General features: G+C 40.1%; 1 protein-coding gene across 1 annotated transcript; it reads left to right on the forward strand.

Annotated features, from left to right (window-relative positions):
* Nucleotides 1-1,493: 1,493 nt before the first annotated feature.
* On the forward strand, nt 1,494-114,758 carry DERA (deoxyribose-phosphate aldolase). The gene is made up of 9 exons (XM_082665770.1): nt 1,494-1,586; nt 43,845-43,942; nt 45,068-45,215; nt 48,705-48,800; nt 50,997-51,131; nt 67,907-68,035; nt 109,342-109,454; nt 113,701-113,850; nt 114,156-114,758. Exons 1-9 carry the CDS (start codon nt 1,556-1,558, stop codon nt 114,210-114,212), a joined length of 957 nt encoding a protein of 318 aa, XP_082521896.1. The 5' UTR covers nt 1,494-1,555; the 3' UTR covers nt 114,213-114,758.
* Nucleotides 114,759-268,036: the final 153,278 nt, after the last annotated feature.

The following is a 268,036-nucleotide window of genomic DNA, read 5'->3' on the forward strand; positions in this document are numbered from 1 at the left end:
GGGGGAAAAGACTGGGATTACCTTTCCTATGTAGCCTATAATTGCTGTGTGAAGCTGACAGTAACAATCGTAGCTTCCATTTGTTGAGCACCTACTATGTGCCATGAAGTGTGTTGTACTAGATGCTTTACACATGTACAGCACCTTTGCAAGTCAAATCTATTTTGAACATCCCCATTTTACAGGCAGTAACATTCCTGGAACCAGCTAGTCATTAGGTGGAATTGTTGGTGTATTGAGTTGGACCCGTTTGGAGTCTGCTCCATTACATCAGGATGCCTCTGTTCATAACTTTGGTGTCTGTAGGTAGAGCAATGGAGATACAGTATATACTTGGCAGGATTGTTCTGGGATTCGAATGCTATCATCTCTCTGAAAGTACCTAGCATAGTAACTGGCTCATGGTAAACAAGTCATAACTAAGAGAGTTCCTTCTTTCAGCAGAGTGGAGCTGTCTCTGACCGTGAGTACAGAGTTGATTAGTAGCCTGTGTTGAGTGACTCCAGATAACTTTAACCTGCTACTCACAAAAAAAGCCTGAAAAAATTCTTAGTATCACAGAATGAGAATTTTAGAGCTCCAAGATGTTGTCAAGGGACTTCCCTGGTGGCGCAGTGCTTAAGAATCCGCCTGCCAACGCAGGGGACACAGGTTCGAGCCCTGGTCAGGGAAGATCCCACACGTCGCGGAGCAACTAAGCCCGTGAGCCATAATTACTGAGCCTGCGAGCCACAACTACTGAAGCCTGCCCACCTAGTGGCCATGCTCTGCAACAAGAGAAGCCACCGCAATGAGAAGCCCATGCACCGCAACGAAGAGTAGCCCCCATTTGCCGCAACTAGAGAAAGCCTGCACGCAGCAACGAAGACCCAACACAGACAAAAATAAATAAATAATTAAAAAGAAAAGATGTTGTCAAGGTGCTTTCTTACAGATAAGGAAAATGAAGCTTAGAAGGGCAGTTGATGGCCCAGTGTCACACTTAATCGCTGCCAGAGCAAAACTGAGACCCCAGTTCTTCCCACTCCTAGGCCCTCTGGTTTTTCAGGCCACAGAGTTGCTTCTCTTCAGGAAGCCAAGCGTAGAAGTCACATGGCACCGGGCCCCAGTTTGCTGGTTGGCCGCCCTTACCAGGCTAAGGGATCACCGCTCCCGTTTCAGGTGTGGGGTCCTCGAGCTCTGGTCTCAGGCAGTAATTGGAAGGATCCTCTCCCTTCTTGTTCTGTAATCCTACTGTGAAAAGTCTCCAAATGCTTTTATTCAGTACAGTCAGCAACTTAAGGGTTTCACCACTAGTTCTGGCAGCATGGTTTACGGGAGTTAGTACGCGAGTTCCGCACCTGGTGGAGAAGACCGAGGAATGCGCGCAACGGATTTTCCTGGCAGAGAAAAGGACCCGGGATCCCGCCTCCGCGGCCCGGCCGGGGGCTCCGCCCCCAGAGAGGAGAGGGCGGGGCGTGCGGTGCACGCGCGCGCGCGCGGAAGCAGGAAGGGCAGAGCTAAGGCGGGCGGGCTGGCGGGCGCGCGGGGCGGGCGGTGCAGTGGCGGCCCTACCATGTCGGCGCACCAGCGAGGCACGGAGCTCGGTAAGGGCCCGCGGTCTCTCTCTCCCCTCTCCGTTACTCCCGGTCCCCTGTCTCTTCGAGCCTCGCGCCGCCCGGTGCCCTGGCCAGGGGTCCCTGGGCGCGTGCTCCCCGGGGCGGGAGGCGTAGGCTTGGGGGCCGCACCTGGGAGACACAGCCCCTGCGCCCGTGGACCCCGCAAACCTTGACTCACAAGCCTTATATTTATAAGCGGAAGGAATAGGAATGGATTAGACTTTTATCTTCCAACTCATTAGCTCACCTGGTTGCGAAGAACAGCAACAGCAAAAAAACCCCAAAGACCCCCAGACAAACCAGATGAAAACCTCCCTTCCACGCTCCTAATAGAATTATCTTGTGCGATTTAATGCCGGGTTTCCATAGGTAGTTGTTAACACAGCCGTATCCCCAGAGTGATCGTGCTGTTGGAAAAGTTGTCTCTGGACTATGTAACTTAATGTAAATTGTATGATTTTTAGAAGTACAGCGACTTTTAAAAGTGCTTGGATTATTTCCTCATTTATTTCATTTCATTGATGTTCTAAAATATTTCTGGCAAGAAAACTTAGTTTTGATTTCCCAAAATGTGAAAAATTCGCAATTCAAACATAGCAAAACCATGATGGAGCCAAAGGTTAAGGATCTCAGTTTAAGTATTATAGCTTGCATATCGGTATCCTGGATCTTCAGTTTAGCTCTGTGACTGGGCAAATAACTTAATCACTCTGTGCTTAAATTTCTTAATCTGTAAAATGATTATAATAGCACTTACCTCATAAATTGGTTTGGAGATTAAATGAGAGGATGTTAATTGTTTGGCACATTGTGAGTACATAGTAAGTATATAATAGTATTATATATATATAGTAAGTATGTAATAGTTTACTAGGTACTCACAATGTACCAAGTAAGTATGTACAGTAATAGTGTTAAAAGGTGAATTCTGTTTTTAGGGGCCAGTTTTGAGAAAATTAGCTATAAATTGTATGTAAGTCATACGGGTACACTTTTTTCTTTAAAAGTGACTGTTCTAACTAGAGTCTAGGCTTCATGAGATGGCCCAGAACTTTTGTCGAATGGTAAGAGCTTGTCTTTATAAAGGCAGGTGATTTCCTCACCGAACTGATTCGCGTTTACTCACTGCCCTTTAGCAGGTTATATTTTAAACTCTAGTTCTATCTTTGGAATGTGGACTTTAGTAATAAAGGAGTTCCCTAGATTGGAAGATCCAGAAAGATGGTGGATGGGGGATAGGGATGGGCTGTGGGTCTTAGTCATCTTGGTATCTTCAGGGTATGGCTGCGTGACTTTGTTCGCCATTTGATGCACTGTTATTTCCCCAAAACTTAGCTGTTTATTTTTCTTTCAAGAAACACAAACCTTTTTCTCTTTCTTTTTCTTATTGAGGTATAGTTGACATAGAACTTTTTTTACTTTATTTGCAAGAATTAGAATCACATCCATTCATTTGTTGAAAAGTAACAGTATAGACAAAAATCAATTGCTATGTAGAATAATAGTAAATGTGATTTTTATGCAGCCGTTTAAATGATCATAGTTTTGTTTTATTTTCTTTGTTTAAATAACATCAGATATATTTCTAGGGTGTTTTTCCTTCACTGGTATTAATCATTAATCCAGACAGAGATTTGGCCTAAAATAAATTATTTGAAATATTTATGTACTAGGAAAAAAAACATTCAGTATTAATTTATGCAGTTTATTAGTTGATGCCTTTTATAGAGTTTTCTAATTAAAAGTCTTTTAAAATAAACACTAACTTTTTTAAAGAAATAAACTTTTATTCCCTTATTACGAAGGAATTCATGTTTATTGTAAAAATTTTAGAAAATACAGTTGGAACAAAAGAACTAAAATTATTACTGATACAGTCACTAATTTATATTGTAGTGCATGTATATACTTCTTGTTAATAGACTTTTTTTTTTTTAATAAATAGGTTCATTTGAGACTGAATCTGACCCTCATGATAAAAACTTCAAGGAAAACATTCTTTTATGGACCCATTGGACATGAGAAAGAAAGAACAGACCCTCTAATGTTCATTTTTATGTCAGTGTTTAGTGATCAAACCTATCTGTTTAAGATATTTTCTACTTAAAACATTAATTTCTGATTTTCTCCAACTTATACATAAAGCTAAAAACCTCTTTTTCTTTGGGCAGTGTTTGCCATTAAGTGGGTAGGTGACAGCTGTGTCCTCCTATGGAGAAGGCTTGACCAGTTTGGAATCAGAAGGAAAAAGAACCCTAAATCTGGTCTAGCTCCAGCCTGTGGCTTTGGCCAGGCTACTTGCTTTCTTTGAACAGTAGATCAGAGGTTCTCAGAGTGTGGTTCTGGGACCTACAGCATTAACGTTAGGTGACAGCTCATTAGAAATGCAAATTCTCAGGCCACATTGATCTCTTAATGAGTCAGAAACTCTGGGGGTGGGCCCTGGCATTCTGGTGGTTTTAAAGTGGTTCTGAAATGCACTCAGATTGGAGAACCACTGGCTTAAAGATCTTTAGGGCTCTATGGAGTGCTTCTGGCCCTTTGCATTCTATTAAAATGGACCGATGATGTTCTTCTCCTTATTCTGCTAGACGCCTTTTAAGTTTTGCCTAAAATGTAGGTGCAGCAGGGGCAGTGATCTTTCTTTTCTTCATTGATGTATCCCAGGCAGTTAGGATAGTGTCTGGCACACGGAAGGCCCACAAACATGCCTGCTGAATGCAGGAGTGAATTTAGAACTACTCCTTGCTTGGGAGCACTGGGGTGTCCACCTGGGCCCTTGTGTGTGGACAGGTGCTGTGCAGTCTCTACCTTCTCCCTCTTTTCTGAATAACGTTACAATTCAATTTTGTTACTTCTGTCTTTAAAGAGATCTCAAGAGGCTTATGAAGGATGTTGGCAGTGTGGCTTCCTTTCAAATGTGATTTTCTTTGGAGGCATCTGGAAAATGGGGGTGTTTGTATTAGGTGACTTCTAAGGGTCTCTGCTCTGTATCTGTCTGTATATCTGTAAGGTCTTGTGTTCAGAAAGGAAATTTACAAAGATATCTGAAAAACAGAAAAAAACTAATTGAAAACTGATTTTTAACTGGGACGGGATGGGGACAATTCTAGGAATTTCCTGTGTTGCAGTAAAAAGAGATTGTTTTAGGCATATATCCACAATTGGAATGATCAGGGACCATGATTACTGAGGAATGTTTTGCTCTGTAGGGGCATTTTTTGTAATCCAAGTCAGAACAAACAGAAGGGGCAGTTTATTTGCTTAAAATACAGATAAACGAGATCAGTTCTGGATTAGTTGCCAAACCAAAAAGTAGTTATTGAGTACCAATTGTCAACTGGGTAGTATTACCCTGGGCTCTGGGGATACAAGATGGACAAGGGTAGTCCCTGTCTTCACAGAGCTAGGTCTGATCCCTAGCTGGGCATCAAGCCAAAACTACAATTAAAATAAGTGCAAATGTGATATGCAGTTACTTTGCATTTATGTTTGTCTATTTAAGAAATTAGATAGTTGTGCCTAAACTGTACCTTAAATGAGTTGCCGTAACAGAGTTCTGGCCATCTTGGCCTTGTAACTTTTATTTTCCCTTTAATAACTTAGATGAGAATCAAAATGTAAGTAGCTCATTTCTGCCACTTGTGCTAAGGCATAACTTTGGTGTAGAATGCTTCTGATTTTGGTGGTGGTGATTTTTCCATTGCAAAGTTATCTTAGAAAAGTTAAAAACATTTTTTTTTGACTGGAATCTTAAACTTTAAAGTTAGGCAAAACATGGGTTGCTTCCACAATAATTCTTTATTTAACACTAGACACTATGCCTAGGTGCTGGGTATAATGATGGTGGTTACCATAGGGCTTTAGTTTTGTGCCAGGTACTATACTGAGTGCTTTTTGCATTATCTCATTTAGTCTTCACAACAGCCCTGTGAAGATTTCATTATGATCTCTGTTCTACAGATGTGCAAACTGAGGTATAGAGAGTTTGAAGTAACTTGCCAAAAGCCAGTTAGGCAGAGCTAACGTGGCAGAGCCAGAATTCACACCTAGATGGTTTGGTGCTAACACTACGTGCTTCACCACTGCAATTGGTCTATATGTGCTGCCTGGGGCACTCGATCTGTGATGTAAGAGAAGGCAAGTCGATAGCTAGTGAATAATTTTACTGTGACTTTCTTAGCTTTGATTTGCCTGTGTCTGTGTGAAAGATTTTTGTTTTATTACCGTAACCTATCTCTTTTTTTTTTAACTTTTTATTTTATATTGGAGTATAGTTGGTTAACAACGTTGTGTTAGTTTCAGGTGTACAGCAAAGTGACTCAGTTTTATATATATATATATATATATACACACACATGTATCTATTCTTTTTCAAATTCTTTTCCCATTTAGGTTGTTACGTAATACTGAGCAGAGTTCCCTGTGCTATACAGTAGGTCTTGTTGCATAACCCACATCTTAACCATTGCAATTTGTTTGGGGGAAGGTGAAGTTTATCCTGAGGGAGAATGGAAATATCCAAACTTTGGTGGATTATGAGAGTAAGCTTAGATGTAACTGAATAAGAAAATTTCTGGGGTGGCATCTTAAAGCCAGCCTTCCTCTGGGATTTCTTCAGGTAGGTGTGCTGATGTGCCTCAGAGCATCATGGGGTGGGGACCTGGGAGTGAGCTCCAAGCAGTCAGGTTTTTTTTGTCAGTTGGTTTGTTTTCTTTTTCTTGTCTCTCTGTATTTTTGAAAACCCCAGCTCTCACACTCTAGTCTTTGGGCTTACTTTGGCTTCCTGGGTTTAAAAAACAATCCTGTCTCTTGATGTGATCTTTAGGTGTAGAAAGAAAAAGAAAGAGAGAGAGAGAAAGAAAGGAAGATGGAGAAAAATTTTGATAATGATCTTTTGTTGATTTCAGGTAACTTTTTTGTCTTTTGTCTTTTTTTGGTTTTTTTTTTTTGGATTTCTAATTTTGGGACCTCTTTTTATAGTTTCCTGAGAACTGGAATCTCTTTAGTTATAAACAAGGCAGTTTAAGGAGTCTGTAGATTTCAGGTGAGAAACAACGTGAATTACCTTTCCAGAATCCCTTTTGTTGTTTATTTTTTGAGAGACAGAAGGGCATTGAAGATTAGGTAAGAATAGAATTGAAAATTACTAGATTTCTGCAGGGGATTTCCCAAGTGGAGTTAACTGGAGATTTCCTCTTAACTGTAAAATTGATTTGTGCCATATTTTAAATTGGTGTGGATTTTATATCTGAATCCAATGTTTTTTCTCTTTAATACTTAGTATATGTATATTTCTTTAGGTTTACTGTGATACTTTTGCAAACATTACCTCTTTTAATTCTCCCAGTAATCCTTTGGGGTGAGTTGTTATTTTCACTTCATAGGTAATGATTCAAATCCAGAACATCTGAGTACAAGGTCTTTATTCTTTGCTTTACGCCATAGCTGCCTCTGTGTGTATATGTAATACTCTAGGTACTAGGGAAGAAAGATAATATGAAAATAATTATTTTTATGTAATTCTGATCTTACACATGATGAATTTATTATCTTCCACTGAGTACAGGTATCCCACTGCACTTGGTGACCTTACACCACTTCACTTATGAAATGCCTGCATTAGTACCTGTTTTCACTAACGGAAAGAAATTCAAAACAATTTTTGCTTTTACGAAAAGTTACTAGACCTACTAATATAGGTCTTCCATAAAAGCGAAATGGCATAATGAGAACTTTCGGAAAGTGGGTGATACTTTTCACTTTGTGCCAGTTCGGCTGACCAAAGGTTTCCTAGGAGCCCTCTACTTTTAGATAGTAGGGGAAACCTGTATTGATTATAAACTAGAATAACAAAAGTTTTTTGCTGTACTTTTTTTTTTTTTTTAACTTTAAAGCAATGTCAAACTTTTAGGGAAGTTGTAAGTGCAGTAGAAAGAACTTTTTCCTTTGAACCACCTGAGGAACACGGTTGACTGACACGATGCACCACCACCCCTGGATACTTGAGTATTTCCTATGGGTAAGGACAGTTTCCTCAAAGGCTGCAACAACCCTGCAGTCCTCAAAGTGGGACCTTTAACATGGATACATTATTACCATCCAATCCACCAACTTCATTCATGTTTGGCCAGTTGTCCAAACAATGTTTTTTATTTCAAAAAGATCCGTTTCACAATCATATGTTGCCTTTAACTGTCTGTCTTTTTAGCCTTCAGGCTGAAATGATTGCTCAGTGTTTCATTGACTTTTGCAGCATACGGGCCAGTTATTTTATAGGATGTTCCTCCGTTTCTGTTTGTAGTGTTTTTTTCATGGTTAGATTCAGATTATGCATCTCTGGCAGGAATTTCACAGAAATGATGCTGTGTTCTTCTCACTGCATCCTGTTAGGTAGCACATGATATTGACTTGTCTCATTATTGATGGTGTTCATTTCGATTATTCGATTAAGGTGCTGTCTCCTAGGCTTCACTGCTGTAAAGTTACTTTTTAACCTTTGTAATTCATGTGTGTTTTGTGTGGTGGTACTTTGAAACTATTTAAGTACCCTGTTCCTCTGCAGATTTTCAGTTTATTTATGTTTGTTTATATCAGTATATATTTGAGGTTTCCTATTTTTTCCAAATGGGTTGTAATTGTTACTATTATTATTTAATATTCAAATTGTTTAGATTTTGCTAAGGGGAGCCCCTTCATCCTAGCTTCTCTCTCTTTCTGACGTGTACCATTATTTTTGAAGTACTTCATTCTTTTTTGGCTTACCAAGGTGTCCCAGGCTTATCTTACACTTCCCCTGCCCCAGCACTAGAGTCAGCTCTTTCTCCAAGGAATGTTTCTTTCAGTGGATAATGGTATTTAGATGCCACGATCTGGGCGGTGGGTATGCACATGGTGACTGGAATGTCTCTGCTCCGAATCCCCTTACTTGGTAGAGCTAGAGAATGTGTACACACACACCCCCACACGTTTACTTCTGTAACTGTCTACTTATCATCTGTCTATATCTCTCTATATAGTGAAAACCAGGAGTCCGACCGATTCCGCCAATTCCAGTACAATACCACGGATTTGTTCCATTTTTCTCTCTTTGCATATTTGAAACCCTTCACGTGCTGGGCTGTACATACTCCACAGCCAGTAGACATTCTTCTGGACTTACTCAGGTTCTGACACTCTGAGCTGGGTACCTTCATCCAGCCTGGGCTCCAACTGCTTGCATCAGGCTGCCGCCCACATTGATACCCCGCAGCAGGTCTATGGCTCTCTGGGCCAGGCTGCCCATCCACGTAGATAGCCTCCTTTTCCTGCTTGTCTCGACTCCCATGTCTGGCTACCCCTTCCCTTCGTGCAGACACCCTCTGTGTTGCGATTGGACTCTGGCCTAACCCCCGTGCTTAAGTGCCCCCCTAACTTGTTGGGCTCCCATAGCCCACTCTGGGCCATAGTTAGTCCCCCTCCTGACCTGGCTCAAATGACTCCCACCCTCCCGTGATGGGGGGTTAGGACAGTTGTTTAGGAGGGGAGGGGACCAGAATGCATTTAAAAAATTTATTCTTATGTATTATAAATTTATACACATTTAAAAAAAACCCCAAAACAAAGTAGAGTTCCTACTGTTCCTGGCACTGGTTACTTGTTGCTCGTGGTAATGGCTGGGATACCAGAGTGACCATAGCCTGGTCCCTGCTTTCCTGAAGCTTACAATCAACGAAGGGACACTGTCATGTACATCATCACAGGAGGATACAGGTGACCGTATAGAAGTAATCAGATTGGAAAGTGATGGAGGAATTTACAGGTAGTCCAGGGGAGGTTTTTGGAAAGGATGTTTTTGACAGGGAGTAGTTTCTGCAAAGGAACTTACCCAAAACAGCCTGGCATGTTTCATTAACTATAGGAACCCAATTTTCAGATTTCTAGTGTAATCTTCTCATTCTGTAATGGCTAACAGTAATATTTTAGTGAAGAAAGAAGAAAAAAACCCTTCGTATTCTATGTATGAAATTCATCCACAGAGTCAATATAACGATCGTGTACGCTTTTAGGTTTTAAATTGGGCATCCTTTTCTGAACTCAAACTTTGATTTTTACCTTAGAAGTCTTACCATTTGCTTATACGCATGAGTGATGAGACTGTGTTTTATTATTCTGATACTGTTTTGGTAAACAGAAAGAACTATAATTATTTGGGTTTGTTGTATAATCAAATAAATAAAAGTTTTCCATGGTGCCTGCTAATTAAAAAAAAACGAACAAAAATTTTTTTAAAGCATCTGAGCTCTGTGGATTTTAATTGTTAGGAGGGAACACGAAGTTCAGGCGCTCATTTGAAATGGGATACCTCTGCCGGGAAAGAAAGACTAGTCAACGAGACAGCGGAGAGAGCCCTGGAGGATGCGATTTAGACTGTCACTAGAAATTGTTTAAGTGGAGAGCGCTGGCCCTTTTAAAACGCTGCCTGTCACTGGAGGATTGGGTCACCTTGAAATGTGTTCATCTTTGAGTTAAAGGCATAAAAAGGCACTTTGAAATTTTTCAGTTAACTTTGGTGTGTGGTGTGTGTGCATCTGTGGATGTACCACTCCTCTGCCTGCCTCAGCCATGAATAGTCATTTCCCTGGAAACCAAAGTGGTCGCATGGGAGAGATAAATGTTTCATCTCCGCCCCAGCAAACTATACAGATTTGTAAGTGTTGAGACTCTTCCGGGCTGCAACTTCTGTCTTTGTAGAGTCAGGCCTACTTCCCCTAAAGCAAAGTCTGAGATAAGAGCAGCCTCTGGTAATTACTTCCTAAAAAGGTGCTACTTAAGTGGTGCTTGGGTTCTCCTGGAATGTGGTTAATAATGTCAAGATTGTGGTGTTTAATGTCTGGTAAAAATATCCAAATTAACTGCTCTTGTAATTCAGATTCAGGTAAGCTTTGCAACTGAACACCTAGTGGACACACCTGCCCCATAGCCACAAGGTAGAGGTGTGTTTGTGTGTGTGTGTGTGTGATTTCATTCAGTGTCTAACATTTGGCATTGAACTAGATGTCTGGCATGTTTAAGGTCTACAGACTATTATCTCTGATGTAGAGATCCTTGTATAAACATTACTTAGGAATAGGTCAAACACTGTTTCCTAGGGAAATAAATAGTGTCCGCATTTATAAAACTACCTTTTTTTTTTTTTTTTAAACATGTCACCGTTTCACAGCAGGAAGGCATCTTAGGTATCAGTCTCACAATACCTTGTATTACAGACGAGTAAATGGGGACCTAAGGAAGGTAAAGCTATGGTCACAGGGCTGGTTAGAGGCAGTACTGGACTTGAGGCTCAGGCTCTGTCTTTGCTGATTTATTCCAATACATTGCGTTACCTCCATTTACCATTAGCTTTGTAGGAGCTCGGCTGGGTTCTGGCCCTGAATCAGGATCACCTGAGATGCTTGTTAAAAATGCAGATTCCTGAGCTCCACAATAGCTTTCCTTACCCATATGAGAGGAGGAGCCCCGGAATCTACATTTCACAAGCTCCCCAGATGGTTCTCATGAACACTGCAGATTGAGAACCCTGCAGTAAGCCAGAGTGACCCAGATCAGTTAGAGTTTCAGGGCATCTTCCGTTACTGTATTCAGTTGGCTTGTATCCGCATACAAGCGGGTTCTGCATCCCTGAAGGGCTGATTGTACTGTGCCATTTTCTGTAAGATATTTGAGCATGCATAGATTTTGGTATCCGTGGGACTCCCGGGACGAATCCTGTGGATACTGAGGAACGACTGGATTACTTTTTTTGAGAAATCCTTTCTCTGTGACTTTTACCTTTACATTAATATCTTTTATATGTCATAGTTTTTTGTATTTGGTTACCAAAGCTTCTGCAAGCAAATCTGGGGACAATGTAGCCTCTTATTTTCTAGTCGAAATATGTCACCAAACGTGCAAAGCATATTGTGAAGGCATATCAGAAAAATCGAGTGTAAGGCAGTTAAGTAGGTGTATATATCTGAAAAGTGCATTGTATCTGAAATGGAGCATATTTTATTCAAATAATGCCGTGGCTAAATGGAAAAATATAGTACAACAGTGGTCCTGATGATGATTTTGGAGACTTATCCGAGAGTATCTTCTCCATGGTCTCAGAGACTGGAGGGGGCAGACCCTAAAGATCCCAATACCCGCAGATGTGATATTGTCTACCAGGAAGGGTAATTTAGTTAGTTTTCTGGTGGGAGAAAGAACATATTCATATTTCCTTGGAGACTATTAAGTTGGTGTCGTGGACTCAGGGAGGAAGGGGACAATCCTCTATATATTTGTATTTGGCAAAGTGGCTCCAGCTCCGTATATTTTGGCGTTTTGGGGGGAGATTTTTTTTTTTTCTCTTCCGTATTTAGGGAGAAACCGAAATGCTTCTGATAATTTTCCAAAGAAACAAGAAATGTATTTTAGTCTTGTATCTTTATAAGCAGAGTTTATTTTCCTTTTTCAAAAAGTTTTGACTCTTCAGGAGGTAATTATTATTATACTCTCAAACCCTTCCATCCAGCATATATGTGGAGAGTACCTAGTGCGTACTCGGCACTATCCACGTCTTTGTGAAAGAGACGAGGGCCACAGAAGGTGGGAGGCCCCGCCCTTGAGAAACTTGTCTTCATCAAAATTTGAAGTGTCACTGGGAAGGCACAGAGCTTTACTCTTGCCAAGGAAAGCAGACTTTGCTCATCCTTGGGATATGCCGTTGCCCTGTTTCAAACAATGAACCCGTCAACATTGTATTGATATTTATTCCTAACATTTAAAACTACTGTAGGAAATCTCTTGCATGAGGCAGAGATCTCGTATGGGTTTTATCAGTGAAAACACCTCATGGATCTGGCTCCAGGAAGAAAAAAAATCAGTTTCGTTCTGCAGATGAATATTGTTTGACTGGTTGTAATATTATGCCAGTAACTACATAAAATAGAGAAGCTGTGGGACTAAGTGACTAGCATGTAGAGTCTAGACATTAGGCATTGGTGCTGGTAATACGGAAGATGCCTCAGACAAAAAGCAGACTTCTCTCTGCTTCTGAAAGAGAGTTAAATTGTTTTGGTGCCGACAAGAGTACGTTTACATGTCAAGTGGAATCAGGCATCCTGTGGAGTGAATGTCGGGGGATCTGTACCTGGCCATGTATGCTTCACCCAGTGCATTGTGGTTTATCAGGAAAGGATACAGGATTGGGAGGGACCCAGGCATTTTGGTCCTTTCTCTGACAGCATCTGGCCATGTGACCTTGGGTAGGGGACTCCAGTGCCCTGGCTTGTGCTTTCCACATTGGTGAAACAAGACATATGACAATGTTCGTTGACCTGTTGTAACAGATGTGCCACTCTGGCGGGGGGTAAATGGGAAGTCTCTGTACCTTCCACTCAGTTTTGCTGGGAACCTCAAACTTCTCTAAAGAATGAAGTCTACTGAGAAAACAAAACATGGGTGATGGGGAGGGTATGCCTGTGTGGGGCGGGGGGTAAATGGGAAGTCTCTGTACCTTCCACTCAGTTTTGCTGGGAACCTCAAACTTCTCTAAAGTATGAAGTCTATTGAGAAAACAAAACAAAATACAGTCACATGATCTCTGAGAGTCCTTCTGAAGTTCTGAAGTTCTTTGAGTCTTCTGGTCATTGCTTAGAGTTACCATTCTGTGGAACTGTAGGTCTGCGATGGTCTCTGTGCTTGGAATTCATACCTTTCCCTCCTTCTATGGTCATCACATTCCTCCCGGGTTTTCAAGGCTCTGAGTTCCAGTGATCAGTTTTTATCCCCCACCCTGCATTCTGTGACGATTGGACACAATGAAATACATTATTATGTATTTTCTTTCTCCCTAGATGTTTCATGAATGTACATCTGGACTTCACAGGTCTTTCACGCAAGCAGAGCCTTTTATTTTGTATTCATTCCTCTGCATGGCAGAGTATTGATCATAGTCTTAGTGTTTCATTCATAAAAAGTACCTTGTAGATTCATCTCTTCCTCTTTTCTTCTGTTCCTACACTTCGCTCATTCTATCGCATATCTAAGTCATGACAGTGGTCTTTCTCATCTGCCCCAGGAAAATCCATATTTGATTAAACTTTTCCTTATAGTTTTTTATTCAAATAGAATAACAGCTTATCTTCTCATATTTGCTATTTTGATTATTTGGCTCCTTTAAGATGTATTTCCATTTCATGAAAAATATAAAATCTGACTTAGTCAAATTAATGTAATTGCGGTCTTTAGTAGAAAGGCGTAATTGAATTGGGGGGACAATCAAATAGTGCTGTCACCTAGTGTATGGCTTAGGGAACTCTGCTCAATATTATGTAACAACCTAAATGGGAAAAGAATTTGAAAAAGAATAGATACATGTATATGTATAACTGAATCACTTTGCTGTACACCTGAAACTAACACAACATTGTTAATCAACTATACTCCAATATAAAATAAAAAGTTAAAAAAAAGGAATGAATCATTTAAAGTAACTGAACCATATATTAAAAAAAAAATAGTGCTGTCAGGAGGTGATGAATGCGTTTAGCCACGTAGGAACTCTTACAAGACTGGAAGTGGAAATGTCTGTTAAAATCTGTTAAAGTTGCATGTCAAATAGTTGAATTAAGTAAATATGCTTTTCACTCTAAAGATTTTATATACGGCATCGTAGAAATAGCTTGAGTTTGGAATCATAGAGAGCTGTTTGAATCTTAGCCCTGACATGTGCTGTGTGACCTTGGATAAGTACTTTAATCTCTGAGGTTCAGTTTCCTCATCTATAAAATGGACCTGATGTCTTCGTGGCAGAATTAGTGTGAATATTCAATGAGAAATATAGTTACATCACGCTTAACTTGATGAGTGACCAATAAATGGTAGCCATTATTCCAGTAATCTTCCGAAAATACAGCTTTCATTGTTCCACCTCCTCTGTTAAAGGCTTGCTTCGTTTCCTCTGCTGTTCACTACTCATCTCCTGCGGTCCTTTGCCTTGTCTTATGGCACCTACTGATTTCTGTCCTGTGTTTGCATGTTGTAGTGATGCTTTATATAATAAGCTGCTCGAGGGTAGCATCTGTGTTTGTTGGGTCTCTGTGTCCCTCATATTACATAGAACAGTAGTTTTCATGGTGCCTGTAATTGTATTAGTGTTTGTTAAGTGAATGAATAAAGAAGCATCAGTGCCTTTTCTAGCAACTTACAATGCCTGTTGTGCGAAGCCCAGACATTTTGCTCTCTCTCTTTGAGGATCCTGGATCATTTGGCCTGTTCCTGTTACCCACACCTTCCCCCTTGGAGGCCAAGCTTAAATCCCTCCACTCTCCTGAAACCTTCTCTTATTTCTCTTGTTTAGTAGATGTCTTTTAAATTATTTTGATTTTTTTTTCTCTGTAACTTTGCTTCTCACCATGTTGATTACCTGTTCCTTAACACCAAAGATGATAACTCCTACATAAGAGGCATACCTATCTGAAAACTTGGGAAAATGAATCAGTGTGGAGGTTTTACTCTTTCAAAGTATGAATGAAAAATGTTTAAAATTTATGCCATTTAGGATGAAATTTTCCTAAACTTAAGTATCTTTTTTTTTTTTTTTTTGCGGTACACGGACCTCTCACTGTTGTGGCCTCTCCCGTTGCGGAGCACAGGCTCCAGACGCGCAGGCTCAGCGGTCATGGCTCACGGGCCCAGCCACTCCGCGGCATGTGGGATCTTCCCGGACCGGGGCACGAACCCGTGTCCCCTACATTGGCAGGCGGACTCTCAACCACTAAGCCACCAGGGAAGCCCTAAAAGATGTTTTTGCCTAATAGGTAGTATATAGTCATCATAGAAATTTTAAAAAAATGTATAAATAGAATGAAATTAAACTTGCCCACTATCATACCATGGAGAAGCAGAGCTCTGAAGGTTTAGTCTCTGTGTGAAGTAGAGTGCACTGGGTAAAATTTAATTGTTTTCTGGCGACTTGGAGGCTCGTCATTACAAGCATGTTAAGTCCTTGTAAGCACTCTGTATCGTAAGTACTCAGTAAATAGTAACTTTTAGTAATAAAAGGTATAAATGGACTCCTGAGGCCTTTAGAGCCACTTTTCTCTAAAGTACCTGGGCTGCTCTGCTTTTTTCTGGTTCACTGAGTGTATTTTAATAAAGTTTTTGATTCCTCTTGTGTGATCAGGATGTCACTCTTCTGCTATGGAGATCTCCACCTTCTGACTTGCTGTTTTGAATATGCACTAGGCTAGAAACAAGAGCATCGAGGTTTCTAGAATTGTGAGAAAACTAAGAGCAAGAGGGTTCTGAGTGGAGGTTCCAGTGGCCTTCCACAGTTGGGGTCTGCAAGAGAATTAAGCCTTAATGCCCTAAGGCATCCATCATGTATAATGAAACAGTTTTTCTCTGATGCATTTGGAAGGGTACTAGTTCTCTCCTGGGAGGAATGAGAAAGTAGTCATTCAGATTTATTATTTGTTCTCTGGTTCAGATGAGGAACTGTGGTTAAGAAAGGCTAAGGCTCTCCAGTGAGTCGGGTGCATAAACGCCATCTGTGATGCTGTGAAACCTCTATTCACAGATCAGAGCCCTTCTCCATTTTTTTTTTTTTTTTTTTTTTTTTTTGCGGTACGCGGGCCTCTCACTATTGTGGCCTCTCCCCTTGCGGAGCACAGGCTCCGGACGCGCAGGCTTAGCGGCCATGGCTCACGGGCCCAGCCGCTCCGCGGCATGTGGGATCTTCCTGGACCGGGGCACGAACCCGTGTCCCCTGCATCGGCAGGCGGACTCTCAACCACTGCGCCACCAGGGAAGCCCTAGTCAGTACCATTTTTATCCTGACTTTACAAAGTGAGGGGGCTGGGTTTTGAGAGGTAAGGCATCTTGCCTATAATCGTATAGCTGGCAAGAGTGGTGGGCTGGGACTCAGCCCTAGTCTGTGTGACTTGGGAGACTGCTCTTGACCTGAGAGCTACCTTGCCTCTTTATATACTTATTTTTAATTTTTCATACTTACGTTTGTTATTCTTCATAAAACCTCACATTCCATATATGACCAACTGCTAATTACCAGTCTTAATTGGAAACCAATGAAGGTAGACAGGAAATCTATAGATAATGTCCAAATGTTATTTTAATTAATAATTTTAAAATTCTTACTCATTCTTCTTATATAGGGGTTTAAAAACAAGAGACAAAAAATGATTACTTTAAAATTCAACTTTTTATATATTTATAATTTGGATTATATGGTGGACATGCCATGGGCAAGCAATGAGAACAGGCAACGGCCAGGGGCCTAGAGCGTCCTGTCTGGATCATTAACCCTTGGGTAATCAAGGGTTTAGCAGGTGTTCAGCTGCTTTAGCTGGTTTAATCAGCTGGTGTTACGGATACTGCTTATGGAGCAGGGGAAATTCTGCCTCTGGGGCACCTGCCTCTTGCTGTGAGCTTTCCCCTGAGCTGTCTGTTTGGAGGGTGCCTTTCCCCTTGTTTAAGAGCTGTCTGGGACAAGAATAGAAAATTCCCTTCCCACCAACGTGTGAGAGATGGATGGTGTAAGGAACCACTTTTCCTAGGAAAGTTACCTTTAATAAGTACCAAGGAATGACAGCTGTGCAATTTGAAACGTTTAACCAGAGGGAACATTGGGTGGTGGGGAGCCTTCTTGCTCTTCCCGAAATCTTGCCATTTTGACTTCTGTCCACTCTGCTGGGTATAGCTGACCTTACGTAAGTCTCTCAGTCTTCTAGGTCTGTAGCTGTTAAATCCTCCCCTGCAGACCTGAGTCGCCTTGTCTGCGAAACTTGGACCAGATCCAGCTCCTGTGGAGAGCTGACTCAGTCACGTGACTGCAACAGGTGCTTTCAGTTCTGGAGCAGGCGGGGTGGGGGGGTGGGGGGGTGGATTGGGGAGGGGGGGTCTGTGTTCCTGGGGTGCACCCCCAGGGGGAATGCTTCCCGAGGAGCGTGGCTGCAGAGATGCTCTTGTAGAGCTGACTCAGCCTAACTTCCGAGTTGGCAAGTCTAATCACTTCTTGTTTAAAGTAGGGGTGCTGGTGCTTTCACGTTTTTGATGACTTGTCACAGAGCACCTCAAAGCCCCGGCAAAACCAGCCCCCTTGTTAAAAACCTGTGCCACAAAAGAACTTCTTCCCGAAATTGCAGAAGGCTATCAGGTGCTGCCTTGGGAAGCAGTGTTTTGAATCAGCACCCAGCACGTGGTGATTGCCACTCGAATTCATTTTTGAACAGAGGTTCCCAGGCAGTGTTGGCAGTCACGGTGCTCCATAATGTGACGGGGCTGGTTTGTTGGTTTTGGAAGGCAGTGTCAACTGGAGCCCTGTCTGCTTACAGTCAGAGTGTTTTATTTTATTTTATTTTTTTAACATCTTTATTGAAGTATAGTTGCTTTACAATGGTATGTTAGTTTCTGCTGTATAACAAAGTGAATCAGCTATACATATACATATATCCCCATATCTCCTCCCTCTTGCGTCTCCCTCCCACCCTCCCTATCCCAGCCCTCTAGGTGGTCATAAAGCACCGAGCTGATCTCCCTGTGCCATGCAGCTACTTCCCACTAGCTATCTATTTTACATTTGGTAGTGTATATATGTCCATGCCACTCTCTCACTTCATCCCAGCTTACCCTTCCCCCTCCCCGTGTCCTCAAGTCCATTCTCTACGTCTGCGTCTTTATTCCTGTCCTGCTTTTTTTTTTTTAGATTCCATATATATGTGTTAGCATACGGTATTTGTCTTTCTCTTTCTGACTTACTTCACTCTGTATGACAGACTCTAGGTCCATCCACCTCACTATAAATAACTCAATGTCATTTCTTTTTATGACTGAGTACTATTCCGTTATATATATGTGCTACATCTTCTTTATCCATATTCTAGCACATGTTAGATGCCTGCTGTTTTAGGGGTACAACTACATCCCAAGCTCCTTCTGCATGTGTTTAAATTATGTATTTAAACATAGATAAAGGCATTACTGGAGAGTGGGCGACTGTGGTATGTAGGGATGTGGAAAGCATTTGATATTTTCTGCAAATAAGAAGGTAGTGAGAAGATGATAGAAGGCATGTATGGTACGTACAGTAGCTATGCAATAAATGTTTATTTAAAAAATTTTTATTTTTCTTTCAAAACTTAGTTCACTTTGGGTTCAAAGGTTGATCTCGTGTCCCAGTTTGAGAATTTGGGTATGTAGTTCAAGACCATCCAGATTAAACTTTTCTGCAAATAAATACATATGTTGGGAAGTATAGCCTTTTATTTATTTTTTTAATTTTTTTCTGGCTGCGCCGCACGGCATGTGGGATCTTAGTTCCCCAACCAGTGATCACACCTGGGCCCCCTGCAGTGGAAGTGTGGAGTGCTAACTACTGGACTGCCAGGGAAGTCCAGTATAGCCACTTTTTTGAAAGGAAATTGGCCTTTGAAGTCAGACTGCCTGGGATTCAAATCCTGATTCTTCAACCCATGAGTTTTGAGTTTTCACACCTAAAAAAACGTGGTGAATAAAAGCTAGGCCGTAGGGTGAAGATTAAATGAGGCATTACACGTAGAGCAGCAGGCATGGTGCCTGGAACGTTGTGAGCTACAATAAGGATTACTTACCCTTCTCTTTACACAGGATATAATAGGAATGTTGGAAAGTTCTGACCTCAGCGCCGAAGAATAACTGATTGTGAACAAGGATATTTGTCAACTGGAATATATAACATGGGGTTGTGAGGGAGAAGTTCAAAGGGTCTAGGGCAGCTGGAGCCCCAGTGTGTACTAGAGTGTAATGGGGTTGAAGTTTGTACTCAGTACTACCTTTATAGTGATTTGCTTCCCTTCATATGGAAATATATTAAAGGTAGTTATCTTTGGGGGCTTTTCCCCCCAATGGGAATTTATCCATCCTAAGTTCTTTTATGTTTTAAATTTCTATTTATTTATTTATTTATTTTGGTGATCAGCATTTTTGAAAACTGAGAAATAGCCAGACTGTAGAGTGTTTATTGGATAAGTCTCATTGGTGCCATCCTATGACTATTTTAGGTAACTAATCACAGACAAGTGCTCATACACTATTACTTGAGAACGGCGATATTTTTTGGTAAAAGTGGACATTGGTTTCAAAATCGAAATAAACAAATTTTTTTTTTTAATTAATTTATTTATTTTTGGCTGCGTTGGGTCTTTGTTGCTGCATGCAGGCTTTCGCTAGTTGCGGCGAGCGGGGTCTACTCTTCGTTGTGATGCACGGGCTTCTCATTGCGGTGACTTCTGTTTGTTGCAGAGCACGGGCTTCAGTAGTTGTGGCATGCGGGCTTAGTTGCTCCGCGGCATGTGGGATCTTCCCAGACTAGGGCTCGAACCCGTCTCCCCTGCATTGGCAGGTGGATTCTTAACCACTGCGCCACCAGGGAAGTCCCGAAATAAACAAATTTTAATAGCAAAATCGTAGTGATTCTCCAGAGGTCATTTAAAAAATATTTGCCTAAAAGGTGAAGTGTCAGGAATAATATGAACTCATAAACTTCCATTAACATATTTATTCTTTCTTTTTAGGGGGGAGATTAACATACTTATGTAAATTTAAAGCAAGTAGTTTTTATTATTATTTGTAGTTCTATTACGTAGCCTTTAAATTATGCTTATGATATTTTGATAGGATTAGTTGTGTGCAGGTCTGTTCTAGCATGTAAGGATCCTTGCAGACTCTAGCTTGTGCGACTAGCACGACGTCCAGCATGGGTAGCAGCTTTATGAATAATGTTTTCCATTAAAAAAATAAAATGCCCAGAGCATTTTGGGATGCTTTCCGATTTTAATTTAGGAAAGTCTGTAATCAAGTCTGTCATCGGGAGGAAAGAGTTAAATAGGTTTTCTCTGAGGCTCTTGGCTCCTAGAGTAATTAATCAAATCTTCCCAAAGGACTGAGAGGTGGATCTTTACCAATAGGGGGCCGAAGTTTTCCAGCTGCTGGATGAACTTCTCCGAGGTCTAACGATCGCTTCTGAACACTAGGCACACTGAGGGGCTTGGAGAAACTGTTTAGAAGCTTTCTCAGAGTACATTGAATTGAAAGGCTAAGTATTTGGAAATCCAGATGTGGTTTAGTAAGTTTGCTGATGTGTCTTTACGAGAGTGTACGGTAGAGTGGTAAAAGCAAGATCCTCGCGATGAAATGTCTTGTAATATGGGAAACTGTTAACACATTTATTTAAGGTGGTAATTTGTCTGAAAGACATGTGGTTTCCAAATTCGACAAGCATATACGAGCCCATGGAGGTTCCTACCTTGCTTTGCCTGGCACAGTAACAGGTATAGAGACTGAAGAACCAATGCTTGATTTAGGCTGATAGAGTGAGTCTGTGTTATAAAGGCAAAAAATAGGCTAGGTAGAATGTAAAAGAAAACGTAAAGGGCTTTTTGTCTTCTTCCTTCTTAGATTTTTTTCTGCTATCCTTACAAAGCAAAGCGTCTGGGATATGGTGAAATGTCAGTTATATTGTAAGTCCATGTGTTAAGGCGGAGTCCAGAATGTAAGTTCTGGTGGTCTATAGAAAGGAGATGCTGCGCCTTTTAGGAGTACAGTGGTATACTTTCCAATCACATTTCTGAAATAGAGGGAAAATGCAATATGGGAATGCCTTGTTTTATTGCACTTCAGTATACTTGGCAGAGGTTGTGCTTTTTACAGATTGAAGGTTTGTGGCAACCCTGCGTCGAGCAAGTCCATCCTCACCATTTTTCCAACAGCATTTGCTCATTTCTTGTCTCTCTGTCACGTTTTGGTAACCCTCGCAACATTTCAAGCTTTTTCATTGTCATTTTATTTGTTACGGTAATCTGTGACTTGGGATCTTTGATGTTACTATTGTAACTGTTTTGGGGCGCCACGAACCACACTCGTATAAGATGGCAAACTTAATCAGTAATCGTTGTGTGTGTTCTGACTGCTCCACCGACCTGCCGTTCCCCGATCTCTCTCCCTCTCCTCAGGCCTTCCTATTCCCTGAGGCTCAACAGTATTGAAATCAGGCCAATTAATAACTCTGCAATGGCCTGTAAGTGTTCAAGTGAAAGGAAGAGTCGCACATCTCTCATTTTAAATCAAAAGCTAGAAATGATTAAGCTTGGTGAGAGAGGAATGCTGCTAGGCCTCTTGCACCGAGCAATCAAGTTGTGAATGCAAAAGAAGAGTTCTTGAAGGAACTTAAAAGTGCTACTCCAGTGAATACACAAATGACAAGACAGGAAGCAGCCTTATTGCTGATATGGAGAAGATTGTAGTGGTCTGGATAGAAGATCAAACCAGCCACAACATTGCCTTAAGTGAAATTCTAATCCAGAACTAGGCCCTAGCTCTCCTCAATTCTGCGAAGGCTGAGAGAGGTGAGGAAGCTGCAGAAGAGAAGTTTGAAGCTAGCAAAGGTTGGTTCGTGAGGTTTAAGGAAAGAATCCATCTCCACAACATCAGAGTGCAAGGTGAAGCAGCAAGTGCTGATGTAGACGCTGCAGCAAGTTATCCGGAAGGTCTAGCTCAGGTAATGCAGGTGGCTACACTAAACGACAGATCTTCAATGTAGATGAAATAGCCCTATTTTGGAAGAAGGTGCCATGTAGGACTTCCATAACTAGAGAGGAAAAGTCAGTGCCTGGCTTCAGAGCTTCAAAGGGCAGGCTAATTAACTCTCTTGTTAGGAGCTAATGCAGCTGGTGACTTTAGTTTGAAGCCAGTGCTCATTTACCATTCTGAAATCCTGAGAATTATGCAAAATCTACTGTGCCTGTGCTCTATAAATGAAACTGCAAAGCCTGGATGACAGCATATCTGTTTATAATACGGTTTACTGACTATTTTAAATCCACAGTGAGACCTACCACTCAGAAGAAGAAAATATTCTTTTCAAAATATTACTGCTCATTGACAATGCACCTGGTCACCCAAGAGCTCTGATGGAGGCGTACAATGAGATTAATGTTGTTTTCATGCCTGCTGACAACAACATCCATCCTGCAGCACATGGATTAAGGAGTAATTTTGATTTTCAATTCTTATTATTCAAGAAACACATTTTGTAAGGCTGCCATGTGATTCCTATGATGGATCTGGGCAAAGTAAATTGAAAACCTTCTGGAAAGTATTCACCATTCTAGGTGTCACTAAGAACATTCATGATTCATGGGAAGAGGTCAAAATATCAACATAAACAGGAGTTTGGAAGAAGATGATTCCAACCCCCATGGATGACTTTGAGGGGTCTAAGACTTCACGGGGGCGAAGTAACTGCAGATGTGGTGGAAATAGCAAGATAACTAGAATTAGAAGTGGAGCCTGAAGATGTGACTGAATTGCTGCAATCTCATGATAATACTTGAACGAATGAGGAGTTGCTTCTTATGGATGAGCGAAGACAGTGGTTTCTTGAGATGGAATCTACTCCTGGTGAATATACTGTGAAGAATCTTGAAATGACAACAGAAGAATTAGAATATTACATAAGCTTAGTTGATAAAGGCATGGCAGGGTTTAAGAAGATTGAGTCCAATTTTGAAAGAAGTTCTTTTGTGGGTAAAATGCTGTCACAGCGTTGCATGCTACAGGGAAATCATTGGTGAAAGGAAGAGTCAACTGATGCGGCAGACTTCATTGTGGTCTTATTTTAAGAAATTCCCACAGCCACTGCAACCTTCAGCAACCAGGACCCTGATCAGTCAGCAGCCATCAGCTTCATGCAGGACCCTTCACCAGCAAAAAAGATTACGATTCACCAAAGGCTCAGATGATGGTTAGCATTTTTTAGCAATAATTATTTTTTAATTAAGACATGTACATTTTTTTTAGAAATAATGCTATTGCACGCTTAATAGATGACAGTACAGTATAAGCATAACTTTTATATACACTGGGAAACCAAAAAATTGTATGACTTTATCGCGATATTCACTTTATTGCAGTGGTCTGGAACTGCACCTGCAGGATCTCTGAGGTCTGCCTGTAACGGGATGGAACTTAGAGAATTACTATAGAGAATTTAGTCTTATCTAAAGAGAGTTCTAGTTTTTGCCTTTGGCTTTGGGAGGTAATCTCTAAGTCCTTGAAATGTCCTGCCTGATAGGAGTGGTTTGGGGCCACACCAGATGACCTAACAGTGTGGTTCATGGTGAATGCCTTGGGTCGTGGGTATCAGGGGCACGGTAACCATGTCTTTGTGACCAAACCCTCTTAAGAACTCTGGATGCCGAGGCCCAGGTGAGCTTCCTTTGTTGGCAGTACCCTGCATATTACCGTGCATTGTCGCCGAGAGGAGTTAAAGCTGTTCGTTATTCCACTGAGAGGGGACAGCTGGGATCTCTGTGTGTGGAACTCTCCTGGACTCTGCCTCGTATGTCTCTTCCTTGGCTGATTTTAATCCATATTCTTATGCTGTGATAAACCGTAACTGTGAGTATACTATTGACAGCTTTTTAGCTTTCAGTGAGTTCCAGAAGCCCTTTTAGTAAATTATCAAACCCGAGGGTGGTCTTGGGGGCCTCCCCACCCCACTACTTATAACTGATGTGAGAAATGAGTGTTGTCCTTGGAAAATTCCTCCAATTTTTTTATCAGTAAAAAGCGCATTAGATGCTTTTTGGGCATGAGTGGGGCTTCTCAACTATAGGATGATCCTGCTGGGGCATTTCATTGAAAGACTCCCAGCTGTTCATTAACTTTGGGTCTTTCTTCTTGGCCTGGTCCGTTTCTGCGGAGTTGAATCCTCCAGTCTTCTGCCTGGGGGAACAGAAGCTACACTGCTAGTGTTCTGAGGGTAGAGGAAGGGAAGGGAGCTGGTGGTAGCTCTGGATTTCAACTTTCACTGTTCCTTCTGTTTTCTCTATGATGATCTTGACGGCAGAAGTAGTACAGGGTGTTGAGAGAGCACATGATTAGGGACACCTAATGTACATGGGGTGTCAGGGAAGGCTTCATAGAGAATGATTAAACTGATATCTGAAGGATGAGAAAGGAGCTTGCCAGGTGAGAATGAGGGAATAGTATTCTGGGCAGAAGGCTTATAAATTTGAGTAGATATATCAGTATTACTTGGGAAAGGGGAGCAAGTAAGTTGTCAATTTGTTACAACCGTCTATATAATCAGAAAAGTGGCACCAGGGATGTAATACCAAAGGTGATTTGTAGATTGAAGGGAATCCCTCTTTTTGGTGGTTAGTAATATTAACTAATTAATACCATGTCTTCTTCAGATATGTAAATAAAGGCAGTGAGGTTCTAAATGAAATTCTTGCTTAGGAGTCAGGATTTAAACTTACCACATGGGGTGTGAGAAGTTGGACTTTGTGAAGAGTTGAATGTTTACATTAGTCATAAGTGTTCTTGTTAATTTGTCTTAAGTTGCTTGTTGCCTTTGTCTTCTAGATGTCACTTGAGGTTGGTTTGTTTTTTGTAGTGGTAATATGACCAATCAGAGTAGTTTTAAGTAGATGCTGAAATTTAGATTAGCTGTTCCTTGTACCTAAGTATTCAGATGGCAAACTAATGGTTTGCAAGAACTTTTGAATTTGCCTTTAGAATCCTAGGGCAGATTATAATGACACTTCCCAGGTTTAAAACTTTGAAATGTCTCCCGGCTTTCTGTTGAGTTAGATATAATTGTCTCAATCTACCAATCTTCATCTTTCAGGCTTTGTTTCTGTTTCTATCTGATATGTACTTGATGCTTCAGAAAAGAAAAAAAAGTTGGATTTTTCCTGAACTAAATTTGAGTTCTTCCGCCTTAGGGTCTTGCTTCCAATGCTGCTCTTTGCCTCCTCAGCTACCCGCCACCTCCATCTCTACCTCTTCATAGCTGTTGGTGCAGTTCTTCCAACATGACTTTTTTTTTAGTTCCCCCACCAGCAAACGCTCACTTTCTCTTAAACTTCCATAGCACCGTGCCCCTTGTTTACTTATTAAAAAGGCAGAAGAAGGCTTAAGGTCCTCATTTCTACTCTTATTTTCAATTCTCTTGGTTGCAGGTTATCTAACTAATTTTGGCACCTGGTGTGATAGGACTTACTAAATCTGTTTATAGCTGACTTGAATTCAGATTCCTGTTTATTTTCCCGATGATCTGTTTTCAGGTTTTCTCAGTCTGCTTTAGAGAATGCATATGTGTTCTAATATCCCCATTTTATTTACCTCTGTATTTGACATTGTAATTTGATATCAAAGGCAAAAGAGCCTACCCATTTGGCCCTATTTTTTTTTTTCCTTTTGACTATTTCTTTCAACTGTTTTAAACTAACTTATTTTTTTCCTCCCAGGTTTTGAAAGAAGTAAATGTTCGTTATACAGAATTGGCAGCAACTGGGCCGTAGTTTTCCCCCCTTTCCATTCTATCTTACATACCAACTGATCAAATCAATTAACAGGGGTTCTCCAGTAATTCACATGTGGGGTCCTCTGTCTAAATGTCAGGATTCTCTGTGACCTGCTACCACCTTATCTATGCCACCATATCTTTATTCCCAGACACAACTTTTGGTCATTGTTATTGTTCTGTGAACAGACCATCACCATTCCTATATTGGTCTTTATTCATATTATACCCATTGAAATGTCTTCCCTCTCCTTGACTTGCAGTTAATTTCTGCTCATCTATCAGGGCAAGTAGGACTGTTGAAAGCTTCCTTGGCCGGCTTAGCCTTCTCATAGTGACGGAGTGTAGTGACGGAGTTGGAGCCAGAACCCAGTGTCCTGCCCTTTTCTGTACCGTCTTGTCCTCTGTTTACCACTCCTGCCCAGATCCATTGAATGATGACTGTCACACCAAGCTGGCTGGTTCTTTCCTCCTTGGCAGTGATGGCTTTCTAACCTGGTGGGGAAGTTAATCAGCGAAGACCTATATCATCACACCAGCTGTACTATAAAAACATTGTAAATGTGCCCAGCACAGTCAGTGCTCCATAAACAGTTGTCCGTGATTTTCCAACTCCAAATCCAATAATGCCCATATCACAGAACCGGAATCTGGAATCCCTTTCTTCCAGGGCAGTGCTGTGTATCCAGAGCTGGTGCCCCTCGTGCTCCTCTGAAGCTCCTAACGTGGCAGCCTAGTACAAGGCCTCGGTAGATGGCCTGTGGGATCAGTCGTGTTACCACCGTGCTGTTAAAAGTTTTACAGTAAACTCACTTGGAACTCTAGTAAATTAAAAACGAAATGGGTGGGAACTCTTGGATTTTAACCGCCAAGAGGACATTTCTCAAACAGCTTTGATAAGTGGACTGCTGAGGAAAACTATACAGTCCCAACCTGGCAGGTTAACAGTTCTTTGAACTAGTTAATGAATGCTTCCTACTGGAAACCTGGAGAAATACGTAGTTTCTGAAAAACCTTTTGATAATGCTTCCCCTAAGAGTTTAAGAAAAATGCCAACAGAGTAAAAAGTACTGCTTTTTCCATAGATTTCAACATGTTTAAACAATAGCAGGTAAGAGTACAAGGGAAATAGCGGCTGTTTGTTCCCCAGGGAGGTCGGTCATTGGTTGACACCAGTTTTATAATGGCAAATAATATTTTCAGTGCTAACAGAACTCTTTGCAGGAGAGCTTAGAAGAACAACTGATGGGCATCAAGCTAAAGGTGTTTTGAAAAGTGAAAAATATGTTAGCTTTGTAAATAAATTGAGGTGGATTTAAAAACAGGGGCATGCATTGCTATGCTATTTTAACCTATAGAGTTTCACTGTAATTTTTAAAAACATTTAATTGAGATATGTCTTAGTCTATTCAGGCTGCTATAGCAGAAATATCATAGAATGTGCAGCTTATAAGAAACAGGAATTTATTTCTCACAGTTCTGGAGGCTGGGAAGTCCAAGGTCAAGGTGCCGGCCGATTCGATGTTTGATGAGGACCAGCTTCCTCGTTGGTGGCTGTGATTTCACTGTAACCTGACAAGGGAAAGGGGCAGGGGATCTCTCTGGGGACTTTTTTATCAAAGTGTTTTTTTTTTCTTTTTTTTTTTCCCCCGGTACGCGGGCCTCTCACTGTTGTGGCCTCTCCCGTTGCGGAGCACAGGCTCTGGACGTGCAGGCTTAGCGGCCATGGCTCACGGGCCCAGCCGCTCCGCGGCATGTGGGATCTTCCCGGACCGGGGCACGAACCCGTGTCCCCTGCATCAGCAGGCGGACTTTCAACCACTGCGCCACCAGGGAAGCCCTGGGGCCTTTTTTATAAGGGCAGTAATCCCATTCATGAGGGCTCCATCCTCATGACCTGTTCACCTCCTAGGGGCCCCAACCTCCAAATACAATTACTTTGGGAATTAGGTTTCAACATATGAATCAGGGTAGAGGGAGGGCACAAACATGCAGAGCTAGCAGGGCATAATATATACAGTAAAGTGTTCTAATCATAAATGTATTGTTTAGTTTTTACATACCTATATAAGTGAGTTTCAGTGTAATTTGATTTACACATTTGTATTAGTGGAATGTCAAATATTTACATTTTAAAGTTTGAGAAGGAAAATAATAGTTCTTAGTCTGCCATTTTGTACTTGTGAAGCAGTTTGCTATTACAAGCTTTTCATATTGGTTTGTGTATGTTATTTATTGCTATGAAGTAAATTACTACAAAACTTAATGACCTAAAACAACAATAAACATTTATCATGTCACACAGTTTCTGTGGGTCAGAAATTTGGGAGTGGTTTAGCTGTGTGGTTCTGGCGTGGGGTCTCTCATGAGGTTGCAGTCGAGTTATCAGCCCAGGCTGCAGTCACCTGCAGGTTTGACTGGACCTGGGGTTCCACTTCCAAAGCGTCTCCCTCCAGTGTTTGCAGTTAGTGTTGGCAACTGGTGAGAGCCCTCAGTTCTTGGCCACGTGGACCTCTCCCTAGGGCTGCTCGAGTGTCCTCATGACATGGCCTCTGACTTCTCCTAGATCCTAGATAGTAAGGCAAAAGCCTCAATGCGTTTTATTACCAATTGTTGGAAGTCACAGACTGATATTTCTACAGTATCTTATTGGTCACACAGGTCAGTCCTATTCATTGTGGAAGGAGCGTGAATATCAGGAGATAAGAATCACAGAGGGTGATTTTGGAGGCTGACTATATTGGTTTCCCTTATTCATTGTGTTATTTATTTAGCTTGTTTTTGTATATAGTTTTTCTTTTTAAGATTTCAAACATTCCAAAAAGTAGAAGGTCTAATATAAAGAACACCCATGTATACCAATCACCTAGACTTAAGAGCTGCTAATAATTTGCTGTGTACTTTGGCAGTTTTTTTCTGAAACATTTTAAATTAAAAGTACAGACATCGTGACATTTCACTTATAGTTTTTGCATCTTTAAGAAATAAAGGTATTTTCTTGCAATACCATAATACCATTGTGACAATAACAAGATTTTTTAAAATTTTACTTATTATTTATTTATTTTTGGCTACGTTGGGTTTTCGTTGCTGCATGCGGGCTTTCTCTAGTTGAGGCGAGCGGTGGCTACCCTTCGTTGCGGTGCCCGGGCTTCTCACTGCGGTGGCTTCTCTTGTTGTGGAGTGCGGGCTCTAGGCACGTGGGCTTCAGTAGTTGTGGCTCGCGGGCTCTAGAGTGCAAGCTCAGTGGTTGTGGCGCACGGGTTTAGTTGCTCTGTGGCATGTGGGATCTTCCCAGACAAGGGATCGAACCTGTGTCCCCTGCATTGGCAGGCGGATTCTTAATCACTGCACCACCAGGGAAGTCCAGACAATAACCAAATTTAAAATAATTCCTTGATATCCTGTAATACCAAGTACACATTTAAATTTCCTTGGTTGTCCCCATAGGGTATTTTATAGCTGGTTTGTTCAAGCCAGGATCCAAAGAAGGACCATGCATTATATTCAATTGTTGTATTTGTCTCCCTTAATCTGGAACACCCCCTTTTTTTTTTTTAACTGCCATGAGCTCGATGATACCAGGTTACCTGACCTGTAGATTGCCCCAACTTCTAGATGTATCTGATTATTTCCTCATGATGTGGTTTAACTTATTTCTCTATCTTCTGTATTTTCTTTAATTTGGAAGTTGTATCTTGTGTTAGTCTGGCTTCTCTAGAAAAGAAGAACCAATAGTAGATAAATGGATAGATATATAGATCGATAGATAGATAGTTATATACATACATACATATATATATATATATATAGAGAGAGAGAGAGAGAGAGAGAGAGAGAGAGAGAGATTGATTGATTGAATATAAGGATTGGCTCATGTGATTTTTAGAGGCTGAGAGGTCCAGTACCTGCAGTTGGCAAGCTGGAGACCCAGGAGAGCTTATGGTGTAGTTCCAGTCCAAGTCCAAGTCCAGAGCTAGGAGAATACTGATGTCTCAACTCAGAGACAGTCAGGTAGAGAAAGAGAATTCTTTATTACTCAGCCTTTTATTCTATTCAAGTCTTCAATAGATTGGATGAGGCCCACCCACCTTGGGGAGGGCAGTATGCATTACTCAGTCTTCAAGTGTTGACCCCATCCATAAACACCCTCACAAGACACGCCCAGAAATAATGTTTAACCACATATCCGGGCACCTTGCAGCCCAGTCAAGTTGACACATAAAATTAACCATCACATATCTAAAACTTGATTAGATTCAGATTAACAGTTCTGATAAGAGTACTGCATAAGTGGTGCTGTTTATTTCATTTTATATCATATCATGAGGCACAAAACAAGGCCTGAGTTGGATTTTGATAGGGGTGACCTAGCATTCAAACTAAATACTTTTGATCGTGAAAAGGGGCACTATGAATACTTAAAATGGTATAATTGAAAAATATTTATTGATTAACAAATTGTTTTTATTTTTTGGTGGGCCTTCTATTCAAGAGAAAATAACTATTCAAAAACTTGTAAAAAATTCATCCTAAAGGAAAATATATTCACGTGCATCAAAATAAAAAATGTATTCCTATTAATTTTTCAGCATTATAAAATAACATAAGTTGAATTATTACTCAGCTTTAATTAGTTTCTTAGCTGTATCATCTCTGATATGCCATTGGTAGTTTTTTGAAGAATAGTTTTTTCAGTTTCTTAAAGTATTAAAATGTTCAGCAGTTTTTTCAAACTTTCATTTTATATTTCTTAACTTTGAAAGCCTTGACACCTTCAATTGATTTTTCTTTGTGGAACATAATATTTTTAATTGACAAAATATTTACAAATGCTGAAGGTACTTGGTAAACTTAGAACACATTCTGTAAATGGCGGGTATTCTCAATTCTCATGGGTTTTTGTATTGAAATGTGTAAATATTTCAGCACAAGTAGTCTCACCGTTAATGTACTTTGCTCCATTCTGAGGCAAAATAATATATATTTTTATAAGACAAAACTTGTCAAATAAGATGTCTCAGTTTATTATTCTTTTGAAGGTTTTGTTAAGTTTATATACTGTAACGTCACAGGCCCTCTCAGTTTCCTTTCTGTGACATTGTGATTTATAGTAAGAAATATATATTTAGTGTTCATCCTTCCTCGGCACAGAGCTCCTAAACCCTTCACAGTTCCTATGATGTGAGCTATAAAGGTGTCTGGTTATGGCAACGATGTGGTTTTTGGGCCTCACCTAAGCGTGGGGCCTGGTTGCCTAGAGAACCAGCCACTGATGAGGTTGTTGGAACTTTCTCTGCCGCCCCTTAACTGACCTGTGGGTTAGGGAGAGGGGCTGGAGGTTGAGTTCGATCGCATATCATGGCTAGTGATGTAATCAATCATGCCTGTGTAATGAAGCCTCCATAAAACCCCAAAAGGGTTAGGGTTTGGAGAACTTATGGCTTGGTGAACATGTGGTGATTCAGGGAGTCATTCTCTTAGAGAGGACTTGGAAGCTCTTTGCCCTTTCCCCCGCCTTTCCCTTTGCATCTCTTTCATGTAGTTGTTTCAGTTATATCCTTTTATAATAAACTGATAATCTAGTATTCCTGTGAACTGGTCTAGCAAATTAATCGAATCCACGGAGGGGGTTGTTGGAACCTCCAGTGGTAGGTCAGAAACACAGGTGGTAACCTGGACTTGCATCTAGGTCTAAAGTTGTGGGGGGGGGAGGTAGGGGGTTGGGCAGTCTTGTGGGACTGAGCCCTTAACCTGGGGAATCTGATGATAATATCTCTGGGTAGATAGTGTCAGAACTGAGTTGAATTGTAGGACATCCAGCTGGTGTCTGGAGCATTGTGGTAGTGTAGGAAACCCCTTCTCCCCGCATTGGAATTAGGTGTAGAACCCTTAAGTTCTTTCCAGTACAGAAAGTAAATGTATGCAGTTTAAAATAGGAGCTTAGAGTAGCCAGTCTTCAAAGATGGACCAGGTCTCCGGGATTGATGTCTTTGTGTCGTCCTCTGCTGCATTGACTCAGGCTCACCCGAGACTCACTATAACCACAGAAGGTGACAGAAGTGATAAGAGCTGCTGTATGATTGGGGAGCCCTCAGCTGCTCTGTGAGAAGTTCAGCTGCCCTGTTGGAAATGGCACGTGGAGAGGGGGACGTTCGGACCGACATGGAGGTGTCCCGGCAGAGCCCAGTCTCCTGCCGCTCCTCTGAGGCACCGGACATGTGAGTGCAGCCATCTCGCATGTTTCAGACTCATCGTCATCTGGTGGCCGCCACACGAGATCTCAAGTGAGAGCAGTAGAACTGCCCAGCTGAGCCCCAGTCAACCAACAGAATCCGGATAAATAATAAAAGGCTTGCTGTTTTTCGGCATGACATTTTGTGGTGGTTTGTTACGTGGGGATAGATGGTAAGCAAAACAGCTCAGTCGAGATATTCCAAAGTACAATTTTAGAATTTTAAAATTCAACCTGTACGCTAGTTGAAATCTCATTTAATTTGTCCAAGTCCTCTCATTTGTAGAGGGATAAATTTCAGTGTCTTCCTGTTTGCAATATTTACAAACAGTTGTCAACAATAGTTGTAGTTCACTAAGTTTCAAAAGCTGGAGGCTTTGGGTGTTTTATTTATTTAATAAGTTTTTTTAAAAAAAGATTTTTCAACTGATATTGAAAAAAATAGTAAAGCCAACATTTAAAGGTCTCATTTATAAAATAGTTCAAGACTTGTGTGTGTCAGCTTAGGCTGATGGACAAAATGGTTCTTCCTCTTCAAACAGTCAAATGTTCCTAATAATCAACTGATGATAACCAGCAAAGAGATAGTGCACACTGCCAGGAAGAAGTATTTATTTTTAATTAAACATCAGCTTTCTCACAAAGATCAGGTAGTTCACATATTCTGTGTATATATAAAATATTTAAAATTTGACAGCTATAGCTTGTGTTTTGATTGTTAGACTAGACTATGGAAGCTTATTTGGATGAAATTATAAGTTAGGTGTCTGTCACAACCAGATTCAAGTATATTTCTGCTCCCTGGGTTTCTTAATAAGAACATTGTTTTTATTGTGATGCTATACTCCAACAAAATTTGCATCTGTGTCATCTCTGCAAAATCAAATAATTATTTGTTCAGTGCTAACCTCTTTAACTGAATTTACATTGGCGGTCACAATAATGTCAGGTGTTTTACCTTCAACAAATAGATTTCTGAAATCTTTTTCTTTGATTTAATGTTAGGTTTTTAAAAATGAGCCAATATTTGAATTAATTTAACTCATTTTTCTCTTTAAAGCACCCATGACTTATATAAAACTTATATTGTTTAGTTGTTTGTGAAATTCTTCTGCTTCTGGAGCCAACAAATTAATAACTACTGCTTTTCTTCTTGTACATGCAGTAGAATTTTGGTTGTGAAAACAGGCACTATTTAGAGTACTCATTTTATCTCAATGAAAAGTCATGCTTCAGAGTTTTATGTAACTGTATCTTCTGAGGCTTCTGTTAAATTGCCATCTTTAAGCACAGGCTTCTTAACTGCTAATTTTTTAAGTAAATGTGAATGTTATTTAGAAGATTCGGGTCTTGTAGAGATATGCTGGCCTATGATAGATGTTCAAAAACATTTTGTGTAAATTATAGATCATACTTTTCCAAGAAATGGAAATCCAGAATTTAATTTTTCATTAAACATTTTTTTTTTTTTTTTTGGCTGCACCACGCTTGAGGGATCTTAGTTCCCTGACCAGGGATTGAACTCGGGCACTCGGCAGTGAAAACGTGGAGTCCTAGCCACTGGACTGCCAGGGAATTCCCTAAACATACTTTTCTGAGTTCATTGTTGCTGATAGATTTTTTTTTTTCCCAAAATAAAAAAGCCTAACCCCAAATACATACTTTCAGGCTTACAGAATATAAAAATGATAAAAGCAATGCTTTCAGTTCGCTGTCCTTCGGGAATCTAGAGGTCCCCTACACATAGGCCGTGGTCACCTAACCTACAGGTTCTCTTACTTCTCATGCCCTGCTGACTGCTGGCATGGTGCGTCTGTGTCTCTTGCAGGCTTGGGCTCAGGCCAGGGCCCAAGCAGCTGGTATGTTCAGAGGCACAACATCATGCGTATTTCTCCCACCACCACCCAAGGCTGGAGGGCGCCGCCAGTATTGCAAGTACCTGTCCTCATCAACGTATGTCCAAAATGCTGGTAGTGTTAGTTTTGTAACGGCTGCAAGAAGGGTGGGGAAAAGAGTGAAGTTTTGGCCTTACAGAGTGACCCACATGTCCAACTGAGATCTCTTCACTGCTCTTGTCTCTCACACACTTTTACTGGTGATGGTGGTAGAAGCTGGAGTCTACCAAACCCATGCTGGTTTGTTTTAAGGTTTATTAAAAAACAAAATATACGGGACAAATGCTAAACCAGATGGGACAGGGGGTGTACACTGGGCATGTGCTGGGTGAACTAGGTTCCCCTAGTGAGGACCAATATGTATGTATATGTTTATCTGTCTCTTCTCATTAGAAAAATCTCTGTGAGAGTAAGGGTTTGTTTGTTCATCCGCTGCTGAATCCGCAGAGCCTACATCAGTGCTGGCGCCATCGTGGGTACTCCTTTGATGTTAGTTGAATGAATGAATAAATGTAATTCATAGCCAGAATTGCATTTAGCAAGCTTCCCATGAAGAAAGTCCCTTATCTGTCTCTTATCTTACGTATAAGCTGTTGACTTTGGGATGGAGACCCCCGTAGACTAGGCCTAGAGCCATTTAGTTGGAAATGCTGGGGTCCTGTGCATCTTGAGCCTGGACCAGAAGGGGAATGTGATCTTGGGGAAAGTCTGTACTCTCGGCGCCACAGACTCCTTACCTACGGGGAAGGGCACTGCTATGGGAGGGCCAGAGCAGAGCAGGCTCTCTAGAGTGTCTTGCCCAGGTGTGATGCTGGTATCATATAGGATTCATGTAATAATCAGCTTCTGTCTGGTGGCCCATGGTGCTAAGGTTTTGGTGATCTTTTCTATGGGAGCAGTAACAGTGGCATCTGGTATTATCATTTCTGCCTGGCACTGTGCCGTTGTGTCAGGCCGGGCTTGTGGAAGATCTCTGTGGCCAAGTATTGGTCGTGAAAGGTTTGGTGGGGTGAAATGCCCCAGGGAAACGTTGCACATGCTGATGTCTGGGCTACAGCAGCAGCCGTCTTACTGGTCTACCTACTCTTGTCTCCCTCCCTTTCCACCTGTCCTGCACACTGCTACCTGGCAGTGCCTCTTAATTCCAAAGAGTTAAGTATATTTTGTTTTTACTGCTCGATAAGGTAATGCATGCTCTTTGTAAAAAATTTAAAGTATTATGTAAATGAAAGTAGAAATCTTAATGTAATTCTACCTCTGAAGAGAAACACTTTTGTCAATTTGGTATACATTCTATTATTTTTTTGCACATATACCAACAGATATATGTTTTGTACTTTTAGGTTTTTTTAAACATTTTTAATTTAAAAAATCACTGCTGTGCAGGTTACTTACTTTCACTTAGTAATGAATCATAATCAGTTTTCCGTGACAATACTTACTGATCTACCTCATTCTTTTTAATGGCTGGATCATATTCTGTATTATGGATTTGCTGTGTTTCATTGAGCTGATCATAGATCTTGGTGTCATTTGCAACAATACTACCATAAATACCTTTTCATATTTGCATTTGCATACTCGTGTAAGCATTTCTATGGGACATATACTGTATGCTGATTAATTTTTAGTAAATACTTCTTTAATTCTGTTACAGCCCAGTTTGGAAATTTTCAGTGGCTCTGATCAGTTTTAGGATAAAGTCTAGAGCAGTGCTAATAGAAATATAATGTGCAACACAAAGTAATCAAAAATCTTCTAGTATGCATGTTGTAAAAAGTAGAAACAGGTGAACATAATTTTAATAACACTTTATTTAACCAAATGTGTCCCACATATTATTTCAATTCAGTATGTAGTCAGTATCAAAACATAGCTAAAATGATACTTTACATGCCTTTTTTGTACTAAATCTTTGAAATCTGCTGTGTATTTTGTACGTAAAGCACATCTCAATTTTGATGATCCACATTTCAAGTTCTCGAAGAGTTACCTGTGGCCAGTGGCTACTGATGGGCTAGCACAGATCTAGACTCCTTAGCCTGGTACTTAAGGAGCTTTACAGGTAAGCCACTGTCAATCAAATAGAGCCAACCTGCATTTGTTCCTGGTATTCCTGTTACCCACAAACCTCTTGTACTTCCTCTATATTTTTCGTGAAGTCTGCCCATCACTCAGGCAGGGTTTCTCAACCTTGGCATTATTGACACTTGGGCTCAGATAATTCTTTATTGTGGAAGGTGGTACCATCAGTCCTGTGCATTGTAGGAAGTTTACCAGCACTTCTGGCCTCTGCTCACTAGATGCAAGTGGCAGTTTCCCACCCGAAGCTGTGACAACCAAAAATGCCTCCAGGTTGAGGGCCATACTTCAGGGCCAATTTCAAATCTCTGCTTATCCATGAAGGGTTTTTTTCTGGCCAACTGGATGAGCCTACTCTAACCTACCCTTCATCTGAACTTGCCTTATTGTCCAGCCAGTGTGGTAAGTATGTTATAGGGAAAAAACATGTAGCGGTCAAGTTTGAGAAGTGCTGGATTAAAGAAAATTCCAGAGGTTTCTTAAATGTGGGCTTTCTTGTAGAGTTTAATAAGCTACTGTACCTTCTGCATCTCCAAGAGAAGTTTTCCCATCTAGCATGTCCCGAACTTATTGATCATTGTCATAGACATTTATCCTTTTCTGCTCTTCAACAACCAACTCACATCCTCTTATTGTTGGGAGATCTCCTAGTATGTAGACTCGGTTGGGTCTACTACAGAGGAAGGAGTAGATCTTTCCTCTCCTACCGGGCCCCACAGTCACGCATGGGTCAAGTACCGGATGTGTTTATATGGACTTGGGGCCCCGAGTGAGTTAAAGATGGCAGTGGTGTCCGGCAGCAGCCGCTGGTGGCATCTTGTCCAGACTGTTGCTCTTAAACGCTGGCATTATTCTTCCAGCTTTTGGCTCTCTTTGGTTCCGTCTGTTTTCTGAGCTTATTCTTCTCTCCTCCATTATCTGAGTTCTTAATATCCTTCCTTTTTCCTTTTTTGTTTCAGTCAGCAAAGTCAGTTTTCATCATTTTTCAACTGAAAGATTCCTAACTGATGGAACCTGTGGGATCAGTTGGGAACCGCTGGTTGAAAGCATTGCTTTTTGCTCTCATGTGTGGGCTTACATTTTGTATTATTCACTTCCTTTCCTCCCCAAGCTTTTTCAGGAGAGGAACAACCTATTTACTGCCATCGCGTTCCCCACGCCGTTTAGCACAGTGCCTGTACTGAGGAAACGCTAAGCGGAGAGGCTGTAGGACTTGCGCGTGGGCACTTCGTTCCACCAAGGATTTATGCTCGTCTAGCTGCATAACTGCAGCCACCAACTGCTGCTAAGCTTTTGAGGCTGATAACCAAGTGATTATGGGCATCCTGGGAACAAGTGGAGCTGAAATAGCCAACTGAGGACTGGACCAAACAGTATTTTAGGTGCCACAATAAACGGTTGGGTTCTCCTTTCAGTGTCCAGAGTCACCTGCTGACAATAGCTAATAAATCGAGGAGTATGATTGACCGAAGGAGGCAGCTGATTACCAAAGAGCAGCAATAGTTGAGAAATGGCTGATGTCTCAAGGAGGGATGAAGGATAAAAAGAAAGTGAGGAAGCTTTAAAATCCTGATGTGACACTGCTGTGCAAAGCCAGGTGCAGGAATGCACACGCCTTGTCACATGAACCCGAACTATCTTCCGCTCTGATGAGGTATTCTGAAAGAGTGATATAACCCATGTAGCTGGGGATGCAAGACCGCCTGATGGAAGAGGAGTGTAAGCAGAGGATAGACAAGACTGGTGCAGAGGAAACCAATCGGCAGATCAAGTTGGCCTTCAACTTGGTGCCAGCAGTCTAACGGAAGTATTTCAGAGGGTGTAGTAAACTCATCACTCACCTGGGCTTGGGTTGGTAACCTGAAGAATGGTCTGGCTGGTGAATGTATGTGGGTCGGGCCTTAGAGATTTAGGAGCAGAGTTGCTGTGGGGAGATATCATAGTAGCAGGGCTTTGTGGGCCGTGGCCATATATGCTGCTAGGTTGCTGCTGTTTTAGTTTCTGGACTGTCCGTCTGGATTCTAAGGACTGCGCTTACACAGTAGAATGTTAGAAGGGTTGGCTAATGCCCAGTGGGGACATGGATGCCTGGAGGGCTCACCCAGGGTGTACTGGATGCTAGACTAGACCTTGGGAAGAAGACTCATTCCAGACCCCACCTGCTGGAAAGGATGAGGCTCCCAGTACAGTCTCTGTCTTGTATCTTTATGGCTTAGGATCTGGGCAAGGCTGAGTCTCCTCACTTATGTAAATTGAGTATCTTCTTAGCTTGGCTGGATCGGGCATATATTGACCTTCAGGGCTCCTTTTTTTTTTTTTAACAAAGATAACCAGGGCTACGTTCGAAAGACTAGACATGATGGAGTTGATACTTCACCAGTTTCAGTGTCTGAGGTAAAAGGTAAATTTCCTGTGATGCAAGGGGTTTATTGAGCACCTGTTTCTGTGCTAGGCACTTGTAACTGATTCCTGGGAAGTTGCAAATTAGAATTGAAAATAAACAACACAGAAATAATAGACATCTGGGTGCCTACAGTAGGAAGGGGTTCTCAGTAATAGACTCTGGGATTAAAAATGTACTGCACAAGAAAGGGGTGGGGTGGGAGGAACTGGGAGACTGGGATTGACACATACATTATTGATACTGTGTATAAAATAGACAACTGATGGGAACGTACTGTATAGCACAGGGAACTCTACCTCATGCACTGTGGTAACCTAAATGGGAGGGAGGTCCAAAAGGGAGAGGATATCTGTATGTGTATGGCTGGTTCATTGTGTTGTGCAGTGGAGGCTAACACAACTTTGTAAAGCAACCATACTCCAATAGAAATTAATAAAAAAAATGTACTGCACAAGTGCATATGAAGAAATGACTGGAGACGACACTAAGGCAGAAATTTGGGTGGTACAATTAAATGTAAAAACCCAGAAAGAATGAGAAGTAAAAACACAGGAAGTTCAGTTTTTCTTTTCCAAATTTGGGCAAGTCTCTAATGAATTATCACAATTGATTTTTCTCCTTTGAGAACAAAGGTGAAATCAAAATACAACATAAACCTCCTTTCGTGGAGTTGTCATTGGTGTTACACGTTTTAGGAATATTGTACAGAAGTACAGGTGTGTCCCTGCAGACAAATGGAAGTGATGGAAAGGCTATGAAGTACATTTGCAGGGAAAACGATCTCTGTCCCCACTGAGACTTAAATAGGAAAAATAAGAATAATAAAAAATTGTGAGAGGAGTATTTGAGAGCAAATTTATAACTGAAAGGAGGGCCTGAGAGCCGCCAGAATGGCGCACTAAGAGGAACACTGGGGTTTTCTTCTCGGGAGAGTTTTTGGAAAGGAGTATCATCACCTTCCAATTGTGGCTTCACGTCACGTCTGTTCTCCCCAAAGGCCCGTGTACTCGAAACCCCTCCTGGCCCCGTAAGAGAAGCTTCTATGATCCTGATGAGATTGTGTGCCTTAGAATCACTTCTCCTGGAAAAAAAGACGCTAAAGGGTACTCGAATAAAATATTAAAAATGGTGAAGGACATAACAAAGGCCAGTCAGTCCTTTCTTTTCCCCAGACCCCATAATAGGAGAACAAGGGTTATTTGATGAAATTAAGGAGTAGCAAATTAAGTGCTAATAAAATGGGATAGTCACTTATATAATTCATTACCATGGGAGATCACAGAGGCAAATTCTGTGGCTGGATTAACTATGGGGCTGGATGATTTTTTGACCACTAAAGATATTTTTAGCCGTGATACTGGGGGAGAAGTAATCCTGTTACATTCTCCCAGAGATGGTTTGCAGGGACCTCTCTGTCAAGTGGTGTCTGAAATGTGTGAGAGCAGGCCTCGTGGGTTCTAACCTTTGGTGAGGAGTTGTACTAAAAATTAGTTTTTAAGGGGAATGTCCTCAGGTATTACATTCCTGTCTCTGTCCCAACTTCTCTTGTGGAGATCCAAAAGCCTTTAATTAGAAGCAATTGGGGTACAGAGTTTCATTATACAAGATGAGGAGTTCCTGGAGATCTTTTGTATAGCAGTGTGACTATAGTTAACAGTGTGCTCTGTTGTATACTTTAAATTTGCTAAGAGAGTAGATCTTAAATGTTCTCAGCATACATAAAAAACAAAAAGAAAAAAGGATACAGAAAATGTGTGACGCAATAGATGATGTTAATTAGCTAGACTGTGATTTCACAGTGTGTACATTTATCAGGGCATACACCTTAAATATTTACTATTTTTATTTGTCAACTATACCTCAACCAGGCTGGGGGGAAAAAGTAAGCAGTAAAAAAAAAACAAGAAGCAGCAATTTGGAAAGACATCGCCCAGATCATTTCTGGCCTTTGGGAACCCTTAGTTTATTTCTTGAATGCCACCCGTGTGTCAGGTACCTTGCTTGGAGTTTTAAAAATCTGTTGGGAATACGAACATCTGGACAAATCAGTGCCATTCAGAAGGCACTAAAGATGGACTGTAAGTATTGAAAGCATGGAAGCACAAAGAAGCGAAGGAGTAGCTCAACCTGTGTAGTTCAGGGAAGGTTCACAGAGAAGGTGGCAAATGAATCGTCAGGATAACGGAGGGCATTCTAGGCGGAGGGAGCAAACAGCACACACAGGTCCAGAGACAGAACACGATGTGACGTGTCAGTGAGCTCCCAGGAGTTTAGGAAGGCTGTGCCTCAGGGTTAGGCGGGGTGGAGAGGGAGAAAATGGCACGTGAAGGAGGATGGAGCCCGATGGTGAAGAGTCCGAGGATAGCCTGAGACCTCCCTCCTGCAGCAGGGCCTGGGGGTGGGGAGGGGAGCTTCTAGGAGGTGTCATGTGGCTGATTAAGGACCACACCTCAAAGCGTTGCCCTACCGCCTAGGCTTCCCTCTTTCGGCCACTGTCAGCAGTGGCTTGGCGGTCAGACTTGTATTTCACGCCACTCCTTACTTCAGTAATTTTGACTGTTGGCAGGGAAACAATCTTTACCAGGAACCTAATCACCATTATTAGTAGTGTTTTTTGTTTGTTTGTTTGTTTGTTTTTTTGCGGTATGCGGGCCTCTCACTGTTGTGGCCTCTCCGGTTGCAGAGCACAGGCTCCGGACGCGCAGGCTCAGCAGCCATGGCTCACAGGCCCAGCCGCTCCGCGGCATGTGGGATCTTCCCGGACCGGGGCACGAACCCGTGTCCCCTGCATCGGCAGGCGGACTCTCAACCACTGCGCCACCAGGGAAGCCCCATTATTAGTAGTTTTTTTTTTTTAAAAAAAGCCTCTCCAGCCTTTGGGTAGAGAGGGCTTGTTACAGGTCTTAGATAAATTGGGATGAGTCTAGCATGTCTGCCTGGTCTGACTCTCTTGGGCTCTACCTAGACCCAAATCAGTCTTTGGGTGGAGAAAAAGAGGCAGATTTCATGTCCCTGACCGTAGACTCCCATTTCCTCTGTGAAGCTGGGTCAGCAGACAAGCTGGAAAACATATAGTGTCTTCAAGGAGCAGATGGATTGAAACATTAAAAATCTGTTTTGTTACAAGATTTTGACTAACAGAATAATTTAACCAGAAAAAAAAGCGCTCAAACTTTGTTCCTTCTTCAGTGATATTTATTTATTTTTAATTTTTAAAATTCTTTTTTTTTTTTTGGCCACACTGCACAGCTTGTGGGATCTCAGTTCCTTGACCAGGGATTGAACCTGGGCCATGGCAGTGAAAGCTGGGAATCCTAACCACTAGTCCACCGGGGAACTCCCATTCTTCAGTGATACAAGAATATCATTATTAATCACTCAGACTCTAATTTGGAATTTCTATACCGTTAATATTGATAAGAAGAATTGAATGAAAATGAGAAAATGTCTTTTGTAGAAACTGGTTTTCTTGGGGTCTTATCTTTGAGGTGGATGCAAATACTTTATTACTATTATGATATGTGTTATTACGTAGTACAGTATGCATTCAGCAGTTTTCTCCATCACGTTATAAAGAATTGTGTAATTGTGACATGTTTCCTAATGAATCACCTTTCCCACAGCAGTTTTTTTTTTTTCTTTTTTTAAATAAATTATTTTTTTATTTTTGGCTGCATTGGGTCTTCGCTGCGGTGCGCGGGCTTCTCATTGCAGTGGCTTCTCTTGTTGCGGAGCACGGGCTCTAGGCAGGCGGTCTTCAGTAGCTGTGGCTCACAGGCTCTAGAGCGCGGGCTCAGTAGTTGTGGCGCACGGGCTTAGTTGCTCTGCGGCATGTGGGATCTTCCTGGACCAGGGCTCGAACCCGTGTCCCCTGCATTGGCAGGCGGATTCTTAATCACTATGCCACCAGGGAAGCCCCCCACAGCAGTCTTTTAAGGCTCTTTTAAGATGATTCTTCAGGAACGTGAGGTTGCTAGAGAGATACAGAAATGAGTTTAGTTGTAGAAGATAAATGGGTGTGTGTCCAGTTTACTATGAGGAGGCCACTTTTGTTACAGAGTGTCTGTGGGTGAAGTTGAAATGCACATGCACCAGACACTATGGTGTTAGACACGCAAAGACGGATACGATCATGGCTCACATTGTCTTAAGTACAAGGGACAATTTTACGACTCCTTGATGAAATACAAGCTCTGTAGTAGAGGTCTACCCAAATGTTAGTTCTATCTGGGAAGCAGGCGGTGGTTTCACAAAAGCTAACATTTAGGCTGGGTTTAAAATAGAAATTACAGTCAACCAGAAGAGGATGGAGGGTGGAATACAGGTAGGAGAGAGCATTTCAAAACAGAAGAAAAGAGATGTTTCCCGGAATTTAGAACAGCTTGTTTTTTCTTTTCCCTCTTCTGACTTTTGTTATGTCAGTGCATTCATTTCTTTTTTTTTTTTAAAATAAATTTATTTATTTATTTATTTTTGGCTGAGTTGGGTCTGTTGTTGTGTGCGGGCTTTCTCTAGTTGCAGCGAGCGGGGACTACTCTTCGTTGCTGTGTTCAGGCTTTTCATTACGGTGGCTACTCTTGTTGCGGAGCACGGGCTCCAGGCGCGCGGGCTTCAGTAGCTGTGGCTCACGGGCTCTAGAGCGCAGGCTCAGTAGTTGTGGCGCATGGCCTTAGTTGCTCCGCGGCATGTGGGATCTTCCCGGACCAGGGTTCGAACCCATGTCCCCTGCCTTGGCAGGTGGATTCTTAACCACTGCGCCACCAGGGAAGCCCCAGTACACTAATTTCTAATACACTTTGAAAAATTCTCCCTTGAGGAAAGAATGGGCTGTATCCTATCAGCATCTAGTAGTTATTAATTTTATCAGCAAGGATTCCTTTAACCCCCAATATTAATTCACCTATGTGTTTATTAACCATTCATTCTCCTGGACTGGACACTCACAAATAAGTCTCTGCTGGCAGAAGTGAGGCCCGTGGCATGAGTAGCACATTTTCCTCCGTTGTTAGACATATCTGTGTAATGAATCAGTACAGGTTCTCCTAGTTCCAAATGTACTTGATTTTACACGAAGTAGGCCTTTTCATGGCTGGGCTTCCTTCAACGAGGTTATTTATTTGTAGTTCAGCAAAAAAGAAATATAAGGCTTAAAAGAGCTTTGCTACTTAGTGATAAATCTGTCCTTTCAAGGACCATGTAAAAGCAGGTGAATATGTTTAATAAAACTTTTAAAGTGTTCTTCTTTTGCCTTTAGACCTTAGCTGGATCTCCAAAATACAAGTGAATCAACCGGCAGTTCTGAGGCATGCAGAACAAATCCAGGCCCGCAGACCCGTGAAAAAGGAGTGGCAAGTAAGGGTTCTTCTTGAGAATTCTCTCCCTGTCGTTTACAGCCCTGGTCTCTTCCCTCAAGGCCACGAGATTGAATTTTGCTCAAGATGCATCTCAACTTAAAAGATTGCAGCTGTCCATGACTTATTTTCATAATTCATATATGATGATGATGGGTTGGAGAAAGATAACACATTTATCCAAACAAGTTAAAAATCTTATCACTCTTGAGTAGCAAAGCCACAAATGAATTTGAGGCATCTTTATTCATGAGTGAATTAAATGGCATATTTTGTCAATGTATTTATTCAGTTTCTTAGACATACCTTCTTTGGTTGGCTTCTATTTTAATTTTAAAACCGTAACACCTAAACCTGGCGTGTCCGCTGTTGAGGCCCTGAGGTATGAGTTGACCTTCTTTGACCATCATGTTTACCATACTAATTAATTTTCCTAAATCATTTTTCAAAATTCGAAAAATGATGTTTCATAAAGTACTTGTGGTCAGCATATTCTTCAGTGTGTACCAACGACAGATGTGCTATGCATCTCAGGACTAAAAGGCATTCAGAGTTTATTTCACAAGTGATTGAATCCTTTAGGATGACAGGTCACATTTTGCTCATCCTTAGAAATAATCTGATTGAAAAGATAAAAGGAATTCATCAGAATGAGTTGTGAAATATGAATATTGTTTAAAAATTATAATTGGATTAAATTGAAAAAAAACCAAAAAACAAAGAAGATGGAGACTCTTTTTACAGTGTCTCATTCCAGACCCCAGGCTGGAGGTAAAATGTACGATAGAAACTCTTGTTCCCAAGTTCTCCCCTAGCGGGTGGCCCTCTGAGGTTCCTTGTGAATGAAATGGAAAAGTCACATGTGGGGAGACTTGATCTATTAGGGATTTCAATTTGGGTTACCTATGGGAGAAAAAACATTTATAAGCTATTTTCTCCCTTTTATTTTATTCTATGTAACCTTCATCTTGTTGGTCACTCTTGAGCATATATCAGAACATATGCCTTAGAACAGCATAGACAAGAGATTTTAGCACCCATATGTGCCTAATGGTTCTTTACTAACTAACTGGGTTGGAGATGAATTATTTTTTTAAACCTTGTTTTTAACTTTTCTTCAAACCAGGCTGCTTGGCTCCTGAAAGCTGTTACCTTTATAGATCTTACTACACTTTCAGGCGATGACACATCTTCCAACATTCAAAGACTCTGTTATAAAGCCAAGTATCCAATCCGGGAAGATCTCTTAAAAGCTTTAAATATGCACGATAAAGGTAACGTGTAGTCTGTCTGGTGTTTACCGTTTTTACAATAACAGTTACTAAATCTAAGAGGACTTAAGATTCAGCTGTTAAAATGATGGTAGCAATAAAATCCGTGATAGAATTGTGTACATAGAGAAATAATTGAGATTCTTCTCTGAGAAACAGCAGAGGAAGAATCTGAGTCTCATTTTTAGGTCAGTTCTTTCCCATCATGGATTAAAGTTGCAAGTATTGAGTTTATTTTTCTTTCTAGTTCTTCAGTTTTGGAAGTTTTCTATCTAGTGACTCTCAAATACTGATTCTGATTCCCTAGCCACATATGAAAAAGCCAGTCTCATTACTTAATAATCACACCTCATACATAAAGTATTTTCTGTGAGTAAATGAAATGCTTTTGAGAGTAAAATACAAATGGGATATATTGCAAGCTTGTATATTACGTTAGATCTTTTGAAAAAAAGTTATACTCACTCTCTTCGTATACATGAAAGAAAAGACTTTCTAAAGTTGCCGTAAGTTTAGAACCTTAACATTTTAGAAATGGAGGAGATTTTAAGAGTCGATGCCCTTGTTTCTAAGTGAGGAAACTTGAGACCTGGAAGGCGAAATGATATTTCCAGGACAATGTGTGTTGTTACTCAATGGGCTTGTTTTAGGAATCAGATCTAAACCATGAAGGGATCCTTCATGGTTCCCAGGTGCCTGTATATAATGAATGCAGCTAGAGATGCTGCATTGGCCCAATGCAGGTATTTTATCCCAAGTAGTTTGTAGATAACTTATAGACCTAAACAAACCTACAGCTTTTGAAAAGTAGTATTTTTCTTTTGAGTTGACAGTAAAACACCTACCATTTATGCCACTTAAAAGCAACAGCTTTGTATGAGTCCTATGTTATTGTTTTACAGTGGCTATTTGATTTTTCAATTTAAGATCTTATTCCTCAAAATGAGGGCTTCAGATCCAGATTTTATTATTTTCTGCAAAAGAGGGAATAGAATTAGGTAAATGTCGTTTTGCTAAACAGGTGTAACTTGTTTTATTGCACTTTGCAGATACTATGTGTTTTACAGATTGAAGGTTTGTGGCAGCCCTGCGTTGAGCAAGTTTATCGGTGCTGTTTTTCCAACTGCATTTGCTCACTTCATGTCTCTGTCACATTTTGATAGTTCTTGCAGTATTTCAGACTCTTTTTTTTTTTTTTTTGCGGTACGCGGGCCTCTCACTGTTGTGGCCTCTCCCGTTGCAGAGCACAGGCTCCGGACGCGCAGGCTCAGCGGCCATGGCTCATGGGCCCAGCCGCTCCGCGGCATGCGGGATCCTCCCGGACCGGGGCACGAACCCGTGTCCCCTGCATCAGCAGGCGGACTCCCAACCACTGTGCCACCAGGGAAGCCCCTCAGACTTTTTCATCATTGTTATATTTGTTATGGTGATCTATGATCAGTGATGTTTGATGTTACCATTGTAATTCTTCGGCATTTTTTAGCAATAAAATATTTTTGAATTAAGGTATGTACTTGTTTTAGACATAATGCTATTTCACAGTTAATAGACTACAGTATAGTATAAACGTAACTTTTATATGCACTAGGAAACCAAAAAATTCCCGTGACTCACTTTATTGCGATATTCGATTTATTGCGGTGGTCTGGAACTGAACCCGCACTATCTCCAGGGTCTGCCTGTACTACCCTGTAAGGTTCACTTACATTTTTCTTCATCTGCTGTCCTGTTTGAACGCTGTAAAAACCTGGATTTTATTATCTGCATGGAATAAAACAGTTTCATTGGATCAAGGCCACCAAGTTTACTGTTTAGGAATTTTTTTACAAATGGCACTATGTTAACCTCCAAGAACAATGTATCAAAAGTATTTTATTCCAGTGCTTGCTTTGGCAGCACATATACTAAAATTGGAACGATACAGAGATTAGGATGGCCCCTGTGCAAGGATGACACGCCAATTCGTGAAGCGTTGCATATTTTTTTTAAAAAAAGAGTTAAACATAGAACATGGCACCATAAAACTCCTAGAAGAGAGCATAGGCAAAATATTTTCTGACATAAATTGTACCAATGTTTTCTTAGGGCAGTCTCCCAAGGCAATAGAAATAAAAACAAAAATAGACAAATGGGACCTGATCAAACTTGCAGGCTTTTGCACAGCAAAAGAAACCATAGAAACAAAAACAACAACAACAACAAAAACAAAAACAAAAAGACAAGCTATGGAATGAGAGAAAATATTTGCAAATGATGCAACAGACAAGGGCTTAATCTCCAAGATATACAAACAGCTTATATAACTCAACAACAGAAAAACAAACAACCCAATTGAAAAATGGGCAGAAGACCTTAATAGACATTTCTCCAAAGAAGACATACAGGTGGCCAGTAGGCACATGAAAAGATGCACACCATCACTAATTATTAGAGAAATGCAATGAGGTTATCACCTCACACCAGTCAGAATGGCCTTCTTCAAAAAGTCTACACATAACAAATGCTAGAGAGAGTGTGGAGAAGAGGGAACACTCCTACACTGTTGGTGGGAATGTAATTTGGTGCAGCCACTATGGAAAACAGTGTGGAGGTTCCTCAGAAAACTAAAAATAGAATTGCTGTATGATCCAGCAGTCCCACTCCTGGGCATATACCCAGACAAAACTATAATTCAAAAAGGTTCATGCATCCCTATGTTCATAGCAGCACTATTTACAATAACCAAAACATGGAAACAACCAAAATGTCCATTGACAGATGAATGGATAAAGAAGATGTGGTACATATATACAATGGAACACTACTCAGCCATAAAAAAGAACAAAATAATGCCATTTGCAGCAACATGGATGCAACTAGAGATTATCATTCTAAGTTAGAAAGACAAATATTACGTGACATCACTTATATGTGGAATCTAAAATATGGCACAGATGAACCTATTTACGAGACAGAAACAGACTCACAGACATAGAGCACAGACTTGTGGTTGCCAAGGGGGAGGGGATGGGGGAGGGAAGGATTGGGAGTTTGGGATTAACAGATGTAAACTATTATATATAAGATGGATAAACAACAAGGTCCTACTTTATAACACAGGGAACTATATTTAATATCCTGTGATAAACCATAATGGAAAAGAATATTAAAAAAAAGAATGTCTAGATGTGTATAACTGAGTCACTTTGCTGTGCCGCAGAGATGGGCACAACATTGTAAGTCAACTATACTTCAATTAAAAAATATAATAAAATTAAAAATATATATCTATTTTATTCCGTTACGGTGATAATGAGAAAATGATCCACGTTGTCAAGAGCCAGAAGGGAATGTGGAAAGTAAAAGCCTTTTAATTTGTTGCAGCATCGTAGGGGAATTATTTTTTCTCTCATTTTGATTTCTGCCAATGTTGAAGTATAAATAATAATTAAAAGCATATTGTGTGACTTGAACTTCACATAAACTAGGCTGTTATGATTTCTTTCTTCATAGGCATTACTACAGCTGCCGTTTGTGTTTATCCTGCCCGGGTATGTGATGCAGTGAAAGCACTAAAGGCTGCAGGCTGTGATATCCCAGTGGCATCAGGTAAAATTTGTGGCTTCTGTTGTCGTTTAATCAACATGTTTCCCGTTCTTCAACTCAGACACTTTGGAGTAGTATCTCTATAGTTTTATTCTATGATTTTAATTAGTTTTATATATTTAATTGGTTGTATTTATCTATTATTTTCATATTTATTCATTGCCTGTTGAGTAGCAGACATTATATGTATTAATTCCTAAGAATATAGAACTGTATCTCTGTTCTTAAAGGAAACTTATCTGTTTAGGAGGAATAGTCAAGTTTAAAAAAATATTGTAACACAGGACATGTACTATTATTTATATGTAAAATATAACAATAAAGACATGCAGAAGGTACAGTTGTAACCCCGAGAGGGTAGTGATTTATTCTGCAGAGGTTGACGACCCTCAGTGGGTAGGGGGATGCTTCACAGAGGAGATAGTAAGACCCCTGCCTTGGGTCTTAAGGTTAAGGAAGAGTTTAGAGAGTTGATAAGCTAAGGAATGGCGTTTTAGACAGAGGAAGTAGCACGTGTGAAGGTGCAGAAGCACAGTTCAGGGGACTGAGTGGCCTTGTAATTGTAGGGCCCTGAGGTAGGACAAAGGCAGAGCTTGGGAGTTGAAGCTGGAGAGGCAGATTGGGGTCAGATCCCATGGGGAAACCATACCAGGCCGTGGCATCTGGGTTTTATTTTGGTGACGGGGAAGATACCAGAAGATGCTAAGCAGAGACATACCATGGTCCGCTTCATGACATAGTTAAGTTAGGGGATGGTAGTGGACAAATTATGGAGGGGTGAAATGGAGTTAGTTAGACTCATCACGGGCCACATGGGAGATGACGAGAGCCACCCCCAAGCCTGAAAGGTAAAGAAAAGAGAGTGTGTTCAAGAGTTTTTGACTTAAGATAGATGTAGGGACTTACCTGGTGGTCCAGTGCATAAGAATCTGCGCTCCCAATGCAGGGGAGCGATCCCTGGTCAGGGAACTAGATCCCACATGCTGCAACACAAGGCAGCAAAGATCTGGCACAGCCAAATAAATAAATATTAAAAAGAAAAAAAGATTACTGACTTAAGATAGATGGAGTAGGAGAACGAGGCATGAGGGAGGGAAAAGTCTTACTAAAAGCTTCCCTGTATGTGTGTGTGTGTGTGTGTGTTTACATATGGATAGATAAATATAAAATTAGATTCTCCTTTTAAACAGTATTAGAGGAATATCCTGGTGCTTTAAAGAAGGAAGCTAAGAAAATCATTATTTTATTAGGGATACATCAAAAGAAACAGGCTATACAGTATTTATATACAACCTATTTGTGAAGATTCCCAGAGTATTTGTTAGCTAGCTGCACCTTTATCACCCTTCATTTTTCATTAGCCTCAGTCAATTCAGCTTTTCCTTTATACAACAGGGAAACATGCTCTCCTCTAAGGTAACAGACCCAAGGAATTTAATAACATCAAGGAAACATGAAAGGTTATCTCTAGACACAGGAATGGAATTAATGATTAGCATGTTAAAAATGTTAATACTTTTTCCAAAGTGTCATTGTGTGTTTATTTTCCTTTTATTTATGCGTGGCCCTGCTCTTCCCAGTTTACCCCTGCCCCAGTTTTGTGGGCGAATTAGGTGCTTTTCCATCGTGCAACATCTCCCCTTTATTCTCATCTGCTTGGCTGTTCACTTTAAAATGGGCAGTGGGAGGAACCTATATTACAATTTGGTTACAACAGCTCTAAATGGGAATGAGTAAATCATGACAGTGATAGCCAACTTGGTCATGAGTAGGATCCAGAATTGACTAGTGTCCATCAAGACAGGGCTGTAGCTACTATCTTATGACTTTCACTTTGACGGTGACATATCTTCTTAATTGCTATTTACTTAAAGCACCCCCATGAGCATCTCTGTAGCAACTTAATTTCAGGTCTTCCAAAGGATATAATACTAATATTTATCCTAACGTCAGTACTATATAAAATTGCACTCAGTTTCTTTACACTTCACTTTGCAAGGTAGGCATGAAGTTCTGAAGTGTCATTCATGCTTTGGTCTAAATGCTAATTTTTTTGGTCTGAAATTCTTTGTTGAGATACTGACCAATTGAAATTTGTCTCCCTGCCTCCCTCTCTCCCTCCTTCCCTCTCTCCCTCCCTCCCTCCCTCCCTCACTACCTTCCTTCCTTTCTTTTTTTGTTTTCTTCTTTCTCTACTAGTGGCCACTGGCTTTCCAGCTGGGCAGACTCATTTAAAAACACGATTAGAAGAGATCAGATTGGCTGTGGAAGATGGAGCTTCAGAAATTGACGTGGTAATTAACAGAACCTTGGTGCTCACAGGCCAGTGGGAAGGTAAGCGCACACACATCCTTACCCAAGAGGGAGATTTGGTTCTTCCCTGGTCAGTCAGATGGCAAGGATCTGATAAGAGGCAGCATGGCGTGGAAGTCACTGTTCTAGATTACAAGTCCCTAGATCAGAGGGTGAATTAAGGAGAAAACTCGACCAAGATTGCTCATCCTGCCCACCTGCATGAACTTTTTAGATCCCTTTAGGTGATTAGTTATTTCCATGCAGTGGATTATTAACTTTTATTCTATTCTCTACTGTTTTGCTACTCAATACAAAAATCACTCCAGGCGAGTCTTTTATGCAGAGTTTATTTTAATATGATGGAGGAAGCTTCCCTTTTTTATGTTAATCTTTGTGAGTTTGGAGGATGTGGGATTATTAATTAGTCTGCTAAGTCTGTTTTTACTCCTGTTCTTGAACGTAGCTCCTCTGGGTATTATTACGTATTCACCTTCGAGATTCATGATTTACTATCATGTCAGTTATAATAGGGCATTTCCCATTCCAGTAACAAGCTATTATTTTTTTGATGGAATTGATTTTACCTCTGCCTTAAATGTATTTTGTATACTTAGAGATTGTTGATAGCTAAAATAAGTACAATTCTGTATTTCAGAAAAATCATTGTAACAAGTAGTTTAAGTAAAAATTTTTAACACAGTCATAGAATTAAGCCAGAATAACGTGTTGTCTCTTTAGATATGTGAATATCAAATAATTGGCGTATTTTATTCTAATTACAAAGGTTATACCTTCTCACTGTTAAAAACAAAAGTTCTGACCAGTAATAAAGAAGTGGATGTTCTACATAATCTCATCCTCTACAAATAACCCTTGATAACACTGCAGTGCACAACTCTGCAAACTTTTTTCTCTTCATATACACACATGCAACTCCCATCCTTCTGTTAAGTTTAAAATGAAAATTTTTAAAAAGTGAAAAAATTAAAATTAAAAATAGGACTATATTTAATGTATTTTTTCTTAACCTACCTATCGGTCTTGCCAATATCTCATGGATATCTGTGACTCTATCCATCAATCCATCTATCTCATCTTCTGTAAATTATAATTCCATTGTTCATCCATTAAGAATTGCTTTTGGTTATAGAGCAACAAAGATTCAGTCAGTGGTTTAAATGCTCAAGGATTTACTCTCTCACATGAAGTTGGGAAGTAGGTGTTTCAGGGGTGTGGTGAAATACAAAGTTCTTGGAGACCTGGACTACTTTTATCTTCCACTTCCAAAGAGCGTGGCTTCCATCCTCATACTCAAGGACACTCCATTGTCTGTGATGGCTTTTGAAGCTCCAGCTTTTACATTCATCTCCCGGACAACAGGAAATAGGGGCTTGTCCGGTCCCCAAATCTCACACACCATCTTTGCTTACACCTCATTGGCCCTAAGTGAGTTCCATGGCCAGGCTTGGCTGCAAGTGAAGCTGGAAAAGGTAGTCTTTTGGCTTGGAATATTAGCTACATTCCCATACATTCTTTTTTTTTTTTAAATTTATTTATTTTTGGCTGCTCTGGGTCTTTGTTGCTGCATGCGGGCTTTCTCTAGTTGCTGCAAGCGGGGGCTACTCTTCATTGTGGTGTGCGAGCTTCTCACTGTGATGGCTTCTCTTGTTGCAGAGCACGGGCTCTAGGTGAGCGGGTTTCAGTAGTTGTGGCACACGGGCTCAGTAGTTGTGGCTCGTGGGCTCTATAGCGCAGGCTCACTAGTTGTGGCACGCGGGCTTAGTTGCTTTGCAGCATGTGGGATCTTCCCGGACCAGGGCTCAAACCCGTGTCCCTTGCATTGGCAGGCAGATTCTCGACCACTGTGCCTCCAGGGAAGTCCCCCCATACATTCTTAATATGTTAGTTGGTGCACATTTCTGTGCCTTAACGGAAAGGAGTTGGCAGGGAAAGAGAGTGGGCTGCGTGAGCCAAACAGGATGCGATCATAAAAAGCCTCACAGCAAAGGTTGAGGCAAAACAACAATAACAACAGTGTTTAAATAAAAAGGTTTATGAAGTCAGAAGGCACAGCTGTCTGTTCAGCTATGAGGCAGGTCATCTCAGAGATTCCAGTAGCCCCTGGGAGCATCCCTGTATTCAAGGAGAATCCAGTCACACAGCAATTCTGAAGGATCTAGGAAAACAAATGTCAGGCCATGCCCATTGCCTGATACTCCCATCTGTACTTACCAACATCTTTTAAGCCTTGCCAGGTTTAAATTCTTGACAGTTCACAAATATCTTTTTGTGCTTTTGATTTTTGATCCTTTTCTTATAGTTCATGTGTGCTTTGGGCAGTTGCAATCATTCTTAAATGGCTTATTTGAAGTAGATGTCCCTTGTCCCTGTATATTAATTCTGCTTGTCTGTTCCTTGTCATAGATTTCAGTTAAGATTTAAGGCCTAGAGTAAGAAAAAAATGAGTCAGCATAATAACTTAAAACAAATCTAGAAATAAACTCTATGTCATTTAGTTGGATAAAAAACTATGTCCTTTATCTTTTATTAAGTAGTTACAGATATAGAAGTATAGTTTATATTATAACTTGTGCTCTTGTCTCTAGAATACTACTAATTGGAAAATAAAATACAATAGGAGATGAGATTTGATGTAATTGCCTTTCCCTTAATGAACTAGAAATGGTTGTTTTTAAGAACTGATAATTTCCCAATAACAAACATTCATGCAAAATATAATAACACATCTTTGTCCCAGACCATACTTTTCTATTAACTCTTTTTATGGTGTTAATAACCTTTTGACCCAAAACAAATTGAAAAGGAACATTTAATACTAGAAATTTAATTCTAACTAGAAAACTGCAAATGTCTTAGGCCTTTTTTCACTGCAGTATTTTATCTTAATTTCAGTTCTCAATTTGATTACATATTGTATTTTTCGGTGTCATGTTTTAATATTAGCTCTTTACTAAAATATGAGCCTAACATTGATTTCTTGGAATTTGCTGATGGAAGTGTCTGTGAGGCTGTTGCACCTTCTAATCCAGGCTCCTCTTCTCTGTGCACTGAGGTGTGTAGGACACTGGTTAAAGCACAAAAGAAAGAATCTTGTTTTCTAAACCTGGCCATTCAGAGTGTATCTTGTGACCCTTGTGTATGGTCACAAGGGTCCACAGTTTAGGGTATGAACTCAAAGGGGAGACTGGAGAGGGCTCGTATTCCTCTTCTTGGATTCTCCTTGACGACCATTTAAAATCTACTCCCTCAAACTTGTAACTTTTCCACCCACCTTGAGGCTCCTTAAGTACTGGCAGACAACCTACCTGCTGCTTCTCGGGAAAGGTAGAATCTGTTACGCAGGAACTTCTCGGTGTCCTTGCATCAAATCTACTCCCCTTGCTGCTCCTCTTCTCCTTCCTCCTGAATCCAGTCCCTGGGCCGTGCTGTGGCTCCCACCTCCTCCCATAGTTTCACAGCCTTGGGCCTTTTTTTTTTTTTTTGCGGTATGCGGGCCTCTCACTGTTGTGGCCTCTCCCGTTAAGGAGCACAGGCTCCGGACGCGCAGGCTCAGCGGCCATGGCTCACAGGCCCAGCCTTTCCGCGGCTTCGTTGCGGTGTGCGGGCTTCTCATTGTGGTGGCTTCTCTTGTTGCGGAGCACGGGCTCTAGGCACGCGGGCTCAGTAGCTGCGGCTCGCCGGCTCTAGAGCGCAGGCTCAGTAGTTGTGGTGCACGGGCTTAGTTACTCTGCGGCACGTGGGATCTTCCCGGTCCAGGGCTCGAACCCATGTCCCCTGCATTGGCAGGCGGATTCTTAACCACTGTGCCACCAGGGAGGTCCCTATCCAAACATTCTTATCCAGTAAAAAAAAAAAAAAAAAAGCCTACATGTCACCATTCCTCCTCATCCCCAGCTGAGTCTCCCTTTCCATTCTCCCCTTTGTGGCTGAAATTCTTAAAAGAGCCGTATGTACTTGTTTCTCTTGAATCTGTTCTTTCCAAGATAACAATGCCCTGTTATTTTGCTATGCCCGGGAGATACTCTTCAGTCGTTTAGCTTTGTCCTGCAGCAGCAGCTGACACAGTGGACCGTTTCCTCCTGGAAGCACTCTCTTGTCGTGGCTTTGGTGACCCTGCTTTCTTCAGGTTTTCCTCCGTGTTTCTGAATACTGCTGCATCTTGTTTGCAAGCTCCTCCGCTTCTTCTGTCATCACTCAAGTTCTGTCCCAGCAAACTCTCAGACTCTGCACACTCTCCCTTGGAAACCTCCTATCCTCACTGATTTCGGCTGTTCCTTGTGCTGAGGACCAAACCTCCAGAGCATGGAACCCGCATCTGTCTGACTCTGGAATCCGTGTTCCATTTCCCCACCAAAATGATTCCCCATGAAACGATGCTTTTCATCGATTAGTTTCACATAAGCAGACATTCAAATTCAGTGAATCTTGACCAAAGCAGAGTTTTAGCCACTTTAGAAAGAAGTTCATTAAAAAATATTTACATTTCCCCGACTTCATTTACACTTTCTATTAAATACAGTTTTTTCTAGATCATTCAGAACTATTGTAGCAGTGATTATAGGCACCTCATTTTATTTCACTTCTGTCTGTTGCACGCCACAGATTTTTGCAAATTGAAGGTTCGGGGTAACCTCGTGTCAAGTAAGTCTGTAGGCACCGTTTTTCCAACAGCATTTGTTCACTTCATGTCTCTGTCACATTTTGGAAATGCTCAATATTTCAAACTTTTCCATTATTATTATTATATTTATTATGGTGATCTGTGATCAGTGATCTTTGATGTTACCATTACAAAAAGATTATGACTTGCTGAAGGCTCAGATGGTGGTTAGCATTTCTTAGGAATAAAATATTTTTTAATTAAGGTATGTACATTGTTCTTTTAGACATAATGCTATTGCACATTTAATACATTAAACTATAGTGTAAGCATAACTTTTTTTTTTGCATAACTTTTATATGCACTGGGAAACTGAAAAATTCAAGTGACTTGCTTTATTCTGATATTTGGTTTATTGTGGTGGTTTGGAACTGAACCCGCAGTATCTCTTGAGGTTTGCCTGTGTATTATCCTGGAATACAGTGACGTTCTTAGGGGCTACTGAAGTCTCCAAGGTGACTTGCCCCATAGCTAATGGTCCAGACTGCTGTGCTTTTTTTTGGATTTTGTATCTTTTTATTTAAACATCTTTGTTGTTGTTGTCGTGCCTGGTTCCTTTGCTGTTAGGCTTTTTACTGTCAGCTCGTTATACTGTCCTTCCCTCACTCCTTTCCATCTGGGTACAGAAACGTGCACCATCTAACTTATCGCTCCGGACAGTGGTTTTAACTGGATAGGGTGTGGAATGTACTGCTGGTTCTCAGAATTATCTGACAGATGTTTTCTGATTACTTGCCCCAGCTCCCTTCCTCACAGAATCTAGCACATTCCCCTGAGTATGTGTACTATCAGGATTGGGGGTTGGATGTAAGGGAGGAGTAAGATTCTACACTGAAAATCACTCTAGGTATTTTAATTCCACCCCTTCTTCCCCTGCCATCCCATAGTCCTAAGGAGAAGCACTAACTTGGAGCATCTTTTTTGTTTGTTGGTTTGTTTTTAATATACTTCTGGTTCTTTTTTTTTTTTTCTTTTTGGCCCTGCCAAGTGGCATGCGGGATCTTAATTCCCCAACCAGGATTGAACCTGTGCCCCCTGCATTGGAAGTGTGGAATCTTAACCACTGGACTGCCAGGGAAGTCCCCCAAAGCTTCTAGTTCTTGATTCTACATAGTTTAGGTGCCGCGTAATCGAAGCATTGCTGGATTTACATATTGATTAATTAGTACAAATCATATCTCCCATGTGTTGCCATTTATTTAATGGCAGTTAGCCGTGAACAGGAGGCTCTGCAGTTAGCCGTGAACAGGAGGCTTAAGGAACAGCGTTACTATGGTGTGTTTAGCCAGAAAGACATCTACTTCTGTGCTCTTGGGCGGATGGTTCTCCTCTCCCTGGGAAGACTGTGCTCTGAGATGAAGAGAGCAGCTCTCCTGTGCTGTACCGGGAGAGAGAGGGGGTACCTAGCTGGCCAGATGGGTCAACTGTCATTGGAGTCACAGACCCAGAACATACCCAGAAGGGATACATTGTGGAGGAAGAAGGGGGGTCACTCTAGGAGACCCGAAATAGTTGGTCTGTGCAGGGTCTTTGCATTAGACAGAACTTGGTTGGAATCCTGGTGCTATCGTCAGTAGCTATTTGCTCTTAGACAAGTTGCTTAACTTCTCTGTACCTCTGTTCCTTCTGTGTAAAATAGGAATAGCGGTATCTACTTCATGGGGTCATAATAGGGATTAAATTAGATAATGTACGTAAATTGGTTATCCTGTTGCTTGGCCCAGATGAATCCCTCCTTGCCAACTGCGGTTTCTTCTCTTTCCCCCTCTTCCTCCTGATGAGGATAGTATGTTGTCAAGGGAAGTATCGACACAGCACATGCATTGAGTTAATGAGGAGGAACTCACACGGGTTTTAGTATTTATAATTTTGCCAATTTACACTGAGTCCTTGGGCAAACACTTCTCTCTGCCTCCATTTAAATAAGCTACCAGTGAGGGGATAAGACGTAAGGACTTCTGCAGTCTTTTAGAGCTACCACGGCCTGTGATTTTATATTTGGTGTTTTCATTGTCTGTGTATATTATTCCAATGATAAGGACTTGTAATACGGTATTTTTTATGATGATATTGAAGTTGACACCTCAGTTGCGTTCCATAAACAGTTCTTTGAAGAAAGAATTCACCAGAAGAGGTTCATCATCTTATAAACCTTATTGAGCAGGTTTTGAAAATTAAATGCATTCCATGTTCTGTAAATATACAAAGGTGTTCATTTTTCACTTTTTTATGACCTCTCTCTGTCTGCTGCATATATTTACCTAATACATTACCAGTGACATGGAAATGCTATCAGATTCAAGAATCTTCCAGGACCTTGAGCTTATTAGGACCTAGAACTGGCTTTACTAGTTTTTGGAAACCCATTCCACACTGGAGCACCAGCACACATGACTCCAGAGGTGGCTACTTCTGTGACATTTTTCCAGCATTGTGTGTTCTGGAAATACTGTTCGTCTTCTGTATCCAGAGCCTCACGTACTTTTTTTTACCCCATTCAGTTCTTCAGCTTTGACTTGCTTTCCCACATTTGGTTTGTGGAGTACGTGTCTCATGACTCTCAGGAGCTTTAGGGTGAGAGAATGAAATATTCCAGCCAAAGCCACAGTATCTATCATTGTGTTGCATGCAAGAAGATCTTGAAAATCTTGACTCTGGGCAACTATTTATTTTTCTTATTCGCTTATTTTTACAAAAGAAGGGTGGTAGAAAGAACATCTCTTAAAAGAAGTTAGGATTTTTCTTTGTTTTGGAGAGCTGTTAATCATAGTATCTTACGAGAAAAGCAATCTCTAAATCTATAGACACTTTTTGGGGAGGAATCACATAACCCATAATCTCTGCTTTCTGTTTTGAGGGTTGTTTATAAAAGAAGAAATCTGGAGATACTTACGGTAGCTGTATGCTTTTATTTTATTATTATTTTTTTTGATGCTATGATTCTTCAGAACTTCAAATACTGTTGACAAAAATGTGTGTGTTTTATCTCTTGCAGGTTACTTTACTACCTCGTGTTTTAGCTCATCTCTGTTTTAGTCTTACAAGATTAATTAGTTGCCTTAGTGGATGAAAACTGTTCTTGAACATTTTGTGGCTTTTTTAGATTAAAAGGTTGCTGTATAATTTTATATTAAGTGTTTGACTGTACATATAATTATCTTAAGAGTTATTTTCAGGCCACTCATGTGCAGTGTTGAACATCTTTCCGGTACTCAAAAAATAATTGCTTAGATATGTTCGTTAACAATTATTTTTTAAGTGCCTTTGAATAGCATGAAATGTAAAGGGAAATCTACTTCGTGGCTTTTAACACTTGGATTCTTACTCAGTTCATAATTCCTGTACATGAAAGCTTCACTAACATAGTTTTCTATGTCTACAGCAGTGCTTTTCCCAGAAAACTTAACAAGTTGCCAGCAGCCACAAAATTAGGAATCTGTTTTCCTTTTAGGTGGGAGCTGGAAAGAAAGAGGATAATTTTAGGTAGAGAAACGTAGAATGCTTTAGATGAGAGTTGCTGCTAACACGGGGAGGCAGAAGGTAGAGCCAGTGGTCGCCCTGTTTTGGATGCTGTTTAAAACTGATGCAGCGTGAGCCCCTCCACCCCTTGGATCCGCATCGTCATGCACACAGGCCATTCCCAGAGTGGCTGAGTTCTGAGTCCTACCAGGAACCACTCCACCAGCACAGCCCCGCTTGTTGTTCCCACTGGCAGTGACAAGCTGAAGGTCAGGCTGTGACCTCCGTTTCTCTTCCTCAGTGTAACACCAGTAGGAGGGATGAGACGGGACAGACAGGAGGCCACACCTCTGCTGGTTGTGCCGTTGTATTGATTAAGCATCTACAATGTAATCCATCCTGGGTTTCTCGTATACCCACTCTTATTACTCCTGAAAAACCTCGTTACAAGTCAAAACATTTATTATCAGGTTTTTTAATGTGACATCACTATGCCAGCCACTTCTCTGCTGTGTGTGTTTTGTTAAATTTTGCATTATTCTGACTAATGTGCAGTCGTGGTATTTGAATTCCATTTTCATTTGTCAGTCTCTTTTATAATAGCCTTCCAAATTATTATTTTTTTGGTACGTGAAAGAATTGTTCTTTCTTTTTTTTTTTAAGTGGAGAATTTTCTGTTTCTGTAATGTTTGAATTTTTAACAATGAATATGTACTATGAGTATGTGAGCAGAAAAATTAATAAATGCTCTAAGGAATATGTCATGATGTATGCAAAGACTTAACTATAAGGGTGTTTGCTGAAGTATTGTTTATAAGAGCAAAAAACCTGAAACCTTAAATATCCAATAATAGAAAGATGATTGAATACATTATTTACGACCATGCGATGGAAGATTGTACAGCCATTAAAAATTGTGCTACAGACCTGTTTATTAATTTGGAAAGATGTCTATGATATATCAAAGGGAAAAAAAGCAGGTTATAAAATAATATGTGCCACATATAATCACGCATTTTTTTCTTTACAAAACAGTAGAATGGTTGATAGTTTCAAAAGCCCTCCCATGAGAAAAATACCTGGATGCTAAATAAATTACAACAGCATTTGTTGTAACTTTTTAACTTTCGTTTTTGAATAATTTAAAACTTACAGAAAAGTTACAGAAATAGTACACAAAACTCCTGTTTACTCTTCACTCAGATTCCCCAATTATAAAATTCTATCCCGTCTATCTTTTTGCCTTCCCTCCCTCTCCCTGTGTGTAGGCAGATAGATATCAATAGATAGATAGATAGATAGAGATTTAGATATAATTTTTCTTCGAATTATTTGAGATGAAGTTGCAGAGCTCTTGATCCATTACTATTAAATACTTCAGTGTGTATTTCCTAAAAACAGGGACGCTCTTATGTGAAGCCGCAGTGCGCCATCAAAGTCCGGAAATTAGCACTATCGTACTACCATTAAATCCACAGACTTCGTTCAGGTTTTGCAGATTATCCTAGTAATGTTTTAATTAGGTCCAAATTCAATTGTTACATGTCTCTTTGGGCTTCTTCAATCTGGAATAGTCCTCAATCTTTCCTTGTGTTTGAAGAATAGAGGTCTATTATTTTGTAAAGTGTACCTCAGTTCGGGTGTGTTGCATGTTTCCTCATGATTAGATTCAAGTTAGGTATTTTTGATAGGAATAACACTGAACTTTTGCTCTGTTCTTCTCAGTGCATTATTTCAGGAGTCCCAACATGTTGATTTGTCCCATTACTGATGATGTTACTTTTTTTACTTGGCTAATACGGTTTCTGCCAAGTTTCTCCGTTGTAAAATTAATAAGTATTTTGTATTTTAATAGGTAATTAACATCCATTATGAATGGAGATATTTTGAGACTATGTTAATATCCTGTTCCTTATCTAACTTTTACTCAGTTGTTTTAGTGTTCATTGATAATTCTTCAGTTATTACTCCGATAGTTGCCAAATGGTGATTTTCTAATTCCATCATTTCTTCTGTACTTACTAGTTAGCATTACCTTCTCCTCCCTCCCTTTCTTCTTCTCTGTAAGAACTCATGGATGCCTATTTTACTCAGTTGGTTATAATCCATTACTGTCACTATTTATTTTGGTACTCAAATTGTCCCAGATATGGGGAGTGGCAGCTGCTTCAGACTGGCCCCTCTGTCCTTTTGACATGTTTCCGTTTTTCTCTAAGACCTTCCTTGTAATTCTTATACAAGAGATTTCCGGCTTACTTTCAGCTTTCTCTGCCCCAAGCTTGGAATCAGCCATTTTCCCAAGGAGCTCTGCTTCCTTTTATTAAAGACTGGTATTTAGAAACCAAGATCTGGGTGCCAGGTGTGCTCATTGCTACAGGGTTGTTGCTCTAGGCCTTCTCAGTGGAAAGCTCTACAAAATATGTGAATGTATACAATACACATAAAACACGCATACATCTGTCTATCTATCTATCTGTCTTAGAAACATGAGTTCGCACGGATAACTTCCATTACAAGCCAACAGCACATGGTTATTCTTGCCCTCTCCTTTTCTATATTTATGCCTCTTTTTCTTGTCAGTGAGAAATTTTCCTCCCATTTTCATCAGTATAGTTACTTATTTGCTCAATTCCCTTGTATGTAGCAGTCTCTCGACCCTGCAGGCTGTCTCCCTGGCCCAGTACTGCGTACTCAGGCTGGCTGTGCTTACCAAGTTTTCCAGAATTCCCAACCCTCACTGGTAAGAGCGTCCCTCAATGTGTAGACAACACTTTGAGAATTTTTGAAGGAAGATGCTTTGAAAACTTGGAGGATTTTTAATTCTGTTGGGTAATGATTCCTAATGAGGAATTTTTTGGAAGGAGGATCTCCTGAACTTATTACTTCACTTGTAATTTCCTCCACATATGTAGTCCTGTAGCAATTATATAAACGTACATCCTGCTGCTGTCCTTTCCTGCAAATGAGGAGGAAACCCACCCATTAGGTTTTTCATTGTTTTGCTTATTCATATTGAAAGGAAAGTGAAAGTTGATTTGATTATGATTTGAGGTTGACGAGGTTACATTTAAGCCATCAAGTTGCTTTGATTTGCATATGGCATTTATCTAGTTTCCAGGGTGACTGTTACTGCAATGCCAGGTGTTCAGAGCTACCTGTGCTTCTTGTGGCTTCCATGGTTTGTGTTGGAGTGAAATGGTTTATTTATTTATTTTTTTTGTAAGTAAGAGCTGTAAATTCTAAGTATATTTTTATAAGTATTAGGACAGTACTTGCTTTGATTTGTTTTTTAAAGTAATTTTTGGATTTCAGAAACTACATAAGGAAAAATATAGAAAACTAGTGGAATAACTAAATGCTTAGCAAATGCCTGGTACTCTCCTAGCTGCATGTATTCTATTTACTCTTCCCCAAAATATCTGAGCAAACTGAAGCCCCCTAAGTAATTTAGGCTTGGAGAATTGTAATTCCTACAAGTTTACATGACTAGCAAGTAGCCAGAACTGTCTTATACCAGCAGTCTCTGCTACCCAAAGGAGCACGGGCGGCTCTGAGTTAAACAAAGCTAAAAGAAGTTTGTGATATAGTAAACTAGGCTTCTGCTCTAGTGCCCCAAAGCGGTCGATCTTATGTTCCTTAGGAAACGTAGATCATGGTGTCCTCTGCTTTTGTCAGTCCCTTTGTGCTCTGAACGTGATAAGCACTCAGCAGAAACTGTAACAGCATCACCGCCACTACCAGCAGCAGGAGAACAAGTGACTGATGTTCCCTGATTGTTAACTAGGTGCTGGATACTGTCCTTAGAACTTTTAATGTGTAGTAACCTATTTAATGCTCGAAATAACTCCACAAAATATGTGAACCTCTATTATCCCCATTTTATAGATGAGAAAACCAAGGCAACGGTTAAGTAATTTTGTGCAGATCAAACAACACATTAGTTTAGAACTAGGATCTGAATCCAGGCCGTCGGAGCACCCACACTGTTGCCCACTACACCATACTTCCCCAGTCTTCTGTGTGTGTTATACTGGAGTCGTGGGTTAAAAACTAATGAAAACAATTCTGATTAAGCTGAAAAGGGATTCATTAGGAGGATGTAGAGTAGCTCACTGAATCAGTGGGAAGCCTGGAGAACCAGGCTTAGAAAACAAGCAGGACCATGAAAGAGTGGGGAGCTGAGAATAAGCCAGCTGTGCCACAGGAAGAGTCTGCTTACAGGGCCACTGCCGGTGTTGCTTCCACCGGCCAGCACGGGTACCGTGCTGCTGGCTGGTGGCCACTGGACTCTTGGATCGGCTGCCATTGCTGTTGCTGCAGTACTGATGAAAACCCCTAACTGTTCTTCATCTTTGCATCACTCAGTAAGATTCAAAGGACCAAGGAGAAGCATTCATTTGATGGAGCCCAGGCAACGCTTTAAAAAGGCTAGACCTGGTGTGTGCTTCTTGATGTAATTGTCCTGGTATACTCTGGGCAGAATGGTAACAGAAACAAATAACAACTTTCCCAATGTTGATCTTTAAAGGTTTAAGTTATTTGCTCAGAAAACCTTGATCCTGTTATGTGGTGAAATAGGTCAGTAAAATGATTTGAGGAGTTGGCAGTTAAAGAATCAGAAGGCACTAGTTCCATATTTGTTAAATCCAGTTAAGCTTGAAGTGACCATTTTTGGTTCATTCTGTTTGGATCATGGATTAAAAAGCGTAAACTCCAGGTGGCTGATAATTGAGTCATAAAATACATCTGTTTTTTCTGGTTAATTTTAACTGTAGGTGAAGAAATTCACTGGGTCAAAAGGTAATATGTTTCAGAAAAAGGCTGGTGGTAATTTTGTTCATCAACATGCTCAGGATCAATGTTTTAAGAATTTTGCTCCACAGGCCAAAGTTCACTTTAACAAATGCTGTGATAAAATATTTTCAAGCCTTATCTGATGGCTCGCTGGTTGTAAGCACTAATCCGTATAGCAAAATTTCGGTGCAGTACAAAGAGTTGGCTGGGTCAGGCCATGCAGCACGATTTGACTTTTATCACACAACACTTAGTGAAAACTCATTTTACTAGAATTCTGAGCTTGATGATTAAACTTTTTGAGTGCTTACAGTAAGACAGGCAATGTGTGAAGCACTGTATATATATCTTCTCTTTTAATCCTCATATAACCCTATAAAGTAAATATTGTTATTGACTCTTTAAGGATGGAAGTGAGCTGAGAGAGATAACTTGCCTGAGGTCACACAGGAAGTGACGGAGTTGGGTTTTAAATCCACATTGGTTTCACTCTTAAGCTTGCTTTTGATGGCAACATTGTACTAGGAAGAAAAATCATTAATTAAATCATAAGTTAACTGCACATTAGCCTTCTTCTTTTTTTAAAAAAAATTAATTTTATTTATTTTTTTGTACAGCAGGTTCTTATTAGTCATCAATTTTATACATATCAAGTGTATACATGTCAATCCCAGTCGCCCAATTCATCACACACCCCCATCCCCCTCCGCTTTCCCCCCTTGGTGTCCATACGTTTGTTCTCTACATCTGTGTCTCAATTTCTGCCCTGCAAACCAGTTCATCTGTACCATTTTTCTAGGTTCCACATATATGCATTAATATACGATATTTGTTTTTCTCTTTCTGACTTACTTCACTCTGTATGACCGTCTCTAGATCCATCCATGTCTCAACAAATGACCCTATTTCGTTCCTTTTTATGGCTGAGTAATATTCCATTGTATATATGTACTACTTCTGTTTATCCATTCGGCCGTTGATGGGCATTTAGGTTGCTTCCATGACCTGGCTATTGTAAATAGTGCTGCAGTGAACATTGGGGTGCATGTGACTTTTTGAATTACGGTTTTCTCTGGGTATATGCCCAGTAGTGGGATTGCTGGATCATATGGTAATTCTATTTTTAGTTTCTTAAGGAACCTCCATACTGTTCTCCATAGTGGCTGTATCAGTTTACATTCCCACCAACAGTGCAAGAGGGTTCCCTTTTCTCCATACACTCTCCAGAATTTGTTGTTTGTAGATTTTCTGGTGAAGCCCATTCTAACTGGTGTGAGGTGATACCTCATTGTAGTTTTGATTATCATTTCTTTAATAATTAGTGATGTTGAGCAGCTTTTCATGTGCTTCTTGGCCATCTGTATGTCTTCTTTGGAGAAGTGTCTATTTAGATCTTCTGCCCATTTTTGGATTGGGTTGTTTGTTTTTTTAATATTGAGCTGCATGAGCTGTTTATATATTTTGGAGATTAATCCTTTGTCTGTTGATTCATTTGTTGAATTTTGTCAAAAGCTTTCTCTGAATCTATTGAGATGATCATATGGTTTTTCTTCTTCAATTTGTTAATATGGTGTATCACATTGATTGATTTGTGTATATTGAAGAATCCTTGCATTCCTGGGATAAAACCCACTTGATCATGGTGTATGATCCTTTTAATGTGTTGTTGGATTCTGTTTGCTAGTATTTTGTTGAGAATTTTTGCATCTCTATTCATCACTGATATTGTTCTGTAATTTTCTTTCTTTGTAGTATCTTTGTCTGGTTTTGGTATCAGGGTGATGGTGGCCTCATAGAATGAGTTTGGGAGTGTTCCTTCCTCTGCAGTTTTTTGGAAGAGTTTGAGAAGGATGGGTGTTAGTGCTTCTCTAAATGTTTGATAGAATTCACCTGTGAAGCCATCTGGTCCTGGACTTTTGTTTGTTGGAAGATTTTTAATCACAGTTTCAATTTCAGTGCTTGTGATTGGTCTGTTCATATTTTCTATTTCTTCCTGGTTCAGCCTTGGAAGGTTATGCCTTTCTAAGAATTTGTCCATTTCTTCCAGGTTGTCCATTTTATTGGCATAGAGTTGCTTGTAGTAGTCTCTTAGGATGCTTTGTATTTCTGTGGTGTCTGTTGTAACTTCTCCTTTTTCATTTCTAATTTATCAATTTGAGTCCTCTCCCTCTTTTTCTTGATGAGCCTGGCTAATGGTTTATCAATTTTGTTTATCTTCTCAAAGAACCAGCTTTTAGTTTTATTGATCTTTGCTATTATTTTCTTTGTTTCTATTTAATTTTTTTCTGCTCTCATCTGTATGATTTCTTTCTTTCTGCTAACTTTGGGTTTTGTGTTTTCTTCTTTCTCTAGTTCCTTTAGGTGTAAGTTTAGATTGTTTATTTGAGATTTTTCTTGTTTCTTGAGGTAGGCTTTTATAGCTATAAAGTTCCCTCTTAGAACTGCTTTTGCTGCATCCCATAGGCTTTGGGTCACCGAGTTTTCCTTGTCATTTGTTTCTAGTTATTTTTTGATTTCCTTGAATTTTTGTTTTTCTTTTGGCCACACAGCACAGCATGTGGGATCTTAGTTCCCCGACCAGGTATCAAACCCCTGTCCCCTGCCGTGGACGCACAGAGGCTTACCATTTGAGCACCAGTGAAGTCCCTAGCCTTCTTGAATTTTTAGATCAAGAGATTTCCTTGTCATTAGTTCTTAGTGGACAACTTTCTCTTTTTAGATTTGGTAACTCAATAAATGTCATTCCATCCAAGATTCATGCTCTGAGTTCAGAGAATATAAATTGTTATTGCCACATATTCTTTGGCTGTTTATACCATTCTCACATGTTGTCATATTGGATGTGTGGGTAAGATGATTTTGTCATAGTTTATGTGGGATGCACAGGGTAAGGTGGGAGGTGTGGCATCTCAGATGGTCTCTAATACTCAAAACTATTGATTATTAGGGATTTGTGAAACTATTCAATTCTTTCTTAAAAAGCCTGTGGGTACCTCTTGGAGGCAACGAACACTGGACTTTACTGTGCATCTTGTAATAGAATCCTTGCCTTTATTTGTGTTCAGTTTTCACTGTCGAGGTTCAGGTTAAGTTCAAGTTTTCTAGGATTGAGAAGACAAGTTTTGTTTATCTTATTATAACTTTCATGGTTTGACTGAGTTTGCTGACTTGAGACTAATTTTTTTTTTTTTTAAATCCAGCTGCTTTCAGAGTCCTATATGGAGTTCTAGAAAGCCAAATGTGCTATTGGGGTCAGAGGTTAATAGATTCAAAGCTGCATCTCTGAATTCCTCTACAGCTGGATTTGTGTACATATATCCATCACTCCCTGGCTCAACACTTTTTAGTCCGATATATAGACACATACCCTGGCAGATAGTGGGGCAAGCTCTTATGTCTTTATTACCATTAGCAGAGCTCTCAGGAAAGGCCTGCTTTATATTCCAACAAGAGAACTTATTTTGTGTGAATGTGAGAATTAATAAGGACCTGAGGATTTTTTTCTTCAGTTTGCAAAGTAGCATACCCCTGTGTATCTGGTAGATGGATTTCTTTTTTATTGTAAGTAACCATCATATGGAAGCAGTAAAAACTATTTGTAATTTCCATGTCATTATAATGATATTTTAAAAGTTCCATGGCTCAGGACCTTGGGCCAGGGCATAGAAAGAGTTTCAGGATAGCAAACTAAGCATTCCTTGTAACAGGATGTGAACTGCAACAGAATGCTTGAGGTGATATTAAATTGGGGTGATTTTTAGAAAGTGACAAATGGTTTATGTTTCCTAAGTCTGAGATGGGTTCTACCAGCTCTGAACGGCTGCCAGGTTACGTTATCACTTGCCTGCTTTGTAACTGCCTCAATTATTTCCTTCCCCAGCCCTGTATGATGAGATTCGTCAGTTTCGCAAGGCCTGTGGGGAGGCTCGTCTCAAAACCATCTTAGCAACAGGAGAACTTGGATCTCTTACGAACGTCTATAAAGCCAGTATGATAGCCATGATGGCAGGTAAGCCAGGTTTTATATTGAAATGATGGTATATACTGCATTGATGTTTTTAGAAGGAATAAGTGAGTCAGAGCATTTGGCTGTTAGCTGCAAGTGCTGACCACTTGGAGTTTGTGTTGGTGGGGCGTCAGATACTTTATGAATACGTGTGCAGTGGGAAGTGTTCGCAAACTTGGCTTTCTTCCACGTTTTTTAGTGGCATTTTATCATTGCACTATCCTTGTAAGGCAGTAGATGGCTCTCTTGTTAGTGAATTGCCTTCTGTGTTATTCTTTGATTATTCATTCATCAACATATGTTAGACAGAAATTTCCTTAACTGACTTCTTCCCCTCTGTGAATTTAGGGTTTGATTTTTCTCAGAGATCCATCTCCATACTGTCTAAGGCAGCCTGTGCTTTGTTTGTGTTAATTTTTTCTTCTTAAATTTAGGGCAGTGTCCTTGTTTTTTATATTTTCAAATGTAGCTTGACTTATTCTTTATCTTTACCAACAGCATGTCTAACCAGTCATATGCCCAAGCCTGAAACTTGGGAGTCCTGCTGGATTGCCTTTTCTCACCTTCATGTGAATCAGTGAACGATTCTCGGGAGTTCTACTTTTTTACCGTATCTAATATGTCCTCGCTCCGTTCTGTGTGCTGCTCTCTTAGACCACTGTCACTCCCCACACGGATCACTTCCGGTCTCCTAACTCGTTTTCCCTGTCTCTACTTCTGTCCCTTTCAATCTGTTCTCCACACTGCTGCCAGAATGATCTCTTTAAAATGCCAGTTTGGTTATGGTACTGCTTGCTGAAAATCCTTCAGTGGCTCCCCTTCATTTTCAAGATACAATATAAATTCCTTCAGCCCGACTTTAAAAAAGGACCTTCCCAGGGAATTCCCTGGTGGTCCAGTGGTTAGGACTCCACACTTCCACTGCAAGGGGCCCAGGTTCGATCCCTGATTGGGGAACTAAGATCCTGCAAGCTGTGTGGCACGGCCAAAAAATAAAAATAGAAAGGGTCTTTCTCCAGACCCTGCCTGTGCCTCTGCCATCGCCTCCTTTTCCCTGCATACCATATGCTCCAGCTCTCTGGAATTACCCGCTGTGCTCTGCACATGGCACCGTCCAATCCTTTGGAGTCTTTGTACCTGCGGTATCCCTGCCTGGAATGCCTTTTGCCCAAATAGCTCTTGAACATCTTTAGATTCAGCGTAGTTGTCACTCTTCTCGAGGATATTTCCCCAATACTGCTTCCTCCCCCACCACTTGGTTTATTATCCCCTCTGCATGCCCTCATAGTGATCTGTTAAAACCTCTATCAGATACTATCCTGTGACTCAGTATTGGATTTTTAGGTGCCCTACTAGTGGCTCCATGTTTGGAAGATACGTGACTTCTCAGGTCTTAAATCTGGGCCTTTGTTGTGGTCACCCTCTAGATTTTTCTACTCGTGCACTTTTTGAAGACTCAGACAAAGCATCGTTCCCTGGAACTCTATCAGCCAACTAGGCATTAATGAAGCTGTTACTCTGTTCACTGCTGCTGTATCCAAAAGATCTCTGCTCTGCTTGTTTTATTTAGAACAAAACTCTGAAAACCCAAGGATAGGGAAGAGTGGATCACTTTAAAGAGTGGGTCATCAGTTATGTTGGCATTTCAGAGGCCCCCAGTAATAGAGGGAACCTGGGCAAAGCCCATTGGAGTCTTAGGTAGACAAGTAGCCTCCCTTTTCACGCTCCTCACCAGGACAAGGGAGTTAGCCCAGAATGCCGGGATCCAGGTCACAGTGAAAGTATATTCATTCTGGGCCGGCAGCCAACCCTGTCCTCCTCCCTGCACCTACTGCATAGGATAGGAACATGGTATTAGGTCCTCGTGCTTGGACACTTCTGTTCCATCCTCCATCCCACCCATCACAGCCACAAACAGAAATGTGACTAGAAACACGCTCTCCCCTGTTCCTGTTGGCTTGTATCCATGTCCATGTCATTGTTTATCTCCTTCGTTTCTTCATCTAATCAGCGTCTATTACTGTGAGTAATATAACTTTGTCTGTGAGGTGTTTTACTAGATACGTTATAATAATATTTCTTCACCTTCACACCAGCCCTGTAGTTGATGAAGAAACTTAAGATGGAGAGACTTGCCTAAGGTTCACAGCTAATTGATCACATAAGTCATTATTTGAACCCAGGTCTTCTGGCTTCAGGTGTATTGCTTTTTCAGTTGTAACCCAGCTGTCTCCCAAGGCACTGTGCTAGGTCTTATCATGAATTAAAGGCACATCTTTGTGAAGTATCATGCACTTCCTGGCCCACAGTTTATGCTTCCTATTTTGTTAAGAAGGTACATAACATAAACGAAGTATGTTTTGAAAGATTTTTTAAATTAAAAAAATTTATGGACTAAACTCATGTTTCATCCTATTTCTGTCGTATTTTTTAAAACTGTTTTTGTTTTCTTCAAAATCAACTTCACTGAGGTAAATTTACATTCAATAAAGTTCAAGTGTATGATATGATGAGTTTTGACAATTTGTATATTCCGTCATACCAGAATATCCTTTGTTCCCTTTTGCAGTCAGTTCCACTCTTTCTACCTTCCGCTCCAGGTGCAATAACTGACCTGATTTTATCACTATAGATTAGCTTGCCAGTTTTAGAACATCATACTTATATAGTATGTACTCTTTTGTGCTTGTTCCCCCTCCCCCACCCCCGAGGTAATAGCTGTGAGATCTGTCACGTTGTTCTATGTATAAGGAGTTTGCTTAGTGGCTTTTCATTGTACACATATATGAGTTGCTAAATTTATTGGTCTGAAGTGTTTGTAATATTCTCTTGTTAGTCTGATGTCTGTAGGGTCTATGGTTATGTCTCCTTTTTTATTCCCGATATTGGTCATTTTTGTTTTCTGTTGTTACTGTTCTTTGTTTCATTTTGGTAGAAAATAGTCTCGCTAGGGGTCTGCCAGTTTTATTAGTCTTTTCAAAGAGTTCAAGTTGGTTGATCACACTTTTTAGATCTGATTTGCTTGGTTTCACTTTGGCGTCCTTTTTCTATTAATTGCTGAGAGGGCTGTTAACATCTCCAGATATGATTGTGGATCTGCATACTTATCCTTTTAGTTTTGTCAGCTTTTTCTAACTTTATTATGGAGCTCTGGAGCTCTGTTGTTAAGTATAGACACTTTTAGGATTGGTATGTTTACCTGTTGAATTAGCATATTCATCATTATGACATGTCCCTTGTTATCTCTGGTACTAGACCTTTGTCTGAATGTTCACTTTGTCTAATTTTTTTTTTTTTTTTGCGGTACGCGGGCCTCTCACTGCTGTGGCCTCTCCTGTTGCGGAGCACAGGCTCCAGACGCACATGCTCAGCGGCCATAGCTCACGGGCCCAGCCGCTCTGCAGCATGTGGGATCTTCCTGGACCGGGGCACGAACCCGTGTCCCCTGCATCGGCAGGCAGACTCTCAACCACTGCGCCACCAGGGAAGCCCCCACTTTGTCTAATATTACTCTAGCCACACCGGCTTTCTTGTGCTTACCATTTGCATGGTATATCTTTTTCCCATCCTTTTATTTTCAACCCATCTGTGTTTATATATTTAAAGTTATCCCTTAGAGACAGATTTTTTAAAAATTCATTGTGGTATTCTCTGCTTTTTAATTTAAATGTTTTGTCCATATACACTTCACATAATTATTGATATGATAGGATTTAACTGCATCATCTTGCCATTTGCTTCCTCCTTGTTCTGATCTATTTTTGTTCCTCTTTTCATGCCACCTTTTGGATTCATCAGATACAACACTTCATTTTTATTTTTTCTATTGGCTTTTTATCTACAACCTCTTTGTATTTTTCTAGTAGTTGCTCTAGCAAATTACAGTATGCATTCTTAACTTATCACAGTCTACTTAGAATTAACATTACACATGTACCATAGAGATAGTGCAAGTTTGGGTCCAGACCACTGCAATGAAGCGAATATTGCAATAAAGCAAATCACATGAATTTTTTGGTTTCCCAGTTCATATAAAAGTTATGTTTACACTGTACTATAATCTATTAAGTGTACTATAGCATTATGTCAAAAAAATATATACATACCTTAGTTAAAAAATACTTTATTGCAAAAAATGCTAACCATCATTTGTGCCTTCAAAGAGTTGTAATGTTTTTTTGCAGTAGTAACATCAAAGATTTCTGATCACAGATCACTGTAACAAATATAATAGTAATGAAAATTTTTGAAATATTTCAAGAATTACCAAAATGTGGCACAGAGACACAGAGTGAGCAACTGCTGTTGGAAAAATGGTGCCAACAGACTTGCTTGTTGCAGGGTTGCCACACACCTTCAATTTGTAGAAAATGCAATATCTGTAAAGTGTAATAATGCAAAGCGCAGTAAAGCAAAGCACAATAAAATAAGGTATGCCTGTATTCCACTTTACACTTCAAATGGCACAAATGTAAAAACCTTACAGCAGTTCCATTTGCACCCTCATTAGTCCTTTGAATTATTTTAATGTACTTCTTCTTCCAACTATTTATAAACTATTCCTCAAAATGATGTGATTTTTGTTTTGACAGTCATTTGTCTTTTAAGGAAATTAAAAGGAAAAAAACTAAGTAAAACTAGTCTTCTACATGTCATTTCCATCTTTTATCCTTCCTGTAGTCTGCTGGTGATTAATTCTCTCAGATTTTGTTCATTGGAAAATGTCTTTATTTCACTCCCATTTTTCAAGGATGGTTTGCTGAATATAGAGTTTCAGGTTACAGTTTTATTTTTATTTCAGTGCTTAACCATATCATTCCATTTCTTGGAATTCTATTTCTTCTTGTTTTCTTATAAGTAATGTTTTATCAACTACCCAGTCAGTATTTTCTCTTTATCTTTGTTTTTCACTAATTTGACTGTGAGGTGCCTAAGTGTGGGTTTCTTTGTATTCATCCTGCTTGTAGTTTGCTGAGCTTCTTGGATTTGTAGGTTGTTGTTTTAGGACTTCTCTGCCCCACTCTCTTTCCTTCTAGGACCCAAGCACCTGAGTGTTAGATATTGTCTCACAGCTTACTGGCGCCTATTCATTTTAATTTTAATCTTTCTCCCCCGCCTCTGTTTTTCTGTGTGGCTAATATACGTGGATCTTTCTTCAAGTTCATTGACCCTTACTTTCCACCTAAAATTTACTTTTATGCCCATCCATTGAAATTTATGCTCCTGAACATTTTTAGTTTTAGAATCCATTTATTCTTTTTTAGAATTCTAATTTTTCTGCTATTTCCCATTTTTTCACTCATTGAGATCATTCTTTCTTTAAAGTCCTTGAACATATTTGTAACAGCTGATTAAAGTCCTTGTCTGCTTATTTGTATATCTTAATTATCTTAAGGTCTGTATCTTGAGCTGCCTATTTCCCAATGCCTAAAAATAGTTGCCTTATGTATTTTGCTCAGTTATATAGTTATTTATAGCAGGAGGGCAAGTCTGGTAACATTTCTTCTCACATGTCTGGAATTCTTCATGGCTTTTGTTTTCCCATTAATTTAGCATCATAAATCTCAAAAGGAAAGGGGTTTGTCATTTACATTCATAATAATTTTTATCTTACAACTTTGATAGCCATTTCGATTATTCTCTCAAACACAGTTCTCTAAAGAGAGCAAGGTGGAAATACATAACTACGTTAGTCTAGTATCATACATCATTGTCAGTAAAATCTTAGCCAGGGTGTGTTTATATTTTTGCTCAAATAAGTGATTCGTAGCCTCCTTTTGGTTTATTCTTGTTTAGGAATCTCTCAGAATGTTTTAGGGGAAGGAGCCATGTTCATAGGAGTTAGAAGACCTGGACTCTTGCTCTATCTTGCAGAATTTGTGACCTTGAACAAATAAATTAATCTGATTATAACTTCAGATGAAGTAATGTATGTGACCTGTGGTGTAACTGTAGGAGGTGAAAGCTATTGAGCTGGATTACACTGTGTACTGATCCCAAAGCTTCCTGTATTCGTAGGATTGTTCATTGAGTCTTACATATGAACTTCTTTTGCTGGCTTTTGACTCTGTCTTAAAAAAGAAAGGTGCAAAGAATATCTGATTCGTTGAGAATCGCAATTAGACGTGGCCCAGTTTCTTTTTCTTACGGCACAGTTCTTAGCCATGGTTGTCATTGCTCCTGATTCTTTTACAGTGGAAGCGGTAGCAGCCACCTCAGCTCTTCAGACATGTATACGGTCACTTATTCAGCAGCCACAATGATCCAGAACCGAGCCAGGAACCAGAAAAAAATAAGTCAATAAAACATTTTGCATAGATGAAATATATGTGGTATAATGTATAATACAACGGTAATAATAGGTAACATTTCTTGAGCATTTACCGTGTGACAGGTACTATTTTAAGGGCTTCATATATATTTACATTTAACCTTCACAACAACTCTACGAGGCAGGTACTCTCCCATGGTAAAATAAGAACATCAGTTAAAAGGCTATCTTTGCTGCTATTCTGTACGGTCATTTTTGCTATTTGTAACATCCCAGGTATTTCTGTCTTTGTTATATCATTTTCTGTATCTCTTATAGCCTTCTCCCCTCCTGTTAGCTGTTTTTAAAGATTTAAGTGAGCTTTTCCTACTCTGTCAAATCTCTCTATTATCCTTTAAAGGCAGAATTAATTGTTCATACTGTCCTTCTCTTAGGTATATAATACCAGGAGAATTAATACTGGTATATAAATACCAGTAGCATTTGTCATCTAGTATCACCATCAGTTGTTTTACCTCTTAGTTTTTTTTATAAAACTATGAACCTCCTTGAGGCCAAGAATTATCTTACTTATCTGTATTCCCCTTTGATTGCTACCCTGCCTGACATCTAGGAGAGCCTAAGGAAATATTTTGGAATACACCAATGAGTCAGTGAGAAAGACAGACAGAGGTAAGGAAGAGTGAAAATAGGCAAAGTGAAATTAGATTAGATTAGGTCTAGATTCATCTTCCCAGATGTGCCACCACCTTGTAAAGTTTGGACATGTTATTTTGAGAGTTTTTATTTTAATTGAAAAAAAGATAGAAAATGTATACCTTTGACAAGGAGATTATATATACAAAGTATGGCTTAGGCAATCCAAGCAGTGGTATGATGTATAAAAGTTTTGTAGGATTCTCAGAAAGTTCTAGAAGCAAGGAAAAGACCAAGGAGAACTTTTTGCCTTGGCTTTTTGGTCATTGAAAATGGATCTTACTTTTACATTAGTGGAAATGTGGTGAGAGAAATATAAATAAAGGAGAAGGTGAGGTGGGAATAAACGGTTTGAAGGGAAAATAATCAGGGAAGAGAAACGAGAGCCATATTTTTTTCATCAAACAAGCCAAGAACAAGGTGATAGGAAGTAAGATAGAAAGGGAAACATGCTTATAGAAAAGAGAAGTCAAAAGCTGACCTGCTAAGGGATTTCAGCCCAGCAAATGCACACATTAAGAATAATGCCGGAATGTAGAAAAGTGGCTTTATCTTTCAGTAGCCTGGACTGTTTGCACACATGCAACAGCTAACAAGCTCTGCTCTGAAGTTATGCTAGACCTTATCTTTGGAAATAATGCAGGCATGATAAATAAGGTTGGAGTAGAAAAGCACTAAAGATGCAATCATAATGTCATCAGGTTTGAATTGCTGATGAAGATCTGTGGGAAGAGTACTAACATAAAAATATGGGGCTTGAGAAAAGCAGACCTTGAAGGGAATGCAAAATGAGTTTTGAACTTGGCTGGGATTTTGTAACATATAGGAAATGAAAAATGAAAAAAGTAGGAACCAGGGGAGGGAATACTCGAAATTCAACCCAATAAGGTCAAAGTAATACAGAAACAATGAGATGAAGCAAAGAAATAGACAAAAATAGGAGGGAAGCCATTAAGTAAATAAAATAAAGGGGGAAAATAGTGGGAAACTTGCTATGACTAAAGGAAACCAAAATCCTAAAAAGTGCTGTGATTAATAGCAAATTAACATCTAAGATTTTTTTAAAAACATTTAAAAAATTTAAAAATATGAACCAAATAGTGGAATAAAAGACCGTGTAGATTTATTTTTCTAAAGATTGTCAGAAGTCACACTGAGTCCTTCATCTTAGGCTGCAAATCTTTGTATTCTCGAGGAGTATTGATCCAGATGGCACATACAGACCCCTGGGGTGTTCCAGCCTGTTTTTTTTTGTTTGTTTGTTTTTGTTTTTGAAGTAAGATCTTGCCTTTCATAGGAAAGCATTTAATTTATGAAAAAGTATGCTTCAGTTGAAAGTTTATCACAGGGGAAAGCAGAAGAATATAGATGTGCATTAGGTTAAGAGGTAAAGAATTTAAAGTGTAAATTTATTTACAGTTCCTTAAACTAGCCCTGAAAATTAAACCACTTACAGGGTAAAAACTAATTAACTTGCCATCTCATTCAAGGAGGCAATTTAAATTCAAGGCCCCAAGCAAAAATATCAGGAAGTTTACCTTCACTCACCCACGCCCTCCCCATCCTTTCTTGAGTGCAAAGTAAAAAACTGCAGAAGAGAGGAGTTATCATGTTTTCTGGCCTCCCAGCAGTACAGGAACTACTGATGGTGCATTTTGGTCTATGCATGTCATTTTTATAAAAGGTTAAGTCTATACATTTAAGCATAAAGCATTTTCTGTGGCTCTTCACGGCTGGGCTTCTGGAGGGAAAAAAAAAAAGGGAAAGCTTGAAAGCTTAGTTTTTTGTGTGTTGTATACTAGCCTGTGTAAAATTTTACTGTGTGAAATTTTTTTTAAATGTAACCCACCTTATTCCCAAAGCACATGACTGCCTTCTACAGACCTGGCTTTGCCTAGAGAAGTTCCCGGCACAAAGGCTCGCACGTAACAAGTGCCTAGAAAATGCTCATTGATGGGTTAGGTTATCAGGTACAAGGACATCAATAGATACCTTTGTAAACAACATGCATAAAATTCATTTTTTTAAAGAAATTTGTATTTTCTCAGCAAAAGAATAAGGGATTTTTCTTAATGAAATTCTGGTATACGACATAGAGGTGAGACCTATAGGTAGTTGCTCATGTCTCTGAGATTCTGTTATTCATTTGTCTTTAATTCCTAACACGTTAACTTTTGTTACTTACTCTTTAACGTCTGTGCCAGGTAGTTACTGATCTTTTAGCAAACTCTTAAATGCTGGGAAATTGGAATCCTCGAATGGGTCCCTCAGTACTTTGTACCAGGTAGATACTTGATAAACATATTTGTTGAATGATTTCGTGAATAAAGGTTAGCAAATCATGTGAAGTTAGTAGTTTACTGAGTTCTTTTTGAAGTTGTTTTAAGAGGGAAGTAGGGGAGGTACCTTATCAGTGTTGAGTGGCTGGAGGCCTGAAGCTCGGAAGTTAAGTGACGAGACCAGGGCCACGCATTTAGGACGTGGCAGGATTCTGGAGGACTCTGGACTCCAAATTCCATGCTTTAGTTATCGTGCAGTTCTGCTCTCCACCCTGCAGTTGATCTGAATCATGTAAGATACGTTTAAGCTGTGTTTAACCTTTGGAGGCACAGATGTCTTTCTGGAGTCACTGAATGAGATTTATATATTGAGCTGTACTTTTCTATTGAGGACAAGAAAAATAAGACAATAGACCGTTTGGAGAAAAACTCTAGGGGGTGGTGGACATGAAGTACACATGAAAGAGCAAGTTGAAAGCAAGCCTAGAGCCCCACCTGTGATGGGCCCACAGCAAATCCTCGTTGAAATGGAAAGGAAAGTTGCAAGAGGACCCTGACCTCAGGCGGCTTCCACTGTAATTTTGTGTCCACCTGCGCTGCTGATGGTTCCATGATGATACACTTGGCACGTGAGCAGGGTCATGCTTATCAACTGCTACTTGAGTTCTGTACTAAGGTTTTTGTTTGTTTTCAGATTCCCCTCCCTGGGGTGCCCAGGGAACAGCTAGGGAGTGACAGTGGAAGTGGACCTTTTTCTTGTCCACTTGAGGAAGGAGAAGGAGAGAGGACAAGGCTGAGGACAGTGTAAGAATGAAGGAGCAGAGGGATGAGGTGAAAGGGTGCAGAGGACGGGAATGGTATTGGAGCGTGTGGTATTGTAGCGTGGGATGAGGGAAGTTGAAACCTTCCCATGAAGAGTGATGCAAAAGATAGGGGCGCCTTATTTAGGAGAAGCACGATCATCGGGGCTGTGGTATTGAGTTCAAATACTTGTACACACATATATACACAAAAAATGATGAAAAAGCATGATTGTTATCTATTACTCCAAGGTAGGAGGGCTGGGACCATCTTTTAGAAGTTATAGGAAGATGGATTTTGGCCTGGTATAAAGCAGCGTTTTGTTAAAGTTCAAGTATTCTGGAACTTGGATGGGCCATGTCAGGAGGTAGGAGGTGTTCAAAGCACAGGCTGGGCGACAGCCCGATGGAGCCAGTGTTAGATACATGATACGCAGCAACCATTGGGGTGCTTTCTGCTTTGGAGTCAAGTGTGATCCTAGAAGAAGAAACGTTTTATGTGACTCTTTGGACCTAAACATTAAATGTGATCCTTTGGAGTCGCGTCTGATCCTAGAGGAGAAAAATATTTTACACGCACGCACACACACAGGTTGTGCATGTGTGAGAAATTTCTGGGTAGATTTCTAGACAGGGCCCCCAAATATGGAATTAATGGGAAAAGAGGGAGGGTGTTGGTTTTCTAGGATTGCCATAACAAAGTACCTCAAACTCGGTGGCTTAAAACAACAGACATTTATTCTCATGGTTCTGGAGGGTAGACGTCCAAAATCAAGGTGTCCACAGGGCCGTGCTGCCTCTGAAATCTGCAGCGGAGAATCCTTTCCTGCTAGAAAGCTTCTGGTGCTGGCTGGCAATACTTGGCATTCCTTGGCTTATAGAGGCATCACTCCAATCCCTGCTTCCATCATCACATGGTCATCTTCTCCCTGTGTATTTCTGCATCTCTTCTCTTCTTATAAGGACATCCACCATGTAATGGCCCACCTTACTTAGTAAGACCTTACCTTTACTTAAGTAATTGCGTTTGCAATGATGCTATTTTCAAATAGGTCACTTTCTGAGGTACTGGGGTTTGGAACTTCAGCATATATTTTTAGGGGGCACAGTTCAACCCATAACAAGAGAAGTGGGGTTCTTGCACTGTGGTTCTATTATTTCCTGTAAAGACCTGAAGAAGTTCGAGAAAAATACTTTGAGTCAAACCAGCAGACTTAAATTCAGGTACAAAAGATTGATTTTTCCCTCTAAGCAATGTTGGTTGGCTTTGTGGATAGGGGAAATCTAGTAGATACTGAATATTTTTATCTGCAAAAAGCATTTGGTAAGGTTCTCAATGGGAGATTAATGGCTAAAATAAAGAATGGGGCATTAGGAGATAAATTTGCTTATGAGCAAGAGACAGAGACTAACAGTAGAAGGAAACACTTTTTAGATTGGAAAGGAGTGACATACAGCACAAGCCAGGAATCAGCTTTGGGACCTATGGGTTTTTCACTTTATTTTTATTGGACTTTGTAATAAAAATACAGATCTTCAAACAGTCCAAGACACAGAGTGAGTAATACTACAAGCATCAGTAATCCAAAGTTATTATGTATCGTAAACTAAATGATAATAAATACTGACACAAGACTACACAATGTGCTGTAATATTATAAAATGGAGCAAGCAATTCTCCTGTATTCTCTTTTCTTCTGCATTTCTTTGTTTTTCAAAAAATATTTGCAAGTTTCTAGGTTTACTTTATAAGCCAAATCAATGAAAAAAAATATTTTAAACTTGGAAAGATGTGTTAACTAAGAGAAAAATTGGTTGAAGCAAGACAAAGGTTATAATGCCATCCCTAGAATAAAGAAATTAGGGACCCTGTATGTTAAATTGCTCAGTGAGCTATTGAACAAAAAGATTTCAGGAGCGAGGGGGCGTTATTGAAATCATCAGCTTATTCTGCAGTCATGGCTTTAATGGAAGCATGTGCAAAAAAGTCATTGTTAGAATGATAAAACTACATATCTGAGGGAGTGAAATATTATAGTATGGAAACTTTTTTCTTTTCTTTTCCTTTTTAAAAATTTGAACATAATGGCTCTAAAAAAAAAATCTATAAAATTGAGTGATTGTATATGTAACTTTTGTCCTCCCAGGAACTAGTTGAGTATGTGGGCAACATACTTTTCAAATTGGAATTTTGCCTGCAACTCCTTCTGTCTCAGTCACTAAAAGATCTTTGCAGATTCCTGACTGTTTTTTCTTGACTTGTACATTGTCAGATAAGCCAAGAGAAATAGAGCAGCTAAACATTAAAAAATTAACTCATAAAAGTTCTAAATGCTTTGAAAACTGGGAAGGCTCATAAAGAATCTTGTTCATCTCAAAGCTTTCATTTTATAGGTGAGAAAACCGAGATCCAGGAAAGTCAGATTCAGAAGGAATTTACCCCAGAACAGATAAGTCAAAACACGGTCTAGAACGAGGTTCTCAGCCCAGACTGCAAATCAGAATATCCTGAAGTGCTTCTTCCATAAACTGGTGAAAAGATCCTACCACCCAGAGGTTCTGATTTTAATGGTCTTGAATGGAATCAGTACTTTTTAAAATCTTCTCCTGGTGTGTCTACTGTGTAGGCAGGAATGAGAGCCTCTGATCCGGAATCTAGGTTTCCTGGTGTTAAGACAAGAAGTTTTTCCACTCACCCTGATAGTTTAGAAATTATTCAGAGAGAGAATTTCAAATTCAAGGGGAAAAACCTTTAACAAAGATACTCCACAATGAACAGGCTGATTGTCCCTGTAGTTACAGATGGCTTGTTGGGAACTCTGAACCTATATTCCCACAGAAACAAGATCATAAGTGGTTATTTGCTCTCTCTGCCAGGCCTGAGTTTAGCAGACAGAATAACTGAAGTTTAGCTCTGCAGCAGTAGTTCTGTACGTCCTAACTGACACGTGACAATGGTTTTTTTTTGGAAGGACGTGAATTTGTATTTCTAATTAGGTGTCTAGGAATATTTTTCATCCTTCTGCCGCCTTGATAGTATTGAGGTCTCTCCTCCTTCCATCTGCAAGTTATTAGGTTTAGGGTTTGAATGGGGACTCCCCACAGTTCCAAGCTGTGCTGGGGGGATGGGAGGAAATGAGGGGGTGAGGGGTGGTAACAGCTGTGGTGAAGACGGAGGGGCTGGGGGAAGGGCTAGTTGGGAAGAGAAGGGCTAGGTTTTCTGTCATCCTAATACCTAGGGTGTTTGTTTCCCTCGAATGGGCTCATCCAGCAAGTATTTCATGAACATCTAATGTTTATCAGTGCTATTCTGGACACTGGAGAAGGATGAGGGAGAGAAAAATAAGTAAGATGTAGCTCCTTCCCTTTAAACACTAAAAATCTTTTAGTCTGGTGAGGAGGTGAAAATGGGGTTTATGGTTTGCCCTGTCGGGAGCCCAGAGGCCAAAGGGACTCTTGCGCTGGGGCTGCAGGAACCTGGCGAACCCTCTGGAGGACTCATGGATGGGTTTGCAAAGCAAGTGGCCTTTGTGGAGGAGTCATTAGGTGCAGAGGTAGAGGAAGGGCGTTTCAGGCAGAGAAGCACGTGCCCTTTTATACCGGTGAAGAGCATGTCATGGTGAGAACGCTGGTATGATTGGGGTGGAGAAGTGGTGGGAGAAGCGGAGGAGGAAGCAGGTAAGCTGTCTGGGGCTTATGGCCATGCTATGGAGTTTGTGTTCCCATCTGTGGGTGTGGAGAGTTTTTAGCCTTTGAAAGTTTATAGCCGGGAAATGAGCAATCGCTTAATTCATTCATCCATTTATTCCTCCACCATGTGCCAGGCACAAGGGATAGAGATCAATAAGACATCCTTACTCCAGGCTCCTCTTCCTCCCTTACTGCTCTCTGCAGTACTGGAGCAGTGATCAGATTTCCACTTTAGGGGCAATGGATTTGGGCTGGAGGCGGGGAAGCTGTTAGGAAGCTGTTGTAGCAGTCTGGCCAACCAGGACGAGGAGCTGAACCGGGGCAGTACGGGGGGGTGGAGAGGAGTGGACGGCCGTGGCGGGTATTAAGGGGGCGGAATGGATAGTACTTGGTGAATGGTTGTCTGCTGAGCAGGGAAGGGAGAGGACAGAACAACTTATCATGGTGCACTTTATCAGGTTAGGGAATTCAAGAGAAACAAGGCTTTTTCCAGCCCAGGAAGCTGAGCCTCTGCTTCCCATTACAAGACCTCCACCTGTTCATTCTGTTGTCGGCTTGTTGCAGAACCCACCGTAGTCTCACCAGTTTTTCCCTACCCTTCTGTTCTTGTAACAAGGAAAGGAGTTTTTAAGGAAATCTGAGCAAGACTATGAAGATAAAAGAGAGGCTATTTTTCGGTTTAAAAACATTAGCAAGACAAAGCACATAAAGCAAAATGGAGAATGAATACAGTTATTTTGGTGATTCGGGAGGAAAAGGAAATTCATGTTTTTACTTCAGTTATCAGGATGATGCTTCGCTTTCCTAGTGACCCAAGATTGAGTGTTATAATATGCTTTTTGTAAAAAAATTATCATTAACTAGGGCATTGAAAGTTAAGTTTCCTATGTTACACAGCTGCTAAGTTCGGCAGGGACAATGGGGGAGGCACTGAACAGTCAATGAAATGGGAAAGAATTTAGATCATCCATGTCACATGCAGCCAGCAAAAGGCTGTTTGTAGAACGTTAGCTGCTATCACACTGGTTTTATGTTAACATTCTAGTGAATAATTAAAATTTTCCTGTTTATTTTTTAATAAAAAGGAAAAGCACGTAAATTACCTCAGAGTTTATAATATTATGTGTAGTCACATTCAGAGATGTAGAGGTTTCTGAGTAGGATTGCAGACTAGACAACTTAGACAGTTAAAAAGCAGATTTTCTTCTGCCATTCCAGGTGTTCTCATCTCACCGTGTTCATTATTATAATGCCTTTCAAAAATATAAAATGAAAATCCTTAAAACTATTACTTTGAGACATTTTCATTAGAGGTGGTATTTTCTAAATTGAGTGGTTATTAAATATATTTTTTCTGCTGAAATTATTTTTGAAGTACATTTCTCATTTTCATCTTCTGTCCATAAGCACACACCCAGGCATGGCAGGTTCTCTCTTCCCGCTTTGCTTTTTAACATCCGGACTCCCATGAGGTGATCAGGGACTCCCTTATAATTCACTATACTTTTCAGTTAAACCCACCCTTCTCCACTACTGTTTTCCTTGGTTGTTCCTTGAGGGCTAGACTGGAAAAGCTTGGGATTTTTATTCAAGCAATTGACTCAGAGAAAAAGCAGCTCGTGCACAGATAGGGAAGAGATTCAGCCTCAGAAACAAAGAGGAGACAGACGTTGGGAAGCCACAGTCTTACGGTCTTGGGTGACGCTGTATTTGATGCTTTTACGGATGTATTCACGGTCCCAGAAGAAGAAGAGAAAAAGAAAGGGACTGAGAAAATATTTGAAAAAATTATAGTTGAAAACCTCCCTAATATGGGAAAGAAAATAGTCAAGTCCAGGAAGCACACAGAATCCCATACAGGATAAATCCAAGGAGAAACATGCCAAGACACATATTAATCAAACTATCAAAAATTAAATACAAAGAAAAAATATTAAAAGCAGCAAGGGAAAAGCAACAAATTACATACAAGGGAATCCCCATAAGGTTAACAGCTGATCTTTCAGCAGAAACTCTGCAAGCCAGAAGGGAGTGACAGGACGTATTTAAAGTGATGAAAGGGAAAAACCTACAACTAAGATTACTCTACCCAGCAAGGATATCATTCAGATTCGATGGAGAAATTAAAACCTTTATAGACAAGGAAAAGCTAAGAGAATTCAGCACCACCATACCAGCTTTACAGCACATGCTAAAGGAACTTCTCTAGGCAGGAAACACAAGAGAAGGAAAAGACCTACAATAATGAACCCAAAACAATTAAGAAAATGGGAATAGGAACATACATATCGGTAATTAGCTTAAATGTAAATGATTTAAATGCTCCAACCAAAAGACATAGACTGGCTGAATGGATACAAAAACAAGACCCGTATATATGCTGTCTACAAGAGACCCACTTCAGACCTAGGGACACATACAGACTGAAAGTGAAGGGATGAAAAAAGATATTTCATGCAAATGGAAACCAAAAGAAAGCTGGAGTAGCAATTCTCATATCAGGCAAAATAGACTTTAAAATAAAGACTATTACAAGACACAAAGAAGGACACCACATAATGATCAAGGGATCAATCCAAGAAGAAGATATAACAATTGTAAATATTTATGCACCCATCATAGGAGCTCCTCAATACATCAGGCAAATGCTAACAGCCATAAAAGGGGAAATCGACAGCAACACAATCACAGTAGGGGACTTTAAACCCCACCTTCACCAATGGACGGATCATCCAAAATGAAAATAAATAACATAGGACATTCCATCCAAAAACAGCAGAATACACTTTCTTCTCAAGTGCTCATAGAACATTCTCCAGGATAGGTCATATCTTGGGTCACAAATCAAGCCTTGATGAATTTAAGAAAATTGAAATCGTATCAAGTATATTTCCCAACCACAATGCTATGAGACTAGATATCAGTTACAGGAAAAAAAAACTGTAAAAATACAAACACATGGAGGCTAAACCATACATTACTAAATAACCAAGAGATCACTGAAGAAATCAAAGAGGAAATCAAAAAATACCTAGAAACAAATGACAACGAAAACACGACGACCCAAAACCCATGGGATGCAGCAAAATCAGTTCTAAGAGAGAAGTTTATAGCTATACAATCCTACCTCAAGAAACAAGAAACATCTCAAATAAACAACCTAACCTTACACCTAAAGCAATTAGAGAAAGAAGAACAAAAAACCCCCAAAATTAGCAGAAGGAAAGAAATCATAAAGATCAGATAAGAAATGAAGGAAATGATAGCAAAGATCAGTAAAGCTAAGAGCTGGTTCTTTGAGAAGATAAACAAATCGATAAACCATTAGCCAGACTCATGAAGAAGAAAAAGGGCGAAGACTCAAATCAACAGAATTAGAAATGAAAAAGGAGAGGTAACAACTGACACGGCAGAAATACAAAGGATCATGAGAGATTACTACAAGCAACTCTATGCCAATAAAATGGACAACCTGTAAGAAATGGACAAATTCTTAGAAAAGCACAACCTTCCGAGACGGAACCAGGAAAAAATAGGAAATATAAACAGACCAATCACAAGCTGAAATTGAGACCTTGATTAAAAATCTTCCAACAAACCAAAACCCAGCACCAGATGGTTTCACAGGTGAATTCTATGAAACATTTAGAGAAGAGCTAACACCTACCCTTCTCAAACTCTTCCAAAACATAGCAGAGGGAGGAACACTCCCAAACTCATTCTACGAGGCCACCATCACCCTGATACCAAAACCAGACAAGGATGTCACAAAGAAAGAAAACTACAGGCCAATATCTCTGATGAACATAGATGTAAAAATCCTCAACAAAATACTAGCAAACAGAATCCAACAGCACATTAAAAGGATCATACACCATGATCAAGTGGGGTTTATCCCAGGAATACAAGGATTCTTCAGTGTACACAAATCAATCAATGTGGTAAACCATATTAACAAATTGAAGGAGAAAAACCATATGATCATCTCGGTAGATGCAGAAAAAGCTTTCGACAAAATCCAACACCCATTTATGATAAAAACCCTCCAGAAAGTTGGCATAGAGGGAACTTAACTCAACATAATAAAGGCCATATATGCCAAACCCACAGCCAACATCGTTCTCAGTGGTGAAAAACTGAAAGCATTTCCACTAAGATCAGGAACAAGGCAAGGATGTCCACTCTCACTGCCGTTATTCAACATAGTTTTGGAAGTTGTAGCCACAGCAGTCAGAGAAGAAAAAGAAATAAAAGGAATCCAAATTGGACAAGAAGAAGGAAAACTGTCACTGTTTGCAGATGACATGATATTATACATAGAGAATCCTAAAGATGCTACCAAAAAACTACTAGAGCTAATCTATGAATTTGGTAAAGTAGCAGGATACAAAATTAATGCACAGAAACCTCTTGCATTCCTATACACTAATGATGAAAAATCTGAAAGAGAAATTAAGGGAACACTCCCATTTACCATGGCGACAAAAAGAATAAAATACCTAGGAAGAAACCTACCTAAGGAGAAAAAAGACCTGTATTTACAAAACTATAAGACACTGATGAAAGAAATTAAAGATGATACAAACAGATGGAGAGATATACCATGTTCTTGGATTGGAAGAATCCACCTTGTGAAAATGACTATACTACCCAAAGCAATCTACAGATTCAGTGCAATCCCTATCAAACTACCACTGGCATTTTTCACAGAACTAGCACAAAAAATTTCACAGTCTGCATGGAAACACAAAAGACCCCGAATAGCCAAAGCAATCTTGAGAAGGAAAAACGGAGCTGGAGGAATCAGGCTCCCTGACTTCAGACTACAAAGCTACAGTAATCAAGACAGTATGGTACTGTCACAAAAACAGAAATATAGATCAATGGAACAGGATAGAAAGCCCAGAGATAAACCCATGCACATATGGTCACTTTATCTTTGATAAAGGAGGCAAGAATATACAATGGAGAAAAGACAGCCTCTTCAATAAGTGGTGCTGGGAAAACTGGACAGCTACATGTAAAAGAATGAAACTAGAACACTCCCTAACACCATACACAAAAATAAACTCAAAATGGATTAAAGACCGAAGTGTAAGGCCAGACACTATAAAACACTTAGAGAAAAACATAGGCAGAACACTCTATGACATAAATCACAGCAAGATCCTTTTGACCCACCTTGTAGAGAAATGGAAATAAAAACAAAAATAAACAAATGGGACCTAATGAAACTTAAAAGCTTTTGCACAGCAAAGGAAACCATAAACAAGACAAAAAGACAACCCTCAGAATGGGAGAAAATATTTGCAAATGAAGTAACGGACAAAGGATTAATCTCCGAAATATACAAGCAGCTGATGTAGCTCAATATCAAAAAAACAAGCAACCCAATCCAAAAATGGGCAGAAGAGCTAAATAGACATTTCTCTAAAGAAGATATACAGATTGCCAACAAACACGTGAAAGAATGTTCAACATCACTAATCATTAGGGAAATGCAAATCAAAACTACAATGAAGTATCACCTCACACTGGTCAGAATGGCCATCATCAAAAAATCTACAAACAATAAATGGTGGAGAGGGTGTGGAGAAAAGGGAACCCTCTTGCACTGTTGGTAGGAATGTAAATTGATACAGCCACTGTGGAGAACAGTATGGAGGTTCCTTTAGAAACTAAAAATAGAACTGCCATACGACCCAGCAATCCCACTACTGGGCATATACCCTGAGAAAACCATAATTCAAAAAGAGTCATGTACCACAGCGTTTATTGCAGCTCTGTTTACAATAGTGAGGCCATGGAAGCAACCTAAGTGTCCATAGACAGATGAATGGATAAAGAAGATGTGGCACATATATACAATGGAATATTACTCAGCCATAAAAAGAAATGAAATTGAGTTACTTGTAGTAAGGTGGATGGACCTAGAGTCTGTCATACAGAGTGAAGTAAGTCAGAAAGAGAAAAACAAATACTGTATGCTGACACATATATATGGAATCTAAAAAAAAAAAAAAGGTTCTGAAGAACCTAGGGGCAGGACAGGAATAAAATCACAGATGTAGAAAATAGACTTGAGGACACGGGGAGGGGGAGGGGTAAGCTGGGATGAAGTGAGAGAGTGGCATGGACATATATACACTACCAAATGTGAAATAGACAGCTAGTGGGAAGCAGCCGCATAGCACAGGGAGATCAGCTCGGTGCTCTGTGACCACCTAGAGGGGTGGGATAGGGAGGGTGGGAGGGAGATGCAAGAGGGAGGAGATATGAGGATATATGTATATGTATAGCTGATTCACTTTGTTATACAGCAGAAACTAACACAGCAATGTAAAGCAATTATACTCCAATAAAGTTGTTTAAGTAAAAAAAAAAAAAAGATGTATTCAATCATTGTTCGGGTAATTGTACACCCATATGGGATTACTGGACCCCACCAATTTCCAGAGGATTTGCCTGAATTTAGGTCTCTTTGAACGGTGTTAGTAGGTAGGAAGAGGGAAAATGCAGCTGAGGAAGGAGAAGAAGAGAGTAAATGGTATTAGAGGAAGAGTCTTCTGAAGAGGACGAGATAATTAGTACGAGAATCCTAACACTGAATGCTGTGTCTCGTGCTCCCCAGGGTCAGAAATGGGGGGAGGAGGCGTTTGGCTGGAGACTCGTGAAGTGTTCAGGTGCTTTGGGAGCTTAGAAAGGAAATTCCAGTGTGGACTTTTCAGACAAAACATTCCTTTCCTTAGTGCCCCAAATAGGTCCAATCAAATGAAAGTTGGATAATTGTTACTGGGCACTTTATAACAGCAAGGTTATAAATTCTGAATTATTTGCTAGAGAGATTCCAGTTGGAGGAAGAAATATCAGGTAGGACCCAGTGTTTATAACCTTGACTTCAGTGTGGCTTTTATGCACAACCAGGAACTAGCAAGAGCAATGGCAGAGGACATGGGGACACCCTGGCTCTTCAGAGCCCGCTGCCCTCTGGGAGTGGCCTTTTTCTCCCCTTCTCCTACCTCCTTAGCTACTCCCTGCCTGTGACTCTTTCCTTGTCGTCTCCTGCAATTCCACCTTGTCTTGGGCAGGACAGCCCCATCCTTGTCTTCTCTTCCTCTGCATCTGATGCCCTGCACAGCCCAGTGCTGCTTTGTTGGCTGTGCCGTCCTTTCTCATCTCTTTATTTGTCTCCTACCTGGTGAAACACCCTGGAGAGTTGTTTGGATTTGTTCTGAAACATAAGTGACATAATCTTAGTCTTTGAACTGTTCAAGACCCACTTCTTATCACCTGTGCATGTGATTCCTTTTTTTTTTTAATGGATTCTTACATCAGTTTCCTAGGGTTGCTGTAATAGTGCCACACACTGAGTGGTTTAAATAATAGAAATCTGTTGTCTCACAGTTCTGGAGGCCAGAAGCCTGAGGTCAGGGTCTCAGCAGAGTTGGTTCCTTCTGAGGGTGAAGAGGGAGAATCAGTTTCATGCCTCCCCCTAGCTTCTGGTGGTCTGATGGAGTTCCTTGGCTTGTAGAAACATCCCCCCAGTCTCTGCCTTCATGTTCACATGGCATTTTCCCAGTGTGTCTTCACATGGCATTCTTTTTACAGGTCGCTAGTCTTATTGGATTAAGGGTCCACCCTACTCCAGTTACTAATTATTGATACATCTGCAGTGATTCTGTTTCCAAATTAAGTCACATTCCAGTACGCTGGGCTAGGTTCGGACTTTGACATGTGAATTTGGGGGAAGACACAATAAATCCCTAACAAATGAGTTCTAAATAAGGAAAGTAAAGCTAGAATTTAGGGAGTACACTATTTCATTGAAAACTACTCTGCCGAAGGGGTCTCATGGTCAGACAGCTTTGGGGACATTACATTATATGTACCCTGTAAGCCATTCACAGTGCACACGTACTTAGCAAGGACCTCAAAAGTTCACAAAAAGGACAGTTTTGCGTTTTTGTTTAAACCCATCGTACAAAACTTAAGTGTGGCAAAGTTTTTCTTGTGTATCATTATTAATATTGAACCAAAGAATAGAGTCAGTGAATGCTTACTAGGTTCTGTGAGGTCCTGTAGACACAGAAGATTATACTCTGTGGCACTGAGAGAAGATTTCAGTGCACATGTAACTGCGGGAGCATAAGCGTTCCAGTGTAAGTGGTCCAGTTTTAGAAAACCTCCCTTGCAGTCTCTTTAAACATCGCCCCCCTCCCTGCTCATGTGGCTAATGTCTGAAATCCCCCTGTTAGAGCCTCATTTTTTAGTTTAAGCCTATGAAAATTTAAATCCATTTGGAGGAGGCCACAGGTTCAGTAACTGTGTACATTACTTGTGCCAAACCAGTCAATAGAAGAGCGCTGGATGTGGACTTTTTGAAAATATTTGACTTAAAAAAAAATCCACTGAGTTGAAACCAGAGGTTACAGTCCCCAATCCCTTCTTCACTGTGCGCGTGCACGTGTGTGTGTGTGTGTGTGTGTGTGTGTGTGGTGGGACCGCCCACTGAAGAGATGTCAGGACATTTGTCCAACCAAAATCAGAAACTCTTCAAGAAAAGAGAAAATTTCTCCTTAGGCTGCAACAGTGTTGCCAATCAAGATATTTTACGTGAATGCTCTGACTAAATAAAAAGCTTAGAAACGGAGAGCAGAAAAAAAAATTTAATATAATTTTGCTTAGTTAAACTGAATGAAACTAGGACTAAAATCAGAAAAACAACATGCAAATTTCACCAGTGAGTTAGTGGAGAGCCCTAATGTAGAATGTGCTGGAACTAACTGGCTCTCTCCCCATTCACTGCTCCTCTGACTTCACCACCGGCCGAGGACAGAAAGCTCAGCCCTTCACTTCCTCACGTTATAGCCCCTGTGGATGGCAGATCTGCCGCTGCACCCTGACTGCACCTGTTGACTGCTCTGTGCTCCCCAGCACTTTTTACATACCACCCAGCACATATGCCTGCCTCTTTCTCAGAAAGGAGGGTATTAATCATCGCTGAGCACAGCCTAGAACACAGCAGTCATTCACAAGTACTTGTGGTGGGACAGACTAGGCCAAGGCAAGTTCCTTGGAACCAGAAGCAGAAGCTTGTGCTGCCGTCAGGGATCTCTCAAGATTTCTTCTTGGATACTTTAGCTTTACAAATATGTCTCCTCCTTTGACCCCTGGACTTCCGCAGCAAGATAGCTTCAGTTGAAGGTTGAAGTGTCAGATACCTGATTTATTTTTCAAGATATGTCAGGTGACGTATAAAGCTCTTAGGACGATGCCCAGCACATGGTAAGTGCTGTGCCAGTGTTTATTAAGGAGATGAAAGAAGTAAAAACCCATTTATTTATACAAGTAGGCAGCTGTGGAAGAGTTTAGTTACGTTCAGTATAGACTTTATGCTTTATTAAAGCTTGCCTAGCACTGAATTCATTTAGCTTTTGTATTGATTAAGTTTATGATTTGACCGCTGTGCCACCGAGATGTGGTCCATATCACGATGACGAGTGGGTGTGTAGTTCACTTGGATGGGGAGTGAGGGGCAGGTCCATAGAGAAATTTCTCAGCTTATTCACTTCCAGTATCTTCTCCAGTGAGATTTAAAGACTTGAATTTTAGTTTCTTCCTCCATATTTTACTCTTGCTCAAGCTCCTTGTATTTTCCCTTTGTTAATAAAACAGTTCCTTTCTGTCTGTTTCTTGAGTAACCTGTTCAGATGGATTGGTGTACTGAAGCTTTGTCCACGAGTCTCGTAGGTGGTTGCTTCTCCACCAGAAATCTCTGCTGTTCTGTGATTTTGTCCTTTTAGCTTTTCTTAGTAATTCCTGACAGCTTTCTCGGATCCCTGTTTACCTGCTACTTTTCCTTCCACGTTTTATTCAGCTGGGCTCTGATTCCTTCTGTCTGATTTGCCCATGTGGATAGAGTGGAGAGTTAGGGGCCCGGATAGGCGTAGGTGGTAGTTTCCTAGAGGTCTCAGCCCCGCAGGGCAGAGCATGTGTAGGGGGTGATACTTTGTGTCCTTGGCTGCAGAGAGTGACTGCAGAGAGAGCGACATTAACAGATGTAAGATGTAGTGCACCATTGAATTTCTAGGTCAGCAGAGGGAAAGTAAATAGTCTAGGGACTGCATCAGTTAGGATGGAGTGTTACAAATAGCACAGAACTTGACAACAATGGCTCAAATAAATAAGGAATTATTTTTCTCATATAACAAGAAGTCTGGAGGTGTAGCCAGCCACTGCTGTTAGTTCATCATCATTGTCAAGATTGGTGCCTCTGTTATTCTCTTGGCTTTTCCCTCATGGTTGAAAGATGGCTGCCACAGCTCCAGTCATCACATTTACATTCAAAATGGGGAGAAAGCAGTATCAGTGCCATTTCATATTGAAGGAAACAGTTGAACTGGGCCAGGTAGGATTTTGACGGAGAGCAAAGATGGAGAGTAGAAAGTTGATAAGGTAGAGGGTGTTTCTGCAAAACAATAATGAGTCTGACTTAGGAGGTAAAAGTGTGTAGTGGTGAAATGCCTGGACTTTGAGTTAGAAAAAGCTGTGTTATTCCATTTATGAGACTTTAAAAAAAATAAATTTATTTGTTTATTTATGGCTGCGTTGGGTCTTCGTTGCTGCGCGCGGGCTTTCTCTAGTTGCAGCAAGCGGGGGCTACTCTTCGTTGTGGTGTGTGGGCTTCTCATTGCGGTGGCTTCTCTTGTTGTGGAGCGTGGACTCTAGGCGTGGGCTCAGTAGTTGTGGCTCATGGGCTCTAGAGCTCAGGCTCAGTAGTTGTGGCGCACGGGCTTAGCTGCACTGCAGCATGTGGGATCTTCCCAGACCAGGGCTTGAAGCCATGTCATCTGTATTGGCAGGCGGATTCTTTTTTTTTTTTTTTTTGCGGTACGCGGGCCTCTCACTGTTGTGGCCTCTCCCGTTGTGGAGCAACAGGCTCCGGACGCGCAGGCTCAGCGGCCATGGCTCACGGGCCCAGCCACTCCGCGGCATGTAGGATCTTCCCGGACCGGGGCACGAACCCGTGTCCCCTGCATCGGCAGGCAGACTCTCAACCACTGCACCACCAGGGAAGCCCGGCAGGCGGATTCTTAACCACTGTGCCAGGGAAGTCCCCATTTATGAGACTTAAAAACTGTTGTCTTAGACAGTTTCTTCAATATCTATATCACCTGGTTTCATCATTTGTAAATGGAGATAGTAAGAGTACCTGTCTTTCAAGTTATTGTGATTAGTTGAGAATAGATACATAAATCCAAGCTCATAGTAAGTTCTCAGAAAAAAAAAAAGACCTCCTCCTCTTGTTGTTATATTATCATCATCAGAATTAGCTGGAGTCCAAGATACTTTAGGGCGAGCAGCAGAAGGAAACAGGCTAAATTCAGATCCTGGAGAGCGGAAATTCTAGGATTTTACTCTTTAAGCAGTTGAAGGTTTTGAAATGAAAAAATGCCACAATTAAACCTGTCTTACCTGTTCATTCCATATTTCAACACTTTTTAGCTCCTCATACTTAAAAATTTTTGTGCTCTTTTATTTCCATGTATATAAATATAAAAACCTGGGCCAAGTCAACCCAGAGAACCTTATTCTTTCTCAAGAATAAATTTATGATATTTGTGACAGAAACACAAGTAAATGCATCTCCAGCACAAGCTGACACTGTTAGCTGTCTCTAACCCAGTTTTCTAAATGCCTTTTTCCCTCATAGGTTATCACTGTGAATCCCATTTCCCATTTCTGGTAATCAACTTAACAGCTGAAATTTTTTCTTCACTGAGGTTTTACATTTTAAAGTTACCTATATATTCACTTTGAATTTTGACATTTAATAACTCCCCTGAAATACCTGGGAGAAATTAACATCTATGATAAAACGTACTTTAGGGGGAGGAAATAAATGCTACACTCAAGGCAATTATACAGGCAGTATTAAAAACATGAAATATGTGTCAAAATTTTTAAATATAGGTCTAGAAGGAATGTAGGTGAAGACTTAACATATACATATTAAGAAACTGTTAATATTCTGCTTTTTGGGGGAGGAGATCTCCTAGAATGCAGCAGCCTTAAATCAGACTTACTAGTTTTGTAATAGGAAGTTTTGTGAAAGACAGATAAAGCCCCTGTATTTAGTGTGTGGTGTAAACTATTTGTCTGAAATACATATTCTTACCATGTGGTTATATGCAATTTCTATTTGAGAGTTTTGGAAAAGGAACCCATAGCCCTTCTGCTATGAGGGGAATACAGGATATGAGCATATATATTTATTTATTCACTGTCAAAGCAGTGCCTTGAGGGGGAAAAGAAGTTGGCATCCAGGGAGGTCTTACATGAGTTCTGGTTAATATGTAAAATGGATCCAGCATGCAGACACGTTGTATTAACTCATGGCTTTCGCACAGTCTAGGTCAGAACCATTCTTCCTGCCCAGTTCACAGACTCCTTCTTCCTCCTTTTCTCTGCCTGTGTGTTTTCAGGAATTTGTGAATGACCCTAACATCCTGATGGTGCATATGACTTGGCAAAAGTTTGTGGTGACCCGTTCTGATTATACCCGCACCCACAGATGAGATCCGCTGGGCTGTCACTTTTTCTTTTACCAGCATGTCTGTCTTTTGTTGACGACTCAAGGTCTCTGGTGGTGGCTGAGTGAAAAGGAATAAAGATAAAAATGAAGGTGTGACTAGTTGAAAAATAGCGAGAATTTAAACTTGATAACAGTTTGTGAACAGAGGCGGCATTGTCTTTGTAAGTGGTTGGTAAGTGCTAACTGCATAACCCAGGTGGCTGGCCAGAGAGCTCCACGTGGTAAATACTTTCCATTCAGAGCTTTTCAAGGTTCACCCATCTATGGATCTGCTGATGGGAAGCAGATGAATCTCCAGGTACAGTGAAACAGTCACCTAGAGATAACACCCCTTAGAAAAATTGACACAACTTCTTTTATGAAAGACAGGTCACTGTAAAAAGTCACTCTACATACTTATCATCAATTGTTGGGGAAAAAAAAGATTTATGACGACATTGAGGTATGATAATCTCAAATATGCTCTGCATTGGTTTTTTATTGTTTGTTTATTTTTGTGGTACGCGGGCCTCTCACTGCTGTGGCCTCTCCCGTTGCGGAGCACAGGCTCCGGATGCGCAGGCTCAGCGGCCATGGCTCACGGGCCCAGCCGCTCCACGGCATGTGGGATCTTCCCGGACCGGGGCTCGAACCCGCATCCCCTGCATCGGCAGGCGGACTGTCAACCACTGCGCCACCAGGGAAGCCCTCTGCATTGTTTTTAAAAGCTTTGTGTTTAAAATTCATAGCACTTTCTAATCCTGATAAAGTAGCCTAATTTTCTAGTTTGCTTTTGTTCAGTAAAATGTATTTCTAAGTCCATTTTAAGCAGCTCTTTCTTCAGTTTGAGTAATTTTCTCTTGAGTTAATAGATTCCACACAAGCGTTCCTGACTTTTAATGTTAATATATATTCTAGATATTCCAAACTTGTTAGTGACAATAGAAAGCGCAATCAGAATGAAATTCAGCTGTTATTTTGTTAAAACACTTCTTCATTTTACTTTTCTTTGCCAAAGTATAGTGATACCAAATTACATTTTACCCTGTATTGAGGTTGCATCTGCCTCTTCCCTCCCAGCAGATGGGAAGGAGAAAAAGATGTGTTAGGTATGGTTGTGTCATTTTAAGATAAGATGGCTTTAAATAAAATAGATGTTATTTGCATTGATTGGTTACTCATCTCTAGCATTATTCTAGTTCTAAAACTCATTTGAAGTAACCTAAGTTTTAGAAGTGAAAGGAAACTTCGGGCATATTAGACATAGCTCCAGGACTCTTGGTTGTGTCAAGCCATTCTACCATATATCTTTGTATGGTTACCATAATTGTTTAGAATATTCTCCTAGGGACATTATTGTCAATTACCAAGGATTATATAGTCAGTTCCCACCTTGCATTTCATTTGAATCATACTGTTCTGCATTGTTTTAAATGGCCACATTTTTGTTTTTATTGAGAGGAAGGCAACTGCAAGGAATGTGGTTATCATGAGCCAATCTTACCTTTAGGGTATTGGAGATATTTTCCAACTCTGAGATTGTGGTTGCTTTCTGATTGCCCTTCTGCTTGAACATGCCTTATTGCTTAACTGTGATGCTCTGTTGCTTTTTTCACTTGATGGACTGACCAAATGAGAAGTATTTCCAGAGCTCACTCTTCAGATTGAAGGAAAAAACTGAGAGAGCTTGTGTTTCTATTTTTTTCTTTCCTTCTTAGGCTTTCGTCTTTCTTCTGGAAAACGTTTCCGCCACTTTTCACAAGATTAGCCGGTATCCCTGGATCACATAAGGATGGCTTTGTGCTGTACTTCCAGACTGAGCAGAAGCACCATGTTGATATCTCCACAGGGGCCTCTGCTTCCATCCTTCCTCTGGCCAGTTCTTCAGCCATAGACTGGATCTTTTTATCTCACCCCAAATTATTTTCAAACCTACGATGAGTGAAAGAACATAATATCTAAGAATATGGTTTTAATTGGGGGCTTCATACTTTTGTACAGTACATTTGTTTTTTGTTTTTTTTTTTAAAGTGTCCCATTGCAGATTGCAAGTATAAATTACTGTCAGAATTACCATACAAAACTCGCTTGCTGACTTGAATTGGTGGTTTCTTACAGAGCAATAGAAAACATGGTGCTAATGAATAATGTGCCCAGAAACTCTTATTATAGGGTTGGCATGAATTCCGCTTAATGACAAGCTTTCTCAAGCGACAGTTGAGTTTAAATCCTCTTTTTCATTAGTGAGGTATAAAATGTTCATAATACCTTCCATTGTGCTGTTCTTTTGTAGCCTAGTAGCATATATCTTCCATGTTCACCAAGACACCCTTTAAGATCCTACCAGTTACTTCCTATCTCATAAGTAAGATTTGTTCAGGAAATAAAAATGTATGTTTTCCCATTGTTAGCTGTATGTTTTTCTAATAATCACATCTGAAGCTTATTAGGCAGTAATAGCCTTAAGATATTATTTTTTTAAATGTACTACTTTGGTCTTAATACTAGTTTTTAATCTCTTCTTGTTTCTGTGAAGTCTGAATGAGATTTTCAAAATTGAATAATAATTTGATCCGTTAATCTTTTGAAGCTAGTAATTTTATTTTCTTCTCTTTGCAGTCTCTGAGGTTCTCAAATGAATAGAGCTTCATTACTGCAGTCTGCATTTAATAACCATTATCCATTATCTTGTAATTAAGACTCCCTGTAACGAATCATGAGGACAATGCAAAAATACATAGTACATTTCTTTAATGAACTGGAAAATGTTCATCTTGTTCTATTTAGTAATGAGTTGCTGAATAGTCATTAAATCCACTGGAGAATAGAGCTAGATGGATTTTGAAGACTGTCTTGAGTTTGTGGTTAATCTATTAGAATTAGAATTTCATCTTCTATTTTTATCAACAGCTGATTAGAAGTCATTCTGTTTGACCGAATTGATTAGAAGACCGTATACAAGGGCAGCTGTTGCTTAATGAAAGTTTTTAATGAAACTGTACCATGGAGACTTGCAATTATAGGCCTTAGAAAAGCTTTGAGTTGCTTTAGACCACGAAAAAAGTCTTGTGTTAGAGATTTCAAATTTGGAAAATAAAAAAATACAATATAATATCATACTATAAATTTATTATTAATTTTAATTTCAACCAATCACAGTTGAATACTAGTCTATTTAATGTGTTACTTTTGACTTTTCAGGCCTTTCATCTCCTACTTTAGTTATTTCATTGAAATTATGGGCACTGATGAAAGAACATTTATATGGACAGCTATTTTAATTGTGAGATATTTTCTCATATTCTCATAAGGTTTTTTTCCCCAAGCTGAGCAGAGGTGAGCTTGGTTTAATGTCGGATTTACATGAGCTCTGAGGAGAACCTGTGGTGCTCTGTGGTGTTGGTAATTCGAAATCTAGCATTTATTTCTCTAAGGTAATTTTGTTTTAGCAGAGGGGGCAAGGGAAGCAATATTGAAATAAGTAAAACAAAGTGTGTGCCTATCTAGTCCCACTGGAAAATCCATTGTTCTTTTGACAGTTGTAAAATACGAGTGTACTTTCTAAAGTATTTTGTGTAATTAAAGCTCGGCCTTATTCCTGGATTTAAAGAGATAGCCAGGGGTGCCTGCCTCCCTGCTATTTGAATCTCTTATGTGGTCTCTGATTCTCAATTGTCCTTCCTCAACCTCTCCAGCACAGACACCCAATTTAGTATCTTAAACACTGATCTCAGGTGATCAACGGATTTTTACAGTCAGTTTTTAAAACACGCATTGACACACCCCCCCAAATATCACCACTCCCTGTCTCTCTGCTCCCTGTCCCTCACAGAGGTTCCTTAGATGCATCCACTTATTATTGTTGGGATGTGTCTTGCACTTTCTGTGCTTTTGGTGTTTCTTCTAATGGTGGTTTTCTTCCATCTGCCCTCTCATCTTCACATTTTCTCTCTCTTTCAAGGTCTCTCCCAAATTCCCCGTTCTATGAAACCTTCCCTTGTTTTCGCTAAAGTGAATCTGAACCTCTCCATTTCTTGTTGACTATAATACTTACTTGGCGTCTGTCCAAAACACTGTAAATACTGTATATAATTTGTATCTTGATCCATATGTGATTTCCATATGGATTTAAGGACTTCTTGCATTAAAATTTAAGGACTTCTGGTATCAGCTTTGACACGTGAAGAGCTTGGAAACTGTCATAACTGTCCTTGGAGCAAGAAAAAGCCAAGTAAACTGAAAATCAGTGACTTTTCTCAGACCCATTAAGGAGCTTAAGTCACAGGGCAAACTGCCACCTTGAAATCTGTAGAGACAGGAAGATCCTGAGGGTCACAGCTGAGATCTGCTTACCTGCTAGAGCCATAAACTGGTAGGAACACTTACACGGTAATTTTGACAAAGTGCTGGAGGCTGCATGTGGCCCCCACACTTTTGTGGCTTTTCCCTCCAGGAACCCCAGGTTCTCACAGTGAAGAGCCAAGGAAGATCCTCTCTTGGCCGTGGCAGGGGAAGGGGAAGATAATCATTATGAAATATGCCCAGAGCATTCTCCCTGTCAAAGGTCCACTTTCCAGGGCAAAAGACGTTATTAGAACCTTATCCTACCTGGGAGGACATTTCACTCTAGTCTTCCTACCTCACCAAAGTAGGGGAGAAAAGCCAAGACATACTGATGAAGGTTGCAGCCCAAGGACAAAGGCCCACTTAAAGACTAAAATTTAATAAGACTATAAAATACTTTTTCTCTCCCGTACACTATCATCACAGCAATAGGGCTCCAGTAATCCAGTGGACTATGGCTGACAGATCTAAAAGGCATAGACTGTCTCTAAGTAGGAAGACTTAGGAAGCCTAAAGTAAACATGAGAGACAAAAACCAGGATGTTATAGGACTTGAAGTCTCCAATACCTGTGGCTACAACAGACATTAAACACAGCCCAACTCTTAGCCAGATTAACATAAAATCTCACCCTGAAGTCCTGTCTATCTCAATTCCTATTACCTGATGTCATGACTGGCATTCAACAGAAAATTACAAGAGCGGGACTTCCCCAGCGGCACAGTGGTTAAGAATCTGTCTGCATGGGGACACTGGTTTGAGCCCTGGTCCAGGAAGGTCCCACATGCTGTGGAGCAACTAAGCCCGTGCACCACAACTACTGAGCCTGCATTCTAGAGCCCACGAGCCACAACTACTGAGCCCGCATGCCACAACCACTGAAGCCCGTGTGCCTAGAGCCGTGCTCCGCAACAAGAGAAGCCACCGCAATGAGAAGCCAGCACACTGAGACAAAGAGTAGCCCCTGCTCACCGCAACTAGAGAAAGCCTGCACGCAGCAATGAAGACCCAGTGCAGCCAAAAATAAATAAGTAAATAAATCAATAAAATTAAAAAAAAATTTTAAAAAGGGAAAATTACAAGAGATCCTAAAAGGCAAGAAAAAACAGAATCTATAGAGACAAACAAACAACAGAACCAGTCAGATATGACAGATATGTTAGAATTATCAGAAAGAGAAATTTAAAGTAACTATGACTAATATGTTAATGATTTGAATGGGAAAAGTAGACAACATGAAGGAATGAAAGAGAGATGGAAACCCTAAGAAAAACTCAAAAGGAAATGGTAGAAATCAAAAACACTGAAACAGAAGTGAAGAATGCCTTATCAGTAGACTGGATAGGGCTGTGGAAAGAATCAGTGACTATGAAGATAGGTCAAAAGAAATCTCCTAAATTGAAATGTGAAGAGAAGAATGGATGAAAAAAAACAGAACATTCAAAAACTGTGGAACAGTTTCAAAATGTGTGGCACATGTACCCGAAATACTTGAAGAAAGAGAAAATTGAGTAGATAGCATATTTGAAGTAATAATAGCCAAGAATTTTCCAAAATTAATGACAGGTACCAAGCTGCAGATCCAGGAAGCTCAAACACTTAGCAGAATAAATATCAAAAACAAACAGACAAACAGAAACAAAAAGCACTACATCTAGATATATAATATTCAAACTGAAGAAAACCAAAGACAAATAGAAAATTTCAGAAAAGAGCCAGAGAAAAGGAAAAGGAAACAATTCCAGTGGACTTCTCATTGGAAACCGTGTCGGCAAGAAGCAAGTAGAGTGAAATAGTTAAAGTATCAAAGGAAAAAACCCCACCAACCTAAAAATCTATATTCAGGAAATTACCCTTCAAAAGTGAAGGGCTTAGACATATTAAAAACTGAGGGAAATCATTGCCAGCAGATCTGCCCTATAAGAAATGTTAAAATGTTCTTCTGGAAAGGGGAGAATTATATAGGTCAGAAACTCTGATTTACATTAAAAAGGAAGGCTGTCAGAGAAAGGATAAGTGAAGAACAAAAAGAAATTATGTTTCTTTCTCAGTTGATCTAAAAGATAACTGTTTAAAGATTATACCATATGGATAAGTGAAGATGAATTACAGCAGTGTTATAGGGGATAGGAGGGAGAAATTAGGAATACTTGGTTGAAAGGTAACTGCAGTACTTGTGTAGCAATATAGTGTTATTTGAAGGTAGATTAGTTAAAAATATATATTGAAAGCTCTAAAAAAGTATACAAAAGAAGTATAATTGATATGCTGAGAGGAGATAAAATGGAATCAGATAAAATGCTCAGTTAAAACCAGAGAAGGTAGAAAAAGGTGTAACAATTAATAAAAAATACAACAAATAGAAAAAGGTATAATTAATTATAAAAAGTAAGACCCTATTATATGTCATCTGTAAGAAAGCCACTTTAAATATAAAGACTTTGAAGGTTCAGAGTAAAGAGATGGAGAAAGATACACCATGCTAACATCAGAGTAAAGCAGAAGTAGGGGTATTAATTTCAGACAAAGCAGACTTCAGAAAAAGGAACATTTTCAGGGGTTGGACAAAGAAGGACATTGCACAATAATAAAGGGCTCATTTCTCCAAGAAGACATCCTAAACAATCCTAAACATGTATGCACCTAACAACAGAGCATCAAAATATGAGGCAAAATCTGGTAGAACTGAAAAGAGAAATAGACAAATCTGCTATTATAGCTGGACTTCAAGACCCCTCTTTCAGTAGTTGATAGCTCAAGAAGGCAGAAGTATCAGCTAGGAGGTAGTTGACCTGAGTAGCCTTATTAATCAACATAATCAAATTGATGTTTATAGAGAACTCCGTCCAACAGCAGCAGAATACATATTTTCAAGTTCTAATGGAACATTCACCAAGAAAGGACACATCCTGGCTCTTAAAACACACTTCAGTGTTTAAAAGAATAGACACCATACAAAGTATGTTCTTGGACTGAAATGGAACTAAACTAGGAATCAATAACAGAAAGATAGCTCTTTCTGTTATTGATATTGATCTTTCAGCTCTTTTTCTGAAAGATAGCTCTCCCAAATAGTTGAAAATTAAACAACATACTTCTAAATAATACATAGTTCAAGACATTCTCAAGAAAAATTTTAAAAATTTCTTTTGAATTAAATGAAAATTAAAATACAACTCATCAAAATTTGTGAAATGGTGCAAAAGCAGAGCTTAGAAGGAAATTTATAACATGCATATATTAGAAAAGAAGAATGATCAAAAATCAATAATCTCAGCTTCTACCTTAGGACGTAGAGAAAGAACCATAATTTATGTCTCAGGCAAGCAGAACAACAGAAATCAAAATTAGAGCAGAAATTAAATGAAATTGAAAACAAAAAGAATAAAGAAAATTTTAAAATCCTAAAAGCTGGTTCTTTGAAAAGATCAATCAAATTGATAAACTTCTAGTCAGAATAACCAAGAATCAAAGAGAGAATACTAATATCAGAAACGAGAGATCATAACTGTTCCTATGATCATTAAACGAATAATAAAGGAATACTATGAACAACTCTTTGCCCACAGTTTGATAATGTAGGTTACAGGGATCAATTTCCTGAAAGATACGAACAACCAAAACTCCCACAGAGGGAAATAGTCTGAATAGGCCTATGTCTATTAATGATGTTATTTTAATTTTATTTATTTTATAAAATGTTTTAATTATAGAGTGTTATAACATAATAAATTTGCTTATTTATTTAATAATATAATGATATTTAATACTTTAATAAATTATTAAAGAAAAATAATTAAAACCTTCCAAAAAGGAAAGTACTAGCTCTAGATGGTTTAACTGATGAATTCTACCAAACATTTAAGGAAGAAAATAATACCAATTCTCCACAGTCTCTTCCAGAAAATAGAAGAGAGAGCACTCACTCTGTGAGACTATCATTACCGTAGTACTAAAACTAGATAAAGACATTACAAGAAAGAAAAACTATAGATAATTGTTACTCATGAACATAGATGTGAAAATCCTCAATAACATAGTAGCAAAATGAGCCCAATGTATAAAAAGAATAATATACCACAGCCAACTGGGATTTACTCCGGATATGCAAGCCTGGTTCAATGTAATGTAATCCACCGTATCAAGCTAAAAAAGAAAAAAATGTATGCCAATAACAATTGGTACAATTTTGGCATTTGACAGATTCCAACACCTATTCATAATAAAAATCTCTCAGCAAACTAGGAATAGAGGGAACCGCCTCAGCTCGATAAAACATACCTACAAACAGACTTTAGCTAATTGCTGGGAAACTGGATGCTTTTCCCCTAAGACCCCTCTAAGAACAGGGAAGGATGTTCTTTCTCACCACTCCTACTCAACATTTTACTGGAAGTCCTAGCTGGTGCAATAAGACAAGAAAAGGAAATACAATGTATAAAGATTGGGAAGTGTGGTAGACTGATAATGGCTCCCAAAGATAGGTTTACATCCTAATCCCCAGAACCTGTGACTATTACCTTTTTTGGGGGGAAAAAAAAGAGCCTTTGCAGATGTGTTTAAGGATTTTGAAATGAAGTTATTATTCCAGCTTATCCGAGTAGACTCAAAATGCCATCACATACGTCCTTATAAGAGAGAGGCAAAGGAATATTAAGCTCACACACAGAAGGGAAGGCAATGTGCAGGTGGAGACAGAGATTAGAGTGATGCAGCCAAGGAATGCTGGCAGCCATAAGAAGTTGCAGAGACAAGGAACATGTTCTCCTGAGAGCCTCCACAGGGAGGGCAGCCATACTCACACCTTGATTTTGGACTTCTGGCCTCCAGAACGGTGAGAGAATAAATTTCTTTTTCTCTAAGCTACCAAGTTTGTTATAATTTGTTACAACAGCCACAAGATATTAATACAGAAAGAAAGATATAAAACTGTTTTTCTCTGTAGATGACCTCCCTGTCTATGGAGAAAATCTCTCCAAAACAACAAACTCCTGAATTTACTAAGTGAGTTTACCAAGGTTTCGTGATACAAGATTAATATACAAAAATCTGTTTCTTTCCTGTTTACTGTAACGGGCAAACAGAATTTGAAATTTAAGAAAACTACCATTTACAATAGTAATTCATAATTGACATAGTTGGTATAATCTAATCTAACAAAATATAATCTGTACTTGACCTGTACGCATACCCGTTAGATTGCCTAAAGTTCAAAAATTGACATCACCAATTGCCACTGAAGATGTAGAGCAACAGGAACTCTGATTCGTTACTGTTGGGAATGCAAAATGGTGTAGCTACATTGAAAGATAATCTGGTAGCTTTCTTCAAAGCCAAATATGGTCTTACTGTAAAATCTAGCAATTTCCCCCCAGTTATTTACCCAACTGATTTGAAAATTTATGCCCACACGAAAACCTGCATATGAATGTTTATAGCAACTTTATTCATATTTGCCCAAACTGAAGCAACCAAGATAGCCTTTAGTAGGTGAATAGATTAACAAATGGTGGAACAGTTATGCAATGGAATACTATTTATCAATAAAAAGAAATGAGCCAGGAAAAGACAGAAGTGAATGTTAAGTGCATGTTGCTAAGTGAAAGAAGCCAGTCTGAAAGGCTGCGTGATTCCAATTATATAACATTCTGGAAAAGGCAAAACTGTTGAGTTAGTAAAAAGTTCAGTGATTGCTGGGGTAAGGGGGAAACGAAAATGTGAAGCATAGGGGAATTTTTAGAGCGGTGGAAGTGTTCTGGTTGGTACTGTGAAGATGGATATATAACACTATACAGTTTTCAAAACCACTAGAAGATTCACTACGCGTGAACCTTAATTATGCAAATGACCACAGCCATTCAGGGGGTCAGGGGATTCCAGGATGGAACGCGCACTGTGGCCAAAGAATCAAACTGTATTACACATGTACGAAACAGCCTCACTGAAGGAGGTGGGAGAGAAGGTGCTGAGCTACGTATCTTTATAAATGAATTTAGTCTATAAAGCTTAGAGGCCGGTGAAACTGCACGTTAGCACTAGACAGTCGTTGATGCAGTGGTTTTCCTTAATGGTGTGGTTAACAATTCAGAGAACACGATACATGCATACTGGATGTGCATTAAGTAAATGGATCATGGATGGTGGGTGCCAGGTTCTCACCGTTGGGGTGGGAGTTTACAGATAAGCAAAGGGAGAGGGCTAGAACAATCCTTGTAATGGGTCAGAGTTGGAGACATCAGTATAACTCGTCTTTAGTTTAATATAGACGTAGATAGTTAAATATGGAATTGTAAATATATATGTATATATCAATGGGTTAGAATACACACACACATTTTTCCTTGCTCAGTCAGCTGAGAAGGCCTAAAAGCAAGACCCCTAGCAATACCAATGAGCACCTACCACCAAGATCTTAGTTTCAAACACTATTTTCCAATAAAAGGAACCAGGGCTCTTTGGAGAAATGGCTTATTCTTGGACTGGGGTGGAAAACATATAAGACGAGCCTGGAGCATCTGGTAGTACCAGAAAGTAAGTGCTTAAAAAAACAAAAAATCCACATTATGGTGGTGTGTCAAAGGAAGACAGGAAGCAACTGAAAGAACTCCCAATGGCCAAACCTAGAGCCATTTGAGCAACAAAATAAATTAAGTAATATTGGATTATAAACCCAAGTAAAGAATAAATATCTTTGGGTCTATATTCATATAAATAAATGATTATAAATAAATGAATAAATGGAGAAGAGACAAGTCTCCCATGCAAAAACATCCAAAGAATGTATGTAGCTGCTCCTCCCTGAAGGAAGTGGCTTGCAGCTCCCATTCCTAAAGTGTGGGATACACACTAAGGACTTCTTTCCAAAGAGTACAGAATGGAAAATAGGAGGAAAGGAGTGACTTCACTGGAGAAACCTAGCAAGTACCACCTCCACCAGTGTTCAAGGTCAACTTCAACAGTGGGAAGTGATATTGTTAATATGTACCCTTGATGTGATGTGATGAAAATAGCACATTACCTCTGTGGTTTTCTTCCCCAAAAAACATGTAACCCCAGTGTAATCATGAGAAAAATGTCAGACAATGCCAGTTGACAGAAATTTTATGAAATACCTGACAAGTACTTCTTAAAATTGTCAAGGTCATCAAAATAAGGAAAGCCTAAGAAGCTGTCACAGCCAGGAGGAACCTATGGGGACATGACAAATGTATCATAGTATCCTGGATGAAATTGGATTCTGAGTAAAACTAAGGAAATCTAAATAAAGTATTATTTATCTAAATAAAGTATTATTTTGGTTTTAATAATACATCAATATTGGTTCATTAATTATAACAAATGTACCATACTGATATAAGTTGCTAATAATAGGGGAAACTGAGTGTGGGGTATATGGGAACTCTCTGTAATGTCCTCGAAATGTTGCTGTAGATCTAAATCTGTTCTGAACTTAAAATAAATAAATAAAATGATATTTTCTTCTACGCCACCTGCCCAATTTTGTTACTGGGACTGGAATGAAACCCCAAACTGTCTTCCTTTTCCCCATTAGTCAGTTAAACATGGAAAATATTATAATTTGCTTTTTCTTGGTAACTGTGGCTACCCACCCATCCACCCATCCACCCATCCAAAATTTATTAAGCTTCTCATGTGTGTCACGCTCTGGGGATACAGAAGTGCACAGGAAAGGTATAGCACCTGTCTTCAAACAATACAGTCAAGAAAGGGGCACAAACAATGTATAGGCCACCATTACAGCTCCGGGGCTGCTATCGCTACCACGGTAGGTGTTTTCTTCTAGGTGTATTAGGAAGACAGTCTCCTCCGTAAGGGAGTTTGGCTCTTTTGGTTAACTTTAGATGGTGTGATTTTTAAGTGACCGTACCTTTTTTTTAGGCCTCTAAATATGGCCTTGGTCTTCTGTCTTAATAATCTTCTCTTCTGAGATGCTTAGAAGAATTCAGATAGATCCAGTGTTGTACCCAAAAGCCTTCTAGTGAATCAGAAGACAGTGTCACCTGTTAGGAAAACACATCATGGTTGCAGTGTGAATTTTTTAGTAATGTTCCTCTCACCTCTTACATCTGTTTGCGGACTTTCATTTCTTCTCTTTGCTTGTTATTTCTGATGTTGTAGGTGCCAGGCATTGGTCGTGGAGTCCCATTTATTCACTCATTCATCACCTTAGCACATGCCTACCTCAGGGCCTTTGCATTTGCTGTTTCCCTGCTTGTGGTGCTCTTTTCACAGAGTCCCTTCATCAGTCTCTGAATTTTACTCATCAGAGGTGCCTTTATGGTGACGATTTAAATACAGCTACCTCTCCCCAAATCCGTCACTCTCTTTCTCGTTATGTTGCATTATTTTTCTTCACCACACTTCACCTGGCCTTTGTTACATAGTTCTGTGTTTATTGCCTTTTTCTTCTAGAGAATCTAGTCACAAGGGCAAGAACTTGGTTTTGTGTCATGATCTGTTCCCAGCATGTAGAACGGCATCCAGCACATAGAAAGCGCTCAGTGAGTACTTCTTGAATGAATGCAGGCATGACAGGCACATCTCCATTTCCCCAAACGGGCCTACAGGCCCAAAGGAAAGAAGGCTTCCAGTGACCTGCTTGGATAGATCAGAATTCCTGTGGTTCTTACACAGATTGCAGCCCTACCTAGGTCTTTGCTCCATTTCTGTTTGTATAACACTTGACAGTTTTCACAGTCTTTTCACAGAGATTGTCTCTTTTGATTCTTTGTGTAACACTATGAAGCAAGTAAGAATTTCCAGACATGTTTTATAAATGAGAAAGGTTAGGCGATGGAATTTGCAAGGTAAATACAGTATCTGGCAGAGCTGGAAACCAGATCTCCTGACCTCTGGCTCACCAAGTGATTACCCAGGATTTATGTTTCCTCTATACCTGCTCATAGCATGTATGCTTTTGAGGGAAAGGGCTTGAATGATATGTGTTTATATTTCCCACTGTGCCTTTCACACAGTGTGCTTGCTGAAGGTGTGCTGATTTGAACCTTTCTATCCACAGGGTAGTCCTGGGCGTGTCTTTTGCAGTTGAAACCAGAGGGGAGAGTTTTGGCCACTTCTTGTCTCCACTTCTTTTGACCATTTCTTTGACAGACCTGGGAGAATCTCAGAGATTAGTCTTACGTAGGGTTCCACAGATTTTGTGTGCGAGGGCCATGCACTGGCCCAGGAATCACCTAGGAACCTTGTTTCTGTTCAGATTATGATTCAGTTGGTCTGGTGTAGGGCCTGAGAGTCTACGTTTTATTTGTTTATTTTTTAAACAAACTTTTTAAAAAAATTTATTTTATTTAATTTACTTGTTAATTTTTGGCTGTGATGGGTCTTCGTTGCTGTGTGCGGGCTTTCTCTAGTTGCAGCGAGCGAGGGCTACTTGTCAATGCAGTGCACGGGCTTCTCATAGCGGTGCCTTCTCGTTGCTGAGCATGGGCTCTAGGCACGCAGGCTTCAGTAGTTGTGGCACGTGGGCTCAGTAGTTGTGGCGCACGGGCTTATTTGCTCCGCGGCATGTGGGATCTTCCTGGACCAGGGATTGAACCTGTGTCCCCTGCATTGGCAGGTGGATTCTTAACCACTGCGCCACCAGGGAAGTCTGAGAGTCTACGTTTTAAACACGTTCCCTGGTAGTGCCTGTGCTGCTGATCTGTGGTCTGCACGGAGCATTGTGAGGATGGTTCACCACCTGAAGGATGGAGTCTGTGTTTGGCTGTCTGACTGTGTGACCCTCAGTAAGTTTCTTAGAGACTCTATAGCACATGGCTTAAGCTATATTGCTTTGGTTAGAATTCTACCTACCCCCTGCCCTTACTGTGTGACCTCAAGCAAGTTACTTTACACTTCTGTGCCTTAATTTCCTCTTTAAAAATGGGGGTCATATTAGTACTTACACAGTTATTGTGAAGATCGGTTGAGTCAGTACTTACAAAGCACCTAGAATAGTGCATAGTGCACGGCACTCAGTGACTCTTAACTATTATTATCCTCTCTTTGTCTCCTTGTGCTATTTTGTTTTGGGTTTCTATTCTGCAGAAACCTACATCAATAGGTTTAAGATACATTTAAGAGACAAAATATTTGCAAGTTGAAAATGCATGGTGTCTTTCATGAAAATCACAATCTGGTTGGAAGACAGAGCTTTCGTTAACGAACAATGCAGTAGGAATCAGCTAATGATGGTTCTCCTTGTGTTGTCACAGCTGTACTGTGTACTTTCTATCGCACGTAAGAATATGAGTAGGCCCTCCGGTTTTGTCGTAAAATGTTATGATATATGATGCTAAGCACAGGGCATGAAATTGTTTCTATTCCTCTCAGTTTTGCGTTAAATAAACCAACTTGGTTTTAATTGCTGATATGGAAATATAGAGACAAGAGCTCCAGGGATCAGTGAGAATCCATTTGGTGCCTAATTTAATCCATCGTATGGTCAGAGGAAAAAAAATGTGGACAGAATGATTTTAAAGAGAGATTTGGTTTTAGTTTTTCAAGTAATTGATGAAAAATAAAGTCGTGTTTCTCAGGAAAAAGAATTTACACAACTCATTTCTTCCACTGACTCAAAAGTATAAAAAATAAGTTTTTTAATTAACATGGAGATTTTTCTTCCTTTTGTTTTAGGATCAGATTTTATTAAGACCTCTACTGGAAAAGAAACAGTAAATGCCACCTTCCCAGTGGCTATAGTCATGCTACGGGCCATTAGGGATTTCTTCTGGAAAACTGGAAACAAGGTATATTATTGCCAGCAAATCTTCCTTTGGAGTAAAGATAATGTTATTTACAATGCTCGTCACAGCCATGATAACTGTCTTTATAGGCATTATAGGCAGATGGTGTGAGTGCGTCACCTGTATTAAGATAAACGTTTAATTTACCTTTCACTACCAAAGCATACATTCGGGGGGAAACTGCGATTCACAGAAAGTGAGTATGAGTGTGGGCGTTAGGATGTGTGATCAAGGTGTAAACTCACCTTGTGTCCTTTTATTAACCGAAGACAATTTTATCACTGACGAGAGATTCCTAAATGGGTTCCTTAACGAACTAATTCTGCTGCAACACAGAAACTTTCTGGTAAGGCGTTGGCCAGAGAAAACAGGTTAATGCAGAAATTAAACTTCTTGAGGAATGGAAAGAATTGCAGAGTAACATTTATTGAATGATAAGCTGTGGTGGTGATATGAAAAGTATGCAATATAATGGGAAATAATCTTTTCCTGTCATTATTGAAGGACACACATAAATTGGTTTTTCTGTTAGGAAACCCCCGGTCCAGAAAAACTTATTACTTTTAATAATATGAGGTGAAGAGAAAATTCTCGAGGAGATGAACTTATTAAACAAAATAATGAAATGCTGTGAAACAGCAGGGAAAAGGTAGCTAGACGTTATATAGCTCTTGAATTAAATATCCACTTTTGCGTTTTATGGCAGCTGGAGGTGCTCTTTGGAAGACTGTTAAGCTGAGGAGGGTATATGGTCGCTTTTCGAAAAATAATACATATTTTTGAAACATGAATTTAAAAGGAAAAATGCGTATGAGGTGTTTTTTTTTTTTAAAATGAGTTTGGATTTTCCTTTTCACTTCAAGTTGCTTGTTTAGCTGCAAATTATCTCAAAGGATTTTTTTTTTAACATCATTGGCGAGAAAGGTAATTTTTATTTTTAAATGAGACTTTCCCTTCCTGAAAGGCATCTTTTAAAACCAATCTCTTGATTTCTGCTGAATAGAAACCCAAAAAAAGAACTTTAATCCTTTGCCAGCTGGTTGTGATGACTTTATATGTGACTGTATTTCAGTTTATTTTGGAATCGGAGACCTTTTTAAGAAGGTACCTGGGTTTGAGAGGAAAGGAACTCCTTGCAGCATTTGCTCCTTCAGAATACCTTCATACTTAGAAGAGTACAAATAGGATAAATACCTACACGGTGACCTACATGTGAAAGTTAACCCAACTTGAGTAACCTCTACTTGGTAGCCTTTCTGCAATGGTCCAAATTAAAAAAAAAAAAAAAATTATAAGAAAAGCTGTAAGAATGAGAACTCCAGCTTTGGGCCCCCCAAATGAGACCACCACCACTCACTAGATCAGTGGTTCTTACTCTCAGCTAAAGAACATCCCAATAGATGGGAAGCTTTTTATACTTCCAGATGCCTGGGTCCTCACCCCGGCAGTCCTGGATCAGTCTTCAGGCATCTCTACATTTCATAAGCTCCATAGTTGGGGCTAAGATTCTCCAGTGGGGGCCCAAGTCCTGTTTTGTTTTCAGTAAACATTCATTGAGTCGTTACCTGTGTGCTATGTTGACCTATGTTAAGTGCTAGGGATACAAAAGTGAACATGCCCCTTCTCAAAAGAGCCCTTACACAAGAATTGCAATAAAAGTTTTAAGTGTTCAGTGTTCTAGATCAGGGTAGTGAGGGAGGAACATTTTGCTGTCTTTCATTACTTTCTTTTTAATTGTATCCCTCCTTTCCTCAGCTAATAAATAAAGTTCATCCTGGTTTTATTGAGAAACAGGTACAAGTCAATTCATATTCATCTTGATCACATTTGATTTCACATAGGACCTGTGTGTGTATCTGCAAATCAGGGGCATTTTTTTGGATGGTTGACAAGCTGCCCGGGCAGCCCTTAGACTGTGAAGCTTCCACATCATTGATTTAAGGGGTGTTTTAAAATGTGACAGGCCGCCTTCCAGACCATGATTAGTGTCACTCCTGAGAAGCAGAGGCTTGATATTTCAGAGCTGATTTCACTGCAGATTTATGTTTTCCATATTCTCTCCCTTAAAAAAAAAAAGGATAAACTTAACGCTAGAAACTGTCTTTCGAAACATTGCCAAATAGATTTGCTGACACAACTGAATTGTATAGAAAAATCTATATGCAGCACTGCCTAATTGACAGAAAATGCTCCTGTGATTAACGTGTATGCTAATATGAGCTAAAATTTATTCTTTTTTTTTTTTGCCTCATCTCAATAAATAACCTGACTCTACCTATCTCCCCGTACTCCCCACACCTCCCCTCACTTTTTTTTTAATTGTTCTTTTGAAGAAATATCATTTTATTTTATTTTATTATTTATTTAATTTTTGGCTGCGTTGGGTCCTCGTTGCTGCATGCAGACTTTCTCTAGTTGCGGCGAGCGGGGGCTACTCTTCGCTGCGGTGCATGGGATTCTCATGGCGGTGGTTTCTCTTGTTGCAGAGCACAGGCTCCAGGCACGCAGGCTTCAGTAGTTGTGGCTCGCGGGCTCTAGAGCGCAGGCTCAGTAGTTGTGGCACACGGGCTTAGTTGCTCCGCAGCATGTGGGATCTTCCCGGCTCAGGGATCAAACCCATGTCCCCTGCATTGGCAGGCGGCTTCTTAACCACTGCACCACCAGGGAAGTCCCTCCCCTCACTCTTACAGGGTCACTTGGGCTCCAGAGCGATAGGCAGATATGGTTCGAATCTCTGTACGGCTGTTGCTTAGCTGTGTGACGTGTGTCCGAGGCAGGGAAACCGGTTAGGAGGCTTCTCCCGATGTTCCAGTGAGGGCTGATGAGAGTCTAAGCTAAAACAGTGGAAGGGAGAGTAGAGAGGAAAATACGTGTGGAGATAGACGAGTTCAGAGGGTGGGATCGGTGGGACTTGACTTGGTGGGTCACTGGATGTGATGTGAGGGACGTGGTGGAGTCCAGCTTATTAGGAGTTTCTGGGTTGGGTTTGCTGACCTAAAGCAAGTAGACCGCTAGCTATTTCTCCGCTAAAGCTGGGCTTATTGGAGATCAGCCATCATGGCGAGCCACATGCAAGTCCCTGCAGGGCAAGGAAACAAGTATGCTTTATAGAGAGGAAAAGGAAGACAGCATATACTAAGCAAGGAGTCCGGGTCTTTTCATTGGCTGAGTCCTTTGCAGAAAAGGAGTCTTTCTTCTTCCTGTCAGGCTCTGTTATCCAGGAGTTAGAACCCCCGCTTCTGGTCTCCCGACTCTATTTAATCAAGGCTTCTGTTTAATCATTTTTTACAGGTTGATAATGGGACCATTCATTTATCGTGTCCCTTCTCTGGCATTCTGTTAGCAGTCGCCCCCTGCTGGTGCCACCTGTCAGAGCAGCCAAACTCTGAGTGGTCGAAGGCATGAGCTTTAGTTCTTGGGCTTTGGGTGTTTACTGTACCGGACAGTCAAGTTCTTGAGACAAGCATATCCAAATAAGCAGGTTTTACTGTATATAGGACACGTTTATCATTTTCGAATGGACCCAGGGACATCATTTGCAAACATCAGATATTGGCCGAATTGTGCCGTTTTGTGGTCACCTTCAGAGACTACTGAAGTGTAAAGGTCCCCTACACCGTCTTTTTCACCTGTGCTTTCTTAACTGTTTGGCTGCTCTACGTAACTTGGTCTACTTACAACTTAGAAAAAGAGTCCCTGCAGTTAAGTTGATTAAAGTAACTGTCACCTCTCCTTGCTGGTTGCTGCTAATTTGTTTAGTGTGGCCTCACTGAGTCTCTCCTCTTGTTTTAAACCCACATATGTCTCTTTTGCAGCTCAGGATGGAGGGCTGGAAGGTGTACATTTCTTCTGGCCTCCTGGTAGAAACGGAGAATGCATGGGCTTTTGTGATATGTTTTCCTGTTTATTGACACCTCTCTAGTTTATCCCAGGTTCACAGCTATGGTCTAGATGGTTGAGGTTTATGACTTTCCAGTAAGTGAAATGTTAATGAGGGTCATTAACTCTCATTAATGTCTCAGAGGCAGTGACATTCTTCCCATTAATCTTGGAAAAGTCGTTTTGTAGTGTAAATGGGCATGAGTCAGTGCTCTAAGGTCTTTTGCGGGGGACTGGGGGGAGGCGGGGGGACACGCGAAATAGGCTTTAGAAAAGAGAGGATGGAGACCCCGTATTAACACGGGACCAGTTTTTAAAGCAACCCAGTAACAATGCTAAGCATTGCTCTCTTTCCCACCTCCCCTTTTAGGTAGGCTTTAAGCCGGCAGGAGGCATCCGCAGCGCGAAGGACTCCCTTGCATGGCTCTCTCTCATAAAGGAGGAGCTAGGGGATGAGTGGCTGAAGCCAGAACTCTTTCGAATAGGTGCCAGCACTCTGCTCGCGGACATCGAGAGGCAGGTGAGGAGCAACCCGTTGTCCTTGGAACAAACTGACAAGTATTTTTGAGAAAGAAATAAAAAGGCACTTATTGGGTTGTGAGAACTGGAGATGGAAACTCATCTGATGACCTCGTTGTACACAGCCTCTGCCTTCTTCCAAGCAAACCTCCACCTCAATAGGTTGGATGGAGATTCTGCTGAGTACATAAGGTGGGGCTTTATAATGAAATGTTAACTAAAATTATTATGTAATACTGTAATTATTAATTGATATGTATAGTAATATAATAATTAATGACTAATTAAACTCTGCTTTCCCCACAGATTTACCATCACGTGACTGGAAGATACGCAGCTTATCATGATCTTCCCATGTCTTAAATCAGCGACGAATTCCAGAAAAGTCCTTTACTATTTTTCTGCGTGATTGCTAAAACTATTTCATTAAAAAAATGAGGGAATAGGTAACTGACTTTTTTCCCTTAAAATTTCCATTGAATTTAACTCAAAGAATGAAAGGGAAAAGCCAGGTACACACGTGGTGTGTACACACATGGTCCCCGTTTCAGGCATGTCTGAAATGGTCTTGATTACTAGAAGATCTCCATTGTTAATTTTGTGAAGGTGTTCTCTTAAGAACTCTGAGTAAATTGTTAATGATAGCTTTGACAACATTAAATTCTAAGGAAGCAAGAGGTTGACTTGCCCAAGAACCATGCTGTAGCAAAAGAAAATGCAGCACCCCTGAACCGCTCTTGTTTTCTCACTGACTTCAAGATTCACTTACTCGGCACTAGTTTCCTGCCCTGAAAATCCGTCTTTAATTTTTGCAGCAGATACGCCCTTCTACTAATTGTTTTGCTAATGAAATTTCTGTCATTGTTATGTAAAACTATGGATATCATTGAAGTTTTTAATTAAAAAAATTCCTGTAGTTGTTTATTTTTAAAAAACCTTTCAATTGTAGTAATACATATTGAAAAGTTAATCCATTAAACATATAAAGAGGTTTTATCAATGACTTTCTAGTAGAGTCCTTGGGTATTTATCTCAGATAAAGCACCTCAGTACATTACTAATAAATACAACTTATGTCTGTATTCTGAAACTTTCTCTGATAGAGTGAATAGGGAAGAAACAGCAGACACTAACAGCACTTAGTATGTGCTAAGCTCCTTATGTATATCAATTTATTTCACCCTTATTTAATCTCTGTTACAGTAAGATTAGTACAGTAACGTTTTTAATCCTCACAACAGTCAGTACTGATGTTATCATCCTTTTATACAGATGAGGGACTGAGGCACAGAGAGCTTAAGCAACTTGCCAAAGGTCACAGAGCTCAGAATTAGCAGAGTCAAGAATCAAGCCGAGGCAGGCAGTCTGGCTCCTGAGTCTGTGCAGTCGCCCCAGGTATGTAAAACTGTCCCCTGGCACCCAAAGACCCATAGACAGAGCCCCCGGTCAGCTATGGGGAATGGTCATCTGCTTTGTGGGCTACCGGTTCCTTTACTGTCTCTCTCAACTGCCCACCTCCACCTTTTTGGCTTGCTAGCACCTCTGCCACATTATAGAATTTAAGTTTTCTTAAATGGTGATTTTCACGGAGAGCATCTTTTTCTTCCTCCCTGAACAAGTCTCCAGCTACTCATAAATGGAAAACTCTGGACTGAGGAGTTGGTTTTGGTTTCATCTTCTCATCTGCTGAATTCTAGCCCAGCCTCTTCCTCTTTCTAGCTTTGTGACATTAGTCCAGTCTATTCACATCTCTGGACCTCAGTTTCTTCATCTGTAAAATAAAGGGGTTGATGCAGATGATATCAAGATTCACTCAGAGTTCAATTTTTCTTACCCTAAAGATAATGATAACACATCCAAGAAAATGGTACATGGCTCTAAAGAGAAAACACTTTTGCAGCAATCTAAATTAGAATTTGCCTCTCAGTAGTCAATTAGGCACATCCCTCAGAGCACCTCTCTAACTGTGAGTGAAATGATTAAAAATAAGAGCAGAAAAGATATTCTGCTTTCCCCTCACACCCTAGCAGAAAGCGAACTTTTGACGCAGGCCTTTGGATGTGGTCAGCGGCTCTGAATGCCGTTTCCACCTTCATAACATGCTGGTCCACGTGCCCACCAGCACAATGGCCAGTCACCTTTGGAGAAGAAACTTTTCAGAAAAGTAATTACATTCCATCACCTTTGAAGCTATTCCAATTTCACAGGGGTTTCTGTTTTCCTCCCATTAAACCCAGCTGGTCATTTCAGTTGATCAAGTGAACAGGCATCATTATCTTCAGTTCTAATTTATATGAGGCGTCCACTGAAATTGACCTCTGCGGACAATTATAGATTCACATAGGAAATTAAGACCAGTGAGCCCCTCAAACCTATTAGAGGCTGATGAACATGGCCTGATCTAAAGGTAAGTAATCATATATTTGGGAGGACAGTTTATTCCAAGGACTATCAGACACTTCATCAGGAATGTCTGCCCCTTACTTGGCTCTTGAAATCAAATATAACACAGATGACTTTAACAGGAAGACAGTAGTAAATGTTGGTTGCCATGAAAACATAAGAGGAAGAGGTCATTTCTGAGGTGACCATGATTTACTACAAGCCGATTTGGATACTTCAGGACACGGGGACCAGATGCCTTATACAATCAGGAGATGAGTCACCCTATGCTGTGTTTAAAGCTTCTAAGTTAATGAAACCAACCCCCAGCCCTTCTCACAGAAATTACTGCAGTTGTTCAATAGGCATATTTAAGCCTTAAAGATGTGTTAAACAACCAATCATATAGTTTAGGGGTCTAAAGAGACTTTAGAGAATATCTAGTTCTACGTTTTCATGAGAAAAGAAACCCAAAGTGGGGATGTCACTTATGCAAGGTCACACAGAAAGTCAGAGCCGAGCCCGGAACTTAGATCCCCCTCATGCCATGTCGTATTTCACAGGACAGAGCCAGGGCTTTGGAATTAAAAGTGTCTTACTTGTTCATACACTGTGCCATACCAGATATTATGTTTGTTGTCATGTGAATTTCAGACTTTCAAGACTCAACTTTTGTCTCTAGTCATCTTCTAAATGGTGTCTTGGAGAAGACCAACCATCTAAATCTAACCGATAGTGTGGTTAATTTAATCTGTTAGACTTTCACAATTTTGGGTGATCTCAAGAATTGACTGTTTTTTGTTTTTTTAAAGAGAGTTGAATGTTACTTTGTGAGTTATTATTTTTAAAATTTTATTTATTTTTTGGCTGCGTTGGGTCTTCGTTGCTGCGCGCGGGCTTTCTCTAGTTGCAGCGAGTGAGGGCTGTTCTTCGTTGCGGTGCGTGTGCTTCTCGTTGCGGTGGCTTCTCTTGTTGCGGAGCTCAGGCTCTAGGTGCGTGGGCTTCAGCAGTTGTAGCACGTGGGCTCAGTAGCCGTGGCTCACGGGGTCCAGAGTGCAGGCTCAGTAGTCGTGTCGCACGGGCTTAGTTGCTCCACGGCATGTGGGATCTTCCCAGACCAGGGCTCGAACCCGTGTCCCCTGCATTGGCAGGCGGATTCCTAACCACTGTGCCACCAGGGAAGTCCCTTTGCGGGTTATTTTTGTTTGTTTTGTTTTTAAGAAAAAAGAGGGAGCACTTATTTGAATTCTAGTTGGTCTACCAATGGAGAGAAAATGACTAGTGTAATCACAAAACAATTTTGTAATTACAGTATCTTTGCCTCATTCTGGATTGTTTCAGCACTAATGGGAAATATAGGCAAATTAGTTTGCATGAACTATAGCTTCTAAGGAGACCTGTGCAAAAACAGGAACTGTTACAATATCTATGTGGAAGCGCAGCCTCACAGTGACACAATGGAGTCTCCGTCCTAATTGAGCAGAACAGTGGCTATGTCACACACATATGTCTTAAACCAAATCAGTTTCTTTGGAAAAGTCAACTTACACTTCTAGTACAGACAAAACCAACACGAATTTTTCTTCCATCAACTTGATCCTTTTTTGACACAACATAAATAGGACCAGGATGCAGAGTTAGAAGAAGAAAGAATTTGAATAGATCCTACTTTCAAAGGAAATGAAACGTTATGCCCATTTTGGCACTAGGAAAAAGGTGTGAGGTGAAATCCATTTCTCATTTGTTTTCCTGATCGTGCTCAAGAGTCTTGCTTCCCAAAGGAAAATATATATTTTATAACCACCACCAAAATGATCCTTTCCAGAAATGACCGCAGGTAACATCTGGCTGATATATAAAATACATAGTAAAAATAATCATTTTTAATTAACTAAACCCTGCTCAGGAGAGAGAGAGGAATGTCCATCTGGTCAGTTCTTATTTAATGGGGCAAATGAGGATTAGAATGTTTAATCCAATATATATGAAATACTTAGTGACCTTACGATGAACTAAAACTTTTTTTAGGAAGAGGAACGGGGTGAAGAGGAGGAATCAGAATATGTAGAAAGGACAGACCTAAAATTTGATTTTTTATTTTAGGAAGTACATCTCATACTGTAAAACATAGGTAGAATATAAGAAACCTAGGTTTTTTGGCGTTAATTTCTATGGTTCCGTGATAGAAAATGTGTTTCAATTAAACTGAACAGTCAAATGAGGTTATGTTTTACTCTAGCTTGACAAGGATGATGAGTTTTTAAAAAGTCTTAAATAAAGGTAAAAGGGACTGAGGTTATTTAGCCTGAGGAGAAGATTGAAGGGTACTTGATGTCTAACATTCCCCGGGAAAAGAAACTTCCCTATGGGATCTTAGTAAGCAAGAGTCCTGTATCCCCTCAATGAAGAAGAAATGAGTTTATGCTACATGTGAAGTTAAGCTAGTTCTAGGGAAGAACTCCTTTAATGCTCTGAAATGTGTAATTGAGAAGGTACATCTTGCTATTCCATCCTTAGAAGTAAGTTCTCCCTTGATTGGGGTGGTTTAGTTGTGCTGCCAAAGAAAGTGGTTCTCAAACTTCAGCGTAGAAAAGAAATACCAGGAGAGTTTATAACACAGAATTCTGGGCACCACCCCCAGAGCTTCCAATTCAGTAAAATTTTCATTTCCAAGAAATTCCCAGGTGATGTCGATGCTCTGATTCAGGAACCCCACTTTGAGAACCACTGTATGCAGCTCCTAGATTCCAAAGTAACTGTATCCGTTCAGTGGTAAAGTCCACCAGCAGCAGCCCTTCTTTATCATGAAACTCCAGGATAAATGTGTATATTTGATCGCTTTTCATAGCCAAGAACAAGAGAGGGAACAATGGAGGTAACATTATTCCTTAATCCTTTCACAGTAGACAGTGAACTTGATCACACTTCGGGCTTAAAAGCAAGCTTTGGAGATTAGCATTAAACTTTTTAGATGAGTTTAGAATCATCACCCATGAAATCTTCCAAAGGATTTCAGCAAGTCTGGATAGTAAGATTCAGCGGTATTTGATTTTACCTCTTAGGAATGCTTTAACTTTTGATGCTTCTCGTATAACTGCACTTAAAACCGAGACCTATTTTAACAGAGCCCATTCTTTAACTTATATTTAAAACAGATATAATGTTCTAGGAGAGGGACATATCACAGATACTTGGTGTCTTAGTGTGAAGTTACTGTGTATACGTTATCTCTAGACTGGGAGCTAATGAAAACATTAGGTCCTTGGTCTTTTCAAGGTTAGTGGGTGTTTTAAATTTTTTTGTTTTTGGGTTTTTCTTGTTTGTTTTGTTTTTCAAATGTGTGTTCTGCCAGTACTATACATAGTCGGGCATTGTTCTTAGTTGTAAATAACAGAGCTCCCTGCTACCTAGATTGAGCAGAAAGTAAGGCTTTTTTTTTTAATTGTATTTATTTATTTTATTTATGTTATTTTTGGCTGCGTTGGGTCTTTGTTGCTGCGCGCGGGCTTTCCTCTAGTTGCGGCGAGCAGGGGCTACTCTTCGTTGCAGTGCGTGGGTTTCTCATTGCGGTGGCTTCTCTTGTTGCAGAGCACGGGCTCTAAGCACGTGGGCTTCAGTAGTTGTGGCTTGCGGGCTCTAGAGTGCAGGCTCAGTAGTTGTGGCACACGGGCTTAGTTGCTCTGCGGCATGTGGGATCTTCCCGGACCAGGGCTCGAACCCATGTTCCCTGCATTGGCAGGTGGATTCTTAACCACTGTGCCACCATGGAAGCCCAGAAAGTAAGTATTTTTAAAGCATACTGAGTACCTTACAGAATATCTAGGAAGGCCAGATAGGCACAGAGACAGCCAGCTTGGAATAACACCCAAGACATTCTTTAGAACCACTCCAGTGGAAGCTCATTCCTACCACCTCTGGACACTTGAACCCAGAACCTCTGCCTTTGCCACCCCTGAAAGCTGAGACCCTCATTTATCCCAGTGGCCAAAGATGCTCTCTTGGTTGTCAAACTCTGGTGTGGTTGTGTCTGATGGTTGGAGCCTCAGTCACATGCCTGTTCTAGCTGTAAAGGAAACTGGAAAAGCAACTTTGACCTTTCTGTGGAGAAGTGGCCATAGTATTCCAAAGATGTCGGATGGTCACTAGTCATGATAGTTGTCAACTACAGTATAACAAGTTGGTACTGGAGGGATGGTTTGTGGTAGGGAAGGACTCATTCTCCTCAACTGTATTTTCACTTCCAGTCAGTCCCTAAAGCTAAACTCTGCAAAGTTGCCCCTTATCTGTTGGTCCCATACAACAGGTCTAAAGATGTCCTATGATGTCCTTTCTCACCAGCAATATATGACAGTGCCCCTCCCCCCAAATACTTAAACTTGTATTTCTTTAGACAGCTGTCTGTTGACTTCCTGACATGAGTAATGGTAAAATTAGTTTTTTCCACTTTCTCCCAAAGTCACCTGATGCTTGATGATTACATAATTTTTCATATCATATTCTTTAGACTTTGAGATGTATTTACAGGTCTATTTCATGATTTATCAGCTTCAATAATCTTTCAGTCCTCTGCTCTACCAGATGAGAAAATCATCACGTTGACATTACCACCCACCATCTGTCCTCTTCCCCTCCAGACCTTTGCTGTATTATTTCTACATCATTAGCGTTTATAACATTTAAATTCTGTTCTGTGACCATAATCGCCAAAATTGTTTTAGTTTTAGTCCTGCAGTTAAATGAGGTCAGTACTGAGGACCAGTATTCCATCTATCTGGGCTCTTCAAAGTTTGGCTTGTAGTAGTTTCTTCAGGAAGGGTTTGGGGTATATTCCCTGAGTTTTGCGAGTTCAAAAATGTTCATTTTCATTACTCTTTGATGACTGTTTGACTGTGCACAGTTCTTAAATCATGCGCTTTATGTCCCCGAGGACTTTGTACCACTGCTCCAATGTCTTCTGGCGTTAAACGTTGCTGTGGAAAGTAACATTCCGACTCAAACTTTTTGCCTCAGTGCACAACAGTTTTGTTTTTTTTTTTTTCCTTTCAATTCCAGTAACTTTACTAAAATGTGATGCAGTGTTGAATGTTTTGTGTCCGTTTTTCCTAGGGTTCAGCATGCCCTCTCAGTCTGTAGATTTGTGACATTTCTGGAAAGTTACTCTGAAGTATATCTTTAACTTTTTTCCTGTTTTGTTGTGTTTTTACCTATTCTTCAGGATACCAGTTATTGCATATGTTAAGACGTTTTTAATAGTCCTGTCTCACTATTATTTTTTTCTAATTCTTTTGGATTCCTTTTTTTCTACTTCTTTGAATTTTCTACTTCTTCTTTTTCCATTTCTGACATTCTTGTTTCTTTCCATGTTTTTAGCAGAATCTGGTTGCTGCCAGTGACATATTTGTTTCCTGGGCTCTGCCAAATCACATTTCACTTCCTGTCATCTTGCCACATCTTCCCTGAGCTCTTGTATATTTGATATGATCTCTTGCTTTATAGATATGGTAGCTTTATTTTGGTCTTTTTCTTTGTTTTTAAGTTTATGGCAATATGTTGGGCCCAAATTTTTATCTGCTGTATGGAAACATTTTTTCCTGGTGCATATCTGTCTTCCATTTTTTTTTTTTTTTTTTTTTTTGCGGTACGCGGGCCTCTCACTGTTGTGGCCTCTCCCGTTGCGGAGCACAGGCTCCGGACGCGCAGGCTCAGCGGCCATGGCTCACAGGCCCAGCCGCTCCGCGGCATGTGGGATCTTCCCGGACCGGGGCATGAACCTGTGTCCCCTGCATCGGCAGGCGGACTCTCAACCACTGCGCCACCAGGGAAGTCCCTGTCTTCCATTTTATCTGGTTTTGTTCTCTTATTTTCTTGTAGTAGCTATGCAGAGATGCTCAGTTTTGAATGAGATGAGGTTTTTTTCTGGACCAGCTACTGGCAAGAGATTTGTGTGGGAGAGATGTCATGTCCAGGTTCTTCACAGACACATAAGTTCTTCATGACACAAGATGGTGTTTTTGAGTGAATTCTTTTGGCCTGAACTCTCCCTAGCCACCAGAGATCAATGACTTTCGGGCTACTCACATTGCATTCTTGTTCTCTGGCGCTGCCTCAGCAACAGACTGCTTCCTGCAAATATGGGGATGCTGTATGATTTTTCTTTTAGCCCTATCTCCTCTGCTTTCTTTTTTTTTTTTTTGCGGTACGCGGGTCTCTCACTGTTGTGGCCTCTCCCGTTGCGGAGCACAGGCTCCGGACACGCAGGCTCAGCGGCCATGGCTCACGGGCCCAGCCGCTTCGCAGCATGTGGGATCTTCCCGGATCGGGGCACAAACCCACGTCCCCTGCATTGGCAGGTGGACTCTCAACCACTGTGCCATCAGGGAAGCCCTCCTCTGCTTTCTTTATGCCAAACTGGGTCCAGGAAAACTCCTGCTGACAGTCTGTGCACCTACCCCTGTTGATCCATAGAAGTTATGGATGGATATGCCACCTTCTTTGATCTGCTGCCTTTGTCTGAGGCCAAGGATTTGAAATTTGTATATGACTATTACATTTGAAGAGGAAGAGTTGTTAATTGTGTTTGGGATGAATACAAATTCTGGTTCACTTTGAAATCTGAACTCTAAAACTGAAAGTGCTAAGAAATGGGAGTTGAAGTTGTAGCACCTGAGGCATCTAGTATTATTCACTATCTCACCCTTAGATAAAACATCTTCCCCATGAGAAGATGGAGGAGAATAATAAATCTGAACTTGGAAAGTGCCTGGCATGTAGAAGCCATTCAAAGGGTTCTAGTTCTCTGTTACCATGATGACACTACAAAAAAAGGTGGAAGATCACATGTGTGAGAATATACTGTTTTGGTCAATACAAATCTGATGTTTTCGAGTATAAACGTGCCCCTTCTGCTCCAGTTCCTCCTGCTGGGATCCTTGAAAACCATCACTAAGCAACATCAGAAGATTCAAAATCAGAAGCCATGTCTCCCTCTTATGACCTACTGTAATGGCTGGTTTCTATCATTCTTATAATAAAATTATTGCCTTGTGTGTTTTTTTATTTTTCCTTTTATGGCAGGCGGGTTTTGCAGGGAGGGAGAAGTAAGGGGTGGGGAGGGGTCTAGGTTAAGTACAGTTGGTCCTCTGTGTCCAGGGGTTCTGCCTCCCTGGATTCAACCAACTGTGGGTCAAAAATGTTAGGAAAAAAAGTACCAGAAAGTTCCAAAAAGCAAAACTTGAATTTGCCATGCACTGGCAACTACAGGCATACCTTGTTTTATTACACTTCACTTTATTGTGCTTCAAAGATACTGTGTTTTTTACAAATTGAAGGCTTGTGGCAACCCTGTATCAAGAGAGTCTGTCGGCACCATTTTTCCAACAACCTTTGCTCACTTTGGGTCTCTGTGTCACATTTTGGTAATTCTTGCAATATTTCAAACCCTCCACCAGAGAAAGATTAAGATTCGCTGAAGGCTCAGATGATGGTTAGCATTGTTTGGCAATAAAATATTTTTAAATTAAGGCATGTACGTGGTATTTTTATTTATTTATTTATTTATAAACATCTTTATTGGAGTACAATTGCTTTACAGTGGTGTGTTAGTTTCTGCTTTATAACAAAGTGAATCAGCTATACACATACATATATCCCCATATTAGACTTAATGCTATCACTGCACACTTAATAAACGGTGTGGTGTAAATATAACTTACATGCAGTGGGTAACCAAAAATGTTTGTGATCCACTTTACTTCAGTGTTTGCTTTATTGTGGTGGTCTGGAACGGAACCCACGGTACCTGAGGTATACCTGTATTTACATAGCATTTACATTGTATTCAGTATTATAAGTAGTCTAGGGCTGATTTAAAGTATACGGGAGGGTGTGTGTAGGTTATATGCAAATACGACACCATTTTACATAAGGGGCTTGAATATCCTCGGATTTTGGTATTCTGCGGGGGTCTGGGAACCAATCCTCTGTAGATCCGGAGGGACAAAGCAGAACTGGCAGGTCTCTTACCTGGAGTTTTGCAAATCTGGGACTTGAGAGTGGAGAGAAACCTGAGCGAAGAGGCTCTAACTGTGTGTCACCAAACACACCAGCCTAGGGTGGGTATAGGGAGCCAGATTTTAAAGTAAGAGGTCACGGAATAAGAAATTGGGGGTGTGCGGCAAACAGGTCAAGCAGGGATGGTCTAGGACAGAAGTGTGGCTAGCCTGTGGATTCTCCCTTCCTCATGGTGACCCATGGCCTGGAACTTGTAAAGTGACAGGGACAGAGCAGACTGTCTTGAATTCAGTCTATTTGTCCTCATTGCCTTTCTGCCCACCCTGAGTGGGAACCCTCAGGGGTAACACGGTTGCAGCCGGCTTTAAACCCCGTACAATACCCAGCAAAGTACCTTACAGAGAGTAGGTGCTCCAGATTTATTTGTTAAATTAATTTAAAAGATAGTTATCACTTTGGATAAGTACAGGGAGGGTATGATTATAAAATAAGCCTGATCCACAAGATAAGTTAAAAAAAGTACCATTAGGTAGACAAAAGTACAGCTTGGCTAGTGATTGGAATTCCAAAGTAAATGCATGATACATACTTTTAGGGGAGTTTTTCATAGAAGGTCCACACCTTGAGTTTAATGCATTTTCATTTTTTGTATCAGTGATCCATTTTACCAGTGGTTTCTGTAATTTCAGACTTAAAACTGTCTGGATGAGTTGCAAATGTATGAAAAATGGTCTGGGAAAGCAATTTTTATGCAAAGTTGTTTGTTTTGATGGGTTAAAAAAGCACGTATCTTTTTAAAGCAATGTTTATTTCATGTTTTGAGTGGCAGCAAAAATAATTGCATGTTTGAAATCTTTGAAATATGTTTTAATGCTTTTAAAATGACTTAAGAGCAAACGTGCCAGGTTTACCCACTGCTTTAGCCATTCCATGGTTGAAAGTTAGCTTCACTTTCCATGTTTTATGGAACTATTTAATATGCTCTTCGATTATGTCTTTTAAACTGCAGTCAGTGTCTGTACCTGGTGGACTGATTAGAACATTTGATACACCTACAGCAAGATTTTGTGAAGAAGAGATAGTACAGTTTTGTAGATGCTTGATTCTATTCTAAAAAAAATGAATATGTGTATTTTTAATATAATATAAAAGAATTATGCAAACATGGTCTTATAATAGGATTTTATTGGTAGATTCAGTATGTATATGCCTGGTATATATGCTGAGAATTCATTTTCAAAAAAGACTAACTGCCTTTCTAATTTAAAACCTTTTCATTTTAATGAGACAGGCATTTAGAAGGATTCAGATAAATCTATAAAATTCAGACCCAAGATCACTCTCCAGCATTTCCCGAGTGCCTAATAAATGTATATTTTAAGTTACTGGGAATTCATGGAATTGTAGAATTCTTTGAACACATATTCGCTGGTACGGACTAGTAATTGACAGTTGATTATACACTTAGTATGTGGCAGGCACTATTCTAAAGTGCTTTACATGTATTAACTCCTTGATCCTCACAATATGCCTATGAGATAGGTGTGATTATATTCATCATTGTATAGATGACTTAGCTGATGGAGGCATAGAGAAATGAAGTGATTTGTTTTAAGGGCGCACACAGAGCTGGAATGGGAGGCCAGTTACTCTTGGCTCCAGCATCCGTACTTTTTTTTTTCACGTCTTTATTGGAGTATAATTGCTTTACAATGGTGTGTTAGTTTCTGCTTTGTACTTTTAACTACAGTGACAGAGTATGTGCCAGGCACTTTGGTAAAATGCTAACTTTGTGCCACACTTCCAAGGAAAGGAAACTCACTAGAATTATAGAATTTCAGGGGATAAAAACAGACCCCCACAGGTCATTTAATCTAACCATCCAGCCAATGATAGTGCTCTCAAGCAGTCTGCAAGCTGCCATGGGGTCGGGGAGGAATAGCAAGGCAGTAGAATCTCTATAATGAGCTGTTCAGGGACAGAAACAGTGCCCTCCTTATAGGTTAAACATGCTATATCAGGCTTTTATTATATTTACTGCTGGGTCTTAGATCTGGGATGTGGCCCATGTTGTTTCTGAATCCTTATATAATGAGCTGTGTTACTGCAGGTTTCTACCATTATAGCTGTAAATTCAAAACCCACAAACACACAAAGGCATCCATCCAAGTATAAAATTACTAGGGAAATGGGAAGGACAAAAAATGAATTGTTAGGTTTGGGGGATAATTACTGGTGGCACTGGTGTGGCTCGATCTTGATAGTAAATGAGAGTAGTTTGGAAAGATTTCAGGGGCATCGTGAAAGTCAAGTACAGATTTGCGAGGGTCAAATGATGTAGACAGATTTCAGATGCTGTGATGACATGCCTAAATTATTCCATAGAAAAAGGATGCCTGTGTGTTTCGTGCTTCCAAATTTGTCGACAGAATGAACGTAGGGGATAAAAATCTGAGAGCTATATTGGAGCTGCTGTTGTAGATACTGTTTCCCTAAGGTTTTGAAAGCAGAAGTAGTACCTTATTTGTATCCTTTGTCCCTTGCCTGTTACGGTCTTACTATCACTTGTTGAATTTATATGTACAAAATGTTATGTAAGCAGAGGGGAGACTATGTCAGGAAGTTACATAAAGCTTCATACAATAAGTAATGTTTGAGTATGACTAGGGATTTTATAGGTAGAGAATGTTTTTGTGGTGTGTGTGTGTGTGTGTGTGTGTGTGTGTGTGTGTGTGTGTGTGTGTGTGTGTGTGTGTGTGTGTGTGTGTGTGTGTAGGTGGGGTGGGAGATACTCTTCATCCCCATTCCTGTTTTCTTTTGTATAAAAGTAAGCCGCTAGCCTACCACTTGTGGTTTCTCGTCTGAGTCATCCCTCTTCAGCAAACATGGAGTGATTTACCTGATTGTTGGTTATTGGATAAGGAACTGGGGATTTGACTGTGGCTCCAGTCATTCCTCCTCTCCTCTTGGGAGTGAGCCCTTTCTCCATTCTCAGCATATAATAATGGAGCAGGGGGCTGTATATGGGAAGAGCTGCTGTTGTCTAGCACCGTGTGTCTCTGGCTGGTGGGTCTGTGAAGTTCTGGCGGTGGAATATGGGAAAGCCCACTGTCGCCATCTAGTAAATTACACTCTTCAAAATCAGCTGCATTGGTAATAAAGGTGGTAACTTGGTTCTCTCTGTTTGCTTTTTTGTTTTGTCTCTCAGTTTATTCAGAACTTGGATAAGGTTATAATTTATTGAGCTCCCTCAAATCCCAATATAGCCACCAGAGACAGGCATTCTTGGAAGAGAATAATACATGTGAAAGCATATAGAACTGAAAATGCATAATGTCAGAATTCTGTCTGGCTGCAGGAATGAGCACAACAGAGGATAATCGAGGAAGGGTTAAGGTTGAATGAAGAAAGGACTCTCATGGCACGCTAAAGAGTTAGCCTTTATCCTTTGCATTTTATGGTTCTCAAAGTATGGTCTGGAGACCGCTAAGGTCTCTAAGAACATTTCAGGGGGGGCCCAAAACTACATTCATAATAACACTAAGACATTGTTTACTTTTTTCACTCTCATTTTCTCATGAGTGTACAGGGGAATTTTCCAGAGGCTACAGGATGTGCAATATTGCAACAAATTGAATAGTTATGAGACTAAAGTTGATATGAGTCTCAAAGTAGATATGAGACTTCCGCTTCTACTATAATAGAACATCTTCTTTTCAGCCAGTAATTAAAGAGATTTGCAAAAATGTAAAGCAATGCCACGTATCTCACTAGCGTTTTTTAAAAAATACTTTCATTAAAATGTTATGTTAACATATGATGGATTTATCATTTTTAATGAATTAAATAAATTAAAATTTTTGTTTATATTAACTTACAATAATATATCAATTTATAATGCAGCAAATATTAATAAACATAATTCACACAAACAAAAGCTGTATGGGGCCCTCAATAATTTTTAAGACCAAGTTTGAGAATGTGTCCTATGCATGAAGGAGAACCTTTGGAGGTTTTAAAGTAGGGGATCAACATGATCTGGTTCATATCAGATATTTAATTCTTCAAAAGTTACAAAGAATGGCCATGCCCAGTGTCGGTAAAGATGTAGGAAATGAGTGTTCCACTGGTAGGAATATTAATTAGTATGGCCTTTAAATAGGGTGTTTGGGCACTATGTACCAAAAGACTGTAAATGAGCATACTTTTTGGCTTAGGAATCCCACTTTCAGCAATTTATCCTTAAGGAAATAACTGAACAAATATTAAAGATATAAATACTATGTTTTCATATTTGTTGTAGTATTGTTTACAATACTTTGAAAAAAATAGAAAATGACCTAAATGCTCATGTTTTAGGTTCTACAAGGTTTGGAAATCACTCCACTTCCGGGGCCACACTGAGCCTTGATTATTTTAATTATAATGAGATCGAGAGTTCAGCATTTCAAGAGGTAGAGGCTGATGAAAGGATCTCATGTACCCTTTGTTCTCCATCAGAGTCAGCACCCAAATAATATCCCACACTTACTTGCACTGTGTTCAGCCGTCTCCCTCAAGGTGAGAGATTTATAAGTCCAAAGGGTCCAGACACCCAGAGCGGACGTTGTTCCCCCAGAGGCTGAGAGAGCATAGCAGTGAGTGAGAATCGTCCATGGCCACACAGCTGTACATTTGCAGGTTTGACTGGGCTACCTTTCCTGTGATTAAATAAAATTCTACAATAAAATTCTTTTACATCTTCCTGTTGACATATTAAGGATATAAAAATGTGAGTTTCTCATAAAACTTCGTATATATATGTTTAGAAAAGAAACATAGTTCATAAAGTACACAGGTTCTAATCAAAGGATTCACAGCAGTGACTCATTTTCCAACAGTGCAAACCTACAGATTTCTTAGTGTAAGAGCATAGTGATCCTTGACAATATTAGATTTGTTCCCAAAAGAAGAAAAGAAAGCTCGCATGTTTGGCACCAGAATTTTCAAGCCCATTTAGTATTTCCCCAAGAATCTCCAACAATAATCCAACAATAAGGAATTCATAAAATTACGGTACATAAATATAATGGGCTACTAGTAACCTCAAGAATGAAGAAAGATGTAATTTTTATCTTTGTGCCTCTATAAGTAAGATTTTTTTCCCTTTGGTTTCTTTCAGGATTTTTTATCTTTGATTTCCCGTAGTTTGGAAATGATATGCCTAGATGTAGTCTTTCTGGCGTTTATCCTGTTTGGTGTTTTCAGAGCTTCCTGGATCTGTGGTTTGGTGCCTGATAATAATTTGAGGAAATTCTCAGTCACTGTTTAAAATATTTCTTCTGTTTCTTTCTCTGGCATTTCCATTATGAATATGGTACACCTTTACAGTTGTCCCACAGTCCTTGGATATTTTATTCTGTTTTATTCAGACTTTGTTTTCTTTGCTTTTTGGTTTTCAAGGGTAGTATTGATACGTCGTTTAACTCACAGGTTCCTTATTCATTCACGTCCAGTCTATTAATAAGTCCATCAAAGACATTATTTCTGTTAGTGTTTCTTTGTATCTAGCACTTCATTTTGGTTCCTTCTTAGGATTTCCGTCTCTCTGCTTACATCGCCTATCTGTTGTTGCATGCTCTCTACTTTATCCACAGTGCCTTACCATATTAATCACAGCTGTTTTAAATTCCCCATCTGATAATTCCAACATCCCTGCCATGTCTGGTTCTGATGTTTGCTCTGTCTCTTCAAATTGTGTTTTCTGCATTTTGGTATGCCTTGTCATTTTTTCTTGATAGCTAGACGTGCTGTACCAGGTAAAGGGAACTGTTGTAAACAGACCTTTAGTTGTGTGGTGAAGTGTGGGTAGGGGAAGTGTTCTGTAGTCCTGTGGATGGGTCTCAGTCTTTTAGTGAGCCTGTGCCTCTGGACTGTGAACTTCACAAGTGTTTCTCAGGTTTTATTCCCCTCCACCCCACCTTAGGTGGCATAGGGTGGCTAGGGTGGGCTGGAGTTGGATATTTCCCTTCCCCAGGTCAGTTAGGCTCTGATGATACCTGAGTAAGTTAGGCTTTCGTTAACCAGTTTCCCTTGAAGTTAGGTCTTGTTAAAAATAAGGTGTTCTAGGGCTTCCGTGGTGGCGCAGTGGTTGAGAGTCCGCCTGCTGACGCAGGGAACACGGGTTCATGCCCCGGTCTGGGAGGATCCCACATGCCGCAGAGCAGCTGGGCCCATGAGCCATGGCCGCTGAGCCTGCGCGTCTGGAGCCTGTGCTCCGCAACCGGAGAGGCCACAACAGTGAGAGGCCCGCGTACCGCAAAAAAAGGAAAAAAAAGAATGAATGCATTAAAATTTATGATTCAAATTTCCATTAATAGACTGTAAAACAAATGAAGAAATCCATATAAGTCTATAGTCTGTTTAACTGTTTTGTACCAATGTTAAGTCTCTTTAACTGTTTTGTTGCAGTGTTAATTTCTTGGTTTTGGTAATGTACTACAGTTAAAGTAAGATGTTATCAATGCAGGAAACTTGATGAAGGGTTCACAGGAACTCTGTACTATATTTTACAACTTCTTGAGTATCTATAACTATTTAAAAGTAAAGTTCTTTTAAGTAAATGAAACTAGAAAAAACATTTGCAACACAAGAAGGAGAAAAGAATCAAAGCTTTGATATATAAAAAGCTTACCAAGCAATAAACAATACATCCTAGCAGAAAAGTAGGCAAAAGGCATAAATAGATATTTTGCAAATCATGGGTGGCTAAATTTATGAAAAGTTGTTCAAACTCACTCAGCCAAGAAACAGCAAACAGAAGACATATCGCTTTCTATTTATCACCCTGTTAATGAGTAACAATGAACATAATAATACCAAACACTGCCAAGCATGTAGGTAATTGGGCACTCCATCTACTGCTAGTAGAAGGGTGAGTTGGCACAATTTCATAGGAAGCCAATTGGATAGCACACAAAGTCACAAGGAGTTGCAATTTCATATACAGGAGTTTATTTTTAGGAAAATAGGATATACACAAATATATCTATAAAAATGTTCATCAAGCACTATTTATAATAAAAATCTTAAGGAACAATAATAGGAAAATGATTAGATAACTATAGCAGAATATCATCATTGTAGGAGAATATTAAATGGCATGGGGAAATGATGCCAAGTATAAAAAATCCAATTAAAAAACAATATGAAAGGATATGTACAGTATGATGCCAATTATACTTCCAAAGTTTATACATAATGAAAAAACATGGAAATAACAAAATAGCCATAATTGGATATCCTGGGGCAGTGGAATCCTGTATGATTTATTTTCTTCTTTGTGATTGTATTAGGTTTTCATCTTTTAATGTTGGTCATGTATTACTTTTATAAGCAAAGCAATAAATAAAACATCATAATAAGATCTGTTAACCAGATTTATTAAACTCCCATTATTCTAGGTCATACAGGAACAATACTCTTTTATACTTTTAAAGCTTATAATCTAAAGGATAAGCTAATATAAGATGGCAGGAACACCTAAACACGTATATAATCTAATAGAGTTATTATAGGAGAGCTAAGAGGAAGTTTGTGTAAAGAAAAGAATGTGAACTTGGCAGTCAGTCAGATCTGGCCTTAAATCCTACCTTTAAAGGTTAAAAAAAAATATTTATTTGGCTGCGTCAGGTGTTAGTTGCAGTATGCGGGATCTTTTAGTTGCAGCATGTGGTATCTTTTTCGTTGCGGCATGTGGGATCTAGTTCCCTGACCAGGGATCGAACCTGGGCCCCTGGCATTGGGAGCATGGAGTCTTAACCACTGGACCACCATGGAAGTCCCCTACCTTTAAAGATTAAAAAGAAATTCAGTTTTCTCATCTAAGAATGGGGGTAATAATACTTCCATCATCTGACCTATGATGAGAATTAAATGAAATAAGGTACAGAAGTGCCTGGTATACAGAATATGTTCAATAATTGTTAGTTTCCTTTCCTAAAGAGAGTTTTGGCAATAAAAGAAACATATCTTGAAAAGTTTGGAAAGAGAAAAATAAAAACGCAGTGAAGAGGTAAGAGGTCATAAGTTATCCAGACTGGAGTCAGATAGGGTGGGATGGATGTCGTGGGAGGGAGAAAGAAGGAAACTAACAAAGACTGCAATGAAATGGCAGAGAGCTGCCCCCTGAGCTCACTAGAGCTTCTCTGGTTAGGAGGGGAGGGAGGGGGATTACAGTAGAAAAGGGAAACTTGCTGAAATATTTATTGCTGTTCCACTGGAATTAAGCTTCTTGAGAGCAGGTACCTATCTGTCTGGTTCACTCTTTATTTTTTCTTCCAGTTTTATTGAGATATAATTGACATATAGCACTAAGTGTGAGGTGTGCAGCCTAATGATTTGACTTACCTACATCATGAAATGATTACCACAGTAAATTTAGTGAACATCCGTAATCTCATATAGATACAAAATTAAAGAAATAGGGAAAAAATTTTTTTCTTGTGATGGGAGCTCAGGATTTTCTATCTTGACAACTTTCATATATAACATACAACAGTGTTAATTATATTTATTATGTACGTTACATCCCTAGCAGTTATTTATCTTATAGCTGGAAGTTTGTACCTTTTGACCTCCTTCATTCAGTTCCCCCTCATCCTGCCACCCACCTTTGGTAGCCACAAATATGATCTCTTTTTCTGTGAGTTTGTTTGTTTTTGAAGAATAATTGACCTACAACACTGTGTCAGTTCCTGTTACACAACGTAGTGATGCGATATTTCTATACATTTCAAAATGATCACCACAGTAAGTCTAGTTACCATATGTCATCATACAAAGATATGACGTAGTCGTGACTATATTCCCCACAATGTACGTATCTATCTATCTATCTGATTATTTTAAGTTACTGATTTCTTAAGTTCAAACGATTTTAATAACCCTGCATTTTTACTCCTTCCCCACCAACTTTACTGTTTTGACGTCATATTTTAAATCTTTCTTTTCTGTTTATCTCTCAGCTACTCATTCTGGATACAGATGATTTTTTTCCTCTTGTCTTTTAACCCTCCCATTAGCTTTATACATGGCTGATTTATTACCTTTACTAGAATATATTTGCCTTCACCAATGCGATTTCTCCTTTCATAATTTTCATGTTTATAGATGTGGCCTTTTTTTTGCTGCTTAGACAAGTCCCTTTAACATTTCTTGTAAAGCTGGTTTGGTGATGCTGAACTCTTTTAGCTTTTCCTTGTCTATAAAACTTTTGATCTCTCTATCAAATCTGAATGAAAACCTTGCAGGGTATTCTAGGTCTTTCCCTTTCATCACTTTAAATATATCATGACACTCCCTTCTGGCCTGAGGATGTTCTGTTGAGAAGTCAGCAGATAGCCTTATGGGAATTCCCTTGTATGTAACTTGTTTCTTTTCCCTTGCTGCTTTTGATATTCTCTCTTTATCCTTCATTTCTGCCACTTTAATGACACCGTGTCTTGGTTTGTTTCTCTTTGGGTTGATCCTGTTTAGGACTCTCTGTGCTTTCTGGACCTGGATGTCTGTTTCCTTTCCTAGGTTTGGGAAATTTTCAGCGCTTATGCCTTCGAATATGTTCTCTGCCCCCTTTCTCTCTCTCTTCTCCTTCTGGGACTCCTTTAATGCAAATGTTAGTATGGTGGATGTTGTCTCAGAGGTCTCAAACTCTCCTCATTTCTTTTTATTCTTTTTTTCTTTTTTTCTGTTCAGTGATTTGCACAGCTCATTGACCTGCTCCTCTGTATCATCTCGTCTACTGTTAATTCCTTCTTGTGTATTTTTCATTTCAGTTATTGTATTCTTCATTGCTGTTTTTATTTCTGTGTACCTGGTAGCTTGGTTACATTTACTGACCTTGGAGAAGCAGCCTTTTGGAGGAGATGTCCTTTATGTCCCAGCAGCGCAGTCCCCTCTGGTCACCAGAGCTGTATGCTCTAGGGGTGCCCGTTATTTGGGTTGTGTGGGTCCTTCTGTATGACAGCCTGACTACTGTGGGCAGCCTGGTAGGTGTAGCAGGCGCCCCGGTTCGGTTGGTTGCCAGGCGCTGCCTTGTGCAGAGGCTGCCAGCCTGTCCGACACTGGTGGACAGGGTTGGATCATGAGGCTACTGGCTGTGGGATCCGGCGCGTCCCAAAGCTGGTATCAGCCTGCTGGTGAGTGCGGCCGGATCCCAGTGTGACCGGCTGAGGGGTCGTGCTGTCCTGTAGCTGGTGCCGGCCTGCTGGCGTGTGTTCTGGGTCCCGGTGTGGCAGGCTGCAGGGCTGTGGTGGTCCCGGAGCTGGTGCCCACCCACTGGTGGGCGAGGCCAGATGCTTGGGCTTGTGCTGGCTCACTGGTACGTCCTGGGGTCTCTGGCTTCAGGGCCATGGGGGTCCTGGAGTTGGTGTTTTGACCCTCTCGTGGATGGGGCTTGGGCCGGGGATGACTTGAGGCTGGTGCATCCCCATTCGTGGGAGAGGCTGGTCCCGTGGCTAGTGCTGGCCCACTGAAGTACAGGTCTGGGTTCTGGGCCCTCTGGTGGACGGGGCCGGGTCCCAGGGTGACTGTGGGCTCAGAGGGCCTTACGGCAGCAGACCTGCTGGTAGGTGGGGCTGTGTCTCCACCCAGCTAGCTGCTTGGCCTGAGTCATCCCAGTACTAGTGCCAATAGGCTGGTGGACAGGGCCAGGTTCCAGTGCTCAGAAACCGGAGGAAGGATTCCAGAGTGGTGCTTGCCAGTGTCCCCGTGGTAAGATGGGATCCCAAAATGGCTATGGCCAGTGTCTGTCTTCCCAGGGGGAGCTGCAGTCACCTCCTGCCTCTCCAGGAGGCTCTCCAAGATCAGCAGGTGGATCTGACCCATAATCCTTTCACATTCCTGCTTCTGCCCTGAGTCCCAGAGCGTGTGAGATTTTGTGTGCACCCTTTAAGAATGGAGTCTCTATTTCCCACAACCCTCGCATTCTCGCAAAAGAAAGCCCCGCTGGCCTTCAAAGCCAAATGTTGTGGCAGCTCGTCTTCCCAGTGTAGGACGTGTAGGCTGGGGAGCCGACGTGGAGCTCAGACCCCTCACTCCTTGGGGCGAACCTTTGCAATTGTAATTATCCTCTCATGTGTAGGTTGCCTACCTGGGAGTATGGGTCTTGATTATACTGCAGCTCTGCCCCTCCTACCTCTCTAGTTATGGTTCCTTTTTTTTTTTTTTTTTTTTTGCGGTACGCGGGCCTCTCACTGTTGTGGCCTCTCCCGTCATTGCGGAGCACAGGCTCCGGACGCGCAGGCTCAGCGGCCATGGCTCACGGGCCCAGCCGCTCTGCGGCATGTGGGATCTTCCAGGACCGGGGCACGAACCCGCGTCCCCTGCATCGGCAGGCGGACTCTCAACCACCGCGCCACCAGGGAAGCCCAATAGTTGTAGTTTTGATGTGCCCATGGGAGAAGGTGAGCCCAGGTTCTTTCTGCTCTGCCATCTTGGCCACTCCCTGTCTTGTTCACTCTTGCCATCCCAGCTTCTGGAACAGTGTAAGGCACGTGGTAGCTACTCACTGAATATTTATGGGGTGAATAAATGTTCAGTTGCAATATTTATTTATGTGAAATGTTTATTAATACAACTTCCAAAGAGCATATCAAACAGAAGCCTCCTTTTAGTGTGTTAGAAGTGTATTCCTTTAATTCTTTGATTGTAACAGGTTTACCAAATGCTTACATGTGCCCTAATGTAGGACTTAACAGTAACGAGTAACAAGGGGACCCGTGTCCTCAAGCAGTGGTGTGCTGGAGCCAGTTAGCATTTCCTTGTGAGAGTCAGTTGTTTAAATTTCAAGAGTTTTTTGAAAGCCGGTTGTTAAGCAGAGCCATTGTAAGAAAATTAAATTATATGACCTTAGCAAAACCAATAAATTATATTGTAAATAAAGTTAATAAACCCTCAATACTTATTCCTTCCCAGTTTATTTACAGCATTTTACTATCACTGATACTCCTGAGGTTCTTTATTCTGTTGTATCTGAACAGTAGAAATACTGTATATTAAGTACTGCTGTTTATTTCTTCCCAACTTTGTGATAACTGAGACCATGTTGGTGGCTTGAATTTGTTCATGGTGTGGTGGAAGTATTTATACCACAGGAGTTGATAAACACTATAAATCAGGGTGTTTTCCTAGGAGAATCCATTTTAAAACATTACCAGAACACCACTGCTCTCAAAAAAAGAGTACATTCCATGCATAGAGACCCATAGAAGGGAACCTAGTTTGTGGGGTTTTATGGCCAGGTGGGCAGAAAAACATGGCTAATTAGGGGTTCCCCATGTATAGCAAGGCTTGAACCACTACTTGAGGCTAAGAGATAAGGCTTTAGTCACCAAAGAAGGGGGGCCAGGAAGAGCAGAAGGAAGCGGGGGGAATCAAAGTGGCAACCCATTCCTGAGACCTGATACATAGGGCAAGGGGAGCTTCTCCCAAGGCTGTACGGTGGACGCCAGTGGTTGCCCCTGGGCCACCAGATCCTAGGATATGGGGGTCAGCCAAGGGACTTGGGAAGTTCCATTGGTCAGCATCAGAGTACATGGAAGAATGTCTAATATGAAGCCCCTCTAAGTATACATGGATTTATGTACTTATGTCCATATGTGTGTACGTACATATATATGTATATATGCATGTATGTATGCATTTGTATGTATGTTGTGGGAAGAATGGAGGTTTATTTAAATGCTTCTTGTACCTTGCCTTAATTCCTAGGGGAACTGAAGTCTGAGTCTTTGAATGCCATGTGGGAACAAAGATGGTTTGACTCAGCTGTGTGGTGTGAGAATGAAGATGATTTGATGTAGCTGTGACCTCAGCGGAGGCAGAAGGCGAGGAACTAAGGTAGGTGGATGCAACCTAGAAACTGGCAGCCCATGGGTGGAATCCAGTTCCTGTATTCGACTCCCACAGTCAATTCTCTTATGCCATCACTTTCAGAACCTTTTCTTGCCAGTGACCTGTGTTCTTTGTTTCCATATTGGGTGGGACTTTCCCTTTCTTTGTGACTAGTACATCCTGATAAATGTACAAATTTATCAGTAGTCAGTCTACATTTCATGACTCATTTTCTCTCTCTCACAACGTGATAAATCACCATGGTTAATAAGGGCTGATAGACTAGGTTCTGTATCTCTGTAAATACAAGGCTAGTACTAAACAGTGGAGGGCCAGCTGATGGCACTGGTTTTTCTACAGGTTTTGGACTGAGATTGGCGTGATTTTGAGTCCCAGCTCTTCATTTTTATTGTGTGACTTCATTGCCCTCTCTAAGCCGCAGTTTCCTTGTCTGTAAAATGGTGATAATAGTACCTTACCCATTAAATGATACAATGCATATTAAACAACTACCATAGTGCCTGGCATAGAGAAAGCACTCAAAAGTTTTAAAATTATTTTTATGGATTTAATCTTAATGTAATAATTCTACATTGTTACATGCTACAATCTGTATGTGTGTGTGTGTGTGTGTGTGTGACAATAAATATGTTTTATGACTGGAAATGGGACAGAATGTTTGTGGATGTAATAGCAGAATAGTTATTGCCAAGATGACGCATTCCATTATCTGGTTTCTTTCACGCAAGATAATATCTATGAGGCGTATCCATATTATTGCTGTATCAGAAGTTTTCTCCTCTTTATCTGCTGAGTAGTATTCAGTTGTATAACCATACCACAGTTTATTCACCTGTGCAGAGATGTTTGGGTTATTCCCAGTTTAGGACTATTATGAGTCAATTTGCTATGAACATCCTTGTGTTAGGTCCTGTTGTGGATATATGTTTTCATTTTTATTAGGTAAATACCTAAGAAATGGAATTGTGGGGTCGTTGTGTAGATTGTGTTTAACTTTATAAGAAAGTGCTGCACCCATTTCCAAAGGAGTCACATCACTTAACACCACTTAACACCCACCAGCAGCTTCTTTGTGTTCTGATTGCTTCACGTCTTTACCAACTTTGGTGATGTTATCTTTTTGCTTTTATCCATTCTACTGGATGTGTCGTTATCTCCGTTATCTCGTGGTGGTTTAATTTACGTTTCTCTGGTGACTAATGATGTTAAGTATTTTGTCAGATTTTTGTCTTCTGCACTAATTTGATGTCCTCAAACGAGGATGACGATAATGTAAAGTCAAACACATCAGCTGTGTAAAATACCTCCTACAAGCAGTTTGCTTATCGATTCACTTTTATTCCCACCCCAAAGTGTTATTGTATATACACCTTGAGGACATATGTAAGTTTCTGTCTCTTCCATGCATTTTTTTTCATTATTTAGCTAGATTTAGTACAAAGTGACGGTTCTCTTGGTAAAATCCCCCTGATTATTTATATGATAATCATGAAATGGTGCTTTTCAGATTACTTGTTGCTCCATACTTGGAGGCCTTCCTTTCTTTAGGAGAATTCAAAGTCTTTTGATGTTGATATTCACAAAATCTTTGTGAAATGGATGGGAAGCACTGGGAGAAGAAACCAAAATTTCCAGAAGGCGAAGTGACTTAGCCCAAATCTCAAAGCGAACTGGAGAAACGCAGGCTGTAACTTGAATCACAGTCATCATATATGTCCTTAGACGTACCACAGCCTAGCAAACCAAGGTACCTCTCCTCAGGGGGTCAGACTGATAAAGGTTTCAAATAAAGTCACATCGCTTCATCTGCTCATGTAAAGTTAATATCGTTTCCCCCTAAATCTTTTCAGAACTAGAAAGTTATCATGAGGCGTGCCGTGTAGAGCCCCCATGGATTTGTAAAGAAGAACAGAGTCATTCTGCCCCATGGAAAAAGATATGTGAGAATGCAATAATGCAGGAAACAAAACTTTCAAGGAACGATACACAGAAATCTCTTATCCTCTTGCATACACATAAATATTTTCAAATACGAAGACTCTGTGTTTTGAGAAAAACAACAAAGAAAAGGATAGGCCGTCTAGCAATAAAAAAAGAAAACACACCAGTGTTCCAGGTTGGTTTTTCCTGTATCTGAAAATACTGCATATTTAAAGAGTCACTCTGAAGGGATATGTCTGATGTTTAACAAATATGCCAGAATTCACACACCCAAATATGGTGCTTTTTTCCCTCAAAGTAGGCGTCTCGGGATATTTATACACTTATTTCAATGTCACTTTGTCACTGATAAAAACATTGTTGGAATTGCTATTTCGGAATTGACTTCAAAGCCTCCGGAGCGTTCCTTTGAATGTCTTCAGGATCCTGTGTCTCCTTAAGAAAGTATGCCTCAAATACTTCCTTGCCATTTGACTGCTTTTAAGTCTCAGACTCCTTATTCTGGTCTCTTCTAACTCCACATCCCCACCCAGTTCTGATCCTCCTAGTTTTTGAATTTATTACTTAATCTCACGTTTGCATCTCATTTTGTAATTTAGACACGACAGCGAGCCCACAATCTTAGCTGTAACCTTCACTCCTTTCCCCGACCACGCTCTTGACCTGTCTTGTGCCTAAGGCGCTATGGGCAGCTCTAGGTGGAAACCCTCTTTGTCTAGCCTGACTCCAGGAACAATTCTCCCGCCCACCCCCAGGACACATGACTACACACCCAATGCATCCATCATCCCCGGAACGGTGGCTAAAGACTCGGTGGCAGTGACCCTCATCATCTAAGGGCAAAATTAATTTGTTAAAAGGGCCTACGGTCCTTTGGTACCAACGACAGACATGTAGGGAATGACATGTCAGCTCAAGCTCCATAAGGAAAATAAAGGTTGAAAAGTGGCTGTAAAGTGGAGAGACTAGAGTTGTCCCGTGGCTCTGAGGGCTGCATTGAATCCCTCCCCATAGCCTAGGGGATGCTGCCTGCATGGCAGCGTGGGCTCCTCTGTTGCTCCCACTAAAGTTGGGTCAGCTCAGGCTCTGCTCCACATCTTCCTGGGACCCACGCTGCTGGGCCTTGTCTCTTGACGGAGGAAAATGTGACATAGCGAACCACGCACTCACACATATTTTGGGTACCGACGTAGAGTTGGAATAAACACACGGCTTGCCGTAGTTGGTTGAAGGGAAAACTCATTTAGATTTATTTCAGAAGGCTACATTTCTATTGTTTTTTTTTAAATATCTTTATTGCGTGGAGGGCTCTTCTGTTCCTATCTCCAGCAACTTTGAAATATTTACACTGTAGAAGGAAAAGTTACGTAACAGTAAATAAAAACGCCGACAATAAAAATACATTAATGTTTTCTTTAGGATAGTACTTTTTTTTTTTAACATCTTTATTGGGGTATAATTGCTTTACAATGATGTATTTGTTTCTGCTTTATAACAAAGTGAATCAGTTATACATATGTTCCCATATGTCTTCCCTCTTGCGTCTCCCTCCCTCCCACCCCCCCATCCCACCCCTCCAGGCGGTCACAAAGCACCGAGCTGATCTACCTGTGCTATGCGGCTGCTTCCCACTAGCTATCTACCTTACGTTTGGTAGTGTATATATGTCCATGCCTCTCTCTCGCTTTGTCATAGAGGATAGTACATTTTTATAGTGGCATTTATCAACTTATATTCCTCATTGCATTTTGCCTGAATTGATAGGAACACAAGTTATATTTTCCAAGTGCAGGAAAACAAATTATCCCAAATATAGAAATGAGGAAACTGACTATGTCTGTGTGTTGGTTCACAGTCTTAGGAGTCTCCTGGGAGGAAATCTGAACCTGGACATGGAGGGTAAGGAGAGAACAAAAAAAGAGGCAGACCCCCTCCAGACTGGTAGGTGGCAGCTTTCACAAGCAAGGGCACTTACAACCAGGCTTGTTGCGGGCAGCTGCACGATGAGTAGATCTCTGCCCTCACCAGCCAGAATCTTAGGAGTTTACATAGAGGCCTTAGTGGGGTTCAGTCACATGTACTGTCCAGGTGGTCTCAACACCACTTCAGTCTCTCAAGGTTGCGTCCTTGAAATGGCCCCAGCTGTAGGAACGGGGGGCAGAATGTACCGAATGCATTCCCAGGACAGGAGGCTGAGAAGCCTCTGATTGCCTGAGTCCCTCCAGCTCATAGGTCAGCCACCAGTCACATCCTCTTCCTGACTTGTTTTCAACACTGTGGTCACTGCTCACGCGCAAAGAGGACCTCTTTGTGGGATCCTGGATCCTATGTTGGGGTAAGTCAAAATCCAGTGCGTGGTTTGCAATATTTCTCACGCCAGCTTCCCCTGAAGAAGCTGACATAAAACCAAAAAGAAAACCACCTAATTAATAAAAACACTAAGATCCTAGTGCCAGGGTTTCGGCTAATGCCTCAGAAAATCAGATGGTTCTCCGAGCATGTGTGGGAAAGGGGCAACTCTGAGAATTTATGGGAGGGCAGGGCAGGGCAGGGCAGCCTAGGCAGGAGAGGGTCGGGGCGCCTGGGCAGCAGGGGCCTTGTCTTCATCAGCAAGGCTGCCACAGACCCACAAGGAGGGAGAGAACAGTGAAGGCAGGAAGTTGTATTGCATTCTGTTTTCTCTCTACACGCTGAGCTCGGGGTTCCTGACATGCAGGGGAGACGATGGAAAGGGCACGCTGTCAAAGCTGCATCATCGCAATCCTACAAAGGAAACAGGTTTTAAAAGCCACGAGAAGGATTTATGACTTCAGGGACGTTTGTGAGTCCTTTTAGTAGCCTAGTACATCACTTTCCTCCCATCTTTATGCTGACAGCACTCCTTAGCCCTTCCCTGGATTTCTTGTCAAACTGGGCAAGTATATAAAATGAACAGACCAGAGCTGCAGGAAAGGGCTGATTGATTCCTGTGTGTGCCTGCACATTAAGAAGCAACTGTATTCTGCTAAGAGGTTCTCTTATGCAGGCTTCCAGTGAGGGAATCTCGGATTGTTTCTGACAGCTATGTGTTTTTAAAGAGTTTTATTTTTTCTTACAAGGGTCTTCCTGAGAGCATAAATCAACATGTAAAGAGAAGAGCGTGCTAGCCTAAACAGTTTCACAGAAGTTATTTGAAAGTTTCGAGAGGGCTCTGATGAATGTGGCTGGCCCATGACAGTGAGTGAATGGTGCAGGCCCTTCCTTTCAAGCCATCTATGTAGCTGCCTTTTCATTTCTACTAACTTTATGAATGTGAAGTTCACAAGGGACAGCTCAAATGTTATCTCCTCTATAAAGCCTTTTTTTTAATTGAAGTATAGTTGATTTATAATATTGTGTTAGTTTCAGGTGTACAGCAAAGTGATTCAGTTATGCATATATATGTATATATTTCTTTTTTCAATTCTTTTCCATTATTGTTTATTACAAGTTATTGAATATAGTTCCCTATGCTATACAGTAAATCCTTGTTGCTTATCTATTTTATATAAAGTAGTGTGCATCTGTTTATCCCATACTCCCAATTTTTCCCTCCCCCCACTCTTTCCCCTTTGGTAACTATTAGTTTGTTTTCCATGTCCATGAGTCAGTTTCCGTTTTGTAAATAAGTTCAGTTGTACTGTTTTGTAGATTCCACATACAGGTGATATCATATGATATTTGTCTTTCTCTGTGTGACTTACTTCACTTAGTATGATAATCTCTAGGTCCATTCATGTTGCTGCAAATTACATTATTTTATTCTTTTTTTATGGTTGAGTGATATTCCATTGTATATATGTACCACATCTTCTTTATCCATTCATCTGTCGATGGACACTTAGATTGCTTCCATGTCTTGGCTGTTGTAGATAGTGCTGCAATGAACGTTGGGGTGCACATATCTTTTCAAATTAGAGCTTGTAAAGCCTTTCTTGATTTCTCCATGATTAATTTCTTCTCTGTATTCCAACAACAAAAACAACAATGAAATTAATAGTTGCAAAAATGTAATGAGCATTTACATGTTCTATAGGCTTTATTCTACACGTGACTCACTGGTTCTCTACAACAACCGTGTGATGTCTGCCTGTTATTTTCCAAGGCTCAGAACAGTTAAGTGACTGGACCAAGATCACACAGCTACAAAGAGGAAGAGCATGGATTTTTACCTAGACATAGGCAGTCTGACTCCAGAGTACACATTCTTTCTTTCTATTTCAAACAAGTTCTGGTTTGAAGAGTAAGAATACCCTCTCAGGCTGTCAGTACTGCCACTTTTAGTCAGTCATAGACATAATATGCTCACTGTGTACTTGCTTTGAATCTCACTGAACTCTCATGCGTGGTGGGTCCACTGGAATTCTGTGCTCACTGGGATCCTGACTGTGCTACACCAGTGGGAGAGCAGGGCATTCACACACATTGAATCGCACACACATTGTGCGTGTCTCCTCTGCCCACGGGCACGCTCCATTGTCACCTTGGACTGCACTTACAAAACGCAAGCTAAAACAGAAAATTATTAATAATTTCAAGTTAGTGACATCAGAGCATTAAACCAAGTGTGGGCCCCTGCTGAGCACAGGGTCCTGTGTAACTAACTACTCAGGTTACGTATCCAAGAAGTCGGGCATGGTTACAAGGCAGTACTTTATTTTTTTGTTTTTCAGATGAGATAGTGATGGTTTGAGAAGTTAAGTAACATACTTAAGCTCAAACCAACAGAAATTGGAGGAGCCTGGATTTGAACTCTGGGCTGTCTGATTCCTGAGTTCACATTCCCAAGAGTTCAGTACTGTAGTAACTCAGCTATGCAATTGCCTGCCCATAACCATTAGTGGATTATAAAGAGTGGATTATCAATTATGCATTAAAGTGTCCAAATTGCTCTCCCTCTCTATTCATTCTCCTGTGTAGCACTTGACCGAAGTACCTGACCTTTACTGCACTTTATATTTTTCTAAACACCTTCTTTCTCAATACCTTTGATCATCACCACAATCTTAGGAGAGACTTAGGGTCATTAGTCTTTCTGTAGGTGAGGACGTTGAGGCTGAAACGCACGAAGTGACGTTCCCAGGTCACTCCATCAGAGCAGAGACAAGTCTGGAGTTCTTTCCTAACGAGACACCTTTTGAGCCAAAATTCAAATAAACAGCAGGACTTGTGACCAGATGATAAGGGAAGGAAGAGTATTGGCTCATAAAACAAAATGAGGTTTTCCGATTTCCTTTACATATCAGGGAGCATGATTTAGTGGAAAGAACCTGTGAATTGAGGTCAGAGAGCCTGGACTTTAACACTGCCAGCTAATAATTGTATAAACTTGGCAACTTCCACTTCTGAGCACTAAAACCCTCATATGCAAAAAGGGATATTTATGCTTACCCCGAAGGACAGTTTTATCAAATGAGAAAACTTGTGAGACTTGGTAAATGTGAGTTTCCCTGTTCCTACTGGTCATGATCTATTGGTCATGGAGATGGTGGAGAACGCCGTCTAACATCCTCTACTCCAGAGAGGTGAGGCTGGCCTAAGGCAAATTCAGAGTGAAGGAAACACCTAGTCTTACTATGTTTCATTCTTCCTCTTCACAGTCTCTGCTTCTGCTTCTATTGCATCATCAATATCAGGTATGAAGAAGAGACAGCACCAGGTACTATAATTAATACATAAAAGATGTGCTAAATGTGTGAGGCCATGGATGTTCTGGTCTTTATATGAAACCAATTCAGATATTTCATTGTGAAGTCATTTAAAAGTATGAACTAATGGGCAGTTTGACCACACTTACCAGACTTGAAATCATTATTAATTTCTTTAGTACCATAATAACATTGATTTAGATGAACTTTTATGACATAGAAAGTGTATGGTATTTAGCAGTAATTAATATCCTTTAATTAGGAAGAATTGCCAAGTAGTTTTCTCTCTTGTGTCTGTTGTTGGCTAAGTGCAGCTGGATGCAAATTCAGCTTAATTACAAAGGGGACAGCTTGTGTTTTACGTTAAATTTGCCTTTAATGGATTAAAAAATATTCTTCGGTATTACATTTTGTCATAAAAAGGCACATTTGAATCACCAATGTTATAGAATGTGAATAGTCCAAATGTCATAAACCTTACGTACAAAACCATCCACCTAGAGATGCACACATAAGATATAAAGTGAGTGTGGAAATTCGATATGTCTGTCCATATGCTCATCGAGCTGTGTAAGTCTTAATCCTGGCTTTGCTGTTATTATTCCTCTAGAAGCACAATATAAAATTTCACGTTTTCACGTGCATTTATAGCAAACGTTACTCCTTGCTAACCAGAGAGGCATTTAGGCAATTGCGGGGTATGAAAATTGCTGACATTTTCTGAATTTCAAATGACAAATGAGATGTTCCTGTCAGTTTACTGTATAACTGCATAGCATATGGCGCTTCTGCTGGTGGGTGTTATTTCAAAGTTTGCAGATCACACCACTAGAAAGTCCCTCTGGTGGGCTCCTGGAACACTTAGCAACTGTGAATCTGGAGTGACAGTACAGAGGGAAAAGACTGAAAAAAAAAAAAGGAGTTGCTTTTTTTTTTGACAGTGAGAAGGCAGTACAAAGTGAATGATAAGTTAATACAGGGAGGTGGGGTGTAGAGACACCAATCTAGTAAAAGAAAAAAAAAAAGCAGTTTTCCCTTTTATAGGACAAACCAGGAAGTTATCTAAATTCTTAAAACAGAGTATAATGTCGGGTTTCAGAGAAAGAATAAGAACTAAGGGACTGACTAGAATTAGAATAATTGTCAACTGTGTTACACAGAAATGGAGGGGAGATTGTTTTGGGGGACAGAGAAGAGTGCCAAAATTATATCTATACCAGAAATCACAAAATAACTCTGAATAAGGAAGACTTGAAAGGAAAGCCTCTGCTATTCAAAATGGGGCAGCTTATTTAGAACCACCTCTCCGCAGAGCCCTGTTCCTTTCATTGCGATCTATTTTAATGGGTCACTCTGTTTTGCTTTGTTCAGTAATGCCTGCATTCCAGAGCGTTTCTGAACAGTGGTCAAGCTACCAGTCAATTAAATGGAAAAAGCCAGTGAAATTGGTTGCTGGAACTAACTGACTGGCCAGTTCCATTACAGTAGTTCCAACTGCCCTAAGGACCACTGCCCAAGACTCATTTTTCTATATGTTCCTCCTTGGAACCCAAAAGCTTTCCATTGTTTATCAACCACCAATATTTTCATTGATGCCTAAAGAGTGTAGAATAGTGAGTGACTTAAAATGCTGTGTTTTTAAAAGAGTTCAACTTCCCATTCCTCTTATTCTGGAATCTTTCAGTATTTTCACCCCCAAATCTATGTAACACTCGATATTTCACATAGGAAAGGAGAAATTATCCAGTAAAATAAAGAGTGTGCTGAATGGTATTGAGTTTCTAGGTTAGTGAACTTACAGGTGTTAGGAGTCGATGCAGACAATAACAACAGATGTTAATAATAATAGGTAAAGTGTATTCTGTTCTAAGCATGTCATGCAAATGTAATCACATAATCCTCACACAAAAATATTTACTGTCCCTATTTCACAGATGAGGAAATTGAGGCACACCGAGACTATCTTACTCATATTCCCTTGGGAAGTAGAGTAGCAGCAACCTTCTTCGAGTATTGATGAAAAATAGGTGTTGGTTAATTTGTCTTCTGAACCTTGAGCTCCCCTCTCCCCCATACACTCCTTAGCCCCAGGTGAGCCATTACAGTCTCACATTTATACTTTATGACTCTGACCTCTCAGGTCATAGATAATTGGCTATAAAGGGTGGGTCATCTAAAGGCTGGAATGGGCCCAATATTTTCTTTCTCCCAAGACTGCTGGGCTTATCTTAGGGTTGGGGTGGCCCAGAGGCACCTGACCAAGGAGACGAGGCCAGGAGGCTGACAAGGAGAATCACTGAAGAGAGCAGTGGGAATGAGAGGAACCCTTGGTGAGAAGGAAAGAGCAAACTAGCAGCATTTTTACTCCCCAGTTCTTGTCTGCAAGAGACCTGGATGTCCTTCTTGACATTGAGTTCCATGGGAGACCCCTATGGCTTTCTACCAAGCCTCTTTTTGTATTTTCTTAACCATGCTTGAGTGAGTTCCTATTATATACAAGCAAATGATTCTAAAGAAAACTCTGATTCTTCTTTGAGGGGATTCTGTTCTGCTTCACCCCGAACCACTCTGAATTGCTACACCGAAACACATGTTCATTCGTGGGCTTCCAAAACACCTTTGTATCCCCCCCGACACTGGTACTGTCATCAGAAGGCAGGATTGACAGAGGGTAAAAACAAAGATGCCGGGAATTCCCTGGCGGTCCAGTGGTTAGGACTCCGTGCTTTCACTGCCGATGGCGTAGATTCGATCCCTGGTGGGGGAACTAAGATCCCACAAGCCGGGCGGCACAGCTATGTGGGTTTTAACAAGAGAGTATATGTCAAATCACCCATCATGGTGCTCGGCAGATCAGAGTCCCTTAAATGTTTGTTTTCTTTTTCTTCCCATTTATTCAGTAAACCTTATAGCAACAGTGGGTTCTATATTTTGTAGGTTAAAACCAATGGAAATCTCACGTTCTTCCATAAATATGTGAATGTGTGTTAATGTGTGTGTCTCTGTTTTCATTTGGGGAAACATGCAGTGGAGCAGTGTGATTAAAGGGGTGTCAGATTGACTGATAATGACGTCAGTCATTATCAGATTGACGTCAACTTGGCTGGGCTAAGGGATGCCCAGATAGCAGGTAAAGCATCATTCTTGCATGTGTTTGTAGGGTGTTTCTGGAAGAGACTAGCTTTGAATTGGTAGGCTGAGTAAAGAAGAAAGTCCTAATCAATGTGAGGGGGGCATCATCCCATCCCTTAAGGGCCCGAGTAAAACAGAAAGGTGGAGGAAGGACACATTCACTCTGCTTGAGCTGAGACATCCATCTTCTCTTGCCTTTGAACATCAGCACTTCCGGTTCTCAGACCTTTGGCCTTGGACTGAGTTATACCCTAGCTTTTCTAGGTCTCCAACTTGCAGAGAACAGGGCATGACACTGTTCAGCCTCCATAATCACTTGAGCCAATTCCTATAATCAATCTCTCTCTCTCTCCCCACCCCATGGAGAAAGATTTATTATATTAAATAATATATATAATAATTCCCTCTGTATATGTATTTGTATCTATCAGTATATATCTATATCTATACCTATATCTGTTTCAGGGTTCTCTAGAGAAACAGATTGGTTCTATTTTGTCTGGAGACCCCTGACTAATATACCATCTAGAGGCTTAGAACGGTGCCTGGCTCAGTGAAAGAGTTCAGGGAATGTTAGCATTAATTATCATTTTTATTAGCATCATTATACTTCTGACCCCTTTCCTCTCTCAATGACATCATTTCTACATCTTTGGATTAGTACTGACCAAGCTTATTCTCTAGATTCTGTGGAAAGATATTATTGATGAGTAAGTTTGATTTACAGTAGCTGCCTGTGTTCCTTTTCTTAAAAGTAATGGCTATTAGGCCCACTATATCTTATTTGCTTGCAAATCTTATTTTTTTCTCTGTTTCTCCAAGAAATATAGCAAAACACTTAAAGCTTGTGTATAAATTTGTTTTGTGTGACACTTTTTTATCATATAAAGAATTGCTTATCAAAGACATTTTAATAGAACTAGATTTAAGTTTACTTTCCAACTGTTTACCTGTTCTGAGTTTCTTTAGTAAATGGGGATATATATATCTTAAAATAAAGGAGATGGTTGTTGATAGTAATGCTTCATAAAATCCGGATAGTCAATGGTGCAGCTCTCCAGTTTTCTGCTTTCATTTAATATCAAAGCATCATAGAAAAGAGGGGAAATAATGTAAAAATAAAAGTGCAGTATACAGAATCCAACAGAAAGCCATGACAGGAAATATTAGATTGTACGTTACTTTGGGGCAAGGATATAATCTCTTCTTCTTTCTTTGTAACTTCGCCAGACTCCATAAATTTTGACTGAACTAACTGACATTTATTCTGCCCTAAATACATTAGAAAGAGAACCTTTCCTTCAACATATAATTAGTGTATTTCTTGAGATCAGCAGGGTAAACAGGCTGCTAGGTGTTTATAGTAATGCTATGATTTCATTTTAGAGAAAAGTAATACAAATAGGAAGAAATGACAAGCCATAGTTTCATGCTGTGTAGATCTAGGCAGGTATCAATTACTATAATGTCCTTGTTAGTGGAGATACAATTGTGATTTGATGTCACAAAACATTACCCTTTCCTGACAGATGTTATAAGCCAAACTGCTTTTAAGAACCAGTCAGCCTCAAAATGACAGAAGTCCTGTATCCTCAACAGATTCCGCATGGGGAAGGGTTTCGTCTTTCATCTGTCACACTTACTTGATGTACATGAGGTCAGTTGCAAGGCCTACATTTGTAATAACAAGGTGTCCAGGTGTCCTGTTGACATCAAAGCTCAGAGAGCACAGACTGCTGTGTCGTTGGAGAGGAAGCCACTAGGATAGGGAACCAGTTGCCACATAGATCAGTTCAGTCTGACGTGAGACACGCAGGGGTGCCAAGAGGTTACTAAGTTCAGTTTGAAGGCGTGGTCAATAGAAAATAACTAAGAGATTACACTCCCACAAATTTTCTCCAAGAGGCAGCCACCTGAGCAGAACAGTTGCTACGGGCAAACCAGACTAAGAACAACCTTTGAACGCCAGGTACCCCAAAGCATATTTCCACGACTCTTTCAAAAACCACTAGGGCCATAGAGTGCCTGCATGAGAGTCTGAAAAAGGCATCCCTGTGGGTGGACAAGTTAGAAGAAGGCTGCTGTCCAGCTGGATGTTCCAGTTATCAGTCTATGGCCTCTCAGCCACGGATCCACTCTTCCTCGCCCTGCTAACGACTCTGGCACATTTCTTCCTTCCCAGCTGGCACTAAATTAAGCCCGTCAGTGGAGGGTGCTAGAGAGACACGGAGGAGAAAGCCCCGGTGCGGGTGTGTGCTCTCTTCTGGCAGTAAGTCACCTCCCCATCCGTGTGTCCCTCCACTTCTCCAGAGGGTGGCTTTCCAGCAAGGTCTGCTCTGGCTGCACCTCAGCCGACTTCTCTGCCATTTCGTGGACCCCCGCAGTGCTCTCTCCAGCAAAGTCTGTGTGTCAGCCCTGGTGGACAGGCGTCTTTCTTCTAGGTTCATTCCTTATTTGGGTGCTTTGCCTCAGTCATCGAGGTAATAGCTGATGCCTACATCAGTGATCTCTGTATTGTTTCGACTTCTCTTTACCCTTGGTAGCTAACCTGTTACTCCAATCCTCTATTGTGGTTAATTATTCTGTATATTAAACTTTCCCTGTTCACAGTATATATGGTTTCTGTGTCCTGAATGGACCCCGACTGACACAGTGGATGAATTAGAGTGGTGGCCCTTTGATAAGATTTAGTGAGTACAAAGGAAAAGGTTCCTCTCTCCCCCATGGCAGCAGCCCTCAGCAGGACATTCCACTTGCTGGGTGAGCAAGGGCTGAATTTCCGCACCCATTTGCTTCAGGACATTGGCAGGCATCTTCGAGTGCTTGCATAACCTGTACAATTATCAGGAATTGCCCTTTGATGAACCATTGACACTCTATAAATCAAAGCATGCATTGCTGTCTCTGCTCTCAAGATGCCCTCAGGCTAAGTGGGAGAGACAGACAAGTAAACAATGGGAAATAGGCTTTGATGGAGGGAATCACAAGGTACTATGGAAATGTATAGGCATAGGTGAGAGACCCCGATTATATTGCTGCATAGAATATTCCAGAACACAGAGGCTTAAAACAACAGTAACTATTTATTATCTTACAGAGCTTCTATGCGTCAGGAATTTGGGAGTGGCTTAGCTGGACGATTCTGTCTTGGGATCTCTCATGAGGTTACAGTCAAGGTGTCAGCCAGGGCTGCAGTCGCTTAAAAGCTCAACTGGGGCTGTGGGATCTACTTCTAAGATGACTCACTTGCTTGGTGGCCAAGTTGATACTAGCTGTTGGCATAAGGCCTCACCATACTGACCTCTCCATAGAGCTGACTGAATGATTTCAAGATAAGACAGTGGGCTTCTCCCAGAGTAAATGATAGAAGAGAAAGCAAGGTAGGATTTAGTATTTTTATTATGACATAGCCTCAAAAGTCACATATTTGACTCAGCCATAAAAAGGAAGGAAATGATGCCATTTGCAGAAACATGGATGCAATTAGAGATTATCATACTAAGTAAAGTAAGTCAGAAAGAGAAAGACAAATACCATATGATATCACTTATACGTGGAATCTAAACTATGACACACATGAACCTATCTGCAAAACAGAAACAGACTCATGGCCATAGAGAGCAGACTTGGGGTTGCCAAGGAGGGTGGCTGGGGGAGGGATGGACTGGAGGTTGGGGTTAGCTTTTATATAGAGAATGACTGAACAACAAGACCCTATTGTATAGCACAGGGATCAGTATCCTTTGATAAACCATAACGGAAAGGAATGTTTAAAACAAAGAATGTGTATATATATATACCTGAGTCACTTTGCTGTACAGCAGAAATTAATACAACACGTAAATCAACTATATTTCAATAAAAAAATCACATATTTGGCAATTTCCTATAGGTTACACAGGTCAAGCTTACTTAATTTAGGAGGAGACCGCATGAGTGTGAATAGCAGGAGGTACTATAATCAGCGGCCACTGTAAAGACTGGCCACTGCAGACCCCCTACAACAAAGCAGCGGGAGGAAAGCTTCCTGCCAGAGAGAGTATTGGAGGTGGGAATGGCAGGCTGCAGTAGCAAGTGGTGGAGAGTAAAATAATGTCCCAAGCAAAGGTATTAGCATGTGCAAGTGTATGGGAAGGTGAAAGGTACGGCAAGTGTTGACGTATCATTCTCTTACACAATTCAGGGTTTTGAGGTAGGAGGGTAGGGCTGGGCAAATGCAGTGAGAAATGACTGGATAAATTGTCAGAGGTAAAAATCACAAAGGACCTTGTTCAGCATTCTGCTTGGAGGCTATGGGTAGCCATGGACAAAGTTTAATCAGGGTAATGATTTTTAATACTTGTACCTGGAAAGAAAGCCACTCAGATTCAGTGTACCTATTGCAGTGTTAATTTCCAACTCTTCTTAGAAGCACAAATACCTTCATTGTGGACCTCCTGCCCTATTCTCTGTTCCTTCTTTCATTTTCTTGTCCTTGAGCACATCTGAAGCATAACAGGCATGGCCAGGGTGAATTGAGAGGTTATGTTCCCGGTTCCTACAGCCTTCCTAGGAAGCCCCCGTTATGGGCCTGCTGGCTTGCTGGGTGTTGCAGGCACTGTGGTTGAAAACAGACTAAGTGACATCGGCTTCAGTCAGTGACAGTGCTGGAGTCAAGGGACATCACTGCTCTGAAAAGGCCGTTTCATACAAGTGTCTGTGTGGCAGGCCAGCTGGGGATTCTTCAGTCTTTTCCGCAGTAATCATAAGCAAGGAAAATAAAACTGTTGACATTAGCATTTTCAAAGATAAAGACCAACAGTGTGTGTGTGTGTGTGTGTGTGTGTGTGTAATATATTACACAAATATTATATGTATTATAGATACATAGTATAATTTTGTATTTTATATATATAAATATAAACATAAACAAATTATACACACGCACACACACATACACACACATATATGTTAGGTCTGAGACCCTGGATTAGGACACGTTACATGTCTCTTCCAGGAGCAGAAGCAATCCATTAAAGTCAATTTCCAATTTTCCATAGAAGAAGGAATAAGACAGAAAATTAGAATCCTTCCATATTCCTTACTCTCATTTCTATTGTCATAGTCTTCTCTTGAAGCACCTTAGAGGTGTAAGCAAGTCAGTTTACAAGTAACAAATTGCCTAATTTTAATCCCTTCCACTAATTTATTCACATGCCTTGGCAATTTACCTTCCCTTCTTAAGACAATTGGCTCACTGCATAGTTAGGGAGTAGGCATGGTTAGCCTTTAAAAATCTCTTTCAGATTGAAAAGATCCCGTTTTATGAATTTCAGTCCTCAAATACACACTCCTATTGGAGATGCTAATGGCTGTGGGAAGTGTGAGATATGAAAAGAGATACAGTAATTCCCAAGCCATATAATCAGTCTCTGAATAATTTAAAATTTCGTGTGCTACTAGACCCTGTGTTTTACTTGCTGTTGACATAATTAACAAAGGGAAGAGTCATCGAAAACTCCTAATGAAGAGGAAGTCCATCTTGCTGATTCCTGGTCTAATTTTTTTCGAGAAGTACCCTAACTGGATTAGTATAGCTCTTAGGAAAAGATCATACACATTTAAAATTCACTGTCCATTTAAAAGAAAATATAGATAATTTTTTAAGATAACCTGGGGGGCCTTATACCTCCTTATTTAGTCCATTCTTCCCAAGATATTTCTTGGTTCCTTATACGTTTTCTCAGTGCTTTGGTACTGACTTGCACTCATGGTCCGTAGAGACCCAAGTACTGAAGAGCCATCCCAGCGGCCAAGAAAGATACAGGAAGCTCTGGCCGACAGGGCAAAATCCCAAACAGGAAAGACACATGCAGTTCACAAAACAGGGGCAGGATGGAAGGAGGAAGCTCTGATGAACACTGAATTACCCCAGAGTTCCTCAGTTACAGCTATTTGAGTTGACTGTCGATGAAATCTCAACTGGTCACTTATTTTGTTAGCAAATGTGATAGTTAACTTTATGTATCAACTTGACTGGGTCATGGGGTGCCCAGGTATTTGGTGAAACATTATTCTGGGTATTTCTATGAGGATGTTTTTGGATGAGATTAACATGTATATTGGTAGACTGAATAAAGCAGATTGCCATCCCTACTATGGGTGGGTCTCATTCAATAGTTTGAAGGCTTGAACAGAACAAAAAGTCTGATTCTCCCCCAAGTAAGAGAATTTCTCCTGCCTATGGGCAGAACTGGCTGCCTTGGTAGAGTATAATTATTTGGGGAGAGGGGCAGGGAAAACATCTCTTTTTCTAACCCCACAAAAGTCTTTACTACCTACTGATAGATACCTAAAATTCTTCTTCTCTCTTCCTTCTTGATATATTTCCAAAACTTCCAAGAATATAACATTTTGAATAGTTATTTATAGCATTTTGGGGTCAGTTAGCGTCCAGACAGGAAATTAGAAACCACATTAGGTGTTTCAATAGACAGAGTTTAAGATAAAGAATTGCTTAAGCAAATGTTGGAAGAATGAAAAAGCAAAGGGTGAATGTTTATGTTACACCAAGATAGTAAGTGTAGGAAGTAGTCCCCTTAGGAACAAAAGGAAGAGGTTGGAGTTATCTAAATCTACAAGCTTAGGGAGGAGGCCATGCAGAGTTGGAATTCAGACTTCTTGGTACGGGTAGCTGTCTAGCAGCATCTGGTACATAGAAGTCAGAGCAGTGGCCCCATGGATGCAGGACTCAGACACTTGAGTGGGAGAAATTCCCAGCTTCACCTCTCAGGTATCTGGGAGTGATGAAGAAGGCTGGGGACTGGGTCCACTAGGCTATTGCCGGCAACACATGAACACCTGGCATATAAAAAGCAAGTCCATGTTCCATCTCTCCTGTCTCTCTCTCTCCTGCCCTCTATTGGTTATGCGTAACAGACGAAGGATAAACAGTGTTGCCAAGTCCTAGTCTTAGCATCTCATAATATAGAGGGTTGGATTTACATCTGGGAGATAGTAGTTTAATAACCATTATGAATGGAAAGATTTTAAAACAGGTTTTGATGGAGAAGAAAACCTAAATAGATAGATTCTAGTGGTATTAGAGGGGAGCATGAATGAAATTACAGGAGGGTGGACAGTGGAATAGAAAGGCATCCTTGTGACAGTTTTGTACAGTATCAGCTTTGATGCCTCTAGATAATAATAGTAACAAAGAAAGGTTAAAGCTAATGGTAAATAGTAGTAAATCTATAAATAACAAAACAATAATATACACTTATATTTAAAATCTGTATTGCTTATCCAGCTAAGCACGGTGTAGAAATACTTTATACCCACGCTGATACTTTGTAATCTTCAGTGACTCTGATAAAAATGATTAAACTTATTGTACATATAAGAAATAACGATAGTAATATAATTGAAACATTAAAACATCATCACCTTGGGAAATTATACAATATTCCAAAAATTTAAAGAGGTAACATTGGATAATTGCAATGTTCCTGGCAATGTTTTAAGGGCTTTAATGTATTAACTCACTTAGTTCTCAGCAGAACCCTATTTCTCTTATTTTACCCACTTTATAGATAAAAATGTCTATGACAGATATGAGTTAAGTAACTTGGAAATAATCACACAGCCCCAAGCGGCAGAGCTAGGATTTTAGCCCAGTATCCCGACTCTAAAGCATTCCAGTTTACACTGTTAGTAAAAACATTTTTGGATTAAAAAAAAAAAATCTCTTTCAGTCATATTGTGAGCTTTAGTTTCCTTATCTATAAATAAGGATGATAATTTCTGCGTGATAGGATGTTTGTAATGATTAGATAATACATTTGTTAAAAGTTCTAGTACAAGGTTTAACATGTATTAAGTCCTTAATAAGTGGTAGTTGTCATTTGTACTTCTGAATATCTTTATTGAGGTGGGTGAAAGGTAAGTCATCTGGTGACTCACTTGATATTTTGGAAATAAACAAAAATACCTCCTGTAACCAGGATTCATGCATGAGCAAAGGGAGAGCTCATACTAGCCACTAATACAGACTGCTAAACAACAATGGACAGGAGGTCCATTGGACCTAGTATGAGCTAGCTAGGAAGGACAGCATGGATTTTCTTATGTTCTTTTTAAGCCGTTAGTTATATTAATAGATCATTATCCGAATAATCATCCTAACTTTCAGAATCTCAATTTCTTGGGGCTTCCCTGGTGGCGCAGTGGTTGAGAGTCCGCCTGCCGATGCAGGGGACGCGGGTTCGTGCTCCGGTCCGGGAAGATCCCACATGCCGCGGAGCGGCTGGGCCCCTGAGCCGTGGCCCCTGAGCCTGCGCGTCCGGAGCCTGTGCTCTGCAACGGGAGAGGCCACAACAGTGAGGCCCGCGTACCGTCAAAAAAAAAAAAAAAAAAAAACCACACAAAAAACAGCTCAGTTTCTTAAATAAATGGGAAGCATGAAAACAAAACAATTACTAGCAGAGACCTTTTGGCCTGCCCCACTAGCCCTACCCAGTCTGCACTCAAGAGGGAAAATACCGTTTAGGGACTTGAACAGTGATGGGCTGTAAGGTGATTTATTTTTCTCTTTGCTTTTAAAAAGAGAGAGATGAGCGGATAATGCAGTATAATGGCTGCATTGTATAATTGTGGATACAGGAAAGATAATAATATGCTTCTCTAGCATGAAACGATAATTCTGATTCCTTCTCATTATTCTGAAAGTGGATGAACACATATATCCAAATGTTCTAAATGAAAGCTTTGTTTTGTATGGTTATTTATTGAAGAGGACTCGTACAAATACCCATGTAAGACTAGGCCTCCATATTGATTAAAACTAACTCAGATGGGCCACAAAGAAGAAAAAAAAAAGAATGCAACACTTTGCTCTTGGGGTGTTTTAGGAAATTTCAAAACGTGGCTAGAACTGTAATAACCAAAAGCATCGCAGGTTTGTAACCAAGGCAACTCTTCTGGCTCCGCATTCAGGCTTCCCTGTTTATCTATTGTAGTGCCAATAATTGCAGCTGAGAGGAGTCTCTGTTTGTTGTGAGAGACAATTAGCACTTGAAATAAAATAACAGATTTAAATAAATTGGGAGACTCAACAGTGTGACCTGATCTCTTAGAAACAAGCAACAGCTTTCGAATAAGATTGTGTTTGCAGCAGCCTTCAGAGCGAGAGAGTCATCATCCAACGTAACTTGAGGTCTTATTGGTGATTACTTTAGTTGTTATGGTTGAAAACCATTTGTTTCTCCTTAGATTCTGTTGGAAAATAGTTTAATAAATCCTAACCTTTAAGAAGCCTGCAAGAAGGCGATACCGAATTTCCAGTGATAGGCTTCTTCAAACAACTTGTCTCTACATGTAATGCTTCATTAAAAATATTTCCTCCAATTACTGTCACAATTACTCTTCTCTGTTCTATAGGCTGTACTTTAAATGACTGCTTATTTTCATTCAGATGCAAATGGAAAGCTTTGCAACTCTACATCTTTGCCTCACCTGCAATTTTTGCTTTCAAAATGAAACTCACCGTTAGTATTAGGACCATTTACAGAAATCATTCCATGGCACAGGCTCTCCAAATCAGTGTTAATGAACTCGTGGACCCGTGACTCTTAGAGACCATCCAAAGTCTCAATAAATCTCAGTAAAGTGTTCCAAGGACACATAAGTTTTCCCTGACTCTACTTTCTTTCAGAGTCTCATTTACTGTTTGTTTAACCAGCACTCTGGTCTCCTTTTCCATGTGATGAGATTTCTGCTAGAATGATACTCCTAGCCTCTCGCTTCAGCTCTCCAATTGGTGAGTTCAAGAGAAGAAACTGAACGAGCCGGACTCAACACATTCTGGACTTTTCTTTTTCAGAGTGAACTTGTCCACAGGATTCATGAATTCCCATCCACCCTCAGCCATGTGGTAAAGGCTCTGTTTCTAGGAGGAAGTGGCCTGCAGCTGTCAAACTATCCCATGAATAAAGAATCTTTTAAATTCACCGATAAAGGCAGATCTAAAGCTACATTCTCCAATCAGCTTTAACAGTAATAAAGCTGTTGGTTTGATCTCCATCTGTCTATCTCTTCTGTCTCTAAATTGGTTCTGAATTCAACTGGGAAAGAGGGATGTCATGTATTGGCTGCTCTACACACCTAACATATGTCTTCCCTATCAAATGTAGTTGATAAATATTAACTAATGACAAAGTCATAGAATGTAAATTCTATGAGAGCAGAGCCCTTGCTTGTGTTATTCACTGCCATTTTTCTGGTACATAGAAGTTATTAAAAAATACCTGTTGAGTGGCTGAAGTTACAGCTTCTTTAGCTCAGATCGCAAAGATTCTCACATTTCAGAAGAAAGCATTTGGGGCATTTCATTGTTTTTCTCACTAACACCTGAAAGATTGATGAAAGATGGTCTCAATGTAAATGAAAGGACTGGAACCACGGCAGAATTGTTGAATTTTTCACAGGAGAGATTGACAGTCTGGTGTGTCACGGATTGGAATTGAGGCTTATCTAAGGCTTCTTCTCTGGCCCGGGACCACAGGACTGGGAAATCTCAAAGGATGGAAAAGGAACAAAGAGCACTGACATGGGCCAGTGATAAAGGCTGGTCCTAAGGAACACAAGGAAGGGATTTGAGGGTGTGAAGGGTAGATTCTAAAGTAGATAAGGAGCTCACACAATGCTGGGTATGAAGCAACGGAAGAGAATGTCTCTGAGCCACTGCCCCCAGCAGGATGTGTAGACTGACAGAGAATAGGGTGGCACAGGACACTGGGAAAGATGTTTTCAGAGCAGGAAGCCATTCCTGATGCCAACGGCAGTGGACTTTAAAATCTACACACTCTGATCCTGTCTGCCAAAGAGACAGGAACTGGCTGTGAGAGCTGTAGCAGGACAGACTACTCTGAGCCAGAAACAAGTGAAGAGGGCGAGTGCCTAAAACTCTACCTACTGGGGCTTCCCTGGTGGTGCAGTGGTTGAGAGTCCGCCTGCCGATGCAGGGGACGCGGGTTCGTGCTCTGGTCTGGGAAGATCCCACATGCCGCGGAGTGGCTGGGCCCATGAGCCACGGCTGCTGAGCCTGCGCGTCCGGAGCCTGTGCTCCGCAACAGGAGAGGCCACAACCGTGAGAGGCCTGCGTACCGCAAAAAAAAAAACCAAAAAAAAAACAAAAAAAAACTCTACCTACTGGAGGGGAGGAAAGCCTGCCAGAAAACTCAGAAAGGGGACACTTAAGAGAACTACAGGCAGCTGCAAATGAAAAGACTGAGAATTGATCCTAGAGACCTCAAAACAAAAAAGACAATCCCACAGCACAAGAGTGTAGAACTGGGGCAACACACGGTGAAGAAGATTCAAGACCAGAAGCTATTCTTTTGCTCATACGAGCTTAAGGTTCCTAAGAGGAATTGGTATGTTATCTCCACCATATAGTGTTTATAATTTGTTGTCCATAATTAGGCCTAAGAATAGCACAATGTATATAGCTCTCATTCCTGTGTATGAATTCAGGCATTCCCCAGAAATCTCTTAATGAAGTCCCGAGGCTACCTTTCGGGTACAGTCATATGTAGGACCCAACTATTAGTTAGTATTACGGTGCCTAGCATGGCTAAGAATGTGCAAACAGAAGTGCATCGTTCTGTTTTGATAAAGCACGTTACTTAAGTGACAGACTCCCGGGAGATCAGGTGTCATGCCTGATTTCAGGCTCTGCAGTTAGAGCACCTGGGTTTGAACTCTGCCCAGCCACTTACTTGCGAGTTGTAAAAGCTTGGGTCAGTCACTCCTCATTTGTAACTTCAGTTTCCTCATCTGCATAAACGTACACATGGAGATTAGAAGGGTGTTTACAATATAGAGCTGTAGCAAGAATCCGATAAGGGGAGTCACATACATTAAATAAGTGTTTATATAAAATGAATTGATTACCTGTGTATATAAATTTCATGAGTTTTTCACGATAGATAATTCACATAAAACCCTTTGCACCGTGACTGGCATACGGCTAAGTTCACAGAAATGGTGAGATGTTACTGTTAATGGATCCTAAACGTGTGCTGAGTCCCTGCTGTGTACTTGAGTGACTGTCGAGAATGTGCTGAACATCCAGCTATTGCTATCCAGCCACGCTCTATAGTTCATGTTTGGTCCAGCCTCTTTCAAAGCTGCGAATTTTCCTTTTCTCCACAGTATCACTGATTTTTTTCTTCCAAAGAGCATAAGCAGTATATGATTGGTCTACCTCTCGCAATCTACCTCTTCTCTTCCCTATTGAAATTTTAGTGACAGGTGACTTGGTAATATGATCAGTAATCCCTGGACCCCCTGCTTTTCCCATCCTTGTATTATTCAAGGGCTCTGATTCCCATCGCCTCTTTCCATCCCCTTTCCCCCTCTTCCTTCTTTCTTCATGTATTTCTAAGCCTCTGTTATGTACACTGTATGTTGCTAGAAGCTGTGGAAAATCCCAAGAAGCACACTCACATGTACACACACACACACACCATGTTCTCAAGCATTTAGAATCTATTTGAGGAGACAAGACATAAAAAGTTAAATATAAGACTTGAATGGCAATGCAAGACATTATTGTAAGATATGTACCAAAGCTGTTTATAATATGTGATCAGTGATAGTCCTTACAAACCTAGCATATCGCACCGTCAATCTCTGTTGTAAGTAATTTAGAGTCTCGGATTCCTTCTTGAACACAGAGATGGCTTTACTCTATAGATCATGAAGATGTAGAAATCATCTAATTCCAGTGATGCTAGATGAACTTAAAACCTTAAGCTGGAAGAAGTTAGAGATCCAGACGTCCACATAAAGGAAATTCAGTAGCAGTTATATTTTTGGAATTTGATGCAATTATTTGTTAGAGGGGCTCCTCGAAATCACCCCCAAATTCCTACTAGAGTGTGGATGAGCATAAAATATGAACAGAAGATTTGCCCACTAATGATATACAGAGAATTATTCCAAGTAGTGATGTTTTGATAAATGGAGCTATTGTATTTGGAAAATGTGCAATGAAACACAGATATTCAAGTAGGAGGAAAAACTTGGTAATGCTAAATGGACTGGGGTTATAACTGGTGACAAATTCATATGAACATGGAATGCGAGGGGGTGCAGAAAAGAAAGAATATGACTTTAGACTAAACAAAGAAATCACATTATGCGTCAAGGGAAACAGGCAAGTCTGTTGACATCTCCTTGGTGAAACACTTTTGGAATAATACACATGATCTCGGGATTTCAGCACAAGGAAGACGTTGAAAAACGTACGAAATTCCGATGTGAAAAGCACAAGTGGTTATGAGGACCTGCCAGATTGATTTATGAGGTGTGCCTGGTACAGTCACCACCTAAATCTGTGCACACATGTGAGCATCTCATACAGAAACCCAATGATTATCAAAACAATTATAGTCTTCTCTCTCTGTTCTCTTGTCAAGGATAAGCTTTTGTTGGCTTAAGATCCCTTGCCTTGAAAATGAGATTATTTTAAAATTTGTCATCAGGCAGGCCTTATCCGGGAAATAAAAATACGTGCAATTCACATACAAGTGTCAAATTCAAACTCAGTTGTAATGAGCTAAAGAGACTATAGTTCTAAAAACAAATGGTTCTAGAGGCAACAGAAATGAAAAATAACCTTAGCTGATGGATAACTAGTAGTTGTTGCTAGACTTAGCCTTTGCCAATAACCCAAGTGGGAGAGGAGAGGTAATAGAATGCAGAAAGAAATGAAAAACAAGCAAACGAGGCTGAAGGGTGAGACGTGCGCATTCAGTGACATAGTTTCTTAGGAAAGATGAGAGAGCCTGAGCTAATTTAATGATCAACAGGAAGGTGTTAAAATTATCTGGTTCACTTAAAAAAAGATAACTCTATTGTAAGCCATAAATTACTGAAATTATTATACCAGTATATAAGGAAAACACGAATGTTTTAAATATAGGATAAAAATAGTCCTTGTTGGAGATACTGTTTACTCAAAAGGCTGACTCTGCATATATAAATGTTACAAAAGAAATCACTTTAAATTCCTTATGTAGTCAACTGGCATTTTATAGTGAACTGCAAAAAAAGTCAACAGCAAATGCAAAGAATTTTAGAATACATATATCTCAGAAATGATTGCCTTTTACTTATAAATGCACTTTAGAATATATTCGGCATGAATTGTTTTCTGTTTGGAAATAATTGCCTATAAGTGGTATAAAGAAAAGGAAAGTTATGGGCAAACACACAACTTGTAAAACTAAAGTATGTTAATGATTGTGATTCCACATATGCTTGATTTTAGGGGAAGTGTTTTGAAATTCATGTAGAGCACTGAAAAAAAGTTATAGCACAAATGATTCAAGATGAGGTCAAGCAAATTATAAATCAAAACATAAGTGTACCTCACAGTACATTTATTTTCAACACAGTCACAAAATAACCTGTTTAGCCGCTGAAACAAAGCTTAAACATGAAAAAATTTATTTTAGAATTAACATCTTTTGAAAAAGTCAAAATTAGCTCCATCTGTACAAAAACCTCCCACTGCTGACCATTGTTTATTGAATCAAATGAACAATTTTCAGCTTATAGGCAACTCAGTTATCTATTCCAGGCTGCTCCACAGTATAGATGACTCAACCTATTTTTCCTGTTTCATTAATTCATGACTTATAACTTAATAGTTGGTTACTTCTTTGTGAAGTGAACAGAATAATTTTAAGCACCTTCCTAATCAGAAAGAAATTCTTTCAAGTTCTTAGAAAATATCTCATATGTTTCTTCTTGACTAGTTGTTGCCCTTCAGATGTCTACGCAGGCCGTGTAGGTAACATAAGTAGATACAGTGGATCTGGAGGGGACCAGACACATGGGAAAGGACACACCTGTCTGAGGGTGAGCCTCTGCACAATTCCTGGTTGCTAGCTCTTCCAGTTCTTTAAGAGGAGCCTGAAGTCTAACTCTTATGTGAAATTTCCAACTTTTGAAAGTGGGAATTGATTTTTAAAAAAAAAATACTATGTAAACTCCAAAAGAGAATCAACAGTTTCCAGGCTAAATATGGTCCTTGGGCTTTCATCATTTTTTTTTTTTCTTTTTTCAGCATCTGAAATCTTCTTCATAACAATGCAGGATCTGGAGTTAGTTTTTGTAGCCACGGCTGGCCTGTTGGCCTTTGGGCCCTTGGAGCATATGTGGCCGTGTGGGGTTCCTGGGGCCTTACCGAGATGCCTGGACACCTGTCGGCCGTTTCAAGGACTGGAGAGGAGGACAGGGCCACAGCCCTTGGGAGGGGGGCGTCCAGGGCCAGCTGGTCAAGGGGGAGGATCTTGCCCCTGGCCTTGGGGATGCGGCTCTGGTGCGGCCGCCTGCCCGCAGTGTCCTGGCCAGGACACTTCATCTTCCGGATCATCCGGTAAAGGGACAGAGGCGGCTGGTGGGTGCGACACACAAACAGCCTCTTCAGGCCAACCTGGTTGAAGGTAGAGTCAGTTTGTCCAGAAGCCTGTACAGATTGGCCAACAGCCTTAAGGAGATGTCCTGGCTCTTGGGCTTGTCAACGAAAATAATCAATAAACAATCAATAATAAGAATAGAAAAGAGTTTTATATGAGCCAAACTGAGGACTATCCTGGAAGCCCCCTTCCCAGATTAGTCTGAGAAACCGCTCTGGAGAAGCAGGGTTTTCAGCACGGTTTTATATCTTGTCAGAACAAAGAACATTAAACAAGTGAGGGTTAGGACTTCCCTGGTGGTGTAGTGGTTAAGAATCCGCCTACCAATGCAGGGGACACGGGTTTGAGCCCTGATCCGGGAAGATCCCACATGCCAGGGAGCAACTAAGCCTGTGCGCCACAACTACTGAGCCTGCGCTCTAGAGCCTGTGCTCCACAACAAGAAAAGCCACCGCAATGAGAAGCCTGTGCACTGCAATGAAGACCCAATGCAGCCAAAAATAAATAAATAAATTTATTAAACAAACAAACAAGTCAGGGTTACATTTCTTCAAGTTTTCAAAAAAAAAAAAAAGCAACACAAAACAACATACACAGTGAGTCAGCATGGCTGTGGCATCTGGGAAGGGAGTCTTATCGTCAAAGGAGGACCAGCATTGGTGTCCCAGGAAGAGGGCATTTAGTCTTTACTTTTAACATGGACATTCTTTACTTCTGGTCAATGTGCCCTTTTTCTTTAATAATTAAAGCAGAGGTATAATGTGTGTTTGATAGGCCACCAACAGGCTATCTTAGTTAGCATAAAATTCAAGTTAACGCATGTATGAGCCAGAATGACTTCCCTATATCTCAGTATGCGAACATTTCTTTTATCAGGCTCCTCGTGTCAAACCTTTCCGTCCTTGTTATGGGGATGTCAACTCCATGACGGCGCCCTGTCCTTGGCCAGGTCCCGAAAGAGAGAGCAGAGCCAGGGTGGGCGGGGAAAGCCTTCAGCCAGTGGCATCTTGGTCCTTGAACTTTTGGTTTTAACCGCTATGGCAAACTCTAAACCAACTAACTCCCAACCTCCAATTCAATTTTCTGCCCTTGTGTCTTTGTTCACACCAGTTCATGGACAGCCGTCTTCCCTTTTTTCCTTCCAATTCACTCTGAAACTTCCCCTGATCCTCTTCTTTATGAAATATTCCTTCTTTTTCTCCAGATCTCTTTTTTATCCTCTGGATCCATGTAATAGTAAACCCTTTCCTACACCAAAGTGTTCCTTGTGTCTTATTCATTTATATATGTGTTTTATTCTTCCTGCTAACAGTATGAAATCCTTGAAGGCAGAGATTATTTTGCTAATGCCTGACACTTAGACCTTCAGTAAGTGCTTGTAGAACTGAAATGAATTGGATATGGAAGATATGACTTACAGGTGCACTGTGGACAGTGTTTTTCATGGATACTCTTTTTTGAGCTGAACCATGTACAGTTAACATTTACAAGGCTAAAGTCTAGGAAAAAAATCAGTTAAATCATTTTTTTTAACAGATGGTGCATCTGTGTTTCCTAATGCAATATCCTGACTCTGTATCATTGTCACAATTAAGTAATAGTTGCCTGCACAACCTTTGGTAAAAAAGAATCTCTCCTCTATGTGGAGTTTAAGGTAATGTCCCAATCCTGATGAATAAATGCTCCTGCATTTGACTCAGTGTGGGCTCTTTCTGGTAGATTTCCTTTTTTGACCCCAAACAATCGATGAAGTCCTTCTTGGTTTCAGTTTGTGAAGGTAGGTAGTTTAGAGCAAACCAGGCCTATGTGGTTAAATTCTGATCCTGGGACCCAGAACACAGAATTTTCTGGCTTTCTGGTCACTCACAGCTTGGCCTAATGCTTGAGTTAGTACTGGGGGGACTCAGCAGAGCTTGAGGAGTGTTGATGGATTTTTTTTTTTTTCACTCACTTGAGCGCTAAGTACATTTATCCATAGAATAATGATAAGAATTAGAAATTGTTATCATTCCTACTTCTTTCTGTTTGATCTATATGAAGTGCACTGTTTACAGGACAGTTGGGTGTGTGGTAGAAAGATCATTAAAAGAGACCAGCTGTTTGAAAAGCAAGGAGGTTACCTGAGCACCCCAGGACTAGTTTTCTCATGTGTAAGATAAAAAAATGATATGCCTGCCTCTTAGAGTAATCCTCATTTCAGGATTAAATGAAATAATGTATGTGAAAACAACTTTGTGAACATGCTTTCCAAGTGTTCACCGCTGTTTATTTGAAGAACTTACGCACTGTTCCTTTGGTGGTTGATATCTAATTTCTTGGGAACCCTTTTGAGTCAACAAACAATGGCAGGACCAAATCAGGCCAAACCCACTGGTTTACTTATTGTCTAAGACTGCTTCACTCAAGCATGGCGACGTTGAGTAGTGACAGCAGAAACCTTAGGTCCCATAAAGCAAAAAATATTTAATGTCTAGTTCTTTGCAGACAAAGTTTGCCTGCTTCTGCTAGTTTTTCACTTGCACGAGATAGTCAGACATTTGGCTTCAAGTCTGAACTTGAAGAGTGCCCTACCTAGACCTTCTTAGGTTTACTGTTTATTTTTCCTGTGGTCACAGGGTAGGAATGAAAACACCTGTGGGATTTGGGACCAGAACAATAATTACTTCTCAGTCTTATCTGCTGAAGCCAGAAGAAAACATCTGCTTTTTTAATTTTGCGGAGAAGGGCGGAATTAAAACTCTCTGGGGAATTCCTCTGTATCTCTGGCACAGAGAAGGAAGGGTGGAAGGCAGGTGAGAACATTTCTGGTGTAACAATGCAAACTTAACACAAATCACATTAGCTGAGGGTGAAGCCTGGGCTTTAAAGTTTAAACCTAAATAGGTCTCATTGCTGTTCTTGAACCAGTGGATATATGTTGGCAAAAGTCCCACTAATTCTTCGATTTGTTTAATAAAAGTCATTTAAAAAAAAATCAAATGGATCACTGGGCAGAAATTTGACCAGAAGCACCTTCCAAGTGATAATTAGCTAGCCAATTTTTTTCTGAGTTTTATGTTACCATAAATATTCATGACACATTCCCCATCAAATTGTAAGTTCTTCAGGAAACACTGTTATCAGTTTAAGAACATGAATCAGACTGATAAAGCTAATTGGTTAGGCTTCTTTTTTCTCCTTCATTTTAAATAAAGCTGTCCAAGGTTCCCAGGGTAATGAAGAGCTTTGTTGTTATGACAACTGCTTATTCCTTTCCCTTTGAAGGAGCTTGTGATGTGATAGGCAACACATCAGGAATAATTAAAACAAATGATAAGCGAGACACATCCGCTTAGAGGAATAAACCAGCACAAACTTAAACCATTTTACTGGTTTTCAATTACTGTTTTCATCGCAGGAAATTCACATCATTTGAGCTGGTCATTTGTGCCAATTTCCATCATTTCTTGATCCAAAAATCTTGTCAGTCAGGGAGGATTTAGTTATATACGGAGACCTTTTTTGCCCAGTGCTTTTCACTGTCTAACTTACTCTTCTCCAAATAGTCTGAAACACCAGAAGTGATGGTTTATCAGGGCAAAGGGGCACACTTGAAAATAATTCTGAAAGCTCACATGATTTACGTGCTCTGATTTCTTCAAGGAAAGGGTGGTTGTAGTACTATGGCTTTAGAGCTAACTTCCTAGAACCATAACACAGCTTTCACTTGTTGCTTTGTGCCAAGTTCTTTCACATCCCTTTCTCCTTTAACTTTTACTTGTTGATATCATGTCCATTTCACAGCAGAGGACTCCAATCCCCCAAAGTCCAAGGGACACGCTCAAGGTAGCTGAAAATAATTAGGCGAGAATTCAAACTCAAGTCTTTTGACTCTAGTTGCTTTTTATAAGATGCTAAACTGAAGGAAAACATTGATTTGAATAATTAAAATATAATGCTCTACTGAGGTGGACTATTACTCGTACTCCAATTCCTCCTCATTTCTTTGCTAACCACTTCGACTAGCTAGCCTAATGCATTCTTCCCCCAACTCCTGGGCATGCACCATTGGGGGGTTATAAAAATTTTAGGGATAAAACACAGATTCTTTTCTTTTTAAAAAATTAATGAGAGACTAGGATACAAAGTGTCAGGGTTTCTTCACACGTATGAGGGTTTTATGTATGGTTTTATGACTTTTTTTTCATTTTATATATTCTCGTGTATACTTGGTTGTAAGTCATGGTCTAAAAAGCTTGAAAGTCACTTCTCTATACTATTTTTGTTCACCTCTTAATTCTCTAATTTTATTTCACTTCTCTTTTTCTGCCTTTTTTGATGCTGATAGACATGAAATGCACTGTTAAATATTTGTCTTTAATAAATGGTAACTGCAAAATCAGACTTGGCTACCTCTCTCTAAAATAGTAAGAAAACAGAGAAAGCTGTCCTTCTTACATGAAATTTAAGACTCCGTTTTTCCATTATGAGAGTCGGGGAACTAAAACCTCAATGAAAAAAAAAAAAAGATGCTGCAGCCCTCTAAGTTAAATGCTATACATATATTGACAAGATTTTCTTCCATACTTTCTGCGAACCTCTTCAGTTTTACTGTAGGGTTCCTGGCTTAATTGCTACTCTTCTTGGAAGGAGCCACAGAGGATTGGGAAGGAATTTATATGAGAAGAGTGAATATGAAAGTGTATTGGAGAGATGTAAACATAGGCTAGACTTCTATAAAGTATTCTTGCCAAAAATATTTCACCCAAATTCATGAAGCCGCTAGACCTAATCTGTAGAGTAGAGGAAATACAGGGGATGGAGGCACAAGTTAAGGGACACCATAGAGAAACAGACAAATTCAGAGTGTGTGTTGCTTTAAAGGCAAATTTGTCTAGACTGTCTTAAAAGGAAAGGTCATGGAGGGCAAAAGAGTGGGCTTAGGTACTGGATTAAAAGAGACTAAAGAGACAGTTAACAACCAAATGTAATAAGAGAGAATTGATTGACTACTGCATAGAAAATGAATTTATAAAAGTCATTTTTTGCATAATTGAGGAAAAGTAAATATGGGCTGGATATTAGATATTATGGAATTGTTAATTTTCTTAAGTGTGATTATATTATGGTTATGTAATTGAATGGCTTTATTCTTAGGACATGCATGGTGAAGTATTTAAAAATGAGGTGTCATGTCCATAATTTGTAATTTACTTCTTAATAATTCATTTATCTGTCTATCATCTATCTACCAATCCTGCATCTATCAAAAGAGAGAGAGGTAGATTGAGCAAGTGTGGTCAAATATTTACAGCTAGTAAATCTAGGTTAATGATATATGGATTTTTAAAAATACAGTCATAACTTGTCTCTAGGCTTAAAAAGTTTTCAAAATAAGAAGTCAGGAGAGCAAAAAATACATATGGTATGATTCCACTTATATAAATTTCAAAAATAGACAAAACCAATTTATGGTGTTAGACATCAGGATGTAGGTTGCCTCTGGGAAGGACTGAAAGGATTATGATTGGGAAGGGACAGAAGTGGATTGAGGTCTAGGACTATTCTACTCCTTAACTTGGGAAGTGCTTATGTGGGTATGTTCCCATTGAGACAGATCACTGAGCTGCATATTTTGTATATGCCTGTGCTTAAAGAAGTAAAAAGACAGAGTAGATAATTAACATTCGAGAGTAGTTTATTTCTGCTGGGGTTGAAGGGACTGATTTTTCAGTGTGAGAAAAGGGAAAGTAAAAGGCTGGACTTACATCAAAGGCCATGTCTGAGTTTGGGCAAGGCCTTCAGAAATCTCTTGAGTTTGGGGAAATGGGGGCTTAAGCTAATTTGTATAGTTTCTGCATGTGACTAATTAAAAAATATTTTGCTGTTAAAATTGCTTAGATGTAAAAAAAATTACAATAATTAAAAATTATTGCTTCAGATGTTGAATTTGAAAGCCTGCTGTACCATATATGGTTGTCATACTGCTGTAAGTTCATTATTATACAGTTGTGTTGTAGCTATTTCTGTAAGATTTTTACAACAAGATCCAAAATACTATGTATTTTTTATGCTAAGAGAGTATGTGCTTATCTTCCAAAGGTAATGGTACTGCCAGGCAGAATGGAATCTGGTTTATGGGCAAAAATGGCTATTTCTCAGTTGGTATTTCTCTAAGCTTTTAACTTTGGATTAGGAAGAGAATCAATAATTCTCCCCACTTTCTACTACTTCTCTCCTATCATGGGTGGTTGCAGGTTTCCTGGATGATGGTTTAGAACTCATTCATATATTGGGGCATTTGCTACCCATAGGGGGTTATGAATCAAAAAAGTACTGCTAAGCTCCTACGGTGGTGTAAGATGGTCTTAACTGATGTTATGGTGATTCTTATGTATCACGACAGTTTCTGGGAAGTAAAACCATCCACTCTGACCTGGGTGCTGTTTATTTTTCTTCTGATATATTCATCTCTTCTTTCATTCACTTATTCAACAGCGTCTTTCACTTGAATGTACATTTCATGAGGGTAGGGACTTCATCTGTCTTGTGCATTGCTGAATCCCTAGTACCCAGTAGCTGGCACATGGGAGGTGCTTCAAAACTATCTGTTGAAATAATGAATGGATGAATGTGCTTTAAGAACCTAACATATGTTCAAAGCAGGCATAGAACAGAGAGGAGAATTGGAGGTTGAGACTTAGTATGAGCAGAACAGTGGACTCCTCTGCCTGTCTTAAGGGATTTCAGCTCAGAGTTTTATCTCCTCAACTCTTATATTAGTTAAGGTATTGCTGGCTGCCATAACAGGAAACTCCCAAGTCTTAGGGGCTTATGATATCAAACATTTATTTTTTACTTAAGTAACATCCAAACTTTGTGTTTGGTACCAGCTGAAGTGGAGGGTGGGGAAAGCAGGATCCGTGGAACACAGTTATTCTGAGATCTGGGACCATGGAGGCTCTGACATGCACAACCCAGGCATCCGAGCTCACTCTGACCAGTGATATTCAGCTGGTGGAAGAGAGAGGATGGAGAAGACACACGTGTTTCTTAACGATCTTGGCTTGAAGTGATATCTACCACTTCTGCTCACGTTCCGTTGACAAGAACTAATCACACCCTTCTTTATCCCCTTCTCCAGATGCAATGGGGGCTGAGCAGGTATAGCTTCACAGGCTAATGACCTGTGCAGCGCAGGGCCTCATGCCTAGAAGGGTGCCGTGCTGGGTTTAATGCTCTGTTATCATTATCTTGAAATTATTGATAATTTTTTAAAAGTGGGGTCAGCATTTTTATTTTACACCAGGCCACACAAATTATTTACTGGGGCCTGAGGCTGAGAAATGTACTCTTTGACAGGGCAGCCCCTTCCCAACAATTGCTCTACATTATGGAAGGGAATCATAAATATTTGGTGGACAGCTAGCTATCTCTGCCAGCCCTAAGCGTTGTTTCCAAGTTTGAAGCAAATAAGTGTCCATGTGATATTTTAAAAATCCAGTATTTAAGAATCCCCAGTAACCAAGTGAAAAGAATCAAAAAAGTACTGCTAAGCTTAAAGCTTTTTTAAATGATAGAATGCCACTAGCTTGGCTAGGAAAAATTTACAGCAAGGGCATATCTTAATAGAATGGGCATCTGTGGAAAAGCAACATGGCACAGATATATGTGACAACTGTAACCACATGCCAGTTCTAGTATTTTGGATTCAAAAAATATTTAATAAGTATATAGTAAGTGTCAGCCATTCATCTATGGTTGGAAAACCACAGCTAAGATGGACCAAAAAGAAAAAATCCCTGCCAATAAATTTATATTTGGTGCCATTCTTTTATATGTATATATATGTATGTATGTATATACGTGTATGTATAAGAGAATGGCATTAAATATATATTTTATATATTTAATTGTATATATTTAATTGAAGTATAGTTGATTTACAGTATTGTGTTAGTTTCAGGTGTACAACAAAGTGATTCAGTTATACATGTATATTTTTTTCAGATGATTTTCCATTATAGGTTATTACAAAATACTGAACGTAATTCCCTGTACTATACAGTAAATCCTTGTTGCTTATCTATTTTATGTATAGTAGTTTGTATCTGTTAATTTCATACTCCTAATTTATCCCTCCACCCCTCCCTTTCCCTTTTGATAGCCATAAATTTGTTTTCTATGTCTGTGTGTCTGTTTCTGTTTTGTAAATAAGTTCATTTGTGTCATATTTTAGATTTCACATATAAGTGATATCATATGATATTTGTCTTTCCCTGTCTGACTTACTTTACTTAGTATGATAACCTCTAGGTCAATCCATGTGGCTGCATATGGCAATATTTCATTCATTTTTATGGCTAAGTAATATTTCATCATATATATGTATATCTCACATCTTCTTAAACCAGTCGTCTGATGATGGGCACTTGGGTTGTTTCCATGTCTTAAATGCCATTCTTTTATATTTCACAAACAGCTTTATAGAAGTATAATTGGCACAATAAGCTTCATATATATAAAGCATATAGTTTAACTTTAAAGTAGTGCAATTTAGCATATGTAATACCTGTGAAATCCCCTTCCCACCCCATTCAGTCTCCAAACAACCATTTATCTGCTTTCTACCAATATGGATTAGTTTGTATTTTCTAGCAGTTTACATATATGTACTATTTTTTGTCTGACTTCTTTTTCTCAACATAATTATTTTGATATTCATCCATGTTGTTGCATGTATCAGTAGTTCATTTCTTGTACTGCTGAGTAGAATTCCATCATATGGATATACCAACTTGTTTATCCATTCATTTGTCGTTAGACATTTGAACTGTTTCCAGTTACTGACAATTACAAATAAAGCTGCAGTGAACATTTGTGTACAAGTACTTCTGTGGACTTAGGCTTTCATATATCTTAAGTAATACCTAGAAATGAAATGGCTGGTAGGTGTATGTTTAACTTCTTAAGGAATGGCTAAACTGTTCTTCAAAGTGGTTGTACCATTTTACGTTCCTGCCAGCAGTGCATAAGAGTTACAGTTGCTCTACACCATTAGTATTTTTTAAAATTTAATTTTTTTCTACAGCAGGTTACCATCAGTATTTTTAATTTTAGAGATTATAATAGGTGTGTAATGGTATTTCATTGTGGTTTTAATTTGCATTTCCTGAACTACTAATGATGTTTAAAATCTGTTCAATACATTTTTCTTATTTTTATTTTAAATGCAAATGATCTCTTAGGGAGCATTGTATAATAAGAAAAAAGTTTTTATATTATCCACATAGTTTCTAAAATATTATTTCAGCTTTTGCATTTAAAAAATATTTGCCTTCATTTTTGAAGTACATTTTTACAGGATATAAAATTGTAGGTTGACAGTTTCATTCTTCCAGTACCTTAAACTTGGCAGCTCCACTGTCTTCTCACATGTCTTATTTCCAGTGAGAAGTCTGTTATCCTCCTTATCTTTGCTCTTCTTTACATAACGTGTCTTTTTTTCCTCTGGCTGCTTTAAATTTTTTTCTTTTTATGACTGGTTTTAAGCATCCCAATTGTGATGTTCCTTGGTGTAGTTTTCTTCATGGGTATTGTGCTTGGGGTTTGTTGAGATTCTAAGACTTGTGGGTTTATAGTTTTCATCTAATTAGGAAAAAATTTGATCATTATACCCTTAAGTATTTTATCTGCCCCGTCTCTTTCATGGATACCAATTACATGTATATTAAGCCACCTGAAGACATTCCACAACTCATGGAACATCTGCTCCTTTTTTTCCAGTCTTTTTTCTTTCTGTGTTTCTTTTTGGATAGTTTCCAGTTCTTTTTCTGAAAATTCACTACTGTTTTCATCTACAGCATCTGATCTATTATCATCCCCATATGGTGCATTTTTCATCTCAGGGATTATAGTTTTCACGTCCAGAAGTTTGATTTGCATTTTTTATATATTTTCATGTTTCTGCTTAACATGTTCAATCTTTCGTCATAGTGAACATAGGAAATACAGTTGTCATAACTGCTTCAATGTTCTGGTCTATTACTAATCCCGTCACCTGTGTCATTTCTGGGCAGAATTCCATTATGGGGTATAATTCTTTTATACTCCAGGGCGATCCACTGTAGATCTTCAGAGCTCTGTCTGCAGCTGTCTCCTCTCTGGTTACCCTTCTTTGTGAATTCTAGCTGCCTTGGCCTATGTGGACTTCCAGCTTCGTTTCCTCAACTCAGGCGCACCTCAGGGTTCTACCTGGGGTCTCCTCTTCTGCGCTACAACCTGGGAACTCTCCACAAATAGGAAACTGGGACAATTGTTAGGCTCACCTCATTTCTTTCTTGTCTCTCAGTGACGGTTGCCTTTAATTTTCTGGTGTCCGATTTCTTGAAAACCTCTTTTTAAAATATATTTTGTCTTTTTTTTAGTTGTTTCAGGCAGGAGGCTAAGTCTGGTCACTGTTATTCATCTTGGCTAGAAGTGGATATCTCTATGACATACTTTTTTTAAAAAAAATTGTATAATGGAGTATAGTTGATTAACAATGCTATGTTAGTTTCAGGTGTACAGCAAAGTGATTCAGTTATACAGGTACATGTATCTTTTCTTTTTCAAATTCTTTTCCCATTTAGGTTATTACAGAGTATTGAGCAAAGTTCCCAGTGCTATACAGTAGGTCCTTGTTGGTTATCTGTTTTAAATGTAGCAGTGTGTACATGTCAATCCCAAACTCCCAAGAGTTTGGTAGACATTCTTGACTACCTCTTAGAATCTCCCAGCCACCACCAACACCAGCACACACCAAAAAGGCCCTGTCAGAGAACTGAATCGTAGTGAAGAATATAAATTTCTTGTACACAATTGGTGCTCCATAAGTATTGCACAGGTAAGCGAATGAGGTACTGGAAGGGATACCTCTGAGAAGAAATACAAGGGAGGAGGAGAAGCAGAGTTGTATTTGCCTTCGTCATACCACACCTTGGTGGTGGGGATAATGGAGATGAAGCCTTCAGTTACATCGTTTGTCGGGTATTGAAGGTTCAGAAAGCAACAGTGGCAGGTGTAGGTGCCAGGGGAATGAAGCTTTGCTACGTAGCAGAATGGGAACACTTCAGTTCCTCGTGCTAATGTCGTCATAGGGATAAAAGCAAATACGTTTTAGCAGACGCTAAAAAAACAGTGGGGTGAAATTGATAGTGTCTACAGTATGAAATATATTTGGATGGAGATATACAGTTTGTGAAATAATGTCGTAGCACTTCCAAGCCTCTTGCTGCCCTGATCCCACCCTGAAATTTCTCTTTCCTCACCAGTGAAACGACATATTGCATAAATGCCGTGATGTTTGGGGAGCACCCAGTGTATCCATGCAGAACATTATCTTAGCTGTGTGTAACGAGGAATCCTGCGGCCTGAAAAAATGGGAGACTGCTGTGCCTGCTAGCATTACTATTATTCTCCACATAGAGCTGGGAGCTATTTCGAGTTTAGAAAAAATAAAAAACATGGACTAAGCCCACTGAGTATAATATAATTCTTGAAATACAAACTGTCCTACACTTTTCTTTTAAATCCAGTTAAGTACCTGAAAAGCTTTAAGGAGGGATTTTAATGACTTAATGCAAGAGCTGTGCACAGAATTAGCATGTCTGAAATTTTTTTCTTTCTCCTTTAAACTATTGAAGAAAGGACTGTAAAGAATTTCTGAGGTTGGGATATGTGGCTTATTGACATCAAAACCATGTACCACAGGGGCAGTTTAGACAAAGTGAATGTGGCTTCGTTGTTAGCCCTTAGGGAGAGGCTTCCTCTCCACCAACTTTCAGAGCACAACCCCTGTCGCTGAGTTGGCGACACAGAGGATGAACCTACGTCCATGGTTTCTGTCTAGTGGACGATAAACACTAAATCCCCTTGTCACTGATTTGTTTTTGTGAAATTGTGTGATCGCATTGACCTCTCAACATGCAAATATTCCTAGGAGAGGTACCACTATCAGATCATTTCTTCTCTTTCACGAAAGAGACTGGTCAACATGAAAGGCCTGAGGATGTTGGGAAAGGAAGGAATAATAGAAGGGATGCAGAAAAAGAAAGCAGGACCCAAGGATGTACTTCCAATTTCAGAATTTTGCTAAGGAGCAGTAATGTCTTCACTCATTCATCCATTCATGTATTCAAGCCAACAAGATTTTACTGAGTGTAAACACATAATTTATTATTTTCTGTCCTTCCTCATACTTAAAAGGATTTTTGTGTTTATGATACACACCCAGTTCCTAGTGTGGACATGACATAGACCCAAAGGCCACAGAAAAACAGTTTATAGAAAAATGTAAACAAAAAGGCCAATCATATATCAAAGTGTAAAGTGCTATATAAATGAAGGTATTATAAGTTATGACAGGCACCGTTCAGAGGAAAGGAGAACTCTAAAAAGAAAGGGGAGGGGCTTCCCTGGTGGCGCAGTGGTTGAAAGTCCGCCTGCCGATGCAGGGGACATGGGTTCGTGCCCCGGTCCGGGAAGATCCCACATGCCGCGGAGTGGCTGGGCCCGTGAGCCATGGCCGCTAGGCCTGCACACGTGGAGCCTGTGCTCTGCAACCGGAGAGGCCACAGCAGTGAGAGGCCCGCATACCGCAAGAAAAAAAAAAAAAAAGAAAAAGAAAAAAAGAAAAGGGATAGGGTTTGGTAAATAACTAGAAGTGGATATGGCCCCAAGATCTCCAGTTTGGGCAACTAAGAGTTATCATAACTGAGATATAAAATACTGGCAAAGGAACAAATTTGGGGGAAAGATAATGAGTTCAATTTTGGAAATATTGAGTTTGTCTATTCTATAGGCAACATCCAATGGTGGTTGGATATACTGGTCTAGAGGTAAGAAGAGGCCTTTCTAAACTGGAGGTAGAGATTTTGGAGTTATCTGTTTTTATATAGTAGTTTACTATGTGAGTTGATAAGATTGACCAGGAAGGTCAAATACACTGAAAAGAGGGTAAGGGCAGAAGAACAATTTTAATGGGAAGCGTAGGCAATGTCGAAAAACTGAATTAGGAGGTAGGGGCACAGAAAGGCAAGAAAGAAACCAAGGGACAGTGATGTGACAGAAACCAGGGGAGGAGAAAATTTCATGGGATTGGGGAGTGGTTGTCAATGGTGCCAAAGGCTTTAGAGGGGTTAGGGAGACCAATGTAGGAATTGGACAGGACAATTCAAAAAAATCCAATAATGTGATGGAAGTGGAAGCTAGACTTCAGTGGATTGAAAAATGAGTGTCATGGAAGCACCCTAAATGTCCATTGACAGATGAATGGATAAAGGAGATGTGGTACATATATACAATGGAATACTACTCAGCCATAAAAAAGAATGAAATAATGCCATTTGCAGCAACATGGATGGACCTAGAGATTATCATACTAAGTGAAGTAAGTTAGACAAAGACAGATATATGATATCACTTACATGGGGCAACTAAAAAGTGATACAAATGAACTTATTTACAAAATAGAAACAGACTCACAGACATAGAAAACAAATTTATGCTTATGGTTACCAAAGGGGAAAGGAGGGATAAATTAGGGGTTTGAGATTAGCAGATACAAACTACTACATATAACATAGATAAACAACAGGGTCCTACTGTATAGCACAGGGAACTATATTCAGTATCTTGTAACAAACCATAATGGAAAATAATATGAAAAACAATATATATATATATATATATGTATAACTGAGTTACTTTTCTGTACACCAGAGACTAACACAACATTGTAAATCAACTATACTTCAATAAAAACAAACAAACAAACAAATGAATAAATAAGTAAATAAAGGGTTACATGGTTAGTTTAAAAAAGAAAAGGAGTGAATGTCAGGGAAAGAAGTGTACATGCTAAGTTTACCCTTTCAAAACAGGTTAGCTGTGAATCTATTAAACCCTCCAAAATGTGGTCTCTGGCCAAGAAATCGTATTGTGTTCCTAAGGAACTTATCTGAGATAAGCACAAAAATGTACATATACCAATACTGATCACAGCATTATTTATGATGATACAAAATTGGAAACAACTTTAATGTTCAATTATAAGGCATTGGTTAAGTAATTTATGGTTCAGTCATATAAAAAATACTACCATTAAATTTATATTGAAAGGAATATACAGACATAAGAAATGCTTACAACACGTTTTCTAAGACTTCTGCATTGAGACTATATTCATTTTGTAATTTTGGGAGAAGTCACTAAACATGCTGTCTCTACCCAAAATAAGCCTGGCTGTGAATGCAGAACAGAGATAAGGCGGTTAGTGGAGGGAATCAGTCAGGGAATGGTTTTCCTTTGCTTCATCTTCCTCTCCCTCCTCTGTTCCCCTTCTTCCTCTTTAGTTGATTAGACACCCTGGAACATGCTTATTTGCTTGGAGGAAGGAGCCAGCAGTGAAAGGCTTAAAATACTGGGGACTTGTTGTGGGACGGGGAGGAATAAGAGAGGAAGCAAGATTCATCTGAAGTTGGGAGAAAATCAGATTCGGAGAAGAGATGAAGAGTGCAATGGTAAGAAAGAATGAAGAGAGGACGGGGGAGGGAGAGAAATGGATGGGGATGTAAATACGTAGATTGATAAGGAACGGGGGTGGGGGGAGACCATTTGAGAAATGTTCATTCAATACGCTTTACTTTTTCTGGGAAAGAAAAGCTAGATCACCCATCTGCAGAATATAAGGAGGTCATGGGTGGTGCTGAAGGCTTGAGAAGGGTTAAAGTTTAGTAAGGGGACCGTTTGTAGGGAATGGGAGAGAACACGTCAGTACCTGGAATGAAAACTTACAATGCTAATGCATGCCTTGCTTCCTTTCATGTCAATTCCACGATGAGACCAAAAAAAGGGGGAACAGAGTGTGAGTGTGTTAGTGATAGGAATTTAACTGTAAGTGTGTGAATGAATAAGCTTCTGCCTCTCCATCTCATTACAAGCATTAACATGTATTTATTAAATTCTTATGATCAAGACGCCGAAGGAACTACAATGATGAGATATGGTTCCCATCCTTATGGAACTTACATCTGGTTGGGGAGATGAATCACGGCCACTTGAAAAATTAACTGCATTACAAGGTAGTGTTGCCATAAGTGATGAAAGCGGCATAAAGAGTCAGACAAATGATTGATCACTTACAACTGGAGTAGTCAAGGAAGATTTCATATTATTTTTACATTGCCTTTGTGTATTTATTTATTTCTCCTTTCTGATAGAGTAGGCACTGCCATGTTCATCTTTAACCCCTGTCACATTTCTTGGTACGTGACAAGCACTTAATAACCCTTGCTGAATGAATGGACTAATGAAACAACAAATAAACAAGTCAAGTAAGATTTGACTAACGAGGGGAGGAGGGGTGGAAATTCATTTCAGTAGGGTTATGGTAACATGAAAATGTAGAAGCAAAGGGAAAAGAAGAAAGGGGAAAAAACAGCATTTACTGAGTATTTATACACCGGCACTGTGTTATATGCTTTTACCTACATTATAGAATCATTTAATTGTCACAATAACCCTGTGAAATCGCTATAAATATCTCCGCTTGAAAGGATGAAGAGTTTCAGAGAGATGAGGCGACTTGCTCAAGTAGTGAATAAATGTCAGCGCTGGGCCCGGAACCTCGGAACACGAGGCTGATCCTAGGGCAGTGAAGAGGTGGGTTTGCAGTGAAGAGGTGGGTTTTCATACACCCCCTTGTGAGGACGTGGCTCTCGGCAAGTCCACTACAGCACATGTTATTCCTCTAGCCTTAAACTCCTGTAACTACTGGTTACGTCTCAGTGCATGGTGGTGGTGTTGACCTGAGTTCCCATCTCCCGAGTCTTCACTCTGGCAAAAGGGTCCCAAGTGTCCAGGTCCCTGCTCTCTCCAGCCTCATCTCAGGTGACCATCCCTATTCACCAACATCCACGCTCCAAGTTCCCTGAACTGTACTTGCTCATTCACCCTTTTCCACCTTCCCTCATGCTAGTCTCTGTGTCCCAAAGGCCCTCCTTGCCTTGGTACCTGTTCATCTTTCACAATCTAACTCCCTGGCCACTTCCTTTTTTTCTTGACTTGCAAATAATATTGGTTGCAAGAACTGATTCTTTTGTCTTCCTAAGTTTTCATCATATTCTCACCTCTCTTCTTTTCATGCAAATGGCTATGTTCATGGATTCTTCTCTTCTCTCTCCTTCCCTAAAGAAGCGCCCCAGCCAAAGTGCAGTTTAATATTTCTACTGTGACTTCCAGTTGTGAAAGACAAGGGAAATTTGGGCACTTATCCCTAAGGCCAGGACTCTGAAATATTGTACCTTCTGTAATTACAGGACCTACTCCCCTAATTCCATGGGATAAAGGAAAAAGAGAATTGAAGTTATGTATATGTGTATTGATTCATTCGGAGCCCATAAAATTGTTCAGTTTTATCAAGTTCTGGAATTCCTAAACTGTTCTATCTGCATCCTGTCTTGCCCCTATATATATTTCTGTCCATATTGGGGAGACCTGCTAAGCTGCTCGAGAAAAGTAGAGAGGCCACTTCTGTGGGCTCTGCCCCAAGGTGGTGGCCAGCATGCAACTCCGCAGGCTTCATTGAGCATTTGAACCTCGGAGCTGGGAGGAAAGTGCTGGTGCCTTGAGGGAGGCTTTCTCAGGAACAGAAGGAAACAACACACGTGTCTAGCTTCAGGGATTAATTAACACTATTCTAAAATAAATCCTTCAGAAGAATTTCCCTTCTCTTCGACAGAAATCCATTTGCAAATGTGGACTAATTTTCTATTAAATGAGCCTAAGGCTAGTCTCCTCACATAGTCTTCTGGAAGTAGCTGATGACGGCAGAGCTAAATACCACCCTTACTACCACTATGACCAGGGCATGCAGAGGGTGTGGCGCGTGTGGTCTCTGCCACAGGCTGGGCCTGCAGTTAAGTGTTCCTGGTAGTGGTGCCAGGAGAGATTGGGGTTGATACACAGTTTAACCTGACTCCAGTTCAAGAAGATTTAGAAATAGCCCATGGCAGTCACCTGGGCCAGAAGGGGAAAGAGGATTGTTCTAGGAACTCTTAGGAGAGTCTGTGCTGATCCCTTTCTCTATAGTTAGATGACAGCTGGAAGAGGGGAAGCAGCCACCTGTGCCCACAGTCCACCAAGAAGTTAGTCCACCAGAATTCCCAGCTCATCCACTCCTCCAGGCCTTCCATCTCTCCCTCATGGGTGCGGAGGGGCTCCCTAAGGGGCCCCAGCCTGCAGCTCTTCTGCCAACTTGCTCTAGTGAAGTGGTATCACAGAACAATGGCAGGTCACCTCTTGTACCTCATTTTTACAAAATCATATGAATGTTGGCTTCTTATCAAAGAGAACAAGTACTGTCTTCCAACAAATACACAGGCCAAATCAGGATGTCAAACTAAGGATATTGTGACTAGAGAAGGGAAGGACAGGAGGTGGGAAGGTAGAGTAAGAGGCCATTGTCAGAAAGGATCAACATTACACCTTTTTTGTTTGTTTGTTTGTTTCTGGAAAGATAATCTATTCAGTAAGTATTTTCTGAATGTTTACTATTTTTTTTTTAAATTTTTATTGGCATATAGTTGATTTACAATGTGGTGTTAGTTTCTGCTGTACAGCAGAGTGAATCAGTTATACCTATAAATATATCCACTCTGTTTTAGATTCTTTTCCCATAGAGGTCATTACAGAGTACTGAGTAGAGTTCCCTCAACAATACGTCTTTAAGTGCTTATTCATCAGTTTCTAAGAATCACCTATTCCTAAAAATCTCTGTGTATTGAAAAACTAAAAGCCATACGTTACCTAAATAAATACCTAACCTTTTTTCCAGAAGTAGAGTTTTGGTTTGTTTTGTTTCTTTTTGAGTTTGGAAAATGAAAATTAGGTCATGCTGGAAACCCTTTTTCTATACAAAATATATTCTCTAAATTAGAGGAAGTGCAGTGACTAAAGATAACAGGGACCATCCAGTTTGTTTATTAGAGAAATAAACAAATTAAAAACTCAAACATCGTTTTGGCTCCATATTTGTGTACAAGTAAGATTATTTAGGATAAGTTCTTAGATGTGAACTTGCTGTGTTAAAGTATGTAAATTTCATAGATATTACCATCATATTGCAGTTCTGTGTCTTCAAGTTTAATTCATTTTAACATGCTTAACACATTAATATTTAGCACACTTATGGAGTCCTTCCCATCTTCAAGGGACCACATTAAGACTGGAGATAAAAAGGTGAATACAATGCAGTCCCTACTCTGGAGGAGTTCCTAATAACGTGGGGGACACTAACATGTAACTCAATCATGACAAAAAGCCAGAGAGGGTGTCCAGTATACGGGTAGTTAAAGGAAGCAGTGACTGATTATACCTGAAGGTGTTGAGAAAATCTGTTCAGATAAAGTGACATTTTAGTGAGGACCTTGAAGGATGAGTAGAAATTCACCAGATGGAGAACAAGTTGGCAGAGGGATGGTGGAGTCGCCGTGAAAGAGCAACAGCCATGAGTACCGGGTTTGGCTGCATGTGGGGTGTCTGGTGGGGTGAAGTGAGAGATAAGCTGGAAAGCACGTTGGAGTCAGAACGTACGTTTTGTTCTTTTGACTGTGGGGAACCTTAGAAGACATTTAAGCAGAGGAGGGATACTATCTTGTCTTTGTTTAGAATAACACCTCTGTTGGCAGTGTTGTGACGCAGGAGGTGGGAGGTCATTGTCATAAAGGATGAGAAATAAAGCAGAAGAGTGGGGAGGAGGGGATGAATCTAAATGATGCCAGTTGGGTAAAATAGTAAGGATTTGGTAATCGCTGAATGTAGGGTACTGGTAAAGAAGGGTTGAAGTCACTTTGTGTTTTGGATGACTGGGATGGTGATGGTGATGATGATGATGATGATGGTGATGATAATGATAATGATGGGAATAATGTGCTTCCTCTTTTTTTTTTTAACATCTTTATTGGAGTATAATTGCTTTACAATGGAGTGTTAGTTTCTGCTTTGTAACAAAGTGAATCAGCTATACATATACATATATCCCCATATCTCCCCCCTCTTGCATCTCCCTCCCTCCCCACCCTCCCTATCCCACCCCTCTAGGTGGTCACAAAGCAATGTGCTTACTCTTGAATGCGTTAAGTCTGAAGTGCATGCAGGCATCCAGAGAGAAACACCTCCTAGATGACAGGGAGAAGGTGTATGGATCAGAAGGATGAATACTTACAAAGGTGAAGACTTGGAAGACAAAGCAAATACACAGTAGTTGAAGTTGAAATAATATTCCACTGGGGAACAGAGTACGGAAAAAGAAAAAGGAATCACTTTAAAATATCAACTTTAGTGAACGTTTGAGAGGAGGAGAGCCAATGAATTGGAGTCAGAAAGATAAGATAAGAAGTAAAAGAAAGGGGCATGACAATACTAAGAGAGGAAAGAGTTTGAAGAGGAAGAGTTTGGTGAATGACTTCATATGCCATAAGGATGTGAAGCAGAACTAAGTTGGACCTAGTGATTGTATTAGTTGCGGTTCACCAGAAACACAGAACAAACAGTGTGTGTGTGTGTGTGTGTGTGTGTGTGTGTATAGGAATTGGTTGATGCAGTTATGGAGAGTGAGAAGTACCAAGATCTACGCTTGGCAAGCAGGAGACTCAGGAGAGCTGAGGGTCTAGTCCAGTCTGAGTCCGAAGGCAGGAGAAGACAGATGCCCTGGTTCAAAGATAGTCAAGCAGAGAGAGGGACTTCTTACTTATTCAGCCTTTTTGTCCTAATCAGGCCTTCAATGGATTGGATGTGGTCCTCCCACACTGGGGGGGGGGCAATCTGCTTTGCTCAGTCTCCCAATTCAAGTGTTGATTCTGTCTAGAAGCATCCTCCCAAGACACGCCAAGAATAATGTTTAATCAAATATCTCAGCCCCCCCTCCATTGCCCAGGCAAGTTGATACATAGAGTTTTCTATCACAGCAGAGAAAAGTCACTGGTGACCAGAGACCTTACCAAGAGGAGTTCCAGATGAGTGGTTCTGGTGATATCCAGATACCAAAGGACTGAGAAATAAACAGAAAGTGAATGAATGGAGACACTAAGTACAGACTGCTCATTCAAGAATGTTAGTTGACTGCAGAAGGAAGAGAAGAGAGAAAGCAACACATTCAGGAGAAAGATAAGTTGAGGATTTTTTTAAGGTGAAGGAAATTTGAGTATGTTTAATATTTATTGGCTGAGACGGATGCATTTGTGAAGAGCAAATGATTGAAGTAACAAACGGGAAGAAGAATTAATTAATAGGGCAGGATATTGAAAAAGGCTGAAAGGAAAGTGATGTGTATGCAAATAATTAGAATATAATGCAATCTGAAGTAATAATATTACAAAGTGAGAAATATGTTCCATTGCCCAAGTATTAGATTTAGGCTTTAAACCTACAGAAAGATCCATAGAGAATTATATCCTAACATATGTTCTATGCATTTATGCAAGAAAGTGAATAATATCAGATGATTACAAACACAGGTGGTGATTTTTTTTCAACTGTCCCAAAGAGTGAAACTTGATCATTATAAAGGTGTCAGGAACGCTCTCCTGAATTGCTGTCTTAAGCTCCTGCCTAATTCATCTGCCTACTGTCTCAAATAGACATCAAGTCAAAGACTCCACTTAGCTCCGGGAAGAAATGTCTCAGAAGAATCTTGTCATGGAATTTTCAAGAATGACATAATTATCTTCTGTAGCAGTCAAGCACAGAAGGGAAGTAACATGAAGGATTACTGTGCACAGATGCAGAGCATCATCATTATGCAGAATTGAACAACACTGAATGACAGGTAGCTTTAGCCCAAAGGCGACTCTATTCTATTCACCACTGTGGTCCTCCTGCTTAGCTCCCAGGACTTGGCACCCAGAAAGCATTCAATAAGTATTGGTTGTATGAGTGGATGAGAATGCTGTGGTCCTAGGAATGCATTGTCAGTCTTCACTTGAAGGTCAGTATGCAAAGAAAATTCTTTGAAGGCCAAATTCCCAGGCATCTTTGGAACTTTAAGGCAAAACTCTTCTTCTGAACATAAGGCCAAAAGGCACTGAAGGGGCCAGATGAAATGCAAGCTTGTAGAGACACAGTATGCATGGTCCACGGGTTGACTGAAGAGAAGTGAGGTGGTGCTCCGTCCCTATCCTCCTTAGGACGGAGGCACTCCTGTCCTTGCACCTGGAGATATTGGTGACTAACAGCTCTTACCTGAGGGACTGTCAGGGAATTGCCCTCAAAGGAAGACAGAGCTACTTAGCCTAAGATCACACCGCTTCCCCAGGAGCAGCCTACATCCAGTGAGTGGTTAATGGCAGGGGTGGTAGGGGTGCTGGTGTCGTGGTGGGAGTGAAGTCCCATATGCCCCTTACCTCAAGATGAGACAAGTCTGAATAGCTAGCCCAACTCCAGAGCTTTCTGTGGGATTGTCTGTGGTCTGTATTTTGCCTGCATCACAACTCCAGTCTCTTCTCTGCCCCATTCTTCTCCTTCACTCCCTCACGGATGGTGGTCCCTGTGGGCACTCTCTGTAAACCTCATGCATGCAGCTCTCGGTTTCTGGGTCGTCCTGCTGTGGAGACTGACCTGAGACATTCTATGTCACTTACTGTTTCTAGATAGACAAGAGGGCAGTCTTCTAAGCGCTAAAGCGTTCCAAGGAGCGTTAGACTGAGGGTCTTGGTTCCAGCTCAGTGCTAGGCACCTGCGTGTTCCAAAATACTAAAAATGGGAACCAGAGAATCAAGGGGGCCTGGCTTGGCTTGCGTGGGTCAGAACAAGTGTCTTTGTCCTGTCACGTAGAGGAGGTCACATCCTCACACCTGCAGCGCGCATCTGCTGGATGCTACGTGTCCGTGCCTCGCAGCGCCAACACGCACCTTGCTTGGTTTTGCCTGATTATTTCCGTTGTTCCTAAGGTTATTCCCCTTTTGTTCCTGTTGTTCCCAGCACTTAGAGTTAATTTTTTCCTCCTTTTGAGAGCTCTAATCCTGAAGGATAGTCAACTTCCCCTTCCAACCCAGGAAGAAAACAAAACTCTTCGATTTCATATCTTCCCTAGAGTCCAGTTCCCAAGATTCAAGCCAAATCTAGGTATTTCTTGAGACTTTCTCAGAATGTCTTGATTTTGAGTCTGTTTTCCACCACTTGGCTGTTTATTATGATGTTAGGACATTTAAAGATGTTTTCAGTTTAATTTTAAGTATAGCTAATATTTATTTAGCACTCATTAGTTGGTGGACATTTCTATTGTAAAATATAACACGGATACAGAAAATCACACAGAAAAGCAAAGAGTAGTGAACTGTGTGTATGTGTGTAACCCCCTCCTCAGGTTTAGAAATAGAAGTCTTCTGGGCTGCTACTCCAGCAGCCCCTCTGTGTACCCCACCCCAATCTTAACTCTCCTCCTTCTCTCCAAAGTAACTGCTACCCAGATTCTATAATAATCACCTCTTTGCACTTCTTTAGAGTTTTACCAAAAAGTGTGCATCCCCAGACACTGTACTTTTGTCTTGCCTGCTTTTAAAAATTCAAATTTCTTTGAATCTGCAATTTCCCCCTCCATCCCTTTCTTTTCCTCACACAGTATCTGTTGAAGAACTTGGGGCATTTGATCTGCAGCTTCCCATAGTCTGGATTTTTCACCTTATCGTTTTCTTCTCTCTTCTGTATTCCCTAAAAATTGGCAGCTGGATCCACACTTGACCAGACTTGTGTTTGATCCCTTCTGCAAGTGAAGGGATTTCAATCCCCATTCTATCCATTCAGATATCTTTATTGAAGCTCAAATTGTCCTGTATTTGGCTAGTGGGGGCCTCTTCAAGTTGGCCTCTGAGTCTTCTTTACATGACTCTTAGGTAAGTTCTTTGCTATTGGGTGTGTCAAGATTTTCCAGGCTTATCTTGTACATTTCTGGCCCCAGATATGGAAATAGCTACTTCTCTAAGAAGCTTTGGACATTTTTTCAGGGAAAATGATATTTCAAAACCACAATCTCTTTGCTTGGGATGATTATTGTTTCAAGGCTTCTTCACTGGACACATTACTTTATGAGTTCATACTAATAGTTCGAATTTAAATTCAGGAAGACAGGGCTTTTTACTTAACTTCTTCTGTATTGCATCTCTATTTACTTTCTTTTTTAAAAAAATATTTATTTAATTTGTTTATTTTCCTTATTTTTTTTTTGGCTGCGTCTGGTCTTAGTTGCAACACACAGGATCTCTGTTGAGGCATGTGGGATCTTTTTCGTTATGGTGCGCGGTCTGCTCGAGCTTTAGTTGTGGTGTGCGGGTTTTCTCTTCTCTAGTTGTGGCGCGTGGGCTCCAGAGCACGTGGGCTCTGTAGTTTGTGGCACGCGGGCTCTCTCGTTGAGGCATGAGAGCTCAATAGTTGTGGCACGCGGGCTTATTTGCCCCATGGCATGTGGGATCTTAGTTCCCGGACCAGGGATTGAACCTGTGTCACCTACATTGGAAGGCAGATTCTTTACCACTGAACCACCAGGGGAGTCCCTCTATTTCCTTTCTTCCATACCAAAATCCTAGTTCTCAAGGACACAGGGAATGATAGAATCAGAATATTGCATCATTACTCATCATCATTACTCAATTCCGGTAGTATATACACAAATGATACTAATGCTACCACTGGCAATATGATCATTGAAAATAACCACAAATTTTGTTGCATGAACTTTCCCCATCTCCCATTAATTTTTATAGCTGTACTATATCTATATTGCCTAATCGTATAGCCATTAATACTCTACTTTCCCCTTTTAATGCTCATTTGCTTATAGTTCTATAATAACTATATGTTTTATATATTTAGTTCTCACCATCAGTCCTTGTGTCTATGTCTCTAGTGATTTTGGTTCTCTGAAGCTCATTTCTAGAATATTCCTCAGGCAGGCTCATGGGAGTAATATTCCTTGAGTTTTTACAGGTTGATAACAGTTTGTGTATGCTCATTATGTCTGAAAGTCAGTTTTGCTAAATAAAAATTCTCTTCTTTATATTTCCTTTAGACACTTCTTTCCTTGAGTATGTTAATTAGGTCACTCTATTTTTTTTTCCTGTCATAAAGCATTGCTGTCATAAAGTCTTATGGTAACTTAATTTTTTCCCTTATAAATCACTTGCCCTTTTCCCCTAGATGCTCAAATAATTAATTTTCTTTAAAATCCAATGACTTTATTAGAATATGCCTTGGTGTTGGTCATTCTGAGTTGATATTCTCGGATGTGTGGTGTGTTCTTTCAATATATAATTTCAATTTTCTTTTTTAATTTCAGGAAGGTTTTCTTAAATTATTGTTTTTGGCATTTGTTCTCTCTCTTGCTTTGGTTTATTTCCTCAGGGATTCTTATATTGTGTAATTTGAATCTGCTTTGCCTATATTCCTTTGTTACTTTCTCTTTAATCCTTATCTCTTTATTTCTTTGTGGTTTTTAAAACCTTCCTTCTTTTCACCTGCTATTTTCTTAAGGTGTATTTTGTGCTTATTTGCTTTTGTGTTCCTTCCAGTTTAGTCTTTGTTCCAGAAATGTCTTTTCATTTATTTATAATTCTTTCCTATGCTCTGTCACCTCATTTCTGAGTTTTTCTAATTCTGACTATACTGTTCTTTTACATCTTGTATCATTTTCTTAGTGTCTTTTAGTTTATTTGAAATAGGTTACAGTTTTGATCTGTCCCTGTCTTTCTGATATGCTTTTATTATCTATAGTGATGTTATTCTGCTTTCTATTCTCTTTTATCATATAATAACTTTGCATAGGACTTGACTTCGTTTTCTGCAGCTCATTTTTATGTGAAATCAGTTTTCTGAAATTTTAGAGGCCTGATTCAGGCTAGCTTTTCTAACTTCAGAGAATCCCCTCTTCTGCTGTTTTCCAAGACTTCTTGGTTCTGTTCGCCACCTCCACTTTTTTTTTTTTTTTTTTGCGGTACGCGGGCCTCTCACCAATGTGGCCTCTCCCGCCACAGAGCACAGGCTCCGAACGCACAGGCTCAGCGGCCATGGCTCACGGGCCCAGCCGCTCTGCGGCATGTGGGATCTTCCCGGACCGGGGCACGAACCCGTGTCCCCTGCATTGGCAGGCGGACTCTCAACCACTGCACCACCAGGGAAGCCCTCCACCTCCACTTTTATCTGGATCTTTTCTTTCCTTTGTCTCAATTGGGCCAATTCTGTTCAATTTTCATTACATTCCAGAAGTTTCTCCTTAGTGCTGGGCCCTTTCCTGAAAGGGACCCCTGTCCTAGAAGAAATCTCATAAGTGATCAATTCTTCTTGTCCCAGTTTCTACCGAGAGCCCCCTTGCACTTGCCCATTGCTGGATTGCATACAGCCCTCCTGGTTTCAGTGGCCGTTCCCAAGTGGGTCCGTGGTGCTTTGTCTTTGCTTCTCTCTGCTTTCTGCTGCCTAGATGCTGGTGCCACTCTGGTCCTGTGACTGGTGATTTGTCCTCCCTGGCTGATATTTTGAGGTTTCTAAAGAAATCTAGTCAGCTAGTTTCACAGTAAATGTTGACCATGGATTTTTGGTTTACTACCTAATTGTCTTATCTGTTTTAATGTAGCGATTCAGAAAGAAGAAGAAAATTATGGCACGTCCACTGCCACCATCTTCTCTGGAGCACTAAGTGTTTGCCAAGTCCCCTTCAACTTTCAGGACATCCCAGTGGGATAGGAATAATTCTTCTTCTTATTTTACATACAAGGAAACTCAGGCTCAAGAGGTCAAACCGCTTCCTAAGGTCACCAGCCAGTAAGTGGTAGCTTTGGGATTTGAACCTATGTCTCTTTGACTCCTGTGTTGGCTAAACTTGATATCCAAAATGTTATAAGATCATGCCTTTAACATTTAAAATGTGCATTCCCATAGAATGTTTTCCTAACCAAAATGTTGTAATTTATGATTAACAAAATATTAGAAAGTATTCAGCTTTAAACATAAGAATTTGGATGATTTTTTTCTTTTCTCTTCTTTTGTGCATATCCCCAAATTTCCCTAATGAGGAGATATTAAATTTAAATTGGGAAACCCAATACACCTTATTTAAAAAATTAAAATGAGCATGGTTGAAAGGTTCTTTGGCTAGTCCCAAAAGTCTATTTAACTTATTATATACATGAAATACAGTACAAATATGTGTATGCATGTGTGTATATGTATACGTGTAATACACATATACAAATCTGATTAACTCAGCAAAACATGCATGTGCAATATTAAATTATAGCACAATTGTTAGGCACATAATCGTTAAAGATGTAGTATCTGTGTTCAGACAAACCTGAGTTTGAATCCTAGATCTTTATCTTATTTGGGTTAACGGGGACAAATTCTTCAGGTCATTCACTCAAGCTTCAGTCCCCTTATCTGTAAAATGGAGATAATTTCATAGCATTGTCCTGCACATAAACTGACGTACTGTGTGTGAAGCAAAGCACCTAAGACAGTGCCTGGCAAGAATAAGCACTCACTAAATATGAAAGGTTATTAAATACAACCAGGACAGTAGAGAAACTAGGCTTAGTTAGGGGAAGCAGATGGAGAATTATAGCCACTCTGAAAATAATTTCTGCGTAATATCAAGCCTTTAGAAACAGGTGGGTTTTTTGTTTGTTTGTTTGTTTTAGAGGGGAGGGTTTTTAAAATTTATCAAAGATCAGTGAGTGCCTTTAAAATTGTTTCACAGCTGGAAGAAACAATAGTTATAGTAAGTAGCCTTAGAGGAGGTGGTCCAGTGTGGAATTGACAACTCACACATCACATAAAAAGCATGTATAGGTCAGATACTTGTTGTAACTTGGAAATCGACCTCCTGTAGTATTCTGGGGCCCGATTGAAAATTGCCCTGCTGGGCCAGTACATACTTGACAGAAAACTTTGTCAGACCTCCCCAGGATGTATTTGGAAGGCCATTTGTAACCCTGATAATTGTAAACAAATTGTACTGAGGTGGTAACTTGAAATGTGCACTGGTGACAATTGTTAGAATATTCAACTGCAATGAGTTTAATCGGTTATAAAAGAGTGGTTCCTGTTGGACGATGTAATACACATTGTCCTTCCTGCACTGAGTTTGCTATTTTGTGACATTTGCTGTAGAGATAACAGAAGCATTTAATTTTATTGAGCAAAAACGTGTGAGTTGAAATATGTAAACCGTGATGCCTCCCTCTGTAATTTTCAGCTGTAACATTATTTGTTCAGTGATAAGATGCCAGTTAACATCCAGAAGCTGACCTAGAGGTCATTTTCTGTGCTCGGAACCCGGGGAAGATGGAGAAGGGGTGGGGATGGTGCTTGTACTGCCATTGCAATCACCTGGTGACTGCAATGGTGTCAGTCGAGGTGCATTTTTGCCAACTAAAGATTGCATTAGTACTGGTCCAGCTGCCCCTCATCATCCCCTCTCCCTGAAACCAGCTGGGAAATTTGAGTAGTGGTGACAGTAAGCAGGGGTGAGAACAGCTGCACCGTTGGCTCCAGTGCATCCTACGAAGGGAAACCATAATGTGAAAGAACTTCTTAGTTAATGTTTGGTGTAGAAAACCTCTGGCTACAAATGCTAATTGCAGTCTATACACAACAGATGATTTTCAGCTCCAAAAATTGAGAATGGATTCTTCTCAGGTTCCGGTTTCTAGAAAAGGTACATTTTTCCTGAGCAACTAGTAGTTTTTATTTTCTGATAGGCATTTTGTGATTTTGAAACAAATAATGCTTTTCTCTTTGTTTAGGTCACTAGGCAGTCACATTTGTGGCATCTCTACAAACCCTACAAGATCTAAGCCCAGTATATTTTTTTATCAAAAGATATAAGCTAAGGTGAATGTAAAACGAAAAATTAAAATTTCTTTTCATATAGGCTTTATATTCTCCTAAAATATTCAAACTAGTCTGTTAAACATTCAAGGTAGTCTATTAAAAAGTAAAATACAAGGCTTCCCTGGTGGCGCAGTGGTTGAGAGTCCGCCTGCCGATGCAGGGGACACGGGTTCATGCCCCGGTCCGGGAAGATCCCACATGCCGCGGAGTGGCTGGGCCCGTGAGCCATGGCTGCTGAGCCTGTGCGTCCAGAGCCTGTGCTCTGCAACAGGAGAGGCCACAACAGTGAGAGGCCCGCGTACTGCAAAAAAAAAAAAAAAAAAGTAAAATACAGAATATAGTGAATAAATATCAAAATTTTAAATGTAATTTAAGAGAGCTGACATTTTAAATTAAATTTTAAAACATTTAATTCAATCGTATTAAATGTTTTTATAAAGATAGAACAATGCACAATTCTAGAGTTCAATACCCATCAGGTTACCAATGTAGTGAAACCATGTCATGTTTCACAGGTAATGTCAAGCCTAGTGCTTCTCATGTGGGGAGATCTGGCAATTTCTGGAGATATTTTTGGTTCTCACAAGTGTTTCTGGGGAGAGAAACTATTAGCATCTAGTGGAGAGAAGCTTGAGATGCTGCTAAGTAGGTTACAACGCACAGAAAGGCACCGGCCCTCTGCAACAGGAGGAACCACAGCAACAAAAGGAAAGAATTATCCTATCCCAGATGTAAACAGTTCCAAGGTTGAGAAATCTGAGTGTGTGTGTGTGTGTGTGTATGTGTGTGTGTATGTATATATTTGTATTTATATATCCAAATTATATACACACAGATGTAAGAGTAATGTGAACATTTAAGATTATAGAATGTTTCTCAGCTACCAGGTACAGTGGTTGCACATATTGTACTAATGTGTGAATACCTCTGGAACCATGAATTGGAACACAAAAGCAAAAAAAAAAAAACCCAAAAAACAAAAAGAAAACACCCCAAAACAGCATTACTGGGAAACGATGCTTTGTTATTCAATAATCTGTCGCATTCACATTCCCTCAGAGGAAGGATTTGACAGGCTAATTAATTTGCCTCATCTCTTAAGTACTTTGGCCACTGGAATCTCCTCCGTGCTCTAAAGCAGCGTCCATTCATCAGCAGTGGCACAACCCACGAACTTTTACAGTAATTGAGTGAAGTCACCTTTTGTGCAGAAGTTGTGGGCAGGAGATGAAGAGTGTTCCTCTGGGGTCTTAACAGCGTTGGTCACGAGGGTGGATGATTAAAATACAAGTTGTCCCATGCCAGCGCCATATCCCGAGAGACAGAAGCACCCATGCAGTCCTTAATAAATGTGCGTGTGTTTGTGTATGTATGTGTGGGTATGTGCGTTCTTGTGTATGAACGCAGTGTGCTATGGGGACCCTCTAAAGCCCTGACCCAGTACTGTGGCCCCTTGTGCTCAGATCTGAGTACTGACATAAATACTTTTAAAAAATGGGTAAAATTTGAGGGCTTGGATTTTCAGCTTGAAGCCAGAAGGTGTTTAGGTGGGAACCAAGTCAGAAATAAGTTGGAGCACGAGGTACTATTAGAAGAATTCGCTTACGTTAATACTTGAATGTTGTAATAAAGGACAAGCATTTCTGTATGTCTGATAGACTCCTGGGTAAAGGGTAGCACAGGTGTAGCTGAATTCCGGGTGAAGCTGTTTGTGCCTAGAGCAAGATTAGAGGTGAAACAGCCGAATGTGGGTGAGGCCTGGGGGCACAAGGACCCTGATCCTGAGGCTGCCTTTGCTTAATTCTACCCAGGGGATAGCAAAGGCAAGAAAACTTAGGTTTAAATACTTTCACTTTCCAGGATCTTATTTCCCTTCCCCACTCCAATTTCCCTGGTTCATTTTCTCTTAATTGGTCCTGATTGGAAGTCATCATAAATCAGAATAATTTCTCTTTCATGCTCTTCAAATTTTAACTCACCAAAAAAAGTCTTTAGCTGGAAATGTCCATAAAAAATGATGTCAGTGGTTTCATCTTTAACAGGGAGAAAATGAAACTCAGACATTTTGGAGTCACAGTCAAACTATCTGAGTATGATTGTGAATTGATTTATACAGGGCCTTTAAGAAACTTCATGTCCTTTTTGGAATATACTAAGTAGGAATCACTCTTTCGCAGATCCAGAAATTATAGCCACCCGTGAAGTTAAATGCTATATCTGTCTTAGCCTAGGTCTGTACCAGGCTGATAATTTACTTCGAGACTCAAAAAGGCGATTTGACTCTGCTATCGAGTTCTCAAAATGACTTATTCAATACTGAGTATTTAGATAAAGACTAAAGATTTCTTTCTTTTTCCCTTTCCTTCCTTCCTTCCTTCCTTCCTCCCTCCCTCCCTCCCTCCCTCCCTCCCTCCCTTCCTCCCTTCCTCCCTTCCTTCCTTCCTTCTTCCCTCCCTCCCTCTCTTCCTTTCTCTTCCTTCTTCCCATCTTTCCTTCCATTTTTTAAATCCACAGGCTCTGGAGTGACAGCCTGGGACAGCCCTGTGACAGCTATCACACAGGAGCTGCGTGGGAAATACTAATTTATATATGGATAGAGATTACACATGTTCCCTTAGCTCCGAAGTTGTAAATGGAACGACCTGCTTTCTAGTAATTTCTAGTCCTTATTTGAGTAATTTAAAGTCGAGTATGTTAAAGACCTTTATACATCAGTGTTTATGAATTTGTTCGACACCAACTACCAAATCTAGGTTGTTGAGATAGAAGAGGGATAGGGTACAGGTAAGTTCCTTCATTTCATTTGAATAGCCACTGGATTCATTTGATCTCTCCTGTAAACTTCTTCAGGTAGTAGAGTCTACGCGTTAGCATCATAAGAAACTTGAGAAGACGTTTCAGTGAAACAAACCCAAGTACCCAACATAATTCTTAGGGTAGTTTATTTTTTGGAGCAATTTTTAAATTTTTAAAAATTCACTGTATTAATGCTGTAGAGATAAACTGAGAAGGTCAACCAGAAAGTCCTAGAAAAGATGACAGTCAAGAGAGTAGAACTTTCATGTTGGAATCATGTTCCATTCTTTATGGTGCAATAGAGACCCTTCCAAACAAAGCTCCTTTAGTGCTGTTGTCTCAGTGGAGGCAGATAGGAAGGCTCCCTTACGTTATTTTTTACTTTATGGCCATATGACCTTGAAGAAGCCCTGAGCTTCACTTTATCTATTTGCAAAATGGGGGCAGTCGCTTTCCTTGTTTTGCAGAGTTGTGAAGCCCAAGAGTGGTAATTATCAGTTATAACCCTGGTCAAACACCAAAGCTTTATATTGATGTAAGGCAGTAGTATTGTGACAGACATCAGTGGTCTTAAAGAATAACGAAGAAAGGATAGTTCTTATTTTATGGAAAGCAAGGGGTGCAGGATAGACTCCCAGGATTAGGCAGGTGGAGTGCTAAGGGGCATTGTAAGAGGAGAGGTAAAAATGCGAAATATAAGTTTTTCCCACTTCGTCTTTTGCTCAGGCTTTTTTTTTTTGCAGTACACAGGCCTCTCACTGTTGTGGCCTCTCCTGTTGCGGAGCACAGGCTCGGGACGCGCAGGCTCAGCGGCCATGGCTCACGGCCCCAGCCACTCCGCGACATGTGGGATCCTCCCGGACGGGGCACGAACCCGTGTCCCCTGCATCGGCAGGCGGACTCTCAACCGCTGCGCCACCAGGGAAGCCCTTTGCTCAGCCTTTGTTTGGCATTTAGTCATTCTTCTCACCTGATGTAAGGCCATTCCATCTGCTGAAGGAAAAACAGAGATTTTAGGGTCTTCAGATTTGGGGAGTGGCATCTACATGAGATACAGAAATAGTTTCTCCTGCAGGATGCGTAAAAGGCTGCCTGGCCAAGAAGCTATGTTCCTCCCCTTAGCCTTCCAACACTTCTTTAGAAGAGTTGGAAGTCTTCGAAGTGTTCATGTCTTGAACAGGACTTCTCATCTTACTGAGCTAACGTCATTTGGCTTTGGCCTATTTTCTGCCTTTTAGTCATGTACAGCAAGGTAGTAATAGAAGCAGATGGAAAGGGAAGGAAAAGGAGGGAACAGAGAAGGAAGGGGGGGATAGAAAGGACCAGAACATTTAGTGAGTATCTGCTCTGTGTCAAACACTGCATCAGACATTTTATAGTTTAGAAAGTTAAACCATATAGTCTGGTACTTTCTTTGCCTACTCCAGTGACTACTGGACATTTGAGATTCATTTATTATTTTCAGATGAAGTGGTAATAACTTAAAAATTTACTTTCTATGTCTCTGAGCCAAGTGGTATCTTTGGGCAGTGTCTTAGTCAGTTTGGGCCGGTATAACAAAAATACCACAGACTGGGTGGCTAAAACAACGTTTATTCCTCTCAATTCTGGTGGCTGGGAAGTTCAAGATGGAGGCATAGGCAGATTTGCTATCTATTTGGTATCTGATGAGAGCCTACTTCCTGGGTCAGAAATGACCGTTGTTTTCCTATGTCCTCAAATGAGGGTAAGGGCTAAGAAAGCCCTCTGGAGTCTCTTCTATAAGATCACTTCCCAAAGGCCCCACCTCCTAATACTGTCACATTGAGGGTTAGGATTTTAACATATGAATTTGGCAGCGGGTCACAAACATTCAGTTCATAACAGATGGGGAAAAAGAACTTCTCCCTGCCATGCTATTCTCTTCAACCAGAGTTTGGTCCTCTTCAGCTGAGTACCATAGACACTGACAGAATGCTACAAGTCCTGATAAAGCTACTCACCAGCTCTTGAGAATTTTCTGTGTCTCCACTTCAGGAGCAGCAAGTTTAGTGCTAAGAGATAGATGAATAAAGCCTAGAGACCAATTAACAGGCTAGATGTGTCTTATCAAACCAGGCTGTGACATTCAAACCCAAGCTCTCCTTGTGTGCCTGCCTAGAAGGTGTTTGGTGGAGAACACAGATACTTACAAATGAGCACCTGCTTTTTAGATGAACAGAGTGGGATAACAGACAGGATTTTTTTTTTTTTAAAGAGTCCTAACTTTGGGCTAAAGGGGTTTGAAGTCCTCAGTGAAACTTTATTTTTTGTTTTCACATTTTAGGTAGGCTCTCACTTGACTCTACTGGCCTGCTGAAATTCATAGACCAAGCAGAAACATAAGAGAAAGAAAGAGAGGGATCAAGCCGAATTTGGCAGTCCAAAGGATTTTTTTTTTCAATCAGCATGGTGGGGTGCTTTTGCATGGTGATCCACACAGTCTGCTATTGAAAGTGTTTAATAAGACCAACTCTCTGGTTAAAAAGTCCCAAATCTCCCCTTCTTGTATGAGGATGAAGAGCTTCTGTTAAAGCAATAGAATTCTGGGACCAGGGTTATTTTGACTTTCCATCAGTCCTTTACTTTAAAAGACCTCTCTCCTCCAGTGAACTAATATCAAGAATGCGAGAGCTGGCATGGATTTAGGAAGGGGTGAGCTGGGAGAGGGGATGAAAAATGAATTCTGTTTGGACCCATCAAAATTGTACAGCTCCACATGGAGATACCTAATTAGATGGGTTTAGAATAGTTCTGGAACTCAGAAAAGCGGAATGAAGAGAGAGACTTGGCTTACTAGGCCTAGATGGTAGTTGACGCCATGAAAGTAAATGAGATTTTCTGGAACCAGTGATGCATAAAATTAAGAAATGGAATCTAGGGTAGGACTATGGAGGGAACGCCAACTTCTTGTGGTGTCGATGGCAAAAGAAAACCAGTACAAGAAAACTACCACTAAACACACGATACCCAACTGAAATAGAAATGGAAAACTTCTGCTTGTCTAAGTCATGATGATGACATTTTAGCCCTCTTCATAACTTATACTCTGAGAGGGGTGGTCCAGTTCGTGGTGGCTGGTAGTGAAACAGGGAATCTGTCAGAGTTCAAGGTTGGGGAGAGAGATGTGTGTGAGAGGGTCAGGGGACCAGAGTATGGGAGAGTGAGAGAGGGAGAGAAAAATATGCTTAAAAGGAGGGAAAAAGAGAAGCATATGTGTCTGTATGTGTATGTGCGTGTTGTCAACTACAGATTGGCCCTTGCCATTGGCACTCGCCAGCTACCTCTACAAGGATTTAGTTATGTGCTGCTGCAGCTGCTGATTTTCAACACCCCCTGAAAGGACTTCAGGGTGGAGAGCTGAAATGAGGCACTCTGTGCTCTGGGAGAAACTGGCAGAGCAGGTCTTCAGAGAGATATTTTCAGGTGCCAATTTTATGAGCCCAATTCTTGTTTTTCCTCATATCTAGAAAAACACTAAAATCCTTCATGGTGATGACTGTTACTTGTGACTAACAGAAACCTTCTGCAAAAAGAATATGTGCTCGATTGCATGTACTCCCCCTTCACCAAAATCACATATATACTGACCTTCCCCCCTGCCTCTTTGGAGCAGTTTCTTGGAGCTATCTGAAATGCTGTCTCCTGGGCTGCAGTCCTCATTTTGCCCCAAATAAAACTTAACTCGCAGCTCTCACGTTGTGCTTTTTTTTTTTTTTTTGAGTCGACAGTGTATATGCAGAGTTCAAGCTGCAGAATATTCAGTGAGTACCCCTTTATGTTTATCAGAGTTTTATAAAACTAACTAATAAATTGAACAGAAATATACTCCAGAAATAACTGATTATATACTTGATTCTTTGGTCGTGTGCATCGTCCACCTAGTAAAAGCACTGCTGTGAGGTTTAAAATTCTGTCTCCAGTGTTCATCTCTGTCAACAACATGCATTTGAAATTTCAGAAATTCAAAATTTGAGGGTGCCTTTCCTTCCTTGGGTTCATTTATTAATTTTCAATTTTTTACTTCTTTTTTTTTTTTTTTTTTTTTTGCGGTACGCGGGCCTCTCACTGTTGTGGCCTCTCCCGTTGCAGAGCACAGGCTGCGGACGCACACGCTCAGCGGCCATGGCTCACGGGCCCAGCCGCTCCGCGCCATGTGGGATCTTGCTGGACCGGGGCACGAACCCGCGTCCCCTGCATCAGCAGGCGGACTCTCAACCACTGTGCCACCAGGGAAGCCCCAATTTTCAATTTTTTTTTTCAGACACCTATTGACTTTGATCTTTGTCCAACGTTTACTTAAACATATACAGGATCAGGGAAAATGATTTCTTCTGTTTGCAGGGCAACAGGGGCACACAGCAAAGCAGGACCTGGGCCTGGAGGTGAGAGCCGTGGGGATGCCTCTTGTGGACTCAGCAGATTTCTCCTCAGATAGGCCTCCCTAGAAGGTCAGCTCTGGAGCCAAAGTTCAGATCTTCAGGCAACTGTACACAGTTGGCCCTCTGGATCCTTGGGTTCCATATCCATAGGTTCATCCAGCCACAGATCCAAAATATTTGAAAGAAAAATTCCAGAAAATTCCCCAAAGCAAAACTTGAATTTGCTGCAAGCTGGCAACAATTTACATAGCATTTATATTGTATTAGGTATTACAAGTAAGCTAGAGATTATTTGAAGTTTACTGGAGGATGTGCACAGGTTATGTGCAAATGCTACACCATTTTATACAAGGGCCTTGAGCATCCTTGGATTTTGGTATTCCCCAGGGGTCCTGGAACCAATCCCCGTGGAAACTGAGGGATGACTATGGTCTGAACCAAAGCTGCCCAGAGAAGCTTTAGTCCCAGCACATCAAAAGCAAAGTATCTAAAACTTGATTATTCATCTTCCCTCCTTTGCTACAACTTCTCCTCCTGTGTTTACTTTTGTTGTAACAGTGTTATCATCCCCTCAGTAAGTGATTTCCTAAACACATTCTAAATTGTGACACATTAATGTGTTGTGAAATTAATTTAATGGGTTGTGACCAGTATTTTTTTATTCATTTATTTTTATACTGTAGGAACAGTAAAATGTGTGTTTTTTTAAAATTGAAGTATAGATGATTTACAGTGATTCAGGTATACAACAAAGTGATTCAGTTATATATATATATATATATGTATATATATATTCTTTGTCAGATTCTTCTCCATTATAGGTTGTTACAAGGTATTGAATATAGTTCTCTGTGCTATATAGTAGGTCCTTGTTGTTTATTTTATATATAATACTGTGTATCTGCTAATCCCAAATTTCCAATTTATCCCCTCTCCTCTTTTCCCCTTTGGTAACCATAAGCTTGTTTTCAATGTCTGTGACTCTATTTCTGTTTTGTAAATAAGTTCATCTGTATCATTTTTTTTTTAGATTCCACATATGAGTGATTTCATATGATATTTGTCCTTCTCTGTCTGACTTACTTCACTTAGTATGATAATCTCTAGGTCCATCCATGTTGCTGCAAATGGCATTATTTCATTCTTTTTTATGGCTGAGTAATATTCCATTGCATGTGTGTGTGTGTGTGTGTGTGTATACACACACACACACACACACACACACACATCACATTTTCTTTATTCATCTGTGACCAGCATTTAACAACAGAAACAGAATTGAAAATATCAGAGTGCATTACATATAGTAAGGCTCAGTATTGTTTTGTGAAACTTTAGTCTCAGTTATTCATAAGTGTGAATGCAAGTATGGTGTGTGGATGTGTGTACACAGTGTCTCAATGTAAAATGCTTCCTAACATGGATCACAGTCAAAGTGCTGAACGCTGCTGCTCTTGGTCATCCAGCTGAGAAAACTGGGGGTTGTATTAACTTTCTCCTTATGATTAGATATATTTCCTTTCCATCCCTCCACGACTGTCTTCCTTCAGGTCTCCATTGTTTTAGGGAGATTTATTGCAGTAATCTAACTGGTCTCCATCTCCAGTGGTGCCTTTCTCACACTCTCTTTCACGTACCTGCTGGAGTCATCCTTCTGACATCTGCGATCTGGGCGCAGCCCACCTCTCTAGCCCCATCTCCTTCTCTTCCTCATACAACTCTTACATCAAGTCATACTGCAAGAATTCCAGTGCCCTGAATACTCTTACTTGACTCTGTGCCTAAGCTCACGTGGTTCTCTGCCAGGAAGGCCTTTGCATTTTTCTTATCTCTTATTGCTGTGCATTTAATTTTTATTCTTCCTGAGGGGCTTAGCTTAAGGCCACTGCTTCTGAGAAACACTTCCTAGCCCCTCAGTCTGGTTTCCCTGCTCTTCTTTGTGCTTCAAAAATATTTTGTACATCTCCTCAAATGTATTGTCATGTGTCTGAATTTCAGTCCACTACCTAGGAAAGCAAAATGTATAAGGAGGCTACAGTTCAATTTATATATTAAGACCCTGTTTTCTGCCAAGGTGATTGATACTTAATGTCAGTCCATTGGAGATTTAGCCTTCTTTTTCTGGAATAGAGACTGAGGTTTAGGACCCTTGCATTGTGCTCAAGCTTGGACAGAGGGGAGGGTCTGGAGAGGCAGAACATGTGATCTTTGTTATGGACTGAATATGTCTTCCCTCAGATTCATGTGATGAAGCCCTAACCCCCAGTGTGATGGGATTTAGGGATGGGGCCTTTGGGAGGTAATTAGGGTTAGATGAGGTCATGAAGGTGGGGCCTCCATGATGGGATTAGTGCCCTTATAAGAAGAGCAAAAGAGTACCTTCTCCCTCTGCCATGTGAGGACACAGCAAGAAGACAGCCATCTACAAGCCAGAAAGCTTGCCTCCACCAGAAACCAAGTCTGCTGGCACCTTGATTGTGGACTCCCAGACTCCAGAATTTTAAGAATTAAATGTCTTTTGTTTATAAGGAAAAAAAAAAAAGCCAGCATCTTCTAAATATCCATCACCCCATGTGTGGATTGATTTCTGTCCCCCAAGAGATATGTTAAAGTTCTAATCCCTAGTACTTGTGAATGCCACCTTATTTGGAAATTGGATTTTTGCAGATGTAATCAAGTTAATATGAGGTCATACTGGATTAAGATGGGCCCTAAGTCCAATGACTGATGTCCTCATAAGGAGAGAGAGATTTGAAGGAAGAAAGCCATAGGAAGAAGGCCAAGTGAGGATGGAGGCAGAGATTGGAGTGATGTGTCTACAAGCCAATGGATGCTAAGGAATGCCAGCACCACAGCAAGCTGAGAACACAGAGCAGACCCTTACCTAGAGCCTTCAGAGGAAGCACAGCCCTGCTGACCCATTGATTTTTTTTTTTTAAAGATTTTTTGGCTTCCCTGGTGGCACAGTGGTTAAGAATCCACCTGCCAATGCAGGGGACATGGGTTCGAGCCTTGGTCTGGGAAGATCCCACATGCCACGGAGCAACTAAGCCCATGCACCACAGCTACTGAGCCTGCACTCTAGAGCCCACGAGCCACAACTACTGAGCCCGCGTGCCACAACTACTGAAGCCTGCATGCCTAGAACCCATGCTCCGCAACAAGAGAAGCCACCGCAATGGGAAGCCCATGCACTGCAACTAAGAGTAGCCCCTGCTCGCCGCAACTAGAGAAAGCCTGCATGCAGAAACGAAGACCCAATGCAGCCAACAATAAATAAGTAAAATAAATACATTTATATATATATATATATATATATAAAGAAAGCAGATACCTGCAACATTGCTTAAAAAAAAGATTTTTAAAATGTGGACCATTTTTAAAGTTTTTATTAAATTTGTTACAATATTGCTTCTGTTTTATGTTTTTTTTTGTTTTTGGGCCACGAGGCAGGTGGGATCTTAGCTCCTACACCAGGGATCGAACCTGCATCTGCTGTATTGGAAGGCAAAGTCTTAACCACTGTACTTCCAGGGAAGTCCCTGACCCATTGATTTTGCACTTCTGGCCTCCAGAACTGTTGAGAGAATATTTTTCTGCTGTTTTAAGTCACCTAGTTTTTGGTGTTTTTTCAGGAAATTCCCAGAAAAAGAATCCACTCCATCATCCACGTGGCCCCTTCTGGCCACGGCTGCTCTCATGCCTTGCTAGGTAAGAAATCGTCCTGATTTCTTGTGGCTCTGTGTAGATTTACCATACAGGTCTCACTGTCTCTCTTCATCCTTCCAGCATTTTACTCCAATTTGAGAAAGTTATTAAAAAAAATAATATCCTGCCACATAATTAACACATTTCCCTATAGTCCATGACTTACTTGACTATTTCTTGAGGAGACAGATTATATCTTTTTGACATGATAACTGCAGTGCCCAGCCCACAGTGTGTGTTTAATAGGCGAGTCTGGTCGACAGTGTGTCTGAGGGAGAGAATAAGGAGCAGAGATTCTCATAAACCTGTGTGTCAACACCCTTCGTAATACTGGAATTTCTGGCAACACACTTAAGGGGATTAAAACAGAAAAAGTTGTTTAAATAAGCAAATTGGGAAAACTGAGAAAACAATGTGCCTTGCTTTCATGCATTCACTTGCTGCCATTCAACCACATAGGACTGTTTACTGCCCTGACCATGTTTTCTTATTTATCTAGGAAGCAAAATTCTGAGAGTTTCAGTAATCACATGATGTGAGGTCACAAATATACTCACACTATAGTCAGATGCGCAAAGAAAATGTAAATTCTTCATTTTTCAATAGTAAGCTGACCTTCTTCACAAGCTCCCACCCACAGGATAGTGGGGGAAGAAAACCCCAGCTATTTTTTAGTCTAGCGTTTAAGCAGTCTCTTTATGTAAATCAGCCTCTCTGTAGATTGCTCAAATAAAATGCTCAGTCTTTTGGAATTCCATCTCCAAGCCCATTAGATTAGTTTCCTCGTTGCCTGCTGCAGCAACGTACCAAAAACTGGGTGGCTTAAGACACGGACATTTATTGTCCACAGTTCTGGAGGACAGAAGTCCGAAATCAAGGGCCGTGCTCTGCCCAGAACTTTTAGGGGCCTCCTTCCTTGCCCATTCCTAACGTGTGGTAGTACGCTAGCAGTCGTTGGCTTGCAGCTGCATAACTCCAGTCTCAGCCTTCATCTTCACGTGGTGTCCCCCCGTGTACCTCTGTATTCATATGGCCATCTGCTTACAAGGACATCAGTCATATGGATTAGGAGACCACCCTACTTCAGTATGACCTTGTTTGAACTAATTACACCCGAAACAACCTTATTTCCAAATAAAGTCACACTCTGAAATACTGGGGGTTAGAATTTCAACATATCTTTTTTTAAAAATTTTACTGAAGTATAGTTGATTTACAATGTTGTGTTAATTTCTTCTATACAGCAAAGTGACTCAGTTATACATATATATATATTCTTTTTCATAGTCTTTTCCATTATGGTTTGTCACAGGATATTGAATATAGTTCCCTGTGCTATACAGCAGGACCTTGTTGTTTATCCATTCTATATATAATAGTTTGCACCTGCTAATCCCAAATTCCCAATCCATCCCTCCCCCATCCCATTCCCCCTTGGCAACCACAAGTCTGTTCTCCGTATCTGTGAGTCTGTTTTTGTTTCGTTGATATGTTGATTTGTGTTAGATTCCACATATAAGTGATATCATCAACATATCTTTTGGGTGGAACACAATTCAAACCTTCATAACCATCTTTTCTTTACCGTGGCATTGAGGTACATGAAAGAGGGTAATTGCTTACCTGACCATGAGTCACTGTGTTTTGTACCTTGCTGATCTCTGCCGAGGGATGGCTGTTCTGAGCTGCTCCCGGAACTGAGTGCTCAAGTACAGCTTTTCCTATTCTTGTTCTAATAGTACCAGGGCTGAAGTGTGATACTGGTGTAACCCATCCCCCATTCTCTTCTGCTTGGTTAAGACTGAACTAATTTCTAATTTGCAGTTCAATTTCTCAATCCCATCTCCATCATCAGGGACTGGGGGCAGCCAGGGGAGCCGACTTCTGGCTTTCCTTTTCCCTGAACATGATGAGCCATTGAGATTACATTACTGTTGCTTCTCGTAGGTAAGGAGAATGCATAAAGCAGCCTCTTTCAGCTTTCTTTACGTCTAACCCCTTTAATTCTACAAAGTCATGAGGAAGGTAGGGTAGGAGAAGAAAATAATAAAAGACTCTGATATCTGCTTTCTTTTTCTACCTGTCTTCCAAAAATTTCCCACAATCCCATGGACTGAAAGGGGTGGGCCTCTTCCACTATGTATCAAATGGGCCTTCTACCTTAGGACAATACACCTTGTTGCCAGATCATCATGGAAGAAGGCTTATGCCCTTTTCATTTTGGAAGGAACCCTATGATTTTAGTCCTCCTGACATGGGTTTAATATAGGAGATTTAAGATGTCTTTGAATTGGGAATAACCAAATAGATTGGTTTAACACTCTTCCCCCCCCAAATCGTCTTATGTGCTTATAGCTTGAATTGCAGTGTATACATTCAGAGAACAGGGGTTGGAATGAGACTTTCTGGGTTCAAATACCAGTTCTACCACTTACTGTTGAAATTGGGAAAGTTACTTAATCTCAACAAGTCTCTTTTTCCTGGTCTTGAAAATAAGAATAATAACAATACGTCCCCTGAGGGTTATTGTGAAGATGAAAAGAAGTAATAAAGAGTTCCAGAAGCACCTGAAACATAGTACTTTCCCAGTAAACATTGGCTGATATTACTAGTAGCATTTATTTGGCATTACCCACTTGGCCATTTTGCTATACCTTTTACTTTTTTTATTTCCAGCTCATTATAGTCCTTTCTATAAGGCATTTTATCTGATAAGACATTGCCTTTCACACAACAGTTTACATCCTCAGTTTTAACCCAGACACATTCCACTCTTGGATCACAAATTGCTGATATGTCCATGGAAGGTTGCAGCTCCTCAGCACGTGGTAGAGGTTTTATTAGGAACCACCGATCCAGTGTTGAATCACTCCATGCCCAAGCTTAACCATTAACTTTCTAAGCTAGAGGAAAGGTTGGCCTCTTCAATGCTAAAACAGACATAACATAATTTACTTAAGTGTTTTTTATTTTATTTTGAAGTAGTGCTTTTCTTTGTGTTCTGAATATATAGAAAAGATGACATTGGAGGACCATTTTCATCTTTCTGTGTGATGTATGTATCAATTTAAAATAAACATAGTAGAAAGTTTTATGAAACAAATCTTCTTCCTGGTGGAAAGAAGATACTTTGATGTCTGGTTTCTAATTCACATTTTTATATGGAAACCCCCCGAAGATTTATTGATCTTGACAATAAAAGCTCAACTGAGAGAGAAAGTTCTATAAGGACAGGAGGCAGCCATAGCGACATTTATATTTAACTTATTACTTTTTACATAGGACTTTTACTTTATTAGTACCATTATGTGGGACTCTACCTCGCAGATATTCCTGCAGCATATTTTGAAGAGTAATAGAACCTAGTTTGTGAGAGCTCTTTATCTACCTTTGTGCTATTAAGTGCTTATTGAAATGTAGCCAAGACTACTAGTTTTCTTACTGGAAATTATAGGGTTTGGAAATTATTGAAGTGAGAATTTGTGAGGTTCTGCTCTATTTAACCCAAGTTTTCCCTACTACAGCTTAAAAGCCATTAGTTCTTGTTCTGTCCTTTTGACTAATGAGAATAATTGATTCCTGTCTTTGTTTTACATTATTCATTTATGTGTTTTTGTCCATTAAGCTTTCCCTTTTAAAGTAGTGTTTTCAAGAAATGCCACATAGATGACCTGTGAGTAGAGGTTCCTGGTTATACTAATATGAAAAGGTGAGTAACCTCATTTCTGGGTCATTAAGCCAATTGGTGGATTTGGAATTAGACAGACAGATCTTTTCCATCTCTAACTTTAGCATGTCTATCAGACTGGAGTAAAATGCTTTGCTTAATGCTTTTCATTTCCCTGTTTACCCACTAATTACTTGAGTCTGTTCTTTATAGAATTTTAGAGCAGTAAGTATCATTTGAAACCATGAAGTTCGATTTCATCATTTCATAGATGGCCCAGGATGGTTAAGTTCTTTCCAGGCCCAGGTTTTCTCATATACCTGTAACACCGTCTTACCCATCAGGTCTTAGCTGAAAGCTTAAATGTTAAACGTCACCACTTTAAAGAGACCTTCTCTGACTCTCCTGAGAAGGCTTTTTCCTTCCTTCCCCTGTCACTGTACCTCCTTGATTTTCTTCCCAGTACTTACTATATGAGTCATGATATGTTGTGTACTTATTTATTTTCTGCCTTTTCTGCTGTACTCTTAAGATTCATGAAAGCAAGGTTGGTGATACCACCAGGAATTGCAAGGTGCCCAGTGCCCAGCAAGGTGCCTGATGCTGTGTAGGCACTTGATATGAGAGCTGGACCAGAACTTTATGTTCTCTCTTGTCTTCTTTAGTTACACACACACACACACACACACACACACACACGCGCGCGCGCGCACACACCCCTGATATAAACCAGCAATACTGTTTACATAAATTCTTGGTCATGTGACAGCTATTGGGCTTTTGCAAATATGGTGGCATACTTACGCCACGCAGGAGTTCTTACATTAGTGTTAAGTGCAAGGGACTGATACGATTATGCAGAAATCCTTAGCTGTAGCATCTGGAAAGTGCAGTGTTCATGATTTTTCTCCCAAAAGGGAGTGTAGATTCTGAAAGTGGAAAATGCAGGGTAGGCTAAAGACCCAACTTTTGAAACTGTGTGTAGACATGCTAAAGTACTAAGTTGAAGCCAGTGATTTTGGAAATTGTTGCCATAAGAAACTACGTTGAACCATAGTCTGCAATTGCAGTGCAGTTTAGGGTCATCTGTAGAGTTTCTGAAAACCACTGATGCCTTGCTATACCCCTGGATCCATTGGAATAGAAACTCCAGTGGTGGATCCTGAGAGTGCATATGTTTAAAAATTGCCACTCGTCATTCTGTTGTGTATCAGAGTTCAGAACAAAATACAGGATGCACTTTGGTCTTGGGTAACCCAATTTGTGTTCAGTGTGTTGAGTATGTCTTTCCAAAAATCGATAAGCCAGTAACTACAGTGAATGCAATATTACTCATGACACTGAAGTTTCTTAACTGAAGATATTTCGTAGGTAATTATTGATGGTGTTACTTTAGGCTGCAGTCTATATAACTGCTTATAGAACAGTTCTGAAAATGGTTCTGACATTTTAAATGTGGTCCATCTACATGGTAACTTTGTTGCAGCGATTCCTTTTCCTGGAAATAGGCCAGTTGTGCCTTCATGTAGATTTGTAGCCTCTCTCTGCCCACTCACCATATGGATTCCTTCTTCTGTTTTAAGTCAGAGTTCAGGGCTTGTCTCCTTCAGAAAGCTTTCTATAAACAGCTCCTCTGTCCTCCTGTAGCAATACGGTTGGTCCAACCGATCCTTGTTCACCTTTGTAAACCACTATGTCTTAGGCAGTACTTCTGTGAGTTGCCTGTTGGTTACAATGTCACCTTAATAGCCATTCAGCAACTTTTAAACATGGATTGCAAGGATGCAAAGACCTGATGACTGTCCAGTAAATATTTGTTGACTAAATGAGTAGCCAGGCCTGTTCCTTCCACGCAACCATTCTTACGAGCACAAGTTTAAAGAAAAAGTGCGGGGAGGTCGTTGGCAGTCTGCTCCTGTGAAATAAAAATGAAATAGAGTTTTTCTTTTTCTTGTGGCTGATTTCCTTTAACAGGTCTCTTCACCAACTGGCTAGTGTCCAACTTTGTCAGAGCTGAAAATCAGACAGCTAGAAAAGAGGTTCTCAGTTGATAAATATTTGATTTACAAGGTATTGAGAGGTTTAAAGAAATGGAAGGGAGTTTGCCGAATGGGAGTCATGCTTAATACGGTGAGGAAGATCCCCAATAAGCAGGTCTGTTTTTCCTTCCAGCAGCCAGTGGGTACCTAACTTTATCACCCTGGTTGCACTACAGATTGTTCTGGGTTGAGCGGACGACTAAACAAAACGAGGAAGACTGGTACGCTCTGGTTCCACAACATAAATACAGCTGAAGGGAATATTCTTAGATTTTTCTTTTCTTCTTTGCTATAACCTGTGATAAATATTGTATGTCTCAGCAGCATAGGGAAAAAAATGATTGATCCTTTCTCAGTGATATAGATACGTGGCTCTGTATGTTATATGCAGAATGAATGATTGAGAGAGAATGGGAGAGAGGGGCGAAGAGAGAAGTGCAAGGCACTATGTAGAGAATTGCCAATAGCAATCTATCAAAGGCATGTCAGGAGTGCTCAAACAGATAGTGAATTTTATCTCTAATTTAATCATTTGCTGCTTTTCTATTGTCAAAGTTTTCTTTTCTTTCTAAATTTTACTTCTCACTACCCCCAGCCCACCTCCAAGTTTCAAAGAAATAGGAACCTTTTGGAAAAAAAAATAAACTGATTGAATGAAATGCTTAAGAGAATAATGTGCTGCCTTTTATATATGCTGTGAATCTTACATGCAAAGATAATTCTACACATCTGGCACTGCATTTTAAGAGCATTGCACTTTAAATAGCTTTTTTCCCCATCAGATTTAGTGCAGACCATTCATTCTCAGTGGGGATAATATTGCCCCCAAAGGAACAAAACTTGGTTTGGCCAGGGTGGGATGGGGGAAAGATTATTGGATATCATTATAGTTTATGACCCCAAAGGGCTATAGTACATAAATAGATATACAGTATTTCTGTCATTTGTCTTAATCTCACCTTTACTGAAATTTTTTCTTTTCTGAATGTATTAATTTGGAAGATCTTTAACCAGGTAATTTTATAAGACCTGTGCTTTGTTGGAAACTTGGTGTCAAGACTAACAGCTGAACAAAAAAGAGTTTGAGTTGGTTAGCAGGTGTAAATCCAAATTCTTCATCAATTACTTAGCTACGTTCGTCTTCTCAAACTGTTGGAGAGAGTAGGTGTACGGGTGGGAGAGGTTTACTGCAATTTCCGGGACAGTGTGCGAACCTTTGATCATGAATACTATATACCTCTTGAAGGGTTGGTAGCTAATATACTTGGGTCTGTTTATTCAAGCAGTGGAGATCGGTTTATGAGTTTTCGCCAGGACGTTTCAGATTTCTTCCCCCACACCTCCATCTCCCCACAGTGTGAACATGATGTGGTACTTCATTCTAACTCTCCTAGTTGTCTGCACTGACCCTCCAGCAATTCATCAGTTATAGTTCACGTTTTCCTACCTGCCATTGGTTCCCACAGAGGTTTCCATTTATGTATTTCTGCTCTGGCAATCCATGAGTCCCTGTATTCACCTATCTGTCTTTCCAGTCATGGAGGCAGTGGTTTGCCCTCAGTCCTCTCTAATGGATCCAAGAGGAGTTGTTGATTTTTCAGGTTGTGTAGCTTTTTACCTTTTGTTAGGATGGAGTGGTGACTTCCAAGCTCCTTACTAGAGGGACTGGAAACAGGAAGTCAGTGAAGCCTTGTAAAGGGTCTTCTTTTGTTCACTCTTGTTACGTGTCTTTATCCTGTCTTCGCATCTTAATTGTATATTCCAAAAGGGTAGAGATCACGTAGAACTATAAAGCAAGAGAAAGGGAATTTCAACAAGCGAAAATTCACTCGTTCCTTCATTCATTTATTCACCATTCACCAAATATATGTATAAATTTTTTGTGCACATATCACATGGCAAGCACTGTGTTGAAATTTGGGAGTTACAAATATGAATTAATCATCAATTAATCATGTTTTTAGAGAACTTAAGTCCAGTAACAGGAATAACACATTTCCCATGCCTTACAATTTCCTCAAAAAAAACCCAATTTTTAATGGCTGCATTTTGTATGAATATACTATCATTTATTCAATTATTCTCTTATCATCGGACTTTTAAATTTCTTGTTATAAACAATACTGTAAGGAACACCTTATACATAAAAAGCAATTCATAAATCGCTATTTCTAGCATAAATTTGTGGACATCGAATTACTGGGCTCAGAAGTATGAATTCTTTAGAATGTCTTGATTTTAATGCTCTTTTTCTATATTGCTCTCCAGCAAATTTTTACCAGTCTGCATTCCTGGTAGTCATGTGTGACTGTGACTATCTCACTATACCCTCACTGGCGTTGAGTATTATTATTGTGAAGAGCTTAATTATTTAATAAAAAAGATTTTAAAATGTATACTTAAAGCCCAGACTGATTGCAGCCGTTTCTGCTTTTCAAAGGAGGTGGCATAATTCAAAAAAATGAGAAAACAAATATCTCAACCATTCCATTCTTTTCAGAGAATCTTGTGGACTGGACAGAAGGTCAAGGCAGGAGCTTTCAAAGTCTTGTCGGTTCAGTTTTTGTGTGCAGAGGGTGGGACACAGAAGAGAGATTTATTATTCAGGGGAAAATATCAGTGTCTCAGAATGCCTGAGCCAAGTAGTGGGTGAAAAACTGCAGGAAAAAAATGAGGGATGTTGAGTTTTGATGTGTAAGTAGGAGATTCAGGGCAGAGGTGGGGGCATGGGCGGGGCTGAGTCCCGGGACAGGTATTCAGAAAACAGAGGAGGCGGGGCAGCCCTTAAAATAAGTAGGGCTTAGAGAAATCCGACTCATAACCTTTCTGTCACCATAAGCCTTTGGTAAATCTGTTCTTTGTATGAAAATTAAGGAAAGGGGATATGGTCTATGTTTGTGACACATTGTTTACAAAAAAAGGAGAGCATTATGAAATAACAAGATGCTCCATCCACGTGCGCAACTCATTCAGCCAAAGTGAAGTAAGACGTGAAAGGAATTATAAGTGATTCTGAAGAATTCCAAAGGCATTAGGAAGGATTTAGGCTTTCCCCTGTGAAGACTAAATTGGGTTATATGTCATTGATGTTTAAAGTTGGATGTTTTAAATTAGTTATGAGGCTGAACATTTTTTCATATGGGTTTTAATTTTTTTTTGGCTGTTCAATTTTTCTTCTGTGAATTGACTGCTCAGATCCAATGCCACTGGCATTCACAACTTACATAAAAATATTGTAACTGGGCTATATGGGAATAAGACAAAGCAAACTTCTCTCAGGCTTGACGTGGATGGGCTTTATAGTGATAAATAATATTTGTCAATATACTGGCTGGATATTCTTCCTAGAGGATGAGGGCTAACAAATGTCGATACCATTATGGGCCTCCAACAATTATTTGTTGTGTGTCTAAGAATGCTAGTTTTTTTTTAAATTAATTAATTAATTAATTAATTAATTAATTTTTGCTGTGTTGGGTCTTCGTTTCTGTGCGTGGGCTTTCTCTAGTTGTGGCAAACGGGGGCCACTCTTCATCGCGGTGCACGGGCCTCTCACTATCGCGGACTCTCTTGTGGCGGAGCACAGGCTCCAGACGCGCAGGCTCAGTAATTGTGGCTTACGGGCCCAGCTGCTCCGCGGCATGTGGGATCTTCCCGGACAGGGGCACGAACCCGCGTCCCCTGCATCGGCAGGCAGACTCTCAACCACTGCGCCACCAGGGAAGCCCTAGATTTATTTTTAAAACTTATTTAATCAACACATTTTGTTAATTTTCTGCCTGAATGGGAGGAGGCTGAAGGAGAAACATATTGAGATCAAAATCCCTTTGGGCCCAGATCATTGATAAATTGATTATGATGCTAATCAAACCCCCAAGCTGGAGAGCAGGAAACCTGGGGACAAGTTTATTAGGTTCACTTAAGTAAACCTAGGTCTTGGAATTGCAGTGGCATTGCTTATAGCTCTGACTTATTCTAAGGAGCAGAACAGAGCTGGCAACCTGATTCAACTTGTCTTGCTGTCTCTAAGGAAATCCTGATCTTGTACTCCCTGGGTTTGTGAGAGCAGAACAAATCTTGCCTCTAGTAGATGGGGACAGAGTCAAAAGTGCCAGTTGCACCTGAAATGGACTTACTTCATCAACTTAACCCTAAAGAAACTGAAATGTAGATTCAGAGTTCATGGGTAACCCTGATACAGACCTGGCTGTGGGAATGATGTGGGGGTTTTGTCTCCCCACAGATTATTTGCAGACTGTGGTCTGTAATTTTCTTCTTACAGGTGTCTGAACTCCCACCGTCTTCTCTGTATTAGACTCTTTGATTTACAAATGACAGAAAACCTAATTCAAATTGGCTTAAGCAGAAACAAAAGAAGACTGTATTGGCTTGGGAATGGCAATATGTCAGGCCAGATCTAACTTCAGGTTGCCTCGATCCAGGGGCTAAAATGATGCCACCAGAACCAATTCAGCCATCATCTCTTCATTCTGCCTTCTTTAGTGGCTTCATTCCCAGTTCTGTGTGGAAGCAAGCGGGAAACTTGGAGCTCCAACCCAGCATCCTTCAAGTTCACATCTCATGGAGAAATAGAACTCCATTCACTAGATAGTCCAGATGCAAGCTGGAACTGACTCCCATCAGCCCCGAGGTCATAAGCTCACCCCCAAATGAATCACTGTGGCCAGGAGGATGGAGTTTTCTTCTCGTGCAGTCGGAGTCACGTACCCATTGCTGGGGTAGGGTGGTGGTGTCAACTATGGCAGAATTTTGTATTAGGAGAGTGGAGAAAGGAGGTTAAGCAAAGGAAATGGAGGATGCGTTGATACCCGCAAAGAGGCGGTGGCTGCTGCATGGCCAAAAGACCACAAAGTCCAGTACATGGTTCTGCATGCTTACTGATGAGATCGCAAAGCCCAGCTCTCTCCGAAGACTGACACAGATTTAATTGGAATAGGAATTAGCACAGTAAGCTTTTCGTCGAAAGACCCAGTGTCCCATCCCTCATGAAGCCACTGCAAGACAGTCACCTTTTCTTGCCAGCCCCTTGGAAAATAGAAATTTCACCTCTAAGAAATAGGCTGCTGATCTCGAAAGAAGTGAACATATGAAACGCTGTCATTTCTTGTCATACACTTTTCTTTTTTGTTTAAAAAAAAAAAGCATGAAAGTTGAGGGCCTGGTATCAGCTTACTGGGATGTTGTTTACTGGGGAGAGTTATCCAGGTTTCAGAGTCAGAGTTGGGTCTGAGATAAATGTGATACTGCCATAAAGATATTTTCAGACACAAGGAACACCATTAATCTGGTACCAGTATCAGTCAACAGTTGAAGTTTCTTAAGGCCTTTTCTTGGTCTTCTTTGTGTGATACACTTTATCTAAAGGAGATCATCCACTTCAAAAGCAGTCATGTGTTGGTAGATACTACTCACATCTTTCACCAGATGAGATTCATTTCCTAGACCCAAACTATAATTCAATCCTTACTGGCATCTCAAACCCGTACTATTTAGTATTGAACTCATTATCTCTAGTCTTGTTCTACTGACTGTGTTCCCTGTCTCAGTTTATCATATCATCATCATCAACCCAGTCATCCAAGCCATAAACTTCCCTCTGCCTATTGACTTCCTTGCATCTCTCAAACCATCTTTTATAGGATTCCTACTTGGGTATTTGTCTACATTCAAACAACATTTCATGTGTCTAGATTTCAAACCCACTATGTGTCAGGTCTGTTTTAGGTGTTGAGGATACCACAGTAAACAAAACAAAAGTTCTTCTCTTATAAAGACTATATTTTAGTGGGAAGAGAGAAACAATACCTGAAGAAATATAAATAAAATGGGGAAGGGGTAGAGGGAGAGCTGAGAGTAGTGAGTTGCTATTTTCTATAGGGCAGTAGTGGAAAGTTTCCTTAATAAAATAGTATTTGATCAGAGAGTTTATGGAAGTGAAGGAGCCAGCAGTGTGGATATTGGGGTAAAATGAGATGAAGTTTATGGAATAGCAGAAAATACAGAGGTGAGAGTGTGTATGAGAATAACAGGGGGTTCCTTGTAGCTGGAGTGGAGGGAGCAAGGGGCATAATGGGAGAAGGTGAGGCCAGAGGGGATGGCGGGGGTAGGGTGGGATCAATCAGGGGAGGGAAGTGTAAGGTTTTGGCTTTTATGGAGTGAGATGAGAAGCCATTGGAGAGTTTCAGGTTAAAGAATGAGTTAATCTGACTGCCATCATAAAAAGAATCATATTAAGACCAGGTGGAAAACAGACTATAATTTTAAAGTTGTTATGGACTGAGTGGTATCCCCCCAAATCCATATGCTGAAGCCCTAACCCCCAGTGTGAATGTGTTTGGAGATAAGGCCTTCAAGGAGGTAATTAAGATTGAATGAGGTCATAATATTGGGGTGCTAAGGACTAGTGTTCTTGTGAGAAGGGGAAAAGACACCAGATCTCTCTCTCTCCTCCGACAAGGGCACAGGGGAAAGGCTGTATGAGGAAACAGCAAGAAGGCAGCCATCAACCAGCTGAAAAGAGAGGCCTCACCAGAAGTCAGCCCCGATGCCACCTTGATCTTGGACCTCTAGCATGTAGAACCGTAAGAAAATGTATTTCTGTGATTTAAGCCACCCAGTGTGTGGTATTCTGTGATGGTAGCCCTAGCAAGTTGATACAAGGGTAACATCTGCTATTATAACAAAGGGAAGAAGTGGCAGACATGTCAGATGTTGCTGATGTTTCAGTGAAGTTGGAATTGACAATGATTGGCAATTGGGAAAACCCTGGTGACCCTGATATGGCTGTTTCATTGGATCAGAGTGAGCTGAAGAGAGAATGGGAAAAGGGGAAGTAAAGACCAAACATGGACACATTTTAGAAGAATTGGAATATAAAAAGGAATAGTGAAATGGAGTAGTAACTTGAGGGTGACTGTGGGAACATGAGAGGGGTCCTTTAAGATGAGAGATCCTAAAACAGGTTTTACGTTGATAGGAACAATCTAGTAGAGGAAGAAAAAAATGTCATGATCTGTAAGAGGGAGGGAGAATTGTTGAGTGGCCCTAGGAGGTGAGATCTGTGTTCAAGTGTGGACCTTGGTCTTAACTAGGAACACAGACAGTTCGTTCACTGTACCAGGAAAAGGTAGGGTAAATGGGTACTGATGCAAGTCAGTCAATAGACATTGACAGAAGAATGTGGGCGCTCTTTTCTGATGGCTTCAACATTATCAGCAACACAGGAAGCAGGGTCATCAGCTGTGAGCAAGGACCAGGAGAAAGGTATGGAGGGTTGAGGAGAGATGAGAAGGTGTGAAAGAGTCTTCTAGAAGATGCGGGGAGGGGCGTGAATACAGTCAGCAAATGTAGAATTGTTGCTTGACCTGCACGATTATGGGTTTAGAGTGAGATAGAAGAACTAAGGGCTTTTCTTCAGCCTTGTTCAACTTTGGGGCTGTAGGTGCAGAGGAGACAGAGTTGGTTTAACCAGCACTGGGATTTTGCAGGGTCTGTCAGTCAGGCTACAGTCAGAAGACAAGAACCACATCAGGAACTGGAACAGGGAACATTTAATAGAAACAATACCTAGGCGAACCAGGACTAACTGTTAAAGGGGTAAGGATAACTCTAAGGTACGCAGAGGTTGCCACTGCAGAGAGTGGCTTCCAGGTCTCAGGCTGAAGGAAACGTGAACACAGAAGGAATCTGGAAACCTGGAGGAGGGCCACACAGGACTGAGGTTCAGGTCTCTGAGGAGAGAGCATGGCTGCTGTAGGAGCTGTGTGCTGAAGAGTGATGCTGACCAGTGAACGGTGCCACTATGCTGGGTGCTGCTGGGATGTCCACGAGCCAATCCGCTGTGTCACGAAGTAAACACGACACCAGAAGTGCCTTCTTCCTCCTCCAGGCTCGCAGGCTCCCTCCAGGGCCCTCTATTGGCAGGGCCTGTCTTGGAGCAGCAGGTAAAGAAGAAATGAAGTCTGCAGAACCCAGCTCCCACATCCTAGAGCAGGGCAGCCAAGGGTGGGTTTGGACTGAAAGGCAGGAACAGTAACTGGCACAACCAGGTGAGCCCAAGGGAAAGGGAGAGAGGGCAAGAAAGTGGAGGCTGTTAGCCAGGGAGGGATTATAATAATGAATCATGGAATCTTACCAGAGAAAGCAGGGAGGAGAGGAAAAAGGAGGTGAGGGGCAGTAGAAAGAAGTAGGATTTGGGGTCACCATGTACTGCAGTCCATGTGAATGACAGTCTCTAGAAGTATGCAGAGCATGACCTGCTCCACTGTTTGCCAAGGCCCTGGAAGGCACCACGGGACTCAGTGGGACCAAAGAGAGATTGGAGGAAGGTTCTAGGCACGAGCAAATCTGGTCTTGCTCTGCCACTTTCCAACATCTTCATAAAGCTCTACTAGACTGATCCAGTTGAAGAAAGTCAGCCGATAAACTAATTTCTAAGATCTTTCCATTTACTCTAAGGAACATGGAGAAGGTCAATGTCCACCCACACTGTTATTAAACATTGCAAAACTCAGGACTCTTTCAGTGCGTTTCTCCTTTATTTTCTAAGCCAAGAAAGACAAAACCAAGAGCTTTAGTTCCAGTAATTGTATAGCCAAGCAATGAAGTATTAGATATGTTTTCCAAACCACTTGAAGAATCTCATCTTCCCCTGCATTTTCATTTCCTCCACGTCTCTCTGTACCCGCCCTCTTTAGAATCACTGACCTAAACATATAATTGTCTAATAGGGGAATTTCAGCTATCTCCTAGAAGCCACCCGGGAAAAAATCTCAGGCTCGAAGCGTTTTACCCCTAAAAATCATAGTGGTAACTGACGGCGGACTCTGCCTGCGGTAACTATAACCTGTCAGAGTTCACAGGTGCTTGCTTATCGCAAGGATGCGTGAATCACACCAGTCTCACATTTCTTAGGAGGGGCCCACCCTCCAGCAATATATATATATATTTTTACATATTTCTTGGAGTATAATTGCTTTACAATGGTGTGTTAGTTTCTGCTTTATAACAAAGTGAATCAGTTGTACATATGTTCCCATATCTCTTCCCTCTTGCGTCTCCCTCCCTCCCACCCTCCCTATCCCACCCCTCCAGGCGGTCACAAAGCACCGAGCTGATCTCCCTGTGCTATGCGGCTGCTTCCCACTATCCAGCAATATTTTGACAAAAGGACAGCTTTCAGGAAGGTATAGGATCTTATTTAAGTGAAAAAATAAGTCATAATAATAATAGTCATTTTTCACCCTAGGACCGTAAACGAGGCTGAAATGAATGAATCTGCAGAGTCAGAAACACTGCTGATGGCGCTAGCTCAAGTTTGGTTTGGAGCTGTTTATTGACTCGGCATTAGCAGACCCCAGACTCATGTGGGGCAACAAGTGGTGTGCTCTTAATTTCTTTATCTGCCTTTTTTTTCCAAAAAACCCTACTCATCCAGATCTCTTAAGGGTAAGCTGCCTCCTTTTTTTTTTTCTTAGCACCACCTGGCATGCAGGATCCTAGTTCCCCGACCGGGGATTGAACCCGTGTCCCCTGTAGTGGAAGTTCAGAGTCTTAACCACTGGACCGCCAGGGAAGGCCCTTGCTGCCTCTTTTTAATCTACCTATGCAATGTGAAATTCAGAGCGTATTACACCACCGTCCAATAAAGGTGGGCTTTTAAAGGAGAACTGGAGAGTGATACACAGGGTTTCCTAATCACTACACCTAACTGCAAAGAGGGGTGAAGAATTTTTCATGAGGATCTGAACTATAATTAAGCACAAATAATCAACTATGAACTTTCTGTTATTTTAGCAGTGTGTTCTGAGGCTACCACAATTTTCCCAGCAGGACATAGATTACTGTTTGTGGTAAATCAAATGAGTATGAAAAAAACGGCATACAACCAAGTGGGAAATCAAGGAGGTAAGACTCCAAGAAAGTAGTTCTAAGAATTCCTGAGTCAGGAAGAGGTAGGAGACATTTTAGAGGCTAAATGGAGAAGAATTAAATAAAAAGAAAAACCCAAATAAACATGAAATGGAGGAAGGGGCAGGTGGAGAGGCAGGACTGAAAGGCAGGTATAGGGATCATATCTCTAACCAGCTGGGGAGATCAATCAAAAGCAATCATTTTCCAACCTAGACTTCATTAGAAAAGTCTTCACTCCATGGGGACAAATTCAGCTTCTAATTTTTTTTTACCCACAGCAGTTGATTACTGGATGGGCAAGGTACACGCAGAATAGGATTTCTTATTGTGTGGGAGTAAAGATTCTAGAAGGAAGGCTGTTCATTGGGGGGTGAATATGGAAAGTGGAAAAGTGTTCTTGCCCTTCTAAGGTCAGGGGGTTCATTCATTTTTCTTTAATTTCACATTTCTTTGGCATTTCCTAGGTGTTCGGCAAAAACACTTTTTTACATTTGTGAGTCAGACCAATATCTTTGCTCCTTTCATGGTACTTATATTTTGGCTAAAGAGAAAGACAATATACATGTAAGTAATCAAGATAATAGCAGGCAATTATATCCCCTGTGAAGAAATTACAGCAGAATGGTGGGATAGAGTATCCATTTTCTTGCATAGAATGAATTATTAGACACTTTTATCTTTCCTCCCTCCCTCTCTCCTGCTGTCCTTTTCTTCCTCCTTCTCATTCTTCACACATTTTATTAAGCCTGTATTATGTGTCAGGTGTATCTGGTTCATATTTTTATACTCCCTAACCCTCACCCGAGATAGTGTTTCGCACCTAATAGGCACTCTGAAAGTTGTTTGAAAGATTTAGTTATTCACAGACTTTGATTTTAGTAAATGAAGGACATAAGGTGTCAAAAGACAGAAAAGACAAAAATTAAGCATAATTAACACAGAAACAGGTTAAAATTAGATGACAGTGAGCCTTATTGGCACAAATAATGACTATATCAATCTGGCATTTGAAATAGCAGGACGGCATCATTTATCTCACTTTTGTGTCTCATCTGTCTTATGAATTCGGAGAAGGCAAGGCATTTTGCCAAATTTAGAAGCAATTCAAATTGTACGTATTAAGAGTTTCTACGGAAACCTGTGTATGTCTGTATTTGATTGCTGGCAAGATAAAAATTTCCTAGTTAAAAGAAAATCAGTTCTTAAAACAATGAGAACGGGAGGGAGGGAGAGAGACAGAGAGACAGTGACAGAGAGACAGAGAGAGAGCGAGAAACCCAATGTGCACAGTTAATTGTAAATAATCAGAATCAGATGGTCTGACCTCTTCTTAAGAGGCAGAAGGGAAAACAAAGGGAAAACAGTGATGGGCAGAATGCATTTTGGAGGTCGTTGCCTTTCATCACAGAACCTTCATGTGTTGGGTGACTAACAAGTTTAGGCCGATTTCCCCTGGTAAAGTAGCTTTGGATGACACAAGCCAAACATTTTTCCTCTTAATTCTCCTGGTAATAGCAATTTATCTTTTTCAAGCAGTGTGAGAATGGAGGAAGGCACGCGAATGCAGATGCCAGACCTTTCTTCCCACCTCATATGTAAATGTTATAATAGGATTTACCTGACTTAGCAGTACAGTAGAGTGAAGGCACCCAGAATTCATTTTGATTTCTACTCCCGCTCACAAAGGCTCCATAGGCTTGTAGAAAAGATCAGCATTAAGCAGAAAAAGTCACAGCCCCACTAACACTTTTAGGAAGTGTGGGTTTACCGTGACATACAAACCAATCCGAAATCTAAGTCAGAAAGTTATGGGTGTCTAAGGGTGGAAGACGTAGGCAGATAGATGTTGCAATTGGTATTATGTTGCGTTTCAACATTTTTGCATAAATTCCCTCAACCTAAGGCATATAAACACATATTCATGAAAGAACCCACATGACTATTTTCAGGAGATTACATAAAATATTTATGTCCCTCTGTCCTCCTAACCAATTACTTTCCCTAAGGAAAAAATATAAAAAGTATGAAATGTGATTTAAAAATTTACCTTGTAACAAGTAACTGGCAATTAACTCATTCACAGCCACATTTCTTTGTTCTCAGTTACAGCTGGGATGTATTGTAAAATAACTATCACTTTTGAACTTTTCAAACTGGAATCCACCATATCAATGGTGGCAGGCAACTCAAAACACAATGTAGATTTTGTATCAATCACAGTGTCAAATGATCTCATTAGAGTTTCAGGTCTATATGTGGGTGAATTTCAACTACTCCGCGTTTCCTGCGTGAAAGTTTAGCAAAGATTAAGTCATTTACCATAGACAGTTGGCAGAAGTAGCTGAGTAGAAGCTTTGATGAAATGTGTCAATCATTTTCCAGCAACTCTGCCTTTGACAGTCGGCTACCGGGAGTAACCGCTGTCACTAAGCTACACCAATGTGGCTGGAGTTCTTCTGACCTAATATTTCTTGTCTACATTTTTGCCTTTAACTTGTTTGTGAACGCTTTACTTCTACGATTGTTTTTACTCTTAAAATTAACTTTCTGACGATCATACCCTGGAATTCTTTTTCGAAAAAAAAATTGGGGGGGAATAATAAATTGAAGGGATGAGCGTTAGAAGTTGTATGAAGAAACAGCACATAGATAGTACATAATTAAAGAGTGAATGTACCTACTATCCCATTTATATAATATTTTGTTCCCAGTTTTACTTAAGATTAACTACCTACTCTTACTTAGCTTAATTCTCAGAGTCAAATATTGTGTCTGGTCTTGTCCCTCTCATAAGTCTGAAGTAAATCCAGTGTCTGGTGGTGCTGGTATACAGCATAAACGCTACACATCTGCTTGTGACATAACTATGTAAAGCCAAAAAATCTTGGCCTTCCAAGGGTCTCAGTAACAGATCACTGCAGGAATTATTCCAACTATTTCAGAATCTGAGCTTCCAAAATACTGCACTTCTCTTTCTCTGAGGAATTGGTAGTGATCAGATACTAATAAAATTTGCAGTCTCTGAACATGTACACAAATATCACATAAAATGATAAGCAAATTTAACACGTAGAAAAATGAATTTGAAGCAATGACCATCTGTTATTAAAGCAGTGATTTTACCCAATCTTTACATATGTTTCTTAAACTAAGAGAAGCTACTTTAAATTTATCTTATATAAAAAATAGCACCAGGTTCATGACTTGCGTTTGAAAGTGTCTCATGGAATTCTTAGCCACACAGCAGTATTTTTAGTTAATAACTCAGTAATAACTGAATAGACTGACCTTTTATAATGAAATGTATTAGCCTGGGCATTAGTACCATAAACCGGAAGCAGAGGACCTTCTAATTCAAAACTATCCTCTCAAATTAGCTTAGGTGTGTTTTAAAATTTGAATATTCATTTTAGGATTTTACATGTTGATTTAAGGCATTTGTGAAAAGGCATGTATTAAGGAAAATGAACCAAACAGTAGAAGCATTGTTAAATGTTTTCTAAATATAAAGGAACATAATTTGGGTTTGATTTTTAAAGGAGAATATTTTACTTAAAAAAATTGACAGTTTTGTTGTGAGATCTTGAAAACCTTTAGTAGGTGAATTATCAAGTGGCATTGATTTGAGGGGGAAAAAGACATGTCAACAGATAATTACAATAAAGTGTGATAAGTGCTATTAGGAGGATTTGTGCCAGGTCCTCTGAGAGGGCTCCTCCCCTTCCATATGGGAATTTTGGCAGTGACAGAATCAGGGTGTGGGTGAATTTGCAGAAGTGATGGCAATCAGGTCAGAGGATTAAAGAACGCTTGAAGTAGGGACTTAAAACAGTCTTTCTTCTGATGTTATATTGACTTTGAAGGAAATAATGTTAAATAGGATAGAAAAAAGACATTATTACAATTATCTAAGAACTCACTCTGGCATTCTAATTGAAATTAAAATTCCACCTAAAATTGAATACAGTGATAATACTTAAAATTTATTCAGCACTTTTTGCTTTATAGAGTAATTTCTCATTGTGTTAGCATTTGCTTAAAAAGTAATTTAATTTTTAATATAGTCATTCATATACCATTCATTCATTCAATATATATGCTCTGTGCCAGATACTGTGTCAGGAGTTGATAATTCCGGGAAGAGTAAGACATTGGTCCTGTGTTGTTTACAGGACTGTATGCCACCTAGACTGTGAACATCTTTTTTTTTTTTTTTAACATCTTTATTGGAGTATAATTGCTTTACAATGGCGTGTTAGTTTCTGCTGTATAACAAATTGAATCAGCTATACATATACATATATCCCCATATCTCCTCCTTCTTGTATCTCCGTCCCACCCTCCCTGTCTCACCCCTCTAGGTGGTCACAAAGCACCGAGCTGATCTCCCTGTGCTATGCGGCTGCTTCCCACTAGCTGTTTTACATTTGGTAGTGTATATATGTCCATGCCACTCTCTCACTACGTCCCAGCTTACCCTTCCCCCTTCCCATGTCCTCAAGTCGATTCTCTACATCTGTGTATTTATTCCTGTCCTGCCCCTAGGTTCTTCAGAATCATTTTTTTTTTTTTTTAGATTCCATATATATGTGTTAGCATACGGTATTTGTTTTTCTCTTTCTGACTTACTTCACTCTGTATGACAGACTCTAGGTCCATCCACCTCACTACAAATACTCGATTTCATTTCTTATTATGGCTGAGTAATACTCCATTGTATACATGTACCACATCTTCTTTATCCATTCATCTGTCGATGGACACTTAGGTGGCTTCCATGTCCTGGCTATTGTAAATAGAGCTGCAGTGAACATTGTGGTACATGACTCTTTTTGATTTATGGTTTTCTCAGGGTATATGCCCAGTAGTGGGATTGCTGGGTCATATGGTAGCTCTATCTTTAGTTTTTTAAGGAACCTCCATACTGTTCTCCACAGTGGCTGTATCAATTTACATTCCCACCAACAGTGCAAGAGGGTTTCCTTTTCTCCACACCCTCTCCAGCATTTATTGTTTGTAGATTTTTTGAGGATGGCCATTCTGACAGGTGTGAGGCGATACCTCATTGTAGTTTTAATTTGCATTTCTCTAATGATTAGTGATGTTGAACATCCTTTCATGTCTTTGTTGGCAATCTGTATATCTTCTTTGGAGAAATGTCTATTTAGGTCTTCTGCCCACTTTTGGATTGTGTTCTTTGTTTTTTTTGATATTGAGCTGCATGAGCTGCTTGTAAATTTTGGAGATTAATCCTTTGTCTTTTGCTTCAAATGCAAATATTTTCTCCCATTCTGAGGGTTGTCTTTTCGTCTGGTTTATGGTTTCCTTTGCTGTGCAAAAGCTTTTAAGTTTCATTAGGTCCCATTTGTTTATTTTTGTTTCTTTTTCCATTTGACTAGGAGGTGGGTCAAAAAGGATCTTGCTGTGATTTGTGTCATAGAGTGTTCTGCCTATGTTTTCCTCTAAGAGTTTTACAGTGTCTGGCCTTACACTTAGGTCTTTAATCCATTGTGAATTTATTTTTGTGTATGGTGTTAGGGAGTGTTCTAATTTCATTCTTTTCCATGTAGCTGTCCAGTTTTTCCAGCACCACTTATTGAAGAGGCTGTCTTTTCTCCATTGTATATTCTTGCCTCCTTTATCAAAAATAAGGTGACCGTATGTGCGTGGGTTTACCTCTGGGCTTTCTATCCTGTTCCATTGATCTGTATTTCTGTTTTTGTGCCAGTACCATACTGTCTTGATTACTGTAGCTTTGTAGTATAGTCTGAAGTCTGGGAGCCTGATTCCTCCAGCTCCGTTTTTTTTTTCTCGAGATTGCTTTGGCTATTCGGGGTCTTTTGTGTTTCCATACAAATTGTGAAACTTTCTGTTCTAGTTCTGTGAAAAATGCCAGTGGTAGTTTGATAGGGATTGCACTGAATCTGTAGATGGCTTTGGGTAGTATAGTCATTTTCCCAGTGTTCATTCTTCCAATCCAAGAACATAGTATATCTCTCCATCTGTTTGTATCATCTTTAATTCCTTCATCAGTGTCTTATAGTTTTCTGCATACAGGTCTTTTGTCTCCTTAGGTAGGTTTATTCCTAGGTATTTTATTCTTTTTGTTGCCATGGTAAATGGGAGTGTTTCCTTAATTTCTCTTTCAGATTTTTCATCATTAGTGTATAGGAATGCAAGAGATTTCTGTGCATTAATTTTGTATCCTGCTACTTTACCAAATTCATTGATTAGTCCTAGTAGTTTTCTGGTAGCATCTTTAGGATTCTCTATGTATGTGTCATGTCATCTGCAAACAGTGACAGCTTTACTTCATCTTTTTCGATTTGAATTCCTTTTATTTCATTTTCTTCTCTGATTGCTGTGGCTAAAACTTCCAAATCTATGTTGAATAATAGTGGTGAGAGTGGACAACCTTGTCTTATTCCTGATCTTAGTGGAAATGGTTTCAGTTTTTCACCATCGAGCACGATGTTGGCTGTGGGTTTGTCATATATGGCCTTTATTATGTTGATGTAAGTTCCCTCTATGCCTACATTCTGGAGAGTTTTTATCGTAAGTGGGTGTTGAATCTTGTCAAAAGCCTTTTCTGCATCTATTGAGATGATCATGTGGTTTTTCTCCTTTAATTTGTTCATATGGTTTATCACATTGCTTGATTTGTGTACATTGAAGAATTCTTGCATTCCTGGAATAAACCCCACTTGATCATGGTGTATGATCCATTTAATGTGCTGTGGGTTTCTATTTGCTAGTATTTTGTTGAGGATTTTTGCATCTATGTTCATCAGTGATATTGGCCTGTAGTTTTCTTTCTTTGTGACATCTTTGTCTGGTTTTGGTATCAGGGTGATGGTGGCCTTGTAGAATGAGTTTGGGAGTGTTCCTCCCTCTGCTATGTTTTGGAAGAGTTTGAGAAGGATAGGTGGTAGCTCTTGTCTAAATGTTTGATAGAGTTCACCTTTGAAGCCGTGTGGTCCTTGGGCTTTTGTTTGTTGGAATTTTTTTTTTTTTTTTTTTGCGGTATGCAGGCCTCTCACTGTTGTGGCCTCTCCCGTTGCGGAGCACAGGCTCCGGACGCACAGACTCAACGGCCATGGCTCACGGGCCCCGCTGATCCGCGGCATGTGGGATCTTTCCAGACCGGAGCACGAACCCATGTCCCCTACATCGGCAGGCAGACGCTCAACCACTGTGCCACCAGGGAAGCAGTGTGGGAAGATTTTTAATCACATAGACTATGAACATCTTTGAGGGCTAAGGTATTTGTAGCATTTAGGTACTCGTGAAATGTTCATTGAATGAATAAGTCAGTGCATGTTTTGATCAATGTGGCAAATGATAAACTTATTGGTGCTGGAGTTAGAAGACCTGATTTTAAGTTTCAGCTTGGATATACTAGTATGATACTGGAAAGTTCACTTAGCCTTTTTCAGTCTCAGTTTCCTCAATGTCGTGTAGAATCATCTCTCTCTTATAAGGTTTTCATGAGGATGGATGTGAAAGTGCTTTCTAATCTAAAATGCTGTGCTATTTAGATGTTAGTCATCACTGCAAATAAGATTCCAGTATTCTACATTCTAGAGCAACATTTAAAGGGAAGTGATTCTATCAGAAGTAAAGCAATGTAGCCTTTCCAGAATAGATAAATCAAGCGTGCTGGTCATGGCAGGATGCCAGGTACCCTGGGGGAAATACATCAACTATTAGAATCAGAGGTCAAGACAGAAGGCTGTATAGATGAGCAGACTAAAGGGCACTGGAAGTGTGACTTGTAGGTAGCGCAGATCTTAAAGAGCTGTAACTGAAGGTACAGTGTTCTACGTCTGACTAGCAACAAGGCAAGCTTGCTTCAAGGGCAGTGAATGGTTCCAGCTGTCATCACACAGACATCTGGATTTTGGTTTTGGTATTCTGACAATATTTGGAACTCCACTGAATGGGAGCTAAGGAACTGGATGGGTTTATAGATAAAAGGGTATCATGGATGTTGATAAAAACATGTGAAGACAAAATTAATTGAACTGAGGTGGGGTTCATAGGCTGGATGACAGGGATCATAATTACGATACTATTACTACCACCACTACCACCAATATGTTGACAGTTTACCAAGCATTCTACCTTATTTCTATTAACAATCATAAAAAGCTTGTAAAGCACTTATTCTCGTTTTATTTTACAGATACAAGCATACATTCATAGAAGCATATACATGCTGATAAGTGACTTACAAGCATCAGGTGCCACATTGTAAGCAAATTGACTCAGCTCTTACAAATCCAGGTCCCCTGCTAATTCATGTGAGATGCCTGCTTCTTTATGTCAGGACACCAGGATGTCAGGGTGCAGTACAGCTTGGACTGGGGGAACAGCATTTGCTACAGGATGCCTTGAATTATTTTTTACATATATATGTTTTCTCCCTTATGAAGTGGAAGCTTCTTTTTTTTAATTAATTTTATTGGAGGATAGTTGATTTACAATGTTTTATTAGTTTCAGGTGTACAGCACAGCGATTCAGTTATGCATATACATACATTCATTCTTTTTCAGATTCTTTTCCCATATAGGTTATTACAGAATATTGAGTAGAGTTTCCTGTGCTATACATTAGGTCCTTCTTGATTATCTACTTTATGGTAGTGTGTGTATGTTAATCCCGAGTTCCTAATTTATCCCTCCCCACCATGTTTCCCCTTTGGTAACCATAGGTTTGTTTTTTGATGTCTGTGAGTCTGTTTCTGTCTTGTAAATAAGTTCATTTATATCCTTTTTAAAAAATTAGATTCCACATGTGAGCGATATCGTATGATATTTGTCTTTCTCTGTCTGACTTACTTCACTTAATATGATAATCTCTAGGCCCGCCCATGTTGCTGCAAATGCCATTATTTCGTTCTTTTTTATGGCTATATTCCGTTGTACATATTCCATTGTATGTATGTACCACATCTTCTTTATCCATTCCTCCGTCAATGGACATTTATGTTGCTTCCATGTCTTGGCTGAAGTGGAAACTTCTTTAGAGCAGTAAACACGATCTTATTGTCCTTTTTCAAAGGGCAGTATGAGTACCTAGTAGATTGGATAAATTGATTTTAGCAATTATTTATATTATAATAATAAGCTATTCCATTCAAATAGTTAGCCATTCTTTCCATCTCTAACACAAATATACCAGTTTCACTACTGAGCCCATTTCTTTTCCATTGGGCTAGATCTCTCTAATATATCCCACAACCAGCACATCATGGCAAGCCTCATCAGGCAGGGAGGTTCCTAAGCATGGCTCCTTGATGACTTCTTTGTCCATGACCATGATCCTCTCTACTATAAACATAGCACATGGCACACCTAATCTGCAATGCATCATCCCTTTTTTTTCCTGCTTGCTTCTCCATTCTTCAAAATTAATATTTCAAAATTAAATATTCAGCTTAGTAAAGGAAGGAGAGACAAAAGGGAAAACATAATAAGTTGAAGTAGAATGAATGAAGAAAAACAAATGAAAGAAACGTCGGACTTTAAAACATTACTTGTATTCAAAATTAATTTGCATGTCTACTTATTCATAGAATGGAAGCTTAGGTGAGACCAGAATATGAGAGAGACACCCATTTTTATTGTTTATGAAGCTGCTTCTGGTAGTGTAGGATCTGTCTGGCTCTCATTGCATACCAGATTCTTTCTTACCTGGCCAGATCTTTTTAGAAACCAGCTAGCAAGGGCTTCACAGGGTGGCCAGCTGGAATTGACAGAGCTGGGACCGATGGCTGCAAAAAACCCTTACTTGGCAGTCCTCAACCAGCAGGCTGTAACAGAAACATCTTGGGAGCTTTTCTGGCTGTCCAGGCCCATTCATCCTCTTGCCAATGAGATATCAGATTGTCTCATGGAGCATGTAAAAGTTGAAAAATCTTCTGGTTGATTGGACTCCCTCTGCCTATCGTTGGTCTGAGGATTGCTGGCTAGGGGTTAATTTTTGAATTCAGTCACTTCTGGATTCGAGTCTTGGCCACTTGCCAGCTCTGGATAAACTACATACACTCTGATCATCTTATTCTCTCATTTGGAAAATGCTATTAGTAACTCCTGAAATACTTAGACAAAATAGGCTAAAATATGTGCAAGACCTGTACAGTGAAAAATTTTTTTTAAAAAGAATGATAAGAGAAATTTAAAAAGACCTAATTAATCAGAAAGTTATATTCATAGATTGGAAGATTTAATATAGTTAAGAGTAATTCTTCACAAATTGATAAACATCAACATATATTCCATACAGAATCAATCTAAAGCCAATAAAAATCTTAGTGTGAGTGTGATTTATAGATAAAATGATGAGCTGATCCCAAAATTTCCAAGGAGATGCAAAGGAGCTGGACTAGACAAAAACAATTTTGCGGCTTCCCTGGTGGCGCAGTGGTTGAGAGTCCACCTGCCGATGCAGGGGACATGGGTTCATGCCCCGGTCCGGGAGGATCCCACATGCTGCGGAGAGGCTAGGCCCATGAGCCATGGCCCCTGGGCCTGCACGTCCGGAGCCTGTGCTCCACAATGAGAGAGGCCACAACAGTGAGAGGCCCGCGTACCGCAGAAAAAAAAAAAGAAAAAAAACAATTTGGAAAAGAGAAAAGATGTCGATGATGGAAAAGATGGAAAACTTACACTATCTGATTTCAAGACCTACTATAAAATCATAGTAGTAAATACAGCATGATATTGGCATAATGATAGACATAGAGATCAGTGGAATGGAAGAGTGTTCAATTGATTTTTCACAAAGGTGCCAGGATAATTCATTGAGGAATTGAATTTTTAAATTAATTTTTTTGAAATCAGTTATATGTATGGAAAAAAAAGAATCTCTACCCCTACTTCACAATATACATTAAAATAAACTGGAGATGGATCATAGATCTAAAGACAAGTAATGAAAATATAAAACATATAGAAGAAAACAGAAAAAAACTTTTTAACATTGGGGTAGGCAAAGATTCCTTAGGACACATAAAGCATACAAGAAAATAGTTGATACATTAGACTGCATCAAATTAAAAGCTTCTGCTCTTCCAAAGACACCATTGAGTAAATGAAAAGGAAAGTAAAAAACTGAGGAAAACACTTGCAATATCTAACAAAGAACTGGAATCCAGAATGGATCAATTACTCCTACAATTCACTAAGAGGCAAACAACCCTCCAAAATGAGCAAGAGATTTGAACATATACTTTTAAAAAGAAGATGTATAATGTCCAGTAAACACATGAAAAGATGCTGAACAGTATTAGTTGTTAGGGAAATTCAAGTTAAAACCAAAACCAATACAACTTCACACCCACTAGAATGGTTAAAATGAAAAAGACTGACAATACTTAGTGTTGGTGAAGAAGTGGATCAATGGAAAAAAAAAAGCCCTCATGTTTTGCTTGAGGGCATATAAAGTAGTACAATCACTTTGGGAAACAGTTTGACGGTTCCTTATAAAATTAAATATTCTCTCATACCTAACAATTCTACTCCTAAGTATACATCCAAGAGAAATGAAAACGTCATGTCCACAGTAAGGTATGTATACAAATGCTCATAGCAGCTTTTTAAATAACAGCCCCAAACTGGAAGCGACTCAGATATCTATCCACTGGTGAATGGATAAGTAAATTGTGTTTTAGCCATAAAATGGGATATTACTCAGCAATAAAACTGAATGAATTGATATAGCAACACTGGTGAATCTCAAAATATAATGCTGGGAAAAAGAAATCAGACACAAAAAAGTATACACTGTATCATTCCATTTAAGTGAAATTTTAAAACAGGTAAAAATGCATTGTGACAAATCAGATCCGTGGTTGCCTGGGTGAGGAAAGAGAGTGCTTGACCCAAAAGGGATTAAAGAGAACAGTTTGAAATGTTCTGTATTTTGGTTTACATGGTGGTCACATCATATATTCATCTAAAAAAACTCATCAAACTTTATGCTTAAAATGAATTCATATTATTGTTTAAAATTGTACCTCAATATAACTGACTTTGAAAAAATCCTGTCACCTGTAATTCCCGTGAGGAAAAGAACTTATACACACATATGCACACAATATATACATACACGTGCTGTTTTATATATATATATATATATATATATATATATAGTACTTAGCAAGTGTCTTGCATATAGTAACAAAAAGAATAAATAAATTGTATATTTAATCTACTCTTACTGTTGTCATCAGGAGACTCTGAGTCTTATGGAAAATCAGGGCAATGGTAGAAATATATGGGAGTGTGGACTCATCAGTTAAATGTCGGTCAGACTGTCTGAAATTTTAGAGGGACTTACATGCCATCTTTTAAAAATAGAAACTTAAAAATGTATTGGGATAATCTGAGAGATCATCAGTAGTCTAAGGTTGCGTGCATGTAAGAATGAAATACAAAATATAAAATGAAATACAAATGAATGAAATACAAAATGTAAGCTATGGTCATTATAGAGTGCCAGCAACTTATCGACAAAGACTCTGATTAAAAATTTTAAAAACCGGGCCTCCCTGGTGGCGCAGTGGTTGAGAGTCCGCCTGCCGATGCAGGGGACACGGGTTCGTGCCCCGGTCCGGGAGGATCCCACATGCTGCGGAGCGGTTGGGCCCGTGAGCCATGGCCGCTGAGCCTGCACGTCCGGAGCCTGTGCTCCGCGACGGGAGAGGCCACAACAGTGAGAGGCCCGCGTACCGCAAAAAAAAAAAAAAAAAAAAAAAAAAAAAAAAAATTTAAAAACCCAAAACAACAGCAACAACAATAACAAAGGAAAAAAACCTACACACAAATGAAGAAGATATTTTGTTAGCATATATGTAGGTTCTTCAATGAGAGTTGGTAAATATTGCAAGAGAAAAATTTGCAAGAGAAAGTTTTGTTGTTCTTTTAGATGCTTCATTTTGAAGAATCTGAAAGACATCCTTTACTGTGGGCATTGGTGCCATATTCATACTAAGAACATGGGTACCATGATACAGGAACAAACGAACCATCAAAATGAAGTGGAAACTCGGTAGTGAACCAGCAGTGAGAGGCGATGCTGGACACCTCTCTGAGGCAAACTCCAAATGAACTGGAAAGTAACCCAGCCAGAAAAATTAAGTAATGGATTTGTGTCATCTTCTGGGTTCTGTACATTTGGGATGGGCTACCAGTGAAATTGTTTTGAATCTGGCAATGGACTTGACTCATGTGCCTTTCCAAAGGACTGTGGCCTTAAACTTAGGTAAAGAACAAAAAATATATGACATATTTATAGGATGGTTTATAGAAAAAATATTTGTAGTACTAAATTCAATGTTCAATGCAAGTTTTTAGAGCTGATTTTTCTACTTAAAATCTTCTGATCCATCAACCACATACCAACCAACCACAACATAAAAACCAGATGCCGTCTTAGGCTGTAAGATGACTAACCTCTGCGCTGAAATGGCAAGGTAGGGAGTACGGGCTGTAGAGATTTCATTAGGAGGGCTGATTGTGAGGGAAGAACATGAAAACTATGTTGGGTAAGGAATGAATGAAAAGAGAAGGGTCAAATATTTGAAAATCTGTCAGTAAAAGAGAAAATAAGAATTTTTCTTTCCAGCTCCCAGGGCTGGAAACAAAGCCAACGGGTGGAAGTTACAATGTGGGAGATTTGAACTTGAATCATTGTAAAATGTGGGTTTTCAGATGTTCTGCCTCTGCTGGAGTATTTTTGGGGGAGGGGGAGAAATCGCCACAAGGCAGCTCCGTCTCCAGTGAATGGCTCTCACTGTTAACAGCGAGGAACCGTTTCATAGTTAAAAGAGCAGACTCTAGAGTTTGAATTTCGTCTCTGCCTGTGCTTCCTACATGACACTGGACACATGGCTTAAGCTTTCTGAGCTCATTTTCTCCGACTTGAGAATGGTACTTTCCTCATAACATTTTTATGACAGACTAATACACAGATGGTACTTAGCACAGGATCTAGTACTTAGTAAGTGTACATTAAATGTTACGTACTGGGCTTCCCTGGTGGCGCAGTGGTTGAGAGTCCGCCTGCCGATGCAGGGGACGTGGGTTCGTGCCCCGGTCCGGGAGGATCCCACGTGCCGCGGAGCGGCTGGGCCCGTGAGCCGTGGCGACTGGGCCTGCACGTCCGGAGCCTGTGCTCCGCAGCGGGAGAGGCCGCAGCTGTGAGAGGCCCGCGTACAGCCAAAAAAAAAAAAAAAAAAAATGTTACGTACTAATGACAATTACTACCTTTCTGGGGAATTGAGGTGGAGATTTCTGTGTGAAATGGGAGGTTGGGCAAGATGATCTCTAAAATTTCTTCCAATTCTATGCTTCAGTGGTTCAGCGTGTTGGGAAACAGCCTTCGTCTCAGAGGTTTGCGGCTCCTTGGAAAGTGACATCTAGCCTTCGTTGTGGAATTGTATTCCATGAAGGTTTTGAAATGGTAAGCCTCATCTAGGTTAGATTTCACGTGAATTTTCAAGCCAGTTAAAATGCTTACAGATGAGGCCGGGTTCTCTCTCCAGCAAGTCCTTTATCCACTTCGCATGTGTGATATTCTCAGAATGGAGCACAATGCCTTTTTCTGTTTTGTTTTGTTTTGTTTTGCCCCAAGCACTCTACGTAAGTATGGAGGGCATAGTTATATGAGAGTTTATTAGAACATATTGGTCAACAGACTAAAATAGATAAATGAATCTCCACCCAATTATAAATCAATCCATATTTATTAAACACATACTAACACATGCTATGACATAGACATATGCTAAGCACGGGAAATCCTACTCATCAAAGTCCAAATTAAATGATGCCGATGTGTATCATTTTCTATTGCTGTGTAACAGAAGATCCCCCAAATGAATGATCTTTTTGGTCTTAATTCAGCCACACAGTTCTTCTGGTCTTGGTTGTGGTCAGCTTCATCTTGGCTAGGCAGCTCTGCTTATGGCGGGTAGGTGGGATGTTGGCAGGAGTTATGGGGTGACGTGTCTCTCATTTTTCATCAGGCTAGCCTTGTTCTAATTGCAGAATCAGGGGTTCAAGAGAAAGAACTGAATCTGCAAGGCCTCCAGAGCCTCGGCTTAGAACTGACACATCATCCTTCTCACCAAACCCTAGTGACCAAAGCAAATCACAAGCCCAGCCCATACTCAAAAGGTGGAGTAATAGATCCCACCTCTTCATGGGAAGATCTGCAACATTGCAGAGAGCATAGACCAGGAAGACCAGTAATTGGGGCCATTAGTGCAATCTGTCTTCCACAAGATGCAATCATCAAATAGACAAGAAATGCTAATATCACCCTGATACAGAATCAGACACTCTGCAAGACATTGTAAGAGATAAACCATATTCACTGTACAAAGCGTCTTGGAAGTAATAGAAAGGTGAGCTACACAGGGGCTCTGTCAGTTCTGCCTTTCTTTACTTAGACAGTGTTCCCAACAAAAGTCCAATAAGCTGATAAATATATAAAAATTTAAAACAGTAGATACAGCAATTATAAAATATTGTCCAGAGTAATTTAACCAAAGGTACCAGTGTAAATAGCCAGTGATGTGAGTGTTGCAGAGGTATGATGAGTAATTATATAGTGTGAGAACCAGGGACTTCTGTTTACAGATAAGGAGTTAAACTCTCACAGCAGTGCTAGAGAAGACTTTTGAATTAATGATCAATTTCAAACAAAGCATTTAATGTTACCACTTGAAATGTTTCAGTAATAATTCAAATGGTTTAATTCTAAGACGCTTATGATTAAATTTCAAATAAGCTAAGGTATTATTAGACATTTATGGGCAAAAATCATTTTTTCCCCCTGCAAATTAAATGTTCTTCTTTGACAACGATTCAAGTTATGATGGGGGTCCTTGTTTCCTTTTAATTACAGCCCAAACACTTATATGGATAAAGCAGCAATATGATCGCTATTTCATTTTGGAGCCATTATTACCGAAATGCAAAATATCTCAATCTCTCACCCTGTCCCCCGCCTCCCAGGTTTTCTTTTTAATCCCATAAAAGCATCTGTCTTTGATTTCAAGTGGAGTACCTGCTGTGCAGGATGCAATGCAAATCCAATTTGTGTGTAACAAAACCAAATGGGCTGAAATGAACTCTGCATTTTAAAGATGTTTTTGTTTAATCATCGCCATCCCTCGTCTTTAATGAATGCATAATCAAGTTAAACTTCAGGCAAGAAGTGGAATGGCTCTTCTTAAGACAGAGGAAGCAAATTCCTGTGATATCCCTCATTGCTGTTCTGCCTCCTATTCCTGCGTTGGCAGGAAAGAAAGAAGAAAGATCTTCAAATGCATATTATGGCAAACTGTTGAGAACCATGGCGTGAGCAGTACTACTGCTCATTTTTCTCTGCTATCTTCAGAAATCATTATAATTATTGTTTAGAGCAGAAAGTGAGGATGCAGGATTCCTGGGTTCTTATTTTGTTCTCCTTTTTTCTGTATCTCATGGAAGACAGGAGGTATAATAATAAAGTACTTTGGGCATTTAGAGGAGGATACGCCATGAGGCATTTCTGAGCCACACGTCATCTACCCTAAATGTTGGTATGTAATTTCCTCAGTACAGAAGGTCTTTCTGGTAGTGAACTTGTGTGGTTCTTTCTTTTAGAAGGAGAGCATCTTCTCCAAAGACCTTATGATGTCAGATGACTTAAAAATTTTTTTTTTAAATTGAAGTGTAGTTGATTTACAACGTTGTGCTAGTTTCTAGTGTACAGCAAAGTGACTCAGTTATATATACATATATATTCTTTTTCAGATTATTTTCCCTTATAGGTTATTACAAAATATGGAGTAGAGTTCCCTGTGCTATACAGTAGGTCGTTGTTGGTTATCTATTTTATATATAGTAGTGTGTGTATGTTAACCCCAAACTCCTAATTTATTCCTCTTCACCCCTTTCCCCTTTGGTAACCATAAATTTGTTTTCTATGTCTGTGGTTCTATTTCTGTTTTGTAAATAACTGCATTTGTATTCTTTTTTTTTAGAGTCCACATATAAGCGATATCATGTGATATTTGTCTTTATCTGGCTTACTTCACTTAGTATGATAATCTCTAGGTCCATCCTTGTTGCTGTAAATGGCATTATTTCATTCATTTTATGACTGAGTAATATTCCATTATGTCTCTCTCTCTCTCTCTCTCTCTCTCTCTCTCTCTATATATATATATATATATATATATATATATATATACCACATCTCTGAAGAAAACTATAATTTGAAAAGATACATGCACCCCAATATTCAGTGTAGCACTATTTACAATAGCCAAGACATGGAAGCAACCTAAATGTCTACCGACAGATGAATGGATAAAGAAGATGTGGTATATATGTACACCAGAATATTACTCACATGAGTTTTGTATAGTCATAATACTGGACAAATTAATTCCAAACAAGGAAATGGGATGAGAGAATATTTTATAATGATAGACCTTAGAGATCATCTAATTTACTCATTTTACAGATGAGAAAGCTGAGCTTGAAATGTATACTGACTGATGTGGAGTCAGATGGTTAATGAGTAGGAGAGTTGGAGCTGGAACGCTGGTCTCTTGGTCCTCAGTCTTTACAAAGCAATCCTGCAGTATAACACTGAGTTACTGCAACACAGCGATGAACCTCACAAAGGAAATATATTCTAGAAGAATCGTTAAGGGATGAAATGTCTACACGAGCTTTTCATTCAAGGTGAATGCGAATTACAGCAGGATTAGGTGCAGTGTATGCAATGTATGGTTTTTGGTTGTCAAGCAAAAATCTAGAGATTTATGAGGAGAATGTAGGTCTTCATTTCTTCTGATTACTTTTAATGGTTAAGAATTAGGGTTGACTTCATCTATAGCTGAGAGTCTACATGGTAAGATCTATAAAACTCTGAGGTGGACAGTTACACACCTGCCTGAAATTCCAATATTGCAAGTTATTTTTATGTGATAAGGCATTGTCTTCTATTAGGAGAAAATTCTTTTGGAGCAGTAACACTGCCAACCAGCATCTGACCTTTACTGTTAAATTTTTAAAGGTTCATCAATTTCCTTTTTGATTAGGAACATCTCCCTGGGAGCAGGGTCCTGTGATTGTGTACCATGGTTAAGTTTTTTTTTTTTGCTTTTGTTTCCCTTGCCTAAGGAACAGTATGCAAAAAATATATTAACAAGACCAATGTCAAAAAGCTATTGTCTATGTTTTCTTCTAGAAGTTTTATGGTTTCAGGTCTTACATTTAATTCTTTAAACCATTTTGAATTAATTTTGTGCAGGGTTTGAGAGAGTAGTCCAGTTTGATTCATTTCCATGTAGCTGTCCAGTTTTTCAACACCATTAATTGAAGAAGCTCTGTATTCCCCATTGTTTATTCTTGCCTTCTTTGTCATAGACTAATTGCCCATACAAGTGTGGGTTCATTTCTGAGCTCTCTATTCTGTTCTATTTTCTATGTGTCTGATTCGGTGCCAGTACCATACTATTTTGATTACTGTAGTTTTTTAACACCTTTATTGGTGTATAATTGCTTTACAATGGTATGTTAGCTTCTGCTTCATAACAAAGTGAATCAGCTATACATATACATATATCCCCATAACTCTTCCCTCTTGCATCTCCCTCCCTCCCACACTCCCTATCCCACGCCTCTAGGTGGTCACACAGCACATAGATGATCTCCCTGTGCTATGCGGCTACTTCCCAGTAGCTATCGGTTTATATTTGGTAGTGTATATATGTCCATGCCATCTCTCTCACTTTGTCCCAGCTTACCCTTCCCCCTCCCCATATCCTCAACTCTATTCTCTAGTAGGTCTGCGTCTTTATTCCCATCTTGCCCCTAGGTTCTTCATGACCATTTTTTTTTAGATTCCATATGTATGTGTTAGCATACGGTATTTGTTTTTCTCTTTCTGACTTACTTCACTCTGTATGACAGACACTAGGTCAATCCACCTCACTACAAATAACTCAATTTCGTTTCTTTTTATGGCTGAGTAATATTCCACTGTATATATGTGCCACACCTTCTTTATCCATTCATCTGTTGATGGACACTTAGGTGGCTTCCATGTCCTGGCTATTGTAAATAGAGCTGCAATGAACACCGTGGTATGTGACTCTTTTTGAATTATGGTTTTCTCAGGGTATATTCCCAGTAGTGGGATTGCTGGGTGATATGGTAGTTCTATTTTTAGTTCTTTAAGGAACCTCCATACTGTTCTCCATAGTGACTGTACCAATTAACATTCCCACCAACAGTGCAAGAGGGTTCCCTTTTCTCCACACTCTCTCCAGCATTTACTGTTTGTAGATTTTTTGAGGATGGCCATTCTGACTGGTGTGTGGTGATATCTCATTGTAGTTTTGATTTGCATTTCTCTAGTGATTAATGATGTTGAGCATCCTTTCATGTGTTTGTTGGCAATCTGTATATCTTCTATGGAGAAATGTCTATTTAGGTCTTCTGCCCACTTTTGGATTGGCTTGTTCGTTTTTTTTGATATTGAGCTGCATGAGCTACTTATAAATTTTGGAGATTAATCCTTTGTCCTTTGCTTCAAATGCAAATATTTTCTCCCATTCTGAGGGTTGTCTTTTCGTCTTGTTTATGGTTTCCTTTGCTGTGCAAAAGCTTCTAAGTTTCATTAGGTCCCATTTGTTTATTTTTGTTTTTATATTCATTCTCTAGGAGGTGGGTCAAAAAGGATCTTGCTGTGATTTATGTCATAGAGTGTTCTGCCTATGTTTTCCTCTAACAGTTTTACAGTGTCTGGCCTTACACTTCGGTCTTTAATCCATTTTGAGTTTATTTTTGTGTATGGTGTTAGGGAGTGTTCTAATTTCATTCTTTTCCATGTAGCTGTCCAGTTTTCCCAGCACCACTTATTGAAGAGGCTGTCTTTTCTCCATTGTATATTCTTGCCTCCTTTATCAAAAATAAGGTGACCATATGTGCGTGGGTTTATCTCTGGGCTTTCTATCCTGTTCCATTGATCTATCTTTCTGTTTTTGTGCTAGTACCATACTGTCTTGATTACTGTAGCTTTGTAGTATAGTCTGAAGTCTGGGAGCCTGATTCCTCCAGCTCCTTTTTTCTTTCTCAAGATTGCTTTGGCTATTCGGGGTCTTTTGTGTTTCTATACAAATAGTGAAATTTTTTGTTCTAGTTCTGTGAAAAATGCCACTGGTAGTTTGATAGGGATTGCATTGAATTTGTAGAATTCTTTGGATACTATAGTCATTTTCCCATGTTCATTCTTCCAATCCAAGAACATGGTATATCTCTCCATCTGTTTGTGTCATCTTTAATTTCTTTCATCAGTGTCTTTTTCTGCATACAGGTCTTTGTCTCCCTAGGTAGGTTTATTCCTAGGTATTTTATTCTTTTTGTTGCCATGGTAAATGGGAGTGTTTCCTTAATTTCTCTTTCAGATTTTTCATCATTAGTGTATAGGAATGCAAGAGATTTCTGTGCATTAATTTTGTATCCTCTACTTTACCAAATTCATTGATTAGTCCTAGTAGTTTTCTGGTAGCATCTTTAGGATTCTCTGTGTATGTAGCATGTCATCTGCAAACAGTGACCGCTTTACTTCTTCTTTTCCGATTTGAATTCCTTTTATTTCTTTTTCTTCTCTGATTGCTGTGGCTAAAACTTCCAAAATTATGTTGAATAATAGTGGTGAGACTGGACAACCTTGTCTTATTCTTGATCTTAGTGTGGAAATGGTTTCAGTTTTTCACCATCGAGAATGATGTTGGCTGCGGGTTTGTCATATATGGCCTTTATTATGTTGATGTAAGTTCCCTCTATGCCTACTTTCTGCAGGGTTTTTATCATAAATTGGTGTTGAATTTTGTCGAAAACTTTCTCTGCATCAATTGAGATGATCATGTGGTTTTTCTCCTTCAATTTGTTAATATGGTGTATCACATTGATTGATTTGCGTATATTGAAGAATCCTTGCATTCCTGGAATAAGCCCCACTTGATCATGGTGTATGATCCTTTTAATGTGTTGTTGGATTCTGTTTGCGAGTATTTTGTTGAGGATTTTTGCATCTATGTTCATCAGTGATATTGGCCTGTAGTTTTCTTTCTTTGTGACATCTTTGTCTAGTTTTGGTATCAGGGTGATGGTGGCCTCGTAGAATGAGTTTGGGAATGTTCCTCCCTCTGCTATATTTTGGAAGAGTTTAAGAAGAATAGGTGTTAGCTCTCCTCTGTTTGTTAGAATTCGCCTGTGAAGCCATCTGGTCCTGGGCTTTGGTTTGTTGGAAGATTTTTAATCAAGGTCTCAATTTCAGTGCTTGTGATTGGTCTGTTTATATTTTCTATTTTTTTCTGGTTCAGTCTCAGAAGGTTGTGCTTTTCTAAGAATTTGTCCATTTCTTACAGGTTGTCCATTTTTTTGGCATAGAGTTGCTTGTAGTAATCTCTCATGATCCTTTGTATTTCTGCAGTGTCAGTTGTTACTTCTCCTTTTTCATTTCTAATTCTGTCAATTTGAGTCTTCTCCCTTTTTTTCTTGACGAGTCTGGCTAATGGTTTATCAATTTGTTTATCTTCTCAAAGAACCAGCTTTTAGCTTTACTGATCTTTGCTATCATTTCCTTATTTATTTTCATTTTGGGTGATCTGTCCATTGGTGAAAGTGGGGTATTAAAGTCCCCGGCTATGATTGTGTTGCTGTCGATTTCCCCTTTATTGCTGTTACCATTTGCCTTATGCATTGAGGTGCTCCTGTGTTGGGTGCATAAATATTTACAATTGTTATACCTTCTTCTTGGATTGATCCCTTGATCATTATGTAGTGTCCTTCTTTGTCTCTTGTAATAGTCTTTGTTTTAATGTCTATCTTGTCTGATGTGAGAATTGCTACTCCAGTTTTCTTTTGATTTCCATTTGCATGGATTATGTTTTTCCATCCCCTCAATTTCAGTCTGTATGTGTCCCTAGGTCTGAGGTGGGTCTCTTGTAGACAACATATATACGGGTCTTGTTTTTGTATTCATTCAGCCAGTCTATGTCTTTTGGTTGGAGCATTTAATCCATTTACATTTAAGGTAATTATCGATATGTATGTTCCTATTACCATTTTCTTAACTGTTTTGGGTTTGTTATTGTAGGTCTTTTCCTTCTCTTGTGTTTCCTGCCTAGAGAAGTTCCTTTAGCATTTGTTGTAAAGTTGGTTTGGTGGTGCTGAATTCTGTTAGCTTTTGCTTGTCTGTAAAGATTTTAATTTCTCTGTTGAATCTGAATGAGATCCTTGCTGGGTAGAGTAATCTTGTTTGTAGGTTTTTCCCTTTCATCACTTTAAATATGTCCTACCGCTCCCTTCTGGCTTGCAGAGTTTCTGCTGAAAGATCAGCTGTTAACGTTATGGGGATTCCCTTGTATGTTATTTGTTGTTTTCCCTTGCTGCTTTTAATATTTTTTCTTTGTATTTAATTTTTGATAGTTTGATTAATGTGTGTCTTGGTGTATTTTTCCTTGGATTTATCCTGTATGGGACTCTCTGCGCTTCCTTGACTTGATTATTTCCTTTCCCATATTAGGGAAGTTTTTAACTATAATCTCTTCAAATATTTTCTCAGTCCCTTTCTTTTTCTCTTCTTCTTCTGGGACCCCTATAATTCAAATGTTGGTGTGTTTAATGTTGTCCCAGAGGTCTCTGAGACTGTCCTCTATTCTTTTCATTCTTTTTTCTTTATTCTGCTCTGCGGTAGTTATTTCCACTATTTTTTCTTCCAGGTCACTTATCTGTTCTTCTGCCTCAGTTGTTCTGCTATATGTCGTTGCTCCCAAAGTCCACTGCCTCAATTTGGGATGATTCGTTGTCTATTCATGTATTCCACAGATGCAGGTACATCAAATTGATTGTGAAGATTTAATCCGCCGCTCCTGAGGCTACTGGCAGAGATTTCCCTTTCTCTTCTTTGTTTGCACAGCTCCTGGGGTTCAGCTTTGGATATGGAGTGGCCTCTTTGTGTAGGTCACCTGAGGGCGTCTGTTCTTCGCTCAGACAGGACGGAGTTAAAGGAGCAGCTGATTTGGGGGCTGTGGCTCACTCAGGCCGGGGGGAGGGAGGGGTACGGATGCGGGGGGAGCCTGCAGTGACAGAGGCCGGCGTGACGTTGCAGCAGCCTGAGGCGCGCCGTGCGTTCTCCCGGGGAAGTTGTCCCTGGATCACGGGACCCTGGCAGTGGCGGGCTGCGCAGGCTCCCGGGAGAGGAGGTGTAGGTAGTGACCTGTGCTTGCACACAGGCTTCTTGGTGGCTGCAGCAGCAGCCTTAACATCTCATGCCCGTCTCTGGAGCTCGTTTAGCCAGTGCTCTGAATCCCCTCTCCTCGTGCACCCCGAAACAATGGTCTCTTGCCTCTTCGGCAGCTCCAGACTTTTTCCCAGACTCCCTCCCAGCTAGCCGTGGCGCACTAGCCCCCTTCAGGCTGTGCTCACGCAACCAACCCCAGTCCTCTCCCTGGGATCCGACCTCCGAAGCTGGAGCCTCAGCTCCCAGCCCCTGCCCTCCCTGGCCGGTGAGTAGACGAGCCTCTAAGGCTGGTGAGTGCTGGTCAGCACTGATCCTCTGTGCAGGAATCTCTCTGCTTTGCCCTTCGCACCCCCATTGCTGCACTCTCCTCCATGGCTCTGAAGCTTCCCCCAATCTGACACCCGCAGTCTCCACCCACGAAGGGGTTTCCTAGGAAACCTTTCCTCCTTCACAGCTCCCGCCCACTGGTGCAGGTCCCATCCCTATTCTTTTGTCTCTGTTTTTTCTTTTTTCTTTTGCCCTACCCAGGTACATGGGGGAGTTTCTTGCCCTTTGGGAGGTCTGAGTTTTTCTGCCAGCGTTCAGTAGGTGTTCTGTAGGAGTTGTTTCACGTGTAGATGTATTTCTGATGTATTTGTAGGGAGGAAGGTGATCTCCACTTCTTCCTCTTCCGCCATCTTGAAGCTCCTCTTCATGGCTGTTTTTTTTTTTTTTTTTTTTTTGCGGTACGCGGGCCTCTCACTGTTGTGGCCTCTCCCGTTGCTGAGCACAGGCTCCGGACGCGCAGACTCAGTGGCCATGGCTCACGGGCCCAGCCTCTCCACGGCATGTGGGATCTTCCCGGACAGGGGCACGAATCCACGTCCCCTGCATCAGCAGGCGGACTCTCAACCACTGCGCCACCCGGGAAGTCCCATGGTTAAGTTTTGATGGTTGATGGAAAGGTTAAGTAAGGAAGGTTGGAGAATGGTCTACAGGGCAAGCGTGTCAAGAGCTGCAATGAGTGTTGTGGAAAGCAAGAGAATGGACCAAGTCTGATAAAGCCTCAAAGCTAGACGCATCTACTCACAACTTGTTTGAGTCTGGCTGCTCCTGAGTGGAGCAGTTCGCAAAGCAAATAGAACAATGTATGTTCCAAATATTCCATGCTAGGAATTCCCTTGTCCTTGATCTGCTTATCTCGTCCTCTACCTTTAGCTGTCATATTCAGATAAGAATATGAATGTTTAGTTCTTTTTTAAGGAGAACAGATTTAAAAAAAAAATTAAAAAAAAATTTTTGACTGTGTTGGGTGTTCCTTGCTGTGCACGGGCTTTCTCTAGTTGCGGCGGGCAGGGGCTACTCTTTGTTGTGGTGCGCGGGCTTCTCATTGCGGTGGCTTCTCTTGTTGCAGAGCACGGGCTCTAGGCACGTGGGCTTCAGTAGTTGTGGCACACGGGCTCAGTAGTTGTGGCTCGTGGGCTCTAGAGCGCAGGCTCAGTAGTTGTGGCGCACGGGCTTAGTTGCTCCGCGGCATGTGGGATCTTCCTGGACCAGGGCTCGAACCCGTGTCCCCAGCATTGGCAGGCAGATTCTTAACCACTGCGCTACCAGGGAAGTCCCTGAATGTTGAGTTTTAAATGGTTTTAAAATTTGACATGTGATGGGAAGAAAAAAAAAAAAAGCATAGTAATTAAACTGCATTCTAGGAGAACAATATCATAAGCTTTTTTTTTTTATTGGCCAAATTTTCATCTCACACCAGAACACCACCAACTTTCAATAATATTATTCTAGGGAGGTTAAAAGACACCTATGTTCTTTCCTCACTGAAAGATTTCAAAATTGCACTAACTGGTCGATGAGACCTCTTGACGCCTCAAACTTTTTCATTTCCTTTGTACTGGAAGGAAGACTCCGTTCAGTATTCATGTACTATGCACACCCTGAGGCCAGACGGAGTCATCCATGTAAATGGACCAAGTCAAAGTGTCTATTATGTTCAGATATTTCGGGGAAGAGTTAATGTCATCATGTATTTTGGTTTGATGTTTTAGATAATTCTGAGCAGTGAACTATGATGACCCAGGTATCCGAAAATAAGATTATTTGGGGAGATGCACTTGCCAATTGAACTCTAAATACAAATTTGCAGGCTACCAAATATCCCTTTTGCAGTAATTTAAAATTGTTGAAAACAGAAATCTTTCAAGAGCTTTTGCAGTTAACGAGTTTATATCAAATCATAAGATATCATTGTAGTGATAATTCAGTTGTTAACAACCAGCGTGGCCACTGGATGTCCCCACTCTTCCTCAAATGCAGCTGAGGCATCACTTAACTGGCAGTTATAAAAACAATGCATTTTGCAGAGAACCTTTAGAAAGATCCTGCAAGCGTTCTGGTGTGCTTAACAGTATCGCTTGCCCCTGGCAACAGCAGAATGGGCTAGAAATAGGTGACTGAGGTCAGTGGAAGGAATTCTTGGGGTCATGTCACTCTGTGTCATTGCATATTTACTTCTGTAATACTCTCCAATGACTAGTTTTTCTAAAAAGCTCCAAAAAGGAAATAAGTGTGAGGATACGGCTATTATAATTCCTGAAGGCGAAACAAGTATGTGCTGGGAAGGGTGAGAATATAGGAGCATGCCAACCTTGCAAAACATATGAAGACCTTCCTCAATGGAGTGACGAATATAAAGTATATGGGATTCTTTAACAAGGCAGAAGCTCTGAATTTTGATCACTCATTTACTCTCAGCAGTTGTACCAAACCAGGTAATAGCTGTAGGACAACTGGCCTGACATTGAACTGAGAGTTAGGAGACCAGAATTTGAACCATATTTCTATTACTTACTTTCTCTGTGACATTGGACACGTATGGTTTGTTTTACTAAACCTCAGGCTGTTGTTTGTAAGATGGGTGTAATAGTCCTGTCCTCAGATTTGTCGAGAAGCTTAAGTGATATTATATATATATGAAAGAGCTGAGGGCACCGTGGTTAGAGAATACATGTCAAATATATTAGGAATTTGGAAGGCAATTAAAAGTTAAAAAAGATTTTAAATCTTCTAGAGATCTTTGGTCTAGTTAAAATGGAAAATAGAAGGATTTAGTTTTACTTACAATATCTTTTATTGTCTACTCAGAGTTCATGAAAATTTATTTAACCACATCAGCTCTCCCTTTGCAATTGTCAGGGACGGAGAAGCAGGCACAGCTCCTGAAAGCTTCATCTAAAAAAAAAAAGCCTTGGAAAGTGGAGCCCTCTTAAAAGAAAAGTGCTACAGATACTTAATTAATTCTTAGGATTTTATAGAGGGAAGGGGAATGCGAATGAAATGGGTTTCTTTACTCATGAGAAGCTGAAGCGCAGATTGCTGTACAAAGTTGAGGAAAAGTGACTTTGCACCATCAACCCCATGGCTGTGTAGAAATCAAATGGAGGGCAAAGTGCCATAGGAGTTACGTCTTTGGTTCTAGAACCTCTGTCTGAAACATTCAGAGAATATGAAAAACTGAGAATTCTCTCTGAATAGGTTCCATCAAACTCCCAAGTGAAGTCTCGTTTCTCTAATTCCATTCTACCACAAGACTATTTTATTTTCGCTTAGGGAAAACAATAAAACTTGCATGTAACTAAAGAGCAGTCCCAGCACACCGTTCCTGCTGGGAAAACGATACCGGTGCTTAGCTACTGGGAGAGGGCGCATGCGCACTTCCAAGCACTGACACCGGGCAAGTAGTGTTTCTCAAAGGAGGAAGCCGACCCCTTTTTTTGGTTATGTATTCTCTACAATATTACCAATGTTTCTATGTAGTTTATTTTATTTTATTTTTAGTATTTATTTTTTTAATATGTAAGGAAGTTATTTTAATTTTATTTTTTAAATTTAATTTTTATTTTATATTGGGATATAGTTGGTTTACAATGTTGTGTTAGTTTCAGGTGTACAGCAAAGTGATTCAGTTATACATATACATGTATCTATTCTTTTTCAGAGTCTTTTCACAAATAGGTTATTACAGAATATTGAGTAGAGTTCCCTGTGCTATACAGTAGGTCCTTGTTGATTATTTTATATATAGCAGTGTGTATATATTAATCCCAAACTCCTAATTTATCCCTCCCTGCCCCGACCTTTCCCCTTTGTATTTTAGAAACAAATCAGGTAGTATTTCTGTCATTGGAGTTAGTTCAGAGACACTGATGTGAATGACCAAGATTCAAAGGCTTTTATGAGCTTTGTCTTGGTTGAGAGTGATTCTAAACTGCTGAGAGTTTTAATGGTTCAGGAGTTGTGTCGATGAAGAAGTCATCTAATCAGGGTCCTTGGCCAAGGCACAACTCTTGTCAATTGGCCTCAGCTAGCCCACTGAAGGCCATATTTTGTAAAAATAAAGTCCCCCACATTGTGACCATGCAAGGTGCTGCATGCAGCAAATTACAGGTTGTGTTATCTTTAAGATCTCTGGACCTAAGACGCAGATATGAGTTAAGCAAGAATTGGGGTATCACTGATGTTTTCCTTTTATGGAAACTAATACTGTATCTTCATTATAAGTTAGGTATTTTTACTCATTCCAGAAATGCCAGTTGAAAAAAAAATGCTCAATTTGAATCAAAATAATGCCCTTGAAATTAGTTTTCCAGTTTTGATAATAAGCTTGACTTTATCTATCCAGACTGTTTCCCCACATGCCCATGCTGTCTAGCTGTTTGTACTTTGGAAGAACACTAAATAAATAAGGAAAGGGTAGGAGTAAAACTGCCAAGCAAAGTTGGCTCTTCTGAGAATTGAACTGCGTGTAATTAGCTCTAACTAGCTGAGCTAACCAGTCACAGGAGTCTAAATGGAGCTCAGCCTTTGTGTGTATCGGAATCCTCTAAGGAGCTTGCGTAGAGCACAGTCTTGTGCTCTAACACAATTTTCATTTTAATTGAGATTTCAATTCAATGGATCTATGGTAGCACCCAAGAATCTGCCATTTTAGTAAGTACTATTGGTGATTCATCCTCAGGTGGTTCTTGGGCCAGACTTTGAGAACCAATGGTAAATGATACCTGAATCATTTGAATTCACTGGCGACTAGTCAGGATGCTGTGAGGAAGCAAAGCTTTACTTTCTTTTTAGGGGAAGAGAGGTGTTAAGAGGCAGAGAAACTGAAGGGGAAAAGGGGACAAAGAGGAAATGAAGTTGGCCAGGTGTCTGTAGTATTGACTGCCACAGCCATACATCCTGGGAAATGTATGAAGACCTTTTCTCACCATTAGATAACTACTACCCATTGTCCACTTAGGACTGTGGACCACACGTAGTTTGGAGGGTAGTGGGCCCAAGAGCATGGACGCTGGGACCAGCCTAAGGTTGACTTTTGGCTCTACCAATTATTAGCTGTGTGACTTGGGGAAAGTTACTTAATCTCTAAGTGCCTCTGTTTCCTCATCGCTAAAATGGGAATAATAATGCCACTTATGCCATAGAGTTGTGAGGATGACATGAGCAAATACAAGTAAAAGTACTCCGAAAATGCCTGGCCCTTAGTATGTTATTGGTAAAAGTTAGCTACTACTACTCTTACTTCTAATTCCATGCTTGTCTGGGAAGGAAAGGGGATACAAGTGAAGGTGGAAAATAAAGCAATAGGATGAGGTCACTCAGAATAGAAGAAAAAATGTAGAGCTTGTGAGGCCTTAAATTGTTCCAAGCCTTTTGTGACTAGACTTCAGTTATTTTAAGATAAGATATCTCTATCTTGTAAAACTTGTCTGTCTTTGAACTTCTACATTTTCAGTATTTTCTTTTTATTTTCATTTTGCTTGGCTTCCTGGGAAAGTCCTGTATGAAAAATTCCAATGTTGATGTAAAGGAATCAATGCCCTAGAGCATGAATTTTTCAACTTGAGGGAGTTTTTGAAGTAAAAATTTGACCATATGTACTTAAGTGTATTTATGGATATAAGGTAAGAAAATTCCCCACTGAATTCTGTGAGAGTACTATGACACCAAAAAGGTTAACACTCATCCTCTGAGAGCCAGCTTACCTGTGGCCTCTTCCTGACCCCACTTTCTGTGCCTCTAGATGAGTGGTTTTCAATCAAGGGCAGTTTTGCCTCCTTGTCTGGGGGCATTTGGCAATGTCTTGAGATATATTTGGTTGTCACAACTAGTGGGTTATACTGGCATCCAGTGGGCAGAGGCCAGGGATGCTGCAAAATACCCTACAGTGCTTTTTTTTTTTTTTTGCGGTACGCGGGCCTCTCACTGCTGTGGCCTCTCCCGTTGCGGAGCACAGGCTCCGGATGCGCAGGCTCAGCGGCCATGGCTCACGGGCCCAGCCTCTCCGCGGCATGTGGGATCTTCCCGGACCGGGGCACGAACCCGTTTCCCCTGCATCGGCAGGCAGACTCTCAACCACTGCGCCACCAGGGAAGCCCTATTCTTTGAATAATATATAGGTTCTGTCTAGTGGTCTGGGGACAAGATCACCTGTGTCCCAGTTGTGTTCCTAGAGCGTCTTTGTGTGACTCTTAACTTTTCTTCAGTTTCTCCATCATTAAAATTACCTAAACCTTTATTGTTTTCTGTTCTGTGAAAACTCTTCTGTACCTTTGGAGAACTACATTTGGAGGTGAGGCCAACATCAGAGCTGTGAAATTTAAAGAGATGTGAGTTCATTAGCTTTCTAGAGTTATGTCCTAAATTTCTGGGGAAATAGAGTGGGTGTGTGAGAGAGAAGATCATTTAGACAAGAACCTTCCTTTAAGTGAGTCACAGATGAGAAAAAAAATCATTGTAAAACTGGAAGAGCCAGGGTACCTGCTATGGAAAATAAGATGGAAAATAAGATGTAAGACTTTGGCTTTGTCATATAGACCTCAGGAATAGATGCCAATCAAAGTTCACAGGACTTTGACAGTTTCTCTCTAATCGTTCTCATGAGAGTACAGAATAAGAAGTGGTCTGGATTATATGAGGGCCAATTTTCCATAATCCAGGACAAATGTGGCAGACGCCAAAGCTTTAAAAGTATCAGTAATCTTTTCCCTGTTGTTCTTGTGATTTTTTCCACGAGGAGATAAAACAAAGAATTATCTGGATTCAAGTTCCAGCTTTGTCACTCACTAGCTGAAAAAAAAAGTTTCCTCAAATGCCAAAAAGTAGGAACTGTACTAGATGACATCAAAATTCCCATTCAGAGCTAAGTTCCTATAAAACCTGTCTCTGTGATGTGTCAAGAACACTGCCTTCAATTTCAAACAACTCTCTATCACAGAAGTTTCTCTGAGAAACGGTAATATTTCTGTAAGCTTTACCTCCAAAACTCCCCGATTCTGGACAAGATCTCAAGCTTGGACTTTATCCTGACCAAATTCATCATCAGAATTAATTCACTGCTAGTGAGTTCCAAGCTTGAGTTTAAGCTGCTGTCACCCCAGACAGCTGGACACATTCACTCCTTTTGACAAAACCAAGACAGTGAGGTCACCCGCCAGGAGCCTATTTGCACAAGGGAGCTGTCAGCATTATGTATTCTCTGTCCAGGAAAGAAATTCTTGGAGAAGAGAGTTCCAGGTACCCAAGCTTGCTGAAACAAAACCCTTGAAAGGTTTTGAATTTGAATACATAATGGTGTCCATTATTTCTGTTTGGATGTTTCCACTAATACCTCCACAAGACCTAAAAGTGCCTGGCTACACTGCTTTGGTATTTGTGTGACAGAGTGGAGCACAAAATGGGCAAACCCTGTGGCAGGGGAAAAAATGTGGCTTCAGCAAACTGAGGGCTTCAGCATATAGAATCCCAAAGCCTCTATCAGAGTTACAATGTCAGGAGCTGTCAAGATACCTAGGGGCTCTGACAAGGGTATCTGGCAGTGTTGGCACCTGGGGGTCTTGGAAGTACTGGGAATCAGAACGCTGATGGTTGGTGGCCTCACTGTGAGGACACGCTGCAGCTGTGCCAGTGAGATCCTCCTGAGTGACTCTAGGGAGTATGTGTGTGGGGAGAGGTGTGACACAGCAGTGGGCACTTACTCCATGTGGGGTGGAGAAGGGTCTTCATGAGAACTTGTGAGGCCCCCCGGGGTGAGATTTTGAGTAGAGCAGAAGCTCCAACAATCACAGGTCCAAGGGGGAATCACACAAACATAGTGTGTAATTATACAACTGCGTATAAGCGTGACCCTGTTTTCACTCTTCATCCTCTACCTCTAACAGCACCCTCAACCCCCAATCTCCTCCCTCTGACCACGCCCTCCCCACAACTGGTGTCTTAAAACCCACTCAGTTGGAAGTGAAATATCATGAGAAGGTCTGAATAGAACAGAGCTACTAAAATAGCTGCAGTGCTGGGTACTGCTGCAGTGTTTGGAAGCAGTTCTTATATAAAAGTTAGGAATACAAATGATTTGGGGGGGTCCAGGATACCTTGATGGTAAATTTGGGATGATAATGGGAAAATGCAGGGAAAATGCTGAAAGAATTATCCAAATAGACTCTCCTGGAACAGAACTTGTACACGTACCATAACTCCTTGGAAAACAGCTACAGCATAAGGTGTGCTGTACAACCTTACCTGCTGGTCCTAGCTTGGAATAGAAAAGTAAGCAACCTAGGTTCTGTGACCTTTCCAGCTCCAAAATCATTGCTTAATTGCACTAAGCTTCCTACTCTGACATCCTAGATCGTGGAAGTGGTCTCTGACTTTTATTTTAGTTTTGCTTCCTGGAATCCATTTACCTACTTTTGGAGACTGTACCCCAGTTTTCCTCTGACGACTACTCTATTCCTGATGTTCTATCCATGTGCTTCCTTCCTAGGAAGTCATCTCCATCTCCAGCTTCAGAGATGGGCAATGAGATAGAGCCCTGGGTAGCTGGAGAAGGATATTGCTGTGGTCACAGTGCTTGGTTCAAAAATGGGCACCTGCTCCTTTGGAATCTGTGAGATGTACTGAGACAATAGCTAGGACTTTTGAGAAAGAACTCTATCTAGCTTGTTTTCTGCAGCCATCAGATAACCATGAAATAAGACCCTGGCTGAGAATAAAGCTGACATGGAGGCGAGTAGAGACAGATAACAGAAAAAGAGACACTGAGTTCGGATGCTATCATGAGCTTTCCATAACATCATATCCAGGGACCAGGACTGGTTTCATGGGTGTATGTCCTATGTGGTTGCACAGGGTCTCGTGTTCAGAAGGGCCCTGTGCTGCGATTAATGCTCAGCTGTTGCTGTTCTCAAACATCTTAACATTTTATTATTGAACTTGCGTTTTGTAAAGGAAGTCTGACGGGGCAATGGGTTATGCAGGTGAGCAGAGTAGTACAGGTAACATGTGTCTGCCACTCCCTGCTACCCCGTTTGCACAGAGCATTCACGATGACCCAGAAACACAGAATTCCAGTGAACCTCACCACGTGTGGACGCTCATTGAGACTCCAAGTGAGGACAAGGTGAGCCTGTCAGGTCTCTGGCAGGGTAAGAGGGATGCTGACGCTCCTGAGAAGCCATGCTTTCCCTTTGAATCAGAACTTGCTTCAAATGCAGAAAGAAGGCAACTGCATTGCAAGAAACACAAACGAACAAAGAACCCTGGCAGATCCTCTCTTTTTTGAGTGCTACTTCCCTGTAGGAGTCAACCATTTATGCTGAAAATAATGACATAGAAGGAAAAGGAAAGAAAGGACAACCTTCAGTTCCTTTTCCTTTCTGTCCTTCCACACTCATCAATAAATACATAGAGGAAAGAGAGTGTCGTAGAATGTGTGTGTATCAAGAAGTAAAGTAAAAACAGTTGAGTTAGTTTCTGCAGCATTTCTACTCTTCTGATAACAATAGTCTACATATGCATCTAAAGGGCATGAGAGATGAACTGTGCAATTTGGGTGATTCTGCACGTGAATTAAGTGTTCTTATATTTGCGTTTGAAACTGCCATTGTACAATAGAGAGATAAATGGTAAAATTCATGCTAATAATTTAACATTTTAATTTTTCTTTGCTCGGAATCACCTAAAATAGCAAAAACAATCAAAACCCAAAACCCCCAAACAACAAATCACCAGAAGTCAAAGAAAGAAGAAGGGGAAAAAGCTTAATGTTTTAGTATCTTTAGTGGCACTTTTTTCCTGCTTCTTAAACCAGGGTACCACATTTTCATTTTTCACCAGGCCCCTGCAAGGACTACTATATTAAAACACCAGACTGGGTGGCTCAAACTATAGAAATGTAATGTCTCATAGTTCTGGAGGCTACAGATCCAAGATGAAGGTGCTGTCAAGGTCGGTTTCCTCTGAGGCCTCTCTCCCTGGCTTGCAGACAGCCACCCTCTTGCTGCCTCTTCATTCGGTCCTCCCCCCTTGCATGTGTACCCTGGGTGTTTTCTTTTGTGTCCAAATTTCCTCTTCTTATAAGACCAGTCAGATTGGATTAGGACCCACCCATGTGACCTAATTTAACCTTACTTACCTCTTTAAAGACCCAATTTCCCAAACAGTCACATTCTGAGATACTGGCAGTTATGGATTCAACCTATGAATTTTGAGGTAATACAATTCAGTCCGTAACTAGACTTTTCAATGGCATAAGCCCATAACTTCTGGTTTCTTTATGTAATTTAGGTTGGCTTTATTTTTGTCACTTAGGATTTGAGTCTGAGACGGCTTCCCAATGCAACCTCTCTCCATGGACAAAATTTTTTTTTTTTTTTTTTTTTTTTTTTTTTTGCAGTACATGGGCCTCTCACTGTTGCGGCCTCTCCTGTTGCGGAGCACAGGCTCCGGACGCGCAGGCCCAGCGGCTATGGCTCACGGGCCCAGCCCCTCCGCAGCATGTGGGATCCTCCTGGGCTGGGGCACGAACCCACGTGCCCTGCATCGGCAGGCAGACTCTCAACCACTGCGCCACCAGGGAAGCCCCGACAAAATATTTTTAATGCTCTTAAGAAACTTGGAAATGAGGGAAGAGAGACAGATAAAGTTGTCACGAAGTACAACTAGATGCTTATGAAAATATACCTTCACACTATGTCCATGAAGCCTGAAAATATTAGTGGCAGTGGAGATAAGGTATCAGCCCTTTCATTTTCACAGAAAATAGAAAGGGAGCTTGAGGAAGTCCAATTAAATCCACAGAGCTTGGGAGCAAATACTAGGACCCACATCTATGCCTAGATCAGAATTCTTTCCATCCTTCTCCATGGTATTTACTTCAATTATCCATAGTACAGAGATAAAGGGCATAATTTTGATCCCTGAATTGACTCACCTGTGTGATAAAAAATTCACCTCCTAGGTGATCTTTGATTACAATTTTTTTTTTTTTTGTCTGTGTTGGGTCTTTGTTGCTGTGCATAGGCTTTCTCTAGTTGCGGCGAGTGGGGGCTACTCTTCATTGTGGTGCACAGGCTTCTCTTTGTGGTGGCTTCTCTTGTTGTGGAGCACGGGCTCTAGGTGCACAGGCTTCAGTAGTTGTGGCACATGGGCGCAGTAGTTGTGGCTCATGGGATTAGTTCCTCTGCAGCATGTCGGATCTTCCCAGACCAGGGACTGAACCTGTGTCTCCTGCACTGGCAGGTGGATGCTTAACCACTGCGCCACCAGGGAAGCCCCAGCTGCAAATTTTTTAAAGCAAAGTATTGTTTGAATGAAATATGCATCAATATATCAAGACCCCTGACTAAATTCAAACTGGCAAAATACATGTGATAAAAAACTGTTTTCTCATTTGTAAACAAATTCTTTTATAGAAATAATGCAAATAAATGCACTTTTCATTCAGGAAAAATTCACAAATGCTACAGTCTAAACTGGGATCTTTGTAGATGTGACTTCATTTCCAGTATGTGAGAGGTAATCAATAATTATAGAAGGAAACTTCTCTAAGGCAATATTGGGCTTCAGAACCAGGACTGAGTTTTGAAATTTAGAACACCCTCTACCTATCCCTGGAGGCCATTACAAATTCAAGGAATAGTCTCTGGTCTCAAGAATGAACAGGGAGCAGAAAAACACTATTTTATTTGCACAATTTTCTAAAGAGGAATCACGTACAGGGTGGATGGATAATTTTTATTTATTGAATGTACTCAGCATTTCTCATTGGTGTCTCTGAGCGGCAGAATTAAAATCAGTAGAAAGGCATAAAGAGATAGCCTCATCCACCAGAGGGCAGACAGTAGAAGCAAGAAGAACTACAGTCCTGTTCCTGTGGAACAAAAACCACATTCACAGAAAGATAGACAAGATGGAAAGGCAGAGGGCTATGTACCAGATGAAGATAAAACCCAGAAAAACAACTAAATGAAGTGGAGATAGGCAACCTTCCAGAAAAAGAATTCAGAATAATGATAGTGAAGATGATCCAGGACCTTGGAAAAAGAAAGGAGGCAAAGATCGAGAATATGCAAGAAATGTTTAACAAAGACATAGAAGAATTAAAGAACAAATAAACACAGATTAACAATACAATAACTGATATGAAAACTACACTAGAAGGAATCAATAGCAGAATACTGAGGCAGAAGAATGGATAAGTGACCTGGAAGACAGAATGGTGGAATTCACTGCTGTGGAACAGAATAAAGAAAAAAGAATGAAAAGAAATGAAGACAGCCTAGGAGACCTCTGGGACAACATTAAATGCAACAACATTTGCATTATAGGGGTCCCAGAAGGAGAAGAGAGAGAGAAAGGACCAGAGAAAATATTTGAGATTATAGTCGAAAACTTCCCTAACATGGGAAAGGAAATAGCCACCGAAGTCCAGGAAGGGCAGAGAGTCCCATACAGGATAAACCCAAGGAGAAACACGCTGAGACACATAGTAATCAAATTGGCAAAAATTAAAGACAAAGAAAAATTATTGAAAGCAGCAAGGGAAAAACGACAAATAACATACAAGGGAACTCCCATAAGGTTAACAGCTGATTTCTCAGCAGAAACTCTACAAGCCAGAAGGGAGTGGCATGATATACTTAAAGTGATGAAAAGGAAGAACCTACAACCAAGATTACTCTACCCCGCAAGGATCTCATTCAGATTCGACGGAGAAATCAAAAGCTTTACAGACAAGCAAAAGCTAAGAGAATTCAGCACCACCAAACCAGCTCTACAACAAATGCTAAAGGAACTTCTCTGAGTGGGAAACACAAAAGAAGAAGAGGACCTACAAAAACAAACACAAAACAATTAAGAAAATGGTCATAGGAACATACATATCAATAATTACCTTAAACGTGAAAGGATTAAATGCTCCAACCAAAAGACACAGGCTTGCTAAATGGATACAAAAACAAGACGCATATATAGGCTGTCTACGAGAGACCCACTTCAGACTTAGGGACACATACAGACTGAAAGTGAGGGGATGAAAAAAGATATTCCATGCAAATGGAGATCAAAAGAAAGCTGGAGAAGCAATACTCATATCAGATAAAATATACTTTAAAATAAAGAACATTACAAGAGACAAGGAAGGACACTACATAGTGATCAAGGGATCAATCCAAGAAGAAGATATAGCAATTATAAATATATATGCACCCAACATAGGAGCACCTCAATACATAAGGAAACTGCTAACAGCTATGAAAGAGGAAATCGACAGTAACACAATAATAGTGGGGGACTTTAACACCTCACTTACACCAATGGACAGATCATCCATAATGAAAATTAATAAGGAAACAGAAGCTTTAAATGACACAACAGACCCGATAGATTTAATTGATATTTATAGGACAATCCATCCAAAACCAGCAGATTACACTTTCTTATCAAGTGCACACGGAACATCCTCCAGGATAGATCACATCTTGGGTCACAAATCAGGCCTCAGTAAATTTAAGAAAATTGAAATGAAATCAAGCATCTTTTCTGACCACAATGCTATGAGATTAGAAATGAATTACAGGGAAAAAAATGTAAAAATCACAAACACATGGAGGCTAAACCATATGTTACTAAATAACCAAGAGATCACTGAAGAAATCAAAGAGGAAATGAAAAAATACCTAGAGACAAATGACAATGGAAACATGATGATCCAAAACCTATGGGATGCAGCAAAAGCAGTTCTAAGAGGGAAGTTTATAGCTATACAAGCCTACCTCAAGAAACAAGAAAAATCTCAAATAAACAATCTAACCTTACACCTAAAGTAACTAGAGAAAGAAGAACAAACAAAACCCAAAGTTAGCAGAAGGAAAGAAATCATAAAGACCAGAGCAGAAATAAATGAAATAGAAACAAAGAAAGCAATAGCAAAGATCAATAAAACTGAAAGCTGGTTCTTTGAGAAGATAAGCAAAATTGATAAACCATTAGCCAGACTCATCAAGAAAAAAAGGGGGAGGACTCAAATCAATAAAATTAGAAATGAAAAAGGTGAAGTTACAACAGACACCGCAGAAATACAAAGCATCCTAAGAGACTACTACAGGCAAATCTATGCCAATAAAATGGACAACCTGGAAGAAATGGAAAATTCTTAGAAATGTATAACCTTCCACGACTGAACCAGGAAGAAATAGAAAATATGAACAGACCAATCACAAATAATGAAGTTGAAACTGTGATTAAAAATCTCCCAAGAAACAAAAGTCCAGGACCAGATGGCTTCACAGGTGAATTCTATCAAACATTTAGAGAAGAGCTAACACCCATCCTTCTCAAACTCTTCCAAAAAACTGCAGAAGAAGGAACACTCCCAAATTCATTCTACAGGGCCACCATCACCCTGATACCAAAACCAGACAAAGATACTACAAAAAAAGAAAATTACAGACCAATAACACGGATGAATATAGATGTAAAAATCCTCAACAAAATGCTAACAAACAAAATTTAACAACACATTAAAAGGATCATACATCATGATCAAATGGGATTTATCCCAGGGATGCAAGGATTCTTCAATATACGCAAATCAATCAATGTGATACACCATATTAACAAACTGAAGAATAAAAACCATATGATCACCTCAATAGATGCAGAAATAGCTTTTGACAAAATTCAACACCCATTTATGATAAAAACTCTCCAGAAAGTGGGCATAGAGGGAACCTACCTCAACATAATAAAGGCCATATACGACAAACCCACAGCAAACATCATTCTCAATGGTGAAAAACTGAAAGCATTTTCTCTAAGATCAGGAACAAGACAAGGATGTCCACTCTCACCACTATTATTCAACAGTTTTGGAAGTCCTAGCCATGGCAATCAGAGAAGAAAAAGAAATAAAAGGAATACAAATTGGAAAAGAAGAAGTAAAACTGTCACTGTTTGCAGGTGACATGATACTATACATAGAGAATCCTAAAGTTGCCACCAGAAAACTACTAGAGCTCATCAATGAATTTGGTAAAGTTGCAGGATACAAAATTAATGCACAGAAATCTCTTGCATTCCTATACACTAATGATGAAAAATCTGAAAGAGAAATTAAGGAAACTCTCCCATTTACCATGGCAACAGAAAGAATAAAATACCTAGGAATAAACCTACTTAGGGAGACAAAAGACCTGTATACAGAAATCTATAAGACACTGATGAAAGAAATTAAAGGTGATACCAACAGATGGAGAGATATACCTTGTTCTTGGATTGGAAGAATCAATATTGTGAAAATGACTATACTACCCAAAGCCATCTACAGATTCAATGCAATCCCTATCAAATTACCAATGGCATTTTTTACGGAACTGGAACAAAAAATCTTAAAATTTGTATGGAGACACAAAAGACCCCGAATAACCAAAGCAATCTGGAGGGAAAAAAATGGAGCTGGAGGAATCAGACTCCCTGACTTCAGACTATACTACAAAGCTACAGTAATCAAGACAATATTGTGTTGGCACAAAAACAGAAACATAGATCAATGGAACAAGATAGAAAGCCCAGGGATAAACCCACGTACCTATGGTCAACTAATCTATGACAAATGAGGCAAGGATATACACTGGAGAAAAAACAGTCTCTTCAATAAGTGGTGCTGGGAAAACTGGACAACTACATGTAAAAGAATGACATTAGAACACTCCCTGACACCATACACAAAAATAAACTCAAGATGGATTAGAGACTTAAATGTAAGACCGGACACTATAAAACTGTTAGAGGAAAACATAGGCAGAACATTCTATGACCACAGCAAGATCTATTTTGACCCACCTCCTAGAGAAATGGAAATAAAAACAAAAATAAACAAATGGGACCTAATGAAACTTCAAAGCTTTTGCACAGCAAAGGAAACCATAAACAAGTCGAAAAGACAACCCTCAGAGTGTGAGAAAATATTTGCAGATGAATCAACGGACAAAGGATTAATCTCCAAAATATATAAACTACTCATGCAGCTCAATATTAAAAAAACAAACAATCCAATCCAAAAATGGGCAGAAGACCTAAATAGACATTTCTCCAAAGAAGACATACAGATGTCCGAGAAACACATGGAAAGCTGCTCAACATCACTAATTATTAGAGAAATGCAACTCAAAAGTACAATGAGGTACCACCTCATACCAGTTAGAGTGGGCATCATCAGAAAATCTACAAGCAAGAAGTGCTGGAGAGGGTGTGGAGAAAAGGGAACTCTCTTACACTGTTGGTGGGAATGTAAATTGATACAGCCACTACGTAGAACCGTATGGAGGTTCCTGAAAAAACTAAAAATAGAATTACCATATGATCCAGAAATCCCACTACTGGGCGTATACCCAGAGAAAACCATAATTCAAAAAGACACATGCACCTCAATGTTCATTGCAGGACTGTTTACAATAGCATGGTCATGGAAGCAACCTAAATGCCCTTTGACAGACGAATGGATAAAGAAGAAGTGGTACATATATACAATGGAATATTACTCAGCCATAAAAAGGAACGAAATTGGGTCATTTGTTGAGACGTGGATGGATCTAGAGACTGTCATGCAGAGTGAAGTAAGTCAGAAAGGGAAAAACAAATATCATATATTAACACATATATGTGGAACCTAGAAAAGTGGTACAGATGAACCGGTTTGCAGGGCAGAAATAGAGACATAGATGTAGAGAACAAACTTATGGACACCAAGGGGGGAAAGTGGCGGGGTGTGTGTGGTGGTGGTGTGATGAATTGGGAGATTGGGATTGACATGTATATACTGATGTGTATAAAATGCATGACCTATAAGAACCTGCTGCATAAAAAAATAAGTAAAATAAAATTAAAACTTTACAAAAAATAAAATAAGAAAAAAGAAAGGCATAAAGTTGCAAGATGGGAATGAAAAATGAGATTACGAGTAATGCTTGTAAAAATGCAAAGATATCTGTGTGAGAGGCAGTGGAGGAAGTGTGACCCAGACTCTCTCAAGCTCCCCTCTGTTCTTGTGTGACAGCACTGATGCCATGGCCCTCTTGAGAAAGCCCTTTCTAAAGTGTGGAGAAGTATATGGCATGTGGAGCTTGAGACAGTGACAGAGAACATGCAATTTTTGGAGAAATGACCGTTCAGTCAAAGTTGAGATTTTCGTCACTGCCCTAAATACCTAGGACTTTAAAATAATGTGACTGTGGGACTTCCCTGGAGGTCCAGTGGTTAAGATTTTGCCTTCCAATGCAGGGGGTGCAGGTTGTATCCCCAGTCGGGCAGCTAAGATCCCACATGCCTTGCGGCCAAAAAACCAAAACATAAAACAGAAGCAAAATTGTAACAAATTCAATGAAGACTTCAAATAATAGTAATAATAAATAACGTGGCTGCATTTTTGGGTTGGTTCTTGTTTTCCACAAATATACTAATACGTTCAGATGAATGTTCTCATTCGAAATAGTCACCTAATAGTACATGTATTACAATGCAATAGCCATTGCTCAAAGCATCTTTGCCATTACTTATTTTTGAGTATATTGAGAGCTAATAAACATGTCTGTGGAATTTTGGAAACTGCCAGAAGCCTGCAAGTACCATGTTTGGTAAATAAAACCTTGATTTAAGTGGATCATTTTTTTTCTCTTTCTTTCTCTTACAATTGATAATCAAACATGGAGGGTAAATATAAACTAATGGAATTGATTTTCTTGTATGGTTTATAAAATGATGCTGAAGGCTTAAGAAAGAGTTGGACAATGACAACACCATAAACAGAACCTTCCAAGGTGGCTATTCTGAAGGGTCCAACGTTCAAGTACATTTGGCTATGTTTGTAAACACACACTCACACACACACGCAGCTTGTGTACAGGTGGCAGTGTTTTCAAGTGTCTTGGTTGTGTAGAAAATAAAGCTTTATTTATTTATTTATTTATTTATTTTGTGGTACGCGGGCCTCTCATTGCTGTGGCCTCTCCCGTTGCGGAGCACAGGCTCCGGATGTGCAGACTCAGCAGCCATGGCTCACGGGCCCAGCCACTCTGCGGCATGTGGGATCTTCCCGGACCGGGGCACGAACCTGCGTCCCCTGCATCAACAGGCGGACTCTGAACCACTGCGCCACCAGGGAAGCCCAATAAAGCTTTATTTTATATAATTCAACTAAATATGCATTCAAAGACACTATTACTCTCTGGTTATAAACAACACAATCTAAGTCAGTTCTGTGTTTTCCCTATTTCTGGTTTAAACTCCATTAAGTCATAGTTTCTCCTTTTTCTTGGGACTAATCTAAGCTCATAGCACAGTGTCATAGCAATAGTGGCGAGGCAGTACCTACTCCTTGGTCTTCACCTGTCCTGCGCTTGTCTCTCCTGAGATAGGCAATTCTCCCATTTGGTCCTCCACGCTGCTTTGTGCTTATGTGACCCCTCATCATGACCGCAAAGCGCATTTGGGGACACTTGTTTGCTCTCTCTCTCTCTCCTTTCTTTCAGAGCTATAACTTCTGCATCCTGAAAGTTGGGGAAGAGGGGGTGCTGGAGACTTGCAGATACCTTGGGCCCTCTGCCCCAGACATCCCATGAAGCCATTTATCTCTGCTGCTACCTTGCTTTAGTGCTATAAACAATAACAAAAAGCCCTGTACAGATACACCTGGCACACAACAAGGATCACTCTGAATGTTTGTTGATTGGCTGACTGAATGTATGCAGATGCTGTCTCCCAGACTTCCAGAAGAACTGAGTTCTTTTGGAGTCCCCAAATCATCCCAGAATTCTATTCTGTTCTCCATCTCTTTGAAACTAATCATGGGATGAGAGTGGAGAGAAGAGCGTGAGGCCCCTTCTATGAGACCTCTTAAAAATAATTCTAGATCTCCAAGGACTTCACTTGAGGAGGCTGCCAAGTGTCCCCCATTGTTTGGTTATATTATCCTCATCTTTCAGGGTTTAGATGATACCTACCCCTTGATTCTTCCCTAGACTGTATGCTCCATGAGGGTGTCTTCCTCATCTTTGTATTATCAGGTACTATCCTGGGCATATCAGCAGTCAATACATATCTTTGAAATAATGTGAACATGAATAGTTGAACTATTTGAACCAGGCTATTTTGACATTTCAGAGGGTTGCTGGTGTTTTCTAGATTTTGCTAGTTCAGTTATCTTAGAAGAATAGAAGTATTGTCTTAGCTCTGGCTGCATCTTTGCAAATCTTGAGATAGTGGGTTAAGAGGTAAAGGTTACTATTCCTAAGTAAACATCCCTTATACGGCCCCCAATTTAAGGAGATAATTGGGTTTTAAGATTCCATTGATCTAACTTTTCAGATAGATGGTTAAAAAAATTTTTCTGCAGACATTTAAGGTCCTATTAGAGTGCTCTGGGGCAACTTGAGATCTGACAAAGTCAGTAATCCCATGTAAAATTTTGGTTATATGACCAACAGTCCATTTCTTACTGTTCAGATTCTTCAGTGACCATAAATCACTTTGAAAGGAAGAGTAATCCTCATCAACTAGTACAGGGAAACCTCCAAAGGACACTTTGCACATTGAAGATTAGGAATGGCTGGTAAATCTTTAATGGACAATTGGCTCCATTCTTCATGGGTTTATGAGAACACCAAACTAACTAAATTGAAATGTTCTGTATTCTGCTGAGAAGGGTCAACTTTTCTCTTCCTTTATTCCTCCCTCTCCCTCCTCCTCCCTTTTCTCCTTCTTTCATTTCTTCCTTCCTTCCCTCCTCCCTCCTTCCTTCCTCCCTTCCTTCTTTCCTTCCTTCCTTCCCTCCTTCCTTCTTCATTTCTTTTAATTTTTCTTATTACATTTCTAGCTACCATGTCTTTAGTAAACTAGTTTTGCATAGAAGTAATTCCACCTATGATCGACACATGTGAGGGTGAGAAGAGTGCTTATTTCCACTTGTTTAAACCTCATCCATATCCAATTCAGCTGTACCTAGGAGCTAAATTTTTTTAGGGATGAAGAATAAAGTCCAAGGAAGATACTAGTTGTCTGGGATTTTCTCTGGACATATGCCTTCCTTGTATCAGATACCAAAGACAGAGAGCTATTATATATCCTCAAAGTCAAGACAAAAATTTAGCATATGTGTGTGATATTTGATCTTTATTAACTTGGGTTCATCACAAGGAGGCAGCACAACCAATAAGAAGGTGGGAATTAGAAGATGTTAGTTCTTTATCTTAGATTTGGAGCAGATTATTTAACTATAGTTTTGAAATCTGAAATTTCAGATAGGTTGCCTTTTCATTTTGTTGCTTTTTAGTTTTATGTAGTCTTACTTTATTTTTGTTTTTGTTGCTTGTGCTTTTGATGTCATATCCATGAAATTATTGCCAAGACCAATGTCATGAAGCATTTCCCCTATGTTTTATCCTAGGAATTTTACAGATTCAGGCCTTATGTTTAAGTGTTTAATCCATTTTGCGTTGATTTTTGCATATGGGGTAAGATAAGCATCCAGCTTCATTCCTTTCTATGTGGACATCCAGTTTTTCCAACACCATTTGTTGAAGAGACTATCTTTTATCCATTGTGTGTTCTTGGCACCTTTGTTGAGGATCAGCTAACCCAATATGTGTGGATTTATTTCTGGGTTCTCTATTCCATTTCATTGGTCTATGTGTCTGTCTTTATGTCAAAACCATACTGTTTTGGTTACTGTAGCTTTGTAATATATTTTGAAATCAAGAAGTGTGATTCCCCCAGCTTTGTTCTTTCTCAAGATTGATTGGATATTCATGGTCTTTTGTGGTTCCAATGAATTTTAGATTTTTAAAAATTTCCGTAAAAATTGCCATTGGGATTTTGATATGGATTACATTGAATCTGCATATCACTTTAGGAAGTATGGACATTTTAAAAAATATTAAGTTTCCCCATCTATGAACATGGAATGTCTTTTATTTGTTTTTTACAAATAAATATATTTGTGTCTTTTAAAAAAATTCTTTCATCAATGATTTGTATTTTTAAGTGTACAACTTTTTCACCTCTTTGGTTAAGTTTATTCCTAAGTGTTTATTCTTTTCTATGCTATAGTAAATGGGTTTTCTTAATTTTGGGTAGTTCATTCTTAGTGTATAGAAATGCAGCTGATTTTTATATGTTGATGGTATATCCTGAAAATTTAATGAACTTGTTTATTAGTTCTAACAGTTTATTGTTGTTGTTGTTTTGTTTTGTTTTTTTATGGAGTCTTTGGGGTTTTCCATATATAAGATCATGCCATCTGCAAAGAAGGACAATTTTATTTCTTTCTGATTGGGATGACTTTTATTTCTCTCTTTAACCTATTTGTTCTGGCTAGGACATCCATTTATTTCTTTTTCTTACCTATTTGTTCTGGCTGGGACATCCAATACTATGTTGAATAGCAGTGGTGAGACTGGGCATCCTTGCTTTGTTCCTGATCATAGAGGAAAAGCTTTCAGTTCTTCACCACTGAGTTGATGTTAGCTGTGAGCTTTTCATATATGGTCTTATTTGTGATGAGGTAATTTCTTTCTATTCCTAGTTTGTTGAGAATTTTTATCATGAAGTGGTGTTGAATTTTGTCAAATACTTTTTCTGCATCTATTGAGATAATCGTGTGATTTTATCATTTATTTTGTTGATGTGTTGTATCAAATTAATTCATTTTCATATGTTGAACGATCCTTGCATCCCAGGGATAAATCCCATTTGGTTATGGTAATCCTTTTAATGTGCTGTTGGATTTGTTTTGCTAGTATTTTGTTGAGGATTTTGCATCTATTTTTATCAAGAATATTGGCCTATAATTTTCTTTTCTTGTTGTGTCTTCAACTAGCTTTGCTAGCAAAGTAATTTCAGCCTCCTGAAATGAGTTTGAAGTGTTCTCTCCTCTTCATGTATTTGGAAGAGTTTGAGGAGCATTGGTGTTAATTTTTCTTTGAATTTTTGGTGGAGTTCACTAGTGAAGCTATCTGGTCCTAAGCTTTTCTTTGTTAGGAGTTTTTTTTTTTTAATTTTTATTATTTTTTTACATTTTATTTATTGATTTATTTTTAAAAAATTTTTAAGTTACTAATTCAACCTCCTTACTAGTTATAGCTCTCTTCAGACTTTCTACTTCTGCATGAATTAGTCTTAGTAGGTTGTATGTTTCTAGAAATTTATCCATTTCCTCTAGGTTATCCAGTTTGCTGGTGTGTAATTGTACATAGTTGTCTTTTATGATCCTCTTTATTTTTGTGGCATCACTTGTATTGTCTCTTCATTCTGATTCTGTTTGAGTCTTCTCTTTTTTTTCTTAGTCTAACTAAGGTTTTGTCAATTTTTTTTTTTACCTTTTCAAGAAATGAACTCTTTCATTGATTTTTTTCTATTGTTTTCTATTTTCTATTTCATTTGCTTCTGCTTTCATCTTTGTTATTTCCTTCCTTCTGCTAATTTTAAGCTTAGTTTTTTCTTATTTTTCTAATTCCCTGAGATGTAAAGTTAGATCATTTATTTGAGATTTTTCTTCTTTTCTAATGTAGGCATTTATTGCTATGAATTCCCTGTAAGTACTGCTTTTGCTGCATCCCGTAAGTTTTGGTATGTTGTGTTTTCATTTTTATTTGTCTTGAGGTATTTTCTAATTTTATTTTTAAATTTTTCTTTGATACAATAGTTGTTCAAGACTGTGTTGTTTAATTTTTACACATTTGTGAATTTTCCACTTTTCCTTCAGCCATTGGTTTCTAGTTTAATTCCACTGTGATCAGAAAAGATATATGGCATAATTTCAATCTTCTTAAATTTGTTAAGACTTGTTTTGTGACCTAACATGGAAAAAGATCTATCTTGGGAAAAACCATGTGTGCTTGAGAAAAATGTGTATTTTTTTACTGTTGGGTGCAATGTTTGGTATAGGTCCATTTGGTCTATAGCGTTATTCACATCCTTTGTTTCCTTATTGATCTTCTGACTGGGATGTTCTATCCATTACTGGAAGTAGATTTTTGAAGTATTCTACTTTTATTGTATTCTTGTCTATTTCTCCCTCAGTTCTGTCAATATTTGCTTCATATATTTAGGTGTTCTGACGTTGGGGGTGTGTGTGTGTGTGTGTGTGTGTGTGTGTGTGTGTATACATATATATATATAATTGTTATGTCTTCCTGTTGAATTGGCCATTTATCATTATGTAATGTCCTTCTTTGCCTTTTGTGACAGTTTTGGACTTAAAGTCTATTTTGTCTGATATAAGTATAGCCACATTTGCTCTGTTTTGGTTATCATTTGCATGGAATATCTTCTTTCATCCCCTCACTTTCAGTGTATGTGTATCAAACCTAAAGTGAGTTTCTTACAAATAGCATATAGTTGCTTTTTTTTTTTATACATTCAGCCACTGTACGTCTTTTGATTGGGGAATTTAAGCCATTTACACTTAAAGTAATTACTGATTGGGAGGGATTTATTAATGCCATTTTATCTGTTTCCTGTTAGTCTTATAGGTCTTTTGTCCTGCATTTCTTTCCTTGGCATCTTCCTTCGTGTTTTACTGATTTTTGTGTGTATGTGTGTTGATATCTGTCTTTTGCACAGTTCAGATAGGAGAGTTAAATGGGGTTTGGTGAGAATCATCATATCTGCATTTTTCAAGCCCTTCATGGTGGGACTAACTTCTGCAATCTCTCCAGAAATGTAGTATTTCTTTTGGTTTACTGTTTTCCTATGTGGAGGCAGTTCTAATGTGTTCCACTGGCCTTTCCAACCATAATAATCCTCAATCTATAGGAGAGCGAGCCAATGTGGAAATTGTGCCAGCTGCTAAGTATGTCTATTCCAATTATGCATTCTGGAACTGGGTCAATAACCACAGGGTGGGTTTGGGAACACACTGGACCCACTGTGAATTAGACTTGAGCTAAAACTCCATCACCCGGCCTTCATAAGTCCCTACTCTGACTTGTGGGCCATAGTGATGTTTTGGGTCTCCTGGAATCAGTGTCAGCTCAGAGCCAGTATCCAGTAGTTCCCCCAAAGTTTGATCATTTCCTTATCCCCAGTGTACAAGTACTCTGGTAAAAGGCAGTAGGTACCTTTTGGGGGGGCCTAGGAGGAAAATTAACAGTATATTTCTGTAGTGTACTGGGGTCCTTTCTCAAGGGAACCTGCCCCGCACCAACTTCATCCAAGTGGTTCTGGGTCTGTAAGGTGGCTCAAGCCTGGAAATGGTTCAGATGGCTGTGACTCTCTGTTTTTATGATTCAGATTAAACTTGTGTCCACTTGACCTAGAACTTTTCTGCCGATACACATTAAGTACGAATTTAGCATCTTATGTCTGGGAACACCATGATCAACTAGCCAGTGCCATAGGTCTGCATGAGTCAGGCTATCCTGATTGCTACTTTGACTCTGCTGTCCATTGTGGTAAGAAGGCTCCCCCTGCCTTTGGTGGTTGAGTGCTGTCGCTTGGCCTCTGTCACCCTGGGATCCAATCACTCCCATTGCATTTAAGTTTCCTGATTCAGTGACTGCAGTTCCCAGTGTAAGGTCTGGCCTACACAGAAGAGTGATCACAGAGTTCTTCAAGGACGCTGGGGCTCCATCACTACCTTATTTCTCATAGTATTGGTGAAAGGTATGTCTTCCGGGCCCTTCTAGTGTGGGTGAGTAGGTCTTAAATGACAAATCCACACTAACATTCCAACCTTTCTCTCTAAGCCTTTGAATCCCTTCCTATACTTTAAACCAAGGCAGGTTGGGATTTTCCAGTTTGCTCACTGTGGGCCACTCTTTGGTCCATGTTTCAGCCAACCAACTGAACAAACTGTTAGAACCCTTTCTAACTTCCTGAGCTGTAATATTTAATGTATAATCTTGATTTAGTGAAACCATATTAATAAATTCTGCCTGATCCAACTTTGTATTTCTTCTACCTTTATCTCATATTCCTAATACTCATGCCCATACATGTTCCCTGTTTTCCTGACTGTATAAATTAGAAAACTCATGTAGTTCTTCTAGAGTGTAGTCCATTACCTCCCCTTTAGGAGTCTACTAGGACTTGAGTCCAGTTACAGGTCTAGAGGCGAAGAGGGGTGTAGGGGTGGGTCCTGAGGATACTCAGCATTGTCTTGCTTGGCAGCTGCCTCAGGGAAAGGCCTTAACAGTTTCCTCAGGCAATGCAGGGTGAATCCCCTCAGACTGAGATGGAAAGGTCTGGAGAGGCTAGTTCCACTGGGGGGTGGGGAGACCTCTTCCACTGACAAAGATTCATCAGAATTTAGAGGCTCCATGTCTCCAGCTCCCTCAGGGTCTTCCCAGATGACCCCATCCCAGCTTCCAGGATCAATGCCCAGACGTTAACAAATTGCATCGTAATTCATTCCCGGATGATTCTGCATTGATTTTCAAATTGTCAGCCCTGCAGCTCCAGGAAACAAGAATCTCCCTCAGGACACACAAAGAAACTCTTAGGTTGTTTATGTGGTGCTTGAACTGGGAATTCAGACCCCTGAGTTCATCCTTTTCTTACACTACTTTGTCCAGCAACATTAGAAGCAACCAATGTCATTGTATTCATTCGTTTTAAAAAAATGAAAGTATCCTATGTAGTGCACAGAGTTACCTAGCTTCTTGATTCTTATAAGTGAGTGCCCAGTGAAGATGGTTTGCATATGTCTATTGCCAGATCATGCCGTGGACTTTCAGCCCTCTCTTTACTACCAGAAAGACTCATTAGCAACTTTAAATCTAATCACATTAGACAGCCAATTCCATAAACTCTGGAGCCAATTCAGAAAACTCATTCTTAATATTCTGTTCTTCTAGAACCACACTCAGTACCAAAACCTGTATTAGTCAGCGTTCTCCAGAGAAAAAGAACCATTAAGATATACATGTGAAGATTTATTATGAAGAATTGGCTCACACAAGTAGGAAGCCTGAGAAGTCCCATGACCTACTGTTTGCAAGTTGGAGACCCAGGACCAGTGGTATAATTCCAGTCCAAGTCTGAAGGCCCGATAACCAGGGGAGCAATGATGTAAGTCTCAGTCCAAGGGCAGGAGAGCAATGTCCCAGATCAGCAGGCAGGTAGGGAGGTTATGAATCATCCCTTCTTCTACTTTTTGTTCTATTCAGGCCCTCAGTAGATTGAATGATGTCCACCCCCATCGTGGGGGGACAATCTACTGAGTCTACTGATTCAAATACTAATCTCATCTGGAAACATCCTCATCGACATCCATAGAATAATGTTTAATCTGGGCACCCCATGGCCCAGTCAAGCTGACATATAAAATTAACCATCACAATTTCTTTCCATCTTATATAGTGTTTATCTGTATGAAGCTCTAACTCATTTATAGTTCAATTATGAGTACCAAGCAAGAGGAAACTTGTTAACTGTGTATCTGGAGAAATTCCAAATTCCATGAAGACTTGTTACAATGAATCAAGGGACTTTTTGTTCTCATAAATGAGATTTCTACTTCTCCATCTCTTCTAGTCCCCAAATTGGAAGAATTTAAGGTCTGGCATCAAGGTGATTGGTATTAATGCATAAACATTTTTTTAGAGTAAAACAAATAGGAAAGACT

Source organism: Grampus griseus (assembly GCF_964374135.1).
Source record: "Grampus griseus genome assembly, chromosome: 11".
In the NCBI taxonomy this organism is placed as follows: domain Eukaryota; kingdom Metazoa; phylum Chordata; class Mammalia; order Artiodactyla; family Delphinidae; genus Grampus; species Grampus griseus.

What these genes read in the sequence shown, in the direction of transcription:
- DERA (XM_082665770.1), top strand. Translation starts at nt 1,556, where the DNA reads ATGTCGGCGCACCAGCGAGGCACGGAGCTCG. An exon ending in TGATATCCCAGTGGCATCAG is followed by an intron (nt 48,801 to 50,996) that starts GTAAAATTTGTG and finishes TTTCTCTACTAG; the next exon opens with TGGCCACTGGCTTTCCAGCT. An exon ending in TCGCGGACATCGAGAGGCAG is followed by an intron (nt 113,851 to 114,155) that starts GTGAGGAGCAAC and finishes CTTTCCCCACAG; the next exon opens with ATTTACCATCACGTGACTGG.